The 249,449-nt window shown below is 42.3% G+C and overlaps 1 protein-coding gene across 1 annotated transcript; it reads right to left on the bottom strand.

Annotated features, from left to right (window-relative positions):
- Positions 1–31,989: 31,989 nt before the first annotated feature.
- On the bottom strand, positions 31,990–243,461 carry TMEM178B (transmembrane protein 178B). Its single transcript, XM_009094146.4, has 4 exons — positions 242,797–243,461; positions 183,760–183,873; positions 50,444–50,581; positions 31,990–32,265 (listed from the first exon to the last, which is right to left on the bottom strand). The coding sequence occupies exons 1-4, from the start codon at positions 243,176–243,178 to the stop codon at positions 32,015–32,017; spliced, it is 885 nt and encodes a 294-aa protein (XP_009092394.2). The 5' UTR covers positions 243,179–243,461; the 3' UTR covers positions 31,990–32,014.
- Between the last annotated feature and the right edge of the window lie 5,988 nt (positions 243,462–249,449).

Raw genomic sequence — 249,449 nt, 5'->3', positions numbered from 1 at the left:
AAATCAAAACAAAACAAGTAAAACAGAATCACAAACAAACAATAAACCGAAAATATTCAATTCCAAATGTTCCATAAAATGCAATTAGAAGAAATGCTGTCCAGGAGGTAGGGGGGGTTTGCTGTTTAAGCCTAACCATCAGGATGGCCATAAGAACCTGGAGAAATGTCTCCAGTCACCCATGGAAAACACCAAAATCACAAGGATGCCATGCAGCCATGAACAGCATGAACATCCTGTCAGGCAAGGTGGAAACATAAACAAGGGGCGAGATCTGACCTCATCATGGAAAAAAGCTTTGGGACAAACTAGTGGTGGTAACCTCTCCTAGCATGAGGTTGTAACTAGTATTTTCTATTTTTCACAAGATAACCCACCCAGTTGATCAAGGGAAACCAGTACATGTAATCTTTTTGGATTTCAGCGAAACGTTTGTCAGAAAAAGCCACAAACTCCAGAAATCTATGTCCAAAAGAAGACAGAAGTATCCTGCAACTTTTTTGGAATAAAGGGAGAGAGTCCACCGGGGCACACCTGTGGGGGTTTCTCTCTCTCTCTCTCTCTCTCTCTCTCTCGGTTTTGGAAGGTGCAGCCTCCTTTTACCCTGAACTCCCGGCCGCATGTTGCCCTCTTCCTTTCCCCACTGGCTGAGGTACTAGGAAGGTACAGCCTTCCCAAACCACCTGCAACATATCCCCCCTTGAACTTGTCATTTTACCCCAAAGTTCTGAAGCTCCATCTTGTGTAGACCCTTCTCTGTTTCAGGAGCCAAGCTGTCTGGGCTCTGCAACAAACCTGCTGCAGAACATCAGGAGGGACATTAAGACCCATTTCAAAGACATTAAGACCCACACCACCCATGGAATTGATGCTAAAGACATGAGCTTTCCTCTCAATCCCTCCTCTTCCTATTTCTCAATTTGTCTTTACAAATCCTAGTTATTATTAACTTAACCCTTTTTAAAATCTGGAACATTTGAAGCACCCCTCCTGACTTTTCCACCTCTGGTCCCTGCACCAGCTGTGGCAAGTAAATACAGAGAATAAAGCAGAGAATGACAGTTCAGATTTGCCCATTAATCCCTAGAGGTCCTTGTCTGTGGCTACTGATAGCCAAGGTCTCCCATCCTTTTCCTCCAGTTGAGAAGTGCAAATCTCTGGGGCTTTGGAAACCTTGACCTGTGTGTGATGGGTCCATCCAGCTGTGGATGGTGGACGGTCCATGTCCAGCTGTCCTGGATGGTGTTGCTGCAGTCCTGGTTGGATATTCTGAACAGCAAAGTCCAAAGGCAGTGTCTGTGCTGACTGTGCTTCCTGTTTGAGTAACCCTAAATGGCCTCAGGTAACCCTCACCAGGCATTCCAGTGACTTCAGGTCAGCCCAAATGACCTCAGGTGGCCACTACTAGGCACTCCAATGACCTCAAGTAACCCACGAGGGATTCCAGTGTCCTCAAGTAACCCCAAATGACCTCAAGCAACCCCTGAGGTTGTGCCCCCTCAGCTCTCAGGGAGGAGCAGCCTGCAGCACCCCACAGCAGCCCATCATTACCAGGCAGGCAGGGGCAGGGATGTGTAGCAGACTCTCCCACAGATTCTCTCCCAGCCTGGTCCCTCCATTCATCATGCTCTCGAGGAGCTGGCTCCTCAGCAGCAGGACCTGAGTAAGCCAGAGGAGTCACCTGGTTCATGGTAGCCCTTCTATTTTGCTGCACCCAGTCAGTACAGAGTCTTCATAATGGGTTAAAAAAACCCAAAAAGCAATGAATATTATTACACAAAGAAAATATACAAAACTCCTCAGTGGACACAAGCTGTCCCTGTCATATTTTCTGGAAAAATCCCTTTGCCAGGATTTCTTCTCCTGGGAAGCTGAGAAGCCTCAGAGAAAAAGGAAAACAATAATTATCTGATTGCTTCTCCTGTGTTTTGCTGCTTTGGAATGTGATTGGAGATAGTTTATCCAACATGAGAATTGGTTTTGCTTAATGACCAACCACGGTCAGGCTGTGTCAGGACTCTGGAGAGAGTCATGGGTTTTTAATTAGTATCTTGTAAAGCCTTCTGTAAGTATCCTTTCTCTATTCTTTAGTATAGTTTTAGTATAGTATTCTTTAATATAATATCATAAAATAATAAATTAGCCTTCTAAGAACATGGAGTCAGATTCTCAGTTTCTCCTCCATCTGGGGAACCCTGCAAATACCACAACAAACCAACTTCCTGCTCATGTCTCATTCTTCCTGGCCTCTCTCAACCCTCTACAAGGTGTTTGAAGGGAATGGGCAAAGGCAGCTGTGGAGATAGCACATACACTGTGGGAATTCACATACCCACACCCACGTTCACCAATTGTGGTTCAATAAAATGCACCTGCTCATCTTTCCCACTTACCAAAAGAACATTTGAACAATTGTTCCCCCTTTGGCATAAAATGCAAATTAGAGAAGTTCCTGTGTCTACTAGGATACACACTTTGTGGTTCAGCAAGGGCTGCAGTGTGGTGAGCCCCTGGTGCAAAACCTGATCCTGACACCCTTAACAATCCATTTCTAATGTTCTTTTTACAGATGGCACAAACTGATTCCTTCCCAATCACTGTCCTGGTGGCTGCCCTCTTCCCACTTGTCCTGGAGCTCCCTGCACTTTTTCCCAAAATCTCTCATGACACATGAGAGTGGCTGAAAAGCCACAGAGATTCATAAAAGTGCTGAATTATTCAGAGAGACCCCATCCTATAAGAGAGGAAGAGGGATGTTGGCCATTCCTAACAATCTTTTGGCTAATAAGGGATGTGAGGGAGTGTCACCGACATAGTTTATGAAAAATCCTTTACTTAGGAATTTTCCTCTCCTGAGAGCTGAGAGGCCTCAGGAACAAACTAAACAATTCTTATCTGCTGCTGTGGAATGCGACGGGAAGGTCTGTGATTGGCCCCTTCGGACTGTTTCCAGTTAGGGGCCTATCACAGGACACCTGTCCAGTGTCTCAGGCTGAGAAGACTTTTCGTTTACACATTCTTTACTATTCTTAGGATAGCCTTGGTAGTGAAATCTCTAGCTTTATTCTTTTAGTATAGTTTTTATATCTTATATATATCATATAATAATAAATCAAGCCTTCTGATGCATGGAGTCAACTGTCTCGTCTCTTCCCTCATCCTGGGACCCCAGAAAACCATGTAACAAGGGAGCAATGCTGCTTTTGTAGACCACTGTTGATAGGGACCCCAGACTCAGGAGAACAAGGATGCAATCTGGCAGGGACCAGTGAGTCAGAGTAATTAATGTAACACTGGGCAGAATTATTTTTTTCCTAAATGTTTTTGCACTCTTACAAAATGCCATTTAAGCAATTCAATATTTTTTTTTTTTTGTAAAAATCTTCTCCAAATCCTTCTCTTAAGAATGTCAGGATGGGATATGAGTTGTAACATAAGATGGCTCCTTGAGGCCAAATTTGGGATTCTGGATATGCAAAAGTCTGTTCTGCAAAAATCAAGTTAATGCAGAAGATGGTCCAGAAGACACTCTGCTGTTAGTGATAAGAAAAGCTGATTAAACCCTAGGGATCAGCATCCCTACTATGTTTTGGGTTTTCTTTTCCCTTTATTTTGCAGAGCAGAAGATCTAGGATTTTTTTCTTTAAGTAAGAAAACATTAAATTATCTTCTGATGAATATTTCAGGCATAACATCATACAGTAGCCATTGCTTCCCACTTCAATATTCCAGGTTCATCTGTCCACTGCATCTCAGTGTGCTGAGTATGTGCACTTGGTGCAGTGCTGAATGTTCCAGGTGGTGTGGAGTGATTAAATGTCCTACTTTTCTTTCGGGGTTTGTCCTACTTTTTTGGAGAATTCGGGTGGTATGGCCAACTGCTAACAGCAATGATAGCCTCAGATATTGGTACTCTCATCCTTTTCTTCACTTATGAAAAGGTTGTGTGCTGATAAATGCTTTTCAAATTCATAATTCTCATGTGGTGCCACAAATAATTTACAAACATCTATAACTTCCTATTTTGCAACCAAGTCTACCGAGTACAGTTATGTTCATTAACGATGTTTCCAAAACAAGCTTGAATTTTTAAAATAAACCCTCTTTAGTATTCAAATACATGTTCAGAGCAGTCAGAAAAAATGCTTAAATGTATGAAAGACCTGAGTATCTCTAAGATGGCTGAATGGCAATTTTCCTGTGTTCATAACCATGAAAACACATCAGAGTTAGTATAAATGAGAAATTTTACCTCAGTTGCTAGTTGTCTTCAGCATCCCTAGCCGAGGGACTTGACCCTGCTTTGGGCAGGGTGGTTGGACAGGGTGAGGTTCAGAGGTCCCATCCCATCTCCCCTCCTGGGACTGTGTTACACTATCTGAGATTTTGGGTTGCTGATTTTTGATGTGGGGCTTTTTGAAGAGAGTTACCCTTAGAAGAAAGAAACAGTGCAGACAGCAACAACAGATTGCGCACCTCTCTTTTTACTTGGCATTACTTAGAATGCAGGGTCCATCCCGAAATTCCTCCTGGCAAACACGTATGTCCCAGTTTTTGGCTGTGGCTGTCTGATCACCCTCAAGGTAGATCACACCTGCCATGCTGCTGCATGTACCAGGTAATTCTCTTTTAGCTGTCCTAGTTTTCTGCATGTCAGATCAATAGAAGCAGGTATTAGAGTGTGTGCAATGGAAAATGAGAGGATAAAGGACTGATCTTGAGCATCCTCTAGATTATGTGCTGTAGTTATTTTTTAGGACATGTAAAATTCCTGCTCTCTTTTTCATAACACTGTTCAGAGGAGGCTGGAATGTGTGATTTTGTTTTCTTATGACAGCTAGGTGGTTTTTGTAAAAAACAGACTAATTCAAAAAGCTGCTCTGTAACTCTTGAAACTTGACTGAGGATTGTCACCTAAAATTATCTCACAAGTTGTGTATGAAGACAGGTGAACACCTCATCCTAGTTACTCATGTCTGACCCTTGTATGAGGAACAATTTTTTATCATTCTGTCTCTACCATCAGTTCCAAGCCTGTTAGCAGGAGAAGCTTCAGATACATGATCATGCTTCAGGCACATACTTATTTGTTGCTTTGGAAAAGTCACATCCTCAATCATCTCAGTGCCCAGCCACACAATGTAAAAGAGACAGCAGAGAGGTTTTTGTCTACTGCTTGGCAATGCCCTACAAATGATAAGGACAGAAAATCGTTTAGTCTCCATTTCTGTCCAGCACAATCTGTGCCTATGTTTGCATAAAAAAAAGCACCTCCCCAGTCCAGTGTAGTCCTTCTGTCATTCTTACAACAATGGAGAATTGGGACCCTCAGCCTGCTGGTTATTCTGGCATTTGAGACTCGTTTACCAATGCTCTGGGGGTATGGAACAGCACTGCTGTCAGAACATCCAGTGCCATCATGGTAATTCTGTCTCTTCAGGTGCTTTCTTACGAGTAAAATGCAAATAGCTGCTCGTGTTGCAAAGAGAGCACACTTAGTGCTCTGCAGGAGCTGTGTTTACCGCAGCGGTGCAGGTTCGTGTTCCTGCCAGACCGAGGCAGCGTTGTCTGTTGGAGTCTGCCCACGTCCCTGTTTTTCACATGATTAATATCCCTGTGGCCAGAGTGACAGGGAAGACAATCCTCACACAACCTTCAGGCTTTTGTGCAGCTGATGAGGAGAGAAACGTAATCTAAATATTTCCATGTCTCTGACCCAGCATGAGAGATTATAGTTTGCTTTGTTTTAATTCTACAACACTTGAACACCAAGTATGGTTTAAAGCTGAGGGAGAGCCCTTTTCCTTGCTGGATGTGAGCAGCACTAACTGGATACCTCTCCAGATCAGGCCGTGGGATGGGAGCTCCTGCCTTTCGGGCACAGCCACTTCTGACTTTTCTTTACCACAAGCCACAGGCACAGGCTTGGCTGCAGACAGAGCTCTTCCCCTTCCTGCCCAGGAGGGTCCCTGGGCTAGCTGAAATCTCTGGTGGGCTTCCCAGTCTGTGTCTCTCTGCTTCTGTTCTTCTGGCTTTGTGTCCAGGGCCTGAAGCTCCTCCTCCACAGAGCATCCCAGATCCCACTCCATTCTGCCCTGGCCAATGATTTATGTAAGAGAGAGGAGCACTGCAGCCACTAAAGCTAATCAGAGAAAGTTCCTGCCTGTGAGAGCAGAGAAAGTTCATGATGGATTCTCTTGCCCTTATTTCCAGCTCTGCCTGGAGGTGTGATTCCCTGGGGCAGTCGTGTCTGCAGTCAGTGCCTGCTCCAGTGGTTTGGAGAAAGAATTGAATCACATTGGCAGGTTTTTGGTTGGGCAACTCAGAGAAGCTCTGCACAGGAATAATCCCTCCCTTCTTCCCCCTCCTTGCTCTCCCTTGGCTCTTCTGTAAGCAGAACATGACCTGAGCTTCACCCTCCCTGGAAGGAAATCCAGGAGCGTGCCTAGCGTATTTATATGGGAAAACCCACGACCTTTCCACCCTGCCCCCTCTTCCCACATCCAAGCTATTACACAGAAATATTCCCTAATTCTCTGAGTTTATTAACCTTTTTTCCAAGGGAAGGAAATAGAGATATTCACAGCTTTTGAGCAGCAGCAGAAACCCATTGCTCTGTGGCAATCTTGTCAGGAACTTGTTCCTTTAGCAGAGACATGTTTCAGGAGGCTCTACACTCACTCCCAAACCATTTGGATTCAGTAAATGGAGGTGCCACTGAGGCATCAGCGTGAGCAGGCCTGGACCCTAAGCTTTGAGTGTAGTTAGATCTCCTCTGGGTCTGCTCCAAATGGAGGAGCAAGGCCAGTGCCCTGGGACTGGGATCTATCGACTCCCCTAGCAGCACAAGCCCCTGCACAGAAATGTCTAGCAGCTCCTGTGATAATTCTACACTCTGCTTCTCAGTGAAGGTCTCAGTGAGAGCTACATCGAAGACATCCATTTTGTTGCTGGTACAGGTTCCTACCCTCAAGACAGTCCTGCTGACTGAGGCTAAGGTCACTCTTCTCTGAGCTCATGCTGTTACTATGGTACTGCTACATATTAGAGGACTCAGCATAGAAAATAGTAGGATAGCAGGGGGAGAGAGAAGGAGAGAGAAGGATGTGCAATCCCATCTAAGCAGTGCCTACTTGGAAGGGATATAGCTTCCACCAGCAGGCTGGCAGCACCAAACCTCTCCTGCCTTACACCTGCAGGCAGGTATTGTCACTGCACTGAGTCTGAGTGAGGGATGTAACCCATGAGACTCCTCACTCAGGCATTTTGCTTTTGGCAGAGATTAATGCTCATTGTTTAACAAAAGAAATAAGTCATATTCTCTCCTTTTATCCCCGTTGTACAGCTGGATGAGAGAGAGTAGGAAATTAAGGCTTTTACACTGTTCCTTGATTTCAGTGCATCCACAAATATTACATATACTTCCCTATATTCACACTGAGATACTGCCTACCCAAAAATCCAGATGCTGCTATATACCATCCTGGATATATCTCATGGCCAGATGATCTCGTATTCAGAAGAGCTTCTGAAAACTACTAATATATCTGCAGCAATGGTTCATTTTTCACTGAGGCAGTGACATCCTAATCTATGGACCAGATGGAGTGGGGCCTTGGGCAATTGTAATCAAAGAGCAACAGCCATAGTTTGAAGGAAAGAGATTCCCTGTTGGTTTTCTATTAAATGCTTCTATTTTCATTTTCTTTTGACTCAATTGTGTGCATCACCATGGCCCACTGAACACATCTGGCTGACATCTTAGATCTCATACCCTGCACATTACTGTGTTTGCTCAAAGTTTCACTCCTTCCAAAGTCAGTGGCACAGTGGCTCTGTGACAGTGACTTGTTTTATCCTTGTGGAGTTTGGGGATCAACAGAAGCAGTTGCAGGCAAAGGCAGGCTGAGAAAATCTACCACTGTAATGATGAACCACTCCCATTCCTTTTCACCAACCTTTGCTGCTCTAGAAGGCAGAAAATTATTTTGTCTTGGATGCTGGAGTGCAAAATAGGACCAGTATAATCCCACTGAGTTACTATAAATTGGTCTAGTTCAGCCCCTGCCAAAAGATACATTCTGCATCTTATACTGACAAGGACCTTTGCTCACCAATTGTAACTGGAGTCTGTGAAACAGAAGTCTTAATGTCTTCAAGTGTTGATGAGAATGTAATTGTATTTTGTCTTCTATCTCTCAGTAAATCAGTTAAATCAGAATAAAATCTGATAATCTACTTTCTCATAGCTTTCAACTATTTAAAGGTACTTACTTTTCCCGTGAGAAAAAGGTTGTTGGAGTTACAGATCCTGTTGTATATTCCTGTTCCTTAGCATAAGAGAAGACATTAGAGAGTTCTTCCAAACATTTTTTTTACAAACTCTGTAGAATTTTCATCAAATGTACTTCAACAATCTCTGTGGCTAGCTTGATTTTGAACAGTTTCACATTGCAGTTATCTTTCAGAAAGTTGCTAAGTGATATGGTTTTATGAATTGGTTTTGTTGTTTTCATGTTGTAAATTGACATGCTAATTATGACTGACACAGCACTGTTTTTAAATCCCATGTTGGTTCTTTCCCTGCACACGGTGCATATTCTTTGAATTCCTATCACATTGTGATCTGGTATCAGTTCAAAGACTTGAGCTTTGCCTCTCAAGCTGTTTAGACATTCTTTTCACTTAATATGCTGCTTTAAGGATCTCTGATAAGATGTTGCTGAGGGCAGTGTGAGACTCTGGGACTTGACTAGGCTCGATTAGAACAGCTATGTATTTTACATTAAATGAAAGTGGTTTGAACCACAGTAACGAGCCAATACTTGTTATCCACACTCTCCAAATGCACAGGCATTACTGACTCCATTTATATGACATCTTTGCTTGCTTTGTTTTCTTACTTTCCCTTGCTAAGAACAGATGGGAAGAGTAATTTAAATACCGAATACCATAAGGTACCTGGAGTAAAGTAAATTAAGGAAATACCATAAGTGAGAGAATGAAGTGTTAAACCTCAAACAGGAGATTTACAATTAAGATTTAACAGAGATTATAAGCTTTGCCAAGAAACAGCTATCAATTCACAGAGGGAATCTTGCAGAGGATGGGCAGGGCTCTGCCATTACAAATGCGTGGAGGAACCCAGGTCATAAGAAACAGAAGCCTCAAGATGTCAAACATGTAAAACAGTGTATGGGTTTATGCACACTATAGCAAGCAACATAAGTTGTGATAATGTCCATTCCATGATGAAAGAGGCAAGGAATACCAGACTTGACTTTGCTTCACAAAAGCATGTGAATACCAACAGAAGGAATATATAGGATGGGTAATGAAAACAAGGACAGCACCACATGCTTAGATGAAAATTATACATAGTGGAAATGTACAGCATAGCAGCCAAAGATGAAATTATCTAACTGGAAATAAATAAGACATTTATTTTTAACTGTTCTACAGAAGCATATGTGTTGCCAGAAATACTTTTGGAAGATACTTGTAGGAGAGTCACACATAGCAGAAAGTAAATATGAAAACAGAATGGACAGTGATAAGCTTATTAAGCACAAAGAAGTATGTGAAAAAACTGGAAAATAAATGGGCAATATACTGGAAAAGCCATAATTTGTAATATTGACCCAGAAAATATCTCAACTCCCTTAGCATTGTGCTATGAGCTCCCTGCAGTTCTTATCCTTAGGAAAGGTACTCTTAAACCAGAGGCAAAGAGGGGATGTTGGTGGGATCACTGAATGGACAATGTTAGAACCATCACATTAATTTCTGTAGGGACAAAGCACAGTTTCTTCTAATACTGGGACAAAGCTAAGCAAACAAAACAGAAAATTCTAGATAATGCAAATAATTCTGGAATAAATAACATGACATAAAACCTGCAATGAGTATGTCAAGGGTGAGATGATGAGGGAGAGCCTGTCCACATAGATGAGGAAAATATGTAAAGATTCATTGGGAAGGCTGCTAACATTTGCCCCTAATCTGGCTGCTTGCAGCTACCACCTGGAGCACTGCTGCTCGCTGATGTTTAATGGATGTGCAGTGTCAATATTAATACAGACTGAGAAACTGAAGGAGTTTATTAGGGCACTCTATTCCAATGGTTCACAGCACAAGAGTTAAGCTATGCATTCATTTCTCCAAGGACACTATTAGTGGTCCTGCAAAGCTTTGCTCAAAGCTGCAAAACAATGACTTCTGTGCCACAGATGCCAATGAAATGTGATATTGGTGTGTTCTAGTAACTAAAGAGATTTGGGGTTTTTTCACAGAAAACTGTGTCTGTTAAAATTGGCCATGTCACACTACTGAGATTACCAAGCAGTTCATCCTGGGAATTTCTGCTTGCAGTTAAATACACAGCTGGCAGGCATTTTGGGGGCCTAGAGCTACTTCCAGCTACCTGTGTGAAAATGCAGTAGGTACAGCTTAGAATTACATTGCATGTAATGATCTGGCTTTGAAAAACAACAAACCTACTATCCAAAGTTTTGCCCAACCTTGAACAGAAGACAGACTGAGATTGCCAGAGATATGACAGAGAGAGACTATAGAGAAAATGAATGTTATTAGCAGAATTGCTATTAAAATTCTGTAGAAACTCTCATTAGTTAGGACCAAAATGGATCTGTGATAGTCCTTAAGAGACTGAAAAATTTAAGTGAAGAGCCAGGAAAATATTACACATAAGAAAGCTGGCAAAATTCACTAGATATACCAAAACAAGCAAGGGATTTAGATTGTTCATCTCAGTGGTGGAGGACAAGCTGCAGAGCTGTGCATCTGCTTATGTGTGTGCACTGTTGTTCCCATCACTTTCCCAAAAGAGTGGGACACAAGCAGCTGTGTACTCAGTGGAGTTTGCCACCTGGAGCACACAGTTAGTTGTGTGAACATGCCTAGATCCAAGAAGGGAGGGAGGAAGGGGATGGTGAGCCTGTTGTTTCAGCCAGGGCAGCTGGGTGGCTTCAGGATCTGCAGGTTCATGGATATGTGAATGCTTTGTCCCCAGTCAGCCTTGCAGATCCAAGAAGCAGCAGATTCCTTGCATTAATACTGATCCTGAAATGTCACTAAGCTTCCATTTAGAAAGGAAGGCGTGGCTTTAAGGTTACAGCTTTGATGGCCAAGCATCCCTGTCAGGCTTTTGTGGCCATCACAAAGGAGTAATGGGAGCTAGGCAAGATGTAAGGCCCAGCTCTTGAAAGCCAGGCACAGTTTGATCACTTGGACCTCACCATTCCCAACCCAACATGTTCATGAAGGGTCTGCTGGGTCCCACCTCAGCCGCCACATCCTGGGCTCTGGGGAACCATGGCTGCTTGTCCATGCAAACCCTGGGCAAGGCTTTGTCCTACAGCCTCACAAGTGGATGGGAAAGCCTGGACCAAGCATCAGTCACAGGTAATCTCAGTGTAACAAAATGTGTATCCTGGTAATTTGGGAATAATTGTATCTTAGGTTAATAGCCATCGGTATCTTCCCTCACCAAGTTTATTTACTCCCTGACATGGTTACTGTGTCTTAAACAGAAATCACCCTCAAGGTATCATCTAATTATCTTCTCATCATTCTACAAATCTGTTTCGTATTACCAATAATCTTATTACTACAACTGCAACATTCATTAGGCAAATGGAGAACAATAAAAATACATACAGTAATAGCAATCAAATTAGGTTTGAATCTCACAGTGAGTGATGGATAATTCTGGATCAGATTGTTCTCATAGATTTTCCCTCATTATTTTCTAAAAAGGTTTAAAAAGTTCAAAAAATTTCAATTACAAGGTTCTCTTCTAGAGTTTGGCCATTTTATGTGACCTGGTTACCACAAAATGGCACAGTCAGGAGCAGAATTGGTTTCAGAAGCTTACCCTTGTGAGCAGGGAGACCTCTCATCAGAGATGACGTTGCTGGGCTCCTGTGGCAAACACCAGTCCCTGCACAAGCCAGGTGAACTCTGTGACAGTGATCCAACACCTTGGGTATGTGAGATGCTTCCAGGTGACATCCTGAATGGGCTTGCATAGGACTGGGAAGCCATCACTTTCTTCTCGACATGTAGTTGCTCCTGATGTTGCACTGAGCAAAGCAAAACCACAGATTTGTTCTGAGCCATCCATATTTAAAAGATTTGGGGCTTGATCCTCAGCTCAGGGGAGTAAATGGAAATGCATTCATGAAGTGCAGATGGGTTGATTTTCAAGCTGTTCTTGCCTATCAGCTGTGCCAGTTTATATTTAGGTCTGTTACACCTGCATGGAGCCACTTGAACATGTATCAAAACAATTCCTGTCCCTAGCTGTGATCTGTACTCTCTAGTCCAACAACAGATCATCATTTGTCTCACTGGTAAAATAACTGCTGAGGAATAGAAGTGATTTTTTCCATCTGCAAATGCACAAAAATATAGTTGGAACATTTTATGGGTACATTGCACACCTGATGGAAACATGACTGCTTCTTCTCTGGGTACATCAAAAATATCCTCAGCCAACCTCACTGTTTTTATCAACTCTACTCTTTTATTTTATGTTCATTCTGGCCTGGAATTTTATTTTTTTTTTTTTTTCTGAGCATCACAGATGAGTTTTGGCCACTTTGGTATGCTCTGCCAAATGGTAGTAGAAGAAATCCAGCCTCTGAAGTACAGTATGTGCCATTAAATCAATGAGGGGATGGTGTGATACATGCTTCTGTGCATGTGCAAATTGCTGTGTGGGACAGGGCCAAGGCAGAGAGAGGTGCCTGGATTTGGTTTGGACTCAGGAGAGACTAGTGGTCACTGCCTTTTTGTGCTGGCCCAGTGCCTTCCTAGTTTGTATTCTTCCAAATAATTAAAATCCTTTTATGTTTTAAAATGCAAGTTTGCATTTACCTCAATAATTCAGTACCACCACTTCAAATATAATGGAAATACAGCTACACCCAAGTACATTTTTTAGCAAAATGGGCAAAGAGATAATAAATAGGAGTTTTTAAAAACATGGAACTTTCCTGGATCCATAAATAAAGAATAAAATGGGAAGTTGGAGCACAATATCCCACCCCGATGGTATGACAGCCTGTAAATATCTTGTCGTTTTCCCATTCATGTTGTGTGACTCTCCTGTCTGGGCTGTACTTGCCTATGACTGTGCTCCTGTAGAGAAATGCATCCCAGATGATGTATGCAGCCAGTTTTAGGAGGAATGAGGCTGGTCCCAGGGGCTCCCACCATGGTGTTCAAAGAGACACAGGTTTTGTGGTGTGTACAGAGGAACAAGAGGTCAAGGGGAATAAGCTCTCTGGCCAGCTGCCCTGTAAATCACATCCTGTATCACACACTGCCAGCGCTTCTTCTGCTGCAATCCTACCTGGGCTCAGTCAGGAAATGCAAAAATGCAGTCAACTTAAGGAAAATGTGTTGGGAGCCATCTGCCAGCCCAGAGCTCTGCCTGGCTGGAGGTTCCACTCAGCACCCTGTTTCATCTTCGCCATCTCCTCTGTCTGGAGCTGCTGAGGGCATGGCTTCTGATCTCCAACGCCCTCACACAGTTTGATGTGGGCTCCCCAGGATGCAGAATTTGTAGGAGATCCCTTTCCAGCCAGCCCTCCTGGGGCTGCAGGAGGGAGCCAGGACAGAGCAATACTTTTTCAGCTCTCACCGTGGTTTGCAAATTTGGAAATGACTCATGAGGAACTGGAAATCAGTAACATGGCTCCTCCTGGACATTCTCTTGGTGGATGGAAGCTGAGCTGCAGACCTTGGGAATTGAGTTTGCCCTCAACCTCCTTGGATCTCTGCAAGCAGAGGGTGTGTGTTTTCTGCTGGCAGGAGTGAATGTGACAGCAAAGGACAAATGAGAGAGGAAGGAGAACGAAGGGCTCTGCACAGAGGTGACAACCTTGGGGGCAGAGCTGGCAAGATGAGACCTTGCTCTATTTGCACCAGCGTTGCTATTTGTGGCTGGATGCAGGCAACAGTGAGGCAGTAAAAGACCTTTTATTTAAGGTGCTGACACCTCAGGAGAAAATGAGAAAAAGAGAGGTGCTAAAAGAAAAATACTTTGCTTTTCATTCTTCTGTCCTTTCACTTCTTCCTTAAATTTTATGGGATGAACTCGCTCAATTTAAGTACTTGTCAGCAAAGGTGTGACAGGACAATCAAGAGCCATCCGCTGTGCCAGCTGGGAACACTTCCAGGGGCCGGGTGCTGGCAGGTACCTTGGCACTGAAGGGAGAGCACTGCTTCCCTCCTCTTTCTCCCCTGTCCCCTCCCCACGAGGCAGTGAACCTGCTGCACAACCTCCTGCATTCCCATGAGCAAGTCCTGTGAGCTCCTGGGCTGCAGGAGCACATTCTGTGTTCAGGAATAGATGAACATGCACCTAATAAACGTGCAGCTTGAATCTAGCTCTTCAGAGAAGTTGTGGGGCTGGTGAAAATTAATTTGTTGCTGGAAAAACAGCAAAAAGGGACTGTTTTATACAGACTGGGACTATGCCACCTGGCAACATTTGAGCAATAAGATTTCACAATAAGCTCTTGCAGATGTTAACCTCCATCCCATCTTAATCGTGGGCAAAGCAAGGCTGGCAGGTGGGTTGTAAGGTTTCCTGCAAGGCTGTTCTGGATGGTGCTACGGCTGGAGAAGGGAGGAAAGCCTGGCTGACTGCCTGTCCTGAGATACAGCTTCCCTCAGGGAGTCTTCCCATCTCTGCAGATGTGTTTCAGCTTGGGAGCATTCAGATCCTGACTCAGACAAGGTGGATCTCTGTTCCAACCGTGAGGGTTCCCCTATCACCCTCCCTGTTGGGCTCCTCTTCGGGACTCGGTCCCAGAGCAGAGATCTCAACACCGACAGGGGCTCCCAGATGAAAGGAAGCACTGATGGCAGTAACAGCAATGACAGCTGCCACAGGCAAAGGTGTCACCCAGGACACAGAACTGCTGCTGCCACCTGCGTCCCCTGACTTGGCTGGGCCTCCCGGGAAGCTGCGCATCTTTACGGAAAAAGCTGAGCTCTGAACATAATATTTTTAGACTGGTTTCCTAAGGAAATGAAGGTTCTGTCACGTCATGTCTGCCCATCTGTCCCCATCAAACTCTGGATCCACTGGTTATTTGCAAACAAGTTTGATGGAGCATTAGGAGTTTCAAAAATATTTAGATTTCTGTTTGTGAAAATCGGTAGCTGGGAAGAGACAAGAAGTGCAAGGTAATGCATGAATCTCTCTCTGACAGAGGGGAAGGAAGGGAGGACTCAGCAGTCACCTGTTCTGTCTGAAAGCTCTTTACAAACCTCAGCACGTGGCATTTCTTGCTGCAAATACGGTGGGTAGAGAATTCCCAAATGCAATGAACTAGGTTAAATGAAGCAGAAACTGCAGCCTGTCAGAAACACCCCAAATGTGAAACTGAGAACTTGAAGCTTTGTTCAATGCACAGGGCAACACGTTTCACTCAGCCTCCTTTGCTCTGACAGGTTTGAAGGAAGCTTGTAAGAAAACATAACAGAAAACAAGGAAATCTGCATCACTGTGAAGGTGGATATTTGGGGTTGTTTCATGTTTCATATTTTACCTGCTGAGGACCTTGTGTACCTGCATGTGTGTGCTCACTTTATTTAGCCTTTAGAAGGCATTGAAGTACCAAGTGGCTTTCTGTGCATAATGGTTTCAAATATATATGGCCAGCTCCAAGTGCCAACTGCTGCTATGAAGACTTTGCCTTTGTGTTTTATTCCCTTCTCTCCCCCTCTGCCTGCCTCTGCTTTTCCAAATCACATGCTCCTTATGGCAGGGTTTATTATTTCTCCCTTTATGTTCCTGGCATGCATTTTGAGTATTGCTGTGAACAGTAAGCAAAAGCCAAAGCAGGATACCTAATGCCTTCAGTTCTCCTGTTAAATACCTCCTGAAATGCTCACCACCCCCTCTGACTGAAAGGGGTGTCTCTGGGGAACTGAGCAGGGCAGAGATGATGGCCCAAAGCTTGGACTCTGTGACCTCTCTCCAGCCATATCTGCTGGCAGTAGAGCTCTCCTGCTGCTGGGCCTGCCCTTGGGCCACCAGCTCATTTCCTGGTACAGAGCTGAGCTCTGTGAGAGGGCTTTGCTATCACAGGCAGTGCCAGCTTCACTCTGAGCAGCCTGCTCCCGGTGAGGTCTGCTTTGAATTTCAGAGCTGAGAAGGCCAAGGGTTTATCTCAGGATGGGAAGAAATAGCAGGGAATTAAACAGTCAAAGGAAAAGTGCAGTTTCTGAAAAAGAAGCAGTCAGTGGTCAGTCTTTGCAAGTCAATAGCAGATGCAGGGTGGCAGGGACACTGTGTTTGATGCATGCTGGGGATGCTGGGGCAAGTCGGGGCCTGCATGGTGAGCTCTGGGATGGCAGCAGCCTCTGTCACTCCTGCCTGGCTACAGGCTCACTGCTTTGTTTGACGTGGGTTAGCAGGCTGATAAAATCAGAGCTGAGCTGGTGTAGCTTTTCCACTTCTGTCTCATGTAAATGAACAAGACTGTGCTCCCTGTGAGCAGGGAAGGAGCAAAAATTTTAGTAAATGTAGCTTGTTAGGTGGTCTGGTTTTGGTCTCTGCAGGAAAAGAGCTCAGGCGTGACTCTTTAGAGGGCCCCTGGGGAAGAGCCCGATAATGTAACAGAATAATGAGTGTCGAGCTATGAAAGCATTTCATTAGCAGCATCCTCACCCCATGCAGCCCCAGCCTGCTGCAGTTATCATGTGTGTCTGACAGGAAAGGTCACCGTGAGATTATCTTGCCTCTGACAAACAGCGCCTGCATTCCGGTGAGGGGGTCCTCACTCCTGGGTGGGCACAAAACATTAGCAGATATTCAAAGCAAAGGGGAAGCTGAACTTTGGGGTGCTCCTCAGGGACACAGCAGGTGATTTCTCTGCTATGAAGAACTGGAGTTGTTGCTGCCTGTCCCTCTGTTCAATCTGCTGAGGCCCCACTGTGTTGCCGATGAAGCTGAAAAGTAGATTTCTTTCTCCTAAACCTAATTGTCAAAATTTGCATTATTTTCCTTCCTAATTCAGTAGTTTTTTCCCTTCACATCCTGCTGGAATCTTGAATAGATGGTGCTAATTCAAAACGGGAGCTGGATCTTGAGAGATGAGCACTCCTGCTACACTTCCCAAACTGAGCTGCCAAGTCCAGGTGCCCAGAAATGTGGGGGACAGTGTCTGTGTGTGACAGCCTCAGTCCCTGCCTTCCTGACTGAGACAAGGGCACAGCAAACCCCTGCTCTTCCATGGGTGGCTTGTGTGATACTGGGTTATTGAAATCCCTCTGTTCATTTCCTCTGTGGTGAACTACAGTTAATGAGTTTTCCCTTCTCTTGCTGTCTGCTTTATCTAGCTGCATTGCAGGCTTCTGTGTGACCCTGTGGCTCTCATGTATACTTTCATGCCCCAGAGTCAGCGCCCAAGACACGAGCAGCAGCCAGGACAGCAGCACAGAGCTGGCAGCAGCAGGGCTGGGCAGCTTGGGCACTGCACGGAGCAACAACGCACGGTGGGCTTAAAATTCAGCCCTCACGTGGCTAATGCAAAACCGGACTTTTATGCATAAATCTTTCTTGAAGTCGGGCCACTTTTTTTCCGAAGTGCAAGCCCTTCCATGACAGCATCTCTAGCTGAACCTTCAAGGACCAGCTGGCTTTTTAAATTCATGTTCTTCTTCCCTGTTCCCTGTAGGAGCGCTGAGCAGCTGAGCCCTCTGCCCCTGCGGCCACATGCTGAGGCTTTCCATGCCGTCCCTGCCACAGGAGAGGGTACCTGCTTTCTCCCTCGCCACAAAGCAGGCTCCGCAGGCTTCTTCTTTTAGCAGTGATGAATCACGGTTCTCCTGCTGATGGCAGAGGGCAGAGCCGAGCAGCCCCGACCACCGGCATCGCTGCTAAACGTGAGCGCTGTCGCTGAGCGGATGAGGATGGCTGGGCGGGCGGCTGTGCCTGGGGCGCGGGCAGCGGTGCACAAGGAGAGGGGAAGCTTCGTCCAGAAGGTTTTGACATCTCGTGGTGCTGGATATGCCGCTGTAGCACCTGTGTTCCCTTCATTTGCTTTGGTGGGGTTGCCAGCTTCTGCACCCTCAGCCAGCTCTTCCCTGCTCCTGCTCTCTGCTTCACCCCGCGGATTTTATTTGCAGCAGCAGGCGAGTCAGAAGCACTGGCAGTGCAAGTGGGTTCTCTTGAAACGTGACAAAAATAGGCACATTCCTGGAGTTCTGTGTTTAGTATATCACCAAGATCTCTCTCTTCCTCAGCTATTAGTGCCAGGGAAGAGATGAAGGAATTTACACCAGTACTGATGGGGGTTTTGACAGAGAATTGTCTTTTACACTTCACGTTCTGATTCTTCGTTTAGTTCCTTACTACTGCTGGTGTTTTAGCCAGGACCTCTTTGGGGGCAGGAATGACTCCATCCTGAAAACTGCAGGAGACTCTTTGTTTTGCTACAACCCATAGTCTGTCATGAGAAAAACAGTCAGCTTTGGAAGAACCATCAAGTGCCTTATTTTTGACTGTCCGGTCTTTACAGGTCCACTGCCTCAATCAGGTAAAAAAGAATCAACACAGAACCAACACCATAACCAACAAACTAATCATGTTTTAAAATACTTTGACATTATTTTTTAAAATATTTTAGTTCTAGATTAGTTAATTTAAAACTCAATAATTTTTTAAAAATTACTATTTGTGCTTTTCTGTTTGATCCACTCTTTTGCTCTTCTTCTGCTAGGACAGTTGCAAGCACTTTTGTCTATTTCTTTTAATTTCATTTTTATGCATCTGAGGTAGTTTTGATACCTTTTATGAATACCCTGAACATTGGATATTCCATCTGGGACACCTGCAGCCTGACTGCAGCTGCACACTCCAAGCCCTACAGGAAATGTGTGTCTGATGCATTATTATCTGTCTGCTGCATGATTGTCTGCTGCATTGTTGTCGGCCTGAGGATACAAGTGCAGTGAGGAAGAACTAATATCAGTGTAGTGTTGTGTCTGCCAGGTTTCCTGAAGCCCTTACAGCTGAGCACTGGAAACCCAACAGGCTCCAGTCCATATTCAGTTTTAGTTGTTTATTTGCTGGGGAAAGGCGGGAGCTAAACTACTCTGATGTCTCTATACATTTCAATCAAATCACAGACTTCAACACATTAAGTGGCTCCAAAAAGATATTAATGGTGTTAGAGTACATGCAGTACTCTAACATCAAGGTTCCAGCAGGAGTCAATCCCTTCTATGACAGACAGAAAGCCTCCTCATAAACAGTCACATTGAAACCCCAATTGTGTTTCTAATGTCTTATACAGTGATTCTGATCAGAAGCCATCTAATCTTTATTATTGTTAGTTTTCAAAGAGCATTTCCAGTACCCCAGAACTCAGAGACCACCCACCTCCCAGTTTTGCTCTTTGTCCTCCATCTTTCTGTGAGGATGGGGATGGTGAGAGGTGTCCACTCCCACTCCTGACACAAGCAGACACAACCTCTTAAAACACACAACATGATTTTTTTTATTTGTTTAATCAGTTTACATTCCACAACTGACAGTTTACTTATTTATTTTTTTAATTTTCCATGAACAAGTTGTTTAGTTAGTTACCAGACAAGATTTTAATTGATGGAAGTACAGTATTCTGTGCCAATCTGAATAAAACCAAAACCAAAACAAATCAAAACAAAAGGGAAATTGTAAGATGTAACCAGTTTTTCGGCAAAGTCCTGCGACACTTTCTGTAACTCCTGTCTTTCAAAGTTATAGGGTTTGTTCATTCTCCCTATTAGTTCCCTGATCTCAACCCTGCCACTGAAATGTTCTTTCAGGGCCACAGTCCTGCAAACATTGTTGCACATACACAAACACCCGTGTGTCTGCAGATTAGCACCTTGGATTAACAGAACAAGAAACTTGGGGGTCTTTCATGTTTAAACAAATTCTGTTCACCTCTGCTGCAACAGATTACAGGAAGAAATGGAAAAGTACAATACACTTGATGTCACATTACTTGTGAAATTAGCCACCACACTCACATCTCACCAGAACAACCTAACATAATAGTCAGTGGTTGTTGATGTATTGTTAGCACCGATGGCCACAGGAGCCACTTCACCTCTTACAGCAGCACAGAGGTCCCAGCCTCACAGGACGTGTCACTCTCTATTACTTCTGACAACTGGATGTTACTACCCAAAAGTCATAAAACTCTGCGTGTATTGGCTAAAAAGTGCTCCACTTGGTTGAGCAGCTGCATACACAGTCCAAATATCCTTTACAATGCCCAAACCATAATCAGAAATAGACATGGTTTTAGACTTTTCAAAACACGTTGAAGTTTTATATATTTCAATGTAATTCCCAGTCTAGCAAAGCACTTAGGCATGTGCCTAGCTTTAAGCATGGCAATAGCGTTCTTAATGGGAAATTTATGCTTGAAATTAGGCAAGTGCTTTGTGGGATCAAAGCTCTGTAGCAGTGCTCTGAAGAAATCAGGATCCTGAGTGTCCTAATCCTGGCTTTCACATTTACAGCTACTGCAGACTTGAGTATGCCCAGCTACAGCCTGGATTTGCAAAAGTGCTGAAAAGAGAAGGCTCCACCTGCAGCTGGTAGAACTTGTGAGGGGGCATCAAACCACTACATAGAAGGTCTTTTCCCAGGCTTTTGGCTTCCCATCTCCAAAATGGCTATAATACCTACCTGCCTCAGACAGGTCTGATGGGACTCATACTTGTAAAATTTTCTATAGAGAAAATATGCCAGATAAATGTGATGTATTGCTGCATTTCTCTAAATATGCCTGAGTATTGTGGCATTCTAGGTCTTTCTTAATCCAGCTTTGATGTGTGTACTGCACTTAGTGGAAACATAAACAGCTGGCCAAGATGTACCCGCATGACAAATGTCTTGTACCAGTCAAATTATTTTACTTGGGAATGTCCCAGGAAAGTGCTGACATGCTTCAATTTGCAGGCATTTAAGTGAATTATTATCTTAAGCCTCCCAAACTGTCAATTAGCAACAGTGTTGACTGCAACTTTTATCATCATCAAAAGATGATTATGGGAACTGCTTCATTTCTTCCGAGCAAAAAAAAAAAAAAAATCATAAGGAAAAAAGGACCAATGAGAAAGTCAAGAAAGGGAAACCCTCCAAAACTTTTGGCCAGTGTGGTAGCATGTGGTTAGGCTGAATATTACTTGGGGCAGAAGAAATCCTGAAGAGCAAATATCTTCATGAAATGCACCTACAGTGGATGGTGGGGAGTCAACTGTGTCTGGTTTCTCCCTGCCCCTTGTACCCACTCGTGCCCTCACACAGGAGTGTTTTGCACATCCACACACAATTCCCATGGGTACAAGTGGGAGAATGAGAGTGAGCCCCACGTGCTGAATGGCCAAGAGCTTCATGAGCAGTGGGGGAGCTTGCAGGAGAAGGTAACACTGGAGCTCTGATGGCCTGAGAGCTCCACCCATTCTCTTTCCTTACCCCCAGGATTGCCCTGGTGCCAGGCATTCTCTGTCCCATGGAGCCTGGGCATTCACTCCCTCTGGCAGGATCACAGGAGTGGTTATGGCTTTCATTAGGAGGTGAGGTTTTTTTGAGAGAAAGTGTAAAGTTATCCAAGTGCATCATGGGGGTGAGAGGTCAGGCAGGCCCCTCTTGGCAAGCCACACCTTGGCAAAGTGAACCCAGCAGGGACGAGAATGTGCATGGCTGGGCAAGCAGGACGGTCGTAAAGAATGGGAAACAAAAATAAACTGGAGTGACGCCTTAGAACCTCCTCCCATGTGATGTTGTGTATTGACTTTATCACCTTTTAAAAGGAGGTTTTCTTTGACACTAAAACTCTGAAAAACCTGCAAAATCCTTGTGGGACACAGTGAGTCAACAGTTTAAAATGCAACCTTTGAGAGTCCCACATCCCAGTACCTTTCTCATCCCTCTCACAGAGAGGGAGGGCAGGAGAGTGATGATGAGAATTTATGAACATTCTGAAAAATCTTGCAGAAAATGGTGCTGCATCCTTAAATTTGATATATTCTCAAGCTCCTCCTCATTTCCAGAGTTCACTCTTAAAGCCTTTATTTCTTTTTCACAGACATCTTAAATAACAAAACAGTCACATATGCAAGAGCTGGTATGGAATGAAATTTAGAGAAAAATGTCTCTACAGGAAGCATGTCTGTATTCTCACACACAGGGAGGAAAAGGAAGAGAGGGAGACAGAGATATTTATCTTACTCCTCAAAAAAGGGAAATGGAGAACAGGAGAAGAAAGTTAGGATGATACACTACAGCTTGGGCAAGGTAGTACCATGCTGAAAAATAACATTTCATCCCTGGAACTCAGCTTTATCTTCCTCTTTCTAACTAAAGTCTTTCCTTAAGTACTAGTACATAGTATTGAATCTTCATTTTACAGTTCCCTGAAATCCCTCTTGTCAAAACCTTAACAGTATTCTTAAAAATAAAGTTCTTAGAGATGGGTGAAGATTGTCAAGTCACTGACTTAAATTTAGGTGTAGAAACAAATAGTAATGACCATACATTGGCACAAGATCCGAAGTTCACTTAGCCTTAGAGTTTTCAGAAATCAGTTTAATTTTTCCATTCCTCTGACTGTGTTTGTTTTATTCAGGTAATACATGGGACTATACAAGAGTTCCAAAGCTCTAATACTAGACTAAATTGCTGGTCCTTCTAGATAGGCTGGCTATCAGTATGAAATTCCAAATTTTGGCTCTGAGAGATTCTCACCATGAGATGGAGACGTACGTTCAGCCTTGTCAGAGCAGCTTTCTGAATTATGCAGCCACAGTTCATCCTCTTGTTGAGTCCTCAGTTTGGTTTTTCTGAGGACAACTATAATCCCAACAATAAGGGATGAAATTGCAATCTCTTTAATCTCCATGTAAGCTGTTTGTAAAGCAGTTATTAACATTGAAAAAAAGAATATGAAACTACCCAGACTGTATCTTGGAGGAGAAGTTTTTGATTATCACTACCAGCTAGATGACTTTTTCAGGGCAGTTTGGGAATAAAGCAAGAAAAGCAACTTTTGAACAGCTCAGCTGTTCAAACGTTTAAGATGTAAATTCACTCTTTGAGCTGCTTCAGCAATGCCCAGGACTGGCAGAGAAAGGTGAAGAGTTCAGACCAAAGACCTCTGACCTCCAGCACTGGGACCACACAGTCATCTGTGCCTGGAGGCCACCACAAGGCACTCACCTCAAATGCTATTTCCAGGGGTTCAGACAAAGCCCTATCCTTTTTAGCCATGTTGCAGTTTGGGAGGGGGAGGCTGTTGTGAACATCTCCTTTTGTTCCAACAGGCTTTCACAATTCAAACCTGTGTTTTACAGATGAGCCCAGGCCATGCACCAGAAGCACACAGACACAGCTGATCTCCATATGGATGCTCCCCTGCACTCGGTACCTGATTCACCTGACCAGGATTTAGGATCTTTTAAGATCTTGGGATCACTCAAGATAGGCAGTGGTCATTGCATGAAGCAAGAAGGAGCTCCTAAAGCTTAGATGCCAGTTTTTCTAGGTCACCACCTGTAAGCAACTGTCTCTCTTTACTACCTGTACAAGAAGCCAAGAGAGACGAGCCCATTAACATCATGAACTCAGTGAAGTGTCTAAGGTTGATGGGGACAAAGGCAGGTCAGAAAATCCTGGCCTTTCAGTGGCTCAGTGTCACACAAAGGTGCTCCTCCCAAGCGTACACCAAAGGAGAAGAACAGCATCTGTACAAAGGGCCTCCTAATAAAGGACAAGAGAGTCAATTGAGAGAGCTAATGCTGAACAGAAATTCTACCATTGCTTTTTCAGTCCATTCCTTTTCCTTTAAAAAGCCCTTGAGACCCAGTCCTTTGACTGGATGTACGTGTGTAGATGTGTGTGCTGCTGACTTAAGTGTGGTACCCCTCCTCAACCGGTGCAATGGCAAAATGAGGATTTTCCTGGGAAATAGTACTTTTTAGTTTGTTTTGGTTTAAATCTGAGATACGTGAGGGTTGTGAAAAAGAAACAGTCCTTTGCCTGAAATTCTGGACATCAACCTCAGGTTATTTCAGGCAATCATGAAGATACGGACATTTTTTCATAAATTTACAAATATATACACAAATATACACATATTTACAAGTATATGTGTGTCAGCCTATGGGATGGATTTAATAATGCTTTATTCCAGCCACACACAAGTATAATGGTTGTTTTTTACAAAAAGAGGTTGGTAGAAAGTTGGAATGACTTAGTAGTGACATTTCCTACATCTATGCAAAAGATCCTTAAGCAGGTTGACATTGAAGTGCAGCCCCTTTACCTAAGTTCCCTCACATATACACATAAATAGGACCAATCTTACATCTACTAATGACACAAATTTCTCCTTGATTCCAATAACCTGTAATCAAAGAGAATTCAACTTGAGAAAGAACTGAAAGTTCAAGCCCATTTTAGATACAGTTTAGAGTTTTGAAAGTTGTGAAGTCTGACATACTAAGCCTCAAAATGCTTTAAAATAATTAGAGTTACTGCAGAAAAATGCCTTCAAAGTTCCCAGATATGCTTTTTCTGTGTAAGTAGGGGAAATTTTGTCCTGCAAAAGATCAAACTGCAAATATATAGATATAAACACTCTAAGTGATGGAAATTGCCAAGTAAAAATAGAAACAGTTTAAATTAGATATCTGTGATTGCTGTTGGTGCCCAGGTGTTATAAATAATTCAGTACACTCTAACTGAGTAGTCTAAGGCTGCACTTTTGTTGTTCTGATTACTCAAACCTTTTTCTTATGATCTATATTGTTAATGAATAACCCTTTGACAAAAAGAATACAGCCTTATGCTTTACAGCCAGAAGAAAACTCTTCTTGAGATAAAACATCATGAGAGCTTAAGCAAATTAGGACCATATAAGTTTCTAAAAAAATATTAGGCACCAAAATCATTTAGTGCTTTATTCACTGTCTAAAGAGGAATTGGATGCTGAAGCTGTTTTGTGTATCTGGCCCCAGGAGACTAAGCCATGACTGATTCACACTCCTTGGAGTCGACATCATTTTGAAACTGGGGCAAAACCCACAGGTTTTTGAAGGCTTTACTCTTTATCTCACCTACTGCAGAATCACTGTTGCTGCTTGAGTATTTCTGACCTGCTGGCAAGTAACAAGACCACTTGAAGGATCTGCCTTTACAGAGATATTCCTGTGTCCTGCTGCCACAGGTAGGGCTCAGACCCACAGGATGTGAAGCTCCCGGCTGTGCCCAGAGCTTTAACCACAGCCTTCATGCTGCCAACAGCCTGCTCAAGCCCTCTGCAGGCTCAGGAGTGTCCTGCCATGGCACTGCCTTCTGGCACAGTGGGATTGTTAATTAGGGGATCATAAACACTTGTGATTTAGAGGGGATACATTGGTATCTCTTCCTTAAATATCCAAATACTTTTTGATGGAAAATACCAGATTTATCCCAGTTATATAGTGCTTCCTCATGCATCTCCAGCAGAAATTTCACATGTGATCTGCTTGCACAACCTAACAGGGACACAGATGGCATCTGAATTGCATTGCAGCTCCTGAGTTAAGTATAAAAGAACAGAGAACAATTATGCTGCATTTTCCTATGTATTTTCTCTCTATATAGGACACTTTTACAAGTTCCTGGCATCCACATCATGTGGGATATGCATGTGTGCGTGTTTAAGGAAAGAAGGGAGTGAGGGTGCCCACATGAACACACCCTATGCAAGAAAACTTTGGAAGTCACTTTTTGCCATGTGCAGGAGTGTTAATCAGCAAAGGAAGAATATAAAAGTGCAGTCCTAGAACGGAATGACAATTCCTGCTGCTGATGCTGAGGGTGACATTGGATTATCCTCACAGAATTCTACCAATTTTGAAGCAACTGCTGTTGGGTCTCCTTTTTTTCAGTCTCTCACTTTCCCCTGGACATAACCTATCTGAGACTGATATTTTCATTGAAAGTCTTCCCTGAACAAGGGAAGGACAATTGATCTGTGATTCTGGAGTGCTTTACTGGAGGTGACCAGAATTTAATTTCCCTCTTGTGGCCTATATTGAGGCAGTTGTCCCGACTCTTTCTCAAGTTAAATCCTAAACGTGTGCAAAGCCTACTGCAATTAAATTGACAGCACTGTATCAGGCTACAGTTCTCCAACTTATGTCAACATGAAGCTTGTCAGAGCCCCCTGGTACCAGCAGCACTTGTTGTCAAAATGTTGCAATTAATAATTATGGCTCTGAAGAAGGCTGTATGATTGGGGTATTAGAGGGGCATACAGGATAGAAACCCTTAGTTGAACTGGGGGGATGGCAGGGAGGGAGGGGAGGTAGCATCTGATGACTTTCTTTCTAAAGCCAAGGAATAGATATTGTGAGTGTGTAAGCACACATTTCATGTTCAGTGTTAACCAAGAATTTAGTGTTAACACTAAAATATTTTCTAAGGCATCTGAGCTTTCCATGAACCTCAACAGACTATGGAATCGTTGCATTATATTCCTGGCTATAACTGGAAACAGTGGACTATAAGTTTTGAGCTAAGCCCTGGTTTTTGAGTTTTTACCTTAGACTGGCAGAATCAAGATTTTATGCATCTGGCCTGGAGTTGGCAATCAAACTTTAGGGTTTTTTGAACTTTGTTTCCTGACCTTGGAAATTCATCTGTCACTAATCTTTACATGCTGTTTTTGTTTTATGCCCACTTTTTACCCTTTGTCTGCCGTTGGTACCTGGCAATCATTAAGAGCTGTCTCAGTTTTTCACCTTGAGTCTTCCCTTGCTGGCTGGATGAGCACAGTGGTTTGGACCAGGAAGGAGTGGGAAACCTGGGGGCAAGAAAATGCAGTGGTAGTTCCTGTGAATGTGCCTGAGCACTCCTGTAGCCCTTCTAGGGCTATGTAGAGACACAGAGAAGAAAGAGCCCAAATAATGCATGTCTTTATTTAAGCTATACTTGGTAACATATTATTTTCCCTCCATTTCGCTGCTGGCAGTTAGCGTGGCGCTCAGGAATTAAGGACAGATTACAGTGATTTTCTTCTGAGCTCTGCTTATCAGTGGAGCTCCAGGGATGAGCCTGATTCAGAGGCGCTGCACGGTGGGTAAATGGACAGCCATGGAGACACAGTCTTCCAGGAATGCTTGGGAAGCTGAAATAGCCCTTGCACATCAATCCCCTCCTTCACCAACTTTGCTTTTTTCACCATCCATTGAACTGCACAGCTAACGTGCCATAGCTAAAAATGGTCCCAAATGACTTGCATCCACAGGAAAGCAGAATACCTGCACTCTCACAATTCACTCCTGGGAGGATAAGGATCCTCTGTTTAGAGGACTCTGAGGATGCTGTTTTTTCCCCCCTTCCATTTGTTATTGCAGCTGGAATAACATTTTAAAAAGTAATGACAATTTTTCAAAAGCAGTATTTCAGAGAAATTGCTCTGGTCACTGGTGGTTTGTGATCCACTTGTGACTATCCCTGGGGTAGAAGAAAAAAAGTCCAACTAGAAAAAGAACTGGATGGACTGTACTGTTTAGATGAGGAAAGATCAGTTGTGTGTTTGCAGAGAGGAAGGGATTGATGATATATACAGGCAGCTAATATGGGTAAGGAAATTTAACACACAAACAGCTTTAGTTTGAAGAAGGAGGTGTCCTATAGGACACCTATCCTATAGGACATAGGATACAGGGCACATGTGCTCCTGCCACAATGCCCCTTCAGGTGTGCAGTGTCCCAGCAGGGACAGACAGAGGAACCCCTGCACATGACTCCTTAGGGTCACAGGGCAACACAACTGAGTCACTACACACAAAACCTCAGCCTGCAGATCACTGTGTTGAACCAATTCATCCTGCATCCTTAGGATGGGCATTTTAGGGTATCTGTGCTCACTGCGCTCCAGTGGCTTTGTGGTCTCTGGGACACAGAGATGTGGTGTCCCAGAAGTGCAACATGTGGCAAAAAGCCTGCTAAATATGGATCCTGCATTTCCACCTCACAGAAAGGGAGACCAAGAACATACAGGTTGCTCAGGCTAGTTCAGAGTGTCACCTTATCTACAGGGGAAGGATGGGAAAAGAAGAACATGGGCTGGACTCTGCAGGAAGCTGAATGTCATCCAAGAAAGCACATTCTGGACTTTATGCGTATGAATAGTCAACCAAATTTAAGGGGATTAGTCACATGCTCCAAGTAAAGCACATGCTTAGGAACTTGGCCAGAGCAGATCTGAGGGACAGGGTCAAGCCCCTTAATGCTGGGATCACTGATAACAGATTTCTAATTAGCTGCTCCTCCAACTAAGAAACCACACCCTAGTAAAAAAGCTTCAATCTCTGTTCAGAAAGATACTGCAAAGCCTCCCCCAAAAAGCAGAAACTCAGAGTAGCTGTAAGCGTGCTTCAGCTCAGGAGAGATGGAGACATTAACCTTCACAAATTTACATCTGGATGTATTCTGGATCAACCCTGCCCTAAAGACAAGTCTGAGCGCTCAGAAGGCATGGTGGGGCTGTGACCCCCATTCAGGGGTATGGAAGCACACAGGACTCCTGCCAGGTCTTTGAGAAGCACAGAGGGGAAATTCACAATCTCCCAAAGAGGTTCTGCCCTTACTTAAAGCAGTGATGAGAGAACTGGTGCTTGGATAAATGGTTCTTTTGGGGAACCAGTTGGAGATTAAGGTGACATAATCACCTGCTGCTTCAGACATTCCCATAGATTTTAAGATGCTTCATAGCCACACAGGCCTTACAGACACTATGCTAGAGCAAGTGGAAAAGCACAGAACTGGCCCAAAGATTCAGGGTCAACACTTTTCTGTTGTTAATAAAATAACCATAACCCACTGTCACACAAAGACAGACACAGAGGCTTATATACAGCTTGCAAACCAACACCATCAGAGAATACTTCATCAAGGCAAAACTGGTTTTATGCCAGCTGCAGAAGAAAAGGAAACCTTTGAAAATCCATCAAACAGCAAAATTAATTCAATTTCTTTAAATCTTACTGCTGTACCTCTTTCAAAACTGTATCTGTAGAATACACCCTATGAACACTCGAGGACCACACAAGGATACATGATCACAGGAGCTGCTGTACTGCTCTGCCTGCCACAGGGCCTGATGGTAGACTCCAGATAGGTACCTCTGTGACTCTGGCTTACCTGTGTCCCTCCAGATATCTGTATTTACATGAAACACCTTTCCTATCACATTCAGCACTGCAGAGGAGGAAGAAAGTTTGCATTCAAAGCAGACTGTTTTAATTAAGCAGTTGTATAATTTCTTGCCAATAAGTTGGGTTTTTTCCAAAATGTTTCATGCTTTGAAGAAATGAACAATTTTTTATAGGTCTTTTTTGGTTTCCAGTTACTGGTTTTCTGCATTCAGCCTTCATTTAGCTCTCCAAGGCTATTTTTGTTTTAAATTTTCTTTTTCTATTCAATGGTGATTCATCGACCCCCTTACCAAGTAGGCACTTGCACAGTCAAATGATTTCAAAACTTTTCAAAACCACTCTATTTGAAAACCTTCCCAGAAAAAAATAAATAAACCAATCTGCTCAAAAAGGAAGGTTTTTCAAAAGGCTTGTATTTTCAACTTGAATAAATTAGTAATTTCTCTGGTCACATCTAATGTAAAATGAAATTGTGAAACTTCAGTTGACAGGGATGGCACTTCAGTGGAAACACACTGACTTAGCAGCTGGCATTGGCATGTTTGGGGAATCTGTAGACAACAGAAAACAAAAGCTAGGTAGTTGAGCAAGAATGGAAGAAACCCAAATCTACTCTATTCCAACACGCCCTCCAGAAACTTCATTTCTCTGAGCACTGTAATACAACTATATGTGTAAGAATTATTTGTTAGCTGGATATTTTTAAACCAAGCAATACTGTTTCTTGCCAGCTGTGTAAATGGCATGACCTGGAAATTAATGCCTGTATTTCTGTGCAGCAGGCCCAGGCTCCTTCTCCTGCTGAGATATTTTAGATGGAGAGGATTACTTTTTATTGACTAATGAGGACCGATATCATGCAGCTATCAGGTAAGAAAGGATTGCTGGTACTATCCCTGAATTAAGAGCATGTTGGGTTGGATTGGTTTTGGGGACACCTTTTTTCTTTGCCCTGTCTCCCTTTGCCTGCATATTTGTCAGTGGTGCCCTCACTTTTGCACATGGCAATTCAGTCATTCTTCAGAGTCCCTTGGCTAAAACTTTGGCCCTTCTTCCCTACCTTCCACTCAGCCACTGGTCCCTTGCAAGGACCCACTGTCCTCACAGCCATAAAGCTTTTCTTCCTCTAATGGCCTTCACCCACCTCTCCAGACTTAGCTGTTTGTTTAGCTCTTCTGGGACCTATGACCTGAACAACGGGAAGAGCAGAGGGAAGGAAAAAGGAGACAATAGGAAGAAGAGTAGCAGGAAAAAGAGAAAGACCAAAAAAAGAAAGAGAGTTTCATTTGCAGATTCACAGTTATATCATACAATGCTTAAGCTCATGGGAAATGGATCTCTGTACTCTGCATCTGACCCTTTCACATTCATCTGTACACAGTTCTCCCAGATGGAGAGAGGACATGTCCATTGAATTGGGGCAGTTTCCAAAGACAAGATGTGGGAAGGTCTTATTTGGCATACATGAACACAATGAGAGGCATCTCTTACTTCTCTTCTACAGAAATTAGCTCCCTTTTCCTCCTCCACAATGGCTTTTGCTCAGTTCTCAAACATCCAAACTGGAAACTTGATGAAATCCCATTCCATCAAATCCCTGGGAAGAACAGCAACCAGGCCTTCCCCCACCTCCCTTCTCCTTGGTCAGTCTTCCCCTGGATCCACCATCCTGAACTCTCAGAAGCTCCGTGAAAAAAAAAACCCTGCTGAAATCCACCAGAGAAGACGCGCTGTCTCAGACCTGATGGCTTTCCTCCGCTTCTGCCGTTGCGGTGCCTCAGTCTTGGGCCACAAACACAGCATGGATGGTTTAGTGGACAATCACATTGCAATGTTTTAAATTTTTCTTTTTGTTAAAAAAAATAAAGTAAGAGGGAAGAAAAAGTTATACACACATGTATCACAGCATTTTCAAAAGGCCTTCTGCTGCATTTACATTAGCAGTTCAGCCTCAGTTGTAAGCCTGGATGTAAGGCAGCTGGAAGATTAAAACCACATTGTTGGAAAGTCCGCTGAGATGTCCTCCTGGAGATTTTTATTGTTTTCTGGTTTTATTTTCTTAGATTTTTTTATTATTATTATCATTATTATTTTCACTTGTTTGCTTCTCTCTAAAGTTTGGCAGGCAAAGAGAAAATGCTTTTCTACTTTTCCTCACACATTCTGTCCATTTTGTTTTCTGCGTTTTAAGGAGAAAAAAAACACAACAAAACCCCAAAACCAATGACATGTCGTTTTAAGAAAGAAAAAGAACGTGGGTGGGTTTCTGATAATGGCCTTGAGGAGGTATGTTGTTGAAGTGGCTCAAATGCTTCATTTGCTTGCTGTTTACATTTTCCCTTCTGGCTGCAATGGACACACTTTTTGTGTCATCCCCCCATGCCTCTGCCCCCACCATGTCCTGTACAGATTCTGGTTCCAGATTCCCCACATGGATCCCCGGTTCCCCCTCCCAAATGGCAGTAGGTAGGTGCAACTGTAGGTTCATTTGACCTCTAAGGTATGATGCTGAAGTTAAGAGCTGGATGGAAGAGCCATGTGAGAGAAAAGCTTTCCCATCACTGTGAGAAAGAAATGAAGCAACACAGAGTCCAGTGGAGATGTGAGTGCCATGTTGGACTCAGCTCTACCTTGGCACTGGCATTAATTTGAGATTTTATATATATATAATTATATATACATATATATGCATGTATAGGCATACCTAGGCATATATATATATATATATGTCTTTGTGTGTGTGTGTATTTGTTTGCTATTTGTTTTAGCACACTGTCCCATTCTCAGGTCTAGATTTGGGGCAGTTGGTCCTGGGGACAGGTTGGACAGAAGGGGCCAGAGTGCAGAAGAAGCCAGAGATCAGAGTGAGGCCCAGGCCCCCCCACGCACAGAACATGGACCAGCCATAGCCATGGCTGATGTCGTCGGGCAGTCCGTACAGGTAGCGGGGGTAGCGGGAGAGCTCAAAGTTGATTCCGGCCACGCACGTGCACAGTGAAATGATGCAGAAGGTTCCTGGAGGAGAGCGGGAAGGGGAGAAGGAGGGAGGAAAAAAACAAAGAGAAGTTAGAAGAGTGATAGACATACCCCTTCCAAGCTGCATGAGAAGAGCTGGTGCAAGCAGTAAGGAAGTGCCTAAGGGAAGACATTTGTGTAGAGTGGCTTAGTCTGGAGGCTACATGGAGAAAGAATTGAGTGCCACCAGAGCCCTGAATATTGATCTGCTGCTGAACAGAGCTGTATGGAGAAACTTCAACAGGAACACTTTTTCATTATGAGCACTCCCTTGGGAACCAGAATGCTCCATGGAATCATTGATTTTTCTGAAACTTTGCTTTACAGAGTAAATACAGAATGAATAATCTTGTTTTGACATTTTTGGGAGGGAAAATAACCTTGAATTTTTTGTTTCATTCCAATTTTTCAGTGATAGGCCTTATAGAATATTACAATATACTTGTCATGTTCTGGCTCTGTTGAAATGTACATTTGAACTTATGTGGGAGATTTTCTTCAAGCTTTTCTTATATCAAAATACAGAATTTTTCATTATACAGTCTCCTTTTAAATATCACTAAAAAAATCTTTAAATCCTTCACAAAACTCAGATTCTGCCCTCTGCATGACTCCACTTTCAATCCAGATGCCCTCTGCCACATTGCTGAAATCTTCAAAATATTCTTGTTCTTGTTTTCCATCTCTGCAGCAATATTTAATTTCTTATTTCTTCCTGAGAACACAGTGAGAACAAACTTCCTAACGCTGTCAGGTGGTGTTATGGAAAGACACTCATATCACATGAGGCTGAACTTTATCCCACCCAGATGAGTCTAATTTTGATCTTTGGCCTCCAGCTTCATCAAAGCTAAACTCTGAGCTCCTGAAATGTCACAATTGCCACCCACACACCAAATAATGGATAGATACAGATGCTACACACCTGCCACAAGAGATAACGAGTCACATCAGCGTGAAGTTGGTACTTTATTTTTCTTCTCTAATTCCTCCCTTTGTGGGCCTTTCTGAATTGCCTGGAGAGCCCTGGGCACCGAGGGCAGCCTCCAGAACACACACAGTCAGTCCTGTGTGTCCTCCCTCTGTTCATGCATGGATCAGTAGCATGTGACATGTGCTACCTGTGCAGCATGTCCCGCATCTGTTCACTTACAACTGCTGGTGAGGAATGTCCTCTTCTTCCTGGTCCCATCCCTAAACCAACATAATCTTTCAAAGCAGTCACAATCTGCCCAGTTTCAATGACAAGCTCCTGTCTTCTGCTTAGTAGATGTCCTTCCTGCCCCTGGCTCTGCTTCTCTTCTGCAACACTTTTGCTGTTGTTTCTCTCTGCTACTATTCTCTTTTCAGTTGCAGTTACATTGAATAAATGAATTTGACCCTCCCCATTCTGAACACAGAGGTAAGATTATTTGGTGAATTCCCATGGAATTCTGTTCAGAAACTGGGAGCATTTGCAGGAACATACCCACATCACTAAAATGTGTGGACTTTCCATTATATCCACTTCCTTTATTTAGCAGGAACATCACATTAGGCATTGAATCTACAGGCAAATCTCTATAATGGACCTGCAGTGAGATCACTGTTATGGTTCCCTCTTCTTATCATTGCTAAGCATGTTTGGATGGCCTTTTCTCCACTGTATTTTGGAATGTCACTTGTAGATAGTCTCTGCTGTAAAGGTCAGGTGTTTCTGCTAATGCCATGTACAGCTGCCTGATGGCCTAGGATATTCACAAATACTCATATTATGAGAGTGCCACTGGGCACCAGTGAGGACCAGCAAGCTGCTGCAGTAGGTACTATACCTATTTCATTCAAAACAGTCTTCTTGCGTCCCACCAGCACCCCAGCAGTCTGCAATCAGTGATCTGGATTCTTGCAAAAGCCTAGTGAGATCCCAGGCTCTGGAGTTGTCCTGTACTACTTCAAAGCACAGAATAGGATAAATGGGGAGGCCACCATCCCACAACCCATTAGTCAAAAATCAGGTTGTTTGATTAAAAACCACGTGTCCTTTCTATGTTTTACTATGTTACTTAAGTTATTCAGTAATATGAAGATGTTTGACAAAAATGCAGTTGTTCCCTGTGCTCTGTCAGAATGACTAGAACATTGTGGGATCGGGGAAGAAATGATGCCTCAGAGGCACTGTGCTCTGAACTGAGCTCTGTGGCTCATTTCAAATGGTTGCAGTTAGAAAATGACAGGGAAGACCTTTCTTTGCTAGTAAGAACATGGTAATTTCTGCTCTCTCAGAATATAAGATTGTTAAGAGAGGTGGGTGGGAAAATCTGTGTGGCCAGACTAAAGCTGCATTTGCTAAGTACAAAAGGGAGGGAAATAACTTTGGATTTCAAATACTCTCCGTGCTTTCACGCTTTGTCTTGGCTGTTTTGTTCACAAGCTCTTCAGTGCAATGAGTGTTGCTTACTCTTTGTATTTGAGCAGTGCCCAGTATATTGGCACTCCACCTTGCTGAGGGTATTCTGCCCTTAACAAAAGAACAACAAAGAGGAGCAAGTATCAGCGCTAGAGAACTAAGGAAATCACAAGCATGAGACTTCTCTAAAAAAAACCTGGCCCCTTTCTGGAGTATGTGCTAACACATGATGACAAATAATGACTGCCATGCACAATGTGATAGAGTGCAGAGCACAGTCCTCAGCCCGTCACCCCCCAGTGCTTCTGCAGGATGTCTTGTACAACACAGACTTATCTGTCTCTCTAGCACTGTTCATTGCAGACACAAAAAATGCCATTTTACACCATCTAGAAAAATCTTTATGGCCATTTTATGAGTCCTATGTGTTGCTTTTGTTCAGCCAAGCAAGGAAGTTCCTGCTTATAGTTAATCTGGCCTCTCACCAGGAAGGCTACTGATGAAAACCAAGTAAGGCTCCTACCTCATGACTGTTCAGTAGCTTTTCCTCATGAACTGGAAGTCACAACACAAAGGGTCATCCTTGTAAATTGCGCAGCTGTTGGCCATTGTAGTGAAGGAGTCATGGGTAAAAGGGATGCAGAACCTGAGCTTACCCTGCGGAAAGGAAGCCTCTGCTAGTCCAGGTAAGATGTGAAGCTGACGTGGCAGGAGGAGGGAGGCTGTTGGTGCTGCCCAGGACACTCTGCACTACAGACACAATGCTTCAGAGGCAGCAGGACTGCAGGAAGTCATGAGCATCCCCAACCCTATGATCCTTTTTCTCCCCAGAAGTCAAATTGAGCCCTTCTGCAGTTTTCTCCCAAGTTCATGTGCACTAATGCCCCAGATCCCCTGGAAGCTGCACTGACACAAACTTTAATTTCTTTGTGAAAAACACTCCCCATAGCTGTGGTCCAAGCACATACCAGACCTGAAGGCTGGCCCTGGCACAAAATGTGAATGGCAGGTGTCAGTAAGAGCTCACTGGTACATGAGCTGCACAGAGAAATAAAGGCCATGTCCTTAAGCAGCTGGGGGAGCAGAACTCAAAAAGTTCTTTGTGCTGGGATTTACACTTTATCCTTCAAAGTGAAACCTAATGAATGAGACATGGCAACAGTGGGATTTTTGACAGGTAATTCACGTGTCACTGCAAAATGCTTCAATCAAGTGAGAGATGAAATTTCATGTAAAGCTGTGTCTGTGCCACAGAAACTGCTGTTTGACATGTAGTCAAACCTCCATCCTGACTCCTTGTCACGTAGTCTCCCTTCATCCTGGCCTGGTTCTGACAGTCCCTGTCCTGCTAATGGGTTGATGATCCTAAGTGGTTTGAGAACCTGGGCTATTAAATACCTCTTGGTTACCTTGTGCCTGTCTTTCTTATACATTAAAGAATAATATTAAAAATTACACTGAATGTCCCTTTCATTTAGATTGGAAGGTTTTTTAGGACAGAGATGAACTTATTTGCTATGTATGTATGTAAGATTGGGGTCCTGCCATCCTTGCTGTAGGGGTAGATATGGTCTGAAGAGACATGGCAGGGAAAGGTAATGTCAGTGTTGGTCAAAGCCTAATTCCATGTGGATTATGAGTCAGAGCCCTTTGCTGTTTTCAAGCATGATTATATCAAGCAGTGCCATAGGCCTATGCTGCAAGGAATTAATTTTTTCTTTTTTGCAAATGTCCCTTTCTTTCCAATCAGCCCAGCTGTGTGAGGGTCTGCAATGCCTGCACAGTTTTTAAACCTCACCTCCAGGGGAGAACAAAACTGCTTGTGAGTGAACTGATTTAAACACAAAAAGGCTCAAATCATCCATAGCAAATCTGTTTGAATTTTCCCTGATGCTAGTATCCCCTTGAACCATGTCAGAAGCCACGTTCTTCACCCATACACCTGGCTCAACTTCCAGAGTGACAGAGCTTGAGGGATTTGCCAAGGTCTGTGGTGTTGAGACAAGTACTGGTGCCTTTCTTAGATGCACTGCAGATGAACGGGAACCTTCATGGTGCTAAGGCATAAACAGACCCTGTTGGCAGGAGCTACATCTAAACACCCTCATCCTTATTATTAGAGAGGAGATGTCTGACTGGAACCTGAAGGAGCCATCACCAATTTGAAGGCATGGGAAATCCAAAAAGCCAGTACTTAAAATGAACTGGGCACCAAGCCCATCTCTGGGACCCTCCTCCTACACATCATTTGTCTCATGATTTGGAAATCATTTCCTTCGCATCTGACAGAATGATGTTCATTCTGTCCCTTCCCCCCCCAACAGAGAGAAATGACTCACAAACTGTTCTGTCAGATGTACAAAGTAAACAACCCCAAAAACTGACTCTTCTCACCTTCTGTTATTTTTTAAAGCATATAGAAATGTCAAGTATTACTTATAAATTGGTAGATAAAAAGAGAACTGCAAATGTATGGATTTTAAGATGTCCTTTGAAACCATGCAGTTTTCAAATAAATGTAAATCTCTGCCTTTTAAAGTATTTCTAGTAGCTTCTTGTGGCCACTAATGTCTTTGGAAGGAGTGCTGTTTACTTAATTGTAATCACTTTCCTTTATTATAGGGCTACGGGAGAAAAAAAATCTCACAAGTGAAACATCTTTACTTTCTCTCTGCCCTACTAGCTTTTACTATTTTCAAGGTACATCAAACAAACAAATAAAATTAGGTCTGATCCTAAAGTGAAGTGTGTAGCATTGACTACTTAAATTATATCCAAGTCAAATGAAATTATTAAAGAATACACCAAATTCCCTCCCAAAACAGAGATGACAAAAGCCTTTTGGAGGGAGAGAGCAGCTTTGCAGTAAACTCCTTCTGTGCACGGATTAAACGCCTCAGCAGCACGTAGCTCTTGAGAACACTTTATTGCTCTGTGCATACATGCATAGAATATAAATTATTGCTTAATTATGTACTGTTCTAGTAGAAGCAGCTTGCAGCATCACCAATAGGCTGCAGAATAGCAAGGGGTTTACTGGAAAATTGCCCTTCTGAAAAAAGCGGAGATGGAAGGATAAATCTGACTGGGTGATGGAGATTTAGTGCGGTGTCCTTGTGAGATTACATCCCCATCTGGGTTGGGACTTAATGCGTTTTTATCTTGTACCATGGACCAGATAAACTGCAGGGCCTGTCATGATATTGCATTATAGCCACTCTCAGAATGTGGTTTGCATTTGGCCTTTGGCCTCCTGCCTCACAAGGTGCCAGAGGTGCCCAGCAAACACCAGAGCTGTGCTCCTGCTGTGTGTCACCTCCCCTGTGTGCCTGCCTAGGGATTGCTCCTGCACAAGCTGTAATATCTTATGGCACCAGAGAATTATGTGTCCTCAGCTACAACCCCAAACACCTAATGGGGACCGTGCTTAGGCTTGTGTAAATCAGTATCTCATAAATAGGAACAATACTTCAGCAGCTGAGGGCTGAACTCCAGTTTGCTCTGCTGATAAAAGTGTCAGTCTGTATTTCACCCTGCAGATTCACACGTGGTGACGTTTCCATGACCGTATCCCTCGGGGCATGGGACTGCACAGGGAGTGGGCACCCATGCTGTGCACAGCCACAGCCAGTGAGCTACAGTGATGAGCAAGCACTCTCTGAAGCTGTGAGCTGGCACATAAGGTAAGAGCAACACTACTTAGCTAAAGGCACAAAGGTTTCATGGACTAGGCAGAGAAGAAAGCTTTCAGATCAAAGCCTGAGTGAATAAACTTCTGAGTACTTTAGCAATGGTGATTCCTATGACCCAGCCAAAATAACCTACAATAATAAAGTGGGTTGACTACAGCCATTAAGCAAACATAACAAGTCATGAACTTGCAGCCACAAAACAGAAGACAGCAGTTGCAGTACTGTGATATTATTCCGATTTTACTGGAGCAGAAAGCAAAGAAAGGACCTCAACGTCAAAATGAAGAAAAATTCTAATCCAAAGGTAGAAAAATTAGCCCACCTGTGTGCTGGCAAGCACCATGCTTGGCAACATACAGAGGCTTCTGGCAGGTTCTTTCATCCTCTGCAGTGTGGAGCTCACAGCATAACCCAGGCAGAGGCCAAAAGATTAAACAGAAAGAGGCACTGGAGGTCTGAACAAACTCAAGTGACTCCATCACACCTCAGATTTGCCTCAGATGACGATACAGAAGTTTAGTATCAAGATGTACCTTAGGCAGGTGCTTCCCACCCTAAGCATTTGTCAGAGCTAAAGGGAAACTTGTGGAGTCAGGTTGGGTTTGCCTTGTCATGGGACATGTTCTGTAGTTTGAGGAATCTGTGCACCATGTTGAATCTGGTCTTTTAGTAATGAGCTCATTACACCTCTAAGTACGTAAGACCATTTTCTTCCAGTGAAAAAATTGGACATGTCTCAGAAGGAGCCTCAGAGGACTCGTGTAATTTTTCTTGTGCAGGAAATCCTAAATTGCTGAAAAGTCTACTGATAGATCTTCTTCAAGACAAGACTGGAGAACAAGTACAGCACAGGTAAAGTCAATGCAGCCTTCTTCCATATTGTCTACTGTGTGCCACTATAAATACTTCTAGAGGGAATACTTTCAGGTCTGGAAGGATAGTTAGTCACATGCCTTTTTAATCCTTCTGTTTGCTGAAGGCAGTACTAAAGAAGCCATTGGGAGCTTGGGGTGTTGGTGGTGGCTACCTGATTTGGATATTTTCCCCTTTAGGTGCAGGAGGAAAGCCTATCCATTCATTTTTTGTCAAGTGACCAAAGGACTTTTTGCTTGTACAACTTCCAGGATCTTTACTACAAATTTCTGTGGGCTCTATTACTGTTTCCCTGAGTTGACCTGTTAGGAACAGAAAATCCTTTCTACATGTGCTGATACAGTTGATGAGAGAGAATAGTCAGAAATCAAAATAAGATGCAGTTTTGTCTGGTCAACAAGAACCACTTAGTGGAGGGCACCCCTATGAAGTTTACATCATCCACATAAATGCTTGCAAGCAACAAACTAGACTGATGCTGTACAGTCCTAAAGGATCATGCTGAAATCTCCTTTCCTGTGCAAGAGGAAATACCTGCTCATCTTCTGTAGCCAGACAAGTACATTGGCATGGCTTATCTCTGTATGCCCAGGAAGAGCCAGGTTGGGCAGAAATGAGGAAGGCCCTACTCATTTATAGTTTTTTCCAGTTGTTTTTTTAAATGCAGCTTCCAGTGTCCAGTTGGACTCTGTCCAGACAGATTAGACTAAGTGAGTGCGGCAGTGATTTGCCCAAGGGGAATGTTGTTTTCTGAGCTGACAATCTGAGGAGCAAAGAAAGTGAATCTAAATCTTGCTTCAGCCTCTGCATTTAACAAAAAGATCTGCCACACACAGAAATTTCCTCCCCATTCTCTCTGTAAGGTTTTCTTTCTGTCTAGCAAATCATGCCAGTATTAATCTCCCTTCTGTTGCATGTGCAGTCTTTTCACTTTTATGTCAGGCATGCAAACAATTCAGCAAAATTTCCTTTTAAAAAGACCAACCCAATAATAAATGCCAGTTTTGTTTTCATTGTCTTCCTTTGGCTTTGGTGCATCTTGCCATTGGAATTCAGAAGAAAACAACAGATCAAAGGCCCTGTGACATTATTAAAGGATATGGGACAACCACTGAATTTTAAAACACACAGAACTCGTTTTCCAGGGCTATGGGTGGGGAAGTCTTTTGTATTTCTACAGATCTGTCTACTCTGCTTTATTTCTACTTTATTTTACCTTCTGTCAGCCCCCCATAGACCTACTGACATCCCTGAGAAGGAACTTGATTGCATGCCCTTCATGGACTACGCCAAGTTGTCTGTTCTCCTAACTTTAGAAGGTACTGGTGCTCCTGGTAAGGGAGAAATTACAAATCAGTATAGCTGACTTAAAATGAACACACAGAGGAATATGAACAGCTCTTCCTGCTGAAAAGTCAGACAGAGCTGACTCCTTAATTTACTGCACACAAAGTTCAGGGAGACAGATTTGAGCTGGGACAGAAAAACAATGAATTTAGAGGTGCGCATACACTACTTGCCCTGTCTTTTGCTTCAGACTATAAGATCTCTGTGCCTCATTAAAGAAGCTTTTTCTCTCCTTCTCCTAACTGCCAGTGCCTTCCCATGATCAGGTACAAAGCTGATGAAATTGTGTTGGTATTTCTTTCCCAACAGCCTGTAAGTGGACATCTAGGAGCATCAGAAATGAGCCACAGGAAAAAAAAAAAAAAACAACCCACAACACATTTGAAGGTTGATTTTGAAGTCAGCTGATGTTTCCATGGAGATCAAATGCTATGGATTGACAATGAATTCTCTTGCTGAGCCTTTCCTTCCAGGGGAAAAAAAGCCCCACAGAACAATACTTCTAAGTGACTACACTCTGCAGTACAGTTGTGTTATTGACTGGCAAAAAACACCCCCATTTCCTTATGATGTTACCTTAGGTTTCAAATTTCAATGCCAGGTATTCACCTAGAGAATCAGATATAATCCCAAGGTACTCAAAGAAAAATAACATCTAGCGAAAATAATATTCTATGAGACAAAATATATAACTCTGCATTTGAACTTGTGCTGTAAATGAGAGTTATGATTCCCCTTGAGGAGTGTTATAACACGAAATTATAAAAGAGTATTTCAGCTGCTGATAGGCAGTGACACACAGATGTCTGTATTGTGAAAGTGAGTGATCTTTCCTATTTCCAGAGTCTCCTATTTCCTTTTCAAAATGAGTGCCAGCATAAATAAATAAATAAATGCAAAATGTGTTGGTGCATCAGAGAGGAGAGAGAAGTACTAGCAGTTAAGATGTAACGTGGACCCCCAGCTCTCTTAAGCCTTGTCCTGCCATCTGCTGAGCAACTTTTTCCTAGCTGGGAAATGCTCAACAGGCCATCCTGGCAATATATTAACTTCAAAAGATGGCAAAGGGGATGTATGTCTGCCTGAGTGATTTCCTAAATATTTATTTTTTTGAGTGAAAATAGGAAATTCGACAGCATTCAAAAGGCAAGAGGTAGCAGTTGCTAAAGGCTCATCACTAATGGTTCACTGGTCTGGATGAAGAAGCAGTTGCAGTTCTACCCCATACCAGGACATGTGTATGTACAGTGAATCCGTATCCACACGTATGTGTCTGGACATGTATCTGTCAGTATCCTGGTTTTGAAAGACATAAGAAAAGAAAAGTCACACTTCAGACTCCAGAAACCTGGCCTAAAATGGGACCAAGGAACATGACCTTGAACCAGGTCTGTGAGAGACACCACACACTCTGCAGGGAGAGATGTTTTAAAGGAATCATAGGATTGCTTAGGTTGGAAAAGATCTCCAAGATCATCAAGTCTGACCGTTAACCCAGCACTGCCAAATCCAGCACCAGACCATGTTCCTAAGTGCCACATCTACACAACTCTTGAATGCCTCCAGGGATGGTGACCCCTTCTCTGGGCAGCCAGTTTGAACACACTTTTGGTGCAGAGGTTTTTCTATTACTCAATCTAAAGCTTTCCTGGTACAATTTGAAGCCATTTTCTCTTGTTCTATGATTTGTTACTTGGAGAAGAGATCAACCCCTTCATAGCTACAATTTCCTGTCACGTAGTTGTAAAGAGGAATAGTCTCCCCTGAGCCTGTCTTCTCCACATGTTAAGAACCCCAATTTCCTCAGCTACTCCCCATAAAGAGGAACAAATCCTTAAAAGCAAAAAATGACATTTTTAGAAACAAGTTGACTCTTATTTCCTGAATATGAATGCTCTTGGCCTTGTTACATTACTTTCTGATGGGCATAAAGCCTGCATGACTGTTTTGAGCTCTCCTTCTCCTCACAGGTCCAAAAAGACCCTCATCAGCCTCTTTTTCTGCCTTCCACAATACCCTTGTCATGTGTTTGAGGGTTTTAAACAATGAAGAGCCTTTGAGATGTTTAAATATTTAAAGCCTATTAATGCTGTACATTAACTCAAGCTTGTTCCAACTCAAAGCCTTAAATCACTTTAGGGCATAATGCAAAATTTAGCCAAAAGCACCGGTAGGAGCCGGAGTGTTCACATGAGTGGTGGGGGAGCCATGGCAGAGGGGGAATCATTTTGTTGTGCTGAGCCTGGTCTCAAACACTTTCATAACCCATTTATGGCATCTCTTGATACAAACCAGCCTGTGTCTCCATCTGGAGGTCAAACCACATAAATAAGTTCTCACAGTGGTCTGTAGGGAGTTTTGCCAAATTTTTAAGCTCCTCTGCAGTCATCATTAATTTAGAACCTCCCACAGGAATAAAACATGATTGGTATCTCATTTTTTTCCAGTCTTCCAATTTGTTTTGAATTATAAATACTCTTCAAATTGGCCAAAGGTATTATGCCTTTGTGAAAATTGTATTTATCCCAAGCTTCACAGTTCACATTCCAGTAATTTACTGTAGATCTTGGTTTTTCTAAAGATCACATGCTGCTGTTTAAGATCTATCTGCATACACTTGTGCACACACATATGCATTTATACTTGCCTTTACATAGGAAAAAGAAATAATTGATGTATGCTTTTTAAAACTATTCCTTTTTTGGGGGGAAGAAGCACAAGAAACTGAACTTTCAAAGAATAATATATAAATGAAAAAAAATATATGATCACAGGAAATACCTTCCATATTCAGTGTTGTGGTTGATCATGTCACCACAATTAAACATTTTGAAAAATGGATAGAAACCTTGATTATTAATGAAAAATAGAAATCCTAGGTGCCCTGAGGGACATATCATATTTCCCAATGAATTCCAAAGAATGGCTCTTGCTTTCTCCCTTTGTTTATCTTTCTTTTTGCTTCCTCTTGGAAGCTACTATGAAGGTACTTCATAACTGCCTAGGAGATGTCAGTCAGAGAGTTTTGCCTTACACCTGCTACATGAAATTGCTCCATTTTTGTTAAATTATTCAGCAGTGGAACGATTATTTTGAGACGGCAGGACCACAGTTGTGTAGAATAAACACTCTTATTTTCTACCGTTACGTGCTATTTTCAAAGTACAGTGAGTTAAAGTCGAGACTCAAATGACTCAACAGCTGGTAACGATCCATGGCTGCAAATCCACAGATGCCTCCGTTGTCATCTCCTCACACATGCACAGCACGGGCGGAGGAAGCACAGCCGGGGGCTTTGGAAGACAAGGCTCTCTGTGGAGGAGGGAGTGAAAGAGGATACAGACGTGTGCAGCACAGCTTCACTGAGCAGCTCCCAAGCCCTGGTTTGAAGCCCCACTTTCTGATGGGGTTGGCATCCCAGCCTGGCCATCAGCTCCTGGGCACAGCGAGTCATGCTGTGACAGCTGATGGCACTGGCACAGAGCCCTGGTTGTGTCCCCATCCCCTCTGGCACCTGGTGACAGCCCCATGTGAAGCGTGGCACAGCTGGGGCACGAGAAGGTGACCCAGTCTAAATGGTTGGTCAATCCTCTGGCTGTGAGGATAATAAAGTATTTTTTTGCCTTACCCCTGGCCTGAGGAAAGGAATATTTTGCAAGTATTTCTGAGAAGGCTGGAAATTACTTATTAAAAGCTATTTCTCCCTAGTTTAAAATTTAAAAAAAGAACACACCCATAACATACATAAGTGGGGTTTTCTTTATTTCTTTAAAAAATTCTCTCTTGCATATCTGAAATAAAACATTACGTTATGCCAACACACCTGCATAACCTAATGTTTTATTCCCTCTCACACATCTTTCCTGCCTGCTTATCTTTACTGCAGCAGCCAGCATTGGAATGAATAGGTGATCACCTCTGCTGTGGGAAAGATTTGAAGCTTTTCTAACTCAGACCTAGGTCCTCTGAGTATGGACAGGCTACAGAGAGAAATGTCTCTGCAGGACTCTTAGAGGGGGTCAGAAGAAGCCCAAATCAGTGGCAAAAGTAGAACTGGCAAATGGCACTTGAAACCCTCAGACTGGCAGACAACCACTGATGACAAGGGAAGAGAGGATGAAAAAAACTCCTGATTTTTTGAAAGCAAATGCTAGAACAAAAAATCAGGCCAGAATAACTCCATAGTACTACTATATGTGTACAACATGACTTCCAGGCGTTTCAGTGCAAGTAGAAAAGGAAGTTTCAGACTCCCAAGCAAAGCTCCAAGCCCAGTACCTCAGGCAAAAATGTCACTAGGCAAAGACAAGAAATGAGCTCTTATATGAGACTCCAGATCATTTTATTACAGATCTGCATGATGGAGCCAAATCACATATGAGGGCATTTAACAGCTGGAATAATTTCCAAATAGACTAATTAGAGACTGAATTATTAATGGTAAAATCTCTAACTGGCTCAAAGCAAGGTTACAGCAAGAAACTCACTTGACTTTGCAAAGAATAATGAATATTTGCAAGGCTAGTAAAATTACATGCTTCTCTAAGGAAATTGTTAGCAAATGGGGAAAAAACCATAAAGTCATCCTAAAGTGTATGTCACAAGACAAAACTGGCAGAGACCTGGTAAGAGTGAAGAGAACAGGTAAAAGAGTAAACAAGTGCAGAGATGATTTATTACATTCATTTGCAGTAAATTTGGAACAAAATAAGACAACACAGAAGTCTCTCCCTGAAGGGCTGCCTTGTTAGGCATGCAGTAAAACCCCTAACTATTTCACTGAAATGTGTTCTCAGTACAAATTACAGACTTAGAAAAGGAAAATACATGGATGTGCAGCCCATGGGCAGAGCTCTGACAAGGATGATAAAATGTCATTCTTTGTCAGGCTTTTAATACATTTACAAAGGCAAGTGAGGTAGCTTTGGCCAGGGATAACTGTGTACTGAGGCAAGTACCAGAACATGATATTGGAAGTTCCATTTTGTATTTCCATCTGGGACAACAGACAGCAGTTCAGCAGGGAGGTGCACAAGCTAGAGAGGGGGAGGATGAAATTACTGCCAAAACACTGGATCATGCCACCAGGAGGCAGCCACCCCACTTTCCCCACAGCAGGCACTGATGAGGAGGAAAAGGGCTTTGAAGTATTTAGGGAAGAAGTTAGCCCTGCCCTCAAATTAGAAGTAATGCAAGCCATATAATATTTCAAAACAGCTGACTGAAATCAGTTGACCTGGGATATCAGAGATTGCCTTTAAAAGATGATTTTATAAATCAAGTACAGTAACAGAAGATGTGGTGAGGTTGGGTTTGCAAGACTACATACCTGAGATGCTGAAACAAAAAATCCTGTGCATGAATGTGCTGGAGAGCAGGTAGAAAAACGGAGGGTTAGATGGATCAGCTTGCTGGCTGGTCGTGATACAGGAAATTTTCACAAACAACTTGATGGAGAGCTGAAAGAAGGGATTCCTGGAGACCGTGGAATTTGTCTTGGTAGAGTTACCAGTGTGCCAGTTCATAGCATCTCAGCTCTTTGGAGCTGGAACTAAAGCTAACATTTGACCTTGACAATATTGGCTAAATTAGATGTCGAGGGGGTGAAGACACCAACCAAAAGAACTGGCAGGTTTGCCTTGATAATAAACCCAAACTAGTCAAGGATTTGAATACTTACAAAAACACGGCTCAAAGAAAGAAAATGTGATCACCACTTCCTGGGAACTGATGAGGTGGCCACATCTAGACTTGAAAATGCAAAGGCATAGTGTTGGTGCAAATAAATTTGCTTTGGTCAAAACACACATGCATTTCCTCAGGTACATGTTTAACTGATTCCCTGTTAGACTAGGTACTTATGAGCATGAAAGCATCACGTTTGGCACAGGACTCTGACATTTGGAAGTAGTGTTACAGATGCTACTAAAGGTCCAGAAATTATTACAAAATTACAAAATTACTGGTTATAGCTTTTACTGGTGCACAGATTTTCAGTAATTTGCATGAAGAGAAAACACAAGAACCTGCAAGAGGATGTGCTTGGAGTCATGTATAATTTGAGTGCGACCCACTTCTGTAATAGAATTAAACAGTCTCAAGTAAGATGAATAAAATAAACTAATCACAGTGAAAATTAAGAGCACAATTCCATATGAAGAAACTATCAAAAAGGGCAACTCTCCCACCTTGCAGAGTAAAATGATACTGACAATACTGGAATGTAGCAGTAGTGAAATAGGACGCTGTGCAACAGTACCATCATGCAAAGTGAGATAAAAAGTGCTAAACATAATTTACAGTATCCATCTGGTTCTGTAGAAGATGAGGGACTGAAAAAAAATCCTACTGTGGTCAGGCAAAGACTGTTGTTCAAGAGAAGAAATCCAAGTATAAATTGTACAATAAACACCAAAAATTATGGAAAAGAACTGTGGAAGCCATAAGGGATCTGTGATTGCTGTTGATACATTTGGACTAAACAGAAAAGATGAATTATTAATAATTTTTAGCTTGTTATAAAACATGCAGAATAGCTGTGTAAAACAGACTCTAAATCATAGTTTACTTGTCCTGGATTCCGGATGAGCTAAAAACCAAATAATGGCCTGCATTTCATAAATGACTTGTTTCAGCAATTTGCTTGAGAAATTAGATCAAGCAAAGCCCTTATGAGGCACTGCCACATGGGTTAGCAAGAGGACTGTTTGGTAAATATAATAAAGAACCAGAGGTCCAAGCAAAGCATGTCTGGTCTTATTAGATTATTATAGCATGCTTCTCAGTGCTCTGTTGAGATTTCCTGTTCAAAGAGTTATGGGCAATAAGGGACAAACCACATAGATATGTTAAGCTGGCAATGTTTAAGCACTGAAAAAGAGCTATTTGCCTAGAAATAAAAACAGAACAAATGCTACAAGTGTAGCCAAGACAAGTGGTGTTGAAAATGGAAGGGAAGGTTAGATTTCAGTCTGATTCTATGGCTACCAGTTGAACACAGTCTCCTCTCAGCTGCAATGAGGTCAGATGGCAGAAACCTTCCAAAGCAGTTTTCTCATTTTTGAACCTGAGAAAAAGGCAAAACTAAGAGGCACTCTGTCTCCATGCATTTTAAGAAACAGCACAGTAATATGTTGACAGCACTTTTGGCATGACAGAAGCAACAGTTTTGTATTCAAACACTGTCCAGCAATAAAAAAGTTTAATTTAAGAGACTCATTGTCTGTAAAAGGAATGACTGTGTAACACATGACAGTCTGAAAACATTGATAGCTACTGACTTTTAGATTAGATGGCTCTAGTTGTGTATTTTATTAACTGACTGCTTCAGTTTGTAGATGTTACTTTATGCCCCCTTGCTGTTAAAAGAAATCAGTTTAGCAGTTGCTATTGACTTGTGCAAAACAAGCAAGAGAGTAACCTTTGGGTAATACTGATCCACATGTCTGCATTGAAGCAGAAAATAAGTTTGATCTCCTCCCAGCACATTTTTATTTATAATATTACATATCTTGAATGAATTTGGCAGATAAAATAACCTGGTGCCTCTCATTTAAATTAGTTTTATGTTCCAACTGCTGGATCTGGTTATTATTTTGTCTATGCAAAGAGCACGCTACTATCAGATGGTTTCCTACTGCATAGGTACTTCCACCCTGTGTTCAAGTCAATTATAAACCTTCTGGTAAACATTTTCAAGCAATTGGCTTTTTGTAGCATGCTGTCTTTTTCTTGTTTTTCAAACCACATTTTTGTAGCTCTTCTGCAAGCCTCTCCCATTCTTTCCACATACTCCTTTAGCATTGACACCTGATTAGGATGTCCAGAAGTAGTTTTGCTTAGCCCAGAGATAACCCCACCTCATAGTCACGTTGCATATTCCGTAAAAAATAACACATTTAGCAGCTGAATTGCACTGATAGCTCCTGTGCAGCTCGATGATCCCAGCACCCATGATTCCAGAGAGCTTTGCAGAGCCACTGCTCTCTGAGAAGGAGCTGCTTTTTCCATGGGGATGACTGAGGCTGCTCCCAGTTGTGTGACCTTGGCTCCGTCTCCACTGGAATGTGTTTTGTTTGAGCACCCCAAAAGATGGCTTTGTAAGCTGTGAGTGACCCATTCCACTACACATGGTTAAAACTGAATCTCTTTTCACCTGGAAACTTTATCAGCCATCTTTTAAATCACTTACAAATAACCTTGAGCTAAAAGGTAATCTCTGCAGCTGCACTGGAAACGAATCCATATAAAATGATACAAATAGAAACATAGTTTCTAATAAATGTAAGATTTCTGTACTTATTTAGTATACTCTTAATGTTTTAATCTGAATGTTGGGCTGTAGTAAGTTAAATAGCATGCAAATATCTGAGGAGATTAGAGCAAGGTGGCCCCTGTGCAAACTAGGCTTTTAAGTAAATAAGAAACACCAAGGTCATCTGGCAAGCCATGGCCTATAATGTTTTGACACCCACAACAAACCATTTACAGACATCCCCATGAAGACCAGTGTGTGCTTGCACAAGCTTCTAGCAGATTTCAAATGTGTTTGTGGGCACAGAGAGAACTGATGTCTAATGTCACCAGCACAACATCACTAGAACATAAATACTTGTTACTCCAGCACTTAACTCCTCTTCTGGGACTACAGAATCTTTTCTGTATGTCACACACTGATCTATGTCACACCATAGTACAGATAAACAGATGATAAAATGCACTGAAGTGATGATCTGCCCGGAGGGCAAAAACCCAGCTAAACAAAAATCAGCAGCAGAGTAAAGAAGAGAGAACAGAAGTTGTGGTGTTCACTTTGAGACATTCACCCAGAGATGTGTCTGGGACTTGACTTTCACACCCTTCATTTCAAGTAACTGTCCCTTGAAATTTGCTGCCAACAGAAATTTGGATCTGTAATAAGGAAGGCTGGTACATTACATGAGAAATTTTGGATGACCTTGAGGGCTGGTATAGTAGGAATGGGAAGAAGTTGAACAGCACAGAGTGTCAGGGCATGTACCTGGGGATTAATAAACCAAACCTCTGCTGTAAATTGGGAGAGCATCGGTAGGAAAGTACAAAGGTGGAGAAAGGTCTGCATGTCTCACCCAACTTCAGGATGACTGTGGGTCTCCAATGTGATGCAGCATGAGAAAAGCAAATACAACCACAAAATACTTCAGGCAAGGAATCATCAGCAGGGGAAGGAAACCATCACACCACTTATACAAGGCATTGATTAGACCTTGTTAGGGAATGGTCCTTCTCATCCATATTTGAGAAAGGCAAGCACAAACAGGAAAAGGTGGGAAAAAAGGCTGCTAGACTGATAATTGTTCTTACAGAGAGAAGTCTATAAAAAAGTGTATGTAGAGTGGGAAAAGGGAAATAGAGAATGCTCTTCGTAGGTACAGCAAAGAGAGATATAAACTAAAGGTTACATTTGACTCAAGAACAACTGATGAGAAATAAATATAGATTATAACTCTCAGCACAGTTTCTAGGTATCAAAGTGTCCCACTGTGGAATTGGATAGTGGTTGGAAAAACATCTGCATAATCCTTGGATTTTTATTACTGAGCTTACTAAGTGACAGTGTTACATCCAACAGGGGAGTACTGTACTAAAAAACTCAGATTACCCTTTCTACTACCGTGAGTTACAGACACTCCAGACAAGTTTTGTGATGGAAGTTAAATGTAACTATGAATGTGTGATCCTTGATACACACCAGAAGGATCTTGGAATGAAACCAAGTCCAGATCAGGCAAAACAACTCTGAAAACGTATTTTCAGTGACTTAGAAAAGGAAAGGCATGTGGAAAGAGGCAACACGAAAACAACAAGAAAAATGCATTTCTTCACACACCACCATCCTTACCTCCCATGAGGAAGAGAAGCCCTGCCACATACTGCATAAGGCCTCGGTCCCAGCAGCACCCCAGGACGCCGATAATCCACCCAAAGAGGATGATGGCCACGGCCATGCCCATGAAGCCAGCGGTCATCCTGCGCAGATCTGCAGTGGGGAAGACAGAAAAACAACATGAGTGGGAGCAGTGATAAATCAGCATCATCAGGGGGTCATAACAGTCTTAATCCAAAATGCTACCGACCTGCAAGGACTTCAGTGTGTGTTGGTATGGGATGATTTAAGTAAGGGTGATTCAGAGCAAGGACAAACCATAAATTAAGCCACTAGCTTGGGCTGGAGAGAGAGAAAGAGAGCAGCTGACTGTTTTACCACACAATGAAGCTCAGTGCAGATGCACTCAAGTGACTTGTGACAGCTTGCTCAGGAGCTAGAAGTTGTAAAATGGCCTCAGTGCAATGCAGTGCCTAATAACTCCAGTCTCTGGGCACTAGCACAACATCTGTTTACATCTTGCTTTCTCATCTCTGTCCATTACTCCCCAGCATCCAAAGGATGTCCCTGCTTCAACTGATCAGCAAAGCAGTTTCTATGCTTTGTGCCAGCACACACATGACAGAGTATGCACCTCAACTGTCACCCCGGGTGTCACTTAGTCCCTCTGGGTCACAGCTTCCCACGTCTAAATCGGGCCATGGCATCCAGGGGTGAAATGTGGTTCCTCCAGAACAGCAAGGCACACAGGTACTCTGGTGTCAGACATCATTAAATGCACTCCAGATACACAGCTGGGACAGAGGACATATCATTGTCCTCTCCTGTACCCAGATGGTGACCTTGCCAGATGATTTTTGGTGAGGATGTTTCTGACTGCTCCAGGGAGCACTAAGAGTAGGAGGAGGGCAAGGCACTGGAGAAAAACATTTTTGCTCTTCAAGTGGGGACTGAGTACATCTGATGTGGGTGACAGGGGATGACCTGCATTTATTTCATAAATAAAGGAAAAGAGCCCTTAAGTCTTAATGAAAGGAATACTTAAATAACACCTGGCTATGTTGCATATTTGCCTTCTGCAAAAAGGATGGGACTATGGAACTGCTGGGAACCCTCTTCCTGCATGTTCTGGGGAAAAAAATTCTCATAGTTGGTTTGGATGTAAAATCTGGGCAGTGAGACCACGTGGCAACTGAAAGAGCAAGGACTATGTGAGCTAAAGAACATCTTCACACCCTCAGATAATGAAACAGATGGGGGCATCTTCACTAACATTTGATTATTCCCTGTCCCCCCTTCATGCACACATGAAAAGTTTAAGCACTGATATATCAAGAGTATATGAGCACAGAAAATTCCAGCCAAGTCAACTCTCTAAACATTTCTAAACATTTGTTTCCTTCTTGAAACTTTTTTTTTTTTTGCACAGCAATGATGCACAGCAATGATTTTACTTTTTTTTTTCCCCTCAAGAAACAAAATGCTTATGACAGAGAAGGAAGATTTGAAAACTGTGAATCATCCACCAGTCTCTATGGCAGCTTTTCTCCTTGGCTGGCCTTTGATTACGTCTCAGTTTCTGTTATTTTTTATGCTTTTCCCACAGTAGATAAAAAGACCAACAATACCCACAACACAGATTTAATGAATTCTGTGAAGAGATAAATTACCATCATCATAAAACTTCATATCCAGAATGCTAAGTGTCCACAAAGTCTATCAATAGGCTAGCACAGAAGGACTTGAAGTCAGTTTAGTCAGGTCCACATTCATTATAGCACTTTGTATGCAAGATCAAGTTGCAGAACACAACCTCTCCCTTGAAGATGTAACTCCTTCCTGTAGATTACCACTGATTTTCCAAGGAGTCTCTCTGACAACATAAAGATAACCAGGTCTTTAGCTCACCAGTAACCAGGCTCTTTTAACAAGATACACATCTTATAAGTACTATTGTCTTAGGTTTTGTGACTGTCCCACCACACCTGAGTATGTTCAAGGAGCTCTAGTACAAGAAAAAAAAAAGGCATTTCCTGCAGAAACTTGTATTTCCCCCAGGCAGTGTCTCTGTTCCTTGGGAATTTCTTAGAGTGCTTTCTAAAACAAGCAGAAATTGTTAGTAAGCATTTTTGATGGCCAAGCGTCTTCCTACTTTTTCAGTCCATGAGGTCCTGGGCTCAATTTGAAAATGAAAATATCAAATCTTTACTGTTTCCTGTATCATCTTCCATAACAGCACAGCACATCTCTCCAAGGTGCTGCACAGCTCTTTGTGTCAGCCCTACAAACTCCTTGCAATTTAACTTGTGAGTGCTGACTCCAAGTAACACCATTTGTCTGTCCAAACAGAAACAACCTGCCTCTAATGAGCTTAAATAGCTTTATTCAGCTGCAGGATGTCCAGAACCCCTCAGATCTACCCCAATGGATAAAACTGGCTGATAGACCCAGTTTTCATAGGCCCCAGAGTGGATCACAAGCATCCCTACATGTATGCCAGACTCAGGAATGGTGTTTATCCTGCTAAAATCTCTATGAATTTTGCCTTTAAATAAAAGACTTAAAGGAGTAGGACCAAGATTTCTAGCCAAATTTTGACATTTATTTCCCTCAACCTCTTTTGCTGATCGAGCCTGAAATTCCCTTTCTAACTCAGCAAAATCCAAACAGAACTTCTTTGTGAACTCTTAGTTCTCACAAGTTCAGTGAGCTTAATTTGAGATTGATACTGCTTAGGCCAGTTGCAAATCTGCTCCTCACAAGTCTATCCACTAGGGATTATCTGAAACAAATAAAATATAAACTTTCTTTTCTATTTAAAACTAATTGGCTTTTGTCCTGCCATAACGTCTCTTGAGGGGAGCCCTTGGAAAGAGCAGTGCTGGGAAAGGGGGTTGTAAAGTTGGTTTTTCTAACAGCCTGTACTTGTCCAACAGCATCCACCTAGCACTCCTCACCTGTCAGTGCCCACATGAAGCTGAGGTCAGTGCTGGGATCAAGCCTACTCAAAGTGATTCTTTTGTGGAAAAGTACCTAATGGATGTAAATGAATCATCACCCTCAGGCTATTTAGAGGAATAGGAGCCTATATTCCCCAGACTCAATCCCTATTAATGGGATTGTTTATGATTGTCACTGACATGTTTTATGAAAAATCCTTTCCTTAGGATTTTTCCCCTCCTGAGAAACTGAGAGGCCTCAGGAACAAACTGTAAACAATTCTTATCTGCTGCTGTGGAATGCAACGGGGAATCTGTGATTGGCCTCCTCAGGATGTTTCCAATTAAGAGCCAATCACAGTTCACCTGGCCGGCCGGTCTCGGTCACTTGTGCTGCCCTGGTATCGGCAGCTGTGTGCCGGGTTGAGAGAACACAGAGCCCGCTCCGCGGGCTGGGTCTGGGCCGTTTGGCTCGGTTCCCTGGGCCACGGCCTCCGCCTGGCCGGCGCCTGTTGGGTTTGGGGGCTTTGTTTCCCCCATCAGGACCTGGACCACCGTTCTGTGAGCCAGGTCTGGGGTCCCTGTTCCTTCCACGGGGGCCAGAGCCCCTGCAAACAGTGGCTGGTGGACCAGCCTGTTTGGGGTCTCAGTGGCCACTCTCTGCTACTGCTCTTTCAAAAAAAAAAAAAAATTAAATAAAAAGGGTTGAAAGAGCTACCAGCTCAAAAATTTTTTGCAAGCCTGTTTCAGGACAAAAAGGGACTTTCAGCAATGTCAAAGAGGAACATCTTCAGTTTGGACTTCTTCCTGAAACTCAGCTGTTTGGACTTGAAGCAATGAACTTCCCTTGTACTGTTTTTGCATTTTCTTCTATCTTAAGATTGTTTTGGTGATGTGATGGGAATTTGGTGTTTTGCAGGTGAAGAATTTCCCTGATGGTTCCACACCAGCATTTGATTGATATTTTGATTGGCAACACATAGCCTCTCAGGTGCTTGTTCTTTCCTCTGCTTGGTCCAGCAGATGAAATTGCAAACATTTTTCTTTTTAATTTATTTAAAATAAAAAGGGTGAGATGTCGCTGACATGTTTTATGAAAAATCCTTTCCTTAGGATTTTTCCCCTCCTGAGAAACTGAGAGGCTTCAGGAACAAACTGTAAACAATTCTTATCTGCTGCTGTGGAATGCAACGGGGAATCTGTGATTGGCCTCCTCAGGCTGTTTCCAATTAAGAGCCAATCACAGTTCACCTGTCCGGCTGGTCTCGGTCTGGGAGAAGACCTTTGTTTTCAATTCCTTTTTCTATTCTTAGCTTAGCCTTGTAGTGAAATCCTTTCCTCTATTCTTTTAGTATAGTTTTAATATATTATCTATCATATAATAATAAATCAAGCCTTCTGATACATGGAGTCAACTTTCTCGTCTCTTCCCTCATCCTGGGACCCCTGTGAACAAAGCAACATATGATTACTCTTTGTTGGTGTGGTGCTTGACATGGAAAGGACAGAAGAAAAGCAAAGATTTGCATTGTGTACTCGAGGTAATATCTAAATTTGTTCTGCTAATTTAGGATGGAGGGATGACATATAAATAAACAAAAGCTCATCAGTACAAATTGATGGGGTTTTGTCTGATTTTGATTGGCACTGATAAGACCCTTCCTGAATGCATCCTGCGAAGGTAAAAAGGGTCATGCTGTCATGTAACACCATTTTATGACATTTGAGCACATTCTGCGTTTGGTTTATTTTTCTGAAATTGCTTTTATTTATTTTTAGACCATGAAATTAATAGTTTTCTACATTCTTTCTCTTTTTGAAACCTCTCTCAGTAATAGGGTCTCAGGGTCATGCCTTGACTGCACCAATCAACTGAAGGAGTGACTATGCCAGCAAAATGCATTGTTGAATCTTATACAGCCAAATGGGAGCTGCAAAGGCAAACAAACTTATCTCAGTGCATTCAGGAGCACTGCTTAGCTGGTCCTGCAGCTGATCCTCTCCTGGGTACCCATCCCAAGTTCTCACACTGTAGCAAAGTGCACAGATTGCAGGGACACTGAATTCCCCTTCACCATCTAGCAAACCAAACCTTTAGAAATGTAGCTACAAGGTGAAAGTAAGGAATGAATTGCATTGCTTATTCCATAAGCTAAAATACAGAATGCTTGGCCTAAATGACTGCTAGTTTCAATGATTTACCATGTGGACATAGATACCAACATCACTTGGGGGTGAAAACACAATATTATCTTTCCACACATTTTTTAGAAACACCTTCTTCATCCCTTTTTCTTTTTAATGTTGACTAGGAGCTATGAAAGAATTATCTTCTCTTTGGGAGACTTTTCATATCTAGCACTGCTACAGGTGCTGCTGCATGTAAAAGGCAGGGAACTCAATCCTGACTCAAAAGCAACTTGGATTATCAAGCAAGGAATACAGGTATCATTTTCATGTAGGTTGGGAACAACAAACTTCTTGGTTGATAACATTGGAGAAGGGACAAAGAATGGAGTCCCATGATGGAAGATGAAATGATAAATTTGAATGCTACAAGCTTTGTGAATCATGATGAAAAGAGACATTACCATTTTAGACAACATCCTTAAAATATAGACAGATTATCATAAACCAACATGCATTTCTTTAAAGCATTTTTGTTTTCTGCTGGGAATATAAACCCTACAGGTTTCCTGAAGATAAAGAAAGGCAGATTAAGAGCCATTTATTTCCAAGCAACATGTGATGGAAGTCACATGTGATGGAAGCAACATGTGATGGAAGTCACATGTCAGCTTGCAAATGCCCCTGCCCTTCCTTTCACCCTGATATCTGTCCATCTGTATTTATTATGAGCAATAAGGTAATTCATGCTGGTTATCACATCATGGAAGAAGTTTCACACCTCAGCAGCTGCAAACATATCATGTTCTGATTCAGCTTTGCTTTTTAAAAATTTCAATATGCCTTTGAAGAGAGGTTCCATTCTCTTCCTTGAAATTGCAAGTCATCTTTCTAAAGCAAGGGCTCAGTCTTCTTGTTGATATCTATCTTCCTTTCCACAGAATTTAATAATATCGCCTAAAAACTAGAGACTGCTTTCCTCACAACACATACAGGAAAGACTGTATGAGACTCTTCTGAAAGATGAGGAAACCAAGTCAAGAACACTCAACAGGCCCCCAGCTACATGAAAAGTTTGTGGAGGGTGTATAATTAAATCTGTATTAGCAGGATTTCTGGATAGCCCTTGAACCACGCAGCACAGCTTTTGCTTTCAGCACTGCTTGTTCTCAAGTGTTTGTTAGAAAATCAAAATACAGTGTTTGTTATCAGACTCTCAGAAACTGTAATATTGCTGCAAATAGTATTTCAGACAGTCCATCCTACATGTTCTCCTTCCTTCTACCAATAGAGAAAGGTCTGCAGGGACTAAGCACCCTGAAGTCTATATCAAGAATATCTAGAACAGCTTAGAAGACATTCTGGGTATATCACAAATCTTTCCTGAGGTGTCCCAACAAATGGGAAAATTGAAATCACAAATGCATTTCTGTGCCCATCTAGGAACAGATGTCAGGATATAGTAACATCACAAGTAGAAATAGGCTGGGATGGTGTAATTCTTCAGCATAATCCTTCATTGCAGGTCACTGTGATCTATACCCTCCCGTACTAAATTCCCTCTGATTTGTCTTTACCAGGGATAGAGAACATTTGAAAACAGCCAAAATCACTCCTTTTTCTTCCTTTTCCAAACATATGTATTGGAAATAGTTCAAGAACTGCACACAGCCCTAGAGCACAATTTACCAGATTTCACTGAGCTTTGTTTAAATTACTTCTCTTAAAAAGAATCAGCAGCACAGAGGTATCTTTCTCCAACATAATCCCTTCTCTTATCTCACCCTGAAACTTCAGCAGGGGCAAGATAGAATTGGACAGACATATCTTTTATTGAATGCCAGCCCAGCAGCTCCCAGGCACAGTGAACAAGGGAGCGTTAATGCAGGTGATTTTGAGTGGCATTTTCTGGCTCTCACTAGTCTCTCTGCAGAGCTTAAAAAAGCTTTGGATGAGGTTGGCAAATAGAGGGTGAGGGTTTTAATCTTTTCTTTGCACTTCAGGTATGAAGAGATAAGAAAAGAAATATGTATTAGTCTACCTGAGACTGTTAAAATCTCTGAGTGCCTTTTACTGAATCATGTGGTAACCCAGTCCTCAGTTTAAAGATTACTCTAATGCAATCTCAATGAGTACAACCCACTTCAACCAAAGTAACAGTAGATTACATTTACATGTAAGTATCTGCACCAGAGAGGCTCAGAAACACACACATCACAAACATACACTAAAACACAACCCTCTCAAAGCTGAGAGAAAGAACAGCAGAAGACCCTCACAAAAAGGGAAAGCAGCTCTGTCAAGGATAAAGTGAGCCTTCATATCTCAAGAGGTTATAAATGGCCTTTATAACACACATATATAAATTCTCCTAAACAACGAAATCCCATCACCTTCTGTTGACTAGAGATTGTTATTTGTGTGGTAAGTTGTTTGATTGCCAGCAATGTCTGGACCCACCTACATGGAAAAGCTGATAGGAAGCTTTGCAAGCTGGCTGTGGTCTCTGCTAGTTAACATGTCCCTGAGGATGAGGTGTACGGAGAGTGGACATCATTTTGATGAGATTGATTTATTCTTGTCAGAACAGGCCATCTATATGGATTTCCTCCATCAGAGTTCTTAAGTGTTCTTACAGTTATTTAAAACAGAAACAATCACAAAAGGAAGGTGCCAGCTATGCACTGCTGGCACTTCAGTCTGCCTTCCTTCATCAGAAATCCCACAATTTCAGAGTCAGGTGAATAGTTCATCAAGAGAGGAATGAAGTCATGTTTTCTATAAAGGCTGACACCTTAAGAGGTTTATGCTGGCAAATAGCAAACCCCACATGACACTGCAATTTCTTATCTCTGGTGAACTGTCATAAAACACCGGAGGAAATGGGAACTCCCAGACCAGGTCACATACTGGTGTTATGCCTGGAAGCAATTCCTCCACTATTTAGGGAAAAATACAGGAAGCTAAGAAATTCTACAGTGGCCTAGGGCACTTTTGGAGCTCAAATAGCAAGTTCTGATTTTATTCTTGCCTTTTTCTCATGTGGAGCAGAGAAGAGGCAAAAGGAAACTGGGAGGGGAGGGGAGGGGAGGGGAGGGGAGGGGAGGGGAGGGGAGGGGAGGGAGGGAGGGGAGGGAGGAAGGGAGGAAGGGAGGAAGGGAGGAAGGAAGGAAGGAAGGAAGGAAGGAAGGAAGAAGGAAGGAAGGAAGGAGGAAGAGGAAGGAAGGAAGGAAGGAAGGAAGGAAGGAAGGAAGGAAGGAAGGAAGGAAGGAAGGAAGGAAGGAAGGAAGGAAGGAAGGAAGGAAGGAAGGAAGGAAGGAAGGAAGGAAGGAAGGAAGGAAGGAAGGAAGGATTGTTTAAGTACAGCGCAGAAAAGGGTGGGAGGAAGTGTCTCATGAGGGTGAAAAGATCGATTTGTCTTCAAGAGACTTTATGATTTGTATATCAGAGAGTTCAATGCATAAAGGGGACATTTGTACAGCAGGAATTTACCACATCTGAAGCAGTTCCACTGTAGAAGGTGCAAGGCGTGTTCTGGGAGAAGGATAGCTGTGAATACCATCCCATAGAATGGTTCAGCCTTTTGCTCCAAGCCTACTTTCCCTTGGCCTCAAAAAGAAACTTTGGCCAGAGAAGAAAAAGGGTATTTTTGGTGCCTGTTTTGTTGCTACTCAGCTCTGAGTGACAGCAGGGTAGGAAGAAAAACTTTGTCCTTACAACTCCTGTTCTAGTGGGCCAGAGTAGCTGAGCCTATGCCAAAGCATTGTTCAACTCAACTTTACTCTGTCATGCCCCATTCTACCTCACCTACTCCACACCATTCCCTCTCCTTCCCTGGTTTTGATGAGATTTTATACTCAGAAAGTACCTGAAGCTGATCATTTACATTTCTTCAGTGATGTTCAAGAGCATGTCTTAGAGTCTTTCTCTCTCCAGATTTACTATCCTTGATTTCAGCTCTGCAATATATGATCATCTAGGAATATTTCCAAGCTTTGGTCCCAGCAGAGTACGCTTGCAATTTGCCCAGTCAACCCTTTCATCCCACTTTTCCCTCTCTCCACAGAAAAAGGGAAGTCCGAGGCATCCACCTGCAATTTTGGCCACTCTTCTTCATATTCATAACTTTAATCCTTCCTGCTCCTGCTAGGTGAGGCCACACAAAGCAAGCATTTCTCAGTTGTGATCAAGCTAAGAGGCTTTTCATTACACAGCTTCCATGGATTATGCAGGTGTTGAAAAATCTGAGGCATTTGAAGTAGGCTTCTGCTCAATTTCAGTGAGGACTTTGGAACTTTGTGACATCCAAGCTGTGCCTTTTTCATTTTTCTTCCATCCAGTACTTTTGAAAAATTCAGGTAATACACACTTATTTATGCTGGTCATCTCTTATTGGAAGTGACTTCTACCTGGAGCCACCATAGCACAATATGATCTTGATGGGGAGGAAGGACAGCACAGTCCCTCAGCACCCCATTAGCCTGACCAGAGGGATCCTTCCTGGAGAATGTGAGGTGCTGTCTCCCTGCTCCCAGCACCTCCACCCCTGAGGATGGTGGGAGAGGCCCCATTTCTAAATCAAGGTTTCCTTGCATTCTCCAAAGGTCTGGAAGAAATCTGTGATGGGCTCTGGGTTCACTGTAAAGTGCTCTCAGTGCTGGTGAGAAGTGCTGCTCTGACACCACTAGGACTGAATACTCCATGTGTGCTTTCACAACGTACAGTGCACAGGAGGCAATGCAGAGCAGGGCACCAGGGCCAGCTTCACCCCACAGCCCTGCTGCCAGGCTGTCACAGGCACCTAGAGATGCCTTGGGGGCAAGGAACTGAGCATCAGTGAAGAGACCTGTGAACTCTGCTTTCCCTGAAATCAGTGGGAGGGTTGGGCCCTCCAAAGCTTTCCTCTGAAAATTAGACTTTCTCCTGCCTCCCAGGGGAGCCATGGAAGCCAGTTTACCACTTTTTCTTCATAAGTATTCAGATAATAATGACATACAGTAACATTAGTATGAAAATAATCTGGATAAAGAAAGCCCTATTCTATATATTAGTTACTTTATTTAGTTTACAGAATTGCCCTTCTGCTGTGAGCAGACTCTGCTGTGTTACAGTCTGCTTTCTATATGCTGGTCACCATCACAGTAACAACATATACACTAATCACATGGAATTTTATTAAGATTTAATCTTCAGGTATTATCTCATGAACCACCTCTTGCAAAGGTGGGTAAGGTTCATCAGGACCAGAAAGAAGCAAAAGAAAAACCAGAACAACTTCTTTTCTTTCAGTGAGGAAAGAAGAGTTGACAAAAAGAGATGGATAATTGAAGAGTGATAAGAAAAATTAAAGAAAACCTTAAAAATGAGAAATGGAGTATGACAAGAAGCAAAAACCATAGTTGTATGTAGAACTCCAGTATCAGACAGTGTTAAGTGCTTTTTGTAAAAAGCAGATTTACCCTAAGCTTCTCCCAAAGACAGATGAAGTTGGAGATGTGCAGCAATGGAGCAGAGGAGGAGCAGGAGGGGGTTATACAGAAAGAGAGAGATTTGGTAACAGCACCTCTGTTTTATTTATTTCCCTCTCTTTGACTTCCCTTCTCTGCTGCCTGTCCCAGCACCAAAGCTTTGCTGACAATCAGGAGCAACTAAAACATTATGCTAAAAGGTTTTTCTTTCTTTTCATCCCCTGCCCCAACCACTGCACAAGCCTGAGCATAATCCCAGCACAAAGCATTCAGAGCAGCACGCTTAATAAATGGCCAGCATGAACAAGGCTGGAGGTAGAGGGATGGCATCTCTGCTTTATCAGTGCCCCAGCCCTCTGCTCAAACCCACTCATTCCACAGATCCCAGATCCCAGCATTAAACATTTTCATTCAGGAGCTCTGAAAGATGTATTCTTGTTTTCAAAAAGACTATTTAATGCAAGTGAAGCTGGGCTGAGGTGTGGGAAGAAAGGAAGGAGGATAGAAGAGAAAGAGGGAAGAAGTAGAGAAAGACAGAGCTCTGAAAAAACACTGTCCCTTATGGAGAAATTTTGATTTTGAAGTTTACTCTTCTATTAACATTTAAATTGAAAGGCGTTTCTTCTGAGCTCCACATATGAAACCAGAAAATCTGCATTTAAATAGATACCATTTAAATGTGGAGAAAAATATATATCAGCATTGAATGCTTTCCCATTTGTCTGAAAAGAACTTCTCTTATAGAAGATTATTAATTTTTTTCTTTTTTCTTTGTGTGTGCTAAAAAGAGAAATTGGAAGTACATTAAAATTCTGCTTGGCACAAGGAAGGGGTGGGGGATGGTTGCTTGTTTGCCCAAAGCCCTGATTCTTTGCTCAGATTTTCTCCAGGAGAGCTGTTGGAGCCTGCAGGAGGCAGTCCAGCCTGCTACCAGGGTCAGGGCAAGAGGGGTCTGTCCTGCCCCCTCTTGGAGAGATCCTGGTCCTGGAGAGATGGCACTCATGACCACAGGGCCCCAACTCCCACCACAATGCCCATCTCACTGGGGAGGTCACCAGGTCCCCATTCCTAGCTGCAGAATCAAACTTTCTGCAGGCTTTTTAGTCACCTCTCTGCCTTCAGGACACCATCTAGAAAACAGGGACACACACCTCCTCAAAAACCACAGAAAGTGGCTTTCTGTGTCTCAGTTCTCAAACCAGAAAAATCTCACCTCAGTAGGTCATTTTGAAGATTAATACATTAAAGACTGCCAGGTAGGTTCTCTGCAGTGGTAGCCCCAGAAGCCCTAAAAAGGCCTTAGACAGATAAAAACTGCAGCATGGGAATGTTTTCAATGGTAATTTGGAATTTATTCTGATTAAATCCAAAAAAAAGCACAAAGATGTAAATAAGCAAAACAGTAGCTCTCACCTAAATACAGGCATCTATAAACCAGGGGAAAGCAACTGGAAATCATGACTCTTATGGGACCAAGCTGGTATCATGGAACAAAGAACCCACAATTCCCCACTTTGACAGTGGGTTTTCATCAGACCAAATTTTTGCAGTATGATCTCATCTCTAGTCACTGGATTGGTGAAAATAAACACCTGTTGACACTCAATACTCAAATGAATTTGTCCGACTTGCTCCTATTGCCTCTCCATCTCCATCTCCCAGCTTGCTGGAATCTCACAAAAACCAGCCTTATTCTTCATGGGTCTCCAGCTGATTTTTCTCCTATGCAGATGGCAACCACTTTCTGAAAATATATATGTGACAAGAAGAAATGTTTAGTAGAAAAAACAGGTGCCTGGAAAATGGATTCCCATTTGTCCTTCCCTGCCCCTCTCCAAAACCCAATCATTTATGTGTTAATAAGCTCACTGACTGTAATGTGGCACTAACCTTTCACAACTGATGCCAGTGACATTTTGACAGTTCCACATATGGGCCTGCCAAAAGCAGAAGGAAAATAAATTTGCAATTTGGTAAAAAGCTGGGTAAGCAGCCAAAGCAGCTTGGGGGAAGGAGAAGAAAACCACCAAAGAGCCAAACAAAAGCCCACTGCACAGATGTTACACACAGCAAAAAGCAAAAGCACATCCACAGCTGGAGTACCCCAGCAAATATGTGCTTGGAAAAAAAGCCTTAGGCACCTATTAAGCCCAGTCTAGCTTGAGATGCCTCCCAATAAATTCTTCTCACGTTGCAAATTTAGAAGTCTTTCCTAGCAGAAGGGAAATGGGACATGGCCTTCACTCTGTACAAACTATCTGGTTAACATCAGATATCATAGGATTCAGCAGCTGCTCTAACAAGTAATCTTCAATATTTCCACTGATGTGATCAGCTGTAGGGAAACAACTATTTCCTAACACTGTTTTGTGGGGTGTCTTTGAATTTACTTTTCAAAGTATCACTGCACAAATCACTGAGAGTTCACAGATTGAGTCAGATACTTGGTGTCTGTATCACAAGCCATCTTCTTCAAATTACATATATTGAATCTCATAATATTTGGCTAAAAAATAACTTTCAAAAAGAGGCCCAATCATCATGTGGCAGGATGTTGCACTTAGCAGTTCATTCAGGTAGTTAATTGACCCCCATTTAGGAGAGACAATCTTTCAATTGAATAGGTCCAGTTCTGCTGCCAGGCAGTTGCTGATAGGAGGTGAAGTGGTGCTGTATTCAGTCCACTTCCTTCTGATTCCCATTTCAGGAACACTGAAATAACTTTTCTCCTGTAATTAGAGGACTATGGCTTTTATGATGGTGCATTGATGCCTTGGTAGAAAATGTGAAGGTGTGTTTGCTGTATTTGTGTCTGTGAATAGTCATGTGTTGCAATGGTATAGCTGATGTACATAGCTAACCAGAAATGCAAAATTACTACTAAAAGATAATAGCTTATTGAATTTTTTTTAGGGCAATGTGGGTCTTCTTGGAACACCAGTCAGAGAGGCATCACAAGGGTCTAGACAAGCATACTGCAGCTTGCAACTGAGAGGAAATGGAGCATGCTCTTTCCATATTCAGAAACACACAGCCAAATGTGGAGCCCAAAGGAGCTCTAAAAAACCTTAAAATACTCCTAAAGCAAGAGCAGTGGGATGCACAGGCCAGCTGGTGGAGGTGGGCTGACACTGAAAACAGCTTCAGAAAGCTGAGTCTTTGCACAGGCTGAGGACAGTAAGCCTGATGAAAATGTCAGATAGACTCTTTCCAAAACATTTTCCCTGCAGCATTTTTGTGTTGAAGAAATAACTGCAGGGCAGCTGCTGGACCACTGTATTAACCATGCTCATGGGGAATGTGAGCTTTAAGACCTTTTCAAAGTAATGTCACTTGATAGGCAGGGGACTGTGGCCAAGGCTGGAGCACATGTGGGAGTTTGATGTGTCTGCAGGACACAGGTGACTGCTCCCACAATTCCATTTGTGATGGAATTGGGAGGGTGATGGAGGTCAGAAGTGCAGAGTGGCCAGTAGTTGTGACAGAGAGCATGCTGGATTTCACTACAGTGAGCTTGATTTTAAGCCATTTAGCTGTCAGACTTCAGGAAACACCATGGAGCTGCTTCCAAAGCCAGTATGCACAGCTATGACTGATTCTGGTAACACATTCCTTCACCTAAAATAGACGGTAGGATCCAATTTGGCATGTGAGGCTATCTGGCCTCATCAAATAAAAGAAAAGTGGGAACTTAGTCATTATTTGGCCACAGCACTGCAAACAGGTAGGGTTTCCACACACGGCATGGGACAGAGTGACCACTTGTTCTAGCAATGCTGCTGGCACAGAACAGCCTGTAGATGCTTAGCCAAAGCTTTCTCCTAAAGTCAGCTTGTTTTCAGATTTGCAGACAGCCTCCCTGTCCCAGCACCAGCTCCCACTCCCCTGAGAGCCCTCTGAGGGCTCATTTCCTTCCCTGACTTCCCATACTGCTATTCATGCTTTTTCAGGAAAATCTGTCCTTGCACAGGCTTCCCTGATGGCAGCAGCACCGGAGGCACTGGTTAGCAGCAGATTTTTCTTCAGCTCATATCAGCAGTCCTGCTGCTGATATAATTTCACAAGCCCACACCAAACTTGGGCAACTGTGGGAGATTTTCTGAGAAATGACCTCATGCTAATGGAAATTGTCCAGTCTAAACAGCCTCCATGCACTAACTGACAGGTTTAGAGACTGAACAATCTTGGAGCTGTATGTGGTCTCACAGGACCTGTTACCTTTTCATGGAAAGCACCCCTTGATCTTTGCTAAGGAGAACAGTGAGTGCTGCTAATGCTGCAGAGTGCTGTGGGCAGCGCTCTGACTCAGTCTGGCAGAGTGGTGTGAGACCACTCTGAGATGTGGCTCGAGGTCTCTGAAGGGACTGATATTTGCATGGCAAACAGAATGGAAGGGCCCAAATTCCTGAGGATATCAGTATATATTCTAGAAAATTATCTAAGATCACCTAAGCCCGACAAACAATTCCCTCACAACACCACCAACAGACCCTGGTGGTGTTCCTTCATACTATGTATTTTTCAACTATCATCCTAAATGGTGGATTATTGTTGTTGTCATACACTCAACACTCCTGAAACCAAAAGTCCCTGTGCACCTCTGTCTCTGAAGTCTGCAGAATGCACAGCAACGTGAGGACAAACGTGAACATCCCCCACCTACCTCATCAATCAGCCAGGAGCAGGGCTGATTATGTGTTTGGAGACAGGCAAGAGGAGAGACAGGGAAGTGGTGACAGTTATAAATGTTTTGCCACCTGAATGTGACATTAATGTATGTATGCAGTGTGTTCACGACATTAGATATTTGTGCACAACCCTAATAAATACCATGTTTGACAGCAGTTTCACAAAACCACTCAATAAGCTGGAAGAACATGCCATGAGACAGTTTCTAGTTTTACTGTGAAAAAAGAAATATCCCTGTTTTGGTCAGATCCTTGACTTAGTGGAAATCTAGAGCAATTCCAATGAGCACCACATAAAGTTTAATTACTCAAAACCATAGTGAAATGACCAGACAGAGAAGTGATAAAAACCCGCTCCATAAAGCACATTTAATTTCTATTCTCCAGAAGAGAGCCTTAGGAAGCTTCTGAGTTAGAAAGACCAATGTAGGATGCACGGCATTGCAACATCTCCATCTCAGGGACTCTTTTTTGGGGGGAAAGGCACAGTTGTCCTGTCTCTTTCACTGGATGATGATCTGGTGGCTGCACTTCAAAGTCAGAAATTCATCATACCATATGACTTGCCTCATAAGTTCATCTTAAAGGCCAAGTCTGTGATTCTGATGCAGATCAGAGGGGTTTGTGACACAAGTTGGAAGCTGACTAGAAAACTACCCTGGCAATTTCCTCACACTGCCCAGGAGCTGTGGTGCTGCATGTGGACACATGTGGGCCTGACTGGGTACTATCCTCTCTGAGGGACAGCCTCACATCTCCTTGTCAGCAGAGCACCCCAAAAGCAGTGACATGTGTCTGTGCAGTTACCTGCTTGATTCTGCCTTTCTATTGTTTTTGAGATGTCACAAAAGAGGCAAAGTTAAGTATCACTAAAAATGTTGATATACTCCATATAAAAAAATCCAAAACGTCTCATATGGACATTGTCTTATAATAAAGCTTCTGACTTTTCATTTCAAACAGGCTTTTTTAAATTTGCACTTACATTTAAAAGAAAAAAGATTCAAAAGTGTTAAGACAATCAAAGCAGCTCAATTCAGCCAAAACTCTATTGGCTGCTCCAAAATAAACTGTTGTTCATTTTGCTGAAAAACTTTTAAAAGCCACCTGCAGCCCTGCCACCATGCTGTTTTATTCACTTTGCCTTTCCAGCCAGAAAGCCTTTTTATTTCAATAGCCCTGTCCATCAGTGCAGCACCTGAGCAGTGGCAGAGGGCTAATAATATCCCTGGCAGGAACAAGAGAGCTAAACTGTGAAGCCAAGCTCTGACAGCAGTGGTAAAACCAGAACTGATTCTCAAATATTTTGTTTTTGAGATGGCATATGGTTCCACTTTTGTGCCTCCACATGAGTGACTCAACTGATTTGGGATCTGAAATCCTTGTAGCACATTTTCTCACTTTTAAGAAGCATCATGGTTCATCTGTATTGGCTGATTTACTCACTTCCTAATGGGTCTCCCTAGATCTGATACAGCATTTGAAGTTTTGGTGGGTACATATGTGAAGGAGGGGGAACAAATGGAGGGAAGGGCCCACTGTGCATTGCTGGCAGTCACACATTTCCAAAAAGCTGTGTTTAGGAGATCCCTAATTCACTTAACCTCTTTGATCTCATCATGCAGTATGAGATACTGAAAGGGAAAGAAAAGATTGAAGGCAGCTCTGCTGTGTTTGCACATCAAAACACATGCCTCAACCCGGTACAGAGCAGCAGACAGATATAGTAAACACACTTGTGAGAGGTGGAAAAACAGCTTTTGATTGGGAAAGAAGAGCTTTCTTCCTGGTTGTGTGGTCCTCATGTATGTGCAATAAGAAGAAAAACCCAGAAAACTCAAACTGTTTCAGGAAGCTGGGCACAGGATTCATTTCTACTGCACTCCACCAGTGCAGGATTTATCTCCCTTTTCCCCTTGGCAATTAGCAGTACAGCACAAAGCAGACAGTTGTGCCTCAGACAACAACGACCTGCACCTTAAAATGACCTATTCAGCCAAATGCTCAGGCACCAAAAGATGAGATGCATTTTATCAGGCTCCAAAACCCCATTCCCTTTTCCTTTAACTGAGACCTGTCTGTCTAGAAAGCTAAGACACAAGCCCAAAGCATGCCAATATCTGTGTTTTAAGAAAATATAACGCTCTTCCTTCTGTGGCTGCCAACCTTTCCCTCCAGCCATCTCCCCACCCTCCCTTCTATCTGTCCCTCATCCCCATCTCTGGTGCAAATCCATCCTTCTCCCAACCTGCCCTTGTCTGCTTGTCTTCATTTTGCATTGCCTTTCGCTTCTCCTTTCTTAACACACGCACACCCCCCTTTCCTTCCTAACATTCCCCTATAATTTCCTCCCATCTCCTTTCTCTCTCTCACAAGGCTGACACATCTTAACACCCTCCCTGTGACTTTCAAGACATGTGAAAAGCTGTAGTCAGGTATTAGATTCCTTATCAGGTCAAAAGAAAATATTAGGGAAGTCAGTGGACAGATGCAATGATTATGGCTCAGTGTGGACAAGAATGACATCAGTCTCTATAGTCCCAGATGGGATTTAAATTGTTGGTAAAATGCATTATCACTGATTTTCCACTTCCCCCCTTTGTGGTATCTCTCCAGGGCTAAGGTAAGACAGTTTGGGTACCTTATCTCTGCATTTCTTATCTCAATGCTGTTGCTTTCTCTTATATATGAAGCCAGCTATGAATATCCGGAATTTGTGCAGTTAGATATTGTCCTCTGCTATTTTTTATTGCTAAGTGACTGATGCTCTTAACTGTAACAGCACTTGATGCTTTGCTTAGCAATTTTTTTACTCTGCTTTCTTTTATTTTTTTTTAATCACACCTAATGAGGCATAAGAAAGCCCAAGAGAATCCTACCTTATGATATTTCTAAGGGCTTGATGTCCTGAAGTACTAACTTTATATTGCTACTCCTAATTTAACTTTTTAAAGACATGTTCACTGTGTTCCTGTAGTGTCACACACCCAAACCACTCTTGTGACTTTGGCTTTCCACCTTTGAGCAGTGTTTTTATCTAGGGCCCTACATATGAGTTTCTCACTCAACAAGGGGGGCAGAGGATGCTCAGATGAGTCTCAGTGCAGACTCCATTCTCCCAGAGGCAGTGCTCCAGCCACAAGGAGCCATCCCCAAAGCATGGTGGTTTTCTGGGTCCTGGCATATCCCTGCCAATGGGATCTCCTCCTTCAGGGAAGGGACATCCCTAGTGCCATAAGTGCCTGCAGACCATTGTCCTGCTGTGTTCAATGAGCCACAAAGGAAACACAGCAACAGCTGGGGCTCCTTTGTCTGCAAATCCAAGTGACCCAAGTCTGGCACAGACCCTGATCATCACAGCATCCAGACATCATTAACAACTTAACTTAATTACATCTTAATTTCTTGACAAAGAGCCTATGAGCAAGATTTCAATTAGTTTTAACTATATATAAACTATAAGTTTAATGTGTTTCTATTGTTCCATTATGATGATCTGGGACAAGACAAAGATAAACATAGATATTAACATTCTATAAAGTATGAGATTTTTAATTAATTTTAACAAAAAATTAATTATCAAGCTCATAAAATTCATTTTCTATTCACAGAATGTACTATCTGTACATTTGGGATAGGTTTGTTCTGTCTCTCAAACAAAACAGAGATTCTCAACCCCTTTTGATCTAATCTGGTTTTACCATGGAGCATAATCAGCAATTCTTATTAAAAAGAGCTTTGGAACCCTCGAATCAAAAACCCATCTAAGTGCAAAGTCCCATTAATGTTTTCAGTGAACGTTTTTATTATCATGTGAAGAGCAAAATAAGGTTTAGCTCAGGCAGGAGCCTTTTTGACTGAAACAGAAACTCGTCAAGCTGGGAGGAACAGCGGGAAATGCGCCATGCCCTTAAAATGAAGCTCCTTTATAGTCAAGCTCTGCTCTGGCCCAAACAAAGTCATTCCATTCCTAGGACAGGGCTTGAAGCTCTGCAGGCACATCATTAAGTAAGCATTTTCAAGCAAAGAATTCCACATGATAAATCAGAAGATGCATCAGTCTGTGGAAGAGGATGTGTCCTGAGTCTCGACTCTGGATTCATTTATTAAGAGGGCGGCTCAGATTCAGAATTGCCAGGTCAGGGTTTGCTGGCCATTAAAGCTGCCCTGCTTGCTGGCTGTTAATTTTAAACATGACTGCATAAGCAGCCAACAGCCTCCCATGTGCCGCTGTTGAGCCAGCAGCCAGGTTTCCTGGCCACAGAGCTGTCACTTGTAGAGATGCTCAGAGCCTGGGGGTGGCATCTCAGAGCCCCCCCCCCCAGGAACAGCCATTCCCCACATTTAGAGTCTGACTGCCCCTACCTGCAAAAACACATTTATGAGGACATTTCTCAAGCTGTGAGCATGTTTTTAAATCCATCTCCTGCCCCCACAGATGATTTTGAAAAAGCTTAAGGGATTTGCTCCAGAGGAGCCAGACTTCTCTCTCTGGCACATGGCAAACACAGTTGTACCACTGGGTTTGGTGCACTGAGAAGCCCTAACCCTGAATCTCCTTCAATCCTCCCCAGACAAGCTCTGGGTCAGAGGCTGGGTGCAGCCATGCCAGCTGCCACCCCTATAATCAGGGCCATTAGCAGGTTGCTATGGAAGTTTCCTCTCCCTGGAGAAGGTGTCAGGGCACCGCTCAGGGGAGACAGGAAATTAAAACAGGAGGAAGGGAAAATGCAGATGACTGGTGGAAAAACACTGTCTGTTGAAGCTCCCCCCAGAGCATTATTCCCTTGGCCAGAGCAGACCACACACCTTGTAGGCAGGACTGTCTATTTTGTCTCCAGAGAAATGCCTGCCTTAGCATGACTAATACAACAAGCAAACCCAGCACAGCAGAAATGTCACCAAAGTCTCTCCCACACAGGACCTGTGATTATCATAAGTGAGTATTCTTACCCTGCTGCAACTTTACTGGATAGCTAAGGAAAGATGGGAAGGAGGAGAAAATTATGCTGAATTTTAGCATCTTCCTGACTCTCAGTAAAAATATGGCTTCTGGAAAAAAAAAAAAAAAAGAATAAGCAGCATCAGGCAAGTTCAATTTTCTTTCTATTGCTGATTCCCAGTTTCCAAGCACTGGAAAGAAACAGAGCAAATCCCTCACAAAACCATATCTCCTGATTGGGAAAAGAATGCAAACCAGACTGAGGGAGAGGTTTAGTTCCCAGCCCACACTGACTGCTGTACCAGTGGGGAGAAGCAGCTGGGGGAAAAGACTGGTAACGAAAAGTCTTTAAATGGTTTTTGTTCCCCCAGAGTCACAGGGGGTGAGAATCCATAGTCTAGGTAAATCTGGATGTAAAACGAGCAGGGACCCAGCTGGAATCAGTTTAGTGATATAAAGACACATAGTCTTAATTAAGGGAATTGTGATTTGCCAATGAAATCCCAGCAGGGCGTCTGTCTGCCTGATCAAAGACTCGACTTTCTGATGGAATCTTAAGCGCAAGAGCCATGAAATTACTTTTTGAAAAGGGAACATGCAGCACAAAGAGGCAGAGCTAGAAGGGAAAAGGTAGAGGGGAGAAGGGAGGGAGTTAGGGAGGGACAGTGAGCAGACTGGAGCTCCAAGAAATGCTACTGGGAGTCTCCATTCCCTCCCTCCAAACAAAGCTAGAGATGGGCAGGCTGGGGAAAAAAATGATATCAAACTGCCAGCAGAGTCAGCACCTAAAATCATTACTGGGACCACTGAAAAAAGACATATTCCTAACTTGCTTTTCTTTCCTTTGTGTTTTGGTGTTTGTTTTTGGGTTTTTTTGTTTGGTTGTTTTTTGTTTGTTTTTCCAGCAACACATTTCCCTCCATTTTCTTGCAGAACAATGAAAAAATAAGAATATCTGCTCCAAAAGATATCAAGTTTTTCAGTATACATGGGAAGAGTTTTGGATCAAGTCCCAAAGTAGGCAAATCCTGCATGATCTGGAATTACAGTGCTGTGGAGCCCTAAAACACGGAAAGCTCCATAAATCAAGACACAAAGTTGACAGAAGAGACACAATCTACCAGCTTCATTTATCATGTCTGTACCACATAAGCATTCCCACAGCACTGAATAAACTTTCCAAATCCCATCTCCTCACATAGCACACTCAGTACAAAGCTACATGGAATTATCCCAGAAAAGCCTCACCTCTGTTTATGAAAGTCTACCTGGGCATCCAGGGAACATGACATTTCCAAACATCTTACACAGGTCTTCTCTGACATTTAAATACGTATTTTTTTTTAAAGTTCCCACATCACCAGACTAAAACCCAATGTAGTGACTGCAGAAATTATTATATCAGAAAAATCCAACTGTCACCTTGTTGTGCCATCTTCTTCCAAAATGACTGAAGCAAGGGCTTCAAAAGAAGAAATAAAGCACCCATATGCACCTGCTGTGAAGGGCAGGGCTCTGTTTAATGGAAGAATAGTCTCAAGCAAACACACTGTGCTGGTCAGGCAACAGCATGACCTAATAAATCTCAGTTGGTATAGTGATGCCATGCCAGGATCTAAAGTAAAAGAGAAAAAAAGCAATCAAACTGAATGAATTTCTAGCTGTCTTCAAAATACCTGGAAAAAAGCATTGGACTTGGTGAAATCAAAATAATGAAATAAAGATTAAAGCAGTGAGAGAAAACACTCCATTTTCAAGCACCTCCAACCATTTGTGTAGCAAAGAGCCTGTGGGTTTCTGACAAGTGGCTGCACAGCACAGAGAGCAGCTCTGATCCTAGCCTGGTGGAAGAAACAGGGTGCCTCCACTGCTCCCCACTGTTCACTCGGTCCTTAGTGATGCTGTCAGATCTACAAGGAAAACAAATCTCAGCATCATTCTCTGAGTCAGCTTTAAAGCTGCTTCAGGACTGTGAGCCCTCAAGGAAAACTGCAGATTGAACAAATAAATAAGTGGATCAGAGAACTCAAATATTCACCTTAATTACTGCTTCTTCAGCCAAATGGGAGCTGCCACAAACCAGATCTCCTGGTCATGGATGCTTTGCTTCAACTGGTGGAAGAACTTTTGAAATTTGCTTTAGTGAAAGAAGTATTTTCCTTGTTGCTTTTTGCCCCACAACATCTGCTACCACGAGGTCCTTCTCTGCACAGCTTCACCACAGCTGTGGCAACCAGCTCTCTCTCACTCAACCAGATTTTCTCACTTTTCAATCTTTTCAGGGTCCAGGGAAATGGATTTTCTCTCTTGTCTCTTTTCCCTTTCCCCCACCACTCTGTGTGCCAGCTGTTCCTGTACTTGAAATTTTTGAAGAACAAGTTTATAGAAGAAATACAGCTCAAAGTATAATGGAAGGTGTTTTCCAGGAGCATATAACAAAAAAAAAATGTTTTAAGGAGGATTAACAGTTATTTCACATATGTGCATTCTTCAAAACACTTTCTTCTTACTATTAGAACAGGCTTCACAGCAAAGCAGCAATTTACAAGCTTGGGTTTTCCAAGCAGGTTCTGTGCTGTGCTTGAGGGGCTAATTAGAAGCACGAAAATACACTATTAATTTGGGCATCCTTAGTAATAAACTGCTGGCTCTGCTGTTCATCCCCAAGCATGCTTAAGATCTAGAGGAACACATCCCAACATAACTCCACCAAGTTGTCAGTTACTCACGCTTCATTTTCTGACCAAAGAGCAGCGAGCAGCCACTCAGGATCAGGAGAAAATGTACACTTCTGGTTGTCTTGACAAACAGAATTTCTTGTGCCTGTGACTTCACATTTTCTCAAGGTTTCTGACTCAGGAGTGCCCAGCACCAGCTACTGAGCCACCACCTACCTCTCTGTGTGTGTATAGCAACTGCACAGATATAGCTGGCAATGCTAAAATATGCACACTACAAAGTCTTTGAAAGTTTCTTTGAAAGGCTTCCTTTAGGATACTCTTCTGTCTTTGAAAAACCTAAGAGGCCAGAGTCCTGTAATCCCACACCAAGTGTCTTTTACCACTACAGGATTCGATCAGGAGAAGGATGGTTTTCTAGTCATGACAAAATATGAATACCAAGGAGAGGCCAGTCCTACTTGTGGACTTGAGCCCTCCACCCAGGAAAGTGCACATCCCTCCTTCATTCCTTCCTTCTATCCCATAGTATGAGTCTTGTCACCTTTTCAGATGCTACAGCTACATCAGACCAAATGAAAATAACAGGAGTGAGGTGCTCCTGCCCTTCACAGACCATGGCTTTTTCTACTCTCCTCATGATGTATTTCTGAGCATTCTGCTTTCTCAGAACTCAGTGAGTTCAGACAGCAATTTCTCCTTTCAAGAATAAGGGTTGCTTGTAGAGAAGATGTGATCAACAGTCACTTCCTGTGTGTAGGCTCTAGCTCTCTTGCTGTTCATACTTGTTTTGCTCATTAAGAGATTCCCCCCGCCCTTTCTTATATAATGAAAAAGTCCTAATCCCTCCCGCCCCACAAACACTCTGCTTAAAATCAGTGCTCATTGTAGCTGGTCCTGAGATCTCAAAGGGCATTAATTGCTTTGGGCTTCACCTCAGAGCTGTTGAATACTGATAATAACTGGTTTGCCTGGGCTTAGTGCCTAAATAGCTGATAATTACAGCCCAAGAACAGCAAGGAGCATGCTGTCTTTCTGCCACAGCCGTCTGTCTATCTGGTTTGCTAGGCATCTGTCCACCTGTCTCCAGGCCATCGTTCCTATTTCTACTTGACTTTCTTCTCTATTTCTGTCATTTATTTTGCTTTTCAGTCTCTCTTTTTTGTGGTTTTTTTTTTTTCAAAGTTCTGACATCTTTGATCTCTTGTCGACAAAGAACACCGCTACGTGTTCAGAGATCCAAACATTTTATCACCCCCAAGGAGCAGGGGTGATGTGCTCACTCAGGATGTGTCAGGTGAAACGTCAGAAACAATTAGAGAAGGAGAGAGACTTTCCAGCCCCCAGGGAGCCATCCTGTCTGCATTCTGCACCTCCTGACTCTGCAGGAATCAGAGCACTGAGCTGCCGCAGCACCCATCCAGAGAGACAAGTGGGAAGAAATACAAACATGCAGGGAGGATGTTAAAGGTTTGGGAGGATAAAGGAGTGTGTGTCCTGCAAGGGAAGCCAGTTGGATCCTCATCTTCCTCCTTCTTCAGCTGTGACAAGATGCAGTCATCCCTGTACATCTGAGAAAAATGTGCCCCCAGCAGACAGTTTTCCCATAACCTCACTGTGTTATTGTGACCATCTGCTCCCCCATCCTTGCCAGACTCCCATGGACCAAGAGGATCACCGTACTGACCAGGGAGTCAGGCACTGAAATAGAAGCACAGTGTTACAGGCCAGAAGGGTGATGCAGAAATTTGGGTCGTGCTATAGCTCAGTGCACTGGAAACACAGAAGGATAAAAGGAGCACAGAAGCCTACTGGCAATGTGGGCCAAAACCCAGGGTTGGCATACTGGTTTGCAGACCATGGTGAGAATCTGCAGAGCCTCTGATGTCTCCAGAGCCTGCTGGGTACAGCAGAGAGAAGAAAGGGTTGCCGTGCCTGCCACACTGTCACACCATCTGAAGAGTCACAGGCCACCTGGGACTGCTGGGATGTGTTGTTTATACAACTCAGAGCTCCCACCCCTACTAGGACTGCCACATACTGAGGGCTTTTCTAGCTTACTGAACTTTTCCTCCCCACCTGGTTGCCTGAACAGCATCGATGGGCAGCTGAAGGAGCCCTGGATACTGCTGTACACATCTTCCCACAACTCTAAAAAAGTTGTCATTTGAATCCTCTGTGAAAGTTTAGGTCCAAACTCCCCTCCTACCTTTGCCTTCCTCTGTCATGCACAGATTCTAAGCAGGTAGCTGTTGGGTCCTGGAAGGAGCAGCCCATCTCTGCCCTGAGGAATTATCTCACTCAACTCCTCTCTTTCTCCTGTCAAAATGGTTTTCCTGCACTCCCTTCTTGCCTTTTTTTTCCTCCATAAAACTGATCCAGCAAATAATCCTTTTCCTTCCTGACAAATAGCACCATTGCCTCTTGTGTTGTGCACCCTGCCAGATGGCAGGGGGAAACAGCTATCTGCACAAGGAAGCTTTCTGGCTCTCTGTGCACAGAAACAGCCAAAAGGAAAAGGAAAAACACTTGCAGATGATGTGCCTCCTGACACAGACTGATAGTTAGGCTCTTGCACTTGTCCTTCACTTCATTTTTTCCTGTGCTTTGATCTGTGGGAGTAGATGACTGCCAACCAACAGCGGCTGGAGGGAAGTAAAGGTCCAAGCTCTTACTGATACAGACCTAGCATTAGAACTGCATGCCTTGGCTGCTGTTTTCCAGCCCATGGCTGTTTAAAAAAAAGGATTGGGAAAAAGAAAGTCCTTCTCACTCCAGCTTGATAGGTTTTCTCTAGAAGTCATGCCCCTCTGTCCAGAGGTGGGAGAGGTTGCGTTTGCCTGGATATTGTTGCAATGTCATGGACAGTAATTCCTTGTTTGCTAATTTCATTCAGGATATCTGAGACCTGAGAGATGTTTAATAATGTTCTTGTCACAACACTGGGGTTCTTTACTGAGGCTGTGAGGACGTGGATCATGTCTTCTAAGTCTTCCTGGGAAAACAGCCCCAGAGCCACTTGTATCTTCATCCAACCTCACCTTAAAGACTTCGCCTCAGATTCAGACCTGAATATGCACCTTGATGGAACATGGATTTACATGGATTTAACCTAATGCTGACAAATACATACACAGCAATATTACTGCTGTGGCCTAAGGCACCTCAATTATAACCTCCACTATTGTGGTTTAACCAGCTCTCGGTCAGCCTATGGAAAATATTCCATATTTGAAAACCACCTTTAAAAATGTGTGCTGTGTGTGTTCAGATATGACTTTTCCCTGTTGTTACTGAAAGAAATTCAGTTTGAAAGTCTCCTTCAATTCTCACAGTACCTAGGAGGACAAGAACAGGTTCCTTGGGAAGTACAGATCTCTGTATTCCTAGGCTGTCTGGAGAAGAAAACTGCCTGGCATCTTAAAATTTTGAATGATTCAACCTTTAAATAGCAGTGAATGCAAAACAAAACGAGCCTGACGCCATTTTCTACAATGATGTGCCATGGCTTATTAGGAAGGGGTTATAAGCTGCTTTCCAGTGAACTTGCTCTCAGACAGATAAGCTGACTAGTGGGAAATCAATCACTATGAATTTTGATAGCAGCGCCTGCTGAAGTAATTACTTCAAACATCAATAATGCTGCTCACCTGCCTGTGCAGTTTTCAGTCATGCTGAAGGTTAGATTAACGCTACAGAGCTCCTGGGGACTTTTGTTTGTTTTGTTTATGTTTTCCCTATCTTTTTCCATCTACTTCCTTAAATATTTTTCTTAAACACTGATTTAATTGAAATGTCACTTTGTCCTTTTCTCTTTTTCTCTGTCTTCTCACCCAAGTAATCAAAAAGAGTTTGCTCCTATCAGTGAAATTGTCTCTGCAATTGTGCGCATACGGGAGCGGCTGCTGATCCCTCCTGGCAGACTTACTGAGCATTGAAAGCTCACGTCACATCTCCCCTCAGCTGTTTGTGCCTGTGTTTAAGTTAATATGTATTTAGAGAGAAGGTCAAAAACACTTTGGAGCCAAATGCTCTTAGAATCATGGAATAGCTTAGGTTGAAAAAGACCTCTAAGATCATTGAGCCCAACTCTTGGGCTAGCACCATCAAGGCCGCCATTGAACTGTATCCTTAAGTGCCACCTTTACGTAGCTCCAGGAGTGACTCCACCACTACCCTAGGCAGCCCATTCCAATGTCTGACAACTATTTTAGTAAAGACATGTTTTTTTTTCTTCTTTTCTTATATCAATTTAAAACCTCCCCTGGAACAACTTGAGGTCATTTCCTCTTGTCCTATCACTTGTTCCTCAGGAGAAGAGCCTGGTCTCTGTGCTCCTTTCAGGCAGTGGTAGAGAGCAATTAGGTCCCCCATGACCCTCCTACCTTTGGCCTCAGCCCTTTGATTCATCCTCTCCACATCTTCCCGCAAAGCCTTCCTACCCTGCAGCAGATCAACACATCTGTGCATCTCACTGTCACCTGACTGAGAGAGCACTCATCCAGATAACTGATGGATCACATGGGGCTGGCCCCAACTGAGTCCTGGGGAACACTACTAGTGACTGGCCACCAGGTGGATGTTGCACCATTCATCACAGCTCTCTAGGCTTGATCATCCAGAGAGTTTTTACCCCTCAAAAAGTGCACCTAACCAAGCACGAGCAGGCAATTTTTCCAGGAGAATGTTGTGGGAAGTGGTATCAAAAGTTTCAACTAAAGTCAACTTCAACAGCCTTTTCCTCATCCACCAACTGAAGATCCTCACCCTGGCCTGTGTACAATGTGATTTTAGTTCCCGCTTATCAGTTTAGGTTTTTGCCACATAGTCTGGGTGCACTGATAATTCCTAACTTAAATCACATCTTACCAAAATTTTAAGGTGGTACACTATCACCTAAAATGTCCCTGTCTCAAAATGAATTCTCTTTGGAAGCAACAAGAGAATGGTTGGAAAAACATGTGTGTATATGCTTGTATGTTCATCATATAGTAAATTAAAGAACATATTAGTCCATAGAGAAACTAATTCTTTCATCCCGTTACCAAACACCATGATAAAATTATAACATTATCCAAAATGTGTATAATTTTCATTTTAAATACGATGAATGATCTGAGTTTTGGACTACTGTGCTTCACAGACTGCAACCTCCTCCATTTGCCACATCTCCGAAGCCCCTGGATATCTCCTGCTGCCTTATGCTAAACATCCTCTAGGTCTCCCACTGCTGCCACTTTTATACCCAAATTTCATGCAGCCCCAGAAGTTCTGCTCTCTCTGCTGGAGCAGCAATATATTTATTACTATATTATTATTGTATTTCAGCTCATAGCTATGGTAAATTCCATCCTGCTGTAACCCCTACTTCCATCTACCATTAGACAGCCTGAGATTCCCACAGACTTGGCAAATTTGATAGATTTGTTTATCAGCTCATCAGAACTGATGCGTGCATGCACTTACTGCCTGACTGAAACTGAAAGCTGGCAGAGATGTGCCAGGGGGTATTTTTCTCACTTTCCTCTCCTTATCTTTCTCCATCCAGTGTGGAGAGCAAACAATAGTGATACTCCAAGAAGCAGTAATTTGCATTTGGCTTTTATTCCAATAAACAGCCCACTCCTCTCCAATTAAACATTCTGGAAGCTTCTTTTATTGTCCATTATACTGAGCTAATATAGCTAATATCAAGCTTATATAGATGTCCTTTGTTTATAGCAGTGATTGAATACACATCACACATTTCAGCAGAGAAAGTCTTCTGCAGACCCAATGTCAGATCCAAAGTGTCCTGCTGATGATTGCCCAGATAAATCCAAGTGAGGAAAGAATGAAAACCAAGCACTTTCCTGTCTGAATGACAATTTCCACTCCCAGAAGAAGATGACATCCATCACTTTAGCATCACTTAGCCAATCACCACAGACACAGTAAGAAGGGAAGAGCAGGGCAGGGAAGAGTACTCAAACCCATGAATAATCAGGATATTTTCATGTAGGCTTCTTACTTATCACTTAGCTGAAGGTAGCCAAAAGCAAAACTCAAACTGCACCTTTATTTAAATTCTAGTCACTTATCTTAATACAGCTTTACTGAAGTCAGACAACTGAGAACTGAATTTGGTCTGTATTGTCCATAATGACTAATCAATTTTTGCTGACCTCCTGTGAGAATGTCCATTCAGTTTATTACCAGGAAAGTGTTCTGAGCTGACCTGACACTGTTTATCCCATTGTTATCAAAACTCCTCCAAAATTAACTGTTGGGAGAAATGAGGACATCTCTGCAAAGAGGAACTTAAGTAGAAGAAAGAAGATCTTGGTGGCTGAGAAGGGGATATCAACACTACCCAAGTAGGTAACAGCAGATCACCAGAGTGATTCCTAACTCTGGATTTTAGAAAAGATTTTACACTACTCCAAAATACATTTGGGATCTTTAAAAAAATTCTCCTCTGCATTCAAAGTAGTTAGGAAAATTGCATGGAAAAATATCTGAAATTTCTGGTATTTGTTTAGCACTTTACATAAACATGTTTAGAAGGGATCTATGAAAATGAGTGAAGAAGAGGTGATCAAACCTCCAAACAATGCCATTTATTTATTTTGATCAAGAGTGAAGAACTTGATAGAGACTTTCAGCTGAATCTGGTGAACCTGAGAATGAGCACAAAGACAAGAAATGAAACTCAGTGCTGAAAAATGTAAGGTACCAGAAGGAATGACCTGAACTCATTGCACACATTACTGACTTCTAAATTATCTATGAACTCCATGGACACTTCAGTGTGTGACAAAGGCAATCTTCAGGACAAATTAAATATCAAGCTGTATGAAGAAAAGAGGAAAGAAGAAAATTGAAATATGATAGTTTCTTTATAGTAATCCATGACAACCATGTAGGGAAATAATTTAGTTTAAAAATTGGGAGGGTATGACTAAAAGGAAAAAAAATCAGTGGAGTCAGTTACAGAAAGAGCAACTTTTCCCAGTCTGGAAACACTGAGGGGAAAAAAGACTATAATGACTGTTCAGAAGAGCAAACCCCATTCTTTAGGGAAGAATTGCATGAAAACAAGAAATGGTGAAGAAAAGTTCAATTAAGACATTTTATTTCTCTCTTCTTCCTATGAGAAGATAAATTAATCATTGGATTGAAAAATGACAGTTGTCTGGAAACCAACTATCATAACCAGATTACAATCAATAAGGGCAACAAAAGTTCAGCATCTGCAAGCAGTACTTACATACCCACATGCATACAAAGTACACAGGTACCAACAAATGGTCCTAAGGCTTCAAGAGAAGGTATTTGAAGAAAATCTGAGTGAAGCTGAGAAGGGACCGAAGATTAGAGACGTAAGTTGACTGAAAAGTGGAAGTACTTTATGTAAGAAGAGTTAACTGACTAGTCAAAATGCTGGTATCACAGTGAAAAGCTTACAACACTGGATGAGAAAACAATGCTTGGTGTGATGGCAAATAAAGCGGTAATTAGAAATTAAAGCAACATATGGTAAAATGTAAGGCAGCAGTTACAGGTGGCAGTCAATACAAGTGAAAATTGTATGGGGTGTGAGTAACCGATGAGGGAAGTTAATGAACTTAGGGAAAAATGCCTGGCTGACTGAGTTAAGAATAACAAAATCATAGAATCATTAAGGTTGGAAAAGACCTCCAAGGTCATTGACTCCAGCCCTTGACTGATCCCTACCGTACCAACTTCACCACCGCACTAAGTCCAGCTGTTTCTTGAACACTCCCACAGGGTTGGTGACCCCACCACCTCCCTGGGCAGCCTGTTCCAATGCCTAACCACCCTATCAGTGAAAACCCTTTTCCTGATGTCCAATGTAAAAATTCCCCAGTGTAATTTGAAGCTATGTCCTCTTGTTCTGTCACTAGTTTTAAGGGAGAAGAGGCTGACGTCAGTAGTCCTTGATCCTACTGGCCATACAGCCCAGGATGTCACAGGTCTTCTTGGCCATCTGGGTACAAACTAGCTCTTGTACAGCCACTGTCACCAGCACTCCCAGATCCTTTTCCTTTGGGTAGATTTCCAACCACTGTTTCCCCAGCCTGTAGCCCTGCAGGGCGTTTTTGTGACGCAAGGGCAGGACCTTGGGTCACAAGGCCCTTGGCCTTGTTGAATCTCATATGGTTGGCCTTGGCCCATCGATTCAGGCTGTCTTGATCCCTCTGCAGAGCCTTCCTACCCTCCAGCAGATCAACACTCCCACCCAGCTGGATGTCATCTGTAAAGTCACTGAGGGAGCACTTAATCCCCTCATCAAGGTCATTGATAAAGATATTAAAGAGGACTGGCCCCAGCACTGAGCCCAGTGACTGGCCACTAACAGGATGTCACTCCATTCCCCATCATCTCATTCTCTGGGCCCAGTCATCCAGACAGTTTTTCACCCCCACAGGGTGCACCTGACCAAGCCACAGACTGCCTGTTTCTCCAGGAGAATGCTGAGGGTATCTGAATACACTCTGAGAACAACAGAAGTCTGCAGGTAAATGGAAGTATGATACTAGATGAAAGTGGCAAAATTGTTACCGCTGAGGTAGCAAAATATCTCATAACCGTTACTACAGCTGTTTAACACACTATGTATATATTTAATATTTACTGAGTTGGCAATAATTAATTCCAAACCTATTGGGAACCAGGGACAAGTTCTGTAGGCCAAACAGCCAATACCCACAATTCTTGAAAAACTGGCTTACAAACATCCCTCAACACCATGATGTTAATTTTTAATACACTGTAGAACATTGAGGAATTTGATAGGACTAGGGGAATCTTAATGTTGAGTCAACAGACAAAAAGGGCAAGGGAAGAAGGGAGGGTTCTCAGCCTGACAGTACTCCCAGGAAAGATCACAGAAATGCTGAGTCAGTGTTAAATACATAAAACAGTATCAATAAAATTCATGCCAACACAGGATTACGGGGACAAAGTATTTTTAAAGCAAGAGTTTCATACTCTAATGAAATTACAAACTCCATTGACAAAGGTAAGTAAATATCCTACATAAATTCTGGCTTTTGTAGAGTTTGTGACTTATTATCTCATAGCACTGTGATTTAAATTGCATTATACCTTGACAATAAAGTACCTATTCAACGAATTGAGGACTGTCTGAGGAATCTCAAAAAGGAACAAAGAACAGAATCATCATTCAGTAGGAGGATTTGGCGTGAGGTTCTGCATATATCATGAGTAAACAGAACGTGATTTTACATCTCATCACCAATGCAGAAATAAATGCAAAATAGCTGAGGTGAACTTTGCAAAGACTGGTAGAAAATCAGAAATATTAAATAAAGTGGATCCCTTCTAAATTATACCTATTCAAACTGAATACATTTTAATTCTGCCAAATAGACAGTAATATGTTAAGGACCAAGAAATGCAGATGATATCTACAAAGCAAGACACTGCAACTGGGAAAGCAGGGACCTTGGGGAAGATTAAGGTTCACTGTGGATAAGCAGAACTATAGAAAAATGGGTGAATGCAAGCCAGGAAAGTGAAACACCTTCAAATGAGAAATGAGGCACAACTTACACTGCAAGTGTTTAACTACTGGAACAAACTACCAGGAGAAGCAGTAACTTCTCCATCTCTCAGATTTCTAACATCAAGAGTTGATGCCTTTTTTGGAAAATGTGCTTTCACCAAATACAAATTATCAGCCTTCATTTACAATTAGCAGCCTACAAATGGAAGTCAATGAAATTAAATAGCCTGTGTTCTATAAAAAGGTCCCACTATTACGTCTTGTATCTTCTGGCCTTAAGGTCTTTGGCTTTGCAAAAGGAGGCTTTTCAAAGAATCCAAAAAATGCAAATACTAGACATCTTCAAACCCAGAACATGGAAACTTTTCCCCCCACAATTTGTGGGCTGACTGTGCTATTAGCTGCTGCATTCTTGGCCTCAACAAGAATGCTACCTGCAAATCACTGCTGATCTCTTTCAGGGCTTCCAAAAAATTTGATGGTTCTACGCAAGTCCTGATCCCCTGTAACCAGTCACAACTCAGGGCTGAGGTAAACTGAGCTTCCTTTCCCTGTCATAACAAAACTTGGGTTTGGTTGTTTTGTTTTGGGCAAGAAAGGAGCACAGTGGGAAGGTACAGGAGGACTGCTACTCCCGTGACTGAGACTGTACCCTCACAGCTCTCTGGCCTTTGGAAAGGTGCTGAGACTATGGATCACCTCATGCAGTTAAGTGGGAAACAGGAACCATAGGAGAGCATATCTGTCCCACAGAAGAGAGCTTAGAAGAATGCCAGGCTTATCTAGAGGAGCTAATGGACCTTGGCCAGCTGTGGATGTACATCTCAGAGCAACTTTCCCAAGCACATCTGTTGATGTTCAAGGAGTGACTCCTGCAGGGGGCTCTCTAACCAATTTGGCCAAAGAGGTTCAGACTGAATTAAGAGGAAGGAGTAACTCTAATTCTTGTTCTCTCTCAGTTTTAGTATGTAAACAGTTTCCTTAGAAAACTGGAGCAGAAAAAAATTCAGTATTTATAGTCTCACTTCATACCTGTTCTAAGCCCCGAAAAAATATAGTGGCCCAAGAGGGAGCAGAGAACTGTAAATGCCTAGAAACAAACTCTGTCAACCTTCAGTAAATACAATCACTCAAAACCATATTAAGCTATTTATATGCAGTTTTGACACATAGAATTCAAGGTATAAGACACTGAGACATGCAGACCTTTGGCACACATGCTAAAAGGATGTCTTGTTTGCCCTCACACCTGACAACAGAGATAACAAAGTTATCTGTTGTCAGCTGTGAGGGCAAAGAGAGGGCAATGTGAAGAGGAGTGGGCAAGAAGAAGGGGCTGCAGTGAGTGTCTGAGGCTGGTATAATTTATCATGACAACTTGCACTTCCATATCCTGTTGCACTACATCCACTGGTATTGCACTCATCAGCATGAGACAGCTGGAATTGAGGAGTCCTGTCTCATGGTGTTAGTGGTGAAGTAAACCAAGCCATTCCCATGACTCCATCCTGCCATGTCATGGCCTGTTTCTGGATATGAAGAATATTGGGAGAAGACACTGGAGAAATGTAATCATGTCTTTGAGTCGGAATCCTTACATCAAAGCAGGCAGTTTGTCAACTACAGTAAGAATAACACCCGGGCTTTGTCTTATGACCAAATTAACCAGCTCTGGTTTAGAATATTGTATGTACATATATATACACACACACATATGTATATATGGATACACACATTTATATCATTGTCAGTGTGTACATATAAATAAATAGGCATTTACATGTAACAGTAGGACACTGGCAACTCAGAACACCAGAGCAAGAGCCTCTAATTTCTGGACAAGAAAGATAAGTCCACAAAAAACCCACAAATGGGTAAGAAAGGGAAGTGTGAAAGAAAAAGGGAGACACTGGTTATGTGTCAGAGAGCCTGGGAAAAGGCAGGAAGGATAAGTAAGGAAAAAGGGTTTGGAAAGGGTGTTTGGCTGAAGCAGAACATAGGGAAACAGAGGCAAAAGAAAACTACAAAAGGAGCTGAACATAATGAAATGCCAGAGAAGTAAAATAAACCTCAGAAGGGAATTCACAGATTAAAAGATAGGAAGGGAAGAGGACATGTTTCCCTCCCTGCTCACACTTCTCCATCTCATGTCTTTTATTATCTCATGCACTTTCTTCTGTTCTTACAAGTCCCTTATAGATGCTTCTCTTAGAAGCATTAATCTGCACAAATTCCCTCACTGCACCTCTTCCCCTACATTCCCCTCCCTCCCCAGCACACAAGAATGATAAGAGGGAAGACCTCTCACCTCTACATCTCCACAGCATGAGCTTTTGTCAGCTTATGAACCACTGCCAGGTACATGATGCAAAGACAGGACCATTTACCATTTAACAGAAAGTCTGATTCTGACACACCCAAAGTTTGTTTCCATCAGAGTATGTTCCCCAGGGGATGGAGTTTTACAAATCATATGCAGTGTAATATTAATTTTTGCATGCTACTTCAAGCTGACATGGTGTCTGTTAGATTACTGTTTTTTCCTAACAGTTCTACTCCCCTGGGAAGAAAATTAACTCTTAATATGCATTTCTCTTGTTCTCTGCCAGGTTCCTGTTCTCACTCTCTTTCAGTCTCCCTTATTTACTCCCTCCATCTGCCATGCTCATCCTTTTCTCTGATTGTTGTATTCCATTTTCATCTTTCTTATTCATACCTTCCTGATTTTTCTTCACTACACTTTTTTTCCTTCTTCCATCTTGCCTCCTTCCCCTTGCTTTCCCATTCTATACTTTCCTTCTTTTCCTTTTTCCTTGTTTTTCTAATTTTGCCAGTTTCGCTTACTCCCTCTTCTGTCCCATTCCCCTGCACCCAGAAAATAATGTTCTAGGTAGTTCTGCAGCCACAGAGCCATCAGAAGAGTCAGCCAGTTTATTTAGAAACCCAGCCAGTCAGCCCCATAGAGCTGTCAGCATCACATGCTATTCTGTAGTCTGGTAACTTCAGCTACCACAGAAATAAGGCAAATAGAATAAAAACCAGAACCCTCTTGGAAGCAGGGGTTCAGCATCTTTGGGAACCTAATTAAATAATCTGACTGGGCCTAAACAGTGTTACAGGCTTTGAGATGGATGTGCAGAGACTGCCCTTAAACTTTAGTAGTTGTTTTGTCCACCCCTGCTGTATGGTGCTATAATCAGTAGGAAGAGAGCAGAGGGAACAGTTCCAAAGAATGAATTATTCCATAATAACTATTTGTCTTGGGATGGCTGTCAGGAAAGCCTCAAAATTAATAGCCTTTCAGACAGTAAAAGCTATGTAACATGAAACACATGAGATAGGAGAAAATAGAAAGGGAAGTCTGCATGAGGGTAGAAGAATGGTAGAAAGTGGAGAAAAATCAAGAGACATGAGAAAGCTACCTTGTTTACTAGTGGACACACTGAAAAAGAAAAGTCTTTTTAAAATCAGCAGTACCTAGAGGGCCAGAGTTCCAGACAAGCAGAAGAGCTCCCATTGATTTCTCCCACATTTCAGCTGCTCAGCATTTCTAGAAGGCAGAACCCTAACACCTCTCCTGATCTGGGGACTCATCTAAGAGACTTGCCTTTCACATCTACTGCTCTGGCCCCAAAATGCTGACTTCATTGCGTTTTCACAGAGCTGCTGCTGTGGAGAACAGCAGAGTGAAGGAACAGAGAATTAGCGCTAACGCGTCTCGTGTTAAAGCGCTCAGCAGCTGAGAAATCTGTCTCAGACTATTTCCCTCTCACCCTTCCCCACAGTGTAATTTAATCTCCTGACAGCACAGCCTGTCAAGCCCTGGAATGGAGTGCATGTGGACACACAGGCTGCTGTGTCTGGCTGCTGAGGCAGCGGCAGCTCGGCTCTGTGGAGATGCACACAGCAAACTGCCTCTTGCCAAGACTGGGAAGCACGTGGGCTTTTTTGGGGGGTAAAATCAGTGCTGCCTTCTGCAGCTAGTGGGAATTGGCCATGTCATGTGTTTATCCATTCTGTATGAAGACATGGGATTTAAATCATCAAACATGGAGTGCAGTGCTGTTTGGCCAGTGGTACTGTCTGCTCAGGCTCCTGTTCAAAGCTTCTCTGCAAGGCAGGGTACACAAGGAGCATGTAGGAGAAAGGGTGAAAGGTAGGAGATGGAAATTTCAAAGAAATTAAAAAAGAAGGAGGAAAACATAAACATGCAGCATGGGCTGTGGACAATCAAAGCTTTCTATGTGCAGGACATCCCAAAACCATGGCAAAATTCATTGGTTTTATAGATGGCTTACTCCCCAACCAGCATCCAGGATCTTCACTTGCTTTTTTGGAATTAAGGGACTCAATACACTACAAAAGCAATGTGGTGTTAAAAATCTTAACTCTGACTTAGAAACATCATAACTGCATGCTGACAAACCAAGACTTCTGGATATGCACAAAATGTTTGCCGCCTAGCACCTCCAATACTCCAGATGCTTGAGGATGGCTGGGACAAGAGCTCAATTGGGAAAACTCCTTCAGCTGTTTTGGTCTACAGAGTATTTGCTGCACAGTACCTGGGGTGTTAAGAATCAAACCTCTTGTGAAGTAAAAAATGTATCTAGAAAAAGAAAAGCAAGCCATTTCTAGACTGCTTTCATAGACAAAAAAGGATATAAAATAGAATCAATAGTATAGAGTATTTTTTTCCTTTTTTGAATTTTGAATGGGTTTTGGTTTTTTGTTTTCTGGTTTTTGTAGGTGTTTTTTTTATTTCATTTGTGTAAAGCAGCTCCAAAATAGCCTGTGAGCTAGTAAATCAATAGAGTCCTTTGTCCAGGAATGCTTTTGATGTGGTTCCCATGCTTAGTCTGTAACCTGTGCTGCCTTTTCACTGGTCTCTGACAAGTGAGAACATTGTGACTTTTGAGCTGAGATTAGGACATCCCAACAACAGACCTTCAGCACTGGAGTTAATTTTCTTCATTGGCCCTGGTCAACCTGGAATTGGAGAGCAGTCACTTGTATGATTTATAAGGAATTTTGTAAATCTGATTTTACCCTAATGAGAAGGTAGTTTCCATTTTCTAATACAAGTTATTGTGTAGAACTGTTCCTACCTTAGCCTTCATGATCAAAGATATATGACTTTTCTGTAATTGAATATTAGTCTCATCCTGTGACTATTCTCATATTTTTTCCTGCCATAAAAGAATTTGCTCTGGAGAGGCTTTAGAAAATAAAACAAAACAAAAAAGCATTATTTGAGGGTAATGGATGCCTCTGCTTGATGGCCACATAAAATCTATTAAGTTAGCATGCAGCCTTACATATTACTGTTAACATTTGGAAGATTCTTCTGGCATTTCTTTCTTTTAATTCAGTGTTAATAAGTTTAAATAGGAAATGTTATTCTTGGTTAGGAAGAACCTGGGTTTGAAGGAAATGCAGAATCTGGAAAATGCCCCAAAGGAAGGAACAAAGATGAGACATTAAAGATTTGCCTCACAAGTAGGGGGCATGCACAGAAGCCAAGAGACACAGAGAATCACAGAATAGTTTGAGTCAGAAAAGACCTCTGAGATCATCAAGTCCAAGCATTAACCCAGCAATGACAAGTCCACCACTTGATCATGTCCCTCAGCGCCACATCTACACGGCTTTTAAATGCCTCGAGTTCCACCAGTTCACTGGACAGTCTGTTCAAGGGCTTGACAACTCTTTGAGTGAAGAAAATTTTCCTAATATCCAATCTAAATCTCCCATGGTGCAACTTGAGGAAATTTCCTCTTGTCCTATCACTTGTTACTTAGGAGAAGAGACCAATCCTTACCTCACTACACCCTCCTTTCAGGCAGTTGTAGAGACCAAAAAGGTCTTCCCTGAGCCTCCTTTTTTCCAGGCTAAACAAACCGAGTTCCCTTAGCTGCTCCTAATGCAACTTAAAATACATCTATTTCAGTTTATGTTGTATTTAACTTCATATGTACTTCAGAGGAAGTGGTGAATACAAACAATGGCAGTGATTTCACTAATAAATATGGACTTTTGAAAAAAAAAAAACAAAAACCAAGCACTACCTATGAGCAAGTACAAGCAGGAAGAGAAAAAAAGAGTGTTTGGGCCGGGTTATTTCTGGGTGAAAAGAGACAAATCAATTTTTGTGTGTATGGAATTTAGTGTTTTGTGGCAAATTTCCCCCCCACCCCATCTTACCTTTTTTCTCTCCATTTTAAGAGGAAGGGTGATGCTCCTCAAAGCTGTTGTCAGTGGAGAGACTGAGTGGACCAAAACCCCTTTGACTCTACTTCCCACTGTACTTCTCCTTCCAATAAAAACCACTGGTGGTTGGCCATCTTCTCTTATCACACATGTACTGACATGGCTGAACAAGACTTCTCCCCACCCCTCATTCAGATCAGGGGGAGGAATGGGAGGAGACAGAAAGGGAAGGATGAGACAAAGAGGAGCAGAGATGGGAAAAAGTCATAGAATAGAAAACAGGCTAATAGACTGACAAGGCTTTTATTCTCAGTTATAGAGAATCTCACTCCCTGAAAATTAGGTAATTTGGGGCTTTTCAACAGAATGATTAAGGAAAGGCAAGAACTATTACCTAATATTATTTATTTTATAGGGAAAACTGAAAAGGCTAAATAGGACAGCGAAATAGAAAAATTAAAAAGATAGGTGCACAAGCTGTCCTTTGTACAACTGGATCACAGAGAACACTAGTCCTGGAGCCCACTGCAAAATATCATGATTATGGTTAAACTTAAAGAGGAGATATTTGAATTAGATTATCAGGAAGAAATTTTTCACTGTGAGGGTGGTGAGGCACTGAAATGTGTTGTCCAAAAAACTTGCGGATGCTTCATCCCTGGAAGTGCTCAAGGCCAGACTGACTGGGGGCCTCAGCAACCTTGGTCTAGTGAAAGGTGTCCCTGCCCACAGCAGGGGTGTTGGGAACTAGTTGATTTTTAAGATCCCCTCCAGCCCAAACCATTCTATGACTGTGATTGTGAGAGACAGACCTCAAAATGCTCTACATACATGTTGCCCACCTAAAAAATACATAGGAACTGCAAAAGGCAAGCAATCGGTGGTGGAGGACAAGAGAAATTCTCCAGATGGGATACAAGTGAGTGCACATCTATCTGCATGATTTTTTTCTACCATGTATACTTAAGCAAATATTTGGGAACAATGGGATGAAAATTAGCATAATAAATAACAGAGTGATTTCCAAGGAAGCTGCTCTAATTCTGACTGACCCAGGCAAAAGCTCCCTTGCTTCCACATGAACATTTAAACTTGACTGAAGAGTGTATTTGAGGAAACAATAGTGAAATATATTATCTAGGGAAGGGACATGCGTTGATCACTGCACCTTAGACAGGAAGCTCCAAGCTCTTGCTAGTTCAGCTCTGGTTGGCACCATCTCCCTCTCCTCCTCCTTTCATACACAGGCTCATGAATGATGCTATTAATCAGCATCAAGTCCCCAGAGCACCTCCTGCTCTGGAATGCCACTGATGAGCAGATGGGATTTTTGGCAAGAAATGACCTGGCACGAAAATGAACAGAAGAGAAGAGTATGAGAGGGGAGGGGGAACTGCCTGGAGCTCCTAATTTAAAAGAATGGAGGAAAAGAGATTTATCTTCTCTGCTGATACCACATTCCAATGAACAGTCATCTAAGGAATTCTCAGAAGCCACCTGTGCACATCAACACAGGCCAATTTCCTTCTTTAATGGTCTGGTATATCTAATAGGTAATGCTAGCAGCTACCTGCAGTGGCTCAATGCAGGTCAACTACAAAATGTTGACTCGGCCTCTTGGCTGGGCTCTGCAGCTCACACTGATGTCCAGGCAGATGCTGTGCTAAGATCCCACCTGGCTATTTTTAACTACCAGGGCTACAGCTGCCTGAACTGCAGCAATGGTCAGCCTAGAAGAAAGGCCTGACCTAAAGTCTTTTGAAGCCTGTTGCTCATTGCTCTTCCACATATCCTTTTGCTCAGCAAATAACAGACAGGCCTCCCCACTGACCCCCATGAAATTCACATACAGGAGGTGGGAGCTAATATTCTTCAGTCATGAAATGAGCAAGACATCTCAGGAAGTTTTTTCACATTAAACATTACAGGAAATATCCTCACTGTGAGTGGAAAGAAGATTCAGATCCTATGGGTCAGGGAACACTCAATTTTAATTCTGTAAATCTCACTGGTGGTAGTGGAAGCTGTGGAGATCAGTCACAGGTTACATTCTGCACCTCTGGAGTGCTACAATGCTGAAAACCACATTACACATCTTGGATTCAAATATGCATAAAATGCTTGAAAGAGCCAAAAAGACTATTTATTTCTGACATATTTCTCTTTTTTTTAAAAAATCTTCTGTCTTCTTGCATTTACTGAATAAAACACACAGCAGAACACAGAGTTATTCTGTCAGCAAAGCAGTGTATGTGCAGCCTAGAAGACAAGCACCTGCTCAGGGTTCATTAGTGAATGGAGAGGGAAATCTTCCCTGTCCCACGCTTTCACTTCACACACTTTGAAGAGACACGTGGTGCATTGTTTGGTGATGCACATGGCACAGAAATGCTGCTTTCTATTGCTCATGCCATTCAAGGCTCAAGAAACACTTTACAAACACTAACAAATGAAACTCTGTCTCTATAACACCAGGGTTATCACCTCTCTTGATTCTACCATAAGTCTCTCAACTTTACTTGTCCTACCCTATTTTATGCGAAACCCTGACTCTCAGAAGTCAAATGATGTGCAAGATCCATAACCATATAATTGGGCAGCAGCTGGCAAAAACCAAGTCTTATGATTCAGAAATCTGAAAGCAATTGAAAAAGTTCCCACTTGAGGGGGAAAAAAGTCTTGCTTCTTATGTAAATTCTCTTATTGCATGGCTGGCTTCTGATTTCTAATTCTTGGGCTGGTAAACTGGAGCATTTCCCCACTAATGGGCAAGTACTCTTATCCCCAGCTGGCAGATCAGAAAATTACAAGGCAGCACTAAACCTGGCTACAGTATAAGTGAGTATTCGATGCAGCTAACTTCCTGTTACATACTGCAGCATTGAGCTGTGCCTGTAAAAAGGACAAACAATGCATTTAAGAACAAAACATGGGCAAAGTCTGGAGCAAAATCCAACTGTCTTACTCTTAGCCCAGTGTTTCAACATCCAAGCATGCTCTTGTCTAAACTTGGAATTCATAAAAAATCCCTCCAGTTTTTAAATAAAAATCTGCAAGCCTCTCTGCAGATATATTTGAGGAAAAAAAAACCTAGTGAAAACCACTGGAGACTCTCATACCTTGTTAGGGACTAGAAGAGAAAAAGGAGTCCATTTTTAAAGGACTTTGAAGGTATTGCCCTGTGTTTAGATTGCAATAAACTAGGGATGATTTCCCAGTCCAGGCAGCAGCAAGAACAACAGCACCACTTCTAGACCCACATGATGCAAACCAGCTCAAAAGACAGCAGACAACAAGAAGATTAGGGACATCCCCAGGAGCTAAGGAGTTAAGCAGATTTCACTCCCATTCATTATACATCCTGAAGAAGTCATTACAAAGCTATCTCTAGCATAGCTGGGACCCAGAGAGCTTTTGTTTGGCTTGCAGTATGTGACAGGAGCTGGAGCCTACACGGTGTTTAGTGCCCACTGAACAGGGTGATAGGAGCTGTCTCAGGCACTGAGTTTGCACATCATTCCTAGTGAGTACAGGGCTACTGACTTTTCACAGACAATACCTTGCTGTACAAACAAAACAAGAATCATACATTCTCCTCTGACTTATCTTGCTGTCTCTCTCTGTTCCACTTTCCTCGGGATGCCACTGAAAGTTGGACACCTGGAGGAATAGAGTAATTGCTTTACGCCACCAAACATGAAGGAAAAGAAACAGCAAAACAAAAATTAGGCAAATGCAAAAAATAAATAAGCTCTCCCCTAAAAAGCTTATAAAATAAAGAACTATTTGCAGGCAGTTTAATTTCAACACCTATCTATAAGGGAACAGGAGGACTGGATGGTGTTAAGGTCCATAAAGTAGGTTATAAACAGTTCCACAAGGGCAACAGCATATATTGTAACATGCACTTTTATAGAGGCTTTCAAATGAAAATAAAAACACTGGGTAGTTGGGGCTTTCTCACATGCCTATGAAAAGTCAGGAAAGAAGAGATGGTACCACGAATTGATAAACTGCAGAGGAGAAAGAAAGCACCAGAAAAAAGGAGCAAGGAAACATTTTATTTTAATATATTGTTTTGTTTCAAACATAATCTGGTAGGTCACTTCAATTTATTTCCAGGTTAAACAAACTGAGTAAGGCTTCTGTGAGCACTCTTCAAGGCATAGCCGTTAAGTAATGGAAAAGACTCCCATAAGTAATCAAGCCAGGAAATAAGGAGGCATTTTAGGAACACAATACCCTACACAAATTAGTTAGTAGCCATCTCGGAAACGTCTTGTGTTCTCTTTTTAACCCTGGGGAAGGGGGGAAGGAGATAAAAAAAATAGAAACTAAATTAGAATAATGCTTTGCACTTTCCTTGCATCTGTCAGGATGAGAGTGAAAGTTCTTGGAAGGTGAAGGTCAGGGGAGACAGCTACAACACATGGGTGAGCATATTCAGGAAACCAGAGGTCCTTCAGACGTCCCATGATGGAGGAGCTTGGCCTCATGTACCCTGCATTGATCTCCTAGCACTTCCACACATAAAAATTGATCAGAATTAATCTATCCATGCTCACCCAAGGGATTCTGCCTCTAAGCCACTTCTGTTTGCTACCAGACCTACAGATAATGTGAGCAAACTTGTCAGAGCAACAGTGTGGGCACTGTGGCAGAGCTCCCTGCCATAGTGCCTTTTGAACTGTATGTTGACAGCTCCTATCTCCTCACAAACCAGAGCTTAACTCATGAGAAAAAGCAATGAGCTTACACCAGATAAGGAGGACCTTCCTGATCTGTAAAAAACTTCATGGATGAGCACAGAGTACCCCTCCCAAACAACCTATAGCTTCCTGGGATGTGATCATTATCACCAACTCAACATATACGGCCACCTGGAACATGTGAAGCGGGTTAATGAGGGAGCAGAAATCAGCCATGCATGTAAGGAATAAAATCTGTCCTCAAAACAAACCATTTCACAGACTGAATCCCTTTCTGAGAAGGTAAGATTATCATTCCCATTCATTTTCACAATAGGAAACAAGTCTTTTTTCTCTCTTCCCTTCAACTTCTCTTTCTCTACCCATCAGAGGCTATTGTGTGTTGTGTGGACCACATTCCTGACTACTGTAAAATCCTCTGGGTGCAAAACAGAAGGCTGCAGCAGAAATACAACTGGCACTGAGTGGCAATTCCATTTCCTCCTCAATTTCTTTCCGTGAGTCAAGCTCTTGCTCCCTTCCACACATGCACAGAGCATGGTGCAGCACCCTTCTGTATGAAAGCAGCATTTTGTTAAAGCAGCCTGAATTCCAAGTGAATTCCTACTCCAAATTTTACCCTAACACTATTCTCTTGTCCTAAATCATGTAGCTTTCATGTAGTTTTTCCCTAGGTAGTTCCAAAATAACAACACTTCCTAACTGTACCATATGGCTTACAAGGGCCAGCCAGACACAGGTCACACTCAGACAAATTCTAGCAAAGGCTTATTCTCTGCAAAGAAACATTTGAGCACCTTTTATTAACACTGCTGTTTGCATTAAGCTATGGAGTCACAACCTTGAATAACAGGAAACATTTGCCAAGGAGACAAAAGTTAAGGTCCAAATCCCCACTGTCTTATTCTGGGTTCTGGTTTTGAAGCCTTCACTCCCCATTATAAACTAATTAACTTTATATACCTAGTGGCCCTACTACTAAGATTTTCTTTCTTTACTTCTGACCATGTGGCTCAGAATTCCCAAATACATTTATATAGGAGGCAGCTATGCAATTACAAATGCATCCTTTTGTTGTTTATGTTATTTCATCTTTCACACACCCAGTTCTCAATATCATATAGAAGGTAAATCATCATCTCCCAGGAGTCCATATGAACAGAATCAAAAAGCTTATTCACTTGAGACCTTGTTTATCTCCTGTTCTGATGATTAACACTGTGAGCAAGGAGGGACGGATGCAATCTGGGTTAAAACCAATATTCATTAAGTGACAGTAACGACCCTCACGCCTTCAACAGAAGCAGACAGATGCTGTGGGTCAGGCTGTTGCTTTCCTCACATCTTTTATTTCAAATGAGATAATGTTGCTAAAAAGCACTGTGCTAACAGCCTTAGACATAGAAGTCCACCATGTGCATAGACAGGTAACACAGGAAAGCAGCAGAGGTGATCAAACATCTGAAAAACCTGACCAAGGGGGTCGGAGTTTGAGGGGAATTCAGGTTATTTAGTCTCCAGGAAGCTGAAAAGTGATACAGCAGTCTTGATATGTATGAAAGGAAACTGTGGAAAGGCAAGCAATAAGCAATTCTACTTGCTCACAGGGAACAGGTCAAGGAACAAGTTTAAATTTATTGTAGTGAGCAATACACAGGTTAGACCTTGGGAAACTGTCTCCAGTGGGAGCTCACCAGGGGAGCAGACAGCCTAGGCTGACAGCAGAACTTCCAGGGCAGAACAAGACGTGCAAACATCTGGCAGAACAGGTATGAGTGTGGCTGGTTCTGCCTGCACACAAGGCAATGCTGCCTGGCCAGCAGAGATGTGATTCAGGCCTTTTTCCAGTGACTCTCAGATGTCAGCCTTATAACCTTTGCATTGCCAGTGTGTTTGTACTCTCAACTGGCAATGCCAACACCAAAGTTTATGGGCTCTCTCCCTGCCCAGGCCATTCAGTGGATGGTTGTACTGCTCAAAGTGCCAGCAGAAATGCTACACAGTGCAATTTGCACTTCAGTGTTGCCAGCGTCAGTCTATTTGCAAAGGAACTGAGATCAATTAGTGTAGGGTATTTCACGTGATCATCAAAAAAAGACTCAAATAAACCAGAAGTAAAAGAAATCACTTCCAGAAATCTAACAATATCCACACCACAGTGCTCCATTTCTGTGTTTTAAAGACTTGGTCCAGACACGTCCATCAAAGAGGTCAAAAACTACCTCATGATGTGATAAGGGAGTATTAAAGGACACCCAGGCTTACAGAGGCATGCACAGCACATGCACAGCTAAGAAACTTGCCATGAACTTCTCCAAATATGTCTATAGCATTATCCTAACCCTGGCTATTCCAGATAGCTCTGAACTGCACCTGGTGGCTATGGACCATAGGCCTTCTCTATTTATTACATCCCTTGTGCCTAAAATATGAGGTGGAAGTACCTACAAGCCAGCAACTTATCTTTATCCTAGTCATTTGGTTGCAAAAACTTGCCAGCCCACCCTCTAGAGAAGTAGTTGGAGAGATTGGGCAGTGGAAAAACTGGGTACTCCTACCCCTGCATTGTGGAGTGTGCAATGGAAGAAAATCAGGAGGACACCAAAATAGCCAAGTTTTTAGAGTTCCCATTTGATTCAAGAAAAGCTACAGCAGTCTCAACAAAGTAAAAAACGCCTCTGTTTTCACCAGTGTCACCATAATCTCTGCTGTGATTGCCACTGGGACTCAATGCTCCTAGAAGCAGAGCGGAATAACCTCTGGGACCTCTAGCCCAAATTCCTCTGGCACCCTGACACCATGTTCTGCCTTCCAAACACAATGTGTTAGGAGAAGCAAAAGAAAACCAGAAAGATGTTGGTGTCAGTGACAATGGTCTCCTTGCTACGAGTGATGAAAAATAAAGATGGCATTGACACATCATGACTATGGTGATGTTTGTATTGCTTGGAGTTTAACAGATGAGGGAAAAAATCAGTCTTCTGTCACTGACAGCATGACAAAAGGAATTTGTAAAGGATGTAAGTAGCACTCAATTTTCTACTTTGACTATTTCTCTTCTTCCAAGTTCCCCCACCTCAGCAGTTGTGAGAGCAAAGAGAAGTATTAACCATTCAAGGATACGCTGACCGAGCTAATTTGCTTTACTTGCTCCCAAATCCCTCATTCATCCACTGTATGTTAAAAGGCAGCTACTAAGCCAGTGGTCTAACGAAGACATTATTGTTATTAAAGCAGGGTCTTTGGCATTGTGGTGCAAATTAGCATAATGTCATCACACCCTGTGGGGGCATTAAAACAATTGCTTTTATCATTTCAGTTTAGGTCTTCAGAGACTGAAGCCTCTGATTGTGAAATTGCTCTCAAAAGTCTCATTGAAGTCATCCTGCTGAATCTTATTAGGATGAACCCAACTCCAAAGACCACATCTGTGATTTTCTTTAGATAATTCTGAAAAGATCCGGCATGTCCTAGCTGTCATAAAACATTAACACATTTACAGCTACCTTGGTTTTCCAGTTATGTAAATACATTTTATCACTAAATGATAATCTGGTTAGTTACAGTGACTTGCTCAAGGAAAAAGACAGTTTGTGTGGCTGCATCATATATAGAAATGGTTGGTCCTGCACTTTGTAAACTGCCTAAAATGCAAATTGAAATTATTCGTGTACACAACTGCAGGAGAGTAAGTTATAAATCAGCAATTTTTCCGTTGCTGAATAGCCATATATTATGCCCACACATGCCATCATTTACTTTTTGCAAAGAATAGGAATTCCCTCACCTTCATGCATGAATGTCAGGATCCCTAGTACCCAGTGTTCCCTTCTCACAGAAGGAACCAACATTATGGAAATGTCCTAACCACGCAATTCAAATGGGGCAGGAGTTCCAGCCCATCCTTCTGGTCCCTTTTAATTACCTGCAAGTAGATTAAGTGGTTTGTGAATAAACCAGACAACAGCACAGAGATGTGAGTTAGCTCTGTCTAGATACAGGCAGGAGGGGTAGCCAGGACTCAAACAATTCCAGATAAAGAATCTGTGTGTGTGCTCATCATCCATTTGTTACCTACACAGCTCAAAGTTGACACACTGCTCTGTCAGTTGCAGAGGACCCTCCTTTTCCATGAATCACAGAATCACAAGGTTGGAAGAGATCTTCAAGATCATGAAGTCCAACCCATTCTCTAACACCTTAACTAAACCACGACACCAAGTGCCACATCAGTCTTTTTTTAAACACATCCAGGGATGGTGACTCCACCACCTCCCCAGGCAGACCATTCCAGAACTTTATCACCCTTTGCATGAAAAACTTTTTCCTAATAGCTAACCTATCTTTCCCTCGACACATGGAGAACACATGTCTGCTGGTGGAGCAGCCAAGACATGTTTAAGCAGAGAAGTTCATCCTGCTGGATGAGACCAGTCTTAACTGCCATCCCAAGACCCACTATGTCCTTTCTAGGCCACTCTTCCAGCCCAGCTGTTCCTGGAAGTCCTGCCCAGGGGTGCGATATCCATCAAGCTCCTTCCTGTTTTTCTGGGTCTGTGCAGGTCTAGGTACTGGCTCATCCCTGAGTAACAGGGACTGCGCAGGACAGACCAACAAGTTTGGTCAAAGCACCCAAGCTGGTTCTGTAGCAGGTTTGCTTTTGAGAGTGGAAATTAATAGGGTCTGTGGTTTTCCATACCTGAAACTGTAGATAAATGAAGTATCAGGGAGTTTTAAGTATACAGTCAGCATTGATACACCAGTGCAATTAGAAGAGCAAGGTTTCAGTTCTCTTCTCATGACTATTTTAGCTGCATCTACCTGAAAACAGCTGGTTCTTTTTCAGGCGAGACCAATACAAAAGAATGAGACCAGTCAGTGCAGGGATTTCTCTAGAAGTCTGGTCCTTGGATCTTGCTGAGTTTAAGTGGTTAAGAATAGCAGTCATTGCATTTCTGACTCTGGCCTGGGGACTCCCTTTGCACTGCAGTGCTCCACTTCTCAGTGCTGGAGTGAATATTACTTCTGTTTCTGGCTTTTCAGTGAGTCTCCCAAAACCACTGAATTCCAGCTGAGACACTACTCTACAGGGTGGCAAACTCCAGCACACAGATTCTCCAGAGGCACGTCACAAACCATGTGTGTCTTGCTAAACATCAGCTGTTTGTTTGCAAAGAGCTGCCTGATCATAGTTCCCCACCTAAAAATGCATTACATGCCCTCTTAAAATTACTTTTTTTCTCAGCAGGCAGTTGCCATTGCTATCACATGGAAATAATGTGTTTTTCAACATCTGGGGGCATTTGTGCAAGATGGCAAATTGGAAGGAGAAGTGCATCAGTAACTCTTTTTATATTAAAATATGGTTTGCAGTTGTGAAGGAGACTGAAAAGACGTGCTGTGCAGTAGCTGAGAAGGGGTTGATGTTATGAATTACACCTTGTCCAAGATGAATAACAAGTCCTGCAGTAGTCCAGCTGAAGTAGGCCACTACAGGGTGTGTACTACGAGAGGGTGAATGCCATTTCCACTCTAATTTGAGTGTCTGGATTAGAATATAACACTGGGTGCTTTCTATGGTGGTAGGTGGGTGATACAAAGTCAGTTTCATGCTGCTCTCTATGCTCTCCTCTTGCCCTGTGTTCATACAACTGAAATAAAATGTTTTGGCTGTGCCAAGTAAGCCATGAGCAGCTCCACTTTGCATGCTCATCTTGCAACCCTAAGAATCAGCCCCCTGAAGAGCCAAGGCAGAGAGGCAGTATGTCTTGCCCCTTTCTTCTCCCATCCTGAAGACAGCCTGATCCCACCTGAGAAGCTTCCTTAGGTCTAGACCTCAGAACGGGCACCAGGCCTACTACCCAATACTGTTAACATACCTCTGTGACCTAAAATCCACAATCAAACCACAGCAAATACTGGCCTATGGTGTCAGCTCTCCAGCTACTGTGATGACAGCTCAGAATGAGCTGACACCACACACAGCCTTGATATGAAGGTAGAATAAAATATGAGGCGGGAAGTGAGAATATCAAAAGGAAACATGAGAGGATGCTATGCAAGGCAAGGTTCTTTGAAAATATGCTGAAAGACTGAGGGTGAAATAAGAAAAGTTTTCAGCTTCACACTGTGAGAGTTCTCTGTTTTACCCTGTGATGTGGGCTCAGTAGGGACTGACCCAAGCTGGGTAATTTCCATCCTATCACCTGCACAGCTCTCTCCTAGAGCCTGAAAAATGATCTTTATGATAGCCTCCCCAAAAAAAAAAAAAAAAAAAACCAAAAAAAAAACAAACAAAAAAAAAAAAAAAAAAAAAAAAAAAAACCAAAAAAACCACACAAACAAGTGCAACTCAGATGAAGCAGTGAAATGCTGAATTCCTGCAAAGTATCATGGGCAGCACTAACAGCAAAAGCACTTGTCGGCAAAAGAAGCCAAATAGAGAAGACCACGGGTAGCGAGCTGTGGTGAGCCACACCACCTGTGGCAGGTGACTCAGGTAGAAGGAGTGAAGGCAGGCATGTGGCATCTAAAAATGAAGAAAAAATAGCTGGGTAGGAGGCAGGAGGAAAAGGGCAAGGCTGAGGCAGCCACGCAGACTGATTCATTCCAATGGCAGCTACAGTGGCACAGACCTGAGCAGTAATGAAGCAGTGAGTCAGCCCCTTATAATTAGCCCTAATTGGCAACCTAGTGAAAGCAGGAGGGTGGGAGAAATAGCAGAGCAAATTCTGTCCTGTATGCACTGATGGAAATCCATAATGCGTAGTTGAAAATTTCATCTTATCAATGTTTTGTTCAGAAAGACTAAATAAACCCAATACTGTATAGGAAAAGGGCTTTTTGAACCACATGGAGAATATTAAAAGTTTAACATTTTCCTTTTGCAGTACAGCCATTTTCAGATATTCAGGATTAATATCATGGGGGTTTCCGTATTTCTAGTAGTTTTTTTAGGAAACATCACAAGCAGAAAGGAACTTATTTCTTATGGTACAACACAGCCACTAAAAAACGGCCTCTATTTTTCATTCAATACAACCTATTTCCTTGACAAGCTAAATGTATCAATACAAGTTGAAAACTATATTTCTTTGAAGACAGATTTTATTGTGGAATTTTCATCAACAGCTATTTACAGAAAAGAGATGGCCCTCTGAGTCAGGACGCTGGCCTCTGGGAACCTGAATTCACACTTTAACTGAGCACAAGGAGTTTAATAATTTAATTCTGAGCCAAAAAAACCCCATCAATACATTTCACAAACACACATCCTTATCCAATGTGAATGGCAACTTCTCCTCAAGATCCAGGAGTGGAGCATGGAAGCAGTTACTGCAAGTAAAATTTCTTAGGAGATTTAATGTATTTGCAATAGGGCCTTTCACCTCTCTACATCAGTGCTATCACCTCTGTTGCATGCTGATTTAATGAGATCTAAATACACTCATGATTGCCATAGAAGAAAAGCCTTTCCTCCCTAACTGGTGACAAGGGCACTCAATCTCTATGAACCCTCACAGAAATTAAACTACAATCCATGTTCTACTATTAGAAGTAATGGGAAACAGGTTGGGTTTTGCCAGACAGACTCTTCATGCCTCCAAGTAGCTGTGTGTGAAGCCTCAGTGGGTCTGAAGCTTCTAAAACCAGCTGTATCCACAACTTTTCCATGCAGAGTAACTCTCCTAACACTACTCTCTGCCCAAGCACAAGAATATCCCAGAGACTCAAGTGGCTGCACTCCTGGTGGAGGCGGTGTGGCCCACACACACAGCATCATGCTTCACTGAATAACTCTTCTGGGTTCAGGCTGCCCCTACATCCAAACCATGGATAACCAGCAAGCCAGGAAACACCTTCCTACCTGTTCACACTGCATCATGTGGCAACAAAGGCAAGGCAAAGCTCTCTCAGCCACTGAACCCACAAGGTAAAATGGGAGCCTTCCCAAATTGCTCTATCCATGCTGACAGACCCCAAATGACACTCATCAACTGCAAAGCTAACTCCAAACTTCTCATAAAAGTGGAAGACCAGAGTAAATGTGACACTGAAGTAAAGAAGGAATTTATCTTGTGGAAAGGGGAAAAACTCAACACAGAAGAACACGTTTCTTGTTGTCAAGCTCATCAGCACCAGAAAGGTATTTGTTCCATAATTGCTACCCAAAGGCATTTATCTCACAGTTATGAGTAAAACTCAGTAGCCTATCTCTGGATGACAATTTTTTACATTAAAAAAAAAAAAAGCCTAATTCTAGAGAAAGAAAATGAGCAAGAGAAATATCAAAAAAGGCAAGTGAAGGTGCAAGGATAGAGCAGGGACTTTGTTTCACTGCCACACTTTGCATTTGGAAGGACAAAAAAGTGGAGAGAAACTTTATTTTAAAGTCTTCTATCAATTACTCTTTCTGACTTAGAGCCTTCAAAAATAAAAAATCAAATGGGCTTAACAGTGCAGGACACCTGCTGAGCCAGAGACTATCATGCCAAACTGACCTCCAAATGTACAGGTTATTTACAAACTAATGGAGGCAGCAAGCAATTCCACTGCTGCAAGGGCTCTTTCCAGTAAGAGGCAGATCAGGAGACATCACAGACTGATTTAATAGATCATCGAAGCCAGTGATTGAATTTTCACATCAGACATCAATCTCGCTCCTCGGTCAGTCCTTATTACATAGAAACAGTTATAGAAGGACCTCTGTGAAGAAGCCAGAGAAAGACCTGCATTTCAAAGAAGTGAGTAAGTCAAGGGGGGAAATTATATCTGTGATTCACCAGAGAAGAAAACTGCTCATTTCAGTCAGGGGGAATTACTGACTAACCCAGGCAGAAGGAAAGGCAGGAGATTGGGGTGGCAAGGGGACTAGCGTTTAACTGCTCTTTGGATTTTTATTGTTGTATCAATAATTTCCTTTTACTTTACTAAAGGCTCATGGGTATCTTTGGAAGGACTTGTAATGGGGTCTCCTGCTGGAGAAAAGGTAAATTTAATTCCATCTCAAACCAGTCTTCCTTCTTTCTAATTCTCATTAAAACAAGAACAGATGTCATCAACAAATTCATGTCTGTCTCTTAAAAACCACTTATTTCCTCCTTGGGCCCCAAGCCTGGGAGATAAAAAATGTTCTCCACTGCTACTGGACAGTGAAGCTCAGAGGAAGGCCTTGGGGAGGATTAGACACCAAATGTCACTAGTCCTGATTATCTCCCCACCACCAACTGCCACAGAGAGCTTTTGAGAGAAGGTTGGGACTGGGGTTCCTGGGGTGGATAGGAAAAGGCAAAATGAGAATGCAAAAATGAAGATCTCAAACAGATCAAGGAAATCTTTCCTCAACCCAAATTTTGTTGGGCTTCAGCCAGTCCCACCAAAACTGGTCAAAGACAAAAATTAGAGTCACTTGAGGGAATGGCAAAAAGAGCAAATCTTTGAAGACTTCTTTTTCTGACCTATATTTCACCTTGTACAGCAATTTTCTTCTCTCCCTGGTTTTTTAGAGCTAGGGCCTACAGAATGGTTTAAACAATGTATATTAATGTAACATTCATGCTGTGTGCTACCAATGAGCTATTGAAATACTCTTTCACAGATGTACAACTGTGGAGAGCAAAACAGGAGAAGCAGGTTTGGGGGAAGTATTTGGCTGAAGCAGTGGGTGTGGAGCCTGACCTGGCTGACAGCAAAGTGCTGATAAAGCTTCAGGAGGGCTGAAGGCTGAGACTAGAAATCCTTTTCATTGGGATGCTGCATGCTGAAGAAACAATGGCAGAGAGTGGTATTTGGAGGGACCCTGGTCACAAATTAGTAACTGTGTCGCTACACCCATCCATGGCATTCACGCACCAAGAGCAAACCTGGAAGATTCTGTGACAGAAGGTTAAACATAGAAAGGTCTAACAGTAGAGAAGCCTAAATGGAAAAATAAAAACCACACCTTTTTACAGAGCACTGGAAAGTCACTTTGCCCTTCTTTGTTTTGTTTTTGCAACCCCTAGTTCCTCCTAACCCTGACAGCACAAAGTAGAAGTATACATGAAAAATACACGTGGTTAAAAAACAAACCCAAAAACCCAAACAACCCAAAACAAACTGAAGACTTCCAGAAAATTTCTAGTTAGAAATCTAGAGAAAAGGATGAACCTGTTCCACCTCCCTCCTTCCTCTTTTCCCAAACACATCCGACAAGAAGACACAGGTAACAGACATTGTCAGTTCCTGATCCACACGCTCACTTTTGATGGAGAGAAATTAGAAATTCAGTTCTCACCCACCTCCACCCACCCACTGGAGCTGAAAATGATAGTTCAAAATAAAATGATGATATTTCCTTTTTAGTCTCCAGGGGAGTGGAGAGTTTTGGGGGTGGGAAGAGCAATTTTACATAGTCTTTTCATTAATTTCTTTCTTTCTTTTTTTTTGGATGAAGTGTGAGACATTAAAAAAAAAAAAAGTGCTGTATTTGCTTTGTTGAGTTGTGAAAGGCGTGAAAATAACCATTCTGTGAGATAAGTAAAGAGCTGCTTCCCCCCCTTCCATCAAAGCTACTACACCCACAGCCCATGAAGAGCAGAAACCAGTGGGAATTGGGATATGGGAGCATGAAGAGCAGGAATACCGTGTTTTTAATTCAGAAGTCGTCTCTGGCAGTCTTTTGCCCCTCTTGTCTCTGCTGGTCTCCATGGCAACAGCAGCCCAGCAGAAGCATCCTTCTCCTGCCGGCTCCAGCACAGATGAATTCAACCAGGGGTCAAAAGCAGCCCGGCTTTCAAGGAAGCAAGAAAATGTGCTGTCTCCCTTCCTTCCACTGCCTCTTTTGCGATTGTTTTTTTTCTCTTTTGTGCACTGGGGTGGGGGCTAACCTGTCACACTTGTTTTTCCTCAGAAAAGAACTGAAAGGAATGTGTTTTCTTTTCAGTCATCTCTCCAGACAGCCTGATCAGCTGCATTGCATGTGGGACACAGACATGCCAGCAGAAATCCAGGCTGGGATAGAGGCCTCCAGCCCAGATGGTTGGACACACATATCGTGAAACATGCTGTGGGAGGGGTGCTCAAGAGGTCCCCACACTGGATTCTTGAATAAAAGCAGGGGCTAAACTGCTGAGCTGTTTTAATAGTTGCTGCATTGTTGTCTGTTGTAGTGTTCCTTAAATATCCTGTTTGGAAACCCAGGAAGCTCAACTGACATCATCCAAATTGACAAGAGAAATTTGTTACTCTCTACTCTCCCTCTGCATTTCTTCTACATAAAATGTTTCAGATACCTGGTTAAAGAGCAAAAGCACCACAGGAAAACCTACTCCATGGACCAGTCAGTTGTGTAGGGAAGAACAGAGACCTACAATCAGCAAAAAGTCCCACACTACTTGGACAACACTCAGAAAGAAAACATTAGCCAAAATGAGTGTCAGTCTGCAGACGAAAATGAACAATGTTCACTGAATATTTTATCTGGAGCTAAAAATTCTCCCAATTATTTTTCTGTTTTCTTTGGGTTTGACAACAAACTTTGTGTAAGACCACAGAGACATAAGATAAATTGCTAAATGGCTCAGTATTTTCTGAACACATCTGTTACCTCAGGACACTCATGACTATAAATACAAGGGAACAACATTAGCCCCACATGCAAAACATATCACCCTCTGCTGAGTGGTGGTCAACACCTTGCTTAATTTGAAAGAGTCCTGGAATAGAGGAGGGTGGCTAAACTGAACCCTTGCTTCTCCATTCCTTCTTTCTCACTTTGTCTTTTATAAACTCGCCTGCCCCTCAATCCCTACCACAGCCCCTGGCAAATTTTAGATGAGGCTAGCGCCAGGAGACATGTCTAGGTCTGCCTTGGATCCAAGGCCAAGCTGTTTGCTGTCCCACCCTCAATCCTTGTTTCTGTTGCAGGGGTGGGCAGGAGGAGCTGGTGTTGCTGCAGGGAGTCAGGAGCACTTCAGGCCAACAAAGTGTTGCTCATCTGCATGATGGGAAACCACCCCTGGGCAGTAGGAGACTAAAAACTGTGAGACAAACATTTCTGACACTGTCACCACAGGTGATGCCGTGTGAGGCTCTGCTGCCAAGAAGTGCGGTATTTGACCATATCTTGGGGTCAGGTTCCTTGCTGGAGAGCAAAGCATTTAAATGCTTCTGAAATGTCTTTTGCCCTCTCTCCAGGCTGGGAGGTGCCACCAGCTGCCTCTCTCCATCCTCTCATTACCTTCAGATGTGCCTCAGAGAGGAAGGACACTGCTCTCCAACGCCAGAAAAAGAAGAAAACTGTCTGAAGTACGAATGCATTCTTTAGGTGGCTGTGGGCCCTTCCCACTCTTGCTCCCTTCCCACACATTCCACCTGCTCCCAAACTTGTTTTCACATGTCACATCCACTCCTACTCTACTTCCACAGGTCCCATGTAGTCTTCCTCAGCTTCCACCTGCCTCCCCCTTGCTTCCTTTCCATCTCCACTCACTCGACCTACTCCTGTTCCACTTCTGTGCGTCATTCCACTTCTGGCATGGGGAAGGGTTGACAGCCTTAATGCTGAGCTATTGCAGACTTCCCCTACTCCCTTCCCTTCTCTCTTCCCAAACTTGCACCTATTTATGTTGATGATAAACTTCCATCTCCCCTTCGGTACTCACTCCCCTGATGGCCTAAAAAGCATAACTACTAATTTTGATGACCCATCTGGTCTCTGTTTCACAAGCAACCCTCATGGTAGTGACTGTTAGAATATTTTGAAAAAGCTTTAAAAGAGCCAATATTTCCTCAGCCCAGAGGTCACCACTGCATGAGGCCCTAGGGCTACCTTTACAGCATCAAAGACAGACAACCCCAGAGCTAGCATGGGTTTTCAGGTTTGGGGGAGCACTGTGGTGCTGCCAGAGAAAGTAAAACGTAGCTTTATTTCCTCAAGATAACCAATATCAAACAAAGCCAAGGTGGGATAAAAGTGAGCACAAAAGATAAGAAGGATTCTGATGAGCTGAAAGGACTGTATTCCTCCCCAATACAGCTATACTGAGGTACACATTTTCACATCTGTGGATTTTGACTGACATCCAGCACATCTGTTAATAACCTCCAGAACAGCAAAACCTTGGATGTTTGGTCAGTAAAGCTTTCACTCCTAGGCATCCTCACGCTTTAATGGAAACAGATGTCAATTTACCTTGGGAAGTTTTATTGTAAGAGACACTTGAAATGTCCTGAGAGGGTGTACTGAAAGACAGGAATGCACACAAACACACACACCATCACCTCTCGCTTTTAAATAATCGCAGTGGTATGGTGGAGGTTTTAAATCATCCTGCTGCTGAAGGGATAGGTGCACTGACTGGAATGAGGTTGACCCAGGAGATGAATTCAGAATTAGATGCCAAGAATAATATGTCTGTTCTTCTGATTTTCAAAGTAGAAAACAAGATGGAGAGTGAAGGGAGACGGGAAGAGAAGTGGAGTACCTAATTGCCTAATTAAGAGGATTTTCTCCACTGATTATAATCACTTTCAAATTAAAAAGAGTTTAACTGCATCATAATGAAAATTTTTCTTATGTTTTTTACATTAGAGAAGTGCCAGCAGTGTCCAGAAGACCACTGCAAGGTTGGAGCTCCAGAGACAGAGCTCTCATTAGTGACCTGGGGCCAAATTTTCACAGCTGACCTAACCTGGCATGACTCCAATGAAGTCAGCAGATTAAATACAACCTCAAGACTCATTCGCCTACTGTGCCATGAAAGAGTGGAAATGCAAATCTTATCTGGGTTGTTTGGCAGCATCCAAGAATGTTCAATCAAATCAAAAGGACTTCAGCAATTATTTTGGAAAAAGATGCTCAGTAAGCCATACTTTATTATGCTGTAAGATGGGAGAACAGGACATGCTCTGCAAGGCAACAGCTCAAAAGTCATGAGATGAAAATTTCTTGCTATGCTTCAAACTGCAGAATTTTCATGCATGTTTCTTTGCTACTGCAGAGGGGACTTGGGCATCCAAACTATGGATTGATTGCATATTCAACTACCATTTATTTGTGTAAGTGAAACATGCTACAAATTTGCATTCATTACCTTTCAAGCCTAGTTTGCTTTTGCTGTTGTTTTTTTTTTTTTTCTGTTCAACCACAAGCAGGCAGTACTAACCAACCCTTCAAAAGCATTGTCTTTGTAAAACTTCACCTTAGTTATGGCAAAATTTAAAATATTGCAAAAAACAGCAGGATGTTGCACCATATCTTGAACATTTCAAGTGAAGAACACCTTTGTACACACATGATAACCACAAAAGGGGCAGTATATAAAACACTTTGCTTGCCCTGGTTAGTTTTTTTTCCTTATGATAGCTGCAAAAAGATCCAGTGACTGATAGTTCTATTCCAGCTGAGGAGAGGCACCGGACACTTTAAATTAAAATTTTTATGAGTGAAATGGACTTTCATCTCTTAGATGTGGAATGACCTTATACTGAAAAATGAAGAGCCATCTTTTACTAATGAACTGATGGCTCCCTGCAGAGAGCACAACACCACACCCTGCACTACACTGGATCCTTCTCTTCCTTTGAGGAACTGTCAGAAACATTATCAACTTCCCAACAGAAGAAAAGAAAATTACCTTGGGAAACTATACTTATATTTCTCTCTATTTTACAATAAAAAGACACCTGTATGCATAATTTCTTCAATAAATCCATAATATTCTTATATTTGAAAAAAAAAGAATACACAAAGGCACACAAAGCATAGTGTAGACATGCAAATTTTACACACAAATTTTTACCTATAACTCAGGCGTCTACAAGCAAAGACTTGGGTATATCTAACATGCATCCCCACTTCTGAAACATATACCTTACTTTAACAAACAGTAAATATTGATGGCAAGTGTTCACCATACTTACTCAGTAATACATTTTCACTCCTGCCTATTCCCCCTCACACACCTGTAGTACACTGTTGTGATCCCATAGCTGTGAGTCAGCATCATGCTGTGTGAGCCACAGCCATGTGCAGATGGAACATTACATTCTTACAATGTCATGCAAGGGTCCTGCACCCTTTGCTAAAACATGCATGTGCAAATAATCCCCAGGGAATCAAAGAAAGCCATTACAAATAAGAAATCTCTTCAGGTGACATAACCCAGTCTCTGCTGGTATAGCATAACTCTCTCGAGATTGCTTCCTATTTACATTGTAGATGACAAAGGCACCTCTGACTGTACACAGAGATGCAAAACATTTCTGAGGAGCGCTGAGGGCCTGAACACATCCAAAAGCCAAGTGCACATATCAGTCTTCATAGAAGGCAACATACAGAAGTACACCGTGTATTGTCTCACATAAAGCAGTTCCCCCCAGAATAAAGAGATATGATGAATGTCTGACCCTGGTCTCCCTGGGGAGCTGAAATGACATCTCTAGCTGCCTGTTTATCACCTCCAGTCCTTGACAGCACTGGCAAGGCCATCCATATTGCTGACAGTTTCCTCCACCCTCCCCTCACCGCCACCCTCGCTGCTATGGCTGGGTAGTCCTGCTAATGTTGCCATTTAGAAGAACAGCTGAGACAGTAGTGCTGATAAAGCATTCCTAAATCGCCATTATCGATTCAACAGGCATACAGAAACCCAGGGGTGCTCACAGTTTGTCTGTGTACTTGTGAGAAGGAGAGAGAGTTGCAGAGCTCAGAGCTGCCTCCCTCTGTGCCGACACGCCTGGCTCCCTGCATCTCTCGAGCACACACCATCCCCAGGCTGGCCCTGGATGCTGAACACGTCTGCCAAACCCATCAGCAACTTGGCCCTTTGCCATAAATCAATAAGTTCTCTTTAGAATTCTACCTTCCAAAAATATTTACTGTACATAATTTAATATAATACTCTCCTGGATAAAGAGTTGACATGTTTAATTACTGGCTCAAGTGTTTTTCTTCTAGAGAATACTGTACACCCAGCCAGGAACATGGACAAACACAGCAAATTTTTAATCGGTTGTGAGCTTAGGGAGGGAGAAAATTCAGCCCAGAGACTGACCTCTGACAGTGTCCACCCCTCCTAGGGTGAGTTCGAGTTTGGCCCGAGGAGGGAGCAGCATCGTGCCCACACAGCTGGAACAGGCTTTGCCTTGCCAATACCTGGAGCATTTTCAGGAAGAGAAGAGTTGCTGAAAAGAAAGCTCATCTCTTAATCAGCTCAGCAGATCCCTGTTGCCATTGATTTGACCACTTATCCTGGAGGGACTTCTTGACCAAAAAGCACTGGCAGAGTTGTGCATCACCCACTACTGCTCTGTAGTTTCAAATATCCGGGACCGCTGTTGAGAAGCCAGCCTAATCACAGAAGAAATCCACCACTTTTTCCTCACAAATTTTAGACTGTAGTTCGGCTTGAAAATAATTTTTTTTTATTTAAACCCTCATTTCCCCTTTGTTTTTATCTTCCATTTCAGCATGTACATACTGTCATTTGTCAAACATGGCATCCTTGTCAAATGCAGTGCCTCCCCTCCCACACTCAAGCTGCAAACCTAGAGACTACCACCAGCAACCATGGCTTGGGTTTAGCCCTTCTTCAGTCTCCTTTTGAACAAGGAATCCACCTGGGGAGCTTTAATTGCAAGGTCAGGTCCTTTGATCACTTATCCCCTGCTGCCTACTCTAAATTGCATAATCTCAGTGAATCACACTCTGAAGGCATGGTGGGAAGCAGGTACGGAACACCTGCTGAATACAGGTGAAGGAGGAGAAGGTTCCATGTGAGAACACTTGTAGGAGCCTCAACAAATACAGCTCACACATACTTTTAGAGACTTTGACTTCTGAACATCCAAAAGCTCCAAAACTTAAGAAAATTTATATCTGTGTGCACTGATAAGTTATCTCACATTCACTAATATGGGAATAAAAATATCCCATTTTGCTTATGCTGCTGAGAAGTTCCTAGTGACCTCTGCCAAGTAAGTGCTTCCCTTTGATGACCAGGATCAAAAGGCTCTGCATCAAAAGCCAGAAGCCAAGTCAGCTTTGTCTTAGTATGTTAAGAGAAGATGTCCTTTTTTTCCTGCATGATACATGTCAGCAAAGTTTTCTTGGAAAATATGTATATCCCACTTCTCTCACATTTTCATGAGGAGCCCAAGTGATCAAGGTGTAGGCGAAGCAGCTGCTTTTTACACGTACTTTTGTTATTAATACTGCTGTTGCTACTGCTGTGCATTTCTTATTCCTTATCCTTATTATTGCTGCTGTCTTTCAGTAAATTGTTATCTCACCCCACTCTGCCTTTGTCCCTCTCTTGCCCAAGGAGGTAGGGGGAAGAGGAGTGGCTTATTTGGAGTTTAATTTCTGGCTGGTACTAATCCACCACAATCTCTTATTTGAAACAGAACTCAAATTTCATCTTGTTCTCAGAGGAATCCTTTGAGCTAACCCTCAGTGACTTCTGATCTCAGTTGAAGCTTGGTGATCACTTCCAAATGCAAATCAAAACACATTTCTAGAGTAGGAGACATGTACTTTGAGCAGAATGGTATAAATTTAGACCCCAAATGTTTTCACACTAGGAGATTTGTCAGATTTGCTGACAAATTTGCTCCCTCTCGCAATAATGCAGGTATATTCTCAACAAAGTTTGATTTCTTTTTGTGTTTTTTGGTTGAATGATTAAGGGGTTTTGGCACCATGGCTGATCTTGGTTAGTCAGATTGGTCATTAGCTTGAACATGGCCCAAACCAAATTGGAAGTAGAAGTGTCCCTCCTCCCCTGCCTCTGAGGAAAGTGAAGTGGTTTGGCACCATGCTGTGGTGGGTCTGACACCTCGTGTGCAGAACTGATGTCACACGTGACATCCCATAGTGATGACAACATGCATGGCCACAGCTCACAGAGCTGTGAACAGGAGTCACTACAGAGCTCTTGAAATGCAAGGAATGTGAAAGAATTTGGGAGCTTTTCTGCTAAAAACAGTCTGAGACCTTCAGACTAGCATAGCTGTGGAATGGATAGAGTAGCTTACGTTACACGCTCAATCCAGTCATGCACTGTGCAATTTCTCTACATGTAATAACAGATCATTCTTGACAGTACACCTCAGTTTTCATCTGCTGTGCTTTCTGCTATTCTTGTCCCCAGACAGCCTTACAGAGAGGCTGCCTATCATGCCAAATTTGCTGCTAGTGACAAACATCTCACATGTAAAAATAGCCCTGAACCAAATATCTTTTTTCTGGCCAATTCCACAGGGCTGAGAGAATACAAATTAAGAACAAACATTTGGATTTCGCAGCTGAAGTCAAAAATCCTCCTAATCTGTGCACTGTATAAATCTGGTACTCTAATAAGCTACATTCAGACCTGTAGTCTCCAGATCACCTCTAATGACCAGTTCTAGAGAGAAACCACAGCTTTGTTTTGCTTGTGACTGAACAACAGTCACTGAAAGCAGAGTAGGGGGTTTTGCTGTATTAAGAGGTCTGAATCAGGCTCTACATGAGCTTATGAAACAGATGTAAGATGCAGTCAGTGTATTTACCACTCTGCATTCATGTATGCTTGTCTCTGGTTCCTCTAGAAGAGAAGAAGGCTTTGCTCTTCCATTACATGCTGCATACCAGCTCCCTGCTTTTCACACAGGCTAACTCCTACTCTCCCCAGGAATAGCTTATCAGAGTCTCCGGCATTGTTTAGCTGGCTATAAACCAGCAAGCAAGTTCTGTCTCCATGGTGAATGATTCTTTGTCATCTTTTCCTCAAAGCTTTCTAATTAGACATCCTGTAATTTGCAGCTTTTCTATAACATATTTGCAGTGGGGTGGGTGACTGTGTGCATAGAGAATAAAAATTAAAACATGGCAGTGAATTGGCAGTCTGTAAATAATTGCAATAAATAAACAAATTTTTAATTTTTTTGTTAATGAGACAGGGACTGCATCTTCCTTTCAGGCAAGCAGCTGGTCATTTTATTCCTTCATCCTTAAATCCCCAAGCCAATCTGCCATAACAAAGAACAACACCAGTTTCCACCTGTTCTCAACATTATGGGATGACACGTCCCATTTTGGAGGTCCATCCCACAGTCTGGGGCTGAAGCAAAGAATGGATACAAAGAAAGTGAGACCACAATAAAATAACGTGATAATAATGTGAATTTAAGAAAACATTCACCTCCAATTTGGAGTTTCTTCTCTAGTCAAGAGCTGAGAAAAATTTGTTAGCATTTACCAGTCATCTAGCTGGCTTTTCTTTTCTGAAATGCGCTGCACATTTCATCTGGTTCCCTTTGGACAGGCATTTACCTCACAAAAGCAATCTTTACAGCAGGTATTACTTATCAAGCCATAAAGACATACCAAATTTAAAAAAAGAGCTACCAACCCCCCCCCCCACCCACCACTGAAAGGGGTGAAAGCAGGGGTAGTGGGAGAGAGGAGAAAAGGGAAAAACCAGATCTAATTATTCAAATGATTGCTTTTCCCACCAAGGATCCACATAACTTAAATTCTTATGACTTTGTCTCTGCCCTTCTCATGACCACTTGGCCACCCAGATCATGTCCTCCTAGTGGATGGACACTGGTGCAGTCTCCTGTGAGAAGGCTCCTGGGCTGCAAGTGAAGACTGCACTGTCTGGCAGACCTCCTTGGGAATCTCTAAGCATGGAGCTACTTCAAAACCTAGACCTTCCCAATAGCACATACTCAATCCTGACAGAAGAACACTTTCTACTACCAATATTTTCTATTAGAGGATTCACCCCTATTCAATCAATGAGTAAGCTCTCTACTACTGCCTTCTGACCTTCTAAATAATGTGTTTTTACATGATATATAGGCTTACATGTACATCATACAGGTTTTCCCAAGCTTTTCTGATATTGCTAGGAATATCAAAAACTGCAAAAAAACCTGAAATTTCATCTATGTGTCACTCATTCCCCGGCTGAAGTTGTAAACCACTACTTCTAATAATGCAATCAACTCCACAGAAATATATTGCATTGTCACAAAGACAGGCTTACAATTTCAATTTAGGAATAATTAGATGGAACAGATGTGAATGTCAAGAGTATCTGTGTCTGCAAATCCTTCCAATAATGCGCCTGATGACCACAAAATGTTTTATGAGGTTCAAGCCTCATCCACAGCTAATGGCTCCCAGTTAATAGAAGCAGTCAAAGGGCAAAGAAAGGAGAGGGGGTGTTCATGAATATTTATGAAGCAAAATAAGCAGCCAAGATATTCCCTTTTAACAGGCTTCATTACTTCTTTCACTCTCCTGATGAAGTAACAGTATTAAAATCCAGGCATTTGAGAGTTTTTCATCCGCCACTCACAATCAGACTCATTAAATCATTTAAACATACATATATTTATATCTACAAATAGAAACAAGAAAAATCAGACACAGTCTTTCTATTGTTTTTAAACTATTTTGTTGCTTGAGGACAGGACCAGATTGGCAGACAGCTTTGTTCTGTGCCTCATTCTACAAGCTGCTGGGTGTCTACTGAAAACACTTGAGCTCTCTCAGAGCCATGAACAGAAGATGAGAGCCAAGCTTTCCTGAAAGATGTTCAATAGCTGGCAGGATTACTTTCTTCATCCTCAAACCAGAGGCAGTCTGGGAAGATTTCACCAACATGGCTTGTGTCTGTGCCCTTGGGCAGCATGGCTGACTTCTAACAGCAGGCTAATTCCTTGTCAGCCATTGTTACTCCGTGACAGTTCTGGTGAAAAAACTGATGGGAATGGGCCTGGACTTTTGTAGGCATGTAAAAACTTAGGGGGATCAAGGCCTAACAACCCTTATTACATTTGCCTGTCATTAGCAATGATTTACTACTCCAAGCAGGCTGGAGTTGCCTGGAACCATACCAGCCCACTGTCTGAAGCGGCAGGCTAACACCAGCAAGCAGTTCTACAGCTGGACTTTCTTAATCTGGTAGAGTCCCTGAATGCCACAAGTTACAGGAGCACTCCCTTCACCTAGGCATGATGCCAGGCAGCCATCAGCATATTGGAGAGCAGAAAGCAATGGATGTAGGAGTGGACAGACCCTCTGTGTGCTGGATTTATTCACAGCGCTGTCATAGTTCACCACAGATTGCTGGCAGAAACTGCAAACACCTCAAACTAGGCATGGAACTCTGAGTTCCTGCCCAGATCCGCAGAACCCGCACTGTCAGAGAGGTGTGCATGCTGGAAACACACTCCGTGTACCACCATGAGAAACAGAAATGTACCTAAATTCAAACCACAGCACACAAGGTGGGTTATGATTGTAACTGCAGTGTGTCTTGTCCTCTCTGCTGCTCCCAGCTGCACACTCGGTGTAGAGAAATGGTGCTGCAAAAACAAAATTTTGCAAAACCTCAAAGAATAATACCAAAGAATAATACTCAGACACATTCACCGAGATAATCTAATTGATACAGAGAACATTCCCTTGGGCTGAAGTTCAAGACCTTGGGAGATGAAGGCTCCAACCAGCCCTTTTCTGCTTCCCAAGCAGTCTTGATCCTGACAACCTGTGGAAGGATGAGAGTTACAGGAGCTCCATATGTCCAGCTATGTCCTTGCAAGCTCTAAGGATCAAAGAGAGAACATTTAACAGTGTTAAAAGCCTCTGTATCCTGAGCTTCGAAAATAAGTCTTAGTTGGGTCTGATTCAAGACTTTTAAATTTGAGAATGTGATGAGCTGGGAGGCTCTCAAATCCCCATATTCTGGCCTGACACTGGTGGTTAGTCCTGCCAATTCTGTTCTGTGAAAAAAAAAAGCAAAAAGGAACACAGCAAAGGGGACAAAGAACATGGCATCTTCTCTTGGTGTCTTTCAGTGTCTTGGTTACCATGATGAAGTCCAAGTGGGAATATTTCTGCAGAGACTGGATTGGCGTGCCAGTGATGCAGAAGGTTTGAAATGGCAGCTTGAGAAAACATTGATTTTTTTTCAGAGCTCAGCAGCCCATGCACACAGTCTACCGACACAGCCTGGACAGCTCCACCATACACCAAGCCTTCAGAAGCTTCCAAAAGCCCAGTGCCCACAGACACATTGCTCAGGTGAAGGCAAAGCTCCTCACTGACTTCCTTAGCCTCCAAGCTCTTCAACCTTTCAGGAGACTGAAACACTTTGCTTGGGTTTCTTTCCTATGGACACTTCTAACTACAAAAAATTTACGTTCTTCTCATCAAAAGCTTCTTTGAGTAATGCAAACTTCTATGAGAAAATGAAACCTTAAAAATTTCGGTTTGGATCAAATGCTTGTCTACATGTTCTAGGATTCAGCTAATGATTTGTAAACAGAGATATATTCTTGTAAGAAAATGCTGAAAACAAGAACAAAAGTTAGTTTAGGCTAAAACTAGTTTCCCATCAAAAAAATCTCTTGATAGATAATTTTTCTACCCACCTCTACCCAAAATTGTATGCATCAGATATGCCATTTTGGCACCTCTTCCACATAGGGATAAAATGGTACATCATTTTAGCACTTTCCCAGGGCAGCTTCTCAAGCAGCTTTCAACATCTACAGCCATGTACCCTACTGTTCACACCTTTTGTTTGTAAATCTTTCAGTCTTGATTGCTCCCAAATTATCAATGTCTATACCTTGTTACAAATGTACCCAGTCCTTTTAACAGCTCTCGACCTCTTATCCTTACCTGTACATGTAAACCACATTAATTCTGGAGATTTTTAGCAAAGAGTAGACAGTTAATGGATATTCTAGAATTAAGTATGGATCAGCCCATTTTAGCTTCCTGCTGTTAAGTGTGCAATGGCTCAGCAAGATATATACACTAAAAAATCTCACAGAAGCCTGTATGGGAGAACCAGAATTGTCCTTCTTGCAGTAGGAAATGTTCCTTCTTTCTTTAAAGAAAGTAGTTGTTTTAGTACATCCTATTTGCGAAATGTATTTTTTTTTGTGTTTGAAACAATGAATTTTATCTTTGTCTTGCATTAACATAATAAGCATGAGACTCCTGTGATATCTGTGCCGCTATTTTTAATTTATTCCAACAGAAAGGCAACTAGGTTTTCATTCTCCACTTATTCTCATACACAAGAGATAATTTTTCCACATATTCATCACTCCTGAAAGCCACTGCAATCCTACTAATCAGATTACATCACTTATTTGTCTAACATACAACTTTTTGCCAAGATGAGAGGAATAAGCAACAACCTGTGCTTCAGTATGAATTGGGAGACATTTGGCATTCACAGCTCACATCTGTTACACTAAACTCAATACTGCAATACTGCAAATGTACTTAAGTCATTAATGGATTCTGAAATATATACACATGATCTAAACTAGAGTTCATCCGTAAAGTATTGGTCCCAATGCCTGGAAATATTAGGGGTCAAGTAAAGTTGAAGGCCATTAGTCACTTCTAAGCTCTCGATTCCAGTCTGCTCCCTCTGACACCTAGCTGCAAGCAGTGGTGCCTTCTCAAGGACCCATTTTCCCTATGGATCTCAAAACAGCCCAGAACCTTTTAATGTCTTTAATAAAAGTAAAAGCTTTGCTAAATGTATTCAAATAGATGCTTTGCAAATTTTCAACATACAGAGATAAACTTAAATTTGCATTTAGACTTGCAGTGGCACAACTTTTTGGTTTTGTGTACTGACAGTACTGGAGCTTATTAGGAAACAAATTATTTCCCAGATTAATACAACAGTGGATGTCACACTGCTGCAATTCCATTTCTGAAGGATTTTTACAATGCTCAAGCCTAACAAAATTGTTTCCATAGGGCTATTTGTTAGTTTAAAAAAGGATCAGAAGAGCAGAGGAAATTTAAGTATAAATTAAGAGTCTGCTCTCGTGATTGCATCTCTATGATGGGACATAAAATCTAAAATTGAAACTATGAAGAAAAATTAGGGCAAAACCAAAAATTACTAGCACCTCATTAACAGAAGAAAGTTGGATAATGGCAAAAAAATATGAATACTGGCTAATGAAAACTATTGTGTTAATCTTCATTTTTAATCTACTAAGGTTATTTTAAGTACCAAAGTAAGTAGATTTGTTTCACTATTACTTTTAAATACTGAGTCAAATTATTTGCTGGAACAACTCTGTGATATAATAGCTGCCCCATGATCTTTCCCTATTCAGACTCTTCTAACTTCTCTGTTTATGAGGAAATTTCACTCTTGTTTTGACAGAACCCATTCCTTTCTTCATCCTGAAATTCTACATATTTTTGAGGGGCTGCCTCCAGGACATAATTCAAGAAAAACTATTTGGAGATCCAGAAACTCTCTGTGGGAAATGTAAGGTCAAATGTTTCTATTACAGCTTTCTAGATGATGTATCAAAAGTACTCCCCAAACAGATGTCTGAATTTCCTTTGAGAACTTCCTAACATTATCAGAGACTGTTCCCATTAGCTCCTTTAGAACTCTGTGACATGCAGACAAAAGTGCAGGAGAAGCATTTCCCTACGTAGCTTCTTATTGGCAAACTCTTTTATAAGCCTGACCCGACGGCTTTCAGCTCCAGAACCTGGAAAGAGCCTTTGCCAGTAGCTCTTGTACTTCATGACGAGGGTCACAGCACTGGAAGGGCTTCAGAGAGCATGCAGAAGAGAGTGGCTAACCACAGCCACCATCTGTAACTTGCCCTAACTGGACAGGCATGGGGACTGTAGCAGAGATCCCTCCCAACAGACATCACGGATACATGATTTAGGAACTGAAGAATCTCACACTAACCATTAGACAGCTGGGTAACACAGAAATCACAACCCAGAGTGGTGACCTCTCAAGCCCCCAGCTTCCCTTTTCAAAGCAAGTCAGCTGAGAATCTGGCACAAAGCCAGACTCGTGGCAGGGTGCTCTTTGGTGCCCTTTGGACCAACGCACAGCATGAAGTGAGGACCTGCTGCTCACTGGGAGGAGGATAGGCTTAGAGAATCTCTGTTCTTCTGGTTTTCACTGCCCTGGAAGGTTGCAGAGGTATGTACAGGGACATCCTTGAAGCAGGGTTTATATAGAGAGATAATATCTTTTAATTAGACTAACTGATACAGTTGGAAGAAACAGACCAGCTTTGAGCTTGAAAAACCTTTTTGTTTTGCTTTCCAGCTATGCCAGTTGAGCTAATATAAAATATTCTCTCCCTATAAAACTCGGGGCCTTACTTATGTATTTTAGACAAGCATGACTACAAAAATTCTACCACTGTTTACTTTAACCACTCTGTCCCAGGTCTTTCCTCTTTAGTCTGAGAGGTTAATTTTTTCTTCAACTTCCACAGACTGTGTGGGCCCATTCCTCCCCTACCCAGGCTGTCAGTGTTAGTGATAAGACCATACAGCATGCAGATGACTCCAATATGTACTATCTTTCTTATAACCAAAATTAATAGCATTGTTCCCAGATTTTTGAACAAAGGCTTGCAGAAGGAAGGAAACACATCAAAGACATCCCACTAACACAGCAAGTCTTCAAACAACATGTTAATCCCACATGACCTCACAACCCACTGCCATAACAGGCATCCTTGCCTTCCTCAGCCATCCATCCCCTTCATTGTCCTCTCAGGCAGAAGACTGAGAACCAAACCCACAGGCATTTAGTACTCCTTAGAGTCACCAAATACCAAAATAATGAAGTCAGAAAGAATGGTACCTATATCCATTTGGTGCTGTATGGACTATATCCTATCTTACCAGACATATCTGACTATTGTGGTGCCACTATCCATGATGTCAAGATTTGCCTGTGCCATGGTTTAACCCCAGCCAGCAGCCAAGCCCCACACAGCAATTCACTCACTCCCTCCACCAGTGGGATTGGGAAGAGAATTGGAAGGATAAAAACTGGAAAACACATGGATTAAGATAAAAACATTTTAATAGGAAAAGCACAAGATGCACACACAAACAAAGCAAAACAAGGAATTAGTTCCTTGCTTTGCTTCCCACGGGCAGGCAGGAGTTCAGCCATCTCCAGGAGAGCAGGGCTCCATCACATGTAATGGTGACTTGGGAAGACTAACACCATCACTCCAAACATTCCCCCCCAACCCCCCTTCCTCTTTCTTCCCCCCAACTTTATACATTTAGCATGATGCCATACAGCATGGAATACCCCCTTGGTCAGTTTGGGTCACCTGTTCCTCCCACCCTCCAACTTCCTCACTAGTGGAACCCTATAAAAAGCAGAAGATGCCTTGTCTCTGGGTAAGCACTACTCAGCAATACTCATAACATCTCTGTATTATCAACCCTGCAGTACAAATCCGAAACACAGCCTCATGCCAACCACTGGGAAGAAAATTAACTCTACCCCAGCCAAAACCTGCACAGGCTGTGACAATTAGTGGTGTTTAGTTATCCAGCCACGTAATTAGAATAAGCTTCAGTGCATGTCAAATGAAGCTGCTTACTTATTAATAGGTATATCAGGTCATTGTATACATTGGAGACTCCTCCAATTATGTTTGAGACCATTTCAATTTCTCTGTCCTCCGCTAAAGTTTTTTTTACAGTACTGACAGCAGCTACTCAAGGGACCACACTGTAATCTCCAAGATAACAGCACCACACCTACACAATTACACCACTGAGCAGCAGCAGGAGGCTCACAGGATGCAACTTCTGCATACCAGAGCCATCACTCACATATTTGTTAGAAGGGCAGGTCTGCCCACATTTAGAGCTGAACACAAACCACATCCCTGTTACTGCCTGTCTCTCTACGAAATTGCAAGTCATGCTTTCACCTGCTCCAATACACCGGATACATACACAGGTACATGCACAGCCTGTGGAACTGGAAAAAGGATTATTAATATTATTTCACTCTTAATGCCTTAACAAAAGTTCACACACTTGATGTATGAGGACATATTAAGCATTCATATGATAGCTTGGTCAATAAACAGATCAATAGCTCAACTGATCATCTGTCACCTTTAATTCTTCCAGGATTATATCTCTTAAGACAAAAGACAGTTCTTTCAAACACCTTACAAAAAAGCAAATGTTTCAGCTGTTTCTCTGGACTATATCAGTATTAATAGTCACAGGATCCTTGTAAGCTTCTTCTTGTCTTCTGCATCTTTTAATTTCTAGCAGCATTCAGTTGCTGCATAGAAATAGATGCATTTGGATTGTTTGCTACAAACACCAAGGAATTTAATAAAGCCACAGTTAAGTTTCTGAATGATGCCCAACCCATGTTTCATTGCTTTTTATAATGGGTCATCTGGAAAACTGAATTCTTTAGCTATATTATTTGACCAGAAAGCAATCATCAAACACTGGTGCTTCCAAAACTACCTCACATCACTCCAAATATAAGTCAGTCTGGCAGTTACAGGAACAGAGTCCAGATTCTCAGGTCCTCCTCTTTTTTATGCAATTGCTTGCCCTTGAACTTGGAAAAACTATCTAGCCTTGCTCTGTCTCAATCACTCAGCTTATGGAATGGATTGCATGGCAGGCATTGCTAATCAGCATCAGCAAAGCTGCATGTGAAAGCCCCGTGTCTGGCTTACAGGAGAAACTGAACAAGGGTCTTGCAAGTGCTGAAGGCATTGATCCTTCCAACTTCAGGCAGACGAGAGGTTACCTGTACTGCCAGCTCACCCAAAGGAGGAGGCACAGACACAGAGTGCAGCCCACACATGCTACCCATGGCACAGAAAGGTCAGGGCTCCTACAGTTTTGTCTGTATACCTATAAACAGTCCTGGCTCTGGAAAACAGCAACATAGGGATGACAAAGCAAGAAGGACAATTTGAAGACCCCTTTCCAAAAGCAAGTCATGCTCTTGCAAAGCTCACAGTCAGGAAACTGGAGGATCTGCAGAGGGCAAGGGGTCAAAACAGCAGGAGCTGTTATCACAGACAGTGATATATGATCCTCGATTCACAGTGAAAGAAGAGTGCTTGGAGCAGAGGCTGGCACTTCTCCAGTGCCAGAAGAAAACTGAAACATGAAGAAGTGATGGCAAGTCCATCCAACATATTTGGGTTTCTAACCACCCCATTCAGAGTTGAGGATCCCTGGTAAAAGAGGCTTACCACGTTTCAAGTGAAAACATTCAATGACAAGGATTCTTACAACAGAAACTGCTGATCCTTTAAGTTGGGATCACATCTTGACACTAAGATCAGAAAACAAGACACCCCAGGAAAGAGTTAAAGTAATGTAGTTCATTTCTAGGGAAGCTGTCCTATGAACAGAGAACAGAAAGGGCAACAAGGGAATCCTCTCCAATGAAACTCTCCTACTCCTGCCAAAACAGTGATATACTGTGTTTTTCAGGAATTCATTTAGTCTGAATAAACTTAATGCAGAATTGGCCAGATGCTTAGGTCAGCATAAGTTGGTGCAGCTTTCCTGATTTTCAGGTGCCAAAACTCAGTACAGGGTACACCCAAAGTGCCAGACATTCATCATTACTGACATAATACATCACTGCTCACAGAAGTAAAGGTTTTAGTGCTGCTTCAAGACCCACCCAGCTACAGTACATTTATCTTTCCTGCTGTTCAGTTGTTCTCTGTCTCCTTGAAATTAATGTGCAGATTTATTAAGCTATTGTTGTAGTAATGTACATTACTTTTACTTACTTCTGGAAAAAGTTACACTTCTTTCATTTATCTCACAACACATAGATACTCAGAGTACATACAATCAGTTTATAAATGTCATGTGACCTAGCTGGCTGAAAGGTGCTCTATGAGTATCATAAATCATTTTTTTATCTGCCTTGGCTCTTTTTATAAATATCACGTCTTGGATTTGTATGTCTTAAATGCTTTGGACCATTTCTTTTGTTTAGGCGGTGAAAACAGCGATAAGAATTTGTTTATGAACAGGGAAAGAAAGACAGGTATTAATATTTCTCTGCTGTGGCTGAAAGCACAGTCCCAACAGGGGCTGAATTTCCAGTCTTTTGCATAAAAGCCATCAACAACCTTTTTCACTGGGCTACCTGGGATGTTGTTTAAAGCTCAATGCACACTAGAAATTCCATGTAAATTAGCCACCTGAGGGTATCAACATGGACACACAACTATAATAGAAGCATATTGACATAAAAAAGGCTAATTAACTGCTTCCTTTCTGCAAGTTGCACACTGTGTACACCATGCTCAGCACCTTCTGAGCTGCTGCAGACACACCAGCAAATCCCCTCATACCATGGAGCTCAGCACAACAGCTGCTTAAAAGGTCTGCACAGAAGCACGGAGGAGCAGCAGTATGAGGGGATGAGCGCTCCACAGGCAAAGGGATAGAGAGTTCAAAGTGAATCCCTTTCCTTCATGTGGAGCAAAGCTCTCTTCATGCATGCACCATTTCTGGAAAATCAGATTTGACTTCACATGTTTTTATTCCTCAGTACAAAGTGCCACTGAACTGCGGTAGTTCTATGCAGCATGTGTGGGGCTGATAAGAATAACAGTGTGTGGGAAATTTAGTCCTTCATTTCTCACAGGGGAAGACAGACTTTGTGGCATTTTCTGGCTGAAAGACAACCCCAAAGAAGGCTGTGAACTCACAGCATCTGGAGGTTAAAGTCAGGCAATTCATCCAGGAAGTTGCACATTCTGATTAGAGGATCTTAAGGTGTTAAGTAAAAATCAGTACACTTCCATGAATGCAACTGAAATAAACTGTGAATTACTGAAGTAATTCTCAAGCCGTACAGGCTTGATTGCCTTGTATAGTGATTTGCACTCACACACTGAGAGTATCAAAGGCAGGTGTAAAATGCCTGCAGTGGAGAAATAGAGGATGCTGATTAAGGGTATTTTATACACACACTGCCCTGAACTTAATCGGTATGAAAGCATCCTACAAGGTAAAGAGGAAAAAATTCAGTCCCGAGAACTCCAAACACATATCCTTTGTGGCTATGATTATTATACTTGCAGTTATCCTGATATTAATGCTTATTCCTTACAATTTCTTTCACTAGAGAAAAGTCCATAGCAAAATCTGTTCTAAATCCCAGAAAAATCTGGACTACCCTAAGGCCATTTGCAGGTTTTCCTGTTCATTCCCACTTTTTCAGTTTCTAGTATAGTCTCTACAGTGTTTTTTGACTTGCCTCTTTTCTATGTTATGCACCACAGAAGATTAACACCCCTTCAGTGTTTTCCCTCTAACTGTTCTGCAGCATCACCTTTCACCCAGAGAGCCTTTATGTAGCCATGAAGGTGACGTAAGAATGCGCAGCTGCGTGGGTCAGGTCAGTGGCAACGGGACGGTAAGCCTTTCATTTTGGGGTCACCAGCAGCAATCCAGATCATCTCAACACCAAATGAAAGTAAAATGACTTTTATGACTTTTTGGTGAAAAAGGAGGAAACAGTTTCACAACAGACTGAAATGTCACAGAAAATAAATAATACAATACATAAACAGAAAACAGTGCACTCATGTGATGCCAACACTACCACACAATAACGAAACCAGGTATGAAAACCAAACTACCAACTTCTCACTTTTTATATTTTAGGAAATGGTGCAGGTCCTCTGGTGGGAGGCAGAAACATGCATTTCTGTTGCCTCTGCTGTCCTCATTCAGAAGTAAAGCACAAGACTCTGTCTGGGAATGTAAAGCCCATACTAAAGCCATCACACAACAGGGGAAGAAATTATGGAAATGCAGGGTACCAGCAAGAGAGATTTTTCTGCTTGTTCCTTCCACAGTTGCAGTCCAAGAAGGAGCAGAAAATGCTTCCCTGTAACATCAGGTTCTTCTGACTTAGCATTAAGATGGATGGACACAGTTCTTGGGTAAAGCTCTTTATGTGTCAGAGAGCACCCGAACCAAAAAGAGTAATTTGTAAGCAGCCAGCACCCTTACAAAGCTAGCTCATTTCACATTTTTATACTCTCCACACTCATCTTAGAGATAACACTTTCCCCTCTGGCTAGGAATTAAAACATCTTTTTTCTCTTTTATTTCACTGGCTCTGAGGAAAAAGCAGCGTGAGAGAGATAATGCTGTGGCAAATGCACAGTGCAAATGCTAAGAGTTAACAAAAAACCCTGGCTAGGAATGGGAGATAAGGTTAAGGGCAATGACCTTCTTTTTGGTCCTAAAAATGTAGAACAAAGGTTAGCTGTTCTACTAACCCTGCTTGCTGTTATTTTTTGACTCCTCGTGGCCCAAAGAAGGCCCTGAAGCAAAAAATTTGTTTCAAATCTCATGGCCTATTTGAGGTGTATTCTTTGAGAACCTCTTCCTTTCATCAGATACAAAGCAGCCAATGAAAGAAGACAGCTGTCCCTGAAGAAATGAGAGCACCCAGCCACACTGGGTTCGAGGTGCTTGGGGCACTCTGGCAGCCATCACCAAAATTTAGGGAATTTATTTCTCCCGTTACATTCCATCAAATTAACCACTGCACGCTCAGTTGGACTGCTGCAAAGAAGAGGGCCAGAGCTTAATTTCATTAGCTATCACTGACTAAAATTCCAATAAAATAGGATAGGAGAATAATGCTGGAAGGCATACTGATCTGTCACAATCCTAACATAACCCACATTGTAGTTGACCGTAAAAAAGCAAAAATATCTCACACAGCAACTCCCCCTAGGCCTCCAGACTAATTCTGACTGCTGTGGCCATTCTGAATTGGCTTTTTTATCTTATTAACAGCAGCAGTGATATCTGCTTCCTCTGTCTCAGAACTCTGCTTGATATTGGAGACTTGCTTTCAAACTCCAAACAGCTTTTGTGCAAGAAGCTTGCTTGCCTCTTTTCTTCTTAGATGTCTGCCTTTAAATGAAATTGTAAGGCTGGCAGGACTGGACTAAAAAAAAGAACCATTAAACCTTGATAATTTTCTGCTAGAAGAAACAATTTAAGCCAAAATGACAGTCAGATCAGGAAAAAACATCTACTTTGATAAGCTGGTAATTAAACAGAAGCTGATGAGGCAGTGTGATCAGTCAACCATGCTGGCCAAGATGTTACTGTCAAGTAGGACAGCAAGTTTTAAAGGCAAATTTTACTCATCACCCTCTTAGATGATGCCACAGATACTCCACTACAGAGGAGAGGTCATGTACAGAAAAACAGGAAGGATCCTGCTCTTACAAGAGAACCCCAAACACAAGGAGCATGCCATCAGAATGAAAAATCTGAAGCATAGAAATATTTTTAGTACTTTATTGATTTTGTCACATGTCTGGTGATGTGTGAGCTGAAGGATAACTGACTTGGAACCCCTAAGACAGCGCATAAAGTATTTCAAATGTTCCAGGGCAATAAGCCATCAGCTGGAGCAATCATAAAGCTGAAGACTTGGGAAAGGATGGGTTTACATGTGTATGTAAATTTACAGGTGTATTTTGTGAGGACCAGAACTGGCCCCGAAGACCTAGGACTCTTAGAAGTGATTATGTACCAGAGGAGTCAAAAGAAGGGACACTACAGAAATCTATGCAGAGGAGCAGGTTTGAAATCACATCAGCTCAGTTTATGGAAACTGAGCAAAGGCAGGTGGGATGGTTCACAAGACTCAGGCCAGTGAGAGAACCAACTCACATTAATTAAGGTGTCCAGATTTGCACAGCTCTCCCTGCCTACTAGGTTTGCTAATGCTGCCAAAGCTGTTGCTACCAGTACCTTGGTCTCCTTCCTCAGTGCCAGTCCCCAACATGAGCACTGTGGGGAGCCTCTACTCCAGGGCTGAATCCCCTGCTGGGGAGGGAGCTCCACTGGCCCCCACACAGGCCCTCATATCTGCCAGAGAGGAGAGTGGGACCAAGAGGTGCCACTCACTGGTGTTGTGTTGGCATGTTCAACCACAAAAGAAGCAGCTGCAAAGCCCCAGCAGCACAAGTGACAAAGAATGCTAAAATCCAGCCTTGCTCCCATTTTTTTCTTCTTTCCCTGCATGTCTAGCCCTTCCACAGCCAAAAGAGGTTTGGCATGCAAATCACTCATTAGTATGCACACCAGAGATTCCCTAGTCCTGGTAGGTTTGAGTGAAAAACACATATGTGGCAACTGCAACCTCTGTGACACTACCAGTTCAGTATGTAGTCATCCAGATATCTCAGTTATAACCTATCAGACTCATAAAGAAATTAGTTTTTTTTTTTTAAAGAATTTTAAATGGCACAAGCTAAAAATATAAAAATTCTATTCCTTGTAACAATATTAAGGCTTACAAAGTCTATGTATGCAACAGAGACCATCACAACTGGTCTATTCTCTATTTAATACAAAACATTGAGGATATAGGACAGGTTTTTCATAATGACTAAACAATGGAAAAACACAAAAAATCCATAGCAATCATTAACAAGATTAACCAGTGATATTTGACATTACTAGAAATTTATATTGCCTCCATTGGATACTGGATTGGACATTTGGAGATTACTGATGGATCACAGGGAGTAAAAAATGGAGGTGGAACAGGAAAAAACATAACAAATGTGTAAGCTTGTGTAGCTTCAAAGCTACAAGGTTCAGTTCAAGGTTCAGACCCTTCCAAATGCACAGGGATTTGAATCTCTGAAATTTAGCTTCAAATTCATAATCTAAACTTCTCTAAAACCTCCAAGGGTTTTTTTTCTATTTTAAGGTTTGTATTTAGTCATATGAACTTAAAAACTGATAGAAGTATCCTTGTTGCTCTGAATGATTAGTCTGAAAGATTAACCACCAATAACATTTCCATTAACACAACCACAGTTTCTCTCAAAGCAGGAAGGGTTTCTCACTCTTTGCTCTTAGAAAAGCCAGAGTTTCTTGAGTGTTGGCTGCTAAACAATTGATTATTATCCTGTGGGCTTTTCCCCATCCTTTCTTTTATGTAGGCTCACTGTGTGCTTGCACAGATGATAGGATGTATATTTTGCAGCTTGCTGTTTTAGCACATGGCTCAGCATGCAGAGCACACACTCTCCAATCTGACTGTCAGTGTTCCCAGCACCAGGACATAGATAAATTGCTCTCAGGATAGGGCTTATTAGGCTGCACTGAATAGCCAGAGGAGCAACAGATTTGTGAAGTGAAAGAATTCAGCAGGTGGAAAATACTCATCACTGGATTTGAGCAAGGACACATGTTGCTCTTAAAATACTTCCTAGTAGCTATAGAAAAAGGTAGAAAACCATATTTAAAGAAGTTCTATCTGGCTTCATCTTCACTGAAGGGATGGTGCATTCTGCAGCACACCTCCAAGTCCTGGGGTCCACTTAAGTGGGGAAACCACTGCAGCCCTGTCATTCCCATCTGTCTGGGTTTACTCTCCAATGAAATAGCAACAAGTTTGGAAATGACATCTGCTCAAGCTCTACCCTGCCAGACAGTTACAACACCAACAAATTCACTGCAAACAGCTATGAAGAATTCCCAATCCCATTGTTTAGATAAATGGGACCATATCCTATTATTTTTATATTGAGCTCTTTGTCTGCACTCCAAAGGCCTGAAAGTGGCCAAACTGCACATCTTGATTCCTAAGGTTCACAACCATTCGAATTCACGGAGTATGTTGGAAAGCATAAGTGGAAAACAAAGGTGATGACCAGGCATCAGGGTACACTGCAGCAGTACAGCTCAGAGCTGCTTCCTGATGAAAAGCTATTTCCATGTCTTTATTTATATAGATATTTATGTATTACACTGAATATGAGAATCTCTCATGCCCCACTAAGTATATGTGCATGACGCAGAACTAACTTAGCACAGGCAGAACTGTTCTACAGAATATTTTTTGTGTGCTTGTTGTTGTTTTGTTTTAAATCTTCTCAGGATTACTCCAACTACATTGAGGGGGAGCTTCTACATAAAACAGTTCTCTGGACAGCATGTTTGCAGGGTGAGAGGCTAGAAACTTCATGCTGGAAGCATCTGCAGTGGCAGGGACATGGGGGGCTCAAGGAATTTGCCTTCAGAAAAAGTTCTATCCAAATGGAGCCAGAGCAGAGAGCTGGCTCCTGACAATAAGGGATAAATTACAGCTTGGAGAGAGTTGAAGGAAACAGAGTCAGGTCAGAAAGTGAAATCTGTGAGGAGACCATGAAGTGACAAAAGCTGCCATGCCAGAGGCCATGTCATCATCACCTTCTACCACACCCCTGCAGAGGAGGCACCGCTGGGGCCTGGGCAGAGATGGCAACCAACATCCCCAGGGACAGAGTGAGAAGCATCCATCCCTGCCTGCCCTCCTTGCTGCCATAGTCAAGAGGGTGGTGTCAGAACTGTAACCAGCCCTCTGACACCAGAGCTGAGTGAAGCACTGCATTCCCAGATGAGCCTTAGCCCTGCTGCTGCCGGTGCAGAGACAAGTGCACAACATGTTTACTGAGATAGGGAACCGTGGGTTTTATACTAACGCTGTCCCTACTCAGGGCTTTTTATCTTTTTACTGCTGATGCCTGCCCTTGCTGAGACTAGAAGTCCCACATTTACATGAATATGGTTTCATTTCAGGAATTATTAAGTGTGTTTAAATATTAAACAGTCAATAAATGCCAAATCAAGACAAATTCTCATTTAAGATGTAAATAGAAAGAAAGGTTTCTAGTCAGCAAAAGCCAATGAGACATGAGATCCCACTCAGGAGAGGGCACAGGCCTGACAGCACCAGAACAGATGTCCCATCCCAGAAGCATTGTTTCAACTTCTGTTGGCACTTTAGGACTTCTTTATGGTTTTTGTTTTGATTGCAACCCCAATTCCAAATTTATCTTCTTTAAGGAAATAAAATAGTAATAGAATAGCACACATACAAAATGCATTTCACCACCCCCTCCTCCCACTCAGGTTCTGAGGTGATTTAGAAATATCATAGAAATCATCTCAAGCCAAAATCTTTAAATGTTCAGTGCTTCATGGATGCACAGGATGCAGCAGAGGAGCACTGAACTGGACAGGTTTTGCCCCATCCCTACCAGCCCCAGAAATGGTGTAGCATGGCAGGAGGGCGCCTGCAGGCTGTGCTCAGCCTCTGCTACATTTCAATGGATGCAGTCGATACCAGGCAGCACTGAATACCCCACAGCTGATGTGGAAAATGCTGCTGAGCACAATATTCATTGCTGAAAGAAAGAATCAACGCTTTCTCTATTGCTTTGCCTGTAGTGGCATGCTCATGATGCCTGCTTTCCACTGCTGCACTCATCAATATGGCAAAGCTACAAGACCCTTTAAATTGCAGCCATGATTATTTGTGCCTTACCTAGCACTTGCCTCCAACCAGGTTTCCTTGACAATCTATGGGAGGCCTGAAAGGAAAAGATGCTATATAGAGAAGTGTCATGCCAGAGAAAAAAACATTCTATGAAGGCAGTCTTCTCAGAAAAGGAGTATGGTTAGCACACAACCTGAACAAATTGCTGGAGATCCACACCAAGTCGCAGGTCACAGCTGCAGCTGGAACACAACATTGGGGTGAGAAGCAGGAAAGGGGCACACAAGGTCTGATTGAAACCCCAGAGGATTGAATTCAGAGGACTTGGGCTCAGGTTCTTGCTTAACAAATCCTCCCAAGGCTTGATTTCCACACCAGTGAGGTCTGCATGATTTTACATCGTTATGCTGAATAGAGTATGAGTCACAATACCTGCAGAAGGTTCCTAGAGGTTCTCTCTTAGGTGTCTGTAAAGCACATGTTTAAACTGCATTTCCTAAGTCATAAACAAATACATAAGGCTTCCTGATTTACATTCCAGGTGGGTTTTTTTAACATGAAGGTCACCTTGAAAGCTGCGGTGCAAAGAGATAACTCATTTTATCTCGAGTATCACAGTCCTGCCGCTGCCATAGCAAAAGATCTTCACCACATGAAAAACTCATTTTTAACTCTTATTCAAAATGGACCTGCCACAGATTTTGAATATACAGCCATGATTCAAGAGCACCTGCCTGGCCACATCAAAGAGCTGTATGGGTAGGAAAGTGAAAGATCCCTTGGTGCTTTGCTTACTTTTGAAGTAACTTTTGAGAGGCAATATGGTTTTGGAGATATGATGGTTGCTTCAGCAATCAGAAAACCATGATTCTATTTCTGGCTCTGTCACTGACCTGATGAATGACTCAAGACAAATGACTTTCACATATCTGCCAAGTTTCAGAGAGCAAGTGTGAGACTCACACTATCCCATTTTTCCCCCAAGCTGCCCCTTCACTGCTTCCCACACCTTTGCAGCACAGTCATGACCTCTGTTATGCCTCGTGATACCTTATACAAGTTATAGCTCAGCAGCCACCTCCTGACATGCCAGCCTGCTGTGCCTGGGGTGCAGAACCCCAAAGCAGAAGGGAAGGTTCAGTCCTACAAATCAGTTTTATCAAAAGCATCTACTTCAGCTCTCTCTCCATGAATTAAAGGCAGATTCATCCAGGGAGGCTTTATTCCTGGAACACAACACGTGGACTATCATCAGCAGTGCACACTCAGTGTTCACCTCCATACATCTCACAGATATGTAGAAAATCAAGACACCCACTTCCAATTTTGTACCTCTATTTTTCCTTCTGCCACTTCCACTGACATGAACAATCCTCTGGCACAAGGATAACATTTTCATTTTCAATGGCCTGCACAGAAAAAAGAGGCTCCATCTCTCCCAAGGACACCAAGTCCCAAGGAAGCCAAGTGCTTCCATACCTTCATAACTACAAATTTATTTTCCCACCCAGTAGATCCTTCCTGCACCAAACCCTCTCTGTAACCACTGAAGTACATCACTAGTGATCCCATTTCCAAGGGCTGGCACTGATTATTTGCTGAAGGACGTTTGCAAAGTATTTTCCTGTCACAGGCTTATGTATCTTCGAACACCTATATCAGAACATATCGGTAAGAAGGGAGTGCTGTCATCTTTGACTGAAAAAATCTATTTGTGAACCACCTATTATCATTATTGTTAAATATTATGATTATTTCATCAGTTACTCCAACAGAGGAAAATATGTACTATGACTAGGAGTCACTAGGGGATTCTCTGCCCAGCCTGATATCTGACTCGTTTCTGAAAACAAAGACTGCCTACAGCATATTGATTTTTGTTTACCTTTCACAGCTGAGAGGTAGAACTCTAAGGAATCCATTTCTAGATTTTTTTTGCACCAAAAAAGTGCTATGAGGAAACATAACTACCTGTATAATTTCAATTAGACTTCTGTGCATAAATTCATTAATGTTGCTCTTCATTTGGTACCACTTGAAATCAGCAGAATTCTAATCTCCATTGCCCTAGTGTAGAAGGACAATGGAGACTCTCTCTTGTTCTGAGGGGAGGAAGAGCCTACAGCAAGCAGCAGATGACCAGCCCTTTCTGAAAGCAATTTTAGTTTCTGTGTGCATGATGTAACACCAAGAGTGATACCTCTGCTTCTTAAAAAAACACTTCAGTTTAAGTAACTTTATGCAAAGTGTCCCCACAGCCCCTGGATGGTAGCAAGATAGGAAAACACATAGCACCAAGTCATCAGCACTATAAATGGAAAATACACAGGGGAAAAGCGGGGATAACAGAACACAGAACAGGTGGCAGAGGAAGAAAATCTCAAAGGGAACATCAACTGTCAGTGGAAAAACCCTCACAAGGCTTCTCCCACCAGTGCTTTTGTTCTACATGTATTAACAGAAATGCCAACAAAGGAGAGGATATCACTGAATGGGCACCATGCATAGAGAGTGATGACAGTAAGCCTGAGCAGTCTAAAAACTACATGATAAATAGACAGACAAAGGAAACAGAAGGAAAAAGCCATCTGACAGAAGAAATACTGGAGTTAAGAGAGAGCAACTTCAACACCACAGAGGAAACCGGTTTCAGAGGCAGTAGTTCCAGATCAAGGCACTACTACTACTACTACTTGGAACTACTACTCACTTGGACAGCACTCTGACATTAGAGAAGCTGATTACCTCTCAGTGTCCTTCAGCAGTGAGGAAGTGGGAAACTGGAACAGGCTGAGGAAAAGAGTTCACCTGACTTTGCCCAAAAATGTCTCCATCTAAAAGGCAAAGAAAGTGGGAATTTTCTTTCCTTTTAAGGAAGGACATAACTTTAAGCAAAACTCAAGAGTAAATACTTTGACAGGAAAGAGCCAAAGCCCTATAATTGAGAGGTTGGGTTAACCACTCACTCAGGCTTCTCTTAAATCCTTGTTATGTGATTCTTATATCTGAGAGTATAGTAACTTTTTTCCACAGTTTTTAGCAACCTAAATAATCTTTAGTATTTGAAAATTGGGAAACAGGAGTGCCTTCACCTTGGCTTTAAAGTAGGGTCCACAAGAATATAGAATAGAGACCATTGATCCCACTAATCTTCATTCACAAGGAGTCAAATAGCAAGAAAACACTCTATCCCAATCTTTAATTCCTCAACATTGCTATGGGAGGGCTGCTCAGTCCATGCTCCTGCCAATCCATGGAGCCAGGAGTTCCTCAAGGCTGGAGCTTGAGGTCCTCTTCAAGTTTACACTGGGCAGAGAGACATTTGTGCCTTGGCTGATGAAGTGTGTACTAGCAAGGATCCCACAGCTCTGTTTTACTTCTTCCTATTTCATGATCTTCTATTTTTGTAATGCTGCCAATCCCAACTCATTGCAGACTACCCTCAGTAGATTTGCAGATTTATCTGGAGAAGCTTCCGTCTGCTCAGTGCACGAATCCTAAACCCTGACCTTGGGAATACGAAAAAATCCAATGGCGACTCAGTCAATATTTCAGGTCAATAACATTGCAGAGGTTGTGGTCTGCTGGAGAGCAATGAGCAAAGGCTCCCACGGCTGTGTTATTTTGGAGGTTCAGGATAAGGTTAACTATTTACAGATAAAGACCTATAACCAGGTTAGCTGTGCATGCCAATGAGAAGAAGAGCAGCCTCCAAGATGTGACAGCACTGTAGATCTTCCCCCAGCAAGGCAGCATTCCCCTCCAACAAGCTCAAGGCTTAAAATTCCTTACTTAGAGGCAAGTAAAAAAAATCACTGAAGAGATAGGCATGACAGAAAGGAGAATGGAGGATTACATGGCTCTAGCAAAGCCACAGGGAACCCATCCACATGAAAGTGAAATGAACAATTCACCAAAAAGTGTGCTGTGGACATAGAGCCCTGTTGTCATCCCCTTCACTGCTAGCTATTGATTTTACAGTATTTGTAAGATTTATTCCCTTTTATTTTCACCAGGGGAAATTAGGCTGTCAAGATCTATTAACCCAAAACAAGCCATTATCCCTCTCATGATTACTGCCTTCCAGGGCTGGCTGCAGAAGGCTCCCAGGCTTTATGTGACAGGGAAGGAAGCTGCTGGCTTTTACACACCACTCACAGACACCCTGTCTGTCCCACTCAGGGCCAGCTGCATATCCAGCTGACCAGCCTGCAGAGGACAAAGCCAGATACCTGTGCCTGAAGTGACACATGTCCCCCTTCTCCATTGATACCCAATGCCCTGCAATTATGTCCTACAATTCAGACAATCAGATTGAAAAGCATCCCTCTCTTGTGTCCTTTCAGAAAACCAGGAGACCTCCAGGGCAGGCATGGACCAAGGATATGAGTGCATGCATGGCTTAAGACAACACTGGCATTCACACTCAAATGCAATATGGGTTTCTTCATTTACTTTTTTTACAGTGACTATATCTGGTCACTTTATGAGAAAGAAGCAGAATATCAAAAGAGGCACTCTCGAAGCCACAGGAACATAAAGTATCCAAAAACAGAAAAACTAGTTGGCTAAACACCAGAATGGTGAGCTCACCAAATTTTGTTTGAGAAGTGTGCAGACTCCTCAGTGGTAGTTTCTGAGGAGACGGGACTGAGTTACATCTGACCTCAGTTGTCCATTAATTCTCCTACTAAAATCTCTGCTCTACACATTCAGCATGGGATTTTCAAAACCCCTGAAAGTGGTCAAATAAAAATTAGTCACCCTTGAATCAAGACCCTCTGCTGTTCCCCAGCAGCAACTATTTCCATAACAAACTGCATCTCTCAAACTCCAGCTTGCTCAGCAACAGTCAGACACACTAAATAGGAGTTGTGAAGTACAGACCTGGAAATCAGGTTCATGCCCTCTTGACTCCTAGAGCTGAGTGCATTTCCCCAGGCAACAAGGGCATTTTGACTGGTGGAATAGCAGGCACTACAGGACACACTTTTCTTAAGTTTTTCAAACCACATGAAAAACAGCCTGTGCTTTTAAAGGTCTTTTGAGGCCCACCCAGTTGACTGTAGAGTGAAGTTAATTCACTCATGTATAGTGCCTCATTTCTGAGATGCACACTTAAGCCCAGGAAAAACACTCCACAGTACAGGCTCAGTATGTGATTTTCAGTGCTAATAGTGTGGTAAAATCAAACCAAATTTCCTTTGGAAAAAGACCACACATCATTCTCCAGTGAAGAGCATTACTGCCTTAAATCACAACTTTCAAACATCTGCCATTACCACTGAAAAGCAGCTTAAGAAAACCATTACCACCTAAAAGACATACCCTCCTCTTTTATTTTTCTCAGAAATAAATAACTAACTTTGCTCTTATTTGAAAGGACAGGATAGGAAAGAAAAAATGGAAAAGCTTTATTGCAGACCAGAAAGCAAGTATAATAAATGCTTGCCAAATGCAGAATGCCTTCCAGGCTCAGTCTGAACACAGGATTTCAAAATTTCAAGTACCTTGATAATCTTTAATGCAATACTAACTGCACCAGTCCCAGCTAAAAATATTCATTCTCTAAAACTTCTGTCACTTAAAACTCCCAGTGGATATGGGAAGAGTAAACGTGGGAAGTATATCAAGGCAGATGTGTGCTGGTCATTGCTCTGCTAAGAGAAGAACAGCCAGCTTCCTCCTAACAGCTGCTTACCAGAGCTGGCACTGCAAGCGAGAGCCCAGCTTGGGACCCAACCACTGCAGCCAGGCCATAACTCCTTGGGAAAGGCTGAGCTGCACCATCTGGAGCTGGTTCCTTCCTTGCCATGGGGGCATCTGCATTTCTCTGATGTTCAGCCTCGCTCTGCAGAGATACGCATGCAAGAAGCAAAAATAGAGACTGTACATCCTGTGGATATGGTTTGAGTTTTCCCTCCAGACAGCAAATGGGGATCAGCTCTCTAAGTTCTGGCCAAAGGCAGGTATGTTGCCAGGCAAGCCACCAAGATGGGCTGTTTCCATGCATGTGATACCAAGGGACAGGGAGACAGGATTAAAAATAAACCTTGTAGAGCAAGCTCTGATCATGTATTTGAGGCTCTATGAGCTGTGAGCATTACAGCCATGCTTATGGATTGGAATTTGACTGCTCCTGCAAAGAAAATAGTGTCCTGGAGTCACTTGTAATGAGGCACTCCCAGAGCAACCCTGATGGCACACAGAGTGTGTAAAACCCCAGCTGGGAACCTAAGGGCCAGCCAGCCCTCCAAAGCCACTTTTTCTTGGGGATGTTTGAGCTGGGCCTAATGCATTGTGGAGCTTGTAACACCAAAGTGCTCTGGGGAGAAAGGAAAGGAACAGTTTCTGACACACCATTCCTCATTTAATTCCCTCAGGAGTGGGATGATGCCAGAGCTGGCCAGAGTAATTAAGCACACCATCTGGGCCTCTGAATCTCATGTATGAATAGACTAAGCCTACATCTATAGTTAACCCTTCTACAACCAGTGACATACTGAGAGAAATTACACACTAGGATGGACAAAATCTGGAGTAGGCACAAGGGGTGCAGCTGTAGAGCCTTACACAGGTGCACTCAGCACCACCAGGCTGAATTAGATACTCTTCAGTCCAGCCATGGGAAGGAGCAAATGATCCAAGGATGGACCATGTGAAAATGATCAGCCACAACACTAAAAACAATGGCTGTGATCTTTCAGACTTGTCAATCAACCCTTTCCAAAGAGTGAAATTTTAAAAACCAATGAAAATGACCCCATCAGCAAGAGCTGGGGACTGGCCAGATCACAGCTGCCTCTACTGAAGGATTTCCCAGATTCAAATGTTGCAAGTCAGGAGAGGAGCCAGTGTCCAGATGGTGCACTGCAGATAGAAAGCAGCAGAAGTCCTTAAGAGAAAAACCCTGAGTGAAGGCAGCAAATGGTCCTTGGACCATCAGAAGAAAAGTCAGAATCAGAGATCATCAGAGGAAAAAAAAAAACTTTGAGGCTTCTGAAGCCACTTTTAAAACCCTTGCTGCATTTTGTTTCACTGTAGTCAGAGAAATAAAATTTGGTTTAATTATCTAAGGCAGAAATTAGATTACTGCATATAATCTCTCTATTAATTTTATTCTACTGACTCCCAATCCTCAAAAATCCTAAGGACCTGGCTTCATGGAGCCACAAAAGGAGCAGCATATCATCACCCAGCTAACAGAGATGGTCATCAGACAAACCCCAGATAGAGAGATCAGAGGTGCTGAAAGATTTGTTTACTAAAACAAATTGGTCACATTTGGTCACTGTGAGATTTTCACAATGACTGGATTACAGAAAGTGGAGAAGGCAGTCAGAGTGGAGAAGGCAGTCAGAGACAATCCTATATCTCAGATTATGCAGATTCACAGCTAAGGATATGATATTGGTCACATTAAGATTCTATAGAAAGACTACACAGTGGACAGGAAACATTCAGGATTGAGGACAGAAAGATTAAGTTCTGGCATAAAACTCTGGAGAGTCCAAACTGTGATGTGAACTGGCCTTAAATGTGCAGACGCAGACAATGCAGTTCATTCCAGCAGTGACAGGGCCAACTCAGTTAAGAAAAACACCTATTAAGCTCTGCCTGAACCAGAACAGTTTTAAGGTTTAAGAAACAACCCTTAGCTGCACCTTCAAAAATGCTTCACTGAAAAGCACCTAGGCAGTGCATAAAAACACAGGCATGCCTGTGGAAAGTGAGACACATGATAAGCACAAAGAACTCAGAAGCAGCTGAGAAAGCCCACTACTCTCTGCCTGCCTTCAGACATGCAGCAATGGACAGGCAGGGAAAAGCAAACCAACCACCTCATTAACACACTCATGACATCTCCAGGTTATGTCATAGGACTTTCTGGCTAATCAAATATTCCTCAGTGATTCTGAAAAAGGTGTTCTAATAAAATATAGAATTTATGTTTTGTTACTACATTGTATATTCAAGCAGCTTTAGAAGCCAGGGAGCAGCTTCCTCCAAGGAGCTCAAGGAACACAGCCTACATATGGAAAGGCAGGAGAGCAAGAGCACCATCTTGTTTCCTTCTTTTACTGCCATGGCACACAAAAAATGGATTTCTTTCTTTCAATAAGCCATGAAGCTGCATTTTATTCCTTTATTACAGGGGTTTTCTGAGGTCCCAGGATGAGGGAAGAGACGACAACGTTGACTCCATGCATCAGAAGGCTTTGATTTATTATGATATGATATATAAGATATAGAAACTATACTAAAAGAGTAAAGAGAAAAGTTTCACTACAAGGCTAAGCTAAGAATAGAATAGGAATGTGTAAACTGAAACTTCTCAGCCCAAGACGGGCCGAACAGGTGAATTGTGATAGGCTCTTAATTGCAAACAGTCTGACGGGGCCAATCACAGATTTTCCCGTGGCATTCCACAGCAGCAGATAAGAATTGTTTACCATTGTTCCTGAGGCTTCTCAGCTCTAAGGAAAGGAAAAATCCTAAGTAAAGGATTTTTCATAAAATATGTTGGCAACATTCCTGCACAATCTTGTTCCTTAATATGTGCTCTACAGTCTTGGACATGCTCGAGTGCCTTGGTGAAAGCAAAGAGGGAAGAAGGAAAACATGAAGCTGTGAGCAACAGAACCAATAAAAAATGTGCAGTAGCAGGCACTGCTAAGGTTGCAAGGCAGAAGTATAGCCTGATAGATAAAGCAAACAAGGGCAGAAATGTAACATTCTTCTCCATTTTGCTACTGGCTTCCAGTTATGGTTATGGAGCATCCCATCTCCTTCACCTGTTGAAGGAGAACAATAGTGCTAACTTACCACAGGAAGAATAAAGATGAGCAATCTCATGTCTTTGGACAGTGCTTTGAGAACTTGAAATGGAAGGTGTTATAAAACACCATGTCACTGCTTTCCACAAAAGACCACACAGATGAATTAGAATGGGAAAATGTATTCATGTGCATTGTCTTCATGTGGTGCATCCATGGCATGACAGGATCTGTTTAGATCTATGTTTTATTTCAGTAACATGAGAAGGAAGATTTAGTGGTAGCACAAGAGCAGCAAATGAAATCCCAAAGCTTTTCTTCATTGCCAGATCTGCCTCTGGAAGTCCTATTTATTGCATTTTCCCTGCAGCAACAAAACCACAGCAGCAGTAGCTTTTACTGTTTCCATATACAAACCATATTAGACAGAATTTACAATATTAGCTGTCAAATAATATCCTTCCCTTTACCACCCACTCCTTAATATACAGTCACTGATGTGAGAAAATGAAAATTTGGATATTGGGAAGGGGGGCATGTCTTCAGGCAGGAATATTATCTGCAGGGTATGCCAGGAAGAAACTCAGAATTGAAAAGGAAAGATAAAAGGGCAAAATCTCAAGTATTTTCTGTGGAGATGACTGTGCTTGGATTTTCTAAGGTATGTTCTGTTAGACTGCTACCAACTGCCTTTTTTAAGTGATGTGAAAAGCTGTGATCTTTATCTGTATTCCTGCAAGAAACTGATTGCTCAAACAATGCACAAATAAAAACAATTGTTTTGAAAATTTGAAAAAAAAATCAATTTTTTTTTGGTTTTCAACAAAGCATAATAATACATTTCACTTTTACATAGCTGCTTTCAGCTTGCAATCTCAAAATAATTTTGACTTTTATTATCATCATTACAATACAGCAAAAAAAGGTGCAGTCCCTATTAATCATCAAAAAGATGTTCTGTGAGCAAGGTAGTGGTCACAAAGGACAGTTGCAGGATTAGGAGTGGAATCCAAGAAGCTTGACTCACAGAGCCATGAAAAAATAGGACCTCATCCCTCATCCTCCGTGTGTTTAGCCTACGTCAATCACATCCTCCAGCCCTGTCTGCTGCCACAAATATGCCAGCTCAAGAGCAAGCACAGCTCACCTTGGAGACACCCCTCGAAACAGGCACAATACATCCACCCTCCCTTGCACACAAACTCTTGCTGAGAACTTCCCTAGGACAGGAGAACGACCCAAACAGCTCCACTGTCACCTGAAGCAAAGAGAGGGATAGGATGACCTCTGGCCTCCCAACAAAGATCTCCTGTACCACAAATCAAAAGGGGGACCAAGCTGAACTGATGAGCCCAGCAATCCTAGCGAAGCTCTCTCTTGTACAGCACCACAGTAAAGCAGTTTATTTAAAAAGAAAACCAGACTGGCACCATGCAGAGCCATTCACTGGGCCCTGCAGAATGCCACCAGATCAAAATGGTGGCACTGTGAAGTCTCTTTTGCAGTGTACAGGACCAGAGATAGTACAAGACAGCAAGGGATCAGGATCTATCCCCCAGCCATTTTCCGCTAAGATAAAGCGGCTTTCAGATGATGAAAATCCCCTCAACTCTAAAGCTACCAAAAAGAAAGAGTTGTGATACTGACTTGTAGTCCTGTACATGTCCATCCTTTCACAACTACCAGATCACATGGACACACTTGGGAAGGAAAAAGCTGATACCTTCAAAATGCAAAGCTTCTGTACATGAACACACAGTGAAAGACACCTCTGGTTGTGCTGACAGCTTTGACACTCTCCCAAATTGCTTCTGCAAATGCAATTGTTCATCTTCTGTCAAAACACAAGGAAATAAGTTTGCTCTTTGGTGGCAGTTTCTTAATGGGGAAGAGAAATTAGCATCAGCCTTCAATACAGAATGAAGGTCCACTTCATCATCACAGAAAATTCCACCCAGGAATTCAGGATCTAAACATCCACCTGCTCTCAACTGGGAGGGAAGGAGGGAAGGAGGGAACTACACCAAACAGACATTATTTCAGGGGACCCATGCACTATATTGGGATTATATCACTACTGGTATTTTTACAGCAGACTGGACTATGATTCTGCTGTGGGAATAAAATAGAAAGTTTGGCGAGCTAAAAGAGAATCTAATATTTAGTATCCTAACCACCCATCCAGATAACATCAATGTCAAGATTATTTTCATCTCAGGAGTATTAAATTGGAAAGAACTTCAAGCACTAGATTCAGATTTATGAAGGGTCACCATGTGACACTCCCTGCATTAAAACTTATAAACGTACACAGAAATGAGTGTTGTTAGAACTAGAGGAAGCTAATTTTTAGTTTTAATAACTATAAACAACAACCTTTAAAATAATTCCAAAAATACATATAAAGTTTTAAAAGGAAGTTCTCGTTTAGAAATTAAGTTTTCTTCAATATTTCTGGTGGGGCGGAAGGAAAACAAACCCCTTTAATTTATAAAGTAATGCTTACAGGAGTTTCCACTAACATATGATGCTATTAAACCTGCTTAATTTGCTTACCTGTTTATGGAGGTGGTTTGGGGGTTTGAGGGGGGTGAGGGTTTGTTTGTCTGGGTGGTTTTTTTTCCTTTGTATTTCATTTTTTGGAGTTTTTTTCCTAATTAAGCTGCAGGATGCTGTGATGTAGGCAGAAGCAGCACCTTTAGTTACTGGAAAGTTGCTGCCTGTCCATAAAGCCTTTGCATGAACCAACTAATCAGAGGGAAGTACTTTGCTTAAGGAATGTGCAGAATCCGGCACTTTTCATTGTTGAACTTCATCTGATTGGTGATTGCCCAGTCCCCTAATCTGTCAACATCTCTCTACAGGGTCTCCCTGCTCTCCAGGGAGAGCAGCTCCTCTCAGTTTTGTATTGCTTTCAAACTTCCTCAGTATCCCTTCCAGTCTGGCATCCAAGTCATTAACGAAGATGTTGAAGAACAAAGGGCCAAGGACAGAGCCCTGCAGAGCCCCACTGGTGACAGGTCCCCAGCCTGATGTCACCCCATTCACAGCAACCCTTGGTGCCTGACTCATGAGCCACTGCTCACCCGTTGCAGGGTGTGTTTATCCAGCTGGGTGCTCACTCAGAGCATCCAGCCACCCAACAGGAGGAGGAACATGGCCCTGGCTGCCTGGGCCAGCCGGGCAGGTATTCCCCCAGGAAAAAAAACAAACCCTTTCCCTCCGTGCTGGAGACAATACCAGTACTTCTGTCACTCCAAGGAGAAGTATCACAGGGGGAAGTGGATCCAGTATTAGCAAAACAGGTGGGGCTACCTGCCAGGGACACATGAACTGGGGTCGGAGGAAATGAAGCCATAGGGTGCAGCTCCAAGTCACAGTATGGGTATTGCCCCAGCAACAACTGGTGCAGCTACAGCCCTGGGTTGCTCAGCTTTAAGAGGCTATATTTTACACTTTCCTGCAAAGATTTTTTTTTTATTACCTCTGTCCATTTCCCACAGTTATACAGCACTTTACATTGTAAAATGCCAGCATTACAAGTGACATCAACCCCTTCCAGAAAGCATCCCTGATTTTTTTTGCTCCACATACAGTCTCCAAATATCATAGTAATAAGTGCTTTATAAAGGGCAATAAATAGAATCTACAGATTTTGACACTTGCTAGTGTAACAGGCACTTTTCAAAGATGAGGAACATCAAAATGTTCAGCAAATTGCCAGTGTCTGAAAACCTAATTCCCTAAAACAGAACCTGATGTAAAAAAGGCATATACTTTTGAGAGCTATTATCACTCACAAATCCCTTCTTTTGACCAAGGCAAAGATACTGAGCTAATGGATCTTTTATAAAATACATTTTCACTAAAAGGTTTTCTTGTGACAATTTCAAAGCCAATATAGGTATAAAATCCCTTACAGAAATTACTAGTCTAGACTGAAAGACTCAATTCTTAAACTGAATCATTATTTAATTTTTTAAGCATCACACTCACTCTTTATTTGTGTATCAACAAAAACAAAATTAAATGCTTTATGAAATATTCAAAGGCTTGTAAAATCATACAAGGAAGACATTTTGACTTAAGCAATGGTTAACATTGCTAAGTGACAACAAAGTATTTATTCATCCGTAAAACATGGATAACATCTTGGGACAAACAAGCAGTGATATTTTCTCAGGCATCAGTCACAAAGCACAATACTAATCTTTCTTGGAACTAAGTATTGATGTACTAGATGCAAAAAAGAGAAGCATCACCCACAAATTTTGCAGCTCTTATAACTGCTTTCATCCTTGTTCTGTCAGGCATCACATGGCACAGTTTCAGAAACAGGACCAAAATTAAGGAATATTTAAAGCTGGCCTGTGTGTAGGAAACTTCCTCCCTGGGGTGCCAAATGATTCTGATATGCCAGCTCAAACAAACAACTTCCACTCCTCATTGCAGAGGGGAAAAAAAAACCAATGACAAAAAAGCATCTATATGTTCACCCCTTTAATGCAGCACCTGCTGACCAGCAGAGTAGAGACCCATGGTGCTACCAAGGAAATCTTAGTGAACAGCCCTCAGACCTGCACATCACCAAGACACCTCCTGACATGTCCACAAGCTGTGGTTGCATGGCTGCCTTGAGACTTAGGTGGAAACTGATGACTCATTTTCATAATTTTCATTCCAAATAGGAAGAAAAGTGACTTCCTTTGAAAAAATCAAGGCTGTGAAACTGGAGAACAAATACAATCTGGTTCAATTCAAGCCCCAGGAAATAAATAGCTAAGGAGTTAATAAACTGCATTCTACCCATGAAATAAACACATTCTTACTAAGAAGGAAAAAGTACCTTTCATCACAGCTCAGAACCCTGAAGGTGACATGTAAAGGGATAACAACCTGATTTTTGAGTTCTGTTTTTTATTGTTTCATTAACTATGACTTCTTTTTTTTTAAATGCATTTACATTTTACAAGGTCTTTTCCTGCTAATTACTTACATGTGAAGTCTGGTTATTTTCTGGGAGATGTTATAATGACTTGAGAAACTGTGAAAGGTTATGTATATAAAGTCTAAAGCCAGGGAAATTCTATGAGTTATTAGTAAATTGGATTGCAATCAGGCTATTAAAAAGTTTGGGGAATTAGGCAGTTGTAGTTAGGATGTGTGAGTTCAGCTGTGTGAGGAAAGCTGATTGCTTAATTTTCTTACTTTCTAATATCAGCATTTGAAGGACAGTAACTCATTTTTAAAGATTCTGCATCTTCAGTTGTATAAATGAATTAACCTGCTGCTGGCCCACCAGATCATGTACTTGATCTCACGATCACAGGCTGAACTCTGGACATGCACCAGTGTCCTTCAAGAAGATCAGAAGTTTTATTTCTCATCTTTTCAGAACTGCTTTGAACTATCACAGGCAAACTTGAACATTCTATTGACAGTAGACACAAAAGGTGTGTAGGACAGTCAAAAAGCAGCACTGAACAGGAAGGACACAGTACTGACAGCAGAAAGACATGCCAAAACACTAATATCACCCAAAATAAGAGATACATTTTCTGATGCAAGACTTGACCAGGTGGTAAAAAAGTAGTATCTATGCTGCAACATAGGATTTAGACTACCACTACTTCCCAAAATCCTTATAATTGCTTCTTCATGAATGCCTGCATTTTGTCTGCAATGCAGGAAGCATTTTCTCAAGCCTTAAACCAACTGAAGGAAGCTTTTTTGTTTGGATCTCTCTTGCTTACCCAGCCTTAGAACCTTGAGCATTTGCAAGGTACAAGTTTAAATAAACTATATCTTTTCTGAACTGCAGTTTGCTAATGACCTTGCTTTCCCCACCAGAGACTTTACACACAGCTCAGCATTTAGTAGAGGAAGCAAGTCCATGAGTACAAGTCATTAAAAATCACATCTCTGTGATGAACCACAGACAGGCAGCACAGAATAGAAAGAATGATGTTGACATATACAACAGGACAGAGCTTCTTCAAGGCTTTTTGGCTTTGTAGGCAAAATGTACATTTTGAGCAGCAACCGAGAAAGTTTGGGGTTGGGGAGTGAGAAGCAGTGGATACAAGAGGGGTGAAGAAGGCTGGGAATGTGATAAAAGCTCTTTGGATATTTTGCTATTATGAGACAGAACAGAGCAGTTGTCATCCCACATCCCATGTCTGGCTTGTCCCTTGCCTGGCTTCCCAACCAGCCTGCCTGAACCAGCACAGCTCTGCTTCTGTGGTGGCCTCTTCGAGCAAAGGGTCTGCTGGAGCAGACTGCCAGGAAGGGGACCAGCCTGGTGACAGAGGGCTAGATGAAGTCACTAGAATAAAGTGCGGCAAGGTGGGGGCTGGAAGTGCAGAGCCAGGAGGAGCTCCTAAAAGGCATTGCAAAGCAGAGACAGAGGAAGGATGGAAGAGCTCCTCACCACTTCTCAAGAAAATCAGGCCAGCTGCCATCTCAGCCAGCCTGTCCTCTCCATGGGTCACCTCTGGACAGCCTGGTGCACTACAGATTCACAACACTGTGGCTTTGAGGGAAATGCTGCTTCTGCAAAGCACCTCATGGTGCTGGGTGGGCCTAATGCCAAGCAGAGGTTGTCAGGTAAATTCCAACCATTTCTGGGCTCAAGAAGTAACATATCCTGGAAGAATGCCAAACCGTCTCTACAGTGGGGACTACACAGCATAGGAGATAAATGGACAGCATACTGAAACAGAATAAATCCAACAAACTGCAGCTGGACTACAAGGAACCTATTGGAAAACAGCTATTTACTGCTCTGATTGAGCCTGGCCAAACAGTGCTGTGAAGCAAACCCTGCCTGAGAAAAAGATATGTAAACAGAGCTTGCTGTGAGGAATGAAAAGGCAAGAAAGGGTAGAAAGAAGATAGGTAACTTTTCCAGCAGCTCTTTAAAGTTTGTGTGTGTAGAGAGAAAATTTCAAGTGATATATTCCAGAACTGGGGGCTAGGGATCAACTGCCATCTTATCACAGAGTGGCTGGCTCCAGCCATGCTGTCACATTAGCTTTTAACTGCTTCTTCCAGCTCTACAATTAGTTTGTTTTATGAGATTATGTGAAATGTCTAAACTATATGGGACTCAATTTCCTTAGGTCCAAAATACAGCAGTTGTTTCTCTTCACTGGGACTTTGAATTTCTGTCACTCTGTAGCCTGGTCCCCCAGCTTTACCCCATGAACACGTGGGGCAGCCTAAGCCCTAACTGCTTCCCTCTGGTGAAGGTGCAGACTTCTGTTCATGCTGCTATTGCCAAAACAGGAAGAGAGGGTGGAAAAAATGAGAGAAAACAGATGCTCTCAAAGTGATCCAGTCTGGGAGATGCTCCCACTGCTCATGGACCCTGGGGGACCATCTTCATGAAGGGAGAACATAAGTAGTGGAAGAGGAGAAGGAAACCGAAGATGAAGAGAAGACTTCAGACAGATATTTAAAGACAACAGAACATAAAGAAATGAGGAGATGAAACATAGGATAAGGAAAAAGACAAAAAGAAAAAAAAAAGGAACAGAAGGGGGAGTTATCTCCTGAACTGAAGGTAATAATATGGCCATCCTACTTCATGTCAGTGCATTTACCATGAGCATCTGTGAAGTATGTGCAGGTCATTTTTAATATGGATGGTATTCCCCTTGAAGGGACACCACTCTTAAAGGATTGAGCACAAGACAAAAAGGATTCACAGTTTTAGTACTAGTGCTATGGATGCCCCTGAGCTAACCACATAACTTTTGTACCTCAACCTTTACATCCCTTGCAAGAAATGGAGAAAATCTCGTTATCTTCACAAGGGATTAGTGAGCCCAAATTCAACTTTTTGTTTCCCAGGAACCTGGAGGCCAATTCTTGGCTTCAAACTTGTTTCAGAACAGCAAAAATGAGTTGACCTGTACTAAAAAAATCAAGGGACCTACTTTACCCAGACTTAATTCAGTCATACCATTAGATGGCCTGAAAATGAAACAGATTAGCCCTAGGTAGTGCTAACAGATGGCATGGCAGAGCACACACATGGCAGAGCAGCAAGGCACCACTTGGTCATCTCCCTGCTCTGCTGTTAAACTTGTGGTGCTTCAAAGTTCTATTCAGCAATGGGCATTGGCCCCAGTTTGCTCCACTGGCAAAGTCATCTTTGCCTGGGAATAGGACAAACACTGAAACCTTGTACTTGTCATGCAAAATAACACATTTCAAAAGCCACCCTGGGACTCCTTGTTATGGTTCCTGCTAAAGGGACTGTAAAGTGAAATCAATTAGTACCAGAAGCAGTAAAGAAACTCGAAGAGACAAGGAGCAATTAAAAATGCCTGTTAGAAAGGGGCAGAGAAGGAAAAAACAACTTAAGCCTTCATTAAAGGGTTGCAAGAACTCAAAGAAAGGAGCACAAATCCCCTTCAAAAGGGAACTGCAGAAAATTTTCCAAAACATCTCTTGAGAAGACATGGTCTGTGAGTTGTGGGGCACCCCTGGAACCAGCAGTGCTGAAGGAAGGGAGCACCTCCTCTCTAGCCAGGATGTCCTGGTGGCCCAGCAGTACAAGAAACAAATGTTCAAAGCAAGTTTTGCCACTACTCAATTTCCCTCTGCAAACCCTCCCCTCCTCTCTACCTGTGTCCCAGCAGAAGAACAGAGCAGAACAAGCCCTGCCAGGGGCAGATTCATTCCCAGCTTTCAGGGCAAGCACGATGACAGGTTTTCACTTCACTGGGAAGCAGCAGTACTGCGGCTATGGGCTCCGCAGGCAGTCCCTAGGAGAGAAGTGCACCGATTTTCCCTTCGGAAGAGGCTTTGCACGTTGCCTGCAGCAGAGCAAGAGCACTGCCATCTCGTGGTGCTTTGGAATGACTCACGCCTGGTAAAAAGCCAGGATAATCAACAAATGGGGCTCATCACACTGCATTTGTGCTGGGGCCCAGTCACACCCGTGAGCAAAATGCCAACGTGGGTGAAGAGTGCACAATCCCTGCCTTTCCCATAAGCAGTGGCTGGAGGCTCCAGAAACAACTGGTTTCAAATAGATCTTATTTCTCCCCTTCAGACAATTCACCAGACATGCACCCAAGCAAACACAGCTTCCATTTCGCACAGAGATCCCACAGGGACCAGGACAAATGACACAAATTTGGGCAGCACCATGAGGTGGAAATACCTGACAACATAGGGCAGGCAGGCTGTGTCTACCCCAGGTAGCAAGGGATGCTCTTCTCACTGCCCTCCTACTATAAAACCTTGTGCTGCAGTGTGGCACAGCATTAAAGGCACCTCTAATCAGTTCTGATTAAAGCCCAGGATCACATGCACAATCCAAAGCCCTAGCACTGCACATACTGTGGAGAAGCCATTTTCTTTTTTTTAAGGCCAGCACTTTCTTCATCTGAGATTGTGAAGATCCAGGGAGCTAATATAAACCAGCAGCAAATAGGGAACAAAGACCTTGTGTATAAATAGCTCATCAGTACATAGAAAGACAGCTCTGCAAAAGCAAGAGGAAGCAGACTTGCACATCTTATTAAATTTCATCCAGCAAAAGTAATTTTAGGATACAGTGGTGGTTCCAAAGATTTTGCAGAACTACTTTTCCTCCTCAAGATCAACACTGGATGAATGGGTCCACATATGCTTTGGTTATGCTCTGTTATTTTAAGCTACTGGAATGGTACTAAATCCCAAATTAACATGGGATTTCCCCTCCATACAGAAACCTGAATTCTGACTCCCAATTAGCAAATGGAGCTCATTGCTGCCCCTAAGGTGCTGTGAAAACACACCTGCCTGCTCAGCACCAGCCCTTCTAGCCTCTGCCCTCCTGTGGGCCAGCAGACCTCCCTACCAGAGAGCACAGGTAACATGAACTCCAGTTCTGTGGTCAGTGAATATAAAAAGCCAAGTTTCAAAAGCAGGAAAAGTTTTCTTTGGTTAACTGTGACTTGGCTATTAATTCTCCCCAAACAAAAAAAAGGACTTACTCTGTCCCTACATTTTCTCTTTTTCCTGCATATGTCTAAATAAGCTTTCCTAGGTAGATGCTACTTTCCACCCCTGCCCCATGCTCAGCCAACCATGACTCCAAGCAAGCTTTAGGGATAGGAAGAGTGAGCCCACTTGACTCTACAAAAGCCTGTAGAGATGCTTCGGTTGTCTCTTCACCCCTTCATACACATTCTCCACTCTTAACTTTCTCATTAATGTATTGATATAGTTATTGTTTCAATGTCAAATATCCACATGCCACTAAAATAGTCTAAAAAGCTATGGTTTGAAGAATCTCAAAAAGACAATAAACATGAAATAACAGGCAGCACAGGTGTATGCTTAAAAAGGAAAATCCTAAATTAACATTTTAAAGGACCTTCTAAAGAAGCCATAAATATTTTGTCCCTCTTATAAAAGAGGCAGAGACAAGAGAAAGAGCAAGAATCTGAAAATGAATGGAGGAATACAATTGACCAAATTCCCTCAGTGCATGCAGGAACTCACCTGCACCCCCATACACACTCTGTGAGGGATCTCCATGTGATCTTGAGCTAAGCAGATAGGAAATCCTACACCACCTCTCATATACAACAGACTTTTAGGGTAAGGATTCCCTACATTTTGTGGGAATTCTGCTGGGAAGAGATGCAAAGCCCCATGTACCTCAAGGGTGCAAACAATCAGCAACAGGATAGAAAAAAAATCCATACAGCCTCTGAGTCTCAACAGGTTTGCAGCCAGAGGACGTAGAAGGGGAAGTTGTAATGACTTTTATTACAGTTATTCTCCTTCTTACTCAAAGCTATAAAAAGAAAGCCAAAGGGAGGATGAGGATGGTGGCAAAGATTGCCAAAGCTTACAGCAGTTTTAGAAGGTGCCTAAATCAGGCTCAGGGCTCTAGCACCTCCCAACAATAGCTTAAAAATCTATAAAGTGCAATAAAATACAGAATATAGAGGAAATCCTCTTCTGGATGCACAATCTGATCTTTTATTACACATTGTCCCTGCACTTACATTTGCATACATGTGTGCCATATTAACAAATACATGTATGTACACAAAGGTTTAATAGACACACATATGCATAATGCTGACATTATTTCAAAGTTTTAGTAGTCTGCAAGAATAGCATGAAGTTAAATCAGGTGGAGCTTGTTTCAGTATTGCTCACTAGACAAAAATATTTCAGGTGACTCTCAACAGAAAACAGGCAGTATGGAATACCTACATATTTTGTCAGGAGTCTATCCTAAGTACAACTCAGATTTATGGACCAAGTCTCCTGGTGACCTACAAGACACAGATTAGCCACTAACAACCCAGACATGCAAGATCTACAGGGTGGAGTGCCTGCTCTTCAACCTTCAACAGCCTTTTACTTGAGGCACAGAGGAAGGACATGATGCTGGAGTGAGGGTAGTGCCTTGCCCCAAAAGGCTCTGTGGCTTTGCCCCTTGTGAAGGTTGGAGGATATGGACTGGAAAACACCTCAAGTAAATATGTCCCTTCATATTTAACAGTCAAAAAGGAAAGCGTGGAACAGACATAGCTTCAAGGAGAAGATTAAAAATTTGTCTCCCTGGCAGAGGTTACACAGAAGGCTAAACTGATATTTTTGGTGTCCTACTGGCTCAAAGGCATGAAAGTAAATGTCTTGTTTTAGGGGGAGTAAGTGGCTGTAATCCTTTACTGAAAGTGGTTCCATTATGTGGGCTCAACATTTCATTTAATTTAAAACTGTCACATTCAGGTACAGGTCTTTATGCCTTTTGCCTTGTTCATCTGATTAGATATCCCAGTGAAAAACTGTGTGCATGGATGGCAAAACAGCACCAATTCAGAGACCCATGTGTATGAGCAGCCCTGCCTTGACACAGCAAAGCCACTTCCCCTGCTCTCACACCACTGCCCCATTGCACATCACATGGGCTGTGGGCCTCTACAATAACCTGGCCTGAGTCAGAAAAAAATAAGACTTTTTTTTCCCCCCCTCATTGGGTGCTTATTAAGGGAAATCTGCTCCCTGATCCAGGTGACTGTACAGGCACCCAAGGTTTGGTCTGGCAGCAGTGAGGAGCTGGCAGAGAGGGAGAAGTGGCAGGAAACAGCACACTACAGATGGAAAGATGCACATCACAGGACTTGAAGTGACAACATCACGAACTGCACAGTGTCTCTGTTCCATATGAAGTAGACTTCATAGCCTACTTCCAAAACTTTATACTATCATAGATTCTCTGTGTGCTCCACGATAAAAAAGGTCTTTTTAGAACAATACAAAGAGCTTTCAAAAGTGCTTCTAGGACTGTATTACTCCTTTTTTTTCAGCACAAGCACCAGGTGCCTTAGTTCCAACCACCCCAACCGCAGAGGGCTCAGAGGGAGCTGTTAAAACTGGGGGGGAAAGAAAATAAAAAAGGGGACATAAAAATAGCTTTCATATCTAAAAATATCTGAAGTCTTATCTCAGACCTTCTGAAAGCTGTAGGAGTTTTCCCCACAGGGAATAAGAGGGTGACTTCCACACACAACTCCCATCTCAAGCTTTGCATGGCTGCAAGTGACCTTCCACCACATCCTATCACTTTGTCCAAAGGATCAAGCACAAAATGATGACCATTCTAGGGTTCTAGGCCATGTTAACTACCTGGCACTAAAAAAAAAAAAAAAAATAATAATAAAAAAAAAAATCATGGCAGGAAAGGAAGGACTACTCTGCCAAGCTGATTATTTTTTATTTAGTGTCAGTATTTAATTTTTTTTAAGATGCTGGAATACTCTCAGAAAAAATAAATTACTGAACAGAAGCCAGCTGACACACATATTTAATTGGTATCACATGACTTCTCAGTTTAATATCACCTCTACATCTGTGAGGGGACATTCATGTGCATCTAATCTACAACTGCTGCCAAGAAACATTGAAAGAGTAATTTTCTCTGTTTATGTAGGTCCTATGTTGTGTTATCTTTTCCAGCTCCAAAACAAGCAGAGGGAGCATCTGCTAACTGAAAAAAAAAAAACCCCAAACCAATTCCCAGGGCAGAGGAGACATTACCCAACATTGTGCAGGTGTTTCAAACAAGGTATTAAAGCCAGGTTAATTTTACACCTATTGCAAACAAAGAATTATGGAAAAACACTTTAAATGACATTCATATAATGTGTCTCCGTCCCACATATGCTTCATGGCAAAGGACGGGAATGGTATTTAAATCCCTCAAGAAAGTTGACAAATATCAGAAAATATTAAAAAAACAAAATGCAAAGTGAAATCTTATATTTCATGCCAAAAATCTGGCTCCACTTATTAGCTCTCTCACAGTCATTTATACAGGTGTTTCAAAGTTCCCTTTACATCCAAAAGCCAGAATTTCACTAGGGCCACAAAGCTGATCTTTAGAGCTTTTCTCTCCAGCTGCCTAGCCATAATCCAAAATTCAGCCTCAAGTGTTGCATTTTTACCACCACTGTGTATTACATTCATCTAGGTAAGAAATCAGACTGAAGACCATGGTAGCAGTTTCCAACTGTGATTAAACTGATTCTTATTTTCGTTCTTTCAAGACAGTGTTACTTGTGGGGGAAAATAAACAAACCAGCGCTACTGCCTCTTGTTTTTTTCTCCTTTGAACAGCTGATAAACACAGCTCTATTTCCCTGTGCTTCCAAAGCCTTAAATGCCAAGTTAATTTCAGTTTGACTTCTGCTATGTCCATATGCTTCTGCTATGTCTGCTCCTCAGACTTTCTGAAGTACCTGTGACAGTAGAAGAGCAAGGAGAACTTGGATGGAAAACACAGATTTTTGTTAGACCAACTGATAGAAACACCAAGATGCAGTCAAACACACAAGGAAGACACGTCACCTCTTCCTAAAAACATCATCTCTTCTTGCAAGAGTTGATAGAATTCTATCCTGAAACCATCATGCCAAAAATAACAGTATCAAGAGTATTTGGATGCTGTTCATAGATTATAGTCAGATCGCACTCACACACGACTCCCTATGGTTAAGCACTTGCTTCTGCCTTCATATTCAGAGCTAGATTTTTTTCCAGCTTCCCTTTAGGGGATCTTCCAATGAAATGGCAGATCCTGCAGCAAAACATGAAAGCAGCAAAATTTGGATCTCTTCTTGGAGTACCACTGGAAGATTTCACAGAGGCTGCTTCCCACTGCTACACTTCATGAGCTGCCTCTCCATGATGGACTGTGTTTGTTTCCCACAGGGTCATACTTGGGCACTCTCTGCAATGCACTGAACAGCTGCAGCTTTCTGCCAAGTCCCGGCAGGCTTTGAGACCATAAAGCTCCCCCTGCACATAGGACAAGGCTCATCACACCATCCACCCATTTCATAAGCACACCTACAAGTTCAACTTGAAGTTAATGCAGTCCTGGAAACTACAGAGTACTCAAGTCTTCAGTTTTTGAGTTCCCTCAAGAGAAAAAAAAAAAAAAGGTGCATTATCACCAAATACTGTTTCTATTTAACAAAATAAGAACAGACTTTTAAATAATATTTTTACAAGTCTGACACTATGAAAAGATATTAAGCAGATTTAGAGCAAATTGTTTAGATACTTGGGTCTTTCACTATTTAAAGCAAATTTAGCTCTCCAGCTCCAGTTCTGCCCAACATCCTAGAAAGCTGTGCTTATGTACCTGACAGCAGAATTCAGTCCCTACTATCCAGAAGCAGGCCTAGATCAAAACACAGGGTTTGAACCTAAGGCATGCTCATAGAGACAGATTTCTTTGGTAATAACTCAAATGTCAGAAAATTAAACTGAACCAACTTCATAAATATTTAAAATTATTTAGTGCTAGAGATTTATGTCTTATCAACTAGCCCTACTCAGAAAATAACTACAGTTTATGGACTTCCCCATATATATTCACTCAGCAGACTGGAATTCTGCTTCAGGTTGAACTTCTTTTCATTCTGCTCATCCTTCCCCAGTTATGTTCATCTACACTTCTGCACTATTTACAGGACCTTCATTTACATAGTATTTAAGTACCTTGTAATAACATCACTCAAGGAAGCAGCATTTATCCTGATTCTACAGAAAACAGCTGAGGTGCTGCAGTTACATGGATTGCACTCAGCCACATCAGCAGGTATCAGTGATGAAATCTGGAACTCGAGGCTAAAATCAAGCCTGCACACTGCTTCTCCCTCCAGCTCATTTCTAGCAAGGTAATTCTTTTTTATGATGCCAGTTCCCTGGTATCCTGATTGTCAGCAATGTGTGTTATCAGCATGGTTTAAAATGAGTGGATCTGATAGCAACAATATCTGTCCAGCTTATCAAGTGGTAGTGATTGACACCCGTTACCTCAGGGCTGAACATAAGCTAAAGTTCCTCATCTTGAAAATGAAATAAAATTATGGAATCAGCAGCTGGACCCTACAGCCAACACCATATTTCTACTACACCACTATCTCCATTCAAAGGTCAAAGCCTATCCAACTGAAAAAGAAGGAACAGGGCCCCACTTTCAGAATGCCCAGATTGCTGCACTGGTTTGCTGGAGTGATGGCAAAGAAATGAAGGAGACAGAGACTGACTTCCCAGCACTAAACCAGTTGGTTGGCAGAGGAATCAACCCTTTCTAATCCCCTTCACAAGGAATGGGCCAGGGACAAAAGGAGTTGCTCTAGAAATGGTTTCTGGGGTGAAAATAACCCCAGAGCAGCTCCTAGGACTACTCTACCGCCTGCCAGGCTACCAAATCATTTTCCCTGCTATTTCCTGTTTGGAGCTTGTGTGCTGCACTCTTCCAATTCACCAGTGACTTTGGTCAGAGTGAAGCTGGTTGCTGGCACTGCACTGCCTACTTTCAGCTGTGGCAAACACAAGGACCACAGATGGTTGTGACAGCTCCAACAGGGATGTGGCACTGCATGGTACCTCTTGCAGAGTGTTAATGAGCATGACATGGAATGGGGCTGCAGCACAGCAAAACGAAATTTTGTCCAAAGAAATCCCCCAAGGTCCACAGGTGTCAGTGCTGAAGGAAGTAGCTCAGAGGCATGAACCCAATCCCTTATGCTGCCAGATGTTCCCTAAACAAAGATGTAATATGCAGCATGTAGGTTTTTGGGTTTTTTTAATGAATAAAAACAATTAATCAAGCAACCCTCTCCAAGGTGCTTCCTATGTGTACTTCCAGTGCTTGCTGTGCTGCCCTTTTTGGCATGGATAAGGCCCCCTCTAAACATTGCATGATACCAGCAGGGAGGTGATGGGCATGCTAGCAGCTCAGCTGTGAGAGAGCAGAACCAGCAGAGAAGCAGAGACTGCTCCAGCACACAGCAGGGCAGGACAGAGGACTATCTCTCGTCAGAAATCATATTCATTTCCTTCCCACTTTTTAAGCAGAGACTTGCATGAAGCAAGGTAATTGCTGTTTTACACCACTTTCAGTACTGTCAGATAAAAAGAGATAATAAACGCATTTTCTTCCTCTCCTCTTTATTCCCTGACTCACTCTTCCTTGCTGTCTCCTGCACTTTGACACTCCATCCTTTGCAACCAATTTTCACTCCCTTCACTGATTATTTTTAGCTTGTGCTACTGAATATGTCCTTCCTTCTCTTTTTTGCACTGTGCTTTCCCCTCTATCTCACTCTACATAGTCACTGGCTCCTTTTCTGTCCTTTGCCATCCTTCCCTCCTCTTATCTCTACTTTACCCCTACACTGTACAGAAGTTTAAGCCTTTTCTTCTCTCACACTTCTACTGGCCCTTCTAGGAGATACTTTTACAAAAGAAGGGTGTGTGTACTTATCTGAGCAAATGAAGAAAACAACCTAGGACCCTTCTGGCAGGTGCACCTCTTGGGCAGGAGTCACCTCCTCTCATTCAGTAATGTGCTGAACACTGCAGAATGACCCAGATGTGGGAGACACTTCAAGGCCTGCCACTCTCCCCCTGTTTCATGTACATCTGTAATACTGTAAGACATCAGCTAATCCACCTGACTACAAATCAGGGTCTTTACAGTGTTCTGGTAAACCTCTCCTTTGAAGCAAAAAGCAAGAATTCCATTTCTCTTCCAGAACATTTCTTGCTTTGCATTATTAATAACATTTGGCATGCTATAGCCCTTAGGTAACTAATCCTTACAACCACTTCTCGCCTCCAGCCTGTCAGGTAGGGAAGTGTTATCATTTCAATTTTAGCATTACAGACACCCAGAAATAGCAACTGAGTTGGTAAAAACCACTGGAAAAGGAAAGTCAGAGGCAGGGAAGAAGCCAGAAACACCTATTTCCCGAAATCATTATTGCATCCTACTCTCTGGGGAAGAAGGTGGCACTAATAGCATCTTATTAGCATATGTGTAGGAAAGCTCAGTGGGAGGTATGGTTTGCTATACTCCCCTGGGGAAAGGCAAGAAGGTGACCTAGAAGAGGGATTTAAAAGCTCTGACAGGCCTGATATATGGCAATCTAGAAACAGCCTAATTGGAGAAGAAGGCTTAAGGGTAAATCTATGCCAGGGATAGGGAGAAGCTGAAACTCACCATTAAACTCAGAAATAGAAACACTGGAGCATCACACAGAGATGGCGGAGGCAGCAGGGAACAGACCTGCTCAGCTCCCTGTTTGGGAGCTCCTCAGTGCTGGCACAGCCCCTCAGGGAGGCTCTTCTGCTGCCCCACGAGCAAGGTGGGGCTTCCACTGGGCTTCTCACTGCACTGTAGCATGAGGCATGAATAGAATTTGTGTTGCTCAGGGGATCCCACACTGCACCCCACCATACAATAAATACATCATTCTGGATTCAGGATAGTGCTGTGCTATCTTGACCAGCTCAGAATAAAACCCCAGAAAAAGGTACAAAAATAAATCTGAAACAAAATCTGTACAGCCCCTGTCAGCTCTTGAGAGCATCTCAAGATGCTGGTTGTTTATACATGCTATTACAGCTTGCTGGAAAGGACGTAAAAAAAATTACTATGTTTTAGAGCGGGAAGCCTTTCAACACAACATGACTCAAATTATAAAAAATTTCTGTTGAAACATCTTTTAAAATAGATAATTAGATTTTTGACAAAAAGATGTGGAAAACATTCTCTTTCCTTGAGGAAAAAAAGGTTTTGTTGGAGAAAAAAATGTGGAAGACATTCCAGTATTTATCTGAAGTTTGGGAGGTTTTGAGAATCTGTAATTATAAAAGAACAAGACACGATAGAGTTTTGCCTGAACACCATAAAAGTATTGCTGGGAGATGTCAACAAGCTCTTTTTTTATTTTTGGTCAGGACTTTTAGGTAAAAAACGTTCTCCAATCACTCTTGTTATTCATAGCTGGAGCAGTCATAACTTGATTCATTTAAACAAGCAGCTCCAGTTCATGCTTTCTCTCGTACATGATGTTATACTACCCACTTGTTTTATTCATGCAAACAAGTTCTCTCCTACTACACTAAGACAAAAATGAATAAACTAAAGTCTGCCTTGCGCATCAAAGCAACTATGAGCTAATCTATTTCTGATAACTTTCCTTTATATCTTCCTGCAAAAAAGCACCCACCTTGTATTTCAGAACAAAGGTTTGATTTAAAGGATTTTGCAATTCTATTGTATTTTAGGTAAATTCAATAGGAGAACCTAAGCAGGTAGAGAACACTTCTGCTCTTTCCACAGATACTTTTCTGTCTACAGATTCTCTCTTTACAGCTCTTTCATCCCCTATCTCACTGCTAATAACCTGTGTGGTACTGAGGAACAAAACCCTGATATCAGATTTTTATGAATAATAAGGGTTTGTTTAAAAAAAAAGGTGATCTTAGAGGTGCATTTCACACAAAATTAGCTTAAATATGGAATTTAGAAAGCTGGGGCAGGAGAAGAATTTTTCTATTGAAATGTATTTATTAATAATTGTTTTCTTCTCCTTGATAATGTAGTGCTTCTGGAAATTGCCAGATTGCAAGCTCAAGAGGCACAAGTCCTATTTATTCATGAAATAGGTCAAAAATAGTCATTGAAGCAAACACTTTCCCACACACATCTCAGCCAAGAATGCACTGGAGTTTGTGCAGATTCAGTGGTGCCAGTTTTCTGTGCTCAGCTGCTAGCAAAGATTTGCTCTGCTTAATTGTGCTATAGACATCTCCCTCCTGTGAGCTATATTTGCATGCCAAATCTTTTAAGAGCCATCACATTGTAAAGGCTTTTCATTAATTTATGATCTGATTTACCTTGGGACTCAACTCCCCCTATGAACATGGAAGTAGCAGCCTTCCACCCTTCACAAATTCCAAAGCTGTCAGCAGTTTCTGTTGCTATGTACACAAGAGAGGTGTACATAGGAAAAAGGAGATACCCTACTGCTCTTTCTGGTGCACACACCTTAAAAAAACAGAAGAAATTGTATGGTCATCTAGGAACCCAAGTTTCTCTGTAAGAATTCTTCAGCATTAGCAGCATCCTCTGCAGTTGACAACAAAGACAACCTTCATTAGAAGATATTCACTTCCATCCGTCCTCAGACCAAAATTACCACCCTGCTCATCCAGCATTCCACACTTACCTGCTCTCTTTTATATACAAATACTGACATTCAATAACCATAAACTTAGCTTGGCTGTGAAGTCACAGGAAGCAACATTGAAATTTGAAGGAAAGAATACAGGTCTGTGTTTAAAAGAGCCTATCTGAAGATAAATATTCACAATAAAGAAATTAATAGGGAAGTGATAACACATTAGAAACTGGTACCCTCCTGCAAAGAGTATGTGTGTCAAAGCTGGAGGCACCTTCTCTACAAAGATCCTGTCAGTAACAAACACCCTCCACTGTACCATGATGAAAATCCAAGGCCTTTCTGCCTTCTGTGAGAGAACCTGGGCCTCAGCAAGCTGTCAGGGAGTGAGGCAGGGATTACAGAGCAGCACAAGACCACACTGTGCTGCTCTCCTCCCCTCCTTGGTGAGCTGTGAGTTTTTGAAGAGTGGTGAAAAGCCAGAAAGATCTCTCATGTCATAAAGGCCCAGATACAGTTAGATACAGTTTACAATGAATAGGCTTGAGTGAGGCACATATTACATGTTTTAAAGTAATTCTGGGAACATGTCTTTTTCAACAGCGCTAACCAGAACACCTGCCCAAAACTTTCAGACAGATGAGATGCTTTCTAGTTTCAAACAAGTAAAAAGATGGATAGTGCCCTTCATGACATGACACTTTTATTCCTTAAGTAGTTTCTCCAGTACTGCTGACTCATAATTTAAAAGCCTAAAAAAGTGCAGCCATTCCAGGATCCTGCACCCAAGTACTCATGAGCCAAATCCAATATGCATGGCATAGGCATGCCCTTGCCTGTCTCCACCAGCTAAACTGTATTTAATGAGATTTTAAAAACAACAGGAAGGAAAAAATAAATCTGCTTTTCATGAAACATTTTTAATACACCCAAATATGGTATGTGCCTCATACCTGCCACTCAGGTGGTACAGTTTTATTACTATTTCTCTTTCCCAGCTTGCTAAAAATACTACATAAAGTCACTCCTCCCTCCTGAAATCTGCTGTTGAGAGGGCTAAAGCTTCAACATTATATAAAAATTCAGCTGAAGCCTGCTCTTTACATTTCAAGAAAAAGCACAGGAATCCTCTTCAGAACCCATTGCTGGGGTTTATCTCAAGAAATTTATCCCAAGCCTACTCCCTCTCTCTCTCTACTAAAACTCTTCCCCTTTCACAAGCCAGTAGAATCCAGATAACCTCTCCCAGCAGAATAAATACTTGCAAAAAGTACAGGATGATGATGAAAAACATTGCCAAGTAACTACTGTTGTGCAGTTTAGTGTGAGTGAAAATTTGCTGTACTGAAGTCCCCAGTTTATTTACACAGCAGAAAGAGCTCCTGGGGCAGCAGCTTGCAAGCACAGTTAAAATGAACAAGAACTCATCTCAGCTGTGACCAGGAGGGAGCTCACTTGCCAGACTGAAACCAGCACAGTCTCCTGATTGATTCGGCTCTTGGCCTCTCTTCTCAGACTGCTACAAGGTGCCAACTGCATAGGTAGCTATGTGAAACATTTGTGAAGCTCACAGAAAGAGCAGGGAGAATACCCTTCTCTCCACACTGAGACATTTTCTCTTCCTGTCTGAGCACAGGTAAAACTCAGATGTGTTCTCACCAACAGAATTTCTATGTCAATCTTAAGACACCCATTAAGGGCACTACAGCTTGAGTAGGCATGGAGAAATTGTACAATGTCTCAACACATGCAATGAAAGCTACAGTTACCACCCAACTCTCAGAATATCCACTTGCATTGAGCTCCCAAGGTGACAGTGCAGAAAACAGTGTTTATAGTTAGCATTAATAACAACCAAATGTTTATATTCGCCTCTTGCCTATATGGGACTTAGAGGCAACATGGGTTTACCCTCGATCCAAGTTATATTTACAGTCTTTGTGCTACAGATTATGGGAGACAATAAGCAAGGGTCACTGCAAAGAGACAGGTTCTATCAGGAGTGAAAACATAAGGCTGTAGTCCTTGGAGCAGGGGGAGCATTTGTTACCTACACTTCAACTTGGGCCATCACACCACATGGAAGGAAAAAGTTGGTGCCTCTGAGTTCTTGCTTGATGCAACAGAATAACAGCAATGCAGTCGTGTAATGAGCAGAGCACTGAGGACCAGACATCAAGAATGCTCTTGGCATGACTCTCATCCCTCAAACTAGAGGGGATTTAGGACTCAAGAGGATCTGCTACAGCAGAAGTGCAAGAGGAGAGGCAGCCTTATTCTGCATGGAATAGTTTAGGTAAACTCAGTGGGAAAAACAATCCCCTCAACTGGAAGATGGTACATGAATTGTGAGGAGAAAAACCCAAATTAAAATTCTTAGATATCAGCATGGTTCTGTTCTCACTGCCCTGTGAGAAATCATATGAAAATACTTGTAGGATGAAAAGGGAGCACTGAGGAATAAAAAAGAAAATATAAGTTTTCCTGCAGAATGTTTATGGCATTTGAAAAGGTAGACAACTGCAACATCAGGAGTCACTGGGAACTGGAGAAGGGTTTATCCAGACATTTTAAGGCTCTTGTCACTGTGAGAGAGGCAACATCAGTCTGTGCCCAGAACCCCTGAAATTGTAGCTAAAAATTTCTGCCTGAATAGACCAGAAATGCCTCAGCCAGACTGTTTTTTAAGAACACTCAACCCCCACACACACTTCCAAAACTGAACTGATATGTGCGGATAAGGAGCTATACTTCTAAATTTATCTCTAGCCACTTAACTAATTCCAAATAAAACACCTTTGATATTTTGTGCAAGCAGTCTGTTTAAATCAAGTGTCCTGAAGAAACTCCTGACTACAAGATTAATCCCTTGGGCACTCCTTGGCTGCGAGTTGTTGGTTTTTATGCTTATGCATTCTTCATGGAATGTTAATATAAAACAAGATCTGTCTTCATATACCAAAGGGTTAAAAAAAATCCCAATAATTAAATTAACACCAATCAGCTAAAGAGTTACCCAGTGCCAAGTCTAGTACACATCAATTCCTTTTCTCCTCCAGGATAATGGATCAGGCAAGAAAACTTCCATTTCCCCCTGCAGGGCTGTGGCAGGCACAAATGTGTTGGTGCACTGCCCCATGTCTCTCCTTCCATTCACAGCTTGACTCCAGCTCCTTGTGCCACAAATGACATTACATAAAATGGGCCAACTCCCTTTGATTTTTCTGCTTTCTCTAGGGCTGATCTGGCCTGATAGGACAACAGCAACAAGCGGTTAGAAAAGGAAACTTTAGGTGTTTTAAAAGATCCAAATGCATACTTGTCCCAAAAATTAGAAGTTACACATGAGGTCAGGAGAGCACCTAGAGCAGCTTTCAAAATCCTCCCAACCTCTGTGACAAACACTTTCTTTCCAGAATTCCAAAAAGGTGAAGCTGCTGGTACAGGCTCTCTCCAATGGTCACTGTTCTTTCTAATCAAGAAGAGCATCCCTCCCCTCTCCATAAGTTAAAATGCCAGTTAACACCCTTGAGGTGGCAATAACCACAAGGTTAGAGCAGCCACAGAAACTTCTCCTGTACTCTTCAGATCATGGATAATCTGTCTTGTTCTGACTCTTGTTAAAGGCATGTCATAAATTGGGAAACAGAGCATCCAAGAGAGGCACATCCATGCTGAAGAGACATCCCTGACAGGAACAGAGCACAGCACTCAGTGAATAACATCACCAAGATGTTCTTGGTCAACAATTAAGGGAATTGTGCTCCATCCTAAGCAATCACACTGCCAATCAAATACATGAGCCTATTTAGGACAGAGAAGGATGTAGTCCCGGAGGAGGAGGGCAGCTGCTTTTGTCCCCAGGGAAGGAAACACGTGGGTTTTTTTCCAACCAGAGATCCATGGCTCACTGCTGCTGAGTGCTTCCCAAAGACATACTGCATCAGCACATTCACCCATCAGTTTGGTTCTGCTACAGCCCAAAATAGTCTGGTTTGTTTGTGAGCAGCCACAGCTGGAACCAGGGGTATTTGCAAAGCTTGTGCCATTATGTCATAATGCTGGCAGTAAAAAAGCATCCACACTGATTATGAAAATAATTTGGGTTTGTGATGCACATTTATAAAGCACAGTACATGCTATTTGTTTTGCACTAGGGAGTGTATGTTTGTTACTGAAAATATGAAGGTGAAAAATTCTTAGTTGAATTCAGCATTTGCAAGTTAATTTAAATTTTACATCAAATATTTATACTACAGGGATTCTGAAATTTGCAAGAATCAACATCAATAATCAATACTAGCTGACAACATCCACCTTGCTGTATACTTAAAGCATGTTGAGAAAGTGAAGCCTTAAATTTGTCCCTGAGGGAGTGTGAGGTGACACATGACACAGTAAAAGTGAACTAACTCAATCTTTCTCATCAATATTTTTAATGTAAACTGAAAAATACAAGCTTTTTTCAATTTTAACTGCATCAAAACAGTAGTGCAAGCACATAATGAGTAAATTATCTGTGCATTACTATTAATAAATAAATTATATGCACTGTTAATAAATATGCTAATAGCATTCAGCTCATAATGCTGATATTCCTCAGATAGTAGAACTGTGTGACAGCTGTGTCTGAATTTTGTTCTGTGATTCAGCTAGAATAATAACTAACTGGTTATTTTCTTCTCTTTTTTAAGAAGAATGTAACAAAAGATATCCCTGTGATAAAACCAGCACAAGGTTAAGGAAATGACATCAAAAGATTACAAAAGTAATTCCAAAATGCAGATAGCCCCCTCATTGCTAAGTTTTGCAGCAAGCCCATTTCAAAAGCTCTCTACAGTTAACACACCTCTAAAACTGAGGTTCATGAACTCAGACAAGTTTTCCTAACTAAGAAATAACTTGAATGACATTGAAATTCAAACCCTGGCTTGCTGTACCACCTGCTCTGTTGTGACACTGCGGTAGTGGAGTTTCTGCAGCTCTAAAGATAGAGTTGTGCAGTCAGAATCTGAGAGCTGCCAAAGCAGCACAGGAAGCACCTGAGCAGCCCCAGGCAGGATGGAGGACAGAGTAACTGCTGCCCCACAGGATCCTGAGCCTGACAGCAAGGGATGGTGCTGGCATTCCATTGTGTGCAACATTACAAGAGACATTTTTGAATGAGATCTAATCAAAATGTTGAAGAAAAAAAACTGCCAAAGGAATTCAGCTGTTAAAAAAAAAAAAAAAAAAAAAAAAAAAAAAAAAGTCAAATTCCACTGATTTTGGCTGGGATTGAGTTCATTTTCTCCATAGTAGCTGTTATGGTGCTTTGTTTTGGATTTGTGCTGGAAACAGCATTGGTAACACAAGAATGTTTTAGTTACTGCAGTGCTTAAACAGCTCATTTTTATATTCCTCACTACTACTCACCAGCAAGTGGGCTGAGGGTGCACCGGAAGCTGGGAGGGCACACAAACAGGACAGCTGGCCCCAAGTGACCAAATGGGTCCTGTTCCCTCCCAGAGAAATCAGGGGCTCGTGATGGGCAAATGCATTGACAATCTCCTTAAAAATGCCCCAGCCCACATGCTGCAGGAGCTATTAGCAAGGTGTAGTCTGTCCTTCTACAGCAGAAATGGGCATGGAGAGAAGAAAGGAGGGAAACAGAACAATGAGGTGTACAGACACATTTCATCCACATAATATTAGTTCAAAAGAACTGCCATATTACTATTTCTAGCAGCAAATTGCTGACCCTGTCTCCCTAAGGAGAGACTTCCTTCAGTTGAAAAATACCCAATACTGAACTAACAGTGGGGTGATAAAAGCCAATGAAAGCACAGGAACAAGGCTGTCAGGAAGCAGCACGGGAATTTAATACCCATGTAGTCTTATAGGAAGCATCCCCAATGACTTTTTAAGGGAAGGATTTAAGAGTCTGGCTCCTGTGACTTCTGCATGGTAACTTCTAAAACCTATTAAGGAGATATAGAGGAATTTGTTTGTTTCTTTAATTGCTATGGATTAGAAGTCAATAATAGAAAAAAACCTGAGTACTATTTCACGCTAGAACTTGGATAAAAGACAACAGATGAATATGATTTCTTTGTAAATGTATAAATTTGAAAATTCAGTTCATTGGAAGCATATGCTATTTTGTGTAATTACAATCCTCAATCTTCTTGTGAAAGACAAGCTGTTTTTCCTGTGTTTGCTCTACGGGGAGCTCTGAAAATAAGCAGTCATCTTTTTCTAAAAATTCTGGATTATCCCAGATTTCTCTAACATGTTCTCAAAGAAATGAAACTCAAGAATAACATTCTTGTACAATGGTGTGACTCGATGACACTGTCAAACATTTTGATGGGCACATAAAACATCCATGCAAACTCAAACCAGTAAAGTCTACGTTCCTGAATAAACAAGCCTTTGCCTGCAGTACAATCATGTTCCCTTTCTAGCTAAACTGGAGTTTTCTATTACTCAGTTTGAAACAGGCCTCTGCTAGTAATTGTGGTGTTCTGAAAGAGGCTGTTTCAGGACTGCAAATAGGGGAAGGGGACAAAATTATATTGTGTGGGCCACTAGGAAATATTGAGTCCTGGCTAAGAGCTGACACCAGGCAGGCTGCTACCTGGAGTAGCAGTCACACCCTCCAGCAGCAGCTGCTGCCCCCAAGTGATGCTCCTAGTCTCCCCAGAAGCCCCACTATGGGCCACCACAGTACTGAGGATTCTTAGAATCACATAACAGTTGGGGCTGGAGGGCTGACACAGTCTTTGAAGGCCATCAAATCCAATCCTCCTTTTGTCGTATTTGTGGGGTTCCCCAATGAAGGGAGGAAAGAATGATGAATCTGATTCCATGTTCTTAGAAGGTTAATTTATTATTTTATGATATTAGAATATATTAAAGAACACTAAACTAAGCTATACAAAAGAATAGAGAAAGGATACAGACAGAAGGCTAAATGATAATAACGAAAACTCATGACTCCTTCCAGAGACCCCACACAGCCTGATCATGATTGGTCATTAAGCCAAAACAATTCACAGGAAACAATGAAACAACCACCTGTTGGTAAACAATGTCCAAACACATTCCAAAGCAGCAAAACACAGGAGAAGCAAATCAGATAATTATTGTTTTCATTTTCTCTGAGGCTTCTCAGCTTTCCAGGAGAAAAATCCTGGGCAAAGAGATTTTTCAGACAATATGATAGTGACACCCTTCCACTACATCAGGTTGCTCAGAGCCCTGTCCAGCCCAGCCTTAAAAATTTCCAGGGATGAGGCATCACCACATCTCTGGGCAATCTGTACCAGTGTTTTACCATCCTCACTGTAAAAATCTTCCTTACATCTGTATCTAGTCTAAATTGACACTCTTGTGGTTTAAAACTGCTATTCCTTGTGCCACCACAACAAGACCTGCTAAAAGATTGTCCCCTTCCTTATAAGTTTATTTAAGTACTGAAAGGCTGCAATAAGGGGTCTCCAAAGCCTTCTCCTCTCCAGACTGAACAACCCCCAGCCTGTCTTCACAGATAAGGTGTTCCTGTCTTTAAACATCTTTGTGGCCCTCTGGATTCATTCCAATGGGTCCTTCCTGTGCTGAGGAACCTGGAGCTGGATGCATTATTTCAGGCTGTCCCCTAGATCCCTCTGTGAGACATTCCAGCAAGCAAATACAGGAAAGTCTATGTGCTTCTGGTTGAACATTGTCTGCCCAGCTCCAGCTGGTAGTTTAAGTGGTTTGCACCAAGAATTATGTTGGGCTCTTTACCCATTCAGCTCACTGAGAAGTTATCTTTGCCACCTCTCATCCCCCTAAAATCCAAGCAATCTCAATTGCTTCTCTGTTTACAGTCACCACAGGCAAAGGCAAAGAAATGAAACTTCAATTTGACATACCATTGTTTAAATAACTAACAAGAGTAGAGGTACCTGGCACCAGCCTCATGGCTACAAAAAACTGCCAAAATCAGTCCAAAAAAATCAGCTGGGATGTGATCCCACAGGCACATAGAGGAAGAACAGGGATATGATATCTCAAAAATTTAAAGTTAGAAAGAATAAAATATTCAAGCCTTTGGGTAGGATGGGGGGGTGGATAAAAGCATGAAAGGTGAAGAAAAAATTCAAAATATTTTTTGAAAAGTAGGAGGGAAAGGGAATTCTACCTGATGAATGACCCACTCTCCCAGACTGATAGTCGGCTCGTGCTACAAGATCATTATTTCAAATAGCATTCCTGAAGGACTCAATGTTTTGCAATGCAGTATACCGATGTAGCTGTAATTATGACTACTTATCTCAAGGCAAACTTAGCCTCCAGGAGGTCCTTTGACTTATGCTGCCATTTGCCACAAGCTTCCCAAAGCTAGTTCCACCACCACAATTGCCCAGAAAGTTTGCACCTATCATGTTTTGTGCTGGTTCATCTGCTCTGGGAACAAAATATGAAATTTTCAAGATTCACTTGTAGCTTCCAGGGTCATTTAGGATCCCAAGTATCCCAATTACTTTTAGAAAACAACACAGTATGGTAATTTATTTCAGAATTATAGATTTCTTGCTTTTGGAACACCAGTATTCACTATGTGTATGGAGGAGGCTTTCCACACATAGCAAAAAATATCCAGTATATATCCAGTCCTATGGTGCAATTTTGCAGACAGCCTTTTCTCCATGAGTTGGTTCCCAGCCAAAATTCTTTCCTGCACTGAGAAAGCAGCATCTTCACTAGAAATCCATAACTAGCACAGAAATAACAAATACAGCCAAATCTGCCAAAGAGACACCTTTGCTGGATAACTGCCTGTACTAGGAGTTAATGCTGCACACAACCTCAGCCAGATGATGACAGCCTTATTCAGTCTCCTGAGGAATGCTGAGCACTTCCCAGTGGCCAACATGCCCTTTCAAGCATACTTAATGTCAGGTACCTCAAAATCAGGTACCCCAATTCATTTCCCTCCAAAAAAGCCCATGCTTTTCTAAGTAACTATCTCATTGATGCCACAGCTAAGCTCAGAGAGAACTGCTTTCTATCAAAGCTGAGAGGTACATTTTCTCTGTTTGCTTTTTAGGGCTGCCTAAAAGTCATATTCTTCTCTACAGCTACTAATTCTGCATGTGCAACAGAGGGTATAAAATATGTTTGTGGGGTTTTGGTCTCTTCTTTGTAATTATAGCCTGGAATTCTAGTACATACACTAGCTCTTGGTGCTGAAGAGCTCAAGGACATGGGAAAAATAGCATCCTGCTCTCTTCCACTTCAGGGCCCAGGGCTCACCAAAACATAATGACTTAGAAATGGATGGAAAGCAATGCCACTGCCACAGACAAAAGGATTTACAAAAGGATTAATAAATGACTATCACTTCTCTTGCCTCAGGACTTTTCTGGGTAAATTATTACTCTTTAAAGCAGTGCACTGTGAGTAAGCTGCCTGACTCCCATTAACATTAGTAGCAGTGGCATAGCATAAGCTTTATGTGCCAGTTCTGAGGATTAATCACAAAGTTGTATCTGTAGGGCACTTGCTTTGAACTCAGCAAATCTGCAACTGAACAACTTTCCTCTGTCAGACTCTTCTTTGAAGAAAAATCACAAGGAAGTGGGTGGGCTGCAGCTAAGCCACTTCTTAACCCACCAGTACTTCCCCCATAACTCCAACAAAACACTACAGCAACAAGTGAGAGCATTAAATAGCTCTCTTGCTGCATTTCCAGTAATGTAAGCCAAGGTATGGGAGCAAGCAGGGATAATTTTTTTTGAGCAGGAGGAAAAAAAAGGATAAAAGAAATCACATAGAATTAATGCAGTAAATGCACCATCAAGATAAGACTGGGTTTTTTTAACACAGGATGAAAGCTGGAACACTTGAGAATAATTTCCATGTATGGATTTGGCAATCTAAAAATAGCACCTCATTTAACACAGAAATAAGATGGTAACTGACCCTAAAATAGATGGTGATGAATACATTCAACATCAAATTTTCTCTATTTTCTCTTTCCTTCTATGCTTGCTGGCACCTTTTCCACAGCCCACCCCTTGCAATTTCCCTAAAGAGGAAGGAAAGCAATCATCTCTGAGCAGCCTCAGAGCGGCTTTAGCAGAGCAGGACAGCCACGATGGATAGGAGGAGAACTGCTGTCTCACAGGAGAGCAGTTCTGTCAGCTCAGGTCTTGTTATTGTTTGCCTGAGGTGCTGGGATTTTGTCTCACTTCATGCTGCAGTGACAAATATCCACCTCTTTGAGTTTCCACGTGATGTTGCTCCAGAAGCTTTCAGACCTCCCCTTTCTGCAGCTCTTCTGTTCTCCTCTCAGCAGCAGTACATCTCCCTCACACAGGGTTTTGGTTTGCTAAAACCCTCAAAATGACCCACACGGAGGCACCACCAGGGAAAAGGAGAGTACAGGAATGCAGCCAGCCCTCAAATTTCAGCCTTCTCATCCAAGGGGCTGGAGAGGGTTCCAAGGCCCCTCCACACTACTGCAGCTGCACTTTCAGCCCACTGCTTGGGCTTCAGCTCACAGAAAGCCAAAATCACTGACTATGCTAACTCCATTTCTCCCTCCTCAAAACTGAAGACCTCCTCCACAAAGCTCTTGCTTTACAGTAAAATCTACTGGTGCAACAGGTTCTTGGGACCATCTCTGTCAGGCCCAATTATAACACATTTGCATTAGGGGCCAAAGTGCTTCTACATTGCTCTAAGATAAGAAGCATATAAATGCATCACGCAGACTCTCTGCCACCAAACCAGTAGCTGGCCAAAGCTGAGAACATGAAAAACAGGGCCATGAGTAGAACTCATACCTTACTTACCAATGCTGAACTCCTCCAGCAAAGCATGGCACTGAAGCAGGACACATTGTGACCTGAAGACAGCCCTGGGAGCCATGTCAAAATGCATGGCTGCAGCTGCCACAGTGCTGCATTTTGGGAATGACAGGGCAATACTGCAGAAGGCTTGAGACACAGCAGCAAAACTGTCTAAAGTCAAGTGAGAGCTCTGCACCAACAAGGCATCAGCTCTTCCTAGAGCAACAGTTTGTACTGGTGATTAGGCCCAGTGGCATGGTGGTAACTGGGAAACGTGCCCGGTAATTGCCTGCAGTACACCTGGGTTTAGCTGGTGCTCTCAGGTCTTTTGCTTTCATAAGCAATACATAATTTCAGCCTTCCCCCACACACACCCCCAAATGAAGAGAAAACTCATTGCAAGAGGCAATGTTCTGTTCCTTCTGCCTGTTCATTCACACCAGAGGCCCAACAGAGCAGCCATGTCCACAAACATCTCCCTTACTTTTACCGATGAGGCCAGCATTGTAGGAAGAGAAACAAAACCACAGTGAATTCAGGACAAATGAAATACCTGTTTTATGCTCCTTCATAAAAAAACCCCACAAGGCTTCAGCTGTGAGCTATTGATATTTGCTAACAGCAATACTTCACACTATTTACTATCCTGTGCCATTTGTTGCATATCCACCCCTGACATCAACATTTAGGTGGGTATAGGATGGATATATACAGCAGTGTCTACAATAAAGTTTTTGTAATTTGGCGCTCTAAGTAGTCAGAACAACTACCAAAACAATTCATTTCTTCACCAGTCTGTGTACTGACACTTTAAAAATACTTCACCAAGATCTCTGTTTTGATACTTGAATGCAACAGTGGATAAGATTTTCATTACACAGCACTCAGTCAGGAAACAAGTGCAGTGAATCTCACTCACGGCCGGCTCACACTGCCCTCAAACCATACTCATCAGGGTAAATGCACTGCTGTGACAACATCCTACATGGTTGATAGAATGTTCTAATGACACCTAAATGAATTAATCATCCCGCTTCTCAGCCTTCTTTGTAAGTCAGGGAACCAGATGTGATGTATTACTAGACAGCTGCATGTGATCTGCTACCAATGAACCTCATGGATGTTGACTAACACCAAGCATAGGCCCATCTTCACATCGCCTGCAGCTCTGCTCTGGATGCTGTGGCCTCAGACGTAAGTGCCCAAAGCTCTGTGGCATTTCAGCCAGTGTCACGGATCAGTCAATAACAAAATACACACCTAGCCCAAGTGAAACAGTTTGAATTTTCCTCATTTACCTGTTGTGTAATCCTCAGGTCTGTACAAACAGACCCCATACCCCTGATGGGGTCAGTATAAACAAAGTGCAGCCAAGAGCTCTCTTCTGTGAGCCTTGGTACTTTGGTTTTGGGCGCTGCCTGCTAGCTATCGGGCTAGCAGGTGTCAAAAAAAGTAAAAACACACTTTTAATAGCTGGTTTTGTTTTGTCATTCAGTCGAAATTAAGAGATTGATCTCTATTGACCTGTGGAAAGGCTCCATCTTTCCATTGCTTATCAGAGTTGTGCCAAGAGCTTGACACACACAAACAAAAACCGAAGTAAATTTAAAAAAGTAATGAGTGAGCAATGGCAAACTCATGCCAGTCTCATTCACCATCAGATTTCGCTGCAAAAGGAAAGTGACAGAGGCAACAGCTTCTGGTTATTGTCTCAGCACTGCCAGCAATGTCAGGAATTTGTTTGATTTTCACAGAAATCTAATGCATCCACATCAATGAATAATAAGCAGAGGAGAAAAGTTTTCTCTATACACAAAAGAGCATCTAGGCATCACATTTTTATTTCGCCCAGCAGCTTTTCCATTATGCTGTTTTCTCTTTTAGCTTCTCCCCAGGTGTTTACACACATCACCTTAGCTCCCTTGTTCATATTCTTGAAGGCACCACTAAAAGCTCATCCAACTGCATTCTCAGCTCTTGGAAAAACAAACCAAAAACCACACAGGACCTCCCAGGCACACAAAGAGTTCCTCTCTGCACTCACCACTCCCCAAGGCAGTAAGATTCCTGCTCCTACACTAGAGAATGTTTTCTCTACTCATACCTACAGCACAGGAATAAAAGACAGGAAAGCAGCAATACCTTACAACTGCCAACCATACCACTAAACAGCCACCACCAGATGTTTTTCCCTTTCTATCAACATCAAAATGAAGGCAGCTGTCGAAGCAGATGGCTTTCTGTCCCAAACTAGCTCCCATCAATCCCACCAAAATGACATTATTGTGTGGACCAGAGCCCTCTGCAGGTAACTTGGGGCCACAGGACCATCCTATCCATGTCCTCCCTGACTGATGTTCCTTCTTGCCAACTTCATAGACAGGTGTACAATTCCTACAGGCTATCACTGCCTGGGCATTGGCTCTCCATGGTCTCTCTCTTAGATAAATCATCTTCTGAAGACTGCACAAGCAGGTTTAGGAGCCTCCTAGACCTTCCTACCAGGTCTTAGCCCTACCACAATATTTACTATACCTTCTCTAAGCACTGCTTTGGTACAGTAACAGATCAACTCACCTGCTATACTAGGAAAGGATGGCAAAACACTCATCATGAATCCAAGAAGCCAGTGACAAATGGCCTCTCTTCTCTGGCTTGTAAAATACTGGTGCCCCCCCAGTTGTGATAAAAAACCACAAATATCCTTACCCTGCTCTTGCCATCTGACTGCCAAAAGGTGGGAATTCATTTACCCCTGGAACTCTGCTCTTACTTGCATAGAGGATTGGTTCCCATTGAAAGCCAATGCCAGAACTGTTCATCAGGAAATCCTATGAACTAGCAGCCAAAGAGATACATCAAATGATCTAATCCATCCATGCATCACACAGATTTTCCAAGTGCTCCTGCCTGTGCAACCCTTTGTCTTGTCAAAAAGCTTCACCTAGCAGAGCTGTCAATTCAGCTTTTCAGAGCACCACTGATTCCTCCTGGAAAACTGGGCAGACAGTCTGAAATACTAATCCTATTGCTATATCAAGGGGGTTTTTCTTGCATTTCTCTGCCTGGTTTCTCCTTACAAAAGCCTTTCATTCTCAATTACTTCCACATGAAATATCTGGTCCTCTGTGGAAGGGATGACACCATGGGCTTTACTACTTCATCAGCTAAAGTCAGTACAGAGGAATGGTGCCCCAGCAAATGGTTGTCAGAGCCAAGGCTTATCTACAGGATGAAAATCCTGTTTTAATGTAAAGACCTAAACATCAATGAAAAAACAGCAGAACTAATCAACACATAGGTCCTGGTACACTGGGTTGCGTGAAGGATGAAGATATTCCTGAAACAAGCCAAAGACCAGTTTAGCCTAGGTTTATGTGAAATAAATAACTCTAATGCACCCTCTGGCAGCAGATGGTCCACAGCCAGTAATCATGGTCAGGACTATCCTTGTCAATTAGTCATTTCCTGACCCATGCCATTTTGGGAAGAGGAGCAGAGCTGGCTGTGGCCAATCTGAATTGGCCAAAGAGGATTTGTCACCCATAACAGGTTCTGCCCAGGCCATATCAGAAAGGCCATTTTTGCAACATATGGCTACTGTTATCCTTTCAGCGTGCACTACATTCAGATTTTATGACTCTGTAATAGGACCGATAATCATTATTTCTCAAAATACACTAATTTGATTATTTTTCAAATTAAATTATGGTTAAGATTACTTGCAGGTAAAACCAAGTACCAGTAAGTTATTTGTGCTGTATCAGTTGTCATAAAATTAGCAAGAACACTGGTGTAGAGAGCAACATATGCATGGCAGAAAATTCCCAGCACCTACACATCCTGTAAGGGGCAATCTTGAATCTTTGTTTTTCACCCTCATATCTCCAAGGACCTGCGTTATAACAGGCTCTGAACAACCCCCACTTTGTTATATCTAATCTGCTAGCAACTTTTGAAGGTGGTTTTTCTATTTTTCTAGGCAAAAACTTATACATCCATTTGGATTCTGGTTTTGGCCAGTAAACTTTTCAATTAAATTTTTTTTTTTTTTGGTATATTTAGGAAAAGCATTCTTGATATTTGGTTTTGCAAGGCTTTTCTAGGAGATTGGCTGCATAATCCCTGGCACTCCAGGACACAGCATTGTCTAGCACTTACAGCAGTGGGAGTCCAAAGACCTGAGTTCTCTTTCTGGCTCTCCCACTCACTCTCCACATGACATTTAGCAAGTCAATTCACTTGTCTAACTCCTTCTGTGAAATGGGTGTGCTTAGGTTGTATTCTTCCTTTGGCGCCCAGTTTAAATCCAATAGATACTGAGTGAAAACCATTTCCTGAGTGTTTCAAGGTACTAGGATAGAAGGTTCATGATACACCATCAGCAGCAGCATTAACAGAAAAGTTTAATTGTGGGATCTGCCCATTTTCATTGAAATGCCAAAAAGTCATTTTCTTTTCCTGATATCTCTTGAGTATTTGGTACTCAGATGCTGACTGCACACCATTTTCATCTTGGAATATCTGTTCTTGTTTCAGTAGAATTATTATTTCAGTATGAATATAAGCCAAACTAAACTCTTAGTCCTCAGCCTATAGCTCCCTTCTGATTAGGATCTTTCTCTATATGGATTCATGCCTCTACTGTATTCCTCAGTGGAAGAAGAAAGATTAAAGCCTTGCCTTGGCAGTTTAACACTTTTCTTCCCTTGGCAACACCATCAGGCATGAAAGCAAGTTATAAGGAATGACATTACATCATGCTCAAATACATGATTATAACATGCTGCAAAATGGATTCTACAAGGAAGACTGATTTAGCGTGTGCCTGTGATGATGAGTAAAGAGCAGCTGGTACTGAACTAATACATTGCTGAAGATTGTATCAGATTAAGCCAGTAATTCAGCTACCTCCATGTCCTCTCCCATAAAATTTTAATAAACCCAATCTTATGGGAGGAAAGAAAAGATGGGGACCCTAATGAATTATTTATAACCTTAGTTATATATGGCAAAGAAGCCCCTCTTAGGTGAGCAACTGATATTCTTCCATTGATTTCCTTCTGAGAATATCTAGGTGAGAATCAAGTTGGGGGGGGGAACCACAAAGTACACAAGGATGCAAAGGGCAAGCTAGAAAAGACAAAGCTGATGAAGGCAGAGATGAGGGAGAGTTTGTATTTATGAAAGAGATATTGATCAATTGCACATACCAGTGGCAGACAGACTCAAATTAGCTGTCATAATTCCAGTGATGCAGAGGGACATGCAGGCTCAAGCTCCATTAAGTATAACCTACATCCAGAGCAGCCAGATGAGATTTGCCAGACTGAACTCTGAATTCCCACAGGAGACACCTGCAGTTGATTTATATTCCTGATTTCTTATTCCCCCACCAACTGTGCAATCAGTTCCTGGAGGTGGGTAGGGAATAACTGAACAGCTAAACTGTGATTCACCCAGCCAATTAAGGAGTCTTGGGATGGGCCCCTAGACAAATCCTTCAGCTTCATCTGGTCTTCATGGACCAGAACTGCATTTGGCTCTGACAACAGGGTCAAAATCACAATGACCCAGTTAGAATTAACAATCTGAGGAAGTAAATCTGCATTATGGTTTCTGCAAATTAATATTGACACATTTGATGTTCCTTCAAAGCAGGAAGATGTCCTGACTGTACATGAAGTTTGGATTTATTCTGTAATTTCATGTCCAAAGAGCATCACTGCAAAACAGCAATTAAAATGGCAACCACTGCCTAGTTGCTATTGACATACAAAACCCACCTTCATGTTTCAGCCTGCAACTTCTGTCAGGTCAAGGCCAGGTTTTTTGATTCAAAGTCTCTTGCCCTCTCTCTCATGCTGGCTGCTATGATGTTTCCTTGTGGATGGTGCATGGCTTTGTGAACAAATCACACTAAACTAATTTCCAAAATGTTCCACTTATGTCTCTCTTCTTGCACTGAAGTAAGGAAGCACTTAACTCCTCATTAGTAACTCTGTATGTGGCATATAATCACCTTGAAATATTTAACTGCTGGGATTTCATTGCGCTAACATTGTGGGGTGGGGCATCAGACTGGGGTATAAACAAACTGGGACATAAATCATCATAAACCAGGCATTAAATTGGTATATAAATCAAAAATTATAGAAGTCAGATGGATGAGACCCATTACAGCCTCCTGTTTGTTCTTTCCTGTTCCCTCACCCTAAGAATGCACAAGACATCATTCTTGATTAGCCAAGAGACAGAAGAACACCCATCTCTCCCCCTCTGTGTCTCTCAAGAGGGAGAGAAGGGAAACAGAGAGCTCTGTACGCATATTAATAAAGCTACATTTTGACTGGATGAATAACTAGAAATTATTAGCAATGGTATGTTTTACCTGTCAACATCTCCACACGGTAACAGGCAAAAAGTGTCTAATACTTTTTTGCAAAAAGTCACTAGTGAGACTGGAGGGGGTTTGCTCTCAATTTTCCTGCACTCAGAACAGCTCTGTAAATACCTTAAGACTCTCTTCAACAAAGGAGATAACAATGTCTTTTTACTTGTATGACAGTGTAAGACAATGCAAAACATCCCCTAAGCCACAATGAATCCAAGCGCCTGCACTCAAAAACATAACACACAAAACCAAAAAACTCAAAACCTATCAACATGAAGGTTACCAAGCCAAGTATGCCAAAGGTAGGAAATACAGGAATGGGACCCTTTGAAAGGGTCAGTGTGAAAGGTGAGAAGACAAGAAACTCTTCAGCAAAGAGCAATCAGAGCAGAGATCAGTCAGGTGGCCACACCTCCTTCTCCCTCTCACACAAGCACTTTGCTCTTCACTTATTCTAAAACTTCTTGGTGATAAGCCAATCCAAAAAAATTCTTAAGACATGGTCCCTAGCTGTGTTTTCCTCATTTACACCAACCCAGTGTGAGTTGGGTGGCCATTTGAAGTTTGATTATAGTGTAGAGCTTTTATAGTTACTCTGAAAGCCAATGGGAGCTGTGCTCTGGAAATATGTAAAACTCAAGCTTTCTTTATATTCAACTGGACACTCAAAAAACCCAAACAAGTTATCTTTGATTGTTAGGCATAAAATGAAAATTATAGCCAACCACAAATGGTTATTAGATATTAATATATTTATATTCACACTCTCTTCTTCAATTCAATGACTAGAAACGTGACAAAATCCACGAAGTGGTTAACTCCATCATAGGATCAGGAGTTGTGTAATCTGCAATTCAAAAGGCCAACAACTATAAATTCAGCAATGAAAAATAAACCAAACAAAGGCATCATGGAATGAAAACAGAATATCCCAAATGTATGGAACAAGGCAAGAGTATGTGATTACAGCTATTAAAGACTCAATAATGAGTGTGCTTAGAGGAGATAAATTAAGGCCAAGTATGCAGCCCAAACTGGGTCATCTCCTAACTTTACATGCTTGTATTTGCTTGTATTTGCAACCTTTAAAATGCTCATTTGATTTCAAGTGAACTTTAGGCAAACAACAAACTGCAAACCCAGAAATTCTAGTGTGTGGTTTCTTAGTGATTCAGAAGAGCGGCAAGAGGGTCATCAGCAGAATAAGACTATCCTGATTCACCTGTGAGCCCCATTGTTTGAGCTGGGCAAGAACCTGTTGGCTGAGGGAGCAGGATGAGACCTCCCCTCTGCCTGTGTTTCACAGCTGCATTAGCAGTAAATGTACAGTAAGACCTCTGACTTGTGCACTTTGATCAGGGCTTTGGAGGGGATCCTATACTTTCCTGTTTGTTCCCCCACTTCACTCCCACTCAAATAACAGAGTTCGACCATTTTTGCATCTTCTCTCCAAAATTGTTCCAATCCACCACTCCAACCATTTCCCCAATTGCAATGCTTAGCAATTCTTCATCTTATCTCTTCCAACTCTCCAGCACAGTTTTACCCCTTTCCTTGCCCTCATTTTCTCCCTTCCCAAATCTTGTCTATATTTGCTATTCAGGACTGAAGGGTCTAGTGACCTCCTCCCTTACTCCATCCCAGCTCTTCTACCTCTAAGAAGCAAATAAAAAATAGTATGCAGTTGGAAAGTTATTCATCAGTATAGGTATTAAGGTCACAGGCATATTAGCAGATCCTGAGATGAAACTTGGCAGAAGGCAATAAAATCCCTTACAGATTTCAAAATAGGTCTTAGACTTCAATGCCAAAAAAAAAAAATATTATCTTAGCTTGAAATAGCAGGATATGAAGAAAACCATACAGCAGAGAGAGAGAGAGGGAAATGAGAAGGTCTGTCACTACCACCTGGTCATTAGCTGAGGGAACAATGGATGCAATGAAGATCCAACAACACGAGACCTCCAGGCATGTGAGCACCTGCTGCCTGACTAACCTCTGGGATGGCTGCCCCGTCTGTTGTGAAAACCAATGAACTAAGGAGTGACATCATACCAAATGGCACTGACCAGCAGGACAGGGCCATACTTCAGGGTGTACTTCCATCTGGGGACCCAGGTAGCTAATTAAAAATGAAACAGGATTTCCTTGGAGAGACACATACAGGAGAGAGCGAAAGAAAGGCAACATCCCACTTTTGCTCCTATTTACTTCAAACACTGTTTTCAGTAGTACCCAATAAAAAAACAGAAGCAAAAATTTTATGGGTTCAGCCCTTATTAAAAATGCAACAAATAAATAACAAACAATAAATTTACTGTTGCTTATAATAGCAGATGGGTCTAAGTCCATAAGCCTGCTGGTGGTTACCAAGGCATTGTCAAGCTGTCAACTGAGCTTCTCTGCAAATTTCAACTTCCTGTTCCATGGAATGAGAAGGCTTGGGAAGTCTGTAGAAATTAGAAGTCTGGACATTGCACATATTTGAAGTCCAGACATTTTCCTGAGTGTTAATTGTTGCTGGATATTTTCCCAGTAGTTTTACTGGTTAGAAGGAAGTATTTGGGTGCTTTGTAGGCTCCTGCAAAATTCAGAGCATTAAGGCAAATAAAATCCATTCAACTTTCAGCATAGATGCTGCATGAATTAAAATATTACTACTCTGTACACCCAGTAGAAATTATTCATTTCCTCCAATACTTGCTCTTCACAGAATGTACCAGTCTATTACTTTTGACTTTAGAATTCATTTTTTATGCAAATGGATTTTAGACCACCACAAACACAGGAGTGCTGCAGTTCCAGAATGCAGATGAATGTTATCATTCCAATACAAAGCATTATGATTGTTGCTCTGACAATGCAGCTTTCCTCAGTGATACTTTAGATTCAGAGCCCAGGTTCTGTGGTCCTGCAGTAGAAACATGGGGGTAGGAGACAGGTAAAGGAGATCCCACAGTGCCAGGCAAGAAGTATTTTCAAAAAGCCCAGGAAATTCTGAACACTTAGGAAGCATCAGCTACCTGTTTATGATCTGGTTCACTCTAAAGCAGTCTGGTGACACAATTTCTAAGCTGTGCTGGAAAAAATCAGTTTCCATAGCAATTCCAGCCACTTTCTACCCAGATGCAGCACTCTTCACATTCCTGGACACAAAACACAGCTGCTGTGGAAGACAGGCTGAAGAGGCAATGGCAAGCTGGAGGAGCAGAGACAGACAAATTCCCTCTTTTGTGGCACTGTTACATCCAAAGTAGAAAATCAGGTTTGTGACACATAGGGAGGAAGGAAAAATAAAAGGCTTCTAGACCCAACTATCTACCTCACATAATAGGCTCTGTGAATCAGCAAAACAAGAGCTTTTGGAGACAATGAAGAATTTTTTTATCTCTCTTCTGATGTAGAGACTTTCATGCACTATAACACAAGCCACTGGGAGCTCTGCCAAAGGCTCTGAGAGCCATGCAGCAATTGTCCCATTTTCAGCTACCAAGGCAGGAAAAGGGAAGAGGGAGTTATTGCACTTGTTCTCTAAGAGAAAAACAAATATCACTCTTCAAGAACACACATCAGCAACTTGCTAATTTGCAGCATTTTAAAGCCACAGTAGTTTCTACATCTGCCTTGGAGAGAAAATGGCTCTTTTACATGAAACAGTTAATTCTCAGAGTGCAGCGTAAGACGAATATAGAGCCTGGGTTGCCTATAGCCTACTAAAAAAAATAGAACAAAACAAACACACCCACACAAAACCAAACAGGGATGAGCGCAAAATGACCTTACTACAGTCCTTCTGGTGGCAGAAAAAAAACAAACACACCACACAGCATCAACCCAACATGTGTTTGTTGTTCTCCAAAGAGTAACACGACTGGACACTCCCTGGACTTTAAGTGCCTTATCCCTCAGTGCCTTTAAAGAACAGCTTTGTGGGCTCCTGGAAGATGCTAAACTGAATATATTACGTCCCCTCGTTGCTTTGGAGGTACTGCCATTTTCATTACAAACACAGCCTTTCAACTGCTTAGCCATAATATACCAGATAATAGTTTTCTGATGATTTGGGGACAAGAAAAAGAAGACATACCATCAACATAGCCTCCCTTTTCTTGTCAGCTTCCTTAGTGCACAAGCATCCAGTTGAAATGCTTATTCTATCACCTGATGTCCTGGTTTGCCAAGCAAATTGTATTCTATTGCCATCTGTATGGCAGTTGTCTTCTGTTAAGTGGGCAGTTTTCCTTATCTCTTCCACAACCAATCCTTCCTCCAGGGGGACATTTGCTGATAACAGGCTATTGAATGTCACTGCATGACTGATAAGAACTACAGCATCCCATTGTGAGATGCACCTAGGAGGAGGAGCCAAGCATTCCTAACTGGATATAATCTGGAGATTCTGGAATACAAACATGGCTTCTCCACTGGAATTCCCAGAGAACAGCTGCTTCTTCCACTGGATATTCAGAGGAAGATTCCACCCTTCTACAGGATCACTGCTCCAACGGAACCACACCTGAAACTCCAGAAGGACTGCAGCCACAATTCCAATTGGACTGCTACCAATTGGACTGCTACACCCTGACCCACAGGGTGTCAAGGCTGAATTCTGACTCTGTCAGGGTTGTTTTGGTCTACTGCATTATTTTATCTTTTTATTTTCTTCTCTAATAAAGAACTGTTATTCCTGCTCCCATATTTTTGCCTGTGAGCCCCGTAATTTCAGATTTACAACAATTTGGAGAGAGGGGGTTTACATTTTTCCATTTCAGGGGAGGCTCCTGCCTTCCTTAGCAGACACCTGTCTTTCCAAATTAAGACACCTGAAAACCCTTCTCACCCTTCCCAATGCCTGCACCACATTCTACAGCTCAAACCCCTGCCATAAGCACATTTCCATGTTTTGTGAACACATATGTAGCATAATGAAAGGGAACCCACAGGAAGAGCATAAACCTATGGAACAATGTGTGAATAAATATAGACCTGCTCACATTTTCTTGGCTTTCTGCAATAATACACCTCAATTTTGAAGACCATCAATGATACTGGTCTTGTTTTTCAGAAAACACAACTATGGATCAGGTTTTGCACTCAAGACCAGGGTCAAAGTGTGACAAGGTAAATGCCTAATAGTGATTCAGTCGTATCACTAATTTAGCGTCTTCCATAAAGACAGTTACTCATGCTCAAATTTGTCGGACACAGCTTTCCTCTGCTTCTTTCTTCCCCTCTCGGCTCATATAGAGACTTGTTTTGTCTAATTAGATCAACATTTATCTCCTGACAGGCAAGAGCTGACAATACTACAATCATCTTTCCCTCTATCCGTTTAACCAGAGATAGTTGAGAGGAAGTGATTGCAGCAAAGACAAGTCCTATTTCCCCAGCTCATACTGCCATAGGCAATCAATTTGGAGCAAAGGTTCCATCTTGAAAATGTCAAACAGAATGAAAAAAAGATAAAATCAAAAATGGTGAAGTCAGCTCCAACCATTCCTCTAGGACAAACTGTTCACTCAGGTTCTTCCAGCACAGCTAACAGCGCAGCTAGAGTAGAGGAGGAGTATCTGCTTTATGTGCTGAATGGCACCAAGGGGTCCTCAGCCTCAAATTAATTGTCCCTTTACCCGCTCCTGCAATTCAAGAGAAACTGCTGGAGCATCAGTTCTGCCCACCAGTCCAAAAAAAGCAATTTGCAGTCCATGGTGGGAGCCCTCTCTCCTGTGATCCCCAGCCCACTGAACATGCAAAACAATGGATTTCTTTCACAGGCACCACAGTTGGCTGTCCATACACAAGAGGAAAATACATGACTCAAATACAAATACAGCAAATGGTAACAGTGGCTTCAGCCTGGAAGAGACAATTTTGTTTACTAGGGTGTCCAAATATTCTTTCACCTTTCCAGTTCCTCTGAAGTTCTCCAAGATGCCAGTTTGCCCTCATGTTTCTTCAGAAAATACTTTTTTTTCCCCCTATCTCATGTTACAGATCTGAAAAACAACCCATGACAAGAAAAAGATAGCCAGGCCTGGGCCCTGCTTCTTTTGTTGTTTGTCACAACACTCACTGATATGAACAGGAAAATATTCAGAGGAAAATAACGGCCAGGTTGACTTGGAAATATCAGACTGACCAGTGTTGAGATAAAGTAGCTGTGTCCTGGATGAAAGTAGTCCAGATTCATAGAGCAGGATCAGCTGCTACGGCAGGGGTTAAAATCACAGGGACTTTCTGCAGAGACTTATCCTACTCAGTCTACTGCAATGCAAAGGGAGAAAAATCCCCTCAACCAAACCACATTTTGAGAGATTGGTATTTGCCTTGTCTTTTAAAACAGGTTATTTTTTACTGTTTTAAAAGTCATATATATTCAGTTCATATATAGTCATATAGATTCAGTTCATTCTTAAATGCAGTGACCTCCAGAACCACCAGTGGGATTACCCCATATATCAAAGCACTCTGTTGCACCAACTGCTCAGGACAAGAGAGCTTCAGCAAAGTATTTCTCTACTTCTCTGCCTTCGGATAGGTGGATGCAGACACCAGTTCTATCTGCATCTCTCTACACTTCTCTGACTCTGAAACTTCTCTTGCCTGAAACTGGCAAGAAAATTTGGTTCAGAAATATGAGGTACACTCAATGTACTCTCTACAGGGAAGAGACAAGCAGCCTCACCCTGAGAGTGCATCAGACCATACCAGATACATAAATATGTGAGCAGTGTCTAGATTGCACTTTTGGAGACTGACAAATGCCCTACCAACACTCAAAGCTCAGGAACTTGCTGATCCTACCGAAGGATGCACGCAGCCTAAGATGACCAGGTGTACAGCCCTTTATTTGAGCCATTGTGGAGATAAATATTAATTTTAGAAAATAATTTTTGAACAGTGAGATTCCCAGCAGATGGTTGCAGAAAAGTCATTGTTACTCATAACAGTGGCAAAACCACACATACACAAAGCACAAACCAAAGCCCCTTCCTACTGCCCTATGAGCCCCAACAGAGGATGTCTTGGGTGGTGGGTGCTCTTCTTTTTTGCCCATAGATGACCACTGTTACGTTTTATATCAATGTGAAACTAACACCAGCAGAGAAGACAGGTGGTAGGAGAAAACCTGAAGTGAACTGAACTTTCTGATCTTCTGATTTCAGGGACAAATTAGCATAACAGTATTTTGCAAGACCAGCCTCTTACAACCTGCAGAGAGGCATAGGTTCAATTATTCCTTTTTTTTTTTTTTTTTTGCCATTTCAAAATAAAAATATGTATCTATCCACATAGACACACTAAAATAAAACCCACAGGCATTTAGCAAGACCCTCTAGAATGTTCTTAAGTCTTCACCAGTGTGTACCAGGAAGGCCTACAAGCGTCAATGAATCTCACCCATGCAGGAAAAAAAATTATAGCATTGCACCTTCTCCTCCTCTGAGCTTAAAAGGACCCTCTCAAAGCAAGAGCCACACAAGGGAGGAGTAAAACATACTGAAAGCCATGGGAACACCAGAGGTCTGGCACAGTTCTCAAACTGACAGAGTAGAAGCTCACTATCACCTTTCAAGGTTCTCAACCAGAACCAGTATTGCCTCAACCACTGCCACCTTCAAGGAGATTTAACTGCTTCCACCAAAACAGAGCTGCTCAGGATATTCATCAGTCCCCACGACTATTTAGTAACAAGAACAGTTGCAGTGGTATCCTTCCTTGTGAAATTCTACCTCATGCATTTTATCAGTGAGAACTCTTTTCCATCTCCAAGATTTAGAAAGAGACAAGATTTAAGGTCAGCCAATACATCCCAAGGCAATTCCATCCCTGTCAGATCTTGTCACTTCAGCAAGCGTTACAAGTTGGTGACCACTGGCTACAATTATCACTGAGGTCTAAGCTCCTTTCTTGTGCCTTAAAGGGTGAAGCAATTCTCTTTCAAGATCTTCAAAGGAGAGTGATGCCACACTCACACAGGAGCTGCTGGCAGTGTGACATATTCTACAATAAAAGCCAGCAATGAATTCTCCTGGAAGCAGGAAACTCAGCAGCAATGGCATGAGAATGTGCTCACGTACAGAGCATTCCACTGAATTAAAAAATAGGGCATTGATTTTGTTATTCATTTTTGTATTTAACTCAGTATTAATCTCTGCATACAAATGCCTTTTCCCCACTGCCGCATTCTCATGCCTCAGCAGAATTTCCAGTCAGCAGCAGAAACAGAGATGTAGGTCCTAAGAACAAATCGATACGTCTGCTACAAAGACAAACTGGATGTGAGATGAGGGCTCTGAGTGGGCTGTCACTCAAAGCCTCTGCTCTCATTTACCAGGGAGCACCTCCCGCCTGCACATGAGGAGAAGGTGAGGAAAGGCAGCAACACTTACGCAAGGCGTGCCACTCATCCTGGCGGATTGTCTTGGTGATGTTGTACGTAAGGTTCTTGGGGATGGTGGCTGAGGAGTAGTGGTACTTGATGTACGAGCACCGCTCAATTGCTCCTGGGAAAGGCAAAATGCAGAAAAGTGTGGTTAAATGAATGTAACATGTCCTGCCAGCTAAAGGCCAAATGGGTTTGACAACCAAAAGCAAAGCCTAGAAGCAAAGCAATCCCTACCATCCCTGCCCACTGTGACAACCAGCACACTCTCTGGCCCATAACATATAAGCTCAGAGCCAAACTTATGATGCCGGAAGTTTATCTTTCACACATTCCAGGGACTTTCCAAACTGGCCCTGGAGTAGCTGCCAATGCCTGCTTTCACCATGAGATATCTGTGTGGCAAATTCTTCCCTGAACTGTGAACTAGCAACTGCCATGCAGTTAACATATAGAAGCTATAAATTCATGCCTTAGCTTTCTGTGCAGTCATGGTCATGAATCAATGCCCATACTTCAGGAAATACACAAAGCAAACACCTTTGATCTTCCCTTAAATAAAAAGCAACACAGAAAAATTATACATATTCTCAGGATCTCTAGCTTGTCAGAGTGACCCCGAGATACGTTAGAAAGTCTCTTTCCCAGCCCAGCTCTCGAAGGAGGAGTCAGAGCTCTTCAGTTCTCAGTCTCAAGATCATTTATTGTATCTTATCTATAAAATTTTTTCTCCTGTCCAGCTGCGGTCTGCTCAGCAAGACAGTCAGAGCCTCTCTGCCTGCCCCCGGGCGGTGTTATCTTTTTATACTAAAAACTACATGTACAATATTGACAATTACTTTCCAATACCTATCACCTATGTTAGACAGTGAGCTTCTACTCTAAACCAATCTACAAGTGCCAATATCACAGCAGAAGATGGAGGCCAAGAAGAAGGAGAAAGGCTGGACATGCCCAGATTCCTCCATCTTGTCCCCTGAACCCTCAAGCTAAAAACCCCAAAAAATCTATTTACTATCTATCACCCTGTTATAAATTCACCTTCATTCTCCTTAAACTGTTGTGGCTTGCAGATCTTCATAAAAGGTTGGTAATTTCCTCCACAGGTCATAATCAAAACCACAAGTGTCTTGGGCTCTGTGTCAGGCTCTCTGAGCCCCCTGGGAGGGGTCTTGGCAGTCCAGGACAGCCAGAGGGATGCCCTGAATTCTGACGCATATAGGTAGTGAACAATTTCCTAACTCCTTCCACCCCACAGCAGGGGAACATGTGACAGACTACACTGTCTCCTGAAGGTACCTAGACACTTTTACAGCAGATTCAGAGACAGAATTCATTGGCATCTCTGAACAATGAGGCTCAGATAGCAACATCAGTGGTTGAAATGGAAAAATTTTTTTCCCATTGTATTTTCTGAATTTCACCTGTGTTCCATGGAAAAAAGCACCATGTGCTGCTTCTGATGTCTTCTGGTCACATCATTACATCTCCTCTTACAAATACACTTTCCTTCCTGTACAATAATTGCCCCTCCAGGATCTGATCTCCTGGCATCTCTCTGCATAGTTAGTATCCTTAGAAGAAAGAGTCTGGTGTAGTCTGATGCTTTCCATGAATTATAGCCTAGCCAAATTTCACATCTGATCAGACACCTGTAACTGTGTAACTGTTCTTGTATTGATGAAAGCCAGTCAGGTTTCCTACATTGCTTTTGCCAGCATTCTCAGCTAACACTGGCTTTATTAGACCTTCTCACTAAGCTGTCAGAGTCAAAGCTCATGGAAGTCATTTTCCCACTAACATAGTGTTGTTTTGGCTTTAGTTATTTGATAACTAAATAGGTATCCTTAATGTGGTTGGCCACACTGTTTGTTGCTAGCTACCACTAGTCAGAGAAGCAGCTATACTGGAAATGCTTTTATGTATTAAAAATACATCAGGACAAGCACTCAATAGAATAAATTAAATGAAGCAATGAATTATATAAATAATAAAGAGCGTTATACACCAGGACGCAGGTAGAAGACTCTTACTGCCAGCCTGAACTGAAAAGGCAGACCCATTAGCCTTATATTGACAGTTCCACAGGGTAAAAAATGCTTTTAAACTACTACAAACACAGGTTTCTACTAGGGGTTGTAAAATACTACTTGGCATGAACTTAGATTATAGACCATGAATTCACAGCATGAAGAAAACCTATGAAACAAGTTATTAATTACATCACAGTCTACCAGCATCTTTCAGAGTTAGTGCAGTATAAACATTTGAGGTCCTCATTGTTTGCTTCTTTTAAGTATTCTTCACATTCTGCCTTTGACAGCAATTACATTAGACAAAGCCAAATATTATAGGGGGAAAAGGCAAAATATTTACATATGTATCCGCCTGCCCTGACAGCGTGATGGGCTTCTGTGTGAGTCTGCACCATCTGGGCACCAAATGTACGCCCAGAATTAAAGTTTCAAACTAAGAATAGTATTTAAATAAAAAGAGAGCTAGTGTGCAAAGAGCTTTAAAAAATTCCCCAAATCACAACCTTGCCTTCTTATAGGTTTTCCTATCCCCTTTTGCTAGGTTGCTTTTATAGATTAGAAGCATCAACAAGAAAATAACAAATGCTTATTTGTCAGAAATTAATCTTTAAGTTATCAGATACCTGCCCAAACAAGAGATTTATATAGAATAGTAGAAAGAGACACAGAGCCAAGATACAAAATAAAAGCTTACACAAGGAAGGGAGAACAACTCCAGTTTTATTTGCAGCTTTTCTGGAACCAAAAAGACTAATTTCTAGTAAGGTGCATTAGATTTCTAATTCTGCAAATACTTCTGGTGGTAATGCAGCAAGCTGTTCAATATCACTTTTATCACCAAAGTCTAAAGCAGAAAGAGATTATTGGCTGAATTCAGGTCATCACTTGACCATATCCATAATTTGGGGCTTATGTTTCCTTCCATGTGGCTCTAATGAGACTGAAACACACAAAAATAGCTTTGGGACAACTATCAACCAGGGTGGGCAAATAAGGCACGGTACAGCACTTGGCATGGCTGTTCACAGAGGGCACTGAAGCCCTGCCAGATCCACCAGGGAGCAATGGTGTCCACTCAGCAGAAGAAGGCAGTATCTTACTGGAAAACTCAAGATTTTCATGGCCCAAAATGACAATGCTTGTGATTGCTTGGCATTTAAGCATGACCCACATATTTAAACCCACTCTCACAAGTGTAGAAGAATGACTATGCTGAGTCAATGCAACTACATCAGCATATATCTAACTAGAGGTTACAGTCAGCTTTTGAACTTAAGAAAAAGGCCTTCAGTTGCCTGGACCTGGAAATAAAAATTAGGAGAAGAGTGAGTCTATAAGCAGTGATGATTTCTTACTTCTGATGTTTCCCTAGTTGTTCCACACAGAAGAGAACAATGTTCAAGATGCCCAAAGATCCAAGTCCTGGAGGTCCCTATGAGAGCAAAAGCATCAAGAGCAGCAAGAATCAAAACTACTGCTCTGCTGGAAAGCCTTCTCAAAAAAAGGCTACAAAACCTTTACCTTTAGAAAAATTACTAGCTATGCTCACTCCAGTCTTTGAAATAGGAAGCAAAGCAAGCTTTCCCTTCCATACCCTCAATAGGGAAACTGCAATTGATGGAGCATTTCCAGCCTTCAGCACAAACTTAAACCAACTGCAACTGCAGCTTTGCTCTGCACTTTGCTCCAGTAACTGGGAACAGTATTAATAGAGCAAAGCAGTGAGTTGGGAGTTTTTTAGCTATAGCAAGAGTTATAGCCGGCCACAAGAAACACAAAAACCACCACAAAGCTGCTCCAGGGACAGATGTAGTATATCCTATATTTCTCTGACCAAAGGGAAATGCTTGCTGAAAATCCTAAAGAAAAGTAACTGACATCTTCCAATAGAGTGTTAAGAAAAGGATCAGCAGAAGGATGCAAATAGAACCATGCAGAGCAAACCTCTGCCATGCCATCATCACAAGCACAGATTCTCAGGGGATTCAGCAGCTGCTAACTGTGTCTGGCAACCCCCTGTTCCTGCAAAGGTCAGATGACAAACAAATTGGAGATAAGGAAACCAGAGATAGCTTCATCCTGAGCAGCTAAGTATTCACAGCATCAAGCATGCACCTCCTCTTACTGACTCACTCAAATGCTCAGTTTCCCTCTCATATCTGCTGATCATTGCTCCATACTATCACCTTAGCACATAATACTTCCTCCTCTCTCCATTATAAGAAAAACTTTTAACCCAGGCCACAGGACAAATACCACCTGAAAACACTGATGTTTTTCTTTTCAATTTTCAGAACTTTACCAACTAACATCCTGATGTTAGTTCAGCTGCTAGAGAAACTCAGCCTACCATTGTATTGCTGGAGCTGTAAACACCATCCCAGTAGAAGCCTCAAACTGTTTGGTAATGCAGGGAGTGACTGAACCATTTTCCCACTCTAAACAGAAGAGACTTGACATCAATTAAGGTCAAAGTGCTGGTGTCCAGACTGTATTTGTCTAGTAGGTCAACAGAAAACATTTTCAGAACTTTTGGGCCAGTATTTCTTCATCACCATTGTGGCCCCACCACTCCCTTAAATATAATATCTAAACTCTTTCAAACTGCCCCAAGGAACAGTTTTCACCATGGTTAATTTCAAAAATAGAATGGAAATTCAAAATGCCACCAAGGTATTGGTTATTTCTGTTGTAAATGGTGGATCTCAGAAGCACCCAGAGGCATTTGACCTGGTCAGTTTGACTTCTACAAAGATGGTTGCCAAGTTTCATTAATTTACAGTGTCAGTGTGATTGTATGGTTTAGTATTCTGCATAATACAGACCAACCCATCTGAGAGCTGGTAACAGAAAGCAGTCCTTGACATGGTCTTTCATCAAACTGGTAACCTGTGAGAGCAGTTGGGTGACAGTAATATCACTTCAGATTAAACCCAAGATGGCACAGAGTTACTTGCATGGGTTATCTGAGTTCTCCCTCTCCTGTCTTGAGGACTAGAATATTTCTCACTTCCCCCCTGCCTCAGCTCTCAGGGCTGCAGATTGTGGGACCATCCTTAAAGGTTCAACTACAGATTAACCCAATGCCTGTGAAAAAGTTACCTTCAGTAGCTAGAGGACTTCCAGATAGAGATAATTCCTTCCACACTAAGATTCTTTGCAGCAGTCCCTAGGTTAGAGCCATCAGGAAACTGAGATGCAGGGAGCTAGCAGCTCACTCACTCTGGATGAGCTATGGTGTAGCCATTCCAGACACACAAGTTAGGACCGAGAGTCACCTTGCATTCTGTAACATGCAGAGATCTGAACCAGGGGACACCCATTCTTCTCTTATAGTATGCATATTGGTTTCTAAGAAGGATCCAGCTGTAAAACTATTATTTGTTTTGCTACATTTCCTGTCAAAGCTTTGGATATTATGAGCTTCCCTGGAAAGACTGGTGCGGATATTCTGAGCCTTTGCTACCCCCAGGCAGCTTTTCCTTCTTCTGTGTCGCAGATACCACTGGATGAACTGTTTTGAAGCATAAAACTCCACAAAATGCACCTTTTGTTCTAGTTCTAATTTTCACAAATCTATTTGAGAATTACTACACAAACATTTCCTAGCAAAAGAAATCTTAGCCTCTGGCTTGCAACTGCGCTCACTGCATATATTTGCTCTTCATTATGAGAAACTGCCTTCAGTATGAAAGATTGCCTTAATTCCATGGTTTGGTTACTGGTCCCTCATTGGGTGACTATCTCCATAGCAAAAAAAGAGATATAGATTGGACATTTAGCCTCGAAGGGTTTCACATTATCTTCAGAAAATCTGTAGAGCAGAGGAAGTTCACAGTGGGTTACTTTTCTTAGCATAATATTTCAGTTAGGTTTCCAGAGGCTACAATCATAGTTAGGACAAAGATTTGGTGACAAAAAGCAATTCCATGCAGCGTATGTATCTACTATTTTCTTCAAAGCCTTCTCTCGCCTGGAATCTCACATTGTTTATTTGTGTTAGCATTTCTGCATCCTTCAAGCTAGCACTGGCAATTCAGGCTGGTGCCATTTCAAAATTATCACCCTCAAATGTATGTGCTGCCCTCAGTTACTTTAATCATTTCTTATGAGTCATCAAAACTCATCTGGAGGTACCTTAATATAGGCAAGACTTGCAGCTTTAGCATGAATTAACTGGTCAAATTAAACCCTGGAGGAGGATAGAAGGGGAAATCAAGTTCTACTTTGACCAGCTGCTATGACATAACTGCAATCAGAGATTGCAATCAGATTGCAATCATGCAATCAGATATGCTGACTAGTTAACGAACTCTGGATGACTTTTTAATGAAATCAGATACTTATTAGAAAGTATTGCAACACCTTTAACAGGATTATTTTGTTACTTCTGGAGTAATACTAACCATAAATGTACTGGTTACATATTTTTTTCCAGATCTATAAATAGATTCATACCAAAAATGTAGGAACACTATCTTCTGCATTAACTGCAGAATTATTTATGTTAAAAGTGCTCTCTTGATGTCAACCAGCCCAATGCCCTGCTCAAAAGAGACACAACTTCAAAGTTAAAATCAGATCCAAATATAGTTCATGTTGCTCAGGGCCTCATCCAATCAAGTTTTGAATGCCTCCAAGAATGGAGATGCACATCCTTGAGCACCTATTCCAATGTCTGAACACCCTTATTACCTAATCAGAAATTCCCTGGGTGTCACATTAATATTTCAAATAATAGAATACCTCAGAGTAAAGGGCTAAAAATCTAGGAAGAATATGCAAGAATCACCACCTTAATCAACACGTTTGGTGAATATTCATTAACTTATATGCATAAATAGAAGCCAGTGTTCTAATTAATGAAGCTCAACATAGCTTTTCAGTTGCAGCATGGGCCAAACTATTAGAACAAGAGATGTTTCTTCCTAAGTGGCTCTGGCATCATCCTGCACTGAGGTTCAGCTTGATCTGCCAGTAGGACTTGTTGCTACTTGTCCTAGATAAAGTGGAACAACTCCTGGTGCTCATTGCTGCTTGCTGTGAGCTGTCAAGGAATTGGGCTGATGCCTCCACTCAGCTGATGAGCTGAGTTTCTGTCTGTTGGGTTTAAGACTCAGTTGCTAGTCCCTAGCTGCCTCCCCTGCATGTGGATAGAGGTGCACAGTCAGGTTCTACTCACCTTCTGGATATCTCAGTAAAATCAAAGAGGGATCTGAGCCAGTGCCCTTTCCCATTCACAGACAGACCCAAGGGTCAGATACTGGGAGAGACAATGATCATGTCTATGGGAACACATGGCATGGATCAGGAGAGCACTTTTGGAAATGACCACCTGATCATTCTGGTTACTGTGCTTTGGTTCAGAACACACTGTGCTGAGAGATGATGACCGTTAGATTCTTCACAAATAAAGTTAAATCAGAAGATGTGCTAATGGAAATTCAACTAATTGTACAAGAGCAGAGCCAGTTTGAAGTAACATCCCCTCCTTGAAAACATTAGGTCCTAAAGGTGAACATTAGGTCCTAAGCACAAATTGTCTCTTTTAAATTCAATCCCACCATATCACAAAAGGGAAAAAAAACTGACCAAAATTTCAGGTCACCAGAAAAGTTTTGTACAGCTGCAAGACTGTATTGATCTGTAACTTATTTTGATGCCTTTAAGGAATAATTTTACAACTGTATTTCAATTGAAAGTCTGAAAAACATACTCTGAAAATTTTACAACATTTTTCTACATTTCATGGATTTTTTTCAACTGAAACCACCAGCAGCATTAAATTTTCACAAGTGGTTCTGTCCCCTTGCATGCTTTTTGCTTCAGAAACAATTATCCAAGTGAAAATAAAAAAAATCCTAACTGTACTTAAGTGTAACTATAAATGTACTTACAAGCACATGACACAGCTATAGACTCCCTCCTCTGGGATAAAATGCAGAAAGTCTGCAGCCTGTTAGGTTCCCAGTGGCTATTCAGTGGATATTTCAATATACAATCTTATTTAAACTTGCTTTTTTTATGTAGATGCCTTTACTGACCACCAAAAAATGCAACAAACACAGAACTTCAGGAAAACATACTCAGAAGATTGCAGCCTCCTCTGTTTTACCTGAAGGAAAAGCTTGCCTGTATCCACTGAGTTGAGCGCAACTGAAAGGATGAGACATAAAATAAATATTTTGTCCACAAAATGGCACATATCCAGAAAATACATTAACAAAATGAACAGCTTAAAGATTTTCACTAGGAAAGAGAGCAAACATTTTTTTCAGAGTGAGAAGCAGAACCATGATGCTCTTTTTTCCTTCTATTTTTCTTCTACAGCTCATCTCACTTAACTTCCAAATAAAGACTCTCTCAGAGCCTCTAGCTTAGTCAAACTTGTTAGGCAATGCTCAGCTGGTAAAGCAGTCTTCCAAAATTTAGCGAGGGGGGGATGGTTGAAAGGATCCACCATACTGTACTATCCATACAGAAATGGGGTAATAGACAACAGCGTGCCTTTCCCACTTACCAGGTCATCTGGCAAGCTCTTCCAGCTCCCTTTCACTACGGACCCACCAGATCTCTAGAGATATGGAAAAAATCAGATCTAGTGCACACATGAAAAGGAAGCCATCCCTGAAGGTAATGAATCTCCAGACACACAACAGCTTTGTTGTGCGTGGGCTTTATGCGACCAGATTCCACAGAGCAACTACCACAGATTTCAGACAGTTACACCTACCTACATTTCAACTTCTGATTCCACACCAAAATGTCTATGTTTTCTTTTTAACCACTGTATGAGCAAAGACAGAGGTGCAGACAACATGTGCACACGTACTGAGCAGACAGCAACATTTTCAGAGTAAAGGAAAAATAAAGAGCTCGAGCAGCTTTTGCCAGACCTGTTCCTCACATGCTCTCTGGATAGCCCAGCAAATAGCAGCTTGCTTAAAGCCACCAGCTGGCAGAAGATAAATATTCCACCCATGATAAGAAAAGAATCCAAGAATGAGACCAAAAGCTGAATTTGCATTGGAAAGTGATGAGCTCACACTTTCTCTCCAGGGACCAAGGAAAGGGGGCTGGCAAGGAAGCAGGAGCAAGAGGAGGGTTATGAAACACTTTTTTACTTCAGCTATTAATAACAGTCTCCAAGCCACAGGGCACTTGAGAGGAAGAAAGCATCTCCTTGCTTCTATTAATCTTTTTGTCCACCTATTTGCTTTGGGCTGGCCACAGGGGAGAAGGAAGCAGAGCACAAATGAAAAGTTAAGGAGGTTAAAAGGACTGAAAAATATTTGCTCCCACATGTTTGGAGGCATAAATTAAATGATCAATAAAAAGTCAGTGAGACAGCAATTACCAGTAAAAACTCACTGATGACCCAATAGCTCATGGAACAAAGCAATAACTCAGCACTGCTGTCAAGCCAAAGAAAAAGCACAGCAAAGGCTATTCCATGGACTGGTTTCTTCTATATCAATGCACACCCTATACTCATAGTAAGATGCTTCCATGGAGCTTGATGTTTCATTAGCTAGCTTCAAAGCCTATTTCAAATGGATGTCTAAGAAGCAGGGTCCCAGATGGCCAAGAAGAAAAGAAGGGTGGATCCACTGATATCACTCATCCTGCTGAGTATCTGTGATCACATGCAGTGAAGTCTGAGGTGCCCATCTCTCTGCCTTGGAAAGCTCTTTTGCATGCTGCTTTGCAATGTAAATGTGGCTTTCTAGACACATTCTGTCCCCTTCTTAAAGTGAGAGGAATAGAAGCTCTTCTCTGTATCCCCTGTTAGTTTACAGCAAGCACCACAAATAACTGAGCTGGAGAAAGCATTTAGCTTTCTTGTAGCACTTCAACCTCATGTTTAAACAGCAGAAATCACAACATGACACAATCATTCAGATGCTTGCATGCAACATTGAGGAAATAAGGCTGAGACCTAACCCAGACAAATGTCCCAGAAGAGCCCACTTACAGGGGATCTTACGCTTGCATACAGGAGTCTCTTAAAATAAAAAAAAAATTTTAAAAATTCCCGCCTCTCCCCCTCAAAAAAAAGGACTTATATGAGCTATGTAACATCTTTATGATATCATTTTCATGTAGGTTTTGTCCTGCAGCTAAGGGGGGGGGGGGGGGGGGCGGTGGCAGGCAGAGTTTCACAACTTTAACTAGAACATAAGTTGTGATGAAGAGAAATGAGAAGGAAGAGTAAAGTCTGTGGCAGGAGTCGTATGGTAGGGATTTATAGAAACTAAGGAGACAGTTCTTTCCCTTTTAGTCAAAAAGCATTTTGTTTATAAGTTGAAATTAGGATGCAATTTTCTTACTCATATGTTATATATAAAGGTGATTTGGCTTGCCTTAAATTTGGGAAGTGCACCCCTGTTAGCATAGATCCCGTTTTGCATATTTTAAATTAAAGGTAACTAGGAGAAACCAAAGCATTTGAAATTATCTCAGTTCCAAAAGCAGTAATACCAGCAGACAACTAGCCTATCAAACAGATAAGTGAGGAAGAAATCCAACATCAGCTTTGCAACCGGCTGGGCTTTTTCCCCTATGAGCAGACTACAGCATGGATTTACCAGAAAGACACCCTGCTATTCATATAAACCCATAAACTATTCTCTCTACATCCTGTGCAGATGAGACAGACTATCTCCATCCATCAAGGACTCTGTTGAGACTAAAACTGCACAAACAGAAGACTTTCAACATATTCTCTCTTTGGTAGGAAGATACTATTTTAAATATATCCTTATATTCTAGATTCTCTAAGATTAATAACTTTTTTATGCTGTCCCTATTCTAGTAATTTCAAGAAAAAAATTAGGGTACAGTAATTGGAATAAAGATATTTTCAAGACATCACTTCATACATAAAGTATTTCTGAGACAAAGATCCCCTGCAGTTATTTAATCTAAGTGCAGAGTAAAGCTAACAGATGAGATCATCCCTAAGTGAGCAGCATTTCTCCCAGCAAGTCCATAACGTCTCTTGCCTCAAACTCTACCAGCTGAATAACTACTTGTATCATCCAGTCTGATGACAAAAGCTACAAAACACTACCTTGAAATGAACATTGAGATTTTTTTTCCTGGTGAGTAGGGACCATTAAATTATACAGGCATTTATAAAATGTCTCTCTGAAGTGAGGAACAGCTTCATGTTTGACCATGCTCTTTCCCTGTGAAGTCATTCCTTGGATTGTCCTTGTTCAAATTATTAACTTGTGAGCTACCATGACTAAATTACAAAGATACTCCATCTTCCTTTGTAAAGGAGTACACATTCAGAGGGACAAAAGACTGCACAGCTCACTGCCCTTCCCTTGCAAGGCTGTTTGCTGCACTATTGTAACTGGACTTACTATTGTACATGAGGGCTTCAATCAAACAAAGGCCTTGAGAAATTCAGCATTATGTAGATATTTAAAAGTTGTCCTTTAATAGTCAAACAAACTGAAAGACAACTAGAAGGAAAAGAAAAGGAAGATAAAGATAGTGATAAGAAGATGAGACAACTGTACTGTGAAATCCAAGATGAGCAAAAGCACAATTTGGTCATTCTAAAGCCTATAAACCACAGATATTGTTAATCTTTCCACAGCTGTCTGAAATCATAAGTGGTTTCTCCTGCCAGAAGGAAATTATTCTTGAAGAATATTTGAAATAGGAAAAGTTGGTGGATGTGATCAAAAAATATTTTTCCAATTGACTGGACTGTGCCCTTACTTATCCAGTGATGAGTTTTGCAATACCATTATATGCCCTTGTGTACAGAAGGCTTGGGCATTGAGCACCTCTCTGCAAACACTACAGCAATTCATTTCTGGTGCATCAAGGTCTTGCTGCACTCAAAAGTACTTCAGTCGACAACTTTGGGCTAGAATCTCAGCATCTCTGCAGACACTCTGTACCAAACAACAACACATTTCACAGCAGGTAAAAACACTGGAAGGATAAATGCCCTTCCAAGACGATAGAGGGAACCAGAAACTGAAAAGGGACCAACTTCTCTCCAGTCCCAACCTTCCCTTTGCTTATTCCCAGTACACATCTGGAAGGGTCAGAGTATGCCAATAGCTCCAGCTATGGGAAAGTTAGCAGTGAGATGACCTGTTGCCAGCATAATCTTGAACAAGGAATTAAGTTATTCTAGTCAAGTATCAAAGGTATTTAGTATCCAAGCACTTTAGCTAAGATTCATTGTATTATTTCTCTTAAGACATGCATGTGATGCACTTTAATGCAGAAATTAAAAATAGCTGAAGCCAGCCTAACTTATGGAACAGGGCAGCAGAAGAGAGTTGGGAAAACTCCTATAGATCTAAAAGCATCTATTTCCCATGCCAAATAAAGTCAGATTGTTATAAAATCATGTGACCTTAGTTTAGACCCAGTGCTGGTGAATATTTAAATGTATTAAGGTGTGGGATGAGAATTTCTCATCCATCCATCTACTGCTGGGTCAGCACATATGCTTTGGTAGGGTATTGTGACATCATGTTCTCTTGCCTGTAACATTCTCTCGTCTTCCAATAAATGTCATCTACTACTTCTTGCACCTTCCCATCTGAAATGTCAAATCAAATCAGAGGCTTACAGTATGAAGGTCTCCCACTCACTGCAATGTAAGATGTTCTGACCAGGACAAGCTGGACTAAATATTTCTGCTGCCTGTCAAGAAAGTTGCATAGAAGGAAAGACACGATTCGAAGTGCACTGAGCATCATTAGATAATAGAACCCCATGGATGGCAGCAATAAGCATTGCCTGAAAGGTGAGCACTGCACATCTGAACACGTTTGTCACCATCCAATGCATCCCACCATCCCTGCGCCTGAAAGAATCCCACTGGGGTTTATGGCCTGAACTGTTATTCAGCCCTTTACAACTCAAGAACCTCCTTTATGATCCTTATCCGGACAGAGGATGAAGCAACCATATCCCAGAAGACCCATCTGCATAAATGGGACCAAAGAAGAGCTCTCTTCCAAGCACCATTTGGAAGGTGCAGAACAGGCCTTTAACACCACACTGGTGAAATTCAGATTCAGAGAGAAGGGGTTATGGAAACAGGCATTTATTCAGACACTGCCAGCTCAGGATTTATGTTTTTACTCTATACTCCTAGTCTGAATTTAATAAAGGCTTGTGTCTCAGTAACCTCTGATAACACCCAATTCACTGTATTCTCCCTTCACTGAATTCACTGTACAATTACAGTGAACAGAATCTGTGCCCTGAAAGACTTTCACTGATCCTGTTTAGCACTTACCCTGCTCAGATAGATAATTTTGTATATATGTAAAGATAAGACTTGAACTGCAAGGCTTGGTTTTAAAAATTAAAAACTCCATGATTCAGCATCCTATGTGCTTCTGGACACATTTTTATCTGTATGATTAATTCTAAACCCAGGTTTTATTATATGTGTTGTATTCTATGAATGCTTCACATCCTATTTTAGTTACTACTCTATAACTACCTTGCACAGTCTATTTCTCTAAAATATCTGAAACTATTTAATAAAAGACAGTACTGCTGCCCAACTTTAATTTATGTATTAGTCTCTTCCCAAAAGAGTATGAGGCTTCAGTTCATTGAGTACAGGATGAGGTGAAGGAGATTCAGGATGATTCTAAGCATGCCTCCACTGGATCATCAGCCCCACTGATGAAAAGGATGAAGACAACATGCCAACCTAACAGAAAATATATGAATTGGAAAGCATCCAAACCTTTAAGAAAATATGCCATTATCTCAATATTCTTATCTCCTGGGGTTCTGCTATATCAGGTTTAATTACAGCAATCGTGACAAAATCATAGTAAGGAGATATAGCTGCAAGCTGATCTTGCCCAGAGATTCCACCCACCAGACTAAGAGGCAAATGCAGCACCAGGAAGACACTGCAGTACAAGCTCAGTGAGTTGTACATAGAAATAATTTGATGAAACTGATTTGCAAGTACAGCCAACCTTAAAGAGAACAAGATATGAAGATGGCATGCACACTGCTGAGATTCAGGAGGCACTCCCAGGACTGGGAGACTTAGGAAGGAGAAGGAAAATGCCCATCTCATACTGCAGTAGAAATACAGTAAGGGTGCACAAGTGCCAGACTCACTGGCAGCACAGTCAATACCCCAAACTGAACACCCAAGTCTGCCACTGGACATAACTGGAATCACCTAAAGATGACGCTTGTGTCCTCCTCAGGCAACTGACCAGCCTGATCATGCCTAGAGAAAAGAATAGCCAAGTTTAGATGGTTAACAGAAGGGGTTACAGAGTTTATGCTTTAGCTACACAAGTGGGCAACAAGCATAAAACAACGGACAAAGGAGCTAGCAGCACAGAGCTCTAAAAGGAGTGAGAAATAAAATAGCCCCAAAAATAGCCCAGTTTCTGAAATTGATGCCATTATCATATATGTTTGTATAACACATTTGCAAATGCAGTAGATTTTACACTTTAAGGATTAAACAGCTTTTCTGAATGTAGCCACAGCAGATGCAGGATATGTGGAGAACCAATCTTAGTACATGGACACAGTTCAAGTAAAATATTCCAATCCTGGAATATCAGTAAGTGAACAGCTTTCAAATGTGCAGGAGTGCAACTTCATCCACACAAAAGAAGCCTTTGCCAGGAGCACACACAAAGGCAAAACTGGATCCAGACACTTCATAATGGACTAAAGAAAAGCTACTTGGGAAATACAGAATCATAGAATAGGTTGGGTTGGAAAGGACCCTAAAGACCACCCAGTTCTAACCCCCTTGCCACAGTCAGGGCCACCTTTCACTAGGATCAAGTTGCTCAAAGCCACATCCAACCTGTCTTCAAACTCATCTAGTTCCAGAGCTTTAATATTTTTCTGAGATTTAATAAGCATCTTTCCAAAATGAGAGCAAGTGGTCTAGAATTGTAGAGAATGGCAGAAAACAAATTTCCAGCTATTATTTCCCCATTCCAGCAAAAATCTTTCCTACTGGAAAATAACCAAGTTATCCTAAGAAATGAAAAATAACAGTATTCATCTGTTACTCTGTAGATTTTCAACTATGGAATAAAAGATTTCACCATGAAATTGCATGACAGTAACTTACTTTAAAGAAGAATATTAAGTACTCTTGACATATAGACCATGGTATTTAAGAACACTTAGGTTGTCTTTAAAAGGAGGGAGCAAAAGAAAATACTTTGTTTCTCTGTTTAGATTTCCTACAGGCTTGGTAGCATCTATTGTAATCCAGCAGTGCTGTGAAAACGACTAGGAACTTCAGTCTTCGTCCAGGTTCCCATGAGTCCAGGCATGTCACCGACATAGTTTATGAAAAATCCTTTACTTAGGAATTTTCCTCTCCTGAGAGCTGAGAAGCCTCAGGAACAAACTGTAAACAATTCTTATCTGCTGCTGTGGAATGCGACGGGAAGGTCTGTGATTGGCCCCTTCAGACTGTTTCCAGTTAGGGGCCTATCACAGGACACCTGTCCAGTGTCTGAGGCTGAGAAGACTTTTCGTTCACACATTCTTTACTATTCTTAGGATAGCCTTGGTAGTGAAATCTCTAGCTTTATTCTTTTAGTATAGTTTTTATATCTTATATATCATATAATAATAAATCAAGCCTTCTGATGCATGGAGTCAACTGTCTCGTCTCTTCCCTCATCCTGGGACCCCAGAAAACCATGTAACAAATGGTGAACCCGAGTGAATAAAGGGACGTCACCACAGAAGTGGCTTCTAGCCAGAAGCTGAAGAACTGAAGATCCTGAAACTGGACAGAGCTCACAGCCGAGGCTGGCCACAGAGAGAACCTTTTGGAAAGTCTCCGAGACAAGATGTCCGGGTGTCTTCGCGGCACAGAGCAGCCTGCTGAAGCCCAGAGCACACTGTCGCAAGGTACTGTTTACACTGCCCTTCCTAAAAATGCTGCCCTTCGTGTGAGGTGGGCTAAGATGTGGCAGAGGGTGCCTACGGAGGCGGAGGTTCCATTCTCTCCCTCAGAGGAGAAACTTATCGGCCTCTGGAGGAGATGGGGTCATGAGGACAGCATTCCTATGCTAACGACACATTTCTATGAGTTTTTCCGGTGGGCAAAACACCATGGTTTTTTCTCTGATGTGCTATATGCCTTTGACTCATATGTTTGGGAATGCATGGAATTCATTGTCAGAGATCTTTTCTACCGGGGATTCGGCTTTCCTCAGATCTACCCGCATTTCAGAACTCTCTTCCCAGTTTTGAAACGGAAAGCTTTAGCATATCAGTGGATTGCAAATGCACGGGGCTTGTCTCCCTTCTCGCTGGAGCTGGAAAAAGGCAAGCCTGTCCGAATCCACTGCCTGGAAATCTCCAGCCCCCCCGAATGGGGGTGGGGGGGCGAAGCTTTGCCCGCGGCAGAAGAGAAGTTTTTTTCTGCGACCTTGGAGCAGGAGCTGACGGACCTGCCTCCCCGCCTCACGGGGGAGGTGGGTTGGCTCTGTCACCTGAACCGGGGCCAACGGCCCCGCCCCTGCCCGCCCCAGAGGAGGGGCCGGTCCCTGCAGCCCCTCCCACGGGTCCGCCTCCGGCGGGGGTGGACCCATCGCCTCCAGCAGAGCTTGTCCGCGGTTCCGGGGCGAAAGTACCGCCTCCCACGGCTTCGCCCGCGTTGCTAGGCGACACACTCAACAGCAGCGACGATCGACGGCAGCCCGTCCCGGAGTCGGGACCTGCAGCCCCTCCCGCAGGCCCGCCTCCGGCGGGGGTCGGTCCCACGCCGTCCGCGCCGGTCCCTCCCGCGCCCGACCCTCCAGCAGAGCCCGTGTGGGCTCCGACCGCAGCGGCCGCTGCAGTGCCCGCGATCAGCTTGGACCCTCCCCCGAGCTTTTCGGGCTGTCCCGAGGCTGCCCCTGCAAGGGGGGCTGGGACAGGGGAAGGGGACTCAGGCTTGCCCCTCCGTGGGGGGGGTGTGGCTGGACAGCTGATCGCAGGCTCGGGCCGTCTGCTTGCTTTCCATCTCGGTGTTTTTCGCGGGCTGACCCGGGTCTAGTTCGGCGTTTCCCGCTGGGGGTTGGAATGCCTGACTCCCCCTGCGCGCCCTTGCGGCGTGAGGGAGGGGGCTCCTGAGCCTTCTGCCTCCGGTCCCCAGCCCGCAGGGGGTGGGGGTGGTACCGAGGGGCAGAAAGAGGGAACACCTTCTGCATTTGCGTTGCAGAGGACGGAGTCACAGTGCAAAGTGAGCATTGCTCATCTGCTGTGGGGACAAAGCACCCCCAGATATGGGGTGTTGTTCCCTTGGAAAGCTTTTCTTCCCCAGCTGCTGGTCTGCACCGGTTCAGCGGGGCTGAAGCGTTCAGTCACTCGGGCTGCCCGGATATCGGCAGCTGTGTGCCGGATTGAGAGAACACAGAGCCCGCTCCGCGAGCCGGGTCTGGGCCGTTTGGCTCGGTTCCCTGGGCCTGGGCCTCCCTGCCAGCGCCTGTTGGGTTTGGGGGCCTTCTTCCCCCCTTCCCCCCGCCTGGACCTGGCCCACCATTCTGTGAGCCGGGTCTGTTCCCTCCACGGGGTGCAGGGCCCCCCGCAAACGGTGGCTGGTGGACCAGCCTGTTTGGGGCCTCAGTGGGCCATTGTCTGCTACTGCTCTTTCAAAAAAAAAAAAAAAAAAAAAAAAAAAAAAGAAAAAAAAAATTAAAATTAAATAAAAAGGGTTGAAAGAGCTAGCAGCTCAGAAATTTTTGCAAGCCTGTTTCAGGACCAAAAGGGACTTTTCAGCACTGTCAAAGAAGAACATCTTCAGTTTGGACTTTTTCCTGAAACTCAGCTGTTTGGACTTGAAGCAATGAACTTTCCTTGGACTGTTTTTGCATTTTCTTCTATTTTAAGATTGTTTTGGTGATGTGATGGGAATTTGGTGTTTTGCAGGTGAAGGGTTTCCCTGATGGTTCCACACCAGCATTTGATTGATCTTTTGATTGCATTTTCTTTTTAATTTACTAAAATAAGAAGGGTGAGATGTCATCGACATAGTTTATGAAAAATCCTTTACTTAGGAATTTTCCTCTCCTGAGAGCTGAGAAGCCTCAGGAACAAACTGTAAACAATTCTTATCTGCTGCTGTGGAATGCGACGGGAAGGTCTGTGATTGGCCCCTTCAGACTGTTTCCAGTTAGGGGCCTATCACAGGACACCTGTCCAGTGTCTGAGGCTGAGAAGACTTTTCGTTTACACATTCTTTACTATTCTTAGGATAGCCTTGGTAGTGAAATCTCTAGCTTTATTATTTTAGTATAGTTTTTATATCTTATATATCATATAATAATAAATCAAGCCTTCTGATGCATGGAGTCAACTGTCTCGTCTCTTCCCTCATCCTGGGACCCCAGAAAACCACTGAAACACAGGCATTATGTGATTGTGAAACTAATAGTGTTCCAGATCCAATTTATTCACCATTTGATGAAAAATTCTAGTGCTTCTGCAATATCACACCATAAGCTGATTTTGTACTGGGGTAGAGAGATGTACTTAAACAATAAAAAAAATAAACGTAGCTAGATATACTACTAATATTCAAAATCCAAGAAAAGACAAAGTGGAATGATATAATGATGCTCAAACTGTACACCTCACCCACAAGAATTGTTACTTATGATCAAGCCTGCAATTTTATTATTCATATTATACCAGGGCAAAAAAGCAGAGTCTGAAATAGTCTTAGTTGTTTAAAAGGCTCAGAATCTTGTACTCCAAAAGGAAGTAAAAACATGTATACTCTTGAGGTCCCATGAGGAAGTAGGACATGTAAGCTGCACACAGCCTCTGTGGCAACCTTTAAGCCTCGACTCATGCTCCTCTGATTTTGCCTAATTAGGATAATTTAAGCCTGCGGCTTTGATCATTCTGGAGCCTGATTCCATGCCATGAAGTACAAAAACAGTAAAGAGGTTTACTTCAAACAGTTGCACATGACCCGTGGCAATAATACAACACTTGAATCACTTCAACACTGGACAGCTCTGCAACATCTCCAAATATGCTGACATGAAGCTGAGCATGATTTCCCCTCAGCTATTACTCCTAACCCTATAAAGTGAATCTGAGAAATACAACGTGCACAGTAGTTGAAGGATGCCAGTCTCACTTCTAACAGGAGAAAAGCAGACTCATATCACCACAGATACTCCTACTAGGATAATATTTATGAGAAGATTTTTAAATAATTTTTAAGCTATGCTAGATATAGTCAGTTATTTATCTCTGCCTGGAGGATGCTGGTGCCTGCTGGAACCTCAGCCCAGAGCTAGAAAGGACAGGGATAATCACTCAAGTGCCCTGTTGGAAATGGGTACCGTCATACCTGCAGCACTGTGCACGCTTGCAGCTGTGCTGCATCAGGGATGCAGTCAGGCATTATTAACTGCATTGCTCTGCCATATCACTAAAAAGCATGATGGAAGGTTCTGACAGAATCTATCATTAGGCTTAGGGCTATGCTGCTCCTATCAGACAGAAGAAAAGTGGAAGCACTGTCCTGCCAGAGTCCATAACGTGCCTTGGCAAGCAGGCCCAGACTCCCGTGTCATGAATTACCTGGTTGGAAGAACTGCAGCTTGCTTCAATATGAAATAAAAATATCCTTTTGTTGGTTTAACCTTTGCTCCCTTAACTCTGAATTTCACCTCTCTGAACTACAAACAACAATCACAACTCATGAGTATTTGGGGAGGGACAGTAGCTTCCCCCTATTCCAGAAAAGGAAGAATGAACTGCACTATTTAGCGTGAACCCACACCAGATGATAATGAAATGAATTAGCAATAAAAATTTATTTCATGTATAAAAACCTTTTAAAAGAGAAATAAGCCAGGTTCCAAATTACCATTAAAATTAACTTCCATTGATGCTCTGCCAGTGCTGCTGAACTAATGTTCTTTGCAGAAGCCGAGTGGATTGATGATTGAGTGGTATCAATTAACGTGAACTGTTGTGCTAGTTGCTTCATCTGGAGATCAAAGCATTTTGTTTAGGAGAAAAGAAAAATGCAGCACCACTAAGGTTTTCCCCTTCTGCATTACTCTCCATTTCCAATACCTAGTCTCTGGCACAACTAGCATTCTTTCCCAAGCATAACTCTCTGTATTTAAGTAACCATCAACCACAAAGTCAAAACAAAAATTCCATCTTCTGGGAATTAAAGTTCTAAATAGAATCGTTCACAGACCACAGGCAACTGAAAAGTTGTATTACAAAGCTAGCACACAACTGAATATGGCTGAGTGATGTTCAAGTGACTGGATGCAGCTTGTGCTGGTTTCTCTCCCTATGGCTCCCTGGCAAGATGACAAATCTCTGTTCAAGGTGGCTGCCTGTTTTTTCATACATTTCCAACCAACACTACTGAGTCTCTCAGCCCTCTTCCTTGTCAAATATTCATCTGAGAGTGTGTTGCTTATATTTTTCTCAGCTTATAAACCACCCAGTTTTGTTGATCCATGCCAGTGAGCTGCAGCTGTAGGCATCTAAGAAGTAAGCGAGTTGTGACAACAGAGAAGGAGCATCAAGAAGGGGGAAATAACATGTTGAAAAAATTCTGACTGCCCCAGAAACTCATACACATTCTGTCAGGTCACTCAAAACACTCCCAATCAGCAGTCTAGACTGGAGCAAATGTCTGGGGAACAGTTTGGGGAAAAAACTATTTTGCCTTTTGTGATTTGTGCCCAGTCATCATCTGAGTGTTTTGCCTTTGACCCAGGCAGGGTAGGAGAAGTACACAGGCTCTGTCTGAAGGCTTGGCCTCACCAGATTTTATCTGTACCAAGTGCAAGTCCCACTGCGATAACCAAAATCAACTAAGTAGTCTACCTGGATCTCAAAGCAGGCAAATTCACTATAACACTCTCCAAATGTGGGATGCTAACAAACACACCTCTGAAAGCCACAGGAAACAGATTAATGAGATTTGTTAAAATTAACACCTATATTAGCAACAAGAGTTGTGCCTGAAAGGAATGGGCAATTTAAGACCTAAAGTACATCCACTGCTTCTCTTTGCTCTTTAGAGGCAAAGAAGGATCTACTCCAGCAGCTGTAGCCAAACATGACTTCACTTGGCTCTAGCACACTGTCCCTGCTAAATCCCAAAATACCCTGTAGAGACAAATAACAGCAGGTATGCAAAGGAGCTAAGGAACTGACAAAGGCCACATTCTCATCTCAGTTTCGAGATGAGGTGGTAAGTCAGTGAAAAAAACCTCATGCTGGTGGCAAGAGATGCAATGAAGAATCCCATCAATAGAGCAAGACTGTCAGCTGTGAGAAGGCAGAGATTAAGACTGAAGCCAAGCCCAAAAAAACCTCAAAGGTGCAGTCCAACATTTTGTGGAGTCACCCAAGAAAAAAGGGCTTTAATAGGGCCTAAATTTTACTTCTTCATATGTATCTTAAGATGTTTGGGGCTGGGATTATACCCAGCAGTTGCTTGCAATAGCAGAAGACTACACTGATTCAGCAGCTCTCCCTCGTCCTGCACAGAGGTGTCAGGAGAAGACAGTAAGAATTATCTGTATATCATGGATGGGAACAGGGGAAAAAACACAAGACTAATTAAATATTTTAACTCTCCTCTCTAAGTTCTGCCACTATGACCTCACTACATTATTTGAAGTACTCTCTACTCAGCTAACATTTTTATTAAGAATAAACAACCTCTAGCCTCCATTCCACTTTAACCACCATTACCCACCCATAAGACTTGCTCAGCACAGCCATTGAAAGTCCTCTAAACAGCATCAGAGCTATGCTGCCTTGTGCAGCAGACCAGCAGGGAATACTTTAATTAGTGTTTTCTTCAGAAACATAAAAAAATATTCTGAAATTACTTTGCCTGGTAACAAACTGCATCTTTCACACTATTGGAGAAGTGAAACTGATTCCTGCTTCATGTACTTTCCTTAGTTTAATTTTTTAGTTGCTTTGTTTTACAGATTTCCTTCTATCATAATGACAGCTACAAAAAATATTGCAAAAGCAATGGAGAAGGGAATGCTGACATTAAGGGAAATGAAGTTTTCACTTGCCTTGCTAAAATAAGTTATTCAAAATGGGGGTGAACAGCCCCAGCAGAAAAAGAAAACCTATAAACTACTTTATTTCTCCAAATTTCTATTGCCTCCTTCACAGGGTGACTTGGTTCATTGGCTCTGAACTCAGAGTGAAGCAGAGGTCACTTCTACCTCTCAAAGCAGGTATTGCTCACACACACACAGCAGCACCAGAAGTCTTTACATGGGTCAGGCTCTGAAGCCACTTCCCTGCCAAGCCGGCATCCAGCCACCAGCAATTACAGAGACAATTAAAGACACATTTTCCTGCTATGCAATGAAGTGCATTTCAATAACATTCTTGTGTACTTATTAAAATGTTTTCCACTGGAAGATCTCCAGAATGATAAATATTCATTAATCACCACAAAACTACATGAAAACTACATCAAATAGGTGATCACAGTCAGAGTTAAAGGCCATTCTATATTAAGTCAACTTCATGCTGCTCTGTTGACACACAGCCAACTTGCTGTGAGCCATTCCAGCCCCAGAATTACCTTTCTTGCAAGAAAACACTTTGGCCAACAGCAGCCCTGCACTTGTCAATCATCCCAAAAGCTTTGGCTGAGAGAAGCAAGGGCCAGTCCAGGCATCCATGAACTGATAATCCTCAACTACCCTAGCAGCTGAGCCAGACCATGGATTGTCAGGACAAGTGACCTTCAGGCACCTCTAAGGAAAGCTCATTGGCCTGGGGGAAGAAGGAAGGGTACAGCCAGATCCCACATTTTCCCGCAGGCCATGGGATCACAGATTTACTGCTCAGCTAGTTGAGTCACCCACACCAAGGAAAGGATGACAGAAGCCTTTGCCATGGCAGCAGGTGGCTCTCACTGCCCACAGCTGACACAAAAGGTTCTCAGTGAACAGCCCAGAGCATAAGACTTGGCTGGAGTTAAGAGAACCCCAGAACACACACTCATGGGGTAGTCTATATTGAAATAAGGTTTTTGATGTGATTTTTGAAATAAAGGTAAGATTTTTCCTGAAAAATCATCCTAGCAGAGAATCCAGTACACTGTGTTACAAGCAAACCACTTGATACTAATATAGCTTATTTTTGTTCCAGAACAGGAACAAGCAATTATATTGGGAAAGCTGGAGTTGAAATAAGAAAACTCAGACACCAGCATTTCTTACAATTAGAGAAATTTATAACACATTACTAGGCTGTTTGAATTTTATTATCCATGTAGAAGAAAAGACTTGAAACACAGTTTACAGAGAATTTGTACTGCAGAGTACTGCTGTGTCTGATGCTCAATAAGAACATAGAAGTTTGGATACTTTCATTTGTATACATGAGTATCTGTACATATGCATGTTTAATTAAGCCTTATTAATGTACTTAGTTTATTTTCTCTCTATAATTATACAGTTATGCAGAAAAACATTCAAAAGCCTTGATGACTCAGGAGTTTGACAGCAAGATATGAACTGCCAAATTTAGTCAACAGTACAAATTCAGCTACCCAGCTTAAGTCACTAATCTGGAGCAGACAGTCATTTAAATACAACTCTGACAAGTTTTATCCTTTTTTCTTTGTTAATTGTCTGCTAACAGGCTGCAAATAAAAATCTGAAATTTATTCATTATTCAAAATGATTCATAAATATATTCCCTGACTAACCCTCAGCCTACAAATATCTTAAGCTATGGCTGTCACAACTAAGTAAACAATTTGCAATTCATGGTGTAACTTATGTAATGAATTTCTTCACCTTATGTAACCAGCTTGAACAGTTTAAAGAGCTGACAAACACAGCATACATTTTTAATTGCACACTCCCAGTTAACAGTTGGGTTGTTAGAGGAATCACCCTCCCAGGAAGCATACAGTGCCACGTGATTTAGGTTGCAAATATCAAATCTTTTGCTTGAGAACATGCTTTGAAACTCACTTTGTCTGCCCACACCAAAAGAAGTAGGCAAGTTCAAGCTATAAATGCTTTTCCACTTATGCTGTTGTAGTAGTAGTGTAAAAAAAGCTTCCCATTTAAGCATGATCTTTTAAAAATTTCATAAAATGACAATTTATTCCATCTTCACCAGTACTACTGGATTTGGAAAATGGACATTTATTAGGAAGCTACTGTATTCTTCCTAATACATCAAGTGTGCCCAGAAGCCCTGCATCAAGGGTTGGGGTCACACTAACACTGGCCTTGTGCTCCTCTGCTCTCTTCCCAATGCTGCACTTCACTTCAGGAGTTAAAAACTAAATATATGAAACTACACTGCAGAAGATTGCTTTAAAGCAGTTCCTCAAACAAATTAAAAGCTTCAGGCAGCCTGAGTTTACCATTTGTCTCAGAATCCAATTCCACAGTTTATCACTGCGCTCAATGCTCTTGTACTGAACCAAAATTTTACATTTCAGTTCATTATTAACCATTTCTTTCTGTATGTTTCTCCAAACTTTGCTCTTACTAGAGCCATGGAGAATGTGCTGATCAGGAGATCTTCCCCACCATTTTTTGTGCCGAGGTTCAAGCCAGATTTCAATACTATTAATAGGGCTCTTAGAACTCTTTGAATCGTGTGTAAAGTCAGGAGAAGGAAGGTGACTTTACTGGGGCTACTACTGAACATGAATAAAGCTCTGAAATCTAGCCCTGATTTAGCTTTGAAAAAAAGAAAAAACTAACTCCTAAGCCAATCATCCTAGTGTCCCAGTTTTCAGTGTTCTTTGATTTCCCTCAGTATTACTCTGATAGAAAAGTGAAATATTTCTGTGCTGCCAGGCAATAGCTATCAACAATTCTGGAGTACTCTGATGCTTTGCCCCACTTATAACACATTTTAAAATCATGCCAGTTTAACATCTCTTCTCACACAGGTTACGACTCTTCTTTTTCACTAAAAGGAACTATTTCTAGACAGGACTCTGCCCAACAGCAACAAGAGCTTTACAAGAGCCCAGGCATGAAACAGCAAGGCCTCTCCATGAGGGCATTGGCACCACATCTGTGAAATACTTCTTGACAATGAGTATAAGGCAGTGGTGAATTGGATCCCAGGACAGTGGCCTTAAATTAAAAAATCACTTTTTATAACCAAATAATCAAAGTCCTACATATTGTTTGGGGTTATTTTTATTTCTGCCAACTTCCATTACTGTACTTTTACAAAAATGTTACTAACAATTTATTATTATTTTATTATATTACTAAAAATGTATTGTTACTAAAAATAATAAAAAGTTCAATATAAGAATTAGAAAAAAATTTCATTATGACAGCTTTTAAGATTTGAAAGATGTCACTAAAATTTAAGGGAAGAAAGGCCAAAAAAATGAGCCTACCTTGACCTACCAAAAAAACCCTATCTAAGAAGTCTGGTACTACCTTTCCACAACGATGTTCTCATTTTTCAGACAGCTCTCAACCCTGGGACTCTGTCTGTCCTCAAGATTTTCTTTTACCAGTGGTAACATGTTCCTGATGACTTGTCCTGGAGGTAGAAACAGCCCTGTGTATTCCCCCCATCAACACACACACACTAGTATTTCTTTCCTTCCTGCCCATGTTCCACTGCTATTTTAGTCTATTCTTCTGTCTAGACAAACTTTACAACTATTTGTATTACTGGGCTTTCCTAATAAAAATACTCCTGTGCAATCTGCCATCCCTGCGCCTGTGCCACTCAAGATGAATGTAAACACACAAAATAAAGCTGAAAAGGCACACGAGCCTCCTATCTTTTGGATATACAGGAGTCACACAGATATGAAAACCAAAAGCAGTTATTGCAATTCTTCAGAGGAGGATTTATTAGACACTTTTCTGAAGAAAACCTGCACAGTATAGATGGTGCTCCCACCAACCCCAACTCTAGCAGTATATCCCAGGCAAATGATCTTTTTAGGCAAGACTACAGCACTTATAAAGAGTAGCATCAAATTCTGCATCATGAGCCAACTGCAGAGCAGTAACCTTTTGTATCTTACCAACCCTTCCCACAGTATTTTTTCTGTTAAGACTCAGCTCCAATAATATAGAAGTTAAACTCATGGAGGACAGCTGAAAACCTACCCTGAATATCTGGGTATTGATCAATAACCAGAAGAAAATTAAAATTAGACCAACATTTGTCAATCACATATGATTCATAAATTTCAAGGGTTTTTTAGGGCTAGATTGATTTTTTTGCACATTTGGAATGGATGTTATCAAAAAATGCACAGAATAAAATCCAAATATCAATTAGAGTATTAAAATTTAGACCTTAGACATAAATCCTGCACGAAAGAGACAGCCTTTATTATGCTTTTGCCATTTATAATAGTCCTCTCAGCAACATCTGGCATAAAGTAGCAGTTTTCCCCCAAAACCTCACACAATGTGATACATATCACAATAAAATTCATTTAATATGATCACTTATAATACATAAAATGTCAATTCAATTAGACAACCACCATTATAGCTTCCTGGTAATAGTTTGCTCTACAAAAGTGTGACCTAGTACTCCCTCCTATTTGTTACTCCAGGGGGGAAAAAAGTGGTGATACTGCACTATGTAAGGTACCATCAGAAGGTAAGAAAGCTGTCAGAGCCACTGGTTTCAGCCTATTGAAACTCATGGACCTATAAAGCATCTCAAATGGAGGTATGGATCCCTGAATAATGAATTTAAGCCTAATGACAATAGCCTCACTTTTCTCATTATCTTCCACAAACCCATAGAAATAGTTCCTGGACCATTGGTCGAAGACCATTACTTTAGGGCAGAGAAGAATTACATGCTGACACTCACAGTACTGCTGACTGAGTCATCAAGTGAATAATTACACACTCTGCAGCAAAGCACAAACTCCTGGGGCTGGCCAGTCCAAGGCTCTGTGCCAGCACACAGGGACCTGTGTGAAGAGCTGCTCCAATAAGCAGAGCCAGTGCAAGGCAGGAAACTACACAGAGGTGTTCAACTGCACACAGCACTATTCACTGGGTAGTGACTTAAGGCTGCAGCTTGAGAGCTTTTATCTGCCATCCTCTCTTGCAAACCCAAACCCAGACATTCAAAAACCCCAAACTGAAAACAACACTAAAGAACAGGAAGAGTCCTATTAACCCAATTGAACCCATTTTTCCTGATTCCTTTGGCCCCTGAACCTGTTGTGGGAAAGTGCTGATAAATTCTCCATTGTTTAAATCTATTTTTCACTTACTCTTAAGTAAACATAGTCCAAATATACATGAAGCACTTTTCCCTTACTGTTCACTCACCAACTCCACAGGCCCAGTCACATCAAGTCCTGGTCCCCTTCACACCCATGAGCATGGAGCCATTGTGTCCTGCCAGGGCTGCAACAACTTCAGGGGAAGCTCTCAGGCCCATGCAGACCCCAAGCTACAGCCTCTCTGGATGGAAAACAAGCTGGACATCCAGCCTACACAGGGACAATCTCACAGGCCACCAGTTTTGTTACCAGGATCACACACAGCTGCTCTACAAGCCAAGCCTGCATCACCCAGCCCTAGCACTGGCACTCCCCAGGTGGATGTCACTACCTTAGGTGGCTCAGGGAAGAAACCCCCACAGCTCCTCCCAAGAGGTGATGATGCCCCAAACCAACAGCCAAGGCTTCCCAGGCCGAGGGAAGAGCCAGGAAAGCAAAAGATGCCATGCCATCCCACAACTGATGTGGTGTTTGTTTCCTCATGCTGCACAAGCCGTGAGGACATGAGGCAGCACAGCAGTAGGTCCCCTGTCACCTCCCAGACCAGGGAAGGTCCCCAGCTGAGGGAGCTGCCACTTCTGCACCACAGAGCTGCACTCCAGGGCGCACAAGGGGCCTCAGCCAGCTGCTACTTTTGCTCACACAATCTGCCTGCAAAAAGAGCCGTACCCAGCCCAGGAGATCATCAAACCTACCCTGCTGGTTTGGGCCACAGAGGGCACAGCACCTTGGCCCCTAACCCACAGGGACTACCCAGAACCAGCTCCAAGCAGCTTCAGGAGAGTCCAGGTGCACAAAATCAGGCCCTACCTGTACCCAGCCATGCACATACCTGGCTCAAATGGCAGGAAGAGCCTCACGAGGGGCAGGAACCCACAAGACAGAGCACAGGGGCTGGTAACAGGGTCCATCACCACAATGATGGTCCATCCATCCAGCAATGAGCAAGCAAGGACCATGGCACCCATGTAAGGCACCACCTCAGAGCTAAGCTCAGGGAAGAGCCAGCACCCTCAGGCTGAGCTGCAATGGCCCCGGCTCCAGGTGGAGCCATTTAGGGCCATGAGGGGCCCTGATTGCCTCCAGCTGGCACCACCTCTGCTGAGGAGCAGCTGCACCTGCCACCAGAGCCATGGGGCACCAGGGGCTCGCTTTCCCCACAGAGACATGGAGGAGCCGTGCCCAGAGTGCAGACCCCACCAGCGCCTGGGTGGCCGCCCACAGCGCGGGACGCGGGCTGAGGGATCGCAGCAAATGGCATCCAGCCAGGATCGGGCCCTGCGCTGGCCCGGCTGGAGTCAACTGTGGAGTTTGCTTTTCCCTCAGGAAAACCTCTAGCTGATAAAAGGCAAACAAACTCCATCATAAATTTTCCTAGGATTATTTATAATGTTCTTTTGGAAGAAGAGATTAGCAGCTAGGGGCCTTACGTCTCCCCTTCCAGCAGTAAACAGCCACTGAAATAAATGAGTTGTCAAGAAAAGAACATGAGAAAAGTCCACAAAATTTCCACCCCTGCACCAGTGCTTGGATGACACTTGTGCTTCTATCTTTTTACTTGCCTCACTCCTCCAGAAACCCCTGGCATGAGCATCCTTCTGCTCATGGTCTTGAATTTTTTTCTGCACCCTACCCACCATCCTGAGGAAGTGTCATGCCTGCCAAAAATGACCTCTGGAAATATTTAGCAAGCAAGGACCAAAGGTCTGATGCAGAGACTCCATCTTTGGATGTAAACAATCCACTGTGCTGCAGATGAACAAAATTAAAGCAGTCTGAGGTTTACCTGGGGAGGAAACCAACATTAACAGTAACACAGATCTCCTCCCTGAGTGTGTGGGGGCTCCTTCTATGGGCTACACTCAGAAGAGGAGCTGTGTCTCTGGCAATGAAGAAATTTGTGAATCAGCACAATGGAAGAACAAAAAACCCAGCCTTTGTTCTTCTTATTTGTACAGCAAGGTACCTGATGGGTAATCTCACCAGATTTTCATGAGTTTAGACTAGATATTAAAATAACATTTGAAAGATTGGGCCAAATTGACAAGATTCCTGAAACTTGTACACTCACTGGGAATATAGTAAGGAAGTCATAGCCATATAGTAATAAATTAACACAGAGATTCAATGTGTTGAATTAGAAGAGATCATTTGAATGACTGGTGCATTCACAAAGATTGTTTTGGAAGAAACAAAATGTGTGGTAGAGGAAAGCTCTCTCAGGCAGGTGAACAGGTAATCTCTAGTTTACCTCTCTTCTAGAGCAGGCTGACTCCATGCAGCACACCCTCCCAAGTTTTGCCTCCAGGGCCTGTCACCTACCTCTGCAGATACTTCACTGACAACACAGTACTATATGTTTTGACAGCAGAAGGTTCTTTGTAGTTTTCAGGCTATTTTGTCACTTCCTTCTGTGTCATTTCTTATGACACAAATTAATTCTTCTCCTCTTAGCATTAACACCCACAAAATATTTGTAGTCTTTTAGTGCATGCCCACCTTCATCATCTCTTGCCCACATTAAGCATACATAATCTTTCAACCTAAATCAATCCTGAAGCCATCCTGATAATTTTTGTTGCTTTTCTTTGAACTCCTCTCAGTTTGTTGAGACACTGCTATCAAAGTTTTGTTTAAGGCTTGATGTGACAGTTTGAGATGTATATGCATCACAAGCGTATAGAATTAATCTATTACCACCTTGAACTGCAATATAATGCTCCTGCTTTGCATATTAATATGGAATGTCCTACCCGAGTTTCTGAGCTGATCTCCTGGCTTTTGATTCTTTTTGAGAGTCATGAGTTCCAGATTATTTTTGTATCTTGTTTTTTCCTTTAGAAGAGACACAGGTTCTGAAAAACCTCAATAGAAGGAGCATCAGAATACAGTATAATAATCAGAAAAGAAAGCTTCAATGTATTTTTCAAAGTCTCCATGACATTTTGCCCTAAAGAAAATATTGGTTTGGCTGAATTCTTGTTTTGTCTCCGTGTGTACAGTGATTATTGCTGGGACAGCAAAGGACCATCAAATCCCACAATCCTGACTCCACTGCCGAGCATCATCCATCATCATACACAACTCTTACAGCCTTGGATTATGCGCAGCTGCATTCACATGGTGAAGGAAGCTCAGTGACAGGATCACAAGAAGACATGTGGTACAGTCTTACTGACAGATGGACAGGAGATTCAGAAGGCAGTGAGAAAGCAGTACTGGAGAAAGGAACTCAAAGTCACCCAACTCATACATGGAAAGAGTATGAGGAAGAAGAAGTACACAGAGGAGGATCCCCAGACCTCTTTAAGAGGCCCAACTTAGCCTCATTGATAAGGTGTGAGTCTCCTCTCTTGCCTGGAGTGATTGCTGCCCACTCACTGTGTTGAGGCTCCCTAAAAACCAGTTACCTGTGTGTTCCTGCTGTGAGAGGCCACAATTGCTGCATGCTGGCCACCTCTGGCTCCTCCAAGATAGGAAACATTATGAGTTACACAATTTGCATGGGAAGACACTGGGTCTATGCAAAAGAGGCAGGAGATGAAGACTAGAAACAACAGGGCAACTTGAAAGGACAAGACTAATAATAACAAAATGGGACTAAGGAAAGGGACAGAAAGAAAGGGAGCAGAGAAGAGCAGGGATCAAAGGAGCAGGAGGAACAGTAGTATGGAGGCTGAGAAGAAATGTTGTGACAGGCCCAGACTGTCACAACCCAGGGTAGCAGACTGCATCAGGCCATTAAGAGCATAATTTCATGTCACACAGAAATATGATCCAAAGGAAGTTCTGGCAGCTTCTAAAGGGACAACCTCTGCATTTCAAACACACAACAGGGCCCCAGACTGAGCCACTAGTAGGTGAGCTGATGTTTAAAGGCAATAGCCAACAGCCATTTCTGATGAGACAAAACCTGGCCACACATCTGTTCAAGAGGCCAACAAAGATCTCATCTTATTGTGACCTTATTGCAGGGCTTCCATACTATTGTCTCCTATCACAAAAGTTTCACACCTTCTTGATGTTTTCTTGTGGGCAGCTCCTCAGAACACTGACTCTCTTCTTCACAAAGCAGCCAACTGACTCCAGCTCCCTCCTCAAAACCCCCCCCCCCCCCAACCCACTCTTTTAAAGAACTCTTCTTCTCATTGGTTACAGCTATGGTCTGTTAAAGTCAGGCCTGTTCCTAATCTTTGATAATTGTCCCAGCTGCAACTCCTTAGGGGTAAGATTACTTTCTACAATATCTTTATTTTCTTATATTATATCCCCCTACACATCTTTGTCCAGACAGAAATTGAGTAATTCTATTAGCATTGTGATAGTAATAGTAGTAATAGTAAATAGTAATATTCCTTTCTCTAATAGCACACTCTTTACTAACATATTTCAAATGCCTTAAAAAGGAAGGATTTCCATTGCCACTAACAGGTAAGATGGTTGAGGTGCAGGGGGTGAAGTTCCTTCCTAAGCTTGTCTAGCACAGATCCGGAAATGGAGACTGGCCACTTCTCCTCTGCTCCACTGCGCTACTTGCAAAGCAGTGCCTCATATAAGCATGATCTCTTTCTCTGCTTAAAGGGCACCACTTCTTCAAACCAATTATGCTTGCTCTGGTTTCTTACAGGCACCCTGGTGGTAGGAAAAAAGCCAGGTGACATCCTGTCTTTCCTTTAACATTCATCATCAGACATGAGGTAGTTGTGCTTAAGGGGAAGGACCAGAGCTCTCCCATGCAGAGAGATACCTCACTTACCCTGCACCCAGTCAGTTCCCCCCTCCTTGACTGACTACTCAGCATGCCAAGTACGTTACAAGTGGATTAAAATAACATTTAAGGCAAGACCTAACACTCATTAAAAACAGGGGAGATCTCAAAGCAAGCTCAAACTGCATCACCACCTCAATCTAAAGAGATGGGAGATGGTAGCTTGCTGCACAGAGACCGCTAGTGGTTTCTGTCACAGCAGGTGTCAGGCTGCCACACATGTACTTTAAATACATAAATGCACATGTCAACAAGCTCAGAAGTTCAGTATAATGTGCCATACTCCATGAGATATCATATCATGCTCAACAAGGAGAGCTATGGGGCTGGAAACCCCAAATCTGACTTCATCTTCTACTGACCAGCTGATTGATCCCTTTGCAGAGCAGAGCACCGGATATTCCTACATTGTCCCATCAACCCCACTTTGCCCTGTTCAATCCCATACACACATTTTGCTTTGGAAGATGGGCACGAAGGTGAGGGGAAGGAAGGCAAAAGGGATTTCTCCCAGGCCTACGATCACAAGGGCTCACCAGTGGATTTGTCTGGAAAATACTTTGCTAAAATAAAATGCATTTGTGGTGGAGAAAAGCATTGCATAAAACCAACTCCGTATTAGGACATCTGCTCTTTGGATCATCCTGTTCTGGCTTGCTTTACAGATAGCACACATTAACCAACTAATGATGAAGAGTCAGCCTAGCTATGGATGAATGGCTTGGATTAATCTCTTTTGTCTTGTGTATCATAAACACCAACTCGTCAGCTAAATCCTGTCCATAGAAACTTTATTAAGGATGATTATGCATGAGTCAGAAAGGACACAGCTTGACTTTCAGATCCCAATTTGAGTTTAAGGGCTGGCTGGTTAGAAACATCACCTTGAAAACCAAGTAAATTTGATCTGGATGCCACTGAAGAGAATAAATACAGAGTCTGATGAAATAATTATTTCTCCAAAGTCACTTTTCTGTCTGCAGCAGAATTTTACTTTTATTTGAACAAAGACCTTTCTTTTGACTTTTCTTGTCTTTGTGCTTTATAAACTATGTAAGAATAAAAAGAAAACAAAAGACCAAAATATAGAAAACATAATTGTCAGTTTGGGGCAATGACATTCTTATTTGTGTCACTACATATAGCTGCAGAGGAAAGAAACCAATAAAAGTTATTTATAGGGATTTTGAGTTGAGTAGATAAAGGTCAAGATGTTTACCTGGCCCATTACTAGAGTCAATGGGCTGGAGGATGTTTTAAAGGAACGAAAGAGGGATGAAATATTTACATATCCATACTAAAGTTACACATTATGAAAATTTAATGCATTTAATTTTCAACTTATTTTTGCTTTTTTTCACATTCAAGTGTGCAAGATCAAGCTAGCAAAGTTAAGATGTTGCTCTAGTAAGATCTGTCAGAAACATGGAAAGTACAGAAACAAAGAATGATCCATCAGAAAGAGATGCTAAAATGAGAAAAATCGGGAAGAAATTAAATTTGACTCAAGCAGAATAAATTTTTTAAAGCTTTTCAGTGAAATGTTAAGACAAAAAAATCATTTTAGGTCAACCTAGAATATTTTGGCAAAATAATAATGAAATGCTTTGATTTTAAATGGATCCTTGATAAATATTTTTCTTGAGAAATATTCCCTAAAAAAATGGAAGTCTATTTTTTGAATATTAGAAATTGTTATAATTTGCACAATGATATCTGCTGTGCTGAAAAAAAAATTAATTTTTCACTGCCTTGTTTCCCTCAATCCTTTATTTTCTTCTGACACTATAGTGATTATTTTGTCACTGTGCTTGACAAAAATTCACAAAACCCTTTGATTCTCCCCCACACTGATAAGTTTACCATTTTTGAAAAAAATTGGACTAGCTCTGCAATGCCAGTAATTCAACCATGTCATAGAGACATCATCCTTCTCTTTTCTGTATGTCTGATTACATTGACCTGAGGCTTTATTCAGAGTCATAATACTGGAGACAAGAGTCTCCATTTCTCTTCATTCCCTTGGCAGACCATTACTACAGCTGTTCAGGAAGAAAGGATGCTTTTATAGCTAAGGCATAAGACTAGGGGTCAAGAGTTTTGGACACACTTCCAACTCTAGCTCAGATTTTTGTGAGATTGCAGACAAGGCATTGAGCTTCTTGGCAAAAAAAGGAAAACAGAATATCTCAATAATTCTTTCACTGTTTAGATTTTATGCTTTGAGGCAGTCCTTTTCCTCAGGACAGTAGTCAGCTCACATACACAGTCCTTAATCAAAGACCAGGCCTTCTGCTGGGCCCCTTGGTAGAAATCTCATCCTGGAGCTCAGTTTTAATATTTTGAGGTGAATTTTAATGTACCACGACTGCAGGACTACACAGAGCTGCAGAAGGAACCTGAGTGCAGGCACGAAGTAAAGCTTTCCCCCACTGTGGAGAAAGCCAGAAAGACATGATTAGGTCACAGCAAAGAGTGGGCCTCCAAGAAGGCACCTCCCAGTGCTGTTTCCCTGTAGCTGTGCAGAGAGACACTGCTCTGTTCAACTGCCACGGCTTGGGGAGAGGAGAGTGGTGGAACAGAGGAAGCTCTGGGGGTTTAGCAGCAGGCAGTAGTCAACACGTGTTTACCAAGATAATCAATAAATAAAGCAAAATCAAAATTAAATATCTCAGTTACTAAATCAGGGACTTTCAGCTGACTCAAACTAAATGTCTTCTTTGGTGTTCCAGTTCTGAGAAAAATCCGCTATTTTGAATTTCCGGATCAGTTCTCGCAAGCCTTTCCCAGATTGAAAATCTGCTGCCTGTAGCTTAAAGCAAAATGGACCAACTGTTCTCTCTCCTCCTGGGCCATGGCTCTGGCTCTGCATCTCACCCCATCTGTACCCCAACAAAGCTGAGGACCTCTGGGTAGTCACAGCAAGTCTGATGGTTCTCTGTGGCTCAAAAAGGCCTGGCAGACAGCATCCCTATTTGTCCACGGTGTGCTATTCTGCGAAGAGCAAGGCTGAGCTTGTTGTATTGGCACACTGGGTAAAAACTGATGTGCTAGGCAAAGCACATTAGTCTGGGGTGCTGGTCTCTGCTCTGCCTCAGCAGAGGTGGGGGCAAAGGCTGCCAGAAAGGCTTTCTGCCACCTTGGTATCTTCTGAAGATGGGGGCTGTCTGGGGAGTATGACTGTCCCATGTGTAAGTCACAGCAACCCCAGAGAGTGCTCTAATTTATGCAGACCTGAAATACCTTTTACAGCTATTTTACAGCTTGTGTTATATTCATTCTATTGAAAGTGAATAAGCACAAAACTTAAAGTCCGTTCTCCTTGTGCTTTCGCTGAGGTTTCAGTCCAGTTGTACTGACTCTGCCTATGCTTAGGACTTCCCAAAAAAAGCACCATTTGGGATGGTGGTTTAGTCATGCAGACAACTGTCTGCTTATAATTGACTGAGACCAATACATTTCACATAAGCCACTTATGGTAATGACTTTTGGTCACTAGTGATGTGAGCAAGGTCAAGTTAAAACCCATGGGTGAGAGACTGCATAGTCCTTTTTGAGTCCCTGAGGACATTTGTTCTCCAGTCATGATAACTGAAGAAGCAGGGTGGATTGCTGGGAAAACTTAATTTATAAGCAAGAAAATATCTGGGAGCTCATACAGGGCTGCCAGCAAAGTTACTCTGTTGGGCTGGAAATATTCTGAGAGAATATGATAAGGTGAAACTGGCCAGCAGCAAGGCCTCAGTGCCATGTCACTCCCAGAGCTCTATTTTAAGGATTTAAGAGAGATTTAAGTTGTGTAGAAAAGTTAATTTCTCCCCAGAGCAGAAACTGTCTTTCCCAAAAGCAAAACAAGCACCAAGTAATTTTAATTTCTTTTTCCCTTTTACCTGCATCCCTTCCTTGTAACAGTTTACATTATTTGCTTACTCTTCCAAAATGAAACAAGGTCTGAACTGCATGTTGCACAATGCCAGTAGAGTAGGAAACAAAAACTGATCATCTATGACCTGAATCATAACTTAATTACTCCAATCATAAAGCAGAAAGTTCAGTTCATCAATGTTTAAGGGATTCTTTCCTCCCTTTCAGAACCATGTATCTTCTCCAGAGGCCACAAGCTCCCCAAGCTGCAGCACAGAACCTGCTCCTGCAAAGGAGGTGCCAAGGGCAGGAGATGTAAGAGCTCAGGAACTAAATATGGGGCCCAAAAGTGCCTGTTCTCTTATATGGTTGCTTAAAAGGGGCTGGGCAGTGAATACTTCTGAAATTTTGGCCAGTAAGTGCAGATTCCCTGCAAATTGTACCCCATGACTACCTGCAGGCTATGGAAAAAAATACAAATAAAGCTCTTGCTTCTTAATTGGAATACAGCAAATCTCTGGTTTTTAAATAGTCTGTTTTCCCATGTGGTATAAAATCTATGCAGCACTTTTTAAGTGACATGATGCAGCATGCTTGTGTTTAAAACAACAATAATAACAATCTTATCTCAAGCCCTCAGGATGCTGAGGGGTTCAGTGTTGGGTGAAATGTCACCCTTGCAGAGGATAGACTGAGGAATTCATGTGCATCAGTAGCTTGTGATCTGAGCACAGGGGTTTAGAAAAGGGCTGCATTTCATGACCTACAAAAGAGAAAAAAATTAGATTTACATTCCAAATGTGCTGAGCAGCCCTTTCCCTTTAGTTATTAGAGGCACTCGGCATAATTCATAATCGCCTGATGCCAGGGGGAGGGGGAAGGTGCCCGCTGCCATTCAACATCAAAATCCCTCCAGGAATAGCAGTAACGGAGTTCTGCTCTTATTTATATCGTGACAAAAAATGGCTGGCAGGAAGATACCAGCAAATATCAGAATAAATAATTCAGTAAGTGTACCAGAAGGTCACAAAGACTAACAAACGTTTCTGTTTCTTCTCCTTTTCTCTCTCCCCATCTTTTATGTACATACTCTTTCTCTTCTCTCCCAAATTTCCCTGGTTTTGTGTGGTTCTTCTCTCTCTTCTTTTCCTTATGTACACAAAATTATGGCTTAAAATGGAGCTTTCACATTTCTCTGTTTTCTAGCCTCTCTTGTACTGCTGATGGTTTTACTGCATCTGTCCTTTCTCTCTAACTTTCCCTTGTATTCTTCCCCCTTTTACTGCCTGTTCCTGACATCACGCTCCACATCCCCTCTTGTGGCACAGCTGGCTGTGCTGACTTGCCAGGTTAAACTCAATTCTGAGTTATGTTACAGTAAAATGCTGATGATGTTGATAAAATCCTCTCGGCTTGATCTTGGAGCAGCAGCAGAACGTGTCCCTGCATTAAGAGCATTCCTAGGCTGCATCACTGTGGCATCAGATCCTCCCAGTTACACAAAGATTTGAAGTGGGTGCATTTATGCATTTGTGTACTTACACACATAAAGTACTCCAAGTCTTGCTCTACATTCAGGAAAGACAGAGAACCCTTTGACTCACAGGCAAAATCTGAACTCTTGGTGTCAGGCACTCATTTTCCAGAGCCACAACTCCTGTGTAATGTTCAGTTATAAATTATGAGTGCAAAAGGCAGCTCTGTGATCACTCACTCAGATGCCCAGTAGAGGCCATGGGACTGTCTGGAAATCATTTCTACTTGAAAAATACAATCTAAATTTTCAAGGTGTTTGCAATGGAGAATTTGCCTCCTCCAAGAGGAAGCTGTTCCTTGGGTTAATACCTTACCCACTCACCGGCCTTATATCTCATCTGAATTCAGCTGGTTTAACCTCAGCCCTTCACCTGTGATGGATCTGCCTGCCAGATGCAGACTCCTCTCTGAGCAGATTTTCTTTCCATGTGCAGCTTTATAGCCTATGGTGAAGCCATCCCTCAGTCCTCTCTTTGTTAAGCTTGGCTGGTTGAGCTCCATAAGCCTTGCATTACCAAGTGTGCTCTCCTCAACCATTTCCACAGAGCTACCTGGTTTGCATTATTATTTAGCACTTCCGAAACTATTATAAGTATACTTTATGGATCACTTTGTCATGTTTTTCCCTAGTCCCTTAATAAAGATGATAGCTAGCCTAATGCAAAAAAAGCTGTTACCTGTAACATTCTGTGAAATCTGTTTTATGTCTATAGAAAATTTCATTTTAAACTCCATAATTTACCCATCTTTTTAATCCATTTAATGTTGATTTCTCTGGTTTATTAATAAAAATGTCACCTGGTACCCTGTCAAGTGCTTAAAAAAAGAGAAGGAATATTCAATCAACACTAGTGCCTTTATGAACAAAAATTTTTTAATGAGATCTATTGTTATAAATCCATTTCAATTAGCATTAGTTAGCATATCTGTATTTAATTCTTTAATAATTTATTCATTAATTACATTAGCTGCTGCATTACTTTTCCTAGCATTTTTATATTTACACTTTTCAAGAGTTTGAATAATATCAGCTTTCTTCTAGGTCTTTGCTATTTTACCAGTATCCGGGCATATTCTAGAAATCTCCATTTATATGAATTAAATCTGGACATTTCCTTAGCTAGGTCTTTTAAAATGCTTGGAATCAAATAATTCAGATCAATTAAATTAAAATGACTGAATTTATTAACTGTTCTATCAGTCTAAATTACTGCTGGAGAAGAAAGAATTTTGTTGTCATCACATGGCAAGAATATCTTATCTAGGATTTTCCCAAATGAGAAATAAAAATTATTATTAATTAAACATTATTAAAACTATCCTTGACTTCCACAGGTTTTCTTAATCATTTTCATTTGGCAAAGGGCAAATAGTATTGTTAGCATTTCTGTGCTAACAATATGCTTTGCTATTACAGAGCATATAATAATAATTTAGTTGAAGTGTCTGGGTTTCAATAGCTTTTGGAACTTTGCTTCCTGTATCAACACAGCTACCTATTGCGTTCCTTCTTGTACTTCTTCTCCTACCTAGCTCTTATCGTTCCAAGGTTTTAATTTCCAGATATTTCAGTATGTTGCCCTTTCTTCTTCCTGTATATGAGAAAAGGCCCATTCACAATTTTTATTTCCTGCTATTTTTACTTCCTCTCATAGCAAATCTATCGTAGTTTTAAACAATACTGTCTTCTTTCTCAGATAGAGCACTACAGTTTTTTGCAGACATGCAGTAGAATGTTGTCGATAAGTTTCCAATTACCTGTCAAGATTGTTTAGATTTTATCTGCAAATTAATTTGGTCCTCCATTATTTTCAGCTTTGTGAAATTTTACACAGTTCTTTCTCCTTTTGCTTTCAGCCTTCAGGGCTTTATTTTGTTTAGTATGCTTGTGTAGTTCAGTAGGATCCATTTCTCAACAGGCAAATATCTACAACTCTTGGATATTTACCTGTCTCTGAATACACAGCTGCAGACATGCGGAGCAGGGAAATGCTCATGCAGAAAGGATAGAAAACGTGCTGGATCCACCTTTCCAATGCCTGACCAGCACAGAAAGACTTCACAGGCCCAAATTTTGCCATCGTGTCACCATACTCCCTGAACCCCCTGTGCCATTAGCACCATGCTGACCCCAACTGTCAGCAGCCTGGCTTCAGTTTAAATCCCCTGTACACAGCTACAGAGTCATCAAAGTGTCCTGAAAGCTCTAAATCTGTGCTGAAAGGGATAACTTAAGTGAGTTAGGCAGAATGATTTAAGTCACCCCTAGCTATGCAGTGCTCTGCCACCCATGGGTAAAGCAGGCAAGTTTTCTAAGCAAATCCTTTCCCAGCACACAGGCTTAGTCATCAGTGAAAGCCGCTGGCTCGCTCCCATCCCAACTGTGGTTCAGCTGCTGCTCGGAGGTCAGCTCTGCAGGCACTTGATAAAGCTTCAATTAAGTGCTCTTCTTGCAGCACTGGCTGATTTACACATCTTGTGCCCGCATCAGCCATTTTGCTGAATAAGCCCGCGTGACGGCAGGGACCGCACACGCACAAGTGCCCAACTTCCCTTGCTACTGCACAATTAAGCTCCTCGAGCTTGGGCATCACCAGGCAGCTTAAAATAAATAACAATATTCAAATAAGTGCTCAGAAGGATGGGGGGAATAGAACTGCAGAGCCCATACTACAAATATTACTACAGATGCTTCAGCTGGGTAATTAATAATACATGGCATATCTACTCCAGACAGTTTCTGAGCTGTATTTCCTCGCAGAGTTGTGCAGGTCGGTATTTAGATGCTACTGCGATGGGATGGTATAAAAATCTCAGTGACGTGGACATGATGATATGCTTCTCTAGCCTGTGTAATAGTCTGAAAGATCAGCATCCCCCCTAAAAGGTTACGATGGAAAGGCCTGACCTTACCTGCTTGTAAATGGGGATCACTCTTATCTGTGGTGAGCAGCTTTTATCAAAGCCTCGCACTCGTGTTCAATTGTTTGGGCTACAAGTCAAAATGGAAAGTGACTCGAAATGATTGCAAATCCCTCTGGGAAAAGTGAAAAAGTAGCAAGCCTAAGACGATGGAAATTGTTTGGTCAACACCATGTGCATCAAGGAAGATCTGAGTTATTTATTTGTGAGTGAGACCGGTTAAAAGGGAGCATTTACATTTGCAGCTTTCACAGAAGAAACTACTTCTACAAAAGAGCACGATGTCAGAGGTGTAGTGGATTATTCAACTAAAGACCTAACATTTTTATTTGTAAGGGTAGTTATACGAATTGATATGAAGCTTTGGATTATTTTTCCTTGAACTTTTTTTGGGCAGTGGTTCAGAGTAACAACCTCAAAAAATTCACTCAAATATTTATCAGCCCTGGCACAAATTCTTCTTTGCCAGGAGCAGCGTAGTAAAGAAACAAATGAACATAATTTTACTGTCTCCTCAGGAAAAAAAACTACATATCCCAGCCAAACCGGCAAATGGAATTTGGCAACACTGAATTGTTGACATGCTTTTATTATACCAACAAATAAAACGTTAACTGCAAGTGTTACATGGCACTTGCCTTGCATATAGGTCATTTTCTCTAGGCAAACCTCCTGCTCCACTCAAGGTAATATTTCAGGGGACTCACATGGCAGTGAACCTATGCAAGAAGGAGTGATTAGTAAGTCCCTGGGAGGTTTGGTTTAAAAGGCCTTTTTCCATTTTTTTCTTGAAGACTTTTCACAAGCAAAAATGAATGCTGGGCAAAATCTGTGTCCCACTGAAGTCAAAGGCATGTTTGCTTCCAACTTCAGCAAGGCTGACTTAGCTCCCCTGGACTTAAAAGCAGTTTTGCTTGAGCAAGAACAGAGTAAAAGCTATGTGTGATCTTCAGCACGTTGCTCTGGGCTAACTCCAGGGAACACAATCTTCTCAAAGCCCAGCTGCAGACATGAGAACTTATTTAAGGCTACTTTAAAATGCAAATTACACTGGCGTGTTCATCATATGCCTATGGATCCACTAACATGAAAGTACACACAATCCAGAAATATCCATGATCTAACTTAACTCTCAGCACAAGGATGCTGTGAGTTAAGAGTGAAAATCCCATATAAGGGTCCATCCTGAACTTACACAACAAAGTACAGTCTATCAGGATGGATTTGCTCTGATTTTTCATGCTTTTCTGGGTTTAAGTCTGAGCCCCTAACCTCATTTTATAGTGAGGATTTTCTGCAGACTCACTGACAGAACAAATGACAGGCACCCGTGAATTGCAAGGATATAAAAACTGTCCAAAGGCCGAAGCTCTGTGGCCAGAGCTGATACAGTGAATGATTGCTATCACCAATTACTTCTTGGCACTGCATTTTGCTGAAGCAATCTGATCACTGATTATTTGAGGTAGCAAGGAAAAAAAATAAAGTGGCACCACAATTACTCTCACTTAGTGAGTCTGGCAACCTGAGTTTGTTTTGCCATGTTGGTGCTACCCACAGTGCCAGACCCAAGCCCAAAGGCTTACAGGCAGGACAGAGTTATCCAGGTCCCATGGAAACGGCCATCAGCAAAGCAGGAGCAGGTCCCCATGGGCAGCAGGAGCCCACACAGGTGTAGCATTGCAGGGGGTTCACAGTCTGCACAAGGAGGAGCTGTGTGCCACGTGCCACAGGGCACAGCAGGTAATGGGCCATGCAAAGGGGAGCTGTCAAACCAGACTTCCTCCACAAATCACCCCACAGTGATGGCTATGGAAGACCTGCATTGCCAAACAGGAGCCTGCAAGGACAAGGCCAGCCAGGGAACTTTGCAAGGGTTAGTGCTGCCTGGAGGCTATGACCCACCCGTGATCTGTAACCCTGTCTCCTATTCCCCCTCCCATGCCTCTTGGTGCAAGGTAAAGCTCCAGAGACCACAAACTCCTGGAAATTTTCTCCCCAGCCTGAACTTGTTTAAAGGGTTAATTCCAAAAGGCTCCTGCATTCTCTCACGTACTCCTCTGTACACATGCTTCATGTTAGTCACTGCTTCCTAGCAAAGCTGTGTGCTCTGATTCAGGCTAGACTGAAAAATGGACGTGTTCGGTCATCTGTCCTAGTCCTGATAGAAACAAGCTGATGCCTGCTGTATTTCACGAGAGTCATGTCCCATCTAATTTTAAATGTCACTTGTAATAGCTGGTTTTTCTTCCCCAAATAACTTTTGCAGCCCTGCAGTTGTAGTCATCTGAAACCACAGGACTGGAGTTTGAATGGTCCCTGATATTATCAGTGAGTCGAGCCGTTGATCTGCACCTCAGCCACCATTTTCTCTTTCCATCCTTTACTGAGATGGGTGTGCAAATCCAAAGGAACCATTCCATCAAATCTGGTGAAGCTATCAAACACATGGCTTCTCTTCCACAGCAGAAGAAGCCTGCCTAAAACCAAGGGAGTATCTACATAACTGCAGCCAGTGGAGGGATTTAGGGCTTTCACAAGGCATGACAAAACTATCATTAAAGCAATAGAACAGACCTGGGATCTTGAAAAAAATGCAAAGACAATAGTGTAAACAATGAGGGGGACTTGTTTGATAATAAGTTATTTCCAGCATACCACAGCATGCTCTTGAGCCTCCTGAATTCACTGCCATCTGCAATGCTCGTGTCCCCTTGGAGGAATTGCTACACTACCCAAAAGCTCAATTACGCAAACTTATTCGGACTCCCTTAAGATGTTTGGGTTATAAGGCTCATGCTGTATATTGATTTGTCTTCTCCTCCTCCCCGCTCACCTTGGGGCCTCCTTTCCCATTTTGTCTACACTGGTTTCCTGGATTGCAGAGGGAATTGTCTCAAGGTCATACCAAGATGCTTCAGTATGGCTCAGCTATGAAAAATGTATGTAGCCAAAAATATTGTTTAAAAGCAATAGACTGAATATATAATGCCTGTGGCCTGAAGGAGCCCTGATGTATTTAAGATACAGGAATATGGAGGCAGACTTTTAAAAACTGCCCGTACTTCACCAGTTAAAAGGATGAGAACAAATGAGGCTGTGATCTGTCAAGTGATCCTTCATCACTCCCAGCACAGGCCCATAATCCTTTGGTTGTGATTATGCAAAAGAATATTACATTGATCCTGTAAAATATCTCTGATTGGATCAATGTTATTTTCTCTCACATTGACAAGGTCTTACAAGAGAATGACTATAATTCCACTGCTAACACTGTCTTAGTGAAATCCCCCAATAAATCCCGCAAGCAGCACTGTTAGTAATACCTTTATTAGACTAACTAAACAAGATATTTATATGCAGGGCTTTCCAAAGGACTCTGGCTCCTGCTTCAGTTTCTGGAGGAAAACTTGATCAGAAGTGCTCTGCTGGAAGAATTGCCCCCAAGGAGGCTCTGCAAGGACAGAAATGGCAGGTGAAATTACCCTTTCAAGATGAAAAAGGCTGGTCACAGGTTGCCCTTGTCCTGCCCCTAAGGACCCAAATGCATCTTTGTCAGAAAAATCTCACCATGAGTCTGGTTCACAGGCAGCATTAGAGTTCAGGCTCTTCCCACACATTCCACAAACATGCCAATAGTTTGCTAACAGACAAAGGGGAAATATGGTGTTTATGTACCTTTCTCACTTCAATATTTGTTCAAGGACAGATCCTGGCCTTCACACTCAACAAAAGGTCTGCTCCCCTTGCTGTCTCTCCTTACTGGTGCTTCCATTCTCTCACACTCTTCTCCTTCTCTCTTTGCATATGTTTTCCCTAACTTTGCCACCATTTTCTTTTGTCCACAACTCCAAGCTTTCAGTCCCAGTGGTTTCATTCTTACCCTGACCTCCCCTTCATCAGTGAATTTGAATTTTCACCTTCTGGCTTGAAACATGAGGTTCCAGTGAAATGACTGTGATCTCCTTGCTAAGTCATTTTTCCAGGCTGCCTGAGGGCTCAGGCACCCACTGCATCTCTGTTTTCCCTTGGTTCACTTCAATAAAGTTACTTTAATCCATGAGAGCAACAAATTTATTTCAGACTTATCTTCCTAAACCTTTAAATAGAACCATAAGAATCATGAAAAAACAAAGTAGTACTTCTAATATAAAGCTGGAGCACAGCTGAAAGACCAGTATATACAGCCCTACATCAATTAGCAGATGAAAAAGCTACAAAGACAATACATCAACAGAGAAACATCAAACAAAAAAAAACAGCGTGGTAGACAATAGGCCTTATTAAATCCTTTGAAACCAGATTGGCATCTGTGATGGGTAAACTTTGGCTCTTGCATGTTTCATGTAAAAACTTTCTCCATATTTTTTACAGCAATATACCAAAATGTGAGAGGAGTCATTTCTCAGCTCCCAGGCCCTTAGAAATAAAGGAAATATAATTGATATATTATCTTTGGAAAGGAACAGCCTGATGGTAAAAGAAACTGCTAAAGACCATAGAGAGAACTCCTGACCTATTTCTTCCACTCATATCCAGTTTTTCACAGGTTGCCTCTATCTTTTGGGTCAAGTATGTGTGCACCAGATGCCTAAACTATGAGATCAGCTTTGAAGATTGTTGCCATAGCTCTGATGGAGAGTGAAACTTACTCAAATTAAATCTTAAACTCAGGAGCACTGACCTGCATTTTAGCACAGACCAAAACCCTGGAAAGAAAGCACTGAAATGAATGGAGAAATGTTCATATTTGATCCCTAAGTATTAGAACAAAGTCCTACCCTGGTGTAAATTGCCACCAGGATAGATATACTTGGGGCAATTTGTGCCTTCTGAGAGCTAAACAGTTGGATCTCATTTCAAAACAAAGATCCTAGAGACATTCAATGAAACATTATCCCAAGTAACCTGAAGAGCCTTAGTCCTCAGAGGAGGTATTTCAGTGCCTAACTCATATGCCCAAGATGAACATTCAAACAACTTAATTTTCTAGGTGACAGGTAAAATGTGCCATCCAACCATAGCAATCAAGTGCAGGTCACCTCAAATTTCAGGTACAGGAACTCCCAAAATGCCATGAATTGCATTCAGAGGACTGAGAATCTATAAAGAGGCTGTGCTATTCCAGTCATCCTAATGCCACCAGCAAAAAGCTACAGCCTGGTAGCACAACCAAATGGACACCAAGACCCCTCAGATGGAAGCAAGGCTGGCAGCAGGTGAAGCAGAGCTTGAGTTTGAAGATTTGCCCATAGCTCAGCATTGCGAGCAGCTTTCCACTAAAGGAAGTCCTGCTTCTTTCCCCTTTCTCTCCCTTTGTACTTGTGTTCTTAGAGTCACACATGGGCAAAGAGGACTTTGGTGCTGAAGAGTTCATCTGCTCCTGCTCCCACTACTTCTTCATTTAAAGGCATTGACAATGCAATTAGTTGCTATGTCACAGGCTGGATGCTGATAATAACTGAAGAACAAGAGGGGGCAGATGTGCCACAAGTTCTGCTGTGGCACAGAGTGCAGGGGACACCGGAAAGAACAGCGCAGGGGACAAGAAGGAAAGACTGGGAGAGAAGCAGAGGCCATTCCTGTAGTGTCAGTGTGAGGGAGAATTTACACTGACATACATCTTTCCTCCTTCCAACCAATCAAGTAGCCTCTCCCTCATTCCCTGGAAGACACTTAAACAAATTGCCACACTTTCCAATGACACCTTTTGTTTAAAAAAATGTTTGAAACAAGTCCCTGTGCTTTCTACAAATGGAATTTTCCAGGTCCAGAGGCCAAAACACTGTACAGGCCCAGTGCAGCCTCTTCACCACTGATAAACACTGACCTTATGGAGTGGTCAGTGAGATTTGGTCCTGCTCCCACCCCCACAAAGTCAATGCCCTGGGAGTCTGTGGCTACCTTTCCCACCAGGATCAATGAGTTAGAAGGAACAGCATTTGAAAACTGGAGGCTTCTCCCTCAAGACTTCGAGTAGACAGGATTCCTCTTCCCTCTTGGACATGAAGTATTATTTCATGGAAAAAGGATGGTTTAAGTCTACACAAATGAGCCAAGAAAATCACTTAGCTCTGCCCTTGTTCCATACCCTCAGTGGTGTATAGTGGCTTAGCACAGCTCACAGGCACATATGTATAGCTGATAGCACAGCTCAGCACACAGGCACAGGACCTCACATCCAGCTGCTCCCACATATGTGCCATGCCTGTAGAGCAATGCCATCAACCTCCAGCCTCCCCTCCCTTGGTCTCTGCCACCACCCTTTCCATGTCACTCAGCAGAATGGGGCTTGTTCATCAGACTGCAGTCATTCTTCAGTGGAAACAGAAAACAGAAATCCCTTCTCTAATCCACGTTAGATACAGCCCTGCTTCTACAGGTACTCAGGCAGAGGGCTGGGCAGCCATTCTCAGTAATGCAGAAGGCAGCTCTACTACTGGGAGTGTCAGACAACATTCTCTGAACTTGCAAACAGGAAGAGCATCCGTGCTTGTCTTGTTCTGTACTGATGTCATCGTGCTTCCACCTTTCCTGAGAGCTGAACTATAGTCCCAAAACACTATCCTAGATGTTTTCCTACCTTTAGTGCTGTGGAGCCTTTATGCTCTCTGTAAGACCTTTTCCAAAAACTTCTTGAGGATTGTGGTCTGCTGCTTCACACACAAGGGAACCAGGTCCATAGTGGGTCGTTTATTCCTCATAAGGGGGTGGTTCCTGAGCCAAAATCCATCTCAATACAAGGAAAGTCACCCAACATCACCAGACAAAGGGCTGAACATTTTGTGAACTGAAATACACATCTCATGATAATTTAAATATGTGCGAAGAAGAGTTTAATTCCGCTGCTGCCAGCCATTCTGAATGTTTAAATATAGTACAGAAATTCTCCTTTATTTTATATAAACTGCTTTAATGAAGAAGCTGAAGGCTCTGCATTCTCTGGCTTATGAATATAAATAGCTGAGAACCTAACAGGCCTTTGTTGTTGTTGAGCTAAGGCAATTTGAAATTAAAGCAGATGAGGGAGCCAGGAAACAAAGACCCCACTAAAAACATTATTTTAATGAAAGGTGAAGTATGCATTAAGTGCTCAGAGTCCTCCTCTCTAGTCCTTCCTGGATGTGTGGGGTGTCACAGGAATGAAACAAAGTGCGGCTCAGATCTCAGTGAGAGACAAAGCAGCTGGGATAGCACAGCTGGATTTGCCTCAGGTCCCTTTCCTCTCACCAGACACCTGTAGCTGGTGTCAGGCAGCCCAGAGACAAACACTCCTTCCATCAGATCCTGCTCAATACAGAGCTGAATATGCTTCTTCATAGAAAAAAAAAAAAGGAAAAAGAAAAAAAGATGAATTAGTAATAATAGTAAAATAAGCCTTCAGAAGCCTATGGATGTTTCAAAAGCACACAGTACTGGAAAGGACTCTTCATTTTTCTTGCCCAGTAGGCAATATAACACAGAATCACAGAAACATTTGGGTTAGGAAAGGCCTTTAAGATCATCAAATCATTCTAGTTGTGCTTTGGTCCTTCTAATTTCCTTTCTGCATAACTTTATTACATCCTTGTAGTCCTCCTGAGCTGCCTGCCTCTTTCTCCAAAGGTCACAGTCTCTCCTTCCAACACACCACTAACTCTTGTGTCTTTACTGCCATATGAATCTCCATCCTCTACCTCCACTGTGACAACAAACCAAAGGGCCTTGCTAGCACACTATCTCTAAAACATCAGTGTGCCACCCTCAGGCTTATCTCTAACAAGCCTGGCTTTATCTCTTTGCCCCTTCAAATCTAGCTCAAAGTTCTTTCAATGAGCCCTGCTAACTTCTGTGCAAAGATGCTACTGGTCCCCTATTTCAGGAATTCTATTGACTTCATCTTGACACTTCCCCTCTCAGCACTTTTTGTCTTCCCTCAGTCAGTTCCTTAAACCCTCTGTAAATTTTGTACTAATTACCTTAACATCACAACAAACCATTTCCTTAGGGCAGAATATAAAGTCCTTTACCAAAATCCTGATAATTTAGGTCTAAAGCATTTCCTTATCTTAAACCCCAGTTATCTTCCTAGCAAAATATATCAGGATAGTTTGGCACACTTCAAATAGGAAAACATACCTTGTCTGTTTATTTCATTTTCCCCTGTGCATTTAACTAATCTCTCCTTTAGAACTTACTTTGAACACTGCTTGGTATTATTATGATCAAACTAAAAGGTCCACTGTGGCCCAGACAACTTTTGCTCTTTTCTTTAAATATAGATTTGCTACTTTTCATTCCTAATGTACTATCCTAATTAGACAGATTTATTGAAAATCCTTTTTACTGGACTTGCAATGTCACATCTTTCAAAAGACTGAGATGGAAGTTGTCCAACTTCCCAGTTTGAGCCCATTAAGTTATTTGAGTTTTTCCATTTCCCCTGCTCCTGTTGGCTGTCTCCTTTGTCTCTCTGATCACCATAACACCCCTCCCTTTCTCTTTACAGAATATCACATGAACAAAACTGGACAGTCTTGGGAACCAGTAAAGAGAGAGGGGATGAAATTTATCGTAAAATATGTAATTAGGGATCAACAATCACAAATTTCTTTCCAATGCAAATTGTTGCCCTGGGGAACTTTTGCATTGTTGAGCAACTGTCCTCTGTGTAAAACAGGGACCATTCTACTCTTGAAATTCCTTCATGTTTAAAAAATCAAGAAAAGTATTTGGATACTCTCTTAATCAGGGCCATTCAAGTACCAAAGAAATATAATTGGATCATCAGCTACCATAAATCATCACCTCTTCAAAATCACTCTAGTGATCCTAATCTATGCCTGTAACATCTGAAAAAGTTTTTGTTTCTTCTGTTTGTGTTTGTTTCTGTTATAATATTTCTATCTTTTAATTACCATTAGGCAGAAAAAAAAGTATCTACACTATAAAGGCTCTTTTGCATATTCAAAGATAGGCACTGATTAATAGAGACACAGACAGAGACAAGAATCATACATTCAAATTGAGGCAGAAAGATCTTTTTAAATAGCTTTTGTTATCCAATAAAATTAGCATGAGAGTTTCATCCTATTAGAAAGTCTAGAAATACATTTAAGAAGCTTTTTTCAAATGTCCGCTGTTAAAACTCAAAACCAACAGAAGTTCTCAGAATTAAGTAAGGGCTACAATGAGACACCCCATGTCTTTCACTTGATCTGTTGGGATATCTTAACATCATCCACACTGCTGTGCACACAGGACATCCTGGAACTCCTTTTCCTTAAAAACCACCAGCTATGCAAATACCATTCTCCACACACACACACACACCCCACTTTGTGGAAAATCTCCTGAATTAATACTATCCTGATACTTATTTATCTTCTTTGAGGTTCAAGCTGAGACTGGAACATGGCTTTTACAAGCACTGGACAAATTTGCTGAACTCTGTTGGGGAGAGCCATGCTTACACCTCTGTAAGGTTACACTGGATAAATTCCCAGCAGGAAGGCAGAGCAAGCTGTAGAAGAGTCAGTGGTAGTGACTTCTCTGCCCTTTAAGCCATATGTTTTAGTGCATCTTCTATTCAGTATACAGCTCTGCTTGATCCAGCCAGTCACCAAAAAGGCAGGGCTTTATCCTGAACCCTGTGATTTCCCCCCATCCTTCTCCTCCACCAGCTGGACAATCCCCTGGACTCTTTCAACAAGCACCAGCCACCTCTTCACACTAAGCTTCCTTGGCCTTTCTGTCACCTCAGATCATCAGCATCAAGGACTTCTTGCCTGCCCGTATTCTTTTATCACCCTCTTTATCTTTCCTTGCCTTTCTCCACCTGTAGATGCTATCCATGCTGCATTCTTTCATTCACAGACCTTTTGCCTTGCATTCCCCTAGCTATTCCTGCCCTGTACCCCAAATCCCAGCTGATCCATACCAGCTGGTCTTTCCTATGTCTCACACAGCAGGGCATCTCTAATGGGAACCCTCCTGCCTGACTAACTTTCTCCTCTTTAAATGCATTGTTTTCCCATTTAGTTCTGCTCTTTTCCTAGACTTACTATTCCAGCTCAGCACAGTAAAATCTCAGACTCACAGTCACAATCACCTTTTTGCCACATTTGGCTCATTCTCAGACCCTCCTGCTTCCTCCAGCCCCCACTTCAGCTGTCACACAGGATTTCACCTGGTTCTTCCATGAGAAAATGACAAACCATGATCTTCCTCTTCCAGCAGCTTTGCCTTCTGTTTCCTCTTGCCCTTCTACAACTCCTTCCCCATTCCTCTTTCCTACAGATGAAAAACCTCCTATGTGGCTCTATTCCTTTCTTTTATTTGCCACTGAATCAGTCTTACCCTACCTCCTGCCTTTCCTTACAGCTGCTCTTGCCCTCTAGATCTCTCTTTGCCTTGACCTCTCACACCCCTCTGCCTCTTTACTCTCATAACACAAATACCATTCAGTCTCTTTCCTCTCAAAATATTCTCATCTTAAAACAATCTTTTATCTTAAAATATTTATTTTCCCCTATAAATACCATGTCTTTTCCTCTCCTCCCTTCCTCACCAACCTCTCTGAATATGCCAGTTACAAACATTGCCTGGAGTTCTCCCCACTAGCTCACTTCAGCTTCCTCTCCTTTGCAACCACTGCTAAAATTTTACTTTATGTACTGGGCAATCTTCAGCACAGTCTGAATACTCTGTTCTCAGCTGCTGCAGCACTTTGGCCACCTGCAGTAGTCTCTTGTGCTGTTTAAACTTGAAGCAGTGTCTCTCTTCAGCTACCATGGAGTTACTGACTTCTACTGCTCCACCTTTGAATCTGCTCCTTTTGCATGCCCTCCAGAAGACACTTTTGTTCTCCCAGATCTGCTGGGGTTCATGGAGCTTTTCTCTTTTTCCCTTTCTGTATTTCACTCCTTGATAATTTCAAGTGCAAACATAGATTCTGCTCTGATCTCCATACAGCAATTTCCAAGCTCACTCCTCTAACACAGACTTGTCTTCCTAGGTCCATGCCCACAGTATCTCTAATATTTCCTCGTAGACACACATATAACAAACTCTGCTTATTGTAATTAAAACAGAGTTCCTAATGGTCTTCTTCCTTCTTTACTATATGCTCTCTTCAGTAATTCTCCTCTAGATCACCACAGACAATGCTATTACTTTTCTCGTTGTTCTGGTCCAGAACCAGAGCAACATTTTCATGTCATATCTCCCACCACAGATATAGATCCAGGGGATGTCTAAGGTTTGCATATCCTTTCACCATCCAGGCTCTCACCATCTTCTGCCTTTATTACTACAATATTTCTTTTCTGACCTTTACAAATGTGAACTTGCCCTCTATGCATCCATTTAGGATGCTGCTAGAAATACAATTTTCTTAACACATCACTCTGACCACGTCATTTCTCTTAGCAGATGTAGACTGCTGTCCCCATATCTATCTCATTAGTGTAATCTACTTGTCTTCATTAAGGAAATGTCAACTTCTTCCTACAGCCAACCAAAGAGGTCAATCCCCATCAGCTACTTATTAATATTTCAAGCAGACATGACCCATGATTTTTTTGGTGCCATCCCTCAATCTTTGGAAGACCATCCTGTAAACATCTGCACTTCTTATTCATTATCCTTCTTTACAACAGTACATGTGTAGGAATGCCATATTTTGTGGTACTCACAGGAATGTGGTTTGCCTCCTGGTGTTCTAAAGCCACTATGGCTCATGCTGAACATAATTACTTTGTAGTCTCATTGTACTCTCTCATAAGGCTGCATTCACTGCCAATATTTAAAGTGCAGCCACATGTCAAAAGGACAGGGACATTTTTCTGATCCGTGATTTCTGATCCATGATTAAGGCCCGTAAATCTGAGGATAGAATGCGAACTGGCATTAATAATAGTGAACGAAATCCCTATTATACTGCTACTGAGCTGAGGTATGAGAGATTTAGTCCCCTGCCTCAGGTCATGAAGAAAGACTATGGCAGAGCTTGGACTGAATTCTGGCTTTGTAAGCCCCTGCCCTAACTGCAGTACTACCTTTCTTTCATCTATTTTGGTACTTATCTACAAAGGATTATGATTTCAGCAGGCTCAGCTGGACAGTTCTGAATATTTATTTAGAAAAGAATTAGGCCTAATGAGAAAGAAAATGGATAAATTTCCATTTTTTTTGCTCTGATTCGTCTCCTGCAGGGAAAATGTGTTAGTTTATATTCTTTTCTTTTAAGTGGATTCTATTCCGAATTATCTGTTAAGGGAACTTGGATTCCAGAGTCCACAATATTTATTTATTCTTTCCTTAAAAACTAAGAAACACAATCTCATTTCTTTCTTTTGGTCCTAAAGAGGTAAATGTGTAGTTAAGAGTTCCAACAGCACTTTGTGAGCAATGAGCCATTAAGAAACTCACATTATAAGTTACTGTCATTATTTCTGCTAAACCTACAAAAAAGAAAAGCTTCTTATCTGTAAAGGTTCTGCAATAGTTAATGAACTCATTCCCCCTACTGGTTCTGCAATAGTTAATGAACTCATTCCCCTCTTGAAGCTTTTCTAAATGCACAGAAATACTTTTTCAATGAGAAAAAGCAATATTAATATGGATTTTTATTGCAGGAGATGACAAAATAGTTCAGACCATTTCATCTCTATTAAAGTAAAATTATCTTTCAAATTTTTATTTTTACTGTGAATAGAACACAACTACACTCATATTAAATCTTTCCTCCACAGCTTTTGCAAATTTTTAGCGGTATGCAGAAAGGATAAAAATTATGAGATTTCTCAAAAGGATTTGGATGTTCAATTAAATGATCAGGAATTAAGCATGCAGTCCTGCAGGCAGCTCTGCAAATATTAGTTTCTCATGAGAAGGGCATGATCCCATCATTTTTACTCTGGCAAAATTTCCATTTGTCTTCACTGGCAAATTTGTTTGAAAGCCAACAGCTTGATTGAAATCTGCCCTTTAAAAAGTCATTATCAAAATCAGGTGCTGTTCTGTAAAATTACATATATGTTCTTAGTATTTTTAGCAGATATATATTATTGAACTAATTATCTCAGATGTGTCAGAGGAATGTGTCAGGTTCTTTTTACTTGTGGCAAATAAACTTTTTAATGAATAAGCAATTTAAATTTGATGCAATTAAAATATTAAATTGCTTATTCAAAATATGATGGGCCAAATCCTGCTGGAACTCATATGTATGAACCAGTGATTTCATCCACTAAAGGATTTTGGAAAATCCCTGAACAAGAGGATGGCTTTGCTGTATCTCAGTTATTTGACTTCCAGTCTTACATCAACTAAGAAAAATTTCAGCATCAAAACCTGCAAAACTGAGTACCTGGATAGCCTAAGATTCAACTCCAGTGATGTCTATTGCCTGAATTTCAGTGGATGCCTCCAGCAGAACTCCAGCTGTGACAGGAGGGAGCACAGACCTTGCACTGGCCTTTCTACCCAGGGACAATTTTAACCTCAAAGGAAACACTAAGGTCCTGAACTTGCTGCATCACCATATTCAATAAAACATTTACTATTGACTTCTCTAGTATCAGAATCCAGACTTCAATAAAGTCCCTTTTTTAATGAGTCCGTTTGGAAAACAGTTGGGATTTCAAGCACATATTTTAAACAAAGCATTTGAGTCTTTAAAGTATAAAGGATACATGAAAAAAATGGCTCTCCTAATTTACCTGTCAAAACCATAGCACTTTAAAAGTCAAATCAAGAGCATTGCAAGGTATTGCAAGAATTTTCACAGAAATAAATCTTTTTGCTCTTTGCAGCTAGATATAGCTGCAAGTAGCCTCTCTCAGTAGCCTCTTTCCATTTGTGTATAAATAATCCCTAGTGACGGCTGGAGTAGTCCTGTTAAGCCTTTCTTCCTCAGTTATGCCCTGCATCTGACAAACCAAACCAGAGAATGCTTTCATCCCAGAAACCTTGTGTATTACTTCAGGTGGAGGTAGGCTACACAGGAATTACTTAGGGTTTGGGGTTTTTTTCAGTGGTGGCATGGGCTAAGTATACTCACAGTAAAATGTTTTAAAAATAGGATTTACTATGACTTCCAAAGAAGAAAAGAAAGAGGGTAAAATGAAGGTTGAAATAATAAGGTCATTGTAAATTCTGGGGGTTTTTAAATAAAAATTGGATTCAAATGGCAGGCAGCAGAGCCCCATCCAGTCAGGTTTAACTGGCAGCCTTCCAAAGGAGAAATGAGTACCAATTGTCTAAATGGAACAGACTCTGGTTATTGTGCAACTTCTTCATCTACTTCATTGTACCTTTATAATTAAATGATGTAATTCCCTTTTTTCCTTTCTTGTTTTCTCTCAACTACTGCAGGAAAGCATCTGAGCAGCATTGCCATAGGATGCAGGCAGACTCTGTGGCTCCCCATTTTTTTCTGGCTCACTACAAGTTGTATACAAGGAGTGGTGAGCTGCTGGTTGCCAAAGCAGGACATAAACTCTGCCTTCTCCCAGACACTTCCCTGCATTCCAGCTCTCTGCTTGCTTAGTCCTGGAGTTGGTTGGCTCACTCAGTTATTGCCTGGGTGAGGAATTGCTGCTTTTGCTAGAAACTCCCTGGTAAACAGGCAAAGAGTGGATCTTATAGGAGAGGATGAGCTCTGTGCTCAAAGGGGCCTCCAGCAGCAAGGCTATTCAGTTTGAGAAGGAGACTGGAGAAACACCTGACAATTGGAAGGGGTTTAGAATACTGTGCTGAACAACCTCAGAGCCAGTATTTCCTGACTCTGCAAGGCTTTAGGGATCAGGAGTGAAACTCTGGTTCTGAGATGCTAAAAGGCTCAATCAGATGTGAAAGCAGAATCAGAGGAACAGCTCTGTTAGCTCCTTCTTTTTCACTGGTCCCTCAGTATCAAAGTGCTTTCCCTCAGTCCGAGAAGTCCATTCCCAGAAATACAGATTATTCAGCAGTGGAAAAGTTAGCAAGACTGAGACCTCAGTTTGCATGTTCCAGTCCAATAATTTCTTTACTGATTGTAATTTCTGTTGTTTCTGATTTGATTTTTTTCATGATGTCAAAGAGAAGAAATGAACTAGCTAATTTTGTTGCAGCTTTATAATATTCCTCAAGTCTTTGGTCTCATGCTAGTCTGCCTCTCCCTGAGTATTCTTACTTGTGACAATCTCTTTTAATTCACTGCCTGTTTACCTAATTGTATTAGTTTAAAATATGCACACGGGTTCTATGAAAATACAAAAAAGAGTATAGAAGAAATAAAAATAGGACCGACTATGTTGTATATGTATTGCTGTCAATTATACCTATATATAAGAAACCTGAAGCAACAGATCTCCAGTTTTTCTAGAAAAATCCAACATAAAAATCTTGATTTATTTCCCAGAAAGTAAAAATTAATAAATACAGAATAGAATTACAGAAGAGAACCAGCCTATTCAGGAACAGAACTGGTTTTTAAAACCACTGGTATCAGAGCATTGCCAAGTACCACAGTTCCTGATCCTGCCACAAGCCATTGCCTATAGCTTGTATTAATTTCAGCAGAGTTCATAAGCAGAATAACTGCAGGGTATTTGCAAAGCTAGTTAGGCTCTTAATGACCATTTTTTGTTATACTTTGATAGACAAATCTCAATAGACCAAATACTGGAAGTTTTGCCTAGGGAAAAATGTAGGATCTGTTTTAAACTAAATGGATCACAGATCCTGTCCAGCTTTAAAAGCAAACAAACAAAAAACCCAAAACACTTAATAAAATTTACATTCAATTATACATAACATTACACACCATATTTGGGGCCAGAACCTGCATTAGTTTATCCACTTGTGGAAGAGGTGTATTACATTAAATTAACAGAGGACTAAGATTAAAGCTGTATGTACATCCTCCTTTATTAGGTGTTTGCCCTGGATCTCATAGAGAGTGATTTCATCTGTGCTAGGATATGTGCCCCAGCCAGGTTATTTGAACACTTTACACAGGGAATATCTTCAGCCCCTCAAACCTGCATATGACATACTCTGGCCACACACCCATCCCTGCAACTCCTAACTCCCAAAAAAGTATCTGTCATGGAAATGAAAACTACTTTTAGTTTTTACCTTCATGATATATCCTGCTGGAATGTACCTGGAATACCTGCCTCGTTTTGAGCTCACAGCTCTTCTCAGCATTGGACAGCAGCAGCACTTACTTCACTTTCATCATATAAGTGAGGGTCCAAAAGGAAACATCTCCATTTTTATTTCTGAGCAAGTCAAACACTTTATTTTATTGAATTGCCATTATACTTGCTTCTTCTGTGTTTCAGCCTAGAGGTGCCAAAGCATATATATATATACACACATATACACATATATAGATATATGTTATACCTCTATAGCATTTATGGGTGACCCTTCCTCATGGCTGAGAGCTACAGCACAGACAGATCCTCACCCCGAAAAGGCCATCTACTGAACTAAAGTGCTGCTGTTTAATGTTAGGAGTCTCCCTCTCTGAACACTTCTTTCATCCTACAATGAAGTTTGTTAGAAGTGTATCAGAAAACATTTAGAGCAGACAAGGAGTGACACACCCAGATATTTGCACACAGCTCCTTTATGTGCACAAGTTGCACATCTGACCTGGGGCAGTGAGTTTGCCTGGCCATCTGCAGACACACCCACACAGGGGTGTGAGTGCAGGGACACTCACTGCACCTGGGCCCAGGGAACCTCTGGCTACCTGCTGGTGCTGTGTGTTTAGAGTTAGTTTACTCCACACACTCATTCCCACATACATGAATACAAGCAGACTACAGCAAGATCTTTCAAAGACCACCTTCTCCTGCACCTCATCCTGCTTTGTCACATTCTCCCTGGGGTAACACTTAGCAGAGCTGCCATTACACATAACCCTGCGCCACAGAATTTCAGCTGTTTCTGGCAGGAGAAATGGACATTCCTGCTCCCAGGACAAGGCAGGTGGAGAAAGAGGAAAGAGTCTCCCTTATTTCAGGCTGAAAATCCTCTCTAATAACCAAAACTCCATTTGCAAAGGTGAGCTCTGTTGACATGTTTGCCCGCTGTCAAGGTTGAATTTGTTTATGCCCCAAGCACAGCGAGCACACATGGCAGAGCAATCCAGCTCGCCACAGCCAGCCCAGCACATACCATCCTCACCTAGATGGAGAATAGGAATCACTCCCTTGGCACTGAAACCAGCAGCAGTGTGTCTGGGGACTGATAGGCTTTTGGCATGTACACCTGCTCTTTACAAATGGGGCTGATGTCATCAATCTATTTCCTAGGAGTTGTTAAATAGCAGCTGGATATGAAGGGTCCCTAGAAACACAGGCAGGATCCCAAGCAGTGATCCAGGTACACCACCTGCTTGGACTGGTTTGGTACGAGTTTCTACCATGCTACTCACATCCAGTGCTCATTCATGAAACATGTGGAACAAAACATGTACGTGGGCAAACATGTGAGAACACCCCTCCTGAATAAGTAGCTTTAAGCAATAATTCTACTTGCAACGTCTGAGAAGGGAATTAATGAAGGCTATCAAGAGAGTTGGGATAGAGAACACTCTTGGAAGACAAGTATTTTGGAAGATGGCATTGTGTGAGAAACAATGATTTCACAACAATGGAAATAAACCAATGGGGAATCTTCTGATTGTAACAGAAGAACCATGGGAGGGAAATGTTATTTTGTAGTACAGAGTAACCATGCTGCGGGGAGCAAAGATGCCGTCCTTTACTGAAATCCTCATCATCCTGCAAAACATGCATCTTCTGTTTAGGTGGGGGTTTATGAATGTGTCCCCTTCCTCTACTTCAGATCAAAGAAACATTTGGGGCAAAATGACCATCACCTTGAACCACTAGCCTGGGAGAAAAATTAAGACAAAGGACCAAAAGACTAGGAAAAAAATAGCACAAAAATGCTACAGGCAAACAGATGCATCTCCACCCCAAGAGAAAATTATTCCTTTGTGATAAATTCATGTAATGTTTTATAGATATTGAAAATATTCCAAAGCATAGCTCAGTGTAAACAGCAAGCTGGGTCTCCTCCTGCTCTTTAGCATTTCTCTTTGTTTACTCTCCATTTGAGGATAGAAAAAGCCTACATGTGAGCACTGCAAATGGTGTATTTCAGGATGGATGGGGCATTCAGAAAGGCAACGATGAAACACAGACATATGCAGCCTCCAATCAAATATGATGTACTTTGCCCAAGCCACCAGGGTCAAACAAACTGGAAAAAAAAAAAAAATCCAGTGTCTCCTTTATGAATGCTTCTTATTAGTGTGTAGAAATAATCTGATACCATGGTGATGGGAAGACTATATCCAGATTAGAGAGAGAGGCATGAAAAAGATATTCTGGGGTGTGTGTATTCTCACCCTCATTACCTTCTTGCTCTCGAACCCCATGTCTCAGGAGTGGAGATCCTGTGGGAAATTGCCCTGGCACTGCTTCTGGAAGCAATGCCCAGCCAGGCCAGTTCACCCATTGCAAGGAGAGGCACTTGGCTAGAGATGCCAGCTCCCATCTGTGAGCCCAAATGGCTCTGCTCAGCCCCTGCTCATCTCAGGAGAGCTTGGCACGTTCATCTGGTAAAAAAAACAGCCCTTACCTTTGGCAATCATCTCCTCCAGCTCCTGGTCGAATCCTTGTCGGTGGCATTTCCTCCAGAGCCCCATATTGGTGGAGTTGTACTGTCTGTTGCACTCGTCGACTGCGCTCATAGCAAAGATCTGCCTCCTGTTTCTTGCCAAGAGGAGTTTCCCTTCCCAGCGGTCCAACCTAGACCTGCTGGCCCTGAGAGGCAGGTTGTTGTTGGAGTTATAAATGAAGCCAGGATCATTTCTCTTAGTGGTGATGCTCTTGCACCTCTCTCTGTGTTTCCTGGCATCAGTTTCATACCAATGGTCAGAGCAGATTGCCACAGCCAGCATGCCAAGGGCACACAGAGCTAAAGAGAGGCCAGCATAGAGCAGTAACCTTCCAGCAGCCATGCCTCAGCTTCACAGAAACACCATGGACATCTTCACAACAGGCCAAGCCGTTGGGGGTGAGACCACACAAAAGCCACCGGAGCAGCTGCTAGGTGTCACTTGGCACAGACTGCCTCAAACATCCCCAACTCCTGCGGCTCACATCCACGCTGCAGAGGGATGCTGAGAGCACTACAAAGTTCTGCCCTGGAGGCAGTCTTGGAGTCTCATCTGCCTCTTCTCCTCTGCAGAGGAGACCTGGTGAGGAGAAACACAGCCTTTCACCAGCGACCCCCTCACCGCGAGCACCCGAGTGACAGGCAGGGGCTGAAGCGATGAATCCCCCTGAAGAGACCTGGTGGCTGATCAGTCCATTAACCTCTTTCAATCTGGCCCACTCAGAAATCCAGAAGAGATGGCTTTCAGATCAGCAAGCTCACTACAGCATCATCACAGGACAAAAAAGTTCAACAGCCTGACATCTCCCACTTGCAAGCAGCCAGTTGTCCCGATGTCAAGAATGGGTGACTTGCTTTTTCTTCAGTGGCTCAGCAAGAGCATCATCCTCTGGACGGTCGGTCACTTGCTCGGGTTTAAAGCGGAGTCGAAAGGGAGGGAGCGGGGTGGGGGGGAGCAATCTGTTGTTGTTGTTGCTGCCGCCGCTGCTGCTGCCGCTGTTTGAAATCGTGGTTAAAACATCCCCTCCCCGGCTGGCTCTGGGAACGCGGGCGCGCTCGGGTCTCTCCCTCAGCAGACTTCGCTGACAGCCACTGGCATCTTGGCTTCGGAGACACCTCGGCTTCTCTCTGCCAGCCTTGCCGTTCACTCTCCCGCTTTTGTCGTAGGCGCTGTCATCCAGGCAGCCGAACGTCGCGCTGCCTTCTTTTCCCGGCGCGCCCGGGCAGCGCTCGGGCAGCCCCGGCTCCGGGCCGGGCAGAGGCGGCGGGAGCAGCCGCAGCCCGGCAGGAGCCGCCGCCGGCCGCGCACCGCCCGCTAGGCAGCGCGGGGGGCTGCCCTCGGCCCCGGCATCCTTCTTCCACGCACACACACACACACGCTGCTGCCCCCCCTTCCGCCGGCAGCTGAAAAGCTTCCTCCGTCCCCGGCGCTGGGATGTGTTGTGCACAGTTTTCCTAACACGGCGGCACGTTAGCCATCTGCAAGATGAAGGCAGGCAGGGCTACGGCTGGCGGAAAGGATGCTGAGGAACGGGGAGGGGAGTGAGGCCGGGGGATACCGAACCAAAACAAACCGGGGCGGAGGGGCGGAGGTGGGGGGGGAGCTACACACCTTACACGGGGAGGGGAAAGCAGCCCCTAACTGTTGTCAACAGCTTTAGGGCTGCACCATTTCTCTGCCATATGGCCAGATCTCCTCGTCGGAGCTGAGATTTTTTAGCTCAGCAGCTTCGTACGAATCGTATCCCCGGCATCAGTAGTTATATATTCAGACATATTTTTTTTTCTCCTTAAATTTTCACTCCCTTTCTCTTTAATGGGAATAACTCACCCATCTTGTAGAGATCAAGTGCAACAGAAGGCGAGGTGGAGTCCCCAAGCTTTAGAAATCTCATTTCACCGTTTTTAACCCAAATAATAGCAAATCCAATCTTCTGTACACCTGGGAATCTTTCCTTGTTCAAACACCGAGCCCTGCAGCCTTGGCCGAAGCCTACAGACAGAGCATACAGAGCGCTGAGCCAAAAGCCAGTGATGTCACCCATGCAACGTGAGACTCATTTCTTATTTCTCTATCCTCCTTAAAGATAAACTGCACCACTTCCCAGGCAGGAAATGTCGAAGCCTTACTCTCTTAAGAGGGGAAAATGTAAAACCAGGATTTAACTGGATCCTGATCATTCTTGATCACAAGCCCTTACATTATGTCAACCAAATCCAAAACAAGCGGAGCTGTTTCTCACTGCACCAAAAAAAAAAAAAAAAAAAAAATCCCAACCTGCTACATAGAGAATGAGCTTGAAAGAAATCCTGGATTCTAGACCTTCTGTGTGATCCAGAAAGCCGAGGCCCTCCAGATTCTGAAGTGCACTGCTTAAAAAAGAAATACACATGTTCATTTCCCTTGCACCAAGAAGGGCTGGGTGCTGGCACATCCTGACCTGTGAGTACCACAGCATCCTGCAGTTGACAGAGGAACCAGTTTAGCTCTAACCAATATTTGGCTCCCACTGACGCCACAGCATGAAAGGCAAACAATGCAGTTGCTCCTACTACAGCAAAAAGTCCACAGCCCAATGCCTCCGCATAGGTGTATGCTGCAAAAATCTACATCCATGCTGGATCCCACCAGCTTCTGGCCTCTGAATCCCAAGCTGTGTCATCTGAATTGAAAATAAACACAGTCTCTCTGGGGCTGCTGACAGCTCTTGGCCCCAAGAGGGGAGCCCTGGGATTTTTCTAGCTTTTAACCCTAGCCACACAAATTATACTTGTTCCATTGGGGAGAGCAGATGTGGTAGCTCTTTGTGTATCAGAAATACATACCTGGATTGTCTTGTGGAATACAGCTGCACCAGGAAAAATTTAACCCATATGGCTGGATCATAACAATTTTTGGCACCAAACCAAATTATATTATAGGAAAAAAAATCAAAGTATCTCCCATTTTACCTGGCAAAACCAGGGTCCAAATCAACTGGGATAGCAGCTATGGAAGACTATCTGTGTCATTAAAGCATTTTTGGTGTGAAATGTACTGTAATCTCTAACAACCTTGCAGGGTTATGAAACTGGCAAAGAAAAGTCAGTCATCCAAACCATAAAGGTTATAATCACCTGCATCTACTGAACCAGGTGTATTGCAAAATTTCAGTGTTGTCTTATGAATATTCACTGTACCTGGAAAAGTCTAGGTAAATTTGAGCATTTTACTGGAAAAAGGGACTAGTTTAATTTTTTTAGCAGTAACCTCCCTTTGTTGTTAATAATAACAGCCAGTATTTAAGGATTTCAGGTTTTTTTTTTTAAATAGTTCAGCACAGATGGATCCATCTCTATAACTGGATTTTTCAAGTAACTACATGTCAGTAGATAAAAAGAATTAGATGTTACAGTGGGCCTGGAGCAGCCATACTTGTTGTCTGTTCAGAGATAAAATTTAGAGTTTTGTGGCTAAAGAGCTGTTGGTTCCTATAAGAAGATGATGAACATGGAAGTTTCTTGTATCACACCCACACAGAGATGAAAATGCACCTGGATTTCTGTCAAATTTTAGCATCAAGTCCCAGGCTGAAGGATGAGAACAGGGAACAGACCTAATTTTACCAACCATATTTTTTGGCTGATTGTTGGATTTTCTGTTCAAGCACAAGAGCCTGCCTGCTATGTTTATTGTCTACTTAGATTGAACTGGAAAACAAAACTGGTTTTTGTCTAAACACCCAGTTTAGACAGAACTGGAAGACTGGGACTAATAGCAGAATGGAGGACCCAGCTACTAGAACTGGTTTTTCTCATGATGCTGCCCAAAGATATGTGAGAGGATGGGAAAATCATATAGTGGAATCACACCTACATTTCCTTCTTGTTAAACATTAGGATTACAGTCCAAAGAGCCAAGATTTGGTCAGACCCGGGGAGGTTCAGGTGCCAGGTTTTCCCATCACACTCCGAGACAGCAAGACAGTTTGGGGCCGGAGGACTTTTGTACCTGGAGAAGTCAGACTTGTTCCCTCCTCTCATTCTCAAGCCTGGGTTTGAAAGCAAAAAATTGACATTCAGTTCCAGGTTTTATCTTTTTCTCTGAAAAGGCATTTTATTGGCAGTTTCTATGGGGTTGGTTGTTTTTTTTTTGGTTTTTTGTTTTTTTGGTTTTTTTTTTTTTTTGCTTGCATTTGTAGCTTTGTCAGATGCAGTCTACAAGTCACCTTAAACATATAACTGTAAAAAAAAATGTTGGATTTTAGCCCCTCTTTAACTCTTAGAATTAAACACTTTTCCCCTTCATCATCATCATCATCACTATTCCCTTTTTTCAGGAGGGGAGGATATTGCTTGCTACAGGCATTAGGAACCTACCCTATGCCTCTAACCAGGATTGTTACAGACAGCCCCTTCTCAGCACAAACACATCATTATTAAATTTTCTTCCTCCAACCCCACCCCCGCCGCACCACAGGGGAAAAAACCCAATCCTTGTCGATCTTCCGATGAATGTAAGCTGGGAGAAACACATTAAAAAAAGAATAAATAAAAAAATCCCACAACCCCTCCACGCACGCTTGGGCACGCGGCATGGGAACCGCTCCCGACAGTGAATTAAGGACAGCTCAGCACAGGGAGCTAATTCATGGCTCTTAAATCAGTCAGGGGTGAAAATGCAGTTTCAGCGACGGAATGAAAGCTGAGGCTTTCTTTTCTGCGGGTTACGATTTCGGTGATGCGCGGAGAAAGCCAGAGAGCACAGGAAAAGATGTCTGAAGGCACGGGACAGAGGAGCGCAGCCCGGTGAGTCGGTGCAGGGGCGATCCCGTGTGCCGAGCCTTGCGCTGCAGCTCCCTGCGGACGGAGCCCCGCAGCCAGGGCCGCCCTGATCCCCATGCCCGCCCAGCATCCCTCCGCCCTCCCGAGCATCCTCCAGCGCCCAGCGCCTCTCCAGAGAGCTCCAGACACAAAAGCGAAGCGAGCGCCCGTACAAAGGTACACAGAGGCGGGGGCTGGGGCCACGAGGGGGAAGGGCAGAGTAAATGGACTGAGGAAATGCACAACTGACTGCAATTTGCTTTTCTTCGTCGGCTTTTTGGGGTGGTCTTTTGGTTTGGTTTTTTGGGGTCTTTTCTATATCAAAATGACCTCCACCATCTTTTTCTTCCTTCGTCTTTTTTTTTTTTTTTCCGTTTAAAGAAAAAGAATTCAGTGCCATCTAGTGGGGGAGGGGATCGAGCAAGTCAAGGTGCTGCCCATTCCCAGGGATACTTCTAATTCAGTAATTCAACAGGGAGAGATGACCCTCAGTATTTCCTTGCTCTCTCTGTGATCTTCAGCTCCCCAGAGGTGATGTTTAATTTACATGGGCTCCAGCCTTCATTCTTTGTAAAGAATCACCTACTGAAGTCAAAGGAACTCGTCCTAGTGTTGTATTACCTGAAGCAGTACTGGCTCTGGAGGCAGTCTGCTGCCCTAATTACAGGATTTCAAACACAAGACAGCAATCAAACCAAACACAGATATAACAAATTATGTCTACTAATATTTTTTATCATTCCAGTGCACCTTGAATACTGGTCTCTGTGAATCCTCAGCATGTCAGCCCTTCTAACAACACAGCCATAAAAGATGCTACCATAAAAGCGTCTGATGATAACTCCCACAAACACTTGACCCATCATTCAAACAGATTTGGGGTGTTTAGGTGACTCAGAACCAAACAGAGGCTCTATAAAGGAAGATCCAAACCACAAAACACCATATAAAAGTTTGTAATCTAAACCCCAGACATTAAACAGTTGTCAATGTCCCTTCTATTTTTTTTTTTTTTTAATAGAAGAAGAGTTTTCAAAGGGAAGCATCAGCCAGCTGGATAAACAGGGGCTAGCCACACACACACACACACACCCAGAGAATGGGCACACAGCTGTCTACACACTCATGTAGCTGTGCACACACTGATATCTAGCTGCACACAACAGCACCTAGCTGGATGTCCTCTGCCCTCCCCACTGACAACTCCCCAAAGAGATTAGTTTTTCTTTAAAAAAAAAAAAAAAAAGAAGAAAAAGAAAAAGAAGCATTTGGATAGTAAAGTTAAGCAAGTTAGTGAATGCCAGATTTAAAATCACCCAATCACTCATGGAGCATTAATTTGCCCAGCATACAAACACACTATGATACAATCTTTAATAATACAATTTTTGTTTCCATGGGTCTCCCATTTTTTACAGTGCAAAGGATGAATGTTGCTCACTTAATGAACACTATTCAAATTTTCTCCTATCCTTATCATTCAATGTGTGGTGCATGTACTATTTATTGCAGACCATCCAGATCTTGCATTGCATACAGAATGATTAATTTTCTCATGGGCTTTTCTATAGTGGTGCTCTAATTGTAGTGTTGCAGGGCTGGGGGGTTTTTTACAAACATCAAGGAACTTATCTTCACAGCTCCCTGCTGAGGGACAGAGATAAAAGGCAGTATTTTCAAACATGTCAGTGTATTTTGGGTACTCTATTAAAAGAACTTAGAACCTAAATTTCCAGAGTACTTAGCACCTTCCTTCCTCAGAGAACAGCTCACAGCCCCTTTTGCTCTAGGCACAGTGGGCAGTATTTCCA

The sequence above is a fragment of the Serinus canaria genome, chromosome 1A (genome assembly GCF_022539315.1).
Source record: "Serinus canaria isolate serCan28SL12 chromosome 1A, serCan2020, whole genome shotgun sequence".
NCBI lineage: Eukaryota > Metazoa > Chordata > Aves > Passeriformes > Fringillidae > Serinus > Serinus canaria.
The sequence above is the reverse complement of the archived record's forward strand: the minus strand, read 5'-3'. Positions and strand labels throughout refer to the sequence as shown.

What these genes read in the sequence shown, in the direction of transcription:
- TMEM178B (XM_009094146.4), bottom strand. Translation starts at nt 243,178, where the DNA reads ATGGCTGCTGGAAGGTTACTGCTCTATGCTGGCCTCTCTTTAGCTCTG. An exon ending in GGAGGAGATGATTGCCAAAG is followed by an intron (nt 183,874 to 242,796) that starts GTAAGGGCTGTT and finishes TGCCTTTCCCAG; the next exon opens with GAGCAATTGAGCGGTGCTCG. An exon ending in GCTTCTCTTCCTCATGGGAG is followed by an intron (nt 32,266 to 50,443) that starts GTAAGGATGGTG and finishes GCTCTCCTCCAG; the next exon opens with GAACCTTCTGCATCATTTCA.